The 252844-nt window shown below is 43.8% G+C and overlaps 10 protein-coding genes and 1 long non-coding RNA gene across 25 annotated transcripts in view; 5 read left to right on the forward strand and 6 right to left on the reverse strand.

Moving 5' to 3' along the window:
• The window catches only part of LOC115176512 (copine-4), a 94408-nt gene extending 44748 nt beyond the window's left edge, over positions 1 to 49660 (reverse strand). For all 3 annotated transcript variants that reach the window (XM_029736542.1, XM_029736543.1, XM_029736541.1), the window contains exons 1-4: positions 48670 to 49660; positions 36085 to 36278; positions 6832 to 7011; positions 5449 to 5520 (exon numbers count right to left, since the gene is read on the reverse strand). In XM_029736542.1, coding sequence (XP_029592402.1) covers positions 5449 to 5520; positions 6832 to 7011; positions 36085 to 36255 — 423 coding nt within the window. In that variant the 5' untranslated portion in view covers positions 36256 to 36278; positions 48670 to 49660. The remainder of the gene's footprint in view (positions 1 to 5448; positions 5521 to 6831; positions 7012 to 36084; positions 36279 to 48669) is intronic.
• A 2690-nt stretch (positions 49661 to 52350) lies between these two features.
• Positions 52351 to 61747, forward strand: LOC115176560 (ectonucleotide pyrophosphatase/phosphodiesterase family member 7). The gene is made up of 5 exons (XM_029736620.1): positions 52351 to 52859; positions 58712 to 58857; positions 59423 to 60046; positions 60170 to 60392; positions 60574 to 61747. Exons 1-5 carry the CDS (start codon positions 52622 to 52624, stop codon positions 60642 to 60644), a joined length of 1302 nt encoding a protein of 433 aa, XP_029592480.1. The 5' UTR covers positions 52351 to 52621; the 3' UTR covers positions 60645 to 61747.
• A 958-nt stretch (positions 61748 to 62705) lies between these two features.
• Positions 62706 to 67192, forward strand: LOC115177229 (transmembrane protein 116). 5 transcript variants are annotated; one of them, XM_029737824.1, is made up of 11 exons: positions 62706 to 63238; positions 63550 to 63596; positions 63703 to 63766; positions 63984 to 64112; positions 64522 to 64626; positions 64733 to 64782; positions 64976 to 65059; positions 65314 to 65455; positions 65534 to 65678; positions 65805 to 65884; positions 65975 to 67192. In XM_029737824.1, exons 1-11 carry the CDS (start codon positions 63164 to 63166, stop codon positions 66149 to 66151), a joined length of 1098 nt encoding a protein of 365 aa, XP_029593684.1. In that variant the 5' UTR covers positions 62706 to 63163; the 3' UTR covers positions 66152 to 67192. The 5 variants fall into 5 exon arrangements, with proteins under 5 accessions (XP_029593684.1, XP_029593682.1, XP_029593681.1 ...); XM_029737822.1 differs by having other exon boundaries at positions 62712 to 63238; positions 65314 to 65678; XM_029737821.1 differs by having other exon boundaries at positions 62713 to 63238; positions 65805 to 67192.
• A 156-nt stretch (positions 67193 to 67348) lies between these two features.
• Positions 67349 to 78043, reverse strand: LOC115177228 (gamma-aminobutyric acid type B receptor subunit 2). Its single transcript, XM_029737819.1, has 20 exons — positions 77263 to 78043; positions 76917 to 77054; positions 74829 to 74999; positions 74547 to 74648; positions 74334 to 74399; positions 73954 to 74142; positions 73519 to 73761; positions 73330 to 73390; positions 73168 to 73248; positions 72884 to 73028; positions 72570 to 72702; positions 72362 to 72469; positions 72118 to 72240; positions 70392 to 70502; positions 70075 to 70299; positions 69719 to 69889; positions 69409 to 69569; positions 67859 to 68967; positions 67615 to 67762; positions 67349 to 67457 (listed from the first exon to the last, which is right to left on the reverse strand). The coding sequence occupies exons 1-18, from the start codon at positions 77509 to 77511 to the stop codon at positions 68799 to 68801; spliced, it is 2646 nt and encodes an 881-aa protein (XP_029593679.1). The 5' UTR covers positions 77512 to 78043; the 3' UTR covers positions 67349 to 67457; positions 67615 to 67762; positions 67859 to 68798.
• Positions 78044 to 78191: 148 nt separating this feature from the next.
• LOC115177231 (ribonuclease P protein subunit p25-like protein) lies at positions 78192 to 79946 on the reverse strand. Of its 2 annotated transcripts, none has more exons than XM_029737826.1 (2): positions 79862 to 79946; positions 78192 to 79213 (listed from the first exon to the last, which is right to left on the reverse strand). In XM_029737826.1, the coding sequence occupies exon 2, from the start codon at positions 79195 to 79197 to the stop codon at positions 78484 to 78486; it is 714 nt and encodes a 237-aa protein (XP_029593686.1). In that variant the 5' UTR covers positions 79198 to 79213; positions 79862 to 79946; the 3' UTR covers positions 78192 to 78483. The 2 variants fall into 2 exon arrangements, with proteins under 2 accessions (XP_029593686.1, XP_029593685.1); XM_029737825.1 differs by lacking the exon at positions 79862 to 79946 and adding an exon at positions 79778 to 79851.
• Positions 79947 to 80755: 809 nt separating this feature from the next.
• LOC115177232 (uncharacterized) lies at positions 80756 to 83921 on the forward strand. The gene is made up of 2 exons (XR_003872375.1): positions 80756 to 80816; positions 81858 to 83921. It is a non-coding gene; the product is annotated as an uncharacterized LOC115177232 (long non-coding RNA).
• A 3072-nt stretch (positions 83922 to 86993) lies between these two features.
• Positions 86994 to 89106, reverse strand: LOC115177554 (protein asteroid homolog 1-like). Its single transcript, XM_029738447.1, has 4 exons — positions 88668 to 89106; positions 88223 to 88436; positions 87968 to 88132; positions 86994 to 87845 (listed from the first exon to the last, which is right to left on the reverse strand). Exons 1-3 carry the CDS (start codon positions 88725 to 88727, stop codon positions 88038 to 88040), a joined length of 369 nt encoding a protein of 122 aa, XP_029594307.1. The 5' UTR covers positions 88728 to 89106; the 3' UTR covers positions 86994 to 87845; positions 87968 to 88037.
• A 746-nt stretch (positions 89107 to 89852) lies between these two features.
• On the forward strand, positions 89853 to 92668 carry LOC115177553 (protein asteroid homolog 1). Its single transcript, XM_029738446.1, has 4 exons — positions 89853 to 91250; positions 91332 to 91545; positions 91646 to 91817; positions 91946 to 92668. The coding sequence occupies exons 1-4, from the start codon at positions 89949 to 89951 to the stop codon at positions 92361 to 92363; spliced, it is 2106 nt and encodes a 701-aa protein (XP_029594306.1). The 5' UTR covers positions 89853 to 89948; the 3' UTR covers positions 92364 to 92668.
• A 24060-nt stretch (positions 92669 to 116728) lies between these two features.
• On the reverse strand, positions 116729 to 180429 carry LOC115177551 (calcium-transporting ATPase type 2C member 1). Of its 5 annotated transcripts, XM_029738442.1 has the most exons (27): positions 180367 to 180429; positions 179414 to 179496; positions 153933 to 154037; positions 153543 to 153659; positions 147719 to 147808; positions 147488 to 147523; positions 147129 to 147190; positions 146392 to 146500; positions 146071 to 146220; positions 145793 to 145937; positions 137308 to 137374; positions 136508 to 136632; positions 136303 to 136400; positions 136009 to 136104; positions 135726 to 135815; positions 134308 to 134412; positions 133981 to 134137; positions 133699 to 133869; positions 133176 to 133273; positions 132081 to 132131; positions 131502 to 131668; positions 131277 to 131345; positions 131054 to 131170; positions 130334 to 130481; positions 119668 to 119763; positions 119403 to 119544; positions 116729 to 118958 (listed from the first exon to the last, which is right to left on the reverse strand). In XM_029738442.1, the coding sequence occupies exons 2-27, from the start codon at positions 179435 to 179437 to the stop codon at positions 118825 to 118827; spliced, it is 2769 nt and encodes a 922-aa protein (XP_029594302.1). In that variant the 5' UTR covers positions 179438 to 179496; positions 180367 to 180429; the 3' UTR covers positions 116729 to 118824. The 5 variants fall into 5 exon arrangements, with proteins under 5 accessions (XP_029594302.1, XP_029594305.1, XP_029594303.1 ...); XM_029738445.1 differs by lacking the exons at positions 179414 to 179496; positions 180367 to 180429 and adding an exon at positions 169612 to 169677; XM_029738443.1 differs by lacking the exons at positions 179414 to 179496; positions 180367 to 180429 and adding an exon at positions 166555 to 166674.
• Positions 179551 to 199852, forward strand: pik3r4 (phosphoinositide-3-kinase, regulatory subunit 4). 3 transcript variants are annotated; one of them, XM_029738440.1, is made up of 20 exons: positions 179551 to 180008; positions 181312 to 182055; positions 182223 to 182356; positions 182485 to 183103; positions 183226 to 183360; positions 183499 to 183720; positions 184318 to 184491; positions 184603 to 184748; positions 185275 to 185478; positions 185620 to 185821; positions 186108 to 186128; positions 187157 to 187254; positions 187344 to 187566; positions 187768 to 187933; positions 197052 to 197216; positions 197536 to 197747; positions 197926 to 198057; positions 198159 to 198348; positions 199075 to 199195; positions 199374 to 199544. In XM_029738440.1, the coding sequence occupies exons 2-20, from the start codon at positions 181338 to 181340 to the stop codon at positions 199542 to 199544; spliced, it is 4053 nt and encodes a 1350-aa protein (XP_029594300.1). In that variant the 5' UTR covers positions 179551 to 180008; positions 181312 to 181337. The 3 variants fall into 3 exon arrangements, with proteins under 3 accessions (XP_029594300.1, XP_029594298.1, XP_029594299.1); XM_029738438.1 differs by lacking the exon at positions 179551 to 180008 and adding an exon at positions 180067 to 180178 and having other exon boundaries at positions 199374 to 199852; XM_029738439.1 differs by lacking the exons at positions 179551 to 180008; positions 186108 to 186128 and adding an exon at positions 180067 to 180178.
• Positions 199853 to 201362: 1510 nt separating this feature from the next.
• On the reverse strand, positions 201363 to 238923 carry col6a4a (collagen, type VI, alpha 4a). Of its 2 annotated transcripts, none has more exons than XM_029738437.1 (39): positions 238788 to 238923; positions 226788 to 226889; positions 225870 to 226478; positions 225199 to 225786; positions 224389 to 224952; positions 223650 to 224267; positions 222970 to 223530; positions 222259 to 222816; positions 221576 to 222151; positions 220876 to 221460; positions 220314 to 220663; positions 220112 to 220190; positions 219845 to 219996; positions 218997 to 219089; positions 218771 to 218824; positions 218525 to 218596; positions 218268 to 218294; positions 217963 to 218061; positions 216853 to 216915; positions 216501 to 216566; positions 216220 to 216273; positions 216073 to 216108; positions 215750 to 215812; positions 215550 to 215612; positions 215372 to 215434; positions 214651 to 214713; positions 214469 to 214519; positions 214036 to 214071; positions 213843 to 213905; positions 211019 to 211081; positions 210787 to 210822; positions 210648 to 210684; positions 209979 to 209990; positions 208279 to 208772; positions 208076 to 208175; positions 204665 to 205330; positions 204224 to 204487; positions 203446 to 203493; positions 201363 to 202078 (listed from the first exon to the last, which is right to left on the reverse strand). In XM_029738437.1, the coding sequence occupies exons 2-39, from the start codon at positions 226861 to 226863 to the stop codon at positions 201888 to 201890; spliced, it is 8193 nt and encodes a 2730-aa protein (XP_029594297.1). In that variant the 5' UTR covers positions 226864 to 226889; positions 238788 to 238923; the 3' UTR covers positions 201363 to 201887. The 2 variants fall into 2 exon arrangements, with proteins under 2 accessions (XP_029594297.1, XP_029594296.1); XM_029738436.1 differs by having other exon boundaries at positions 226788 to 226916.
• Positions 238924 to 252844: the final 13921 nt, after the last annotated feature.

Below are 252844 nucleotides of genomic sequence, written 5' to 3' on the forward strand. Positions count from 1 at the left end.
CTGGTTCTAATATTCACACACACCTGGTTCTAATATTCACACACACCTGGTTCTAATATTCACACACACCTGGTTCTAATATTCACACACACCCTGGTTCTAATATTCACACACTCCCTGGTTCTAATATTCACACACACCCTGGTTCTAATATTCACACATACCCTGGTTCTAATATTCACACGCACCTGGTTCTAATATTCACACACACCTGGTTCTAATATTCACACACTCCCTGGTTCTAATATTCAAACACACCTGGTTGTAATATTCACACACACCCTGGTTCTAATATTCACACACACCCTGGTTCTAATATTCACACACACCTGGTTCTAATATTCACACACACCTGGTTCTAATATTCACACACACCTGCTGCTGCTAATATTCACACACAACCTGGTTCTAATATTCACCCACACCTGGTTCTAATATTCACACACACCTGGTTCTAATATTCACACACACCTGGTTCTAATATTCACACACACCTTGTTCTAATATTCACACACACCTGGTTCTAATATTCACACACACCTGGTTGTAATATTCACACGCACCCTGGTTCTAATATTCACACAAACCTGGTTCTAATATTCACACACACCTGGTTCTAATATTCACACACACCTGGTTGTAATATTCACACACACCTGGTTCTAATATTCACACACACCTTGTTCTAATATTCACACACATCTTGTTGTAATATTCACACACACCTTGTTCTAATATTCACACACACCTGGTTCTAATATTCACACATGCCTGGTTCTAATATTCAAACACACCTGGTTCTAATATTCACACACACCTTGTTCTAATATTCACACACACCTGGTTCTAATATTCACACACACCTGGTTCTAATATTCACACACACCCTGGTTGTAAAATTCACACACACCTGGTTCTAATATTCACACACACCCTGGTTCTAATATTCAAACACACCTGGTTGTCATATTCACACACACCTGGTTCTAATATTCACACACACCCTGGTTCTAATATTCACACACACCTGGTTCTAATATTCACACACACCTGGTTCTAATATTCACACGCACCTGCTGCTAATATTCACACACACCTGGTTCTAATATTCACACACACCTGGTTCTAATATTCACACACCTGGTTCTAATATTCACACACACCTGGTTCTAATATTCACACACACCTGGTTCTAATATTCACACACACCTGGTTCTAATATTCACACACACCCTGGTTCTAATATTCCCACGCACCTGGTTCTAATATTCACACGCACCTGCTGCTAATATTCACACACACCTGGTTCTAATATTCACACACCTGGTTCTAATATTCACACACACCTGGTTCTAATATTCACACACACCTGGTTCTAATATTCACACACACCTGGTTCTAATATTCACACACACCTGGTTCTAATATTCACACACACCCTGGTTCTAATATTCACACGCACCTGGTTCTAATATTCACACACACCTGGTTCTAATATTCACACACTCCCTGGTTCTAATATTCAAACACACCTGGTTGTAATATTCACACACACCCTGGTTCTAATATTCACACACACCCTGGTTCTAATATTCACACACACCTGGTTCTAATATTCACACACACCTGGTTCTAATATTCACACACACCTGCTGCTGCTAATATTCACAAACACCCTGGTTCTAATATTCACACACACCTGGTTCTAATATTCACACACACCCTGGTTCTAATATTCACACAAACCTGGTTCTAATATTCACACACACCTGGTTCTAATATTCACCCACACCTGGTTCTAATATTCAAACACACCTGGTTCTAATATTCACACACACCTGGTTCTAATATTCACACACACCTGGTTCTAATATTCACACACACCTGGTTCTAATATTCACACACACCTGGTTCTAATATTCACACGCACCCTGGTTCTAATATTCACACAAACCTGGTTCTAATATTCACACACACCTGGTTCTAATATTCACACACACCTGGTTGTAATATTCACACACACCTGGTTCTAATATTCACACACACCTGGTTCTAATATTCACACACACCTGGTTCTAATATTCACACACACCTGGTTCTAATATTCACACACACCTGGTTGTAATATTCACACACACCTGGTTCTAATATTCACACACACCTGGTTCTAATATTCACATGCACCTGCTGCTGCTAATATTCACACACACCTGGTTCTAATATTCCCACACACCTGGTTCTAATATTCACACACCTGGTTCTAAGATTCACACGCACCTGCTTCTAATATTCACACGCACCTGGTTCTAACATTCACACACACCTGGTTCTAATATTCAAACACACCTGGTTCTAATATTCACACACACCCTGGTTCTAATATTCACACACACCTGGTTCTAATATTCACACACACCTGGTTCTAATATTCTCACACACCCTGGTTCTAATATTCACACACACCCTGGTTCTAATATTCACACACACCTGGTTCTAATATTCACACACACCTGGTTCTAATATTCACACGCACCCTGGTTCTAATATTCACACGCACCCTGGTTCTAATATTCACACACACCTGGTTCTAATATTCACACACACCTGGTTCTAATATTCACCCACACCTGGTTCTAATATTCACACACACCTGGTTATAATATTCACACACACCTGGTTCTAATATTCACCCACACCTGGTTCTAATATTCACCCACACCTGGTTCTAATATTCACCCACACCTGGTTCTAATATTCACACACACCTGGTTATAATATTCACACACACCCTGGTTCTAATATTCACACACACCCTGGTTCTAATATTCACACACACCCTGGTTATAATATTCACACACACACCTGGTTATAATATTCAAACACACCTGGTTCTAACATTCACACACACCTGGTTATAATATTCACACGCACCCTGGTTCTAATTATCACACACACCTGGTTTTAATATTCACACACACCTGGTTGTAATATTCACACACACCCTGGTTCTAATATTCACACACACCCTGGTTAAAACCAGAAACCAGAAAAAAGTCTGTTTATGAATAAAATAGTGAACTTGTAATCGTTGTTGTGAAACGCATGATAGGCATATTGTCTTTCATACTTTGAGTTCATAAATGGCTTGCATTGTTCGGTATCTGCCTCCGGATTCATATTTATTTGTCAACTGTTCAGATATGAAATACTGTGGAACCACTCCTCATCTGGTCTAATATAAGTCCTATTGACACTGATGTTAGTTTCCTTCTGCTGGGAGCTCGTTTTTCATAATGACCTTGAGATACCTCTCTATTTAGTTCTCTCTTTATATAGTACTATTGTGTGTGCGTGTGTGCGTGTGTGCGTGCGTGCGTGTGGCCCAATATAATATGATATACACTATTGAGAATGCCTTGATGCCTTTTTTGAAAGAGGTTATTTTCCATGCATAAGCAAACAGGCAATGTGCTTCAGAAACAAAACAATACGTATGTTCATCTCAAACAGACACATGCATGCATATCTATTTGTTAAGTTCAGATGCTACTCTACACCAAACTCAGAAAGTGTAAAAAAGAACTCCAGTATCTGAATTAAAGTTTGCCTGGTCACTTTTGACTGGAGATTAGGTGGTAGGCTGCCCAAATCAAATCAAATCAAATTGTATTGGTCACATACACCTGATTAGCAGATGTTATTGCGGGTGCAGCGAAATGCTTGTGCTTCTAGCTCCGATAGTGCAGTAATATCTAACAAGTAATATATAACAAATTACACAACATATACCCAATACACACAAATGGAATGAATTAAGACTATATACATACAGACGATGTCAGAGTGGAATGGACTAAGATACAGTAGAATAGTATAGAAAACAGTATATACATATGAGATCAGTCATGCCAGATATGTAAACATTATTAAGGGACTAAGATACTGTAGAATAGTATAGAATACAGTAGATACATATGAGATGAGTAATGCCAGATATTTAAACATTATTAGTGTTCCATTCCTTAAAGTGGCCAGTGATTTCTAGTCTATAACTATAGGCAGCAGCCTCTAATGTGCTAGTGATGGCTGTTTAACAGTCTGATGGCCTTGAGACAGAAGCTGTTTTTCAGTCTCTCGGTCCCAGCTTTGATGCACCTGTACTGACCTCGCCTTCTGAATGATAACGTGGTGAACAGGCAGTGGCTCGGGTGGTTGATGTCCTTGATTATCTTTTTGGCCTTCCTGTGACATCGGGTGCCATAGGTGTCCTGGAGGGCGGGTAGTTTGCTCCCGGTAATGCGTTGGGCAGACCGCACCACCCTCTGGAGAGCCTTGCGGTTGCAGGTGGTGCAGTTGCCATACCAATCGTTGATACAGCCCGACTGGATGCTTTCAATTGTGCATCTGTAAAAGTTTGTGAGGGTTTTAGGTGACAAGACAAATTTCTTTAGCCTCCTCAGGTTGAAGAGGCTCTGTTGCGCCTTCTTCACCACATTGTCTGTGTGGGTGGTCCATTTCAGTTTGTCAATGATGTGTACGCCAAGGAACTTGAAGCTTTCCACCTTCTCCACTGCGGTCCCATCGATGTAGATAGGGTGGTGAACCCTCTGCTGTTTCCTGAAGTCCATGATCATCTCCTTTGTTTTGTTGACTTTGAGTGTGAGGTTGTTTTCCAGGCACCACACTCCTATAGTCCACACCTCCTCCCTGTAGGCTGTCTCGTCATCGTTGGTAATTAAGCCTACTAGTGTTGTGTTGTCTACAAACTTGATGATTGAGTTGGATGCGTGCTTGACCACGCAGTCATGGGTGAACAGGGAGTACAGGAGGGGGCTGAGCATGCACTCACCCTTGTTGAGGATCAACAGAGTGGAGGTGATGTCTCCTACCTTCACCACCTGGGGGCGGCCTGTCAGGAGGTCCAGGACCCAGTTCCACAGGACGGGTTTCAGACCCAGGGCCTCAAGCTTAATGACGAGCTTGGAGAGTACTATGGTGTTGAATGCTGAGCTGTAGTCAATAAACAGCATTCTTACATAGGTATTCCTCTTGTCCAGATTGGATAGGGCAGTGAGCAGAGTAATGGCGATTGCATCATCTGTGGATCTATTGGGGCGGTAAGCAAATTGAAGTGGCTCTAGGGTGGTAGGTAAGGTAGAGGTGATATGATCCTTGACTAGTCTCTCAAAGCACTTCGTGATGACAGAAGTGAGTGCTATGGGGCGATAGTCATTAAGTTCAGTTACCTTTGCTGTGCTTTAGACAGACAGACAGACAGAGACAGACAGACAGACAGACAGACAGACAGACAGACAGACAGACAGACAGACAGACAGACAGACAGACAGACAGACAGACAGACAGACAGACAGACAGAGAAAGCTGGAGAGAGAGGGAGAGAGAGAACGCTAGAGAGAGACGGAGCTAAGTGACAGAGAGGGGCCTTACCATGATGAAGGACTTGCTCACTGTGCTGCCCTGTTTGAGCAGTGGTTTGGTGAGCTTCCTCTGGGACACAATCTGTTTGGAGAGAGATAAGAGGTGAGAGTCCCCTGACTCGATGCCTCACATCAACAACACAGCAACTCAGGAGAACCAGACGGGAAAACTGGGACGAGGGAATCACCGGCACAGTAAAAAATAAAGAAATGAAGAGTTTTGCACAAATGTCTGAAGTAAGAGAGAGTGTGGTTGTATAGGGTGAGGTTGGGGAGTTCTGAAGAGAAGTTTTGCCATAAAAATATGCTGGAAAGATGCCATAAAATAATTGGATGCTGTGAGGCTTTCCACATTATGCAAGTAAGATGCAATATGAGAGTCTTTGTAAAGGTTCAAAGCCCTCTCAGTAAATTGTCAATGCTGGAATGGTTGCATGGTACAGTAGGCCTATTGGATGATTCTGAGAATAAAATATGAAGTAAAACTGTAGAAATACAGTACAACCCCTTGGTGAATCCTGTTCACAATATAAGGTGTTTCTAAATTATGCCTCTTATTTGCATTGAGATGTACCCACAGTCCCACCGTCTCCTTGTAGACACAACAGAGTGGAACAAAATGAACAGCTCATCCATATGAAGATCTCCCAGGAGTTAGAGGGAAAAGACAGAGAGAGAGAGAGAGAGAGAGAGAGAGAGAAGGGGGAGAGAGGGAGACAGAGAGTGATACTTTGAAACTTGGATCAAACTCAAACTAAATATTGGAATTCATAACACATGAAATTAGTTTCTGGAGAATTCCTCAGTACAACTAGATGAAGATAGCAGGGCCTATGAACCATGTGTCAGCAGTGGTGGGGAAGAATCATTTGCTGTTGGCATAGACACACAATAATACCAGAGAGAGGCTCAGAAGGCTCAAACATTCCAGGCCCGCTGGCGTACCGGACGCCAACTGTTTCAGCCGACAGCTGCATGTAGCAAAACACTCTTAATGAAAGTCTGGGGGATTATTTCATTACGTGCCTTTTCATTATTTGCACGCGGCATGTCATTTTACTGGAGGCTGACTGTATGCACACATTACAGAGAGAGAGAGCTCCCTTTTGCAGGTGAAAAGGGTTGATGTAAAAACACGCTACACTGCCCGACCAACTGCCACTAAACCACTTAACTCGCTTGTTTTTTACGTTACAGGAAATGACCCGTGCAGAGAGGGAGGGTGAGAGGGAGGTGTTGTCTTTCTTGAGTAAACAGTCTCACTGGGTCTACTAAAAAGCCTCTGCTAACTACTTTTAATGGTCTCTAAGTTCAGCTCGGTCCAGCATTAGCACTTAGCATTGTGTCAGAGATAGCGTGTCGGAGCTTGTGTGGCGTTGCCGTGAGAACACACCTGTCCCAGTGTGCACTCCATGGCCCCCAGAAAGTCAGCCTCCTTGATGCCGTTGTGATTGCTGCTGATGTCATAGAGCTCGTAACGTAGCCGCTGTACCTCCTCAAAGTAGAAGTCCACGGTGAAGACTTTAGAAAAGGTGGGGCTTATAGAGCTACGGATAACCTCTGTCCTGTCAACCTGCAGAGAGAGAGAGAGAGAGAGAGAGAGAGAGAGAGAGAGAGAGAGAGAGAGAGAGAGAGAGAGAAAGAGAGAGAGAGAGAGAGAGAGAGAGAGAATGAGTGTGTGCCCAGTGGGTTTATTCCATTGGAGGCTCCTCACAGGAGGAAGGGGAAGACCATCATCCTCATTGAATTTCAGAAATAAATAAAATAGTGAAACATCTTAAAGGTTATCACTTTAAGATAAAACTAAACTAAATATATTCACGTCACCAAATAATTGATTAAAATACACTGTTTTGCAATGAAGGTCTACAGTAGCCACAACAGCACTCTGTAGGGTAGCACCATGGTGTAGACCGAGGACATCTAGCTTCCGTCCTCCTTTGTATACATTGACTCCAATACAAAACCTAGGAGGCTCCTGGTTTTCACCCCCTTCTATAGAGTTATACAGTTTTAATGACAACTTCCGGAGAATGTCCTCTAACCTATTAGAGCTCTTGCAGCATTAACTTCTCACCCTCCCGCTCTAAAATCCAAGATGGCGTAGCAGTGGGATGTCTGTTTTGATTGTCTTGTCCTGTCATTTGTATATATCGTTTTTCTTTTCGTATATATTTTAAACATTTTCAATCTCATTTTCCATCTACGGACTGAACATACTCTCCTGCAACCCGCCTCACCCAATGTGGTATGGATCTGCTATTTTTTACACTTTAGAACAGGAACCCCTTCAGGAGCTAGCCAGCTAACTAGCTACTAGCTAGCAGTCAGTTAGCCACTGCTAGCGGTCATCACCGTTAACTCGGACTGCCAGCCTCAACCCGGTCAACTCCTGCCAGCCTGCACAGCGCGATATCTACCCAGAGCATATCGGACTGCTTTTCCCTACCACATCTCCGGATTCCTACCTCAAGCTCCGAACCTTTACTCCGGATCATCTCAGCTAGCAAGCTGCCATCCGAGGGGCTACTCCTGGCTAACGTCTTTGTCCCGAAGCAAGCACCAGTTAGCCTGGAGCTAGCCTTGAACATTGCCCATCTCCCGGCTAGCCAAAGAGATCCTCTACATCACAAGAGGGGGCTGCAGGGCCTGGGTTAATCAATTCCTGGCTTCAATTACCTCTTTTGCCAATTGGCCTGGACCGTTTGCTGCCGACATGGAACCCCGCCGATCCATCACGACTGGTCTACCGACGTAACCGAGGGGGTTTCAACAGGCTCTCACGTTGCGACGTCCCCCTGAGGCCCATCTGCTAGCCTGCTGCTAGCCCCGGCATGCTAGCTGTCTGAATCGCCGTGCCTCCAGCTTGCCTAGCTACTCACTGGACCCTATGATCACTCGGCTACACATGCCTCTCCCTAATGTCAATATGCCATGTCTATTGATGTTTTGGTGAGTAATTTTTGTCTTATTTCACTGTAGAGCCTCCAGCCCTGCTCAATATGCCTTAGCTAGCCCTTATGTTCCATCCCCACACATGCGGAGACCGCAAATGGCTTAAATGGTGCCTCGAGACAAAACCTCTCTCATCATCACTCAATTCCAAGGCTTACCTCCACTGTACTCACATCCTACCATACCCTTGTCTGTACATTATGCCTTGAATATATTCTTCTGCGCCCAGAAACCTGCTCCTTTTACTCTCTGTTCCGAACGCACTAGACGACCAGTTCTTTTAGCCTTTAGCCGTACTCTTATCCTACTCCTCCTCTGTTCCTCTGGTGATGTAGAGGTTAACCCAGGCCCTGCAGCCCCCAGCATCCCCTCAGTAGAGGATGCCTGGTTGCTCTTCAAAAGTGCTTTCCTCTACATCTTAAATAAGCATGCCCCATTCAAATAATGTAGAACTAAGAACAGATATACAGTGGGGCAAAAAAGTATTTAGTCAGCCACCAATTGTGCAAGTTCTCCCACTTAAAAAGATGAGAGAGGCCTGTAATTTCCATCACAGGTACACATCAACTATGACAGACAAAATGAGAAAAAAAATCCAGAAAATCCCATTGTAGGATTTTTTATGAATTTATTTGCAAATTACGGTGGAAAATAAGTATTTGGTCACCTACAAACAAGCAAGATTTCTGGCTCTCACAGACCTGTAGCTTCTTATTTAGGAGGCTCCTCTGTCCTCCACTCGTTACCTTTATTAATGGCACCTGTTTGAACTTGTTATCAGTATAAAAGACACCTGTCCACAACCTCAAACAGTCACACTCCAAACTCCACTATGGCCAAGACCAAAGAGCTGTCAAAGGACACCAGAAACAAAATTGTAGACCTGCACCAGGCTGGGAAGACTGAATCTGCAATAGGTAAGCAGCTTGGTTTGAAGAAATCAACTGTGGGAGCAATTATTAGGAAATGGAAGACATACAAGACCACTGATAATCTCCCTCGATCTGGGGATCCACGCAAGATCTCACCCCGTGGGGTCAAAATGATCACAAGAACAGTGAGCAAAAATCCCAGAACCACACGGGGGGAACTAGTGAATGACCTGCAGAGAGCTGGGACCAAAGTAACAAAGCCTACCATCAGTAACACACTACGCAGCCAGGGACTCAAATCCTGCAGTGCCAGACGTGTCCCCCTGCTTAAGCCAGTACATGTCCAGGCCCGTCTGAAGTTTGCTAGAGAGCATTTGGAAGATCCAGAAGAGGATTGGGAGAATGTCATATGGTCAGATGAAACCAGAATATAACTTTTTGGTAAAAACTCAACTCGTCGTGTTTGGAGGACAAAGAATGCTGAGTTGCATCCAAAGAACACCATACCTACTGTGAAGCATGGGGGTGGAAACATCATGCTTTGGGGCTGTTTTTCTGCAAAGGGCCCAGGACGACTGATCCGTGTAAAGGAAAGAATGAATGGGGCCATGTATCATGAGATTTTGAGTGAAAACCTCCTTCCATCAGCAAGGGCATTGAAGATGAAACATGGCTGGGTCTTTCAGCATGACAATGATCCCAAACACACCGCCCGGGCAACGAAGGAGTGGCTTCGTAAGAAGCATTTCAAGGTCCTGGAGTGGCCTAGCCAGTCTCCAGATCTCAACCCCATAGAAACTCTTTGGAGGGAGTTGAAAGTCCGTGTTACCCAGCGACAGGCCCAAAACATCACTGCTCTAGAGGAGATCTGCATGGAGGAATGGGCCAAAATACCAGCAACAGTGTGTGAAAACCTTGTGAAGACTTACAGAAAACGTTTGACCTGTGTCATTGCCAACAAAGGGTATATAACAAAGTATTGAGATAAACTTTTGTTATTGACCAAATACTTATTTTCCATCATCATTTGCAAATAAATTCATAAAAAATCCTACAATGTGATTTTCTGGATTTTTTTCTCATCTTTTTAAGTGGGAGAACTTGCACAATTGGTGGCTGACTAAATACTTTTTTGCCCCACTGTAGCCCTTGGTTCACCCCAGACTTGACTGCCCTTGACCAACACAAAAACATCCTGTGGCATTCTGCATTAGCATCGAATAGCCCCCGCGATATGCAACTTGTCAGGGTAGTCAGTAACCAATATACAGTGAGGGAAAAAAGTATTTGATCCCCTGCTGATTTTGTACGTTTGACCACTGACAAAGAAATGATCAGTCTATAATTTTAATGGTAGGTTTATTTGAACAGTGAGAGACAGAATAACAACAAAATAAAATCCAATATGCTACAATAGAAATAAGGCCATGCTCATAAAAAAATATATTGTCCTCCCTCAGAGGGACACAATGTATTACAATGCAGAAATATTGATATTTCAATGTTGCATTTGTTTTGATTCAGCAATTTAGCTTCAGGCAGGCTTTAATTGGCTGCTGGGAGGTCTTTCTTGGCAGTGCCATCTGGCTGTTAAGTAGAAGTATTGAGATCTAGTGCCAGACTAACACACCTCACAGGCAGTAAGACAGAGAACAATAGAAGAACCTAACAGGCAGTAAGACAGAGAACAATAGAAGGACCTAACAGGCAGTAAGACAGAGAACAATAGAAGGACCTAACAGGCAGTAAGACAGAGAACAATAGAAAGACCTAACAGGCAGTAAGACAGACAACAATAGAAGGACCTAACAGGCAGTAAGACAGAGAACAATAGAAGAACCTAAAAGGCAGTAAGACAGAGAACAATAGAAGGACCTAACAGGCAGTAAGACAGACAACAATAGAAGGACCTAACAGGCAGTAAGACAGACAACAATAGAAGGACCTAACAGGCAGTAAGACAGAGAACAATAGAAGAACCTAAAAGGCAGTAAGACAGAGAACAATAGAAAGATCTAACAGGCAGTAAGACAGAGAACAATAGAAGGACCTAAAAGGCAGTAAGACAGAGAACAATAGAAGGACCTAACAGGCAGTAAGACAGAGAACAATAGAAGAACCTAAAAGGCAGTAAGACAGAGAACAATAGAAGGACCTAACAGGCAGTAAGACAGAGAACAATAGAAGAACCTAAAAGGCAGTAAGACAGAGAACAATAGAAGGACCTAACAGGCAGTAAGACAGAGAACAATAGAAGAACCTAAAAGGCAGTAAGACAGACAACAATAGAAGGACCTAACAGGCAGTAAGACAGAGAACACTAGAAGGACCTAACAGGCAGTAAGACAGAGAACACTAGAAGGACCTAACAGGCAGTAAGACAGACAACAATAGAAGGACCTAACAGGCAGTAAGACAGAGAACAATAGAAGGACCTTACAGGCAGTAAGACAGACAACAATAGAAGGATCTAACAGGCAGTAAGACAGACAACAATAGAAGGATCTATAGTAGAAAAACAGACAGAGAGCAAGCTGTTACTCAGGGAGAAATGCACTTGAATTGAATCTCAACCACATTTGTCTGTTTTGTGAAACCCCCAGACAAGGAATCCCTCTGGTGCTACTCAGTTTACATTGATCTGGGTTCATGTGTCCAAAATGGTAGCTGTGATGGTATCAGTCTGTTTCTGGGTGTCAGACTGAACTTACTGGATTCGTGATGGCCATTTCAAAAAAAGTGTCACTCGATTGTGTTGCCCTTTCAGTTTTATATCATAAGGGATCAATGCTGTGTTCATACTATAAATAATATCTGCCAACATTGGGTCCCTTGCTCTGTTTTCAAGCTTCATTGTGTTATGTCTCACATCATGTGGTCCCTGATGGTGGAATACAATGGCAACACCGTATAGTCATCTGTCATTTATCTGTTTTGTCCTGTGCCATTTTCATGGGCCAGCTTGTGTCAGAGTACAGGTAGTCTCTTGTAAGAGCCATGTGTCTCCTATAGAAGGGAATCTAGAGGTCTGACATGTGGCACAAGGCTAGAGTAAAGGCCACCCTCTGTGTTCTATATCCTCCCAACAATAGAAAGGAAATGTTTTTTTGTTGTTGAAAATGTTTGTCCCAATTTTAAATTAATCCCTTTGATCCAATGTACCGCGTATTAGACATCGGACCACACCTGTCCAACTGCACTGACTTTGAAAACAAACTATTTATTTAACAAAGGGAAAATTGTAATGTACCTAATTGAACAAAATAAACACATTTTCTAAAGGGCCCCCTTTTGCACTCCATCTCTCCCTGAGAGCAGAGTCTCTCTCTCTCTCTCTCTCTCTCTCTCTCTCTCTCTCTCTCTCTCTCTCTCTCTCTCTCTCTCTCTCTCTCTCTCTCTCTCTCTCTCTCTCTCTCTCTCTCTCTCTCTCTCTCTCTCTCTCTCTCTCTCTCTCTCTCTCTCTCTCTCTCTCTCTCTCTCTCTCTCTCTCTCTCTCTCTCTCTCTCTCCTCTCTCTCTCTCTCTCTCTCTCTCTCTCTCTCTCTCTCTCTCTCTCTCTCTCTCTCTCTCTCTCTCTCTCTCTCTCTCTCTCTCTCTCTCTCTCTCTCTCTCTCTCTCTCTCTCTCTCTCTCTCTCTCTCTCTCTCTCTCTCTCTCTCTCTCTCTCTCTCTCTCACCGGGCTGGTGAAAAGGTTGTGGAAAACATCACTAGCCCATTTAGTAGCTCCAGACAGATTCTCTGGTCACCATAGCAACATCTGCCTTATTCTCTAGCTCTGGCACCTACCCAGAATGCAACATTGCACAGAAAGAGTAGATAGGCATTACCAGATCCCCTCCTGACTCCACAGTGCCAGGATGTACACCTGTTATCAGAACTTCATCCAACATACCGACGGGGAGATCTAGTCTGTTGAGTCTGTTGAACATCTGGTTGATTCTTCCAGATTCTGCTCCAGGTGTTTGGTTAAGTTATTGGTGCTCAGTTTATAAGGCTGTTGCATTCATATTCTCTATGGCTGAGTCACAGAGGAGGGAACAAACCTTGGAGCAACAGGTCCATTATGCAGGTCAGGAAGAAGATACAAGAGAGACCAATAGGACAAAGCCTCCGGGTTGAAAGCCAGAAGATTAATGAAGAAGTATATGAACGTAGCATTAAAAAGATTGCACTTCTATCTTTTTACTTACACCCTCTAGAGCAAAGGAGAGGAGAGGAAAGGAGATTGAACATGATTAGATAACAGAGGAAAAGATGGAGAGGAGAGAGGAAGAGAGGAGAGGAAGAGAGGAAGAGAGGAGGAGAGATGAGAAGAGAGGAGAGGAAGAGAGGAAGAGAGGAGGAGAGATGAGAAGAGAGGAGAGGAAGAGAGGAAGAGAGGAGGAGAGATGAGAGGAGAGAGGAGGAGAGATGAGTGAGGAGAGGAGAGGAGATTGAACATGATTAGATAACAGAGGAAAAGATGGAGAGGAGAGAGGAAGAGAGGAGAGGAAGAGAGGAGGAGAGATGAGAAGAGAGGAGAGGAAGAGAGGAAGAGAGGAGGAGAGATGAGAGATGAGAGGAGAGAGGAGGAGAGATGAGTGAGGAGAGGAGAGGAGAGGAGAGGAGAGGAGAGGAGAGGAGAGGAGAGGAGAGGAGAGGAGAGGAGAGGAGAGGAGAGGAGAGGATGAAGAGAGGATGAAGAGAGGAGGAGTGGAGAGGAGAGAGTAAGAGAGGAGAGGAGAGAGGAAGAGAGGAGAGGAGAGAGGAAGAAAGGAGAGAGGAAGAGAGGAGAGGAGAGAAGAAGAGAGGAGAGGAGAGAGGAAGAGAGGAGAGGAGAGAGGAAGGGAGGAAGAGTGGAGAGAGGAAGAGAGGAGAGGAGAGAGGAGAGAGGAGAGATGAGAGAGCAGAGATGAGAGGAGAGATGAGAGGAGACAGGAAAGAGGAGAGGAGAGAGGAGACAGGAAGAGTGGAAAAGTAGAGAGAGGAAGAGTGGAGAAAGGAGAGGAGAGGAGAGAGGAAGGGAGAGGAAGAGAGAAGAGGAAGGGGGAGAGGAAGAAAGGAGAGGAAGAAAGGATGAGAGATGAGAGGAGAGAGATGAGAGGAGAGGAGAGAGGAGAGAGGAAGAGAGGAAGCGAGGATGAGAGATGAGAGGAGAGAGGAAGAGAGATTAGAGATGAGAGATGAGAGGAGAGAGGAGAGATGAGAAATGAAGTGAGGAGAGTGGAGAGGAGGACAGAGGAGAGAAGGACAGAGGAGAGAGGAAGTGTGGAAGAGTGGAGAGAGGAAGAGAGGAGAGGAGAGGAGAAGAGAGGAGAGGAGAGGAGAGGAGAGGAGAGGAGAGGAGAGGAGAGGAGAGGAGAGGAGAAGAAGAGTGGAGAGAGGAGAGGAGAGGAGAGGAGAGGAGAGGAGAGGAGAGGAGAGGAGAGGAGAGGAGAGGAGAGGAGAGGAGAGGAGAGGAGAGGGAAGAAGAGTGGGGAGGAGAGAGGAGAGAGGAGAGGGGAGAGAGGAAAGGTGGAGAGAAGGAGAGGAGGGGAGAGGAGAGGAGGAGAGAGGAGAGAGGAAGAGAGATGAGAAAGGAGAGAGGAGGAGAGATGAGAAAGGAGACGAGAGAGGAGAGGGGAGAGAGGAGAGAGGAAGAGTGTGGAGGAAGAGGAAGAGGAAGAGGAGAGAAGAAGAGAGGAGAGGAGAGAGGAAGGGAGGATAGGAAGAGAGGAGAGGAGAGGAAGAGAGGAAGAGTGGAGAGGATAGTGAAGCAGACTCTCTAAGATGAAAAGAGGGGGGAGGAGGGGGAGTAGGCTCTCTCAGATGAAAAGAGGGGGAGAGGAGAGGGGGAGCAGGCTCTCTAAGATGAGGAGAGGAAAGAGAGGAGAGAGGTGGCAGGGTCTCTAAGATGAAAAAAAGGGAGAGGAGAGGTGAAGTAGGCTCTCTAATATGAGGAGAGGGAGAGAGGGAGAGAGGAGAGGAGAAGGGGATCAGGGTCTCTGAGATGAAGAGAGGGAGAGAGGAGAGGGGGAGCAGGGTCTCTGAGATGAAGAGAGGGAGAGAGGAGAGGAGAGGGGGATCAGGGTCTCTGAGATGAAGAGAGGGAGAGAGGAGAGGGGGAGCAGGGTCTCTGAGATGAAGAGAGGGAGAGAGGAGTGGAGAGGGGGAGCAGGGTCTCTAAGAGGGAGAGAGGAGAGGAGAGGAGAGGAGAGGAGAGGAGAGGAGAGGAGAGAGGAGGAGAGGAGAGGAGAGGAGAGGAGAGGAGAGGAGAGGAGAGGAGAGGAGAGGAGAGGAGAGGAGGAGCAGGGTCTCTAGGATGAAGAGAGGCAGAGAGGAAAGGAGAGGAGGAGAAGGGTCTCTAAGATGAAGATAGGGAGAAAGGAGAGGAGGGGAGGAGCAGGGTCTCTAAGATGAAGAGAGGGAGAGAGGAGAGGAGAGGAGGAGCAGGGTCTCTAAGATGAAGAGAGGCAGAGAGGAAAGGAGAGGAGGAGAAGGGTCTCTAAGATGAAGAGAGGGAGAAAGGAGAGGAGAGGAGGAGAAGGGTCTCTAAGATGAAGAGAGGGAGAAAGGAGAGGAGAGGAGGAGAAGGGTCTCTAAGATGAAGAGAGGCAGAGAGGAAAGGAGCAGCTATGGGAAAAGAAAGGAGTCTAATTTGACAAGAGAAGTTATTCCACCACACGTGTTAACAACAAACATACAGTAGCTCAGACATTTGCATTTTCTCAGACAAGCCTGTTAAAAGGCTGCTCTCTAAAAATACACTTTTTCCGAGTACTTCTGTGTGGCGAAGCTTAATGTCTCTGCCTCGCTAACACTTCAGCCTCATTGTTGTGTTGCCATGGTGCCAACATTGATATGAGGAGGGAGAGAGACCTGATTTTACAGCAAGCACTTCAGACGGCCCAAAAATGTCAAGCGACTGTCCCAGAGGAATCTCCCTGAAACCCAGCGGGACCAACCAGGCTCCAACGCTGGCTGGAAAGGATGCAGAGGGAGGGTGAGAGCGAGAGGTGTGTCCTCGTGTGATCGTCTGCCTGAAAAAGATCTGTGTGTTCCAGAAGCTTCACTCAACCTCTCACCCTGGAGAAGACGCACTAATCAAAGACATATTATTCTCTCACGTCTCTCATCTTTCTCTCCCTTCCTCAACATAGGTCTGTGACCCACACAAAATAACCAACCAAGCCCATATTAGCATCCCACATTTCTCCTCAGTTCCTCCTCCTCACTCTTCCAATTGGTGGCCACTGGGTTTGATTGCGTTCATATCACATAATACAATTGAATATTGTTTCACATTCCCACCTCCACATTAGGCAGTCAGAGTGCAGGCTGCGGGTTAGAGATAGTTTCCCTGAGGCTAATCAACGTTAGCCTTTTCTCATATGACTGTCTTGCAGAATGGAGGACCCACGGGGGCACACGGTGGACCTGGGAAATGCCACGCTGCATACATTACCATTTCAACCTTCTCTGTGCTCCGCAGCTACAATAATTCTCCTCTTCATTAGTTTGTCATTTTAAAGGCTAAGTGAAGTATAATGTAATTGCTCATATGAACCACTACAGGTAACAAATGCTTGACCCTAGAGAACTGGAAATAACTGACCATCATGAGATCAAAACATTTAGTGATAGTCCCACCAACTATTTTATAAACTAGGGCTTCTCAGAAACCTTCAGAAACATCTAAATGATTTCTTAAACCTTTGAAACTGGAACCTGGAGGACAAATGTTCCCACTTTGGCTGTACTGCTTCATCAGGATGCCAATATCCTGTCTGTTCATCGCCACATTACAGAGAGGGATGTCTGAATGGGTTCACAGACGCCTCCTACATCAGATAGTGTTACTTAATGCTCCAGAGGTGATTACACTGCTCACCATCGCAATAGCCATTCTTTACATGAGTGCACTCACGTGACGAAATGGGAGAGAGACAAAAGCTACTGTTTGTGTGTGTGTGCTACAATTAATTACATTTACGTTTTAGTCATTTAGCAGACACTCTTATCCAGAGCAACTTACAGTAGTGAATGCATACATTTCATACATTTTTTATTTTTTCCCATACTGGTCCCCCATGGGAATCAAACCCACAACCCTGGCATTGCAAACACCATGCTCTACCAACTGAGCCACACGGGACTATTAATGATGGAAAGCAAACTAACGAACGCAAAAGAGATGTTCAGCTCATGCCAACATCTGGTGCAGAAGAGTCAAGCTGAGTGGAGACAAGTGGAGACACTTCACAGGAGTCAAACCCAGCACTTTGACAAGTGTACACTTCACATGAGTCAAACCCAGCACTTTGACAAGTGTTCACTTCACAGGAGTCAAACCCAGCACTTTGACAAGTGTTCACTTCACAGGAGTCAAACCCAGCACTTTGACAAGTGTACACTTCACAGGAGTCAAACCCAGCACTTTGACAAGTGTTCACTTCACAGGAGTCAAACCCAGCACTTTGACAAGTGTTCACTTCACAGGAGTCAAACCCAGCACTTTGACAAGTGTTCACTTCACAGGAGTCAAACCCAGCACTTTGACAAGTGTTCACTTCACAGGAGTCAAACCCAGCACTTTGACAAGTGTTCACTTCACAGGAGTCAACCCAGCACTTTGACAAGTGTTCACTTCACAGGAGTCAAACCCAGCACTTTGACAAGTGTTCACTTCACAGGAGTCAAACCCAGCACTTTGACAAGTGTACACTTCACAGGAGTCAAACCCAGCACTTTGACAAGTGTTCACTTCACAGGAGTCAAACCCAGCACTTTGACAAGTGTTCACTTCACAGGAGTCAAACCCAGCACTTTGACAAGTGTTCACTTCACAGTAACCCAAGACCTCCACTTTACAGAAATCAGAACAACAACAATATCTGACAATACTGCATATACAGTAATTCTGCTATTTAATGCTGAGACCAATGAGTGATGTTATAAGTGCCACCCACAACAACATTTATAAGTCCGGTTACCCAGAATACAGTTCAAATGGGTAGTCAAGGAGTCAAACCAATGCTGTTCTTTTCTCAAGGTAGGACTGGGCGCTATACCGTATTCTATGATATACTGTATTGGTATTGATGCATGGACCGGTTTGGGTTTTTACTTGACTTTCTATAACGGTATTTGAATGTTTGGTTTGTTAAATGTGATACGCCGTGTGTAACATCCCATTTTTATAGTTTACTTCGCTACTTGAGTCATCTCTCTCCACTCTCTCCATAATGCTTTCCACACAGACCTAGCCACGCCCTGTCACTTAAGGAGCGCATTTGTTGTTCCTCAACCAGGGGACACTTGTGTTCAGTCTGCATGGTCCATGTAGCACATGCAACAATGACGCTGTTTTCACCTTGCTTCTTATTATAAATCCAGTAGTGTTTTATAATTACACTATTATTTTGTGTTTCTTACATTTTAGTAATTTAGCAGACGCTCTTATCCAGAGCGACTTACTGTAGTGAAAGCATACATTTCATATTTTATTTATTTATTTATTTATCCATACTGGTCCCCCATGGGAATCGAACCCACAACCCTAGCGGTGCAAACACCATGCTCTACCAACTAAGCCACACGGGACCTCTTACACCTGCATACAGCTCATTTGTATTTTCTTAGCAAGTTGGGCCTAAATCTTGTTAGCCACTAATGCTAACCACTCGTTAGCTGGCTAGCTAGCTAGTTAATACATGTACTGAATCAGAGTAAACGTAATTAGCTATATTTCCTGATAATACCAGTGATGGTGTAGACCTCAATCATCATGTTGTTTGTGCAACAGTATCTTCTAAATAAGAGGAATACGCAAATAATGAATACGTTAGCTACATGAAATAGCTAAGAGAAAACATTAAATGTAACCAAAGATTATAAGGTCTCCTAGGAAACACTTATCAACACATTAGTTCCTACCCTGTCACAATAACTCCTTCCTGGCATTTTCATTCGTTGTCATGTCAACAACACTGTATTCAAAGTGCCCACAATTATATTCTACCTATACCTCTGGAACTCTGGCGGTCTCTATGGGGGTGCCACAGAGTTCAATCCTCGGGCCGACTCTTTTCTCTGTATACATCAATGATGTCGCTCTTGCTGCTGGTGATTCTCTAATCCCCCTCTACGCAGACGACACCATTCTGTATACTTCTGGCCCTTCTTTGGACACTGTGTTAACTAACCTCCAGACGAGCTTCAATGCCATAGAACTCTCTTTCCGTGGGCTCCAACTGCTCTTAAATGCAAGCAAAACTAAATGCATGCTCTTCAACCGATCGCTGCCCGCACCTACCCACCCGTCCAGCATCACTACTCTGGACGGTTTTGATTTAGAATATGTGGACAACTACAAATTCCTAGGTGTCTGGTTAGACTGTAAACTCTACTTCCAGACTCACATTAAGCATATCCAATCCAAAATTAAATCTAGAATCGGCTTCCTATTTCGCAACAAAGCATCCTTCACTCATGCTGCCAAACATACCCTCGTAAAACTGACCATCCTACCGATCCTCGACTTCGGCGATGTCATCTATAAAATAGCCTCCAACACTCTACTCAACAAATAGGATGCAGTCTATCACAGTGCCATCCGTTTTGTCACCAAAGCCCCATATACTACCCACCACTGCGACCTGTATGCTCTCGTTGGCTGGCACTCGCTACATATCTGTCGCCAAACCCACTGGCTCCAGGTCATCTATAAGTCGTTGCTAGGTAAAACCCCGTCTTATCTCAGCTCACTGGTCATCATAGTAGCACCCACCTGTAGCATGCGCACGATATTGTTATTTATTTTATTTATTTTGCTCCTTTGCACCCCAGTACTGCTACTTGCACACTCATCTTCTGCACATCTATCACCCCAGTGTTTAATTTGCCATACTGTAAAAATCTTGCCACTATGACCTATTTATTGCCTCACCCCCCTTATCCTACCTCATTTGCACACACTGTATATAGACTTTCTCTATTGTATTATTGACTGTTTGTTTGTTTATTCCATGTGTAACTCTGTGTTGTTGTTTGTGTCACACTGCTTTGCTTTATCTTGGCCAGGTCGCAGTTGTAAATGAGAACTTGTTCTCAACTAGCCTACCTGGTTAAATAAAGGTGAAATAAAATAAAATAAAAAATAGAATTAGAATAATCATTCTATTTCCATGAATAGAATGATTCACTCAAGTGTTTTGCTCTAAATCGCAAGCCAAATCACAATTGCAACATTTGGTTAAAACTAAGGCCTAGATTGTTTGCCCAGATTGTGCAGCCCAATGTGGCAGTGTAGAAATTATCTCAAATGACTACAGGAAATGCAGAAATTGATAAAAATGCTGAAAATCATTTTTGGTTGAAGATGAATTGAACAGTATAAAACAATCAGAATGGAGAAAGACCCATTGAAATCACTTAGAATATATGTGTTGCCAACCTAGAGTCATGCACTACTAATAAAGCTAATTTAGAACTTTTATTATTAAAAAACATAAAATACTGTAAAACATCATCCTATTTGTGTAAAATACCATGATTTGATATTTTGGCCATATCGCCCAGGACTAACTCAAGGCATGGTTAACTGTAGATTCACACACACATACATGTAATGAAATCAAATTGTATTGGTCACATGGTTAGCAGATGTTAATGCAAGTGTAGCGATATGCTTGTGCTTCTAGTTCCAACAGTGCAGTAAGAGGAGCACCATAGGGAAATAGAGAGAGGGGAGTGGAGGAAGAGGAGCACCATAGGGAAATAGAGAGAGGAGAGTGGAGGAAGAGGAGCACCATAGGGAAATAGAGAGAGGAGAGTGGAGGAAGAGGAGCACCATAGGGAAATAGAGAGAGGGGAGTGGAGGAAGAGGAGCACCATAGGGAAATAGAGAGAGGGGAGTGGAGGAAGAGGAGCACCATAGGGAAATAGAGAGAGGAGAGTGGAGGAAGAGGAGCACCATAGGGAAATAGAGAGAGGAGAGTGGAGGAAGAGGAGCACCATAGGGAAATAGAGAGAGGAGAGTGGAGGAAGAGGAGCACCATAGGGAAATAGAGAGAGGAGAGTGGAGGAAGAGGAGCACCATAGGGAAATAGAGAGAGGAGAGTGGAGGAAGAGGAGCACCATAGGGAAATAGAGAGAGGGGAGTGGAGGAAGAGGAGCACCATAGGGAAATAGAGAGAGGAGAGTGGAGGAAGAGGAGCACCATAGGGAAACAAAGAGAGAGGAGAGTGGAGGAAGAGGAGCGCCATAGGGAAATAGAGAGAGGGGAGTGGAGGAAGAGGAGCACCATAGGGAAATAGAGAGAGGAGAGTGGAGGAAGAGGAGCACCATAGGGAAATAGAGAGAGGGGAGTGGAGGAAGAGGAGCACCATAGGGAAATAGAGAGAGGGGAGTGGAGGAAGAGGAGCACCATAGGGAAATAGAGAGAGGGGAGTGGAGGAAGAGGAGCACCATAGGGAAATAGAGAGAGGGGAGTGGAGGAAGAGGAGCACCATAGGGAAATAGAGAGAGGAGAGTGGAGGAAGAGGAGCACCATAGGGATATAGAGAGAGGAGAGTGGAGGAAGAGGAGCACCATAGGGAAATAGAGAGAGGGGAGTGGAGGAAGAGGAGCACCATAGGGAAATAGAGAGAGGAGAGTGGAGGAAGAGGAGCACCATAGGGAAATAGAGAGAGGGGAGTGGAGGAAGAGGAGCACCATAGGGAAATAGAGAGAGGAGAGTGGAGGAAGAGGAGCACCATAGGGAAATAGAGAGAGGAGAGTGGAGGAAGAGGAGCACCATAGGGAAATAGAGAGAGGGGAGTGGAGGAAGAGGAGCACCATAGGGAAATAGAGAGAGGGGAGTGGAGGAAGAGGAGCACCTTAGGGAAATAGAGAGAGGGGAGTGGAGGAAGAGGAGCACCATAGGGAAATAGAGAGAGGGGAGTGGAGGAAGAGGAGCACCATAGGGAAATAGAGAGAGGTGAGTGGAGGAAGAGGAGCACCATAGGGAAATAGAGAGAGGGGAGTGGAGTAAGAGGAGCACCATAGGGAAATAGAGAGAGGGGAGTGGAGGAAGAGGAGCACCATAGGGAAATAGAGAGAGGAGAGTGGAGGAAGAGGAGCACCATAGGGAAACAAAGAGAGAGGGGAGTGGAGGAAGAGGAGCACCATAGGGAAATAGAGAGAGGAGAGTGGAGGAAGAGGAGCACCATAGGGAAACAAAGAGAGAGGGGAGTGGAGGAAGAGGAGCACCATAGGGAAATAGAGAGAGGGGAGTGGAGGAAGAGGAGCACCATAAGTGTGCACACTTGTGTGTATTTGTGTGTGCGGAAAATGTTTGTCTCTGTATGTGTGTGTGTGTGTTCGTGGGTGTGTGTTTTCGGACGGTGGCATTACATGAGATAACAGATGCTGCAGGCCCATTCAGCTCACTGGCTGGCAGGCAATCTGCAGAGCAGTGTGAGTTCATGGGGAGACAGACCCCTATATCAGACAGACAACCACACACACACACAAACCTTTTCCAAATGAAAGAAAAATAGACAGGGTTGTAAATAATATATCAAAGATCGAGGAAACCTTCAATCACTTTTTTGTTTAAAGTAAAGGCTACCTGACAGCCTTCCCATTCCTAATTCATACAGTAACTTACATTTGGATAGCACACACCCACCTTCTATTTTGATTGGAAGGGTGTAAAAGCGAAGGAGTCTTTCTCCTACAGAATGGATGGCTGCCCATGATATATTCCCTTGGGCCCCAGACAAGGTAAGAAGCTGCTCGCAACAACTGTGAGTCGAGCATCACTCTCCAACTAAGCCGAGAAATCCCTCTTCATTAAAATCCAGAGGACATTTCATTAAAGAGACTCAACTTCATTCCACAGGCACAGCATTATAGTGTCATGAACATAGAATTAGAATTAGTTATATTTCTATGGTCATGAACAGGGCAGAGAACAGTGTTATGATGATGATAGTTAACTACACAGGGCATAGTGTTGAAGTCGCCCAAAACAATAAAATGCCACCACATAATAGCCTGGTACATCTAGTAATGTTCAGTGGTATTCAAACCTGTGTGGCGACCCCACTGCAATTCCCCTACGACCCCACTTTACAAACCACTATTAAGACATAATGCCAGAGAGGCTGTGGTGCATATTGTCACGACTATAGTGATAACTTCCACTATAGGCAATTCCCCAAAAGAAAGATGGTGGCTTTCATTTCAAACAATTAGTACCATTAAATATGTCTAACAATAATGATGAAATATGATTCAAAGACTCTTTCAATTAATTGGTTGCCTTTGCCAGAGGCATACAATTAGCATCTAATTAATGTTCAGCTAAAAATTGTATATTCATAGACAGTGCGTGCCCAGGATCAAATGACAAGAAACACTACTTTAGGCTTAACCAGTGAAGATGGCCATCAAATCACCTCCCAGGCGAAACCAGCCTACAATCACCTCTACAATCACCACTAGGACAGACAAAGCTAAAATTGTTAGAGACCCATGAAATGAGACTGCTAACAAGACAATTTTCCACAACATGAACACAATAAGCACCTAGAAGACATCCAGTCCTCCTCCAGACCAGGGGATCAGGGCAGAGAGGTGGCCTGGTTAGGGTGGAGAGGAAGCGGAAATAAACCAACCACCTAGGGGTAGCTGGGGCTGGCATGACCTCCTCTGGGACTCTCAGTTCACTATGGACGAGCAGAGACACAGACACTGGCAATTTAGGGGCAATTTAGGGGCCTTTGGGGTCATTTCCAGGGTGCAGAACACTGGGGAGCTTGTTTCTATGATACATTTAAACAGACTGACAGACCGCTTGGAAAACTAACTGCCGTTTCTGACAGATTGCATGAGTTACTTGTGTAACTGAACTTATTCATGATTAACAGACTAAGTAATGGAGTAGGTAAGGTCCTGCCTGCTGATTGGTTGGTAAGTGGTAGCTACAAGATCAGAGGTCCTAGTTGAGCCTCGTTGAGCCTCGTAGCCTACCACATCTAGCTTGCTCAATATTTATCATATAGGGTATCAGAGTCGGAAGTTTACATACACCTTAGCCAAATACATTTAAACTCAGTTTTTCACAATTCCTGACATTTAATCCTAGCAATAATTCCCTGTTTTAGGTCAGTCAGGATCACCACTCTATTTTAAGAATGTGAAATGTCAGATTAATAGTAGAGAGAATTATTTATTTAAGCTTTTATTTCTTTCATCACATTCCCAGTGGGTCAGAAGTTTACATCCACTCAATTAGTATTTGGTAGCATTGCCTTTAAATTGTTTAACTTGTGTCAAACGTTTCAGGTAGCCTTCCACAAGCTTCCCACAATAAGTTGGGTGAATTTTAGCCCATTCCTCCTGACAGAGCTGGTGTAACTGAATCAGGTTTGTAGGTCTCCTTGCTCGCACACGCTTTTTCAGTTCTGCCTACAAATGTTCTATAGGATGAGGTCAGGGCTTTGTGATGGCCACTCCAATACCTTGACTTTGTTGTCCTTAAGCCATTGTCCACAACTTTGGAAGTATGCTTGGGGTCATTGTCCATTTGGAAGACCCATTTGCAACCAAGCTTTCACTTCCTGACTGATGTCTTGAGATGTTGCATCAACATAGCCACATCATTTTCCTTTCTCATGATGCCATCTATTTTGTGAAGTGCACCAGTCCCTCCTCCAGAAAAGCAACCCCACAACATGATGCTGCCACCCCCGCGCTTCACGGTTGGGATGGTGTTCTTCGGCTTGCAAGCCTCCCCCTTTTTACCCTTTTTGACAAACGTAACGATGGCCATTATGGCCAAACAGTTCTATCTTTGTTTCATCAAACCAGAGGACATTTCTCCAAAAAGTACCATCTTTGTCCCCAAACCGAAGTCTGTCTTTTTTATGGCAGTTTTGGATTAGTGGCTTCTTCCTTGATGAGCGGCCTTTCAGGTTATGCCGATATAGGACTCCTTTTACTGTGGATATAGATATTTTTGTACCTGTTTCCTCCAGCATCTTCACAAGGTCCTTTGATATTGTTCTGGGATTGATTTGCATTTTTCGCACCAAAGTACGTTCATCTCTAGGTGACAGAACACGTCTCCTTCCTGAGCAGTATGGTGGCTGTGTGGTCCCATGGTGTTTATAGTTGCGTACTATTGTTTGTACAGATGAACATGGTACCTTCAGGCGTTTGGAAATTGCTCCCAAGGATGAGCCAGACTTTTTTTTTCCTGAGGCTGATTTCTTTTGATTTTCCCATGATGTCAAGCAAAGAGGCACTGAGTTGAAAGGTAGGCCTTGAAATACATCCACAGGTACACCTCCAATTGACTCAAATGATGTCAATTAGCCTATCAGAAGCTTATAAAGCCATGACATCATTTTCTGGAATTTTCCAAGCTGTTTAAAGGCACTGTCAACTTAGTGTATGTAAACTTCTGACCCACTGGAATTGTGATACAGTGAATTATAAGTGAAATAATCTGTCTGTAAACAATTGTTGGAAAAATGACTTGTGTCATGTACAAAGTAGATGTCCTAACCGACTTGCCAAAACTATAGTTTGTTAACCTGTTTAATCTAGGGGGCAGTATTGAGAATTTTGGAAAAAAATATGTGCCCATTTTTAACTGCCTCCTACACCAACTCAGAAGCTAGAATATGCATATTATTGTTCAGGTTTGGATAGAAAACACTCTGAATTTTCTAAAACAGTTTGAATGGTGTCTGTAAGTATAACAAAACTCATATTGCAGGCAAAAACCTGTGAAAAATAGATTAAAGAAAATTGAATTTTGTGACTGTACTATTTAGTGTCATTGTTTTATAGATACCATAGTGAGAAAGGATTCAGTTCGCAACTCCTAAGGCTTCCACTAGATGTCAACGATCTTTATAAAGTTGTTTGACGCATCTGTGATGAATACAGACCGAATTAGAATGCTTACAAGTTGACACGTCATCACTTCATTTTTTGCGCCTGCGCATAAATCTGAGAAGAGTGTCTTTGTCATAATCGTTTATTCTAGACACTTGATAGGTTGTGTGAAAATATTACTGATGTTTACTGATGTTTCACGTTAAAAATGGACCAAAAGATTAATGCTAAACAACGTTTGACATGTTTAAACAAACGTAAATAGATTATTTACTAGGTTTTCTTTAGCTTTTCGGCGTGACTTTACACTGCCCACCTCATTTTGTGGGAGCCTACTGAACGCTAACTATTTGGACATAAATTATGAACTTTGTCAAAAGAAACCACATTTGTTCTGGACCTGGGATCGCTGGCAGCGCCTTCTGATGGAGATAATCAAAGGTAAGGGGATATTTAGAATGTTATTATCGATATTAGATGATGCTAATGCTAACTGTATAGCTTAGCTTAGCTTAGCTTATAGCTTAGCTTATGTTGTTAGCATAGTACCCAGTTTATTGCAAAATGTGATTTCCCAGTAAAGTTATTTTGAGATCTGGCCATTCGGTAGCAATTACGAGATGATAATATATTATTCTTTGAATGACAATATTATAATTTACCAATGTTTTCGAATAGTAATTCCGTGATTTGTAATGCTGGATTCACTGGGAGCATTCGAGCCGAAAAAAATTCTGAATTTCACCGCGACTGTAAATGCTGTTTTTGGATATAAATATGAACTTGATGGAACTAAAAATGCATGTATTGTATAACATAATGTCCTATGAGTGTCATCTGATGCAGATTGTCAAAGGTAAGTGCATAATTCTAGCTAGTTTTCTGTCTGTTGATGCCCTTCTTTGAATTGGCTAAACATTACACGCAGCTATTGTCAATGTACTCTCCTCACATAACCTAACTTTATGCATTCTCCGTAAAGCCTCTGAAAATCGGACAGCGTGGTTAGATTTAGGAGATATATCTTTCAAATGGAGGAAAATAGTTGATTATTTGATTATTTGAAATTATTACTATTGCAGTTTTGAATTCCCCGCCATGGTCACATGACAATGAATCCCAATACCGGGATAAGATCCTGCCCCCTGGCCTCAACAGGTTTTAACAAGAAATTTGTGGGGTTGTTGAAAAACGAGTTTTAATGACTCTAACCTAAGTGTATGTAAACTTTCGAATTCAACTGTAGATACTGCTGATCCAGCATGACAACAATGGCGCATGGCTAATGAATCTGTAGGTATTGAGTTTACGGAGGACCAACGATGCCATAATTAGAATTAAATGAATAAATAAATGGACACATACATAGATAAATACATAAATAAATAATTAAATGAATACACAAATCGATAAACACATTAATAAATACATAAAGATGAATACATGCACACAAATAGATAAATACATTGATGAATGATTGCACACAGATACATCATTATTTAAATAATTTATTAAATTTTATTAATTTATTATATTATTTATTTCTGTGTTTCTTCATCCAATATGATAATGAGGGGGTGTCAGGCAAATGTACGTGGGTGGTATCTAACACACCATTGCTTGATCAATGCCATGGCGCTTTGATCAATTTCATTTGCCTGGGCTTCGTTCAGTATGACAGAAAGTGGGTAGACTAGTGGTTAGAGCGTTGGGCCAGTAACCAAAAGTTTGCTAGATTGAATCCCAGAGCTGACAAGAAAAAAAAAATCTGTCGTTCTGCCCCTGAACAAGGCAGTTAACCCACTGCTCCCCGGTAGGCTGTCATTGTAAACAAAAATCTGTTCTTAACTGACTTGCCTAGTTAAATAAAAGTAAAATATCGGACATCCATATTGCAATGTACAGCCTATTGTAAAGAACAGCTAGCCTGAGTGGTCGGCAGTAAATGCCCTCACCCGCTAGTCCTTAATGTGATATATGAGGTTGTAAGTAACAAGAACATTTCCCAGGACATAGACATATCTGATATTGTCAGAAAGCTTAAATTCTTGTTAATCTAACTGCACTGTCAAATTTACAGTAGCTATTACAGTGAAAGAATACCATGCTATTGTTTGAGGAGAGTGCACAGTTGACAAGTTATTAATTAACCAATTAGGCACATTTGGACAGTCTTGATACAAAATCTTAAACAGAAATTAAGTGGTTCATTGGATCAGTCGAAAACTTTGCACATACACTGCTGCCAACTAGTGGCCAAAATCTAAATTCCACCTGGGCTGGAATAATACATTACGGCCTTTCTCTTGCATTTCAAAGATGTTGGTACAAAAATATACAAAAAAAAGGTTGGTTTTTCTTTGTATTTTCTTTTACCAGATGTATTGTGTTGTATTCTCCTACATTAATTTCCACAAACTTCAAAGTGTTTCCTTTCAAATGATACCAAGTAAATGCATATCCTTGCTTCAATGCCTGAGCTACAGGCAGTTAGATTTGGGTATGACATTTTAGATGGAAATTGAAAAAAAGGGTTCGATATTTAAGAGGCTAGCATAGAAATCTTCAGTTTCCACAGGATGGACTTGTGGTTTGGAAAGGTAAGAACAGATATATAATGTTGTGCAATAGGAATATCTACGCAGGAAAGAATGGCACAGCATCAATACAGGGATATTCACATAACAGCATATACATTTACAGCAGTATATGCAGAAACATCTCGCTGGAGAGAGAGACAACTAATTAAGACAGGTGTGATTTATGGCCCTCTCTCAGGACTGGTGGAGATCTGATCTGTGTCTGGTGCCACTGAGTCATAAATCTTACTGCGCATGCGGAAAGCCGCGGACAGATTCTGAAACATCTCGCCATGGCATAACAGTAGTGTGAACTATGAAAACGCAGCGGTAAAGTGTGTATACAGACTATAGGAATGAACCATCTGTAAACAATAACATCTACTGCAAAACAATCATGAATTCACTGCAATACAGACACTTATAAACGACATGCACATGGAGTATCGGAAATATACATAAGTGCTATACAGTTACAGATGTAACAAGGTAATTAGGCCTAAGGTAATTGCTTGCAGTCAATCACCATAATGTAGTATTAACCCTCCCGATAATAAACCACACAACTCACTTGTTGAACGTACGCACAATCTTGCTAAAATAAACACACTGACAACTTGGTCGGCAGCCAAAAGTACGTCTTCTTCTTCTTCTTCTTCTTCTTCTTCTGTGGGATTGGGTTGGGCGGATCGCATCCAACTTTTAAGGTACATAAGCCTACATCTGTGACATGGGCAATATTTGTGTGAACTCTTAAAAACCTCTTAAGGATCAGACCCTTTTTTCAATTTTTGCCAAAAATGACATACCCAAATCTAACTGCCTGTAGCAAGGATATGCATATTCTTGATACAAATTGATAGGAAACACTTTGAAGTTTGTGTAAATGTGAAAGAAATGTAGGAGAATATAACACATTAGATCTTTTTTCATTTTTTGTGCAAATGAACAAATTATTGTCTTTTGTTGAACAATCCAAACTTGTTAAGCATTATCCAGTTCAAATATGGCATGTTTCCACTATTTGTTTCCGTTTTCAGCAGTGTCAATGCGGGACTTTTATTTTGAAGGCGAACCAAAAAGATACTGTTGTGGCTAATCGTTATTGTAGCTAGCTTCACATAAGTGGCGCTGAAGCGAACAAAAGCAGTTGCGCAACGCACAGACATTTGATTGACACCCCCTCATTATAATATTGGAGGAAGAAATACATAAATAAATATAAAAATCAATAAAAATTATTAAAGTTTGAATAATTAGATAATACATAGAAAAATTATTAAATACATACAGATATGTAGAAAAAAATGAATACATTTTAGTCAGTATTTCTGCATTTCCTTGCTCATTTATTTAATTATGTGTGGATTTGTTTATGTATTTATATGTGCTTTTTTTTCAGGTTTGGTCCTCCGTATGAATTAACCATATCAAACATAAATTCCCTTGCTTCTCGGAATGTGTTTGCACACACTAGAGTGTACAATGAAGGTTTAATAGGTAGTTCACGTACAGAAACTCCCTCAACGTCTCAGCAGAGCAGATAGAAAGCTGATTGTAAACACAAATCATAGGGTACATACTTCTAAAACCAGAGAGAGAAACCCAAAACGCAGTCCTAGCTAAATCAATGAGCTAGTGCTTAGCGTGCCTGATCTCCTCTGCTAAATCACATTTCATAATTGAAATGCCTCTTGGGCATTCCTCTGCTCTGTCAATTACAGAAGAGAACATGGCTACAGATGCAATGCAGGAATTTTAAAACTTGTAGTGTATTTGAGGAGGAAGTTTGTAATTTACACTTTGAAATTTCAGACTTGATTTTCCCTTACGAAAAATGTGTCAACCCCTACAAAAAAAATCTATTAATTATAATACACATAATGATTCACATTTCCTGCTGCTGCAGGATTATTTTCCTGCTGTAGCAAACTAACTCAAATTAAGGTCCTACATCTGTAACTCCATACTCTGTCTCAGTAGCTAACACAAGACAGAGCATTGCTAATAATACACAAACACAAGGCTAGGGGAAGATTTAGCTGTGTTACTGAAAGAACTGTCATTATCAGTACAGATGAAGGGCTGGACACAAGACATAGCCGACATAAAACTTTCATATGCAATGGATGACACCCTTTACACTGAACGCAGACTTTCAGAAATGTTTATGTGCGCTGATGGCAGATACACAGTGCATTAGGAAAGTATTCAGACCCCTTCACACATACCTAAAGTTGGATTAGGAAAGTTGTTTGAAATGTTTGGATCAAGTTTACAGGTAACTTATTAGATACTTTGTAGTCATGTTGGGCGAGTTGGAACCGGTGTATTTTCTGAATCAAACGCGCCAAATAAATGGACATTTTGGGGATATAACAACAGAATTTATCGAACAAAAGGACCATTTGTGATGTTTAATGGACATATTGGAGTGCCAACAGAAGAAGATCTTCATAAGTAAGGCATGAATTATATCGTTATTTCTGACTTTTGTGTCGCGCCTGGCGGGTTGAAATCTGATTTTCATGTGTTGGTATGCTGGGCGTTGTCCTCAGATAATCGCATGGTTTGCTTTCACCGTAAAGCCTTTTTGAAATCTGACACTGTGGCTGGATTAACAAGAAGTTCATATTTAAACCGATGTATAACACTTGTATGATTTATGAATTATTATTATGAGTATTTCTGTTTTTGAATTTGGCGCACTGCAATTTCACTGGGTGTTGTCAAATGGGATTGGCGCGCGAAGGGATCCATAAGAAGTTTTAACAGTAAACTATAGTGTTTATTAATGATGTCGTCTCTTAACAGTAAACTACAGTGTTTATTAATGATGATGTCTCTTAAATAGTGTTTATTAATGATGTTGTCTCTTAACAGTAAACTATAGTGTTTACTAATAATGGTGTCTCTTAACAGTAAACTATAGTGTTTATTAACGATGGTGTCTCTTAACAGTAAACTATAGTGATTATTAATGATGGTGTCTCTTAACAGTAAACTATAGTGATTATTAATGATGGTGTCTCCTAACAGTAAACTATAGTGTTTATTAATGACAGTGTCTCTAAATAGTGTGCACAAGGCTTTGCCACAGTTGGTCTCTTTATGCCCAGTTCTAAAACTTGTAATACATTATATCATCTCCTTCATTCAGCTGCCTCATACTTCATTCCCTTGTCTTTTTATCACAACAGCTTCTACCAGTGATTATTCTCCAACCACTCTTTCTCTTATATTTTTTTCATTGGGTTTGAATTAAGGGGCCATAACACTGTTAAGTGCTTTGTTCATCATATTGTCTATCACAGGGCGCATTATGCGCCAATTTCATTCCTGTAGTGTGGGAAAAGCCCCAGGAAGCAGAACGCAGACTAGTTCTAGCCTAGCTTGGACAACAAGGAATGCTGACTTGCTGGTGGATCATACTCATACAGAAGAAAGGATACAGTGGCTTGCGAAAGTATTCACCCCCCCCCCCCTTGGCATTTTTACTATTTTGTTGCCTTACAACTGGAATTAAAATTGATTTTTGGGGGGTTTAGGTTTGGGTTTGTATCATTTCATAAACACAACATGCCTACCTCTTTGAAGATGCAAAATATTTTTTATTGTGAAACAAACAAGAAATAACACAAAAACTTGAGCCTGCATAACTATTCACCCCCCCCCCCAAAGTCAATACTTTGTAGAGCCACCTTTTGCAGAAATTACAGCTGCAAGTCTCTTGGGGTATGTCTCTATAAGCTTGGCACATCTAGCCACTGGGATTTTTGCCCATTTTTCAAGGCAAAACAGCTTCAGCTCCTTCAACTTGGATGGGTTCTGCTGGTGTACAGCAATCTTTAAGTCATACCACAGATTCTCAATTGGATTGATGTCTGGGCTTTGACTAGGCCATTCCAAGACATTTAAATGTTTCCTCTTAACCCACTTGAGTGTTGCTTTAGCAGTATGCTTAGGGCCATTGTCCTGCTAGAAGGTGAATCTCTGTCCCATCTCAAATCTCTGAAAGACTGAAACAGGTTTCCCTCAAGAATTTCCCTGTATTTAGCGCCATCCATAATTCCTTAAATTCTGACCAGTTTCCCAGTCCCTGCCGATGAAAACATCAGATGGTGTTCTCGGGGTGATGAGAGGTGTTGGGTTTGCGCCAGACATAGCGTTTTCCTCGATGGCCAAAAAGCAACATTTTAGTCTCATCTGACCAGAGTACCTTCTTCCATATGTTTGGGAAGTCTCCCACATGCCTTTTGGCGAACACCAACCGTGTTTGCTTATTTTTTTCTTTAAGCAATGCCTTTTTTTCTGGCCACTCTTCCGTAAAGCCCAGCTCTGTGGAGTGTATGGCTTAAAGTGGTCCTATGGACAGACACTCCAATCTCCGCTGTGGAGCTTTGCAGCTCCTTCAGGGTTATCTTTGTTCTCTTTCTTGCCTCTCTGATTAATGCCCTCCTTGCCTGGTCAGTGAGTTTTGGTGGGCTACCCGCTCTTGGCAGGTTTGTTGTGGTGCCATATTCTTTCCATTTTTAATAATGGATTTAATGGTGCTCCGTGGGATGTTCAAAGTTTCAGATATTTTTTTACAACCCAACCCTAATCTGTACTTCTCCACAACTTTGTCCCTGACCTGTTTGGAGAGTTCCTTGGTCTTCATGGTGCCCGTTGCTTGGCGGTGCCCCTTGCTTAGTGGTGTTGCAGACTCTGGGGCCTTTCGGAACAGGTGTATATATACTGAGATTATGTGACACTTAAATAAAGTCCACCTGTGTGCAATCTAACAAATTATGTGACTTCTGAAGGTAATTGGTTGCACCAAATCTTATTTAGTTGCTTCATAGCAAGGGGGTAAATACATATGCATGCACCACTTTTCCGTTTTTTGTATTTTTTTTCTTTAAACAAGTAATTTTTTTTCATTTCACTTCACCAATTTGGACTATTTTGTGTATGTCGGCTACATGAAATCCAAATAAAAATCTATTTAAATTACAGGTTGTAATGCAACAAAATAGGAAAAATGCCAAGGGGGATGAATACTTTTGCAAGGCACCTTATTATCTCTAACCAGACATGAAGTCCACAGGAGAGTAGCACTAGTAAATATGTTGTTGAGTGACGCAACACACAGCAGGGCGCGTAGGAGCCGTCATGGCACATCTGCAGTACAATGCTAATTTGTGTCTCCAGATGGACAACCGGTTAATAACAAATCAATGGAACAATTAAAACTGGAATAATTGGATTAAGGGACAAATAGAGAGATCAGCCATCTGCTTTGTTGTCATGGTCACTAGGCAGGCAGAACAAGCTTCCCCTTAAAGTCAGGAAAGCGGAGTCCCTGCCCATCTTCCAATAACTTCTGAAACCCTACCTCTTTGAAGAGTATCTGAAATAACTCTAACAGGGCACTTCTCTTTTCCTAAAATACGTTGTTCAGAGAAAATGTACTTGACACGATTGTGATGTGTTGTTGTCTCACCTAACTTGAGTCAATGAGTATCAAACCCTTTGTTATGGCAAGCCTAAATCATTTCAAGAGTAAGCATTTGCTTATCAAGTCACATAATAAGTTGCATGGACCCACACATACAGTTAGCTGTAAGGTCCCTCAGTCAAGCTATTCATTTCAAACAAAGATTCAATCACAAAGACCAGAGAGGTCTTTCAATGCCTCGCAAAGAAGGGCACCTATTGGTAGATGGGGGAAAAAAAACTAAAAGCAGACACTGAATAGCCCTTTGCACATGGTGAGGGTATTAATTCCACTTTTGATGGTGTATCAATACACCCAGTCATTACAAAGATACAGGCGTCCTTCCAAACTCAGTTGCCAGAGAGGAAGGAAACCACTCAGGGATTTCACCATGAAGCCAATGGTGACTATAAAACATCTTCAGAGTTGAATGGCTGTGATGGGAGAAAACTGAGGATGGATCAACCACATTGTAGTTACTCCACAATACTAACCTAATTGCCAGGGTGAAAAGAAGGAAGCCTGTACAGAATAAAAATCTTCCAAAACATGCATCCTGTTTGCAATAAGGCACTAAAGAAAAACTGCAAAAAATGTGGCAAAGAAATTAACTTTATGTCCTGAATAGAAAGTGTTATGTTTGGGGCAAATCCAGCACAACATATCACTGAATACCGTTCTTCATATTTTCAAGCATGGTGGTGGCTGCATCATGGTATGGGTATGCTTGTCATCGGCAAGGACTAGGGAGTGTTTTAGGATAAAAAGAAACGGAATAGAGCTAAATATAGAACAAATCCTAGAGGAAAACCTGGTTCACTCAGCTTTCCACCAGACACTGGGAGACAAATTCACCTTTCAGCAGGACAATAACCTAAAACACAAAGCCAAATATACATTGGAGTTGCGTACCAAGACAACATTGAATGTTCCTCTGTGGCCTAGGTCTGACTTAAATCAGCTTAAAAATCAATGGCAAGACATGACAATGGCTGTCTCGCCATGATCAGAATTTTTTAAAGAACAATGTGCAAATATTGTATTATCCCAGTGTGCTAAGGTGATTCCACTGTAGCCCTCAGGGTGGTGAAGACGTAATTACAGAGCCTTTTTGTAGATCGTTGACAGAAAATGACAATTAAATCCATGTTACTCTCACTTTGTAACACAACAAAATGTGGGAAAAGTCAAGAGGTGTGAATGCATTCTGAAGGCACTGTATTTTAAGATGAATGCACTAATTGTAAGTTGCTGTGGATAAGAGAGTCTGATGACTAAAATGTAAAACTGTAACATGGATGTAATGTCCAATCATCAGTTTTGGAGTGTTGATTGGTACCTCATTTTGGTTTGGTAAACACATTGATTAAGACGTTTATGGGTTTCTTTTTTCTTTACTCAGCAAATAGCTTCATTATGCAAATGCTTTTCGGGTGAATAAATATCTATTTTGACAGAATCCTCTTGCTTATTTGGTGAAGCATTCAGAAATTCATATACATTTACTAGGCAAACCTCATAGCTGGTAATACTGTATATTCCACATCCTTGAGGTGAACCAAATCAACATTTAAAAACACATAAGGGATAGTAAGAGAAGGAAATCTCTCAGTCCGTTAGCAAGCCGATGTCTTTGATTTGACATACAGAATAATTACACTTTTTCCTGTATCTCCAACTCTTCAGAAAGTCCATGTAGTAATCTGTAATCACCTTTTGAGATCTATCTCACCAAAGAGAGCCCTGAGGGGATTTAGGATTGAACAGAACCATCTACAGGACATATCCTCCAAATGACCCTTAAACATTACACCACTGTTAACATTGAAGATGGTTCTTATATTGCAAATTGTAATAAGACTGGTACTGCAATGTTAGTTCCTTGTCAGAACAGAGTGAGAGGCCACTTACTTCCAGCCACTGTCCGTGAGACTGCATTTTGATGAGGACGCAGGGGTCTGGCTTGGACAGGGCGTCCCGGTCTGAGATTCCCTTGCAGGTCACCCGCAGCTCCACTTTGGCCAGGCACGGGCTGTTGAACAGACCAAGGGTGTTGGCCGCAGACTCATAGATGTTGCTCATGGTGTGTGTGTGTGGCGAGTGTTCTGCGAGGGAGACAAACACACATATTACAGTCACTCATCATTCAGCACACGCAGGCACGCACGCGCGCACACACACACTTCCTCTACTTTATTCACAAATACACACAAACATCCCCAAACACTACATTCAGGAAACTTGATTATCACGAGGGCTCTTTGTTCCTTTAGAAGCCCCTCCGCCCCCACAGCTGTCAAACTGCTGCTAATTATCCCATGCTGATTTGATGAGCACACCAGACAGGACATGATAGCATTTTCCTGTCCAGCAATCACCTAATTAATCTCAACCCTCCAATTAGACCGTCAAGGTAAATGAGCTCCGTGAGATGTGAAGTGATGATCCCAATCAAGCTCTTGCTGCTCTTGCTGCTGGTGATTCTCTCATCCACCTCTACGCAGACGACACCATTCGCCCTTCTTTGGACACTGTTAACTAACCTCCAGACGAGCTTCAATGCCATAGAACTCTCCTTCCGTGGCCTCCAACTGTTCTTAAATGCAAGTAAAACTAAATGCATGCTCTTCAACCGATCGCTGCCCGCACCTGCCCACCCGTCCAGCATCACTACTCTGGACGGTTCTGACTTAGAATATGTCAACAACTACAAAAACCTAGGTGTCTTGTTAGACTGTAAACTCTCCTTCCAGACTCACATCAAACATCTCCAATCCAAAGGTATATTTCACTGGTCACCCCCAAAGCCAATTCCTCCATTAGTCGTCTTTCCTTCCAGTTCTCTGCTGCCAATGACTGGAACGAATTGCAAAAATCACTGAAGCTGGAGACTCATTTCTCCCTCTCTAACTTTAAGCACCAGCTGTCAGAGCAGCTCACAGATGACTGCACCTGTACATAGCCCATCTGCAAATAGCCCATCCAACTACCTCATCCCCACACTGTTATTTAATTTTTTGCTCCTTTGCACCCCAGTATCTCTGTTTGGACATTCATCTTCTGCACATCTATCACTCCAGTGTTTAATTGCTAAATTGTAATTATTTCACCACTATGGCCTATTCATTGCCTTACCTCCCTTATCTTACCTCATTTGCACTTACTGTATATAGACTTTTCTATTGTGTTATTGACTGTATGTTTGTTTATTCCATGCTTAACTCTGTGTTGTTGTTTGTGTCGCACTGCTTTGCTTTATCTTGGCCAGGTCGCAGTTGTAAATGAGAACTTGTTCTCAACTGACCTACCTGGTTAAATAAAGGTGAAATATATATATATTTTTAAATCTAAAATCTAAATGGACTAATGCCAGATCTCCTACTTGTGCAGTGATAGGCTATCTCTTATATCCCTTTGAGAGCTTAGGACTAGGTTCTATCTGCAAAAAGATAATTCTGAGATAATTGGCATTGAAGTTCCAAACACTCATTGGTTTGAATGGTGTCAGCTATTTTTTATCTTCTATTCTTTTGAACGTAACAACATGAATTGTGGGGTATTTAGAGTACTGTATAGGTAGAGAACATTGAACAGAACAAGGCTATGTCAATAACATAAATCTAACAAATATGCAGATAGAAACTTATAGTCCCATAACTCATCGAAAGAAGGTGATAGTACGGATCAGAAGACAACAGCAGCTCGTTAATTCAGACAAGGTTACCACCACTCTAGCCCTGGGGAGACAGACAGGGTTACCACCACTGTACCCTGGGGAAACAGACAAGGTTACCACCACTGTACCCTGGGGAAGCAGACAGGGTTACCACCACTGTAGCCCTGGGGAGACAGACAGGGTTACCACCACTGTACCCTGGGGAAACAGACAAGGTTACCACCACTGTAGCCCTGGGGAAACAGACAGGGTTACCACCACTGTAGCCCTGGGGAAGCAGACAGGGTTACCACCACTGTACCCTGGGGAAACAGACAAGTTACCACTACTGTACCCTGGGGAAACAGACAAGGTTACCACCACTGTACCCTGGGGAAACAGACAGGGTTACCACCACTGTATAGCCCTGGGGAAACAGACAGGGTTACCACCACTGTACCCTGGGGAAACAGACAAGGTTACCACCACTGTACCCTGGGGAAGCAGACAGGGTTACCACCACTGTACCCTGGGGAAACAGACAAGTTACCACTACTGTACCCTGGGGAAACAGACAAGGTTACCACCACTGTACCCTGGGGAAACAGACAGGGTTACCACCACTGTATAGCCCTGGGGAAACAGACAGGGTTACCACCACTGTATAGCCCTGGGGAAGCAGACAGGGTTACCACCACTGTAGCCCTGGGGAAACAGACAAGGTTACCACCACTGTAGCCCTGGGGAAGCAGACAGGGTTACCACCACTGTAGCCCTGGGGAAGCAGACAGGGTTACCACCACTGTAGCCCTGGGGAAGCAGACAAGGTTACCACCACTGTAGCCCTGGGGAAGCAGACAAGGTTACCACCACTGTAGCCCTGGGGAAGCAGACAAGGTTACCACCACTGTAGCCCTGGGGAAGCAGACAAGGTTACCACCACTGTATAGCCCTGGGGAAGCAGACAAGGTTACCACCACTGTAGCCCTGTGGAAGCAGACAAGGTTACCACCACTGTATAGCCCTGGGGAAGCAGACAAGGTTACCACCACTGTAGCCCTGGGGAAACAGACAGGGTTACCACCACTGTAGCCCTGGGGAAACAGACAGGGTTACCACCACTGTAGCCCTGGGGAAGCAGACAGGGTTACCACCACTTTACCCTGGGGAAGCAGACAGGGTTACCACCACTGTAGCCCTGGGGAAGCAGACAGGGTTACCACCACTGTAGCCCTGGGGAAGCAGACAGGGTTACCACCACTGTAGCCCTGGGGAAGCAGACAAGGTTACCACCACTGTACCCTGGGGAAGCAGACAAGGTTACCACCACTGTACCCTGGGGAAGCAGACAAGGTTACCACCACTGTACCCTGGGGAAGCAGACACGGTTTCCACCACTGTATAGCCCTGGGTAAACAGACAGGGTTACCACCACTGTAGCCCTGGGGAAGCAGACAAGGTTACCACCACTGTAGCCCTGGGAAAACAGACAGGGTTACCACCACTGTAGCCCTGGGGAAACAGACAGGGTTACCACCACTGTAGCCCTGGGGAAGCAGACAGGGTTACCACCACTGTAGCCCTGGGGAAGCAGACAGGGTTACCACCACTGTAGCCCTGGGGAAACAGACAGGGTTACCACCACTGTAGCCCTGGGGAAGCAGACAGGGTTACCACCACTAAAGCCCTGGGAAAGCAGACAGGGTTACCACCACTGTAGCCCTGGGGAAGCAGACAGGGTTACCACCACTGTACCCTGGGGAAGCAGACAGGGTTACCACCACTGTACCCTGGGGAAGCAGACAGGGTTACCACCACTGTAGCCCTGGGGAAACAGACAGGGTTACCACCACTGTAGCCCTGGGGAAGCAGACAGGGTTACACTGTAGCCCTGGGGAAGCAGACAAGGTTACCACCACTGTAGCCCTGGGGAAACAGACAGGGTTACCACCACTATAGCCCTGGGGAAGCAGACAGGGTTACCACCACTTTACCCTGGGGAAGCAGACAGGGTTACCACCACTGTAGCCCTGGGGAAGCAGACAGGGTTACCACCACTGTAGCCCTGGGGAAGCAGACAGGGTTACCACCACTGTAGCCCTGGGGAAGCAGACAAGGTTACCACCACTGTACCCTGGGGAAGCAGACAAGGTTACCACCACTGTACCCTGGGGAAGCAGACAAGGTTACCACCACTGTACCCTGGGGAAGCAGACAAGGTTTCCACCACTGTATAGCCCTGGGTAAACAGACAGGGTTACCACCACTGTAGCCCTGGGGAAGCAGACAAGGTTACCACCACTGTAGCCCTGGGGAAGCAGACAAGGTTACCGCCACTGTATAGCCCTGGGGAAGCAGACAGGGTTACCACCACTGTAGCCCTGGGGAAGCAGACAAGGTTACCACCACTGTAGCCCTGGGGAAGCAGACAAGGTTACCACCACTGTACCCTGGGGAAGCAGACAGGGTTACCACCACTGTAGCCCTGGGGAAGCAGACAAGGTTACCACCACTGTAGACCTGGGGAAGCAGACAGGGTTACCACCACTGTAGCCCTGGGGAAACAGACAGGGTTACCACAACTGTAGCCCTGGGGAAGCAGACAAGGTTACTACCACTGTAGCCCTGGGGAAGCAGACAGGGTTACCACCACTGTAGCCCTGGGGAAGCAGACAAAGTTACCACCACTGTGGCCCTGGGGAAGCAGACAAGGTTACCACCAATGTAGCCCTGGGGAAGCAGACAGGGTTACCACCACTGTAGCCCTGGGGAAGCAGACAAGGTTACCACCACTGTAGACCTGGGGAAGCAGACAGGGTTACCACCACTGTAGCCCTAGGGAAACAGACAGGGTTACCACAACTGTAGCCCTGGGGAAGCAGACAAGGTTACCACCACTGTAGCCCTGGGGAAGCAGACAGGGTTACCACCACTGTAGCCCTGGGGAAGCAGACAAGGTTACCACCACTGTAGCCCTGGGGAAACAGACAGGGTTACCACCACTGTAGCCCTGGGGAAACAGACAGGGTTACCGCCACTGTAGCCCTGGGGAAGCAGACAGGGTTACCACCACTGTAGCCCTGGGGAAACAGACAAGGTTACCACCACTGTACCCTGGGGAAGCAGACAAGGTTACCACCACTGTAGCCCTGGGGAAGCAGACAAGGTTACCACCACTGTAGCCCTGGGGAAACAGACAGGGTTACCACCACTGTAGCCCTGGGGAAACAGACAGGGTTACCACCACTGTAGCCCTGGGGAAGCAGACAGGGTTACCACCACTGTAGCCCTGGGGAAACAGACAAGGTTACCACCACTGTACCCTGGGGAAGCAGACAAGGTTACCACCACTGTACCCTGGGGAAACAGACAGGGTTACCACCACTGTATAGCCCTGGGGAAGCAGACAGGAATTACCACCACTGTACCCTGGGGAAGCAGACAAGGTTACCACCACTGTACCCTGGGGAAGCAGACAAGGTTACCACCACTGTAGCCCTAGGGAAGCAGACAGGGTTACCACCACTGTAGCCCTGGGGAAACAGACAGGGTTACCACCACTGTATAGCCCTGGGGAAACAGACAGGGTTACCACCACTGTATAGCCCTGGGGAAACAGACAGGGTTACCACCACTGTATAGCCCTGGGGAAACAGACAGGGTTACCACCACTGTATAGCCCTGGGGAAGCAGACAGGGTTACCACCACTGTATTGCCCTGGGGAAACAGACAGGGTTACCACCACTGTATAGCCCTGGGGAAACAGACAGGGTTACCACCACTGTATAGCCCTGGGGAAGCAGACGTGGACAGAAGATTCCACTTCCCTTTTCATTGAAACTGATAGAGAATGTGGTGTTCTAATCAAAGTGTCCTTCTCTGAGTAATTGGATTTAGCTTGACAGGCTAATAGCTAATGACATCGCAGAATAACAGTCCCACCGACCGATCCCTGAGCAATTAAACGCTCCATAGAGAGAGAGAGAGAGAGAGAGAGAGAGAGAGAGAGAGAGAGAGAGAGAGAGAGAGAAATTGATCGGACACCACAGCCTCTAGGCAATCTGCTCTTCTTGTCTGAGGGATTTTTACAAACCATAGGTACACCGTTAGTGGGCATCAGAATATCTGAAAACTGATTATCAATTCATCAGCTACAGTCCCTCAATTATCCAATAGAAACTCTCGTTTGCAACTGTTGGACCACTGAATACACCCTAGATCAGCTAGATGCAGGCAAGAGAGTGCAAGGTGGTATTGAATGTGTCGTTGTCGAACACCTTGATTACTCCAATTTTTATCTCGACCTGTTGTAAACTTCCATTCATAGGCTAGGTTGTAGCAACCTCATGATTGGTATAGGGAACATTAGAGTATCATTTAGTAGCCTAAACCTATCGATGGTACATTGCGCTGGGTGAATGGAATTTGAATGACAGTCATACAATATGCTGTAATAGAAATGCCATGCTCGTAAAAACAATAATCGTCCTCCCTCATCTTAAAACGTCAATGACCACCACTGAAGCTCATCCATCAAAACCTCCGTCCTCCATCATCCATCATCCAGCCACCAGAAGCTCCCTAACCAGCTGACAGGGTCGTACATTACAGCTAAATGAACAGCCATGTTTACATACTGTAAACCCATGAAAACTCTTTCCCAGGCATACACATTGCCATCATATCAATATGAACCATCCCTTCACACACATACACAGGACAAGTGCACAGCTAGTGAACGACAGTGAGTCAATAAGCAACAACAACAACAACAAATATTTTCCCAGTGGAACTTGCTGATAAATAATTTGTTGAGAGAAAATGTACTTAATACGATTGTGATGTGTTGTTGTCTCACCTAGCTATCTTTAAATGAATCCACTCGCTCTGGATAAGAGTGTCTGCTAAATGACCCAAAAATAAATAATGAGCAGACCGGCACCGACGCCCTGACTTTCCTGTACTTCTGGTTGATTTTTCAAGAACTGTCGTTTTTTTTCTGGGTGAGGCCCATGCTATTTCTGTTCTGCTCAAGTAGGCTACTTGCAGGAGCCAACTCTATTCTAGGACACGCCTGTAGCAATGTGCTTCTATGTTTGTAAACACAGGTGTGTGTATTTGTCTATACAGTATGTGGGATTATGGATGTATATGTGTGCATACTGTTGAAGTGTGTGTGTGTGTGTGTGTGTGTGTGTGTGTGTGTGTGTGTGTGTGTGTGTGTGTGTGTGTGTGTGTGTGTTAATGTATATGTGTCCGTACAGTAGACCCCTGACCTCAGACAGTGGCAACCTGTAAAGGCTTTGTTAAAAGCTGTGACTGGATGTGCTGCTGCTCTCTGTCACAGCAGGCCTCATAAAAGTGCTGATGCAGGCACCATGGCAACGTATTACAGACAGAACACTGGCTGTTGCCGGCACCATGGTGTTCAATAGCAGAAGAAAGATCAAGAACAAAGAAGCACAACTCAATTGAACACATTGACCTTCATCGAGGGAAGCTAATCTACTCTGGAAGTCCAGCGGACATAATGGCAATAGCCATTCTGGATATGAATGTCTGCTAAATGCATGTCATGTCTACTGTTTCCTTTCCAGAGCCGTACTGTGTAAATCCCATTCTGCCTGCAGGAAATCCCAGTGGATTGGAGAGGTTTTGCTGGAATCCAGCAGGATATCCTTCCATTGCCTGCTTGACTCCCAGCAGCTCAGTGTGATCTGAGCATGAGGAATGACTTTATCTGCTCCATGTTCCTTCTTTCACACGTCAGAATATCAACTGAGCTATAGGCTACCCACGCTAAGTCAGGTACAGATGTAGGATCTTCATTTGAGACAGTTATGTACAGCAGGAAAATAATCCTACAGCAACAGGAAATGTGTATTACTATGTGGATTATAGTTAATGGAAATGTTGTTTTTTTCTTCATTTGGGCAAATCAAATCTGACATTTTAAACCTTGAATAAACTACAGGTTTTACATTTCCTGCATTGCAGGAAAGTTGTCCTACAACAGAGTGATCCAATTAAGATCCTACACCTGTATCACTCCCCCTGGCACTGGATAATGCATTATCATTGTCACATTATTGCCAGTCAGTTACAGTATCATTTCCCTCCTGTTCAGCTCCACTTCCTGAGCCAGGAGGCCAGTAATCCTGGAGGATATCAGATGTTATTCACAGCAAACCCAACATAATCTGATTACAGTATATCATTTCAAAACACGGTTGAAATACAAACGTCAATCATCTGAATGTTACGCATTCTCCTTCCTCTCTCATTACCCATGATGCCTGAGGCTCAGGATGACATAATTTATTCTCATGGTTGATGAGATGGACTGATGGTGTGAGAATGTTATGGGGGAGTATGAGCTGCCACTCACACTAACCTCCATGCTCCATTGGAATAGACACTAAATGGGTCTGCTTATTTCCTGTGTCAACACCATGGGGGGCAGAGGCATTGCCTGACTGATGTTGGGGTTAAGGATTGGGCAATATATGTACCGTAAGAAATGTACCCATTTGTTATAATTTGCATATTCTTTGCAGATAATCAGGACACTACTATGAACTGGAACTATTCATTGCATAATGAGCTCTGACTCGAATGTGGTCTGTATATTTCACAGTTGCCATGGAAGCAAGGGGAAGGGATCCCCTTTTTTTCCAACCTTCATTCTAAAACTCTCACAGGGTCAGACACACCTTACTACCAAACCCTCTGCTGTTGTACTGTGCTGTGAAAGGCGTGGAGTTGAGTTCCATTTCTACCCCTGATCATGCCAGGAGAACAGACAAATATACAACTGGAAATCCCTGCAGTTCACTGCATATTTTTGAACTCAGTTAAGCAACATTTTGACGCTAGTAATTACCCTTTCACTGAATGAGTGATGAATGAACCCGTCCATGTGATTCAAACGTGGTTCCACTAACAAAGGCCTGTCTCTTACGCTGCGTATTTAATCATTGGGGAGGGTAATGGGTTCAGAAGCAACTTTAGAAGTAAAGCTTGGATCAGTTTCAGATGAAAGGAGAGAGGAATGTCCCTGCCTGGTGTTGGTGGGTTGTGTGTTGTCATTCAACGAGGTGTCAGAACGAGGTGAGTACCAATGGAGGCTGTCGAGGGGAGGACGGCTCATAAAAATGGCTGGAATGGCGTGTAATGGCTGGAATGGAGTGAATGGAATGGTATCAAACACATGAAAAGCATCCTCTCCTCAGCAGCTTCCACTGGTGGGTAGATACTACGTTCAACATGTCAGTCCCACTGGTAGAATGTTACAGCTACTCTACAACACCTGCTCACTCTGACAGTGTCCAACTATAGGAAGGCTTTTGCTTCAGCCCAGCACTAACACACCGTATTCAAACACTTCTGATTAAAACCTTTGAATCAGTTCTGTCGGTGCTGGACTGAAACCAAAGCTTGCACAATGCGCAGAGCTCCAGGGCTATAGGGTTTGAAAAAGCATAAGTCGCTCAGCTCAATTACAGGTGAAAGGATACTTTCTGAATTTCACCCTAGCCACTGAAAACCAGATGCAGGGACATGAGGGGGGGATCATCTCGGACTCTCTGTAGTGATGGAATTCTCAGCAAGGCAAAGGACACATTTGTGTGGGGATGAACTTTTTGGCAAGTTTATTTTAAGTGTACATTTTTACATTTTAGTCATTTAGCAGACGCTCTTATCCAGAGCGACTTACAGTAGTGAATTCATACATTTCATACATTTTTTCTCCGTACTGGTCCCCCGTGGGAATCAAACCCACAACCCTGGCGTTGCAAACGCCATGCTCTACCAACTGAGCCACACGGGTAACCGTCTACACGTCACTGTCAGTCTGAAGTGATGCCTCAAGACGTCCTGGTTTCAGTAAGCTGATATCTCTCAATGATAAAAATGCCTCTTCGTTATTCATGGAAACAGAAGGCAGTGAGAGAACACCTCTTACTCTAAACCTGAAAACAATGAATCATACAGCAGTCAGTGTGCAGCAGCCAGTCATTACTCATACGTGCTATCAGAGGCAGACCAAAAGGGAAGCGTGTTATTAGTTGGATATCCGTTCATTTACCTTTCCAATGAATGTCATTATTTATTTAACAGTGGTCAGCTCATCAGGTTAACCAACACATGTCAGTGCTAACAAGGTAAATCCCAGCTCTTCTTTCTTTTTAAAATGGCAGAGAATTAATGAGTTGTCTTAATTAATTTAGACACACACAGAAGCCAGGGTAGGACGGAATGGAAAGGCATCACAAGAGGCTGCTGAGGGGAGGACGGCTCATATTAATGGTCAGAACGGAGAAAATGGAATGGCATCAAACATCTGGAAACCATAGAAACCATGTGTTTGATGTATTTGATACCATTCCACTCGTTACGCTCCAGCCTTTACCACAAGCCCGTCCTCCCCAATTAAGGTTCCGTCAACCTCCTGTGAATGCTATCAACAGGAGCAGTATGAGTTAGACTCAGCTGTCAATAACACATCAGCTATGTTTTTCTGCCACTCACAGGAGAGAGATTCAGGTGTATTTGCATATTCATAGAAACACCACTGTCAGTTCCTTGTTGGCTTCTTTTAGGGGGAACTCCCTCTAACCGCTCTCTCTCTCTGAGCAACTGTTTGTGTGTAGGCATGCAGCTGCACTTGATCAGACAAGATCATTTGGTTAGGTATAATTCTCTTGATCAATTTACTATATTTTTTACTAATGCCTACATGTGTGTAAGCTACAGGTCTTTATTTAAAAAGTATTATTATTATTATTATTTTACATGCCTTCAGAAGCAAGCAATTTTTATTGTCAATCTCGATTATTGGTCAGTGCTCCTGCCCAAGTCAAGCACTGTTCTTGGTTCAAATTCAGGGTGTTGATCAGGAAAAATAGTTCTATTGAAAGACTGGGAGAGTTGTTAGACTGAAGTAGGGCAGTGCAACAAGGTGGCAGGTAGCCTAGTGGTTAAAAGCGTTGGGCCAGTAACTGAAAGGTTGGTAGTTTGAATCACAAAGCTAGCATCTGCTAGATGACTAACATGTAACAGCATACCCAGCTAGCAAATGTAGTTCCTTGGAAGTTGAGGGAATGTATGTTATTGGTTCTGGAAACGAAGACATAAGTTTCCTGACCATTAAAACTGAAAGTTATTTAAACATTCTGAGAATGGAAGTTAACATTTCTCCTGTTCTGGGAACGTACATTTTTAGGTTGTAGGGAGGTTCTGAGAACGTTTTTCTATGGTTCCCTGAAAGTTTTCCTGGGAGGTTTTATTAACGTTCTGAGAACGGAAATTATAGGTTATTTGAAGGTAATTAAATAGCGTTCTGAGAACATGTTTCAATAAGACTACCAGCTTAGTTGAACTGTTTTGAACTCCAAGCACAGATAAGACACATGGAAATGTATTTGCTTAGGCATTAATCATGAAAACACATGTATTTTTATTGTGGCATGGCATGGCTTGGCATTGCATTGGGTTCCCGAGTGGCACAGCGGTCTAAGGCACTACATCTCAGTGCTAGAGGTGTCACAACAGACACCCTGGTTTGAATCCAGGCTGTGTCACAACCAGCCATGATTGGTAGTCCCATAGGGCGGTGCACAATTGGCCGTGTTGCCCGGGTTTGGCAGGTGTAAATAAGAATTTGTTCATAACTGACTTGCCTAGTTAAATAAAGGTTACTTTTTTATTATTACTGTGAAATTCAAACCTATGATCTTCTGCTCTCCATACGTGAAATTAGTCGACTGCACCATCAGGATGGAGCTAGCATGACATGTTTTTTTTACTCATACAAAGCTGTTCATTTTAGTCTATTCAAACAGACCCTATGTCAAAGGAAACAAGCCCTCATTAAGATCAGATGTGGCCAATTAGTGGGTGAGGCCAACACACCTGAACTCACTTAACCAGATAGAGGATAGAGAGAGTTTTGTTGATGCTGAGAACAGAACGTATATGTTTTAAAATAATATTCTCAGAACGTTCTTTGAACTATACTCATGTTTTCTTGTGGTTTTTATGGGAAGTTTTCTTAATTCTCTGAGAACATGACTTTAAATAGAACCAAGAGGAAACCTGCAGAAAACGTTATGCTGAAGTACTGAAATTCCCACAGAAGAACGTTGTTTCTTAACGTTCTCTGAACATTCTGAGAACATGACTTTGAATAGAGGAAACCTGTAGGAAATGTTATGGGAAGGTTGTATGCAAAATAACCGTAGGACAACCCCACTCTCGCCAAGCACTAAGAAACATATGTTTCTTAGAACATTATGTGCTAGCTGGGTACCCTAGTGACCTGCAGCACAAACTACATCAGATAACCATCCCTGTTTATATTAGGTGACTGGAAACCAGAACGACCCTGCCCTGTTAATTCATTCAGGGTGAATGAAGGATGCTCATAACTTCATACAGATGAAATAAAACCCCACCAGGTTCCACAGCTGAATTCAGTTGCGTAATAACGCAGATTGGCAAGAGCAGGTACGGTGACAGGTAGATATGACCTCAGTGTTGCTGGACATATTTGAATTACTGTTACCAACACATTTTCCTGCAACACTTGCAAAAGCTTTGATCGATGTAGCCTTTCCTACAACCAGTCAATTATTCAACCTTGAAAAAAAAGCCTTGAGAATCTACAGGCAGGTGTCACACATAATAAACTAGGCCTATGTAAAACTGGGGGAATTCCATCATCAGAAACATTTTGATCAACAAAGTGCACTATAACGGATATTATTAAAATATGTTCAATATCAACAATTTTCAATGCATGTTTATGCAAATACTTTGTCATTGATTCTAAACTCACCTTATAAAAACATGAACAAAAATAATCCCAAACCAGTGATGGTGACAAAAAAAACTTTTCAAATTCAAAGGCTCCGATTTGAGCAAACTCGGCTAAGAGAGATGACTTCACCACACAGAGAGCCAAACCCCATTCTCAATCCATTGTTTATATCAGCAGCGATAGAGGAACCTGCCCTCTTGACGTTCAATGTAGTTGTGTCTCCCCCTTTCCTCTTTATGAAAGACGGTTGGAGAACAGTCCCAAAGATTATTTCACTGGCTCCCGCATCACTTCAGCTGCACCCTCATCTTCAATGAGGTGTTGCTGCGCACCGCGCTATCACTAACTTGACAATACTGCCCTCTGGTGGCTAACGTTTTAAATTAGTTTACACCCTTCTCCTGCCACACTTGAAATATCTTGTGCTTCGTACCCACCACATACTCTCAAAATGATAAATAGATGCTTTCACGTTAGTTCACCACTCTGTATTGATCTGTCAGAAAGCCATTCGTAAGATCTTGTTCACTCTATGGTAATCGGCCTCTCACACATAACCCTAGGTTTAGTGACTAATTATGTTAGTAATTGCCCTTGAGGACAAGCGAGAGGATATGAGGGGTGTAAGTATTGATAGGCTTACGAAACACGTTTTTACTATACTGAACAACATTATAAACAACACATGCAACAATTTCAAAGATTTTACTGAGGTACAGTTCATATAAGAAAATCAGTCAATTGAAATACATTCATTAGGCCCAATCTATGGATTTCACATGACAGGGAATACAAACAGGCATCTGTTGGTGACAGATACCTTAAAATAAAGGTAGGGGTGTGTATCAGAAAACCAGTCAGTATCTGCTGTGACCACCATTTGCCTCATGCATGAACACATCTCATTGGCATAGAGTTGATCAGGCTTTTGATTGTGGCCTGCGGAATGATGTCCCACTCCTCTTCGATGGCTGTGCAAAGTTTCTGGATATTGGCTGGAACCGGAACACACTGTCGTACACGTCGATCCAGAGCATCCCAAACATGCTCAATGGGTGACATGTCTGGTGAGTATGCAGGTCATGGAAGAACTGTGACATTTTCAGCTTCCAGGAATTTTGTAAAGATTCTGGCAACATGGGGCCATGCATTATCATGCTGAAACATGAGGTGATGGCAGAGGATGAATGGTACGACAATGGGCCGCAGGATCTCGTCACGGTATCAAATTGCCATCGATAAAATGAAATTGTGTTCGTTGTCTGTAGCTTAAACCTGCCCATACCATAACCACATCGCCACCATGGGGCACTCTGTTCACAATGTTGACATCAGCAAACTGCCCGCCCACACAACGCCATACACTTGGTCTGCGGTTCTGAGGCAGGTTGGACTGCTGACAAATTCTCTAAAACTACAGACAAATTCTCTAAAATGATGTTGGAGGTGGCTTATAATAGAGAAATTAACATTAAATTCTATGGAAACAGCTCTGGTGGGCATTCCTGCAGTCAGAAGGCCAGTTGCATGCTCCCTCAAAACATGGCATTGTGTTGTTTGACAAAACTGAACATTTTAGAGTGGCCTTTTATTGTCCCCAGCGCAAGGTCCCCAGCGCATGCTGTTTAATCAGCTTCTTGATATGCCACAACTGTCAGGTGGATGGATTATCTTGACAAAGGAGAAATGCACACTAACAGGGATGTAGATATTTGTGCACAAAATTTGAGAGAAATATGCTTTTTGTGCATATGGACAATTTCTGGGATATTTTATTTCAACTCATGAAACATGGGACCAACACTTTACATGTTGCGTTTATATTTTTGTTCAGTGTACATTGCTATGACATCATTGGTAGGCTATTTCCATGACATTATTGAATGATCAATAAAAATGAAAGGGTAAATGTGAGTATTTATTGATATTATATCAATCATCAGGAGTTATAGGAGGACGGCTCATTGTAATGGCTGGAAAGAAATGAATGGAACGGTGTCAAACGTGGTTTCCATATGTTCGATCTCTTTGATAACGTCCCATTAACCCCATTCCAGCCATTACAATGAGCCGTCCTCCTATGGCTCCAGAGTGACTACAGTTAATTGATTCATTTTAAGATAGCTAGGTGAGAGAATCACATACAGTTGAAGTCGGAGGTTTACATACACTTAGGTTGGAGTCATTAAAACTTGTTTTTCAACCACTCCACAAATTTCTTGATAACAAACTATAGTTTTGGCAAGTCGGTTAGGACATCTACTTTGTGCATGACACAAGTAATTTTTCCAACAATTGTTTACAGACAGATTATTTCACTTATAATTCACTGTACCACAATTCCAGTGGGTCAGAAGTTTACATACACTAAGTTGACTGTGCCTTTAAACAGCTTGGAAAATTCCAGAAAATGACTTCATGGCTTTATAAGCTTCTGATAGGCTAATTGACATCATTTGAGTCAATTGGAGGTGTACCTGTGGATGTATTTCAAGGCCTACCTTGAAACTCAACGCCTCTTTGCTTGACATCATGGGAAAATCAAAAGAAATCAGCCAAGACCTCATAAAAAAATTGTAGACCTCCACAAGTCTGGTTCATCCTTGGGAGCAATTTCCAACGCCTGAAGGTACCACGTTCATCTGTACAAACAATAGTACGCAAGTATAAACACCATGGGACCACAAAGCCGTCATACCGCTCAGGAAGGAGACGCGTTCTGTCTCCTAGAGATGAACGTACTTTGGTGCGAAAAGTGAAAATCATTCCCAGAACAACAGTAAAGGACCTTGTGAAGATGCTGGAGGAAACGGGTACAAAAGTATCTATATCCACAGTAACACGAGTCCTATATCGACATAACCTGAAAGACCGATCAGCAAGGAAGAAGCCACTGCTCCAAAACCGCCATAAAAAAGCCAGACTACGGTTTGCAACTGCACACGGGGACAAAGATCATAGTTTTTGGAGAAGTGTCCTCTGGTTTGATGAAACAAAAATAGAACTGTTTGGCCATAATGACCATTGTTATGTTGGAGGAAAAAGGGGGAAGCTTGCAAGCTGAAGAACACCATCCCAACCGTGAAGCACGATGAAAGAAATAAAAGCTGAAATTAATCACTCTCTACTATTATTCTGACATTTCACATTCTTAAAATCAAGTGGTGATCCTAACTGACTTAAGACAGGGAATTTTTACTAGGATTAAATGTCAGGAATTGTGAAAAACTGAGTTTAAATGTATTTGGCTGTGGTGTATGTAAACCTACGACTTCAACTCTATCACAGTCATAGAAAGTAAAACTTTTCCTCAATAAAGCAGCTATCAGCAAAGTCACCTGCTGCAACCCCTAATGGGTTGGGACACTGCCTGAGGTCACCTAGATAAGATTACTATCATGTACAATGACATTTTAGTAGATTGATTTTAGGAAAGTTAATAGTTCATCGTCATTTTCAGGGTCATGTTTTACTGTTTTGTTGATACGGTGGATTGCCTTGGACAGAAGCTGTTGGTGGAGTATTTTGGACGGCAAAGGTTTTTAAAAAACTAAGATCTGTCTACTCAGGTACAAGGCATAGAAGTAGAGGCTGTCAAATACCTTGTTTAACCTCAGGGCTCTGGCATGCTGTTTAGAGCATCATTACAGGGTCCTACCTGACCCATTACTACACTCACAACTAAAGATAACTCTACCTATATGCTGATTAGCTGAGTAGACAGATCTTAGTCTTGGGTTAATGACACTCTTGGGTCCATAGACTAATTTCTAGTCATCTTAGGTGAAATCTCTCTTCAGATAACAATTGATAACACCCCTCCTGTCTATTAAAGCAAGGCACATTCAAGGTTTGTCCTTTGAAGATAACACTCAGAACACATGTTATCTTCCTGACCACAATGATGACTATAAATGACATCCATCAAGCCCAACAGGATTAGTTAGTGCAGACAAGCCAAGACATCAAGATGTGGTTGGATTTGTATTTGGGAATGGCAGTTTTTCTCAGTGTAGAGTGCAAACCATTGAACAAGGGGACACACAACAAGTTGCTGGTGATCTCCTTTGATGGTTTCCGATGGGACTATGATCAAGACGTAGACACCCCTCACATGGACAAGTTAGTGGAAGATGGAGTGAAGGCAAAGTACATCACCCCTCCGGCTATCACCATGACGTCCCCATCTCACTTTACCACCATAACTGGTAAGGCAGAAGAGTTACAAAATGCTATTGACTTGTTGCATGCATTTGAGCAGCTTGTTTGAAGTTCTCAATCAGGTGCATATTAATAAAAAATAAGAAGTATTTCCTCGGGTAAAATGTGACTACGGGCCCAAGTTACTGTTTCAAAACTGTTTTTGAAGTCAAATGTAGCCTACTACTGTAGATGAATTATTGACAATTGATTTCTTTGGCCAAATATTAAAATTGTTACCCTAAAAAACTGTTTTGTTTGTGGCATGTGCCCAGAAAATCCCAGTCCTGACCATGATCTCACTCACGTTACAAAGTAGCCTCACTTGCCAGTGTTCTGGCTGGCAGGTAGCCTAGTGGTTAAGTGCTTACTAGGTGGAAAATATGTTGATGTGCCCTTGAGCACAGCACTTAACCATAATTGTTCTTGTAAGTCGCTCTTATCTCTGCTAAATGACTAAAATGTAAATGAAATGTTCTTTCGCGTTTTTAGGACAATCTAATGTCGTTCTGCCCCTAAACAAGGCAGTTAACCCACTGTTCCTAGGCCGTCATTGAAAATAATAATTTTTTCTTAACCTGTTGGGGCTAGGGGGCAGTATTTGCACGGCCGGATAAAAAACGTACCCGATTTAAACTGGTTACTACTCTTTCCCAGAAACGAGAATATGCATATAATTAGTAGATTTGGATTAACTGACTTGCTTAGTCAAATAATGGTAAAATAAAAATAAAATAAATCAAATGTACACTGTGTTGTTACCTGTTAATAACATTTAGACTACGTTACCCAGCAGGCTATGCGGGGGCAGGTGGTTGAAGAATGCCTTGCATGGCTATACATGGAGTTTTCTAGCTGAAGTGTATGTTCATTAAAAGTAGTTAAACCTACGCCCCGGCTTGTCATTATATAAGGAACAAACATAACATGGTGTCAGATTGGTAGTCGCTATGACGAGACAGAGAAAAGAAAGGAGTAACTCTGCAAATTTCCGCGACGAAAATTGAACATTCTACCACAAGTCAAGTGACGTGAGTAGTCGAAGATGCTAGCTTGCATGAGCGAGGGCAACGAGCCGCAGCAGCGAGAGTGACAGCAGCGAGAGCGAGGCTGCATTGGAATCTGTTGACGAGCAGGTTGAGGAGCAACATACTGAGGTTGACACTGTTCCTGTTCTTTGTCATGGATAGGCTTAGTCCTCCTACTCCTATGCAGTTAACAGGCAATCAAGCTGACAACTGGAAACGTTTCAAGCAGAGATTCAATATCTACCTAGCAGCCAGTGGTGCAGGGGGAGATGATGACATTGAAAGCTTCCATTTTTCTGCATGTTATTGGAGAGGATGCATTGGACGTTTACAATAGCTTTCAGCAAGACGAGGCAAACTTGACATTGACTGTGCTAATGGCTAAATTTGAGGAGTACTTTGTACCAAGCCAGAACGTCACGTTTGAGAGATACAAGTTTTTCTCTTATGATCAGAAACGGAGTCAGTTTTGACCAGTATTTGGCTGAGCTGAACACACTGAGCAAAACGTGTGAATTTGAAAATGTGAAAGACTCACTAGTGAAAGACAGGATAGTCTGTGGCAAACTTGATAATGGAGTCAAGGAGAGATTGCTGTGTGAGCAAGATTTAACTTTGGATAAAGCAGTGAATATGTGTTGAGCAGCTGAAACCACCAGAGCACAAGCTAAAGAGCTGTGCAGGGATGAGACGTCAGTGTATGCAATAAAAAGACAGGAGCAACACACACAACACCTTACAAAACAAAAACAAGCAAAAGAGAGAAATCAAAACATTACATGTGGAAAATGTGGATTTATCCACAAGCCAAAAAAAATGCCCTGCATATGGCAAATCATGTAACAACTGTGGGAAAAATAATAATTTCTCAAAATGCTGCAAAGCTGAGGCTACAAAGAAAAAGGTTCACACAGTCGAGGAGATTGAAGAATTCTTTGTTGATTCTGTGGAAATATGCAATGCAGTAAATGCTGAATGGATTGTGCCATTGACTGTGAATGAAACTATAATACCATTCAAGCTTGATACTGGAGCACAGGTAAACCTGTTGTCGCTGGATGACTACAAAACTGAAGGTGAAGAGCAAAATACACCCGGTGAAAATTAAGGTTACTTGTTATACTGGGGAGAACGTACCAGTCAAAGGTAGCTGCATACTAACTTTACAGCACAAAGGAAAACAGTTCAGAGCACAGCTGCTGATTGTGGAAAAGAGTGTACAGCCTATTCTAGGAATCAATGCATGTGAAAAGCTCAATTTGTTGAAAAGAGTGTATGTAGTGACATCACAGACTGAAAATGACCAAGACTCGCTACTGGCTGAGTATGAGGACGTGTTTGAGGGTCTTGGATGTTTACCAGGAGAACACAAAATATGTACTGATGGCAAAATTACTCCAGTTGTGCATGCATGCAGAAAAGTTCCATTTGCACTGAGGAAAAAGCTCAAAGAGGAACTCGGACGCATGGAAAAGATGGACGTCATCACAAAAATGGATGAACCTACAGACTGGGTAAGCTCACTGGTTATTGTGGTGAAAAAGAACGGCGATCTCAGGATATGTCTAGACCCGAGAGATCTCAACAAAGCAATCAAGAGAGAGCATTTCAAGTTGCCAACCAGAGAAGAGATAATGTAGCAGTTTGCTGGAGAAAAGTGGTTCAGTAAGCTTGATGCCTCATCAGGATTCTGGCAAATGAAGCTAGATGATGCAAGCGCAAGGCTATGCACATTCAACACACCTGAGGGCAGGTACAGATTTCTTCGTCTACCATATGGGATTCTCTCAGCGCCAGAGGTCTACCACAAGACAATCCACATGATCTTTGAGCACATTCTAGGAGTGGAGACTATGATGGATGACATCATCGTCTGGGGGTCCACAAAAGAAAAACACGATGCGAGAGTGAGACAAGTGCTGGACCTGCCACGGAAAGTCAACCTAAAACTAAACAAGGACAAATGCGAGTTTGGTGTGAAAACACTTACCTTCGTGGTAGACATACTTTCAGAGGACGGAGTCAAGTCAGACCCGAGGAAAACATCAGCCATCAACAACATGGAGCGCCCGAAGAACAAGGACGATGTGAGACGCTTCATGGGCATGATCACCTACCTTGCAAAGTTCATACCTCAACTGTCAGCACAGTCCGCGCCACTCAGATGTCTTCTGGAACAGAACAATTTATGGGAATGGTCCCATGAACAGGAAAACTGCTTCAAAAACCTAAAGAAGACAATCACAGAAGAGCCAGTGCTCAGGTTCTATGATCCAGAGAAAAGCACAAGGATTTCTGCAGACACGTCACAGTTTGGCCTGGGAGCAGTTCTTCTGCAACAGCATGACGACACATGGCACCCCGTCACTTATGCGTCCAGAGTGTTGACAGGCGCAGAGACAAGGTATGCACAAATAGAGAGAGAACTACTGGCAAGCACATACGCTTGTGAAAGGTTTCACCAATACGTCTACGGACGAGACTTCGAAGTAGAAACCACAAACCATTGGTGTCAATCATGTCTAAGCCAATGAATGATTGTCCAATGAGAATCCAGAGAATGTTGATCAGACTGCAAAAGTATGATGTGAAGATGATCTATACCCCGGGAAAGTTCATGTTCGCCACCGACACTCTTTCTCGAGCAGTCGACAAGAAGGAGAGCTTCGACACAGAAAAACACTGAGATTCAGGCCTACGTCGACATGATCGTAGCATCACTTCCTGTGTCTTCTGAGAGAATGGAGCAGATGAAAAGAGAGACTGCAGCTGACCAAACAATGACAGAGTTGAAAGAAACAACACTAATAGGATGGCCCGCACAGAAAAACAACTGTCCAAGGAGAATACAGGTTTACTGGATGTGCAGAGCAGAGCTCACCGTTGTGGATGACATAGTGTTCAAAGGCAACAAGATTGTCATTCCCATGACACTACTCAAAGAAATGCTACAGAAAATACACGAGGGCCACTTGGGTGAGGAAAAAATGCAAACGACGAGCACGAGAAGTAATGTACTGGCCAAGAATGAACCAGGAAATCAGCCAGACCACTGCTTCATGAGAACTGTGTTTGACCTTTCAGGCCAAAGCAGCAAGCAGAGCCGCTAATGCCTCATCCAGTACCCAACAGACCCTACTACAAAGTTGGACTTGACCTTTTTGACTGCAATGGCAAAGGTCACATTGTTGCTACCGACTACAACTCAAACAACCCTGAAGTAGCAACACTGCCAACTACCTCCAGCAAAGCTGTAATCACCTACCTGAACTGTACTCGGACAATGGCCCGCAGTTCTCAAGTTCCGAATTCAGATCGTTCGCTGACGACTGGGGATTCCGACACAACACCTCCAGCCCCAACTAACCAAGGTCCAACGGCTTAGCAGAGAGTTCAGTCAAAATTGTCAAAGGTCTGATGATAAAGGCACACGATGGAAAGGAGGATTTCCTAAAAAATCTGATCTACCGCAGCGCACCGCAGCAGAACGGACTTTCACCTGCACAAATGTTGATGGGACGTCGCATCAGAACCAACCTACCCACACATGAGGACTTGCTAACACCCAGAGGTGCTCACAAAGTCAAACTCGAAGGAAAAACAGAAAGACAAACAAAAACAGCGACATGACAAAAGTGCAAGACACTTACCTGAACTGAAACCTGGAGATCATGTACGACTCCGAGACATCACTACCGGAACCTGGATGCAGCAAGGGTGTGTGCAGAGAGAAGTTGCACCGCTATCCTATGAGATCCAAATGGAGCATGGATCACAACTGAGACGAAACAGTGGATCTAAGGCTTCAGCCATTCACTCAAGGGACTGAGGATCATCCGGAGGATACTGCTGAAGCGTCAAATGCCTTTAGAAATGGACAATTCAGTCAGAACACCCTGACTGACAATGAACACTGTCCAACTATTTCAGGAAGCACTTCAGCAGAACAACCAAAAAGGACTGTCAGAGCCCCTGAAAGGCTTATCGAGAACTGCTAAAAAAGAAAAATACAAAAAAAAGGGGCACCTGGACTGAATGTTTTGTTTATGTGAAAAGAAATAGAGCCACAATAGAGTATTGTTAGACAGACTATATTTAGTTGAAAAAATAATATTAAAAAAAAATTGGGGTAAGAAATGTTTGTTATTGAAAATTGCATGTTATGTAGGTTGAGTAAACAAATGTGATGTGACATGTGTAGTTGAATAGAAAAGTAGATTTATTTTAAAGGAAAGAAGGCGTGTTGTTATGTGTTAATAACATTTAGACTACGTTACCCAGCAGGCTATGCGGGTGGCAGGTGGTTGAAGAATGCCTTGCATGGCTATACATGGAGTTTTCTAGCTGAAGTATATGTTTATTAAAAGTAGTTAAACCTACGCCCCGGTTTTTCATTATATAAGGAACAAACATAACACACTGTATATAGGCACATACTGTACATATCCTTCGGGTCCTAATTATTTAAATACAAATCTCTTCAAACTTGCTGCTTACTTTATTTCTGGGCAATTGACCTCACTTTAATCTGACCTTAGAGTTATTCCTGAGAAATGGAAATCACCTTATGTTTTCATTTGTTAATGCAGGAAAAACCCACAAATCTACAGACAATTTCTAAATGTTCTCTTATATGACAGTGATAAAAAATAATTATAGTACAGCAATTAAAGTTGTAAATGCCATCTTTGATATCCTTGATAAGACACATCATTGAGGTTTTGGATACTGTTTATCATAATGTCATGACGAAAAGACAATTCAAACTGGAAGGTTGTTGGCATTAGAAAATATTTACATGTCATTCTATTTTCTTCTCATATCTCTCACAGGGAGATGGATAGAGGATCATGGAGTTGTTCACAATATGATGTTTAATTCCACAACTCATCAGAAAGTGGGCCATAAAGCTACCTTGAAGAGGTCTGAGTGGTGGGACAATGGAGCCTTACCGTTGTGGATTACAGCACAAAACCAGGTGAGGAACTGGTCAGGATTTCATCCTGGACATAAAATATCACAAGTGTTATTTGTCTAATATGCATATTTAGCTTACAGTCCTCCTACTGACAGCTACAGAAACCACTGTCAGACTATTACATTGACCCCCCCTCCATTTGTTTTGTACACTGCTGCTACTCGCTGTTTATTATCTATGCATAGTCACTTCATCCCTACCTACATGTACAAATTACCTCAACTAATCTGTACCCCCGCACACTGACTCGGTACCGGTACCCCCTGTATATAGCCTCGTTATTGTTATGTTATTGTGTTACTTTTTATAATTTATTGCCTTTTTTACATTAGTTTATTTGGTAAATATTTTCTTAACTCTTCTTGAACTACACTGTTGGTTAAGGGCTGGTAAGTAAGCATTTCACGGTAAGGTCTACACTTGTTGTATTCGGCGCATGTGACAAATAACGTTTTATTTGATTATTTATACATGAATGAAGTAGCTCTGATGAAAGTTAAGACCCTACTACACCCTGTAATTAGAAGCATACATACAAGCATACATACCTTTTCTTCTCTTTCAGGGCCTGAAAACAGGTTCCTTTTTCTTTCCAGGAGGAGCCGCCAACTACAGTGGTCAATGTGTAAACCGGGCGGTGGTTGAGGAAACAGGTCAACAAGATGATAACGAAACAGAGTGGCATCAGAATATTGACACTGTGTTGAGCTGGTTCACCGAAGAAGATTTTGACTTTGTGACTCTGTACTATGGAGAGCCTGACAACGTGGGTCATGCCAAAGGACCAGACCATCCTGACAGGAAAACCATAATAAAGCAGATTGACCGCACCATCGGATACCTGAGGGAGGCCATCCAGCGAGATGGTTTGACAGATAACCTGAACGTCATCATCACCTCTGACCATGGCATGACCACCGTTAAAAAAAGACCTCTTGTAGATGAGATAATCCTCTCTAAATACCTGAATTTCTTCAACTTGGTTTATTTTGAGCTCCTTGACTACGGCGGGTTTGGAATGATCACACCGAAGAAAGGAAAGGAACAGCAGGTTTATGATGCTCTCATGAAGGCCCCAAACCTCACAGTCTACAAGAAGGAAGATATGCCAGAGAACTTTCATTTGTCCAAGAATGACAGAATGCAGCCTATTATTGTCATTGCTGATCTAGGTTTCAACTTAAACTCGGTAGGTACTGGTATTAAATTTAAAGACACTTCATATACTATGTATAAAGTAAAAAATGGTCAAGTAAAAATATCACAGATTAAAAAAATAAAAACAATTATGATATATATGTAATTTCAACAGCGGTTGATCGTCTACGTGAACAAAGGAGATCATGGATTCCATATGGACGAAATGGACATGAAGACCATCTTCCGTGCTTTTGGACCAGATTTCAAGAAGAGTTATCTGTCCGAGCCATTTGACAGTGTCCACATCTACCCTCTAATGTGCAAGCTGCTGCAGATAGCTCCAGCCCCTAACAATGGCTCCCTATCTGTCACTGAGGGCATGCTGCTTCAGAACGGTACGAGCTGTGAGCTTCTAGAAAGCATATTAGTATCAAAATGCATGACAGTGTCTATTAATTCATTCTAATACAGGAAGATATCAACCTTAATGTGTGCTCCACTGATGATACTTCTGGTATAAGATAATTATGAAGACTGACATGAGAATAACTAATGGCACCATTCTTCTCTACACAGGTGGGAGAAGAAATCAGATGTCCCTTGGTGTTTTGGCATCGATATTTGTCTACATTTTATTTGTCATGTAGTTATTTATGATGTCGGTTATTTTCCGTAATGTTCGTTAACTGAAAAGAATTGCAGTTGAATCAATCATAACCAAAACTCCAACAGATATTCTTAAGGAGGATCACATTCACTATGATTTTCATCAACAATATCCATCTGATTGTATCCAGTTTATTAGGTACACCTATCTAGTACCGGGTCGGACCCCACTTTGCGCCAGAACAGCCTGAATTCTTCAGGGCATGGAAACGTTGCTCAATTGGTATCAAGGGAAAACATTCCCCACACCATTACACCACCAGCCTTTATCATTGACACCAGGCAGGATAGGGCCATGGACTCATGCTGCAATAGCCCATCTGTGACAAGGACCGATGTGTTGTGCGCTCCGAGATGTCGTTCTGCACAGCACTGTTGTACTGCGCCGTTATTTTCCTGTTTGTAGCTTGCACAATTATTGCCATTCTCCTTCGACCTCTCAACGATCTGTTTTCGCCCATAGGACTGCCGCTGACCGGATGTTTTTTGTTTGTCGCACCATTCTCGGTAAATCCTAGACACTGTCGTGCATAATAAGCCCAGGAGGCCGGACGTTTCTGAGACACTGGAATCGGCGCGCCTGGAATCGACGATCATACATTCCACGCTCAAAGTCGCTTAAGTCACTCATTTTGCCCATTCTAAAGTTCAAGCCTGCTTTATACACTGTACAAAACATTAAGACCACCTTCCTAGTATTGAGTTGCATGTCTATGTCATGGAAAGAGCAGGTATTCTTAATGTTTTGTACACTCAAGCCACAGCCACGTGACACACTGTCTGTAGAAGTTAACAATTTTTTGGAACGGGGTGGTGTGCCTAACAAACTGCCTACTGAGTGTATGTTTAATAATCAAACCAGTCAACATTGGCTTAAATAACTTTGTCTAGAACTGACATTTAATAAAGACACCTGCCCACTGATGGTTCAGGAGTTTCAAGTGGCCTGATTCCTTTGAAAAGTTGTTGCCTTTCATTCTAAATGTCAGATTTTATTTGGAGTCATATTATTGTTTAAATAATTGTTCCGAGTGTATATTTATTTGTTGTTATTATGCTTTAATAAACGTGCATGATGAATGAGTATTGCAGGTTTAAAATTAAAATGTTTAACAGGAAACAGGAATTGGATCTAAGGTGTTATTACCACCTGCAGCCAACTGGGGATATAATTTTTTTAAATAAATTTAACCAATATTTAACTAGGCAAGTCAGTTAAGAACAAATTATTTTAAGAAAAAAATCTTATTTACAATGACAGCCTAGGAACAGTGGGTTAACTGCCTTGTTCAGGAGCAGAACAACAGATTTTTACCTTGTCAGCTCGGGGATTCAATCTAGCAACCTTTCGGTTATTGGCCCCAATCTCTAAACACTAAACACTGCCGCCCCAACAGTATATACATATTCCAACAAGTGGAAATGTTACAGAACAGACAAATCTGAAAACACAGATGGAGGAAATGTAAAACGTACATTTGTAAATAATCTCCCTGTTTGCCCTTTATTTCATACTAAATATTATGAAAGCCTCCCTTAAAAAAACTAATTGCAGTTTTGTAACTGCAGTAAAAGTGTAGTAACTGCAGTTAACTGTGGTATTTTGGACATAGTAATTGCAGAATAACTGCACTCTAATTAAGCAAAAGGCACGTGGGGGTGTGGTATATGGCCAATATACCATGGCTAAGGGCTGTTCTAACGCACGACCTGGACACAGCCTTTAGCCGTGGTATATTGGCCATATACCACAAACCCCGGAGGTACCTTATTGCTATTATAAACTGTTTACCAATGTAATTAGAGCAGTAAAAATAAATGTTTTGTCATATCCGTGACATAACTGCACTCTGACTGCTCTTTCAATGGCAGTCTGACCAGGTGAAAGCTATGATCCCTTATTGATGTCACTTATTAAATCCACTTCAAATCAGTGTAGATGAAGGGGAGGAGACAGGTTAAAGGGGGATTTTTAAACCTGATTGAGACATGGATTGTGTATGTGTTCCATTCAGAGGGTGAATGGGCAGGACAACATATTGAGTGCCTTTGAACGGGGTATGGTGGTAGCTGCGCTAGGCGCACCTGTTCTTCGTGTTTTGTACAGTCAGTGTATGTTTTTCACATTGATGCAGTTCATTTTTGTCATGGCCAAGGTTATTGCAGGGTGAAGTGGTGACTTGACATTTAAACAACAAGGGTGAATAGGCTATGGGCTATTGCCTAATGGAAATTATATGATTTTGAAACCAGCCATGATGAGTGGCTACACTTGTTGCGGTCATGTGACGAAGCAGGACCGGTTAGGTCAAACGGAGAGGGAGCGCGCCCTGCATTCTATGTGACGTTAAACTGCAGTACAACCACTTCAGTTTTGGATCCGTGCGTGTCTAGGGTACTCAGCCTACATCACAACTAGTCTCTGTTGTTTTAAGCTATGGCTGAATGTTTTGGGAACGACATATATATATTCTAGGAATATTCAAGGAATAAAGAAAAAATGTTACATTTCGTCTTGCAAGATGTCTCAAACAACACGGAGCAAAACACAACAACGCCTGAGGACTGGACTGTTGTAAGTAATTTACAAGTATTGTGTTAAGTATTAAGTATTGTGATTATTCATTTGTAGTTGTCCTGTATTTAAACTACTGTACAGTGTACAGCAATGTGTATTTCTAAATTGTAGCTACATCGTTGCCACATGTGTCTGCTGCATGGCTTTGGGGGGTGGGACCACCCTCTCGCACTGTAGAAAGTGGATGAGATTATTCTCCCCAATTGACCAGAGTAGTGTTATAGGATCTGTTATAGGATCTGCCTCGCCCTCTGCAGGTAGGGATAGTGACTGTTTTGGTTTCTAATCAACACCTTTCCCCTGTAAAGGTGTACTTTGCAGTCAGATGGATCCAGATGATAATGGCAGTGCTAAGGTAAGAAGGGCACAGCATTTACAACCTCTTTGTAATTGTACAATCTGGTGATCACACAGGTCAAGTCAAGAGCTCTTCCCAATGTATTTTTTGTTGTTATTTGCAGCATTGTCGGTTCAGGTTCCATAATTGTTTATGCAACTTTCCAACACCTTATAAGGACACCTGAGGTTAGTTACAAACACTACAGATGATCCCCTCTACAGTTGGTTTTAATTGTTTCCTCATTTAAGCATATATTATAGCCTACCTTAGTTGGTAGAAAGGCGCTATATAAATCCAATCGGTTATTGTTTATGTTAATAATAACAATATTATTAACCTACCTACAATACCATGACTGTGCTTTAGACTCCAAAACAATGCCCAATACTACCTCCTCTGCAGATCCAGCCATTGTTCTTACTGAGTGTGACAGACTTGCTGCTGGCAGTCAGCTGGCTGATAGGAGCAGTACTGTTCACCCAGGACTGTGATAGCCATGCCACCTGCTACAACCTACACATCGTTGAACAGGTATGTACACAGACATATAATACATTCATTTACAGCAAGAGTTGACTTCGTTTCACTCTGAGAAATAGATGACCAAGGCCGATCTAGATCCGGCCCAAATGAAGTAGAGCAGCAAATCTAGCCCAATTTGACGCCTCTTCAATTCTGTTAGATCGGGACAAAGGAGTCTGGATGTGGCTGACCCATTTCCCTTGTACTTGTGCACTGGAATATTCTGTCCCAAAAGGGAGCATGATATATAACCCCACAACAAAACCAATGATGGTCCTAGATATCTAATCTCCATGGATACGCAGAAAGGGAACACCATTCCATTGACACGTCATACCATGCTTCTCACCATTAAAATAGAAGTAAATGTTGGTTGATTCATGGTGACCACTGACGGAGAACCCCTGTCTTTTAACAGATGCTGTATATGACCTCGTTCTTCTACACATTGAACTATGTATGGACCCTGTACTCTGGGCTAAATAACAGATTCTACAGTAGCCTTCATGGATACCCAGCCCAAGTAGGTGCTACCTGATAAATGATCGTTTTAATGTCTTACACATTTGGTTGTCTGTAATTCCCCATATTCAACTGTTGGTTAAAGTCTGGTCTCTGTTTTGTTGAAGTGTGCCACCAAACTGAGAAGTTTCAGCAAGATTGCTGCAGTCCTGTCATGGTGAGCATGGACTATTTCACAGAAAGAGTATTTCATTTACATGTATTTATTTAACCAGGCAAGTCAGTTAAGAACAAATTCTTATTTACAATGACGGCCTAGTATATGCTTGACCTATTTAAAGTTCAGTAGATGTCATTATGCATCTAATAGAGGGAGTATGCTAAATGTCCTGTCCCCGTTTCTCCTCCAGTGTCCTCCCCGTGCTGCTGATGCTGCCAGTGTTGGTAACAGGAAACATGGACCACTGTTACACAAACTTCAGCCAGCCTTACAAGTAGGTCTGTAGCATGCATCAAAGTAGGAGTATTATCATGGAGTGAGATTGCTTTGGGATAGAGATAATTGTGTGTCAATAAGGTTTGCAGTTTTAGTAAGGCAATCAGAATTCATATCAAGCACTTCCGTGCTAAATGTTTGGTCAATTAATATGATTTAATCGTCTTTTTTTCTATTTTAATTTTTAGACATATCTCTTGTTGATTTGAGGTGCATAACGGTTTGACTAATGTCCCTCTCCCTGCATATTAGGTGCCTTCTAATGCACACGGAGGCACTCTTCATGTCCACTGACTTGAGCAAGATGGAGGTGGACTCAGCTTGCCGCCTGGTACACATGTACAGTATTGCTGTCTTCCTGGCAGCGTTCCTCCTCACCTTTGTTGGCATTGTGGTAAGTCAGCCTATCCCATGGTTACAATTTATTTTACTCAAATGTATCTTGGCTTCACACGTCCTTTGTCTACACCAGGTGCTCATGGGAAAAGCCCGCACTGTTTACAGACGTTGTGTGAGTTCTAGTGGTTTCCTAGGCGACAGGCAGTGGGCGTCGCTTCGTGTTCTGGACCGACACATGCTCCTCTACCCCTCTGTCTTCTTCTTCTGTTGGGGCCCAGGTAACTACAGTACTGTTCACCCAGCTCAGAATCATAGGGCCCCCCCGGGCTTGCTAAAATATTTGTAGCAGCTGAAAATCACATTCTCCTTTTTGATATATTGCCTTATTTACCTTTTCATTTCAGCAGTCTTCCTGGCAGCCATGATTCTGTACAACCCCAAATCAGTGGAGGGAGTTGTGGGCGTCATTCTGTACATCTTACAGGTAAAACTGCCAGCTGCTCTGAAACCTACATCCAAGCCGTGTGCAACCTCAGTCCATGGCTTAACTTTTACTTCCTCATCTTCATCCCAGGCCTTCACCTCATCCTCTCAAGGCCTTCTGAACTGTGTGGTGTACGGCTGGACACAGACACACTTCCGCTCAGCTAGCAAAGATGCTCTAAGGGACATGGACACCCAGACGCCACTTCTGAGATCTCAGAAGAAAGGCTATAAAACTCTGGTCAACACCATCCCCCAAACCAGATGATATAGAAGGATCTGGTATTCTACCGACACCACATTAACTTACTATGGCGGTTGTGAAACTGGCAAAAGAAATTAAACAAAGCCTTTTGTGCCAGACTGGGAGTGACAGTTTGGTTCTGAATCTTGGGGACAGTACCTTGGGAAGCACCTGTTATACCAATGAAGCAAGAATACCCAAGGCTGTACACAAGGGACAGCAGGGTCAAACCAGACAGAGGCTGAACTGCTGAGGCGTAAAAAAAAAGGAAGAACCAGGGAATTTACAACGAGAGGAAGAGCAGCTCTGAAACAGGATCTGAGAGCTCTGTACTTTCATCGGAATCAGAGTCACTCCCTCCCTCACTTGTTTTGACTGCATCGGTCGTGCAAACATTGTCTCTACATTAGTGTTTAGAATTTCCCACAGTAGTTGGGGACAGCCGAGGATATTTGTGAAAGGCTTTGTAACGGACTGACATGTCTTTGATTTAGAGGGGCCCTGATTGAGCCCAACCTAGTGGAAACAGTGAGCAGCCTGTCACTTTTCATCTTGACGGAACAAAGGAACTCCATTCACAGAGATGCTGCTTGACGTACGAGTTTGGCCCGTGGTGTTGTGTGATGGTCGTAGATACGCAAGCGTGTGTAATGTTTAGTTTTCGCCCTGCATGGGCTTGGTCACAGAAATGTTACTGTAAGTTTATGCTCACTCCTTGAGTTCAATTCTAAACTTTATCTATCAAAGGGGGCAATTATTGCCTTGCATAAAATGTGACAGGTATGACAACGGGATACATACATCACCACAACATACTTTTTTTTTTTCTGAGATGCAAATGAAACTGAATGAAAAGAATGTGCATTTACAGTCTGTCAATGCATTGGACTTTATTTCTGTTTAACTCAATCCATCAATATGAAATGGGCATTGCAGCTAAAATATAGTAACTGCTGCAGCCTCATCAAAACAATAAAATATTGTTTCACTCCCACATCCGACCAGCTGCATCATGGCAGTTATCAAAGATGAGGCTGTAGTCAGTGCCTCCAGCTTTGACGAAATCAGAGACCGTCTTACTTCCTCTAAAGTTTTTGGTTTCAACTTTCTGCAAAAAGTTGTAAAAAAAAACAATGTTTTAATCTGAATGACTATGTATTTGCCACTACAGAGTCATTTCAATAAAAATGGCTTATGAAAGAAAGCTGATTGAATACTTGCCTTCCAGTCTTGACTCATGTGGCGTGCAGCCACCACTACAGTCTGAGTGCTGATGCCAAATCCATCCCCTTTATGGACAAGCCACTGGGAGCCATCAGCCAAAGTCACTCTGTGGATCAACAATGAAGGATTAGACATAGCGGGTAGTTTAGGCCATTTCTTAAAAAATAAACATGATGTTGCTAGATATTCAGTAACAAACTGACTTTTGTGGGCTTATTTTATAAATATCATACGCATATCACGCATAATATGATGTTACTCACCTGACTCCTGAGTGGCTGAGAATCCCCACCTGAAAGGTCATGCCTTCAAGGGGTCTCCTCATTCTGTCCGCTTCATACACCTTGGAGTTGTACAGCTTCCTCAGGTCAGACATTTTAGATATGTCATAATTGTAGGATCCTCCACCACCTATGAGAAACGTTATAATAACACATGAACAACATAACAATAACATCATTATAAATATAGTATTGATATTTCTACAAAAAAGTTATTCAAACTTACCACCACTGAAAGAGGATTCCACATGTACAACCAAAAGGGCCAGAAGAGCTGGCAGGATGAATGCGGTTCTGATGGAGAACATGGCAGGATTCTTTTTCCAAGGATGTTGTGGATACCGAATGCACTTTGTGCAGTGAGATAGATTTACCTTTTTATAAACCCCAAGTTGAGACACTCCTCCCTGTTTTGTTATTGCAGCACATTCTCTTCAAATAGAAAGTACTGTCTGGCAAACAGTGGATTGCAAAATAGTTGTAGCACTTTTTCTTATCTATATTTATTTATTTATTACAAATATGCACATTTAAAGGTTATACTCTCAAACCGATAATTCATCATCTTTGAAAGACAACAAACTTGTATTTGCTTAGACATAGCCAGATGTTCTCCAGGACAGAGGCAATGTTTGGAAAGACAATCAATTATTTATTTGACTGCTGTAAAGGGTTAACTTCTGCCTTGGAACACAGTTTAAAGTTCATTCCTGGGCTTTAGCAAACCAGGAAATTCCCCAGAGTGACAACATGACAGAGCAGTATCAGAGAGCAGTACCACAGCACAGAGCAGTTACCAAGAGTTCAAATACAGTCACTGCCAGTATCCTGCTGCAATACAGGATACTCCCATGTTGGGGGAAACAGTGTGAACAGGCTATTTTTTTACTGTTTTTCCATCAGGAGACCATTTCCATGAGTTCCACTACAATCAATCAACTAAAAATTCATTAAGAAAGCACCTATTGTAATTTACATTATTTTGTCAGCACCACATGTATCTAGAACTTGTCTGGACATGAACATGACTTCATATGTGGATGATGCTATGGCAGTTAAGGTAAAGGAAGGTCATTTGACTTCCAGCTGCCAGTGGAACCACAGGCAGTTCAATGAATATTGTAACTTTTCCAGCGTATTGTCACTCACTCTAGAGGGAAATACAGTCACAGCCTGGTGACCATGACCCGATGCGATGGTGGCATCTGTCTCTGTTGGGCACTGGGGACATCGGGACTTCTCAAAAGGCTGGAACAGCTGGCAGTCATTCCCCCAATGGCTGGCATGTAGGCGTGGTGAAGAATTGGCAGCTGCACGGACCGTCTTCGTTGTACGCTGCAAAGGAAAACAAGCAAGTGTGTAGGACGTTTCATTTCAAAATATATACAGTAGATATTTCTATAAAAAAATATACTTATACACTGAGTGTACAAAACATTAAGAACACCGTCCTAATATTGAGTTGCGCCGCCCCCCCCTTGCCCTCAGAAGAGCCTGGACTACAAGGTGTCCAAAGCGGTCCACAGGGATGCTGGCCCATATTGACTCCAATGCTTCCCTCAGTTGTGTCAAGTAGGCTGGATGTCCTTTGGGTGGTGGACCATTTAACAATATAATAAAGGATCATAGTTTTCACATGGATTCACCTGGTTAGTCTATGTCATGGAAAGAGCATACTTTCATGTTTTGTATACTCAGTGTACATATAGAAAGTATAGAAAATATTTGTATTGCATAATGTATCTTTTAGTATCAGAGTAATATATTTTCCTGTACTGTTCAATTGAGTTGATGTCATCAAAGAGTTCCCTGTTCATCCTGGGCACATCCTCAGAGCACACCTGGGCTCTCAGTGTCACTTCATGGCCCTGTCGACTGGGAGGACTCAGCTCTTCCTCTAGTACTTGCATGGCGACATCCTCCAACTGGTCACCAATCTGCAAAGACCATTTATATGTTAATTCCCAAAGTTCCACCATCTGAAATGGTATTAATGATTATTATCTCCACAACAGATGGGTGTTCAACCTACAACGGTTAAACTTCTGTGAATTGTTTAGACTCAAGACAAGGGGTCAGAACTCACCTCTGTGATTCTCCTCCGGAGCTGCTGGTTTTCAGTCCGCAGGCTTTCAAGAGATCTGCCCTGATTGAGACTGCTAGAGGAACTGGAGGTTTCCAAATCCTCCTTGTTAAGATCACATTGTAACCAGCGAGTTGGATCCACTGGGTTGGGATTGTCTCTGATTTTTACAAGCTAGGATCAAGACAGAAGCATTCAATTATATATTTCAAGATGAGTGTTTACATCCAACATCATCTACACCAATTTGTAAACAATATACATTGAGAAATGGAAGTAAAATGAGAACACTGAGATATTTGAACATGAGAGCTCAACATGTATACAAGAGGAGGTTTCAGAGATGTGGCAGGTGACACCTTGGGCAGGAACACCAGACACAGGGTGCAGGTACAGCAGGAGATGACCACCAAAGCCATGATGAAGAGCTGCACATTAGGGTTATACTGGGTCAGGAAGCACCCTGATGCTCCAATGATAGACATGATGGTCACATGGTACATGCTCAGCCTTGTGTACTTGCTGTCATCAAGTAGATGGATATGTGCATGCCTTGTTCTCAAGGCCAGGAAACATCCAAGAAACTAAAGAAAATATGGAAAACCATCAGCTAGATTATCAGCTTTGTTTGAAAAGGATCCTGGGTGTTGAACATGGTTCTGGCAATTTCTCTCACCATTAGAAGTCCTTTGTAGCCATATACAATGGCGAGCCATTTAGTCATGTTTGTACTTTCACAGTGCTCCAGGAAGTGCCTTGTATTAACGTCTTCACCACCAGGATCAGTCTGAAACACCACAAAAAGGAAAGACTATTTTAATATTATTGATCTCCCTCTGAGGTTCACATTTACTACTACTCTACCACACAGTCGACTCCAGACCAGAACCATTCACTACCACCACACGGTCGACTCTAGACCAGAGCCATTCACTACCACCACACGGTCGACTCCAGACCAGAACCATTCACTACCACCACACGGTCGACTCCAGACCAGAGCCATTCACTACCACCACACGGTCGACTCCAGACCAGAGCCATTCACTACCACCACACGGTCGACTCCAGACCAGAGCCATTCACTACCACCACACGGTCAACTCCAGACCAGAGCCATTCACTACCACCACACGGTCGACTCCAGACCAGAGCCATTCACTACCACCACACGGTCGACTCCAGACTAGAACCATTCACTACCACCACACGGTCGACTCCAGACCAGAGCCATTCACTACCACCACACGGTCGACTCCAGACCAGAGCCATTCACTACCACCACACGGTCGACTCCAGACCAGAGCCATTCACTACCACCACACGGTCGACTCCAGACCAGAGCCATTCACTACCACCACACGGTCGACTCCAGACCAGAGCCATTCACTACCACCACACGGTCGACTCCAGACCAGAGCCATTCACTACCACCACACGGTCGACTCCAGACCAGAGCCATTCACTACCACCACACGGTCGACTCCAGACCAGAGCCATTCACTACCACCACACGGTCGACTCCAGACCAGAGCCATTCACTACCACCACACGGTCGACTCCAGACCAGAGCCATTCACTACCACCACACGGTCGACTCCAGACCAGAGGTTAACCCTACACACCATTTACTGTAATCTGTAGATGATCGACTGTAAAACCAGATAATCTCATTACTGTAAACAAAGCCCATGATAGTGTGCATTCCAACACACAGTGTACTGCGGATGATCTTTAGCTTCGAACAGAGGACATTCAACTCATGGGTGGTGAGATTTGCAGTGTAGAATGATGGTGTCTCAGGTCTAAAGAGGTTGGCCAATAGGGATGGTTATGTTGTGGAGGTGGGCAGAATGATTGGATAACCAGTTAACTAAATGTAATGATACTTCCTATGAGAAGCGTACACATTTAGACACCTTTTAACTTAAAAGCATGTGTGCTGATGGTACTGAAGTACCAGCTTGGCCAATACGTGACCTGTCTGAGTGATTAACCCTCCGAGCTGAACTCTTCCACTGTTCGTCTAATAGGATCTGGATCTAACAATACATTTTATTTGTTCCTTTCAAGACTGCCAAGGACTCTTAAAGAGTAAGAAATAGAATACAATAGTAAATAAACATGGCATTACTAAGAGGACATTAGAAAAAAGGAGCATGACTGGCACAACAATACCGGGGGAAATTAACAACAAGCTAATCAAAAACGCAGTTAAAATTGAAAGGCTAACTTTAACATCCGCATCCCCTACACAACAATCTGGGGGAAATTAACAACAAGCTAATCAAAAACGCAGTTAAAATTGAAAGGCTAACTTTAACAACGTCTGCATCCCCTACACAACAAAAGATAAGAGAGTAAGACCAAGGTTAAAATAAAACATGTAATTAAAGTGTTACCTCTAGGCTGAACTCTTCCACTGTTTGTCTGAGTGGATCCACCATCTGCCAGCAGGTTAACAGACACAGATCGATTAGCAGCATTCCCCCGACAATTATCCATAGTTGGTCATCCTTATTCATCTGTAGAAAGAACAGAGGGGGAGAGGATGAGTATTACATATTAGACAGGAGAAATGGCGATTAAGAGGCCTGTACTTTTTTTTGAGTTTCTTTAACTTGATCTTTTGAACTTTGAGTTTACCTTTTCAATTATCTCCTTATTTTTGACAATTGTCCAGACCCTCCAAGTTTTTGCAAACAATGCCCCAAAAGTTGTGGTGTATCCTACAGAAAGAATCCATGTGCAAATCTGTGACAAGAGGAAAAATATTGAAACGATGTGCATCCCTTGAAACAAGGGGTTCCCTCATCACTAAAATGCTTAGATGTTTAAGCTCATGTGTACTCACAGGGCAAAGTGTAACAAACACTTTGTCAGTCACAAGGGATCCATCCAGCCCATAGAGGAAGACGGAGGTACAGGCCAGCATCGTACCCAGGATAATGAGGTAGTTCATGGACGGACTGGACTTCTTCATGACCCTATGGGAAAAACGAAATATTGAGATCTTTTAACGGGCTGCCTTGTCTGAGCAGAGCATGTGAGTAAGTAAACTGGATAACAACGAAAGAGAGAACAACCTTGTGTTTCGATGAAAGCTACCTCAAAAAGTATGTAGTTCAATTACAAGCCAATACAAGATGCTTGGAATAATGATCATACCAATGGTTGTGATGCTTGATGTGGAAGAAGAGGAAGGAGAGTGCCATGAGCATGGCCAGGCCAGTGGTGGATAACAACATGATGTAGAGGGGAACACTGACATCCCACCGCTGGGAGTGTGTCCGGTCTTTAGGCGGCTCCATGCCTATGAAAGGCACAAAAAAGTAGAATGCAAAGACTGTTACAAAAAAATAAAATTAAAAAATGGAAAATTTCTTTTTTTTATGCTTGAGGTGTCATCATCAACTTTCTTAATGCCTTGTCCTAATAGTGTGGCCACCTACCTTGAAACTTGATTAAGTGGTTGATGAGTTCTAATTCTTCTGCTTCAGCATTATACTGGCCTATCTTAACCTCCCGGCCCTCTGTGGAAACACAAGCAGTTGATAAATATTTCACAAAGAATGTTCTCTAAATTCATGGAAATACACATCTGTAATGTTTACCTTGAAATTGGCTTAATTTAAAAGTTCCCATGCGTTCACCATTTCTAAACAGAACTTGACCCTAAAAAAAGAAAAAAAAAGAAACTGTCAATTTGACAACAATATTTGTAAAACACATCTTTTCTTTAGTCTTTTGGAGCAATGATCTATCTAAAATGGAATGTTAACACAACAGTCATGCTAACTTACAGTTACACCCTCAAAGCAAATCTCCTTCATGGAATCCAGGACCATTCGTCCAATCTCCTTGTTGCTGACTGTGAAGTTCTGGTGGATGTCATATCTCTCTCTGTGTCTTACAGACTCAATGACCCTGGTCAATGCTTTCACCATCACCCAAACTCCATCATAGGCAAACCCATGGAACTTGCTGGCAACCAACCCTCTCTGCAGCAGCTCTCTGTTGTAAGTCTCGTCATACTCTTGTGGGGTCTAAACAGAAACACAAAGGTGCTTGTTTAACTTCTCTTAATGCTCTTGCATTACCTTTGCTACACTGCAAATACACCGTTTGATGTTTTCAACATTACGTCCAAATCTTTGGTTATAAACACAAGTTATCCATTGGAGAGAGCACAGTATCAACAGAATATGTTGTCCTTTGCTGAAAACCTCAGTACCTACCCTTCCTGAGATGCCTTTTATCTGTCTGTTACTGAGGTGTGTGAAGTCCACAGTGATGTAGCCTTCCATTGCGGTCAGCAGGTTGTTTGAAGCACAGTTGGAGGAGTTGGCCTCCTCCCACCAGCTCCCCTGGTACCTGCCAGGGAGGATCCACTGATACCTCCCGCCAAACATGTTCAGGCTGTAAGCCTAGAAGACAAAGGTTATAGGGTATTTACAAAGACAAATGGTTAACATAAAGATCATTCAAAAGTAATTGTATGATGAATGCGCTGTTAAACTGCCATTAATCTTTGTCTCAAACAAGTGCTAATCATTAATGATGGCATTGTGTTGCATTGCATCAGTTTTAAATGTAGGTTTTCTGGTTATGTACTCACACAGCAAAACACTTTGGAGGCTGAATTCTCGTCAAACAACCCAATAATGATCCTTACATCCATATCCTGTCGAAAGGGACATGATAGAAAACAAAGAAGAGGCAGAAGTTCCAGATTGACACGTTGAGGATGCATCTGCAATTTTCTGAAATGATGCAATTCAGTGCCTAATTCAAAGTTTGTTAGTAAAAATGATTTGGGCATATTACTCACCTTCAATCTCTTTACATTGACACATGGGTCAGTGGACAGGCTTTCCGTTACAGCAACCATAACATCAGCCTTGCTCAGTTGTTTAGTCAGATCTCTCCTTATCTTTCAAGGACAGAACAATATAGACTTTAGAATTCATACATAAGACAGTATAGTTGTCAGCAGTCTTAATCAATAGGCTAATGCCTGATACCCTTGTATCCCTACTTGTAAATGGCGATAACAGCTACATTGTACACCAAACAGGCATGTGACAGAAAGCGTTACCAAGGTCAGTGGTACCTCTGAGATCCTCTGTACATCCTGGGTCAGAGTCCCTACACGTCTCCACTTGTAGTTCTGTAGGATCTTCACAACAGCCTGATTGACTGTGTTGTCTGAGGTGACCATTCGGAAGAAGTTGGGATATTTTTTCTCATCATCTAAAGCAGGCGTTGTTGCAGCAAAAGACAGCTGAAATATTGAATGTGCAATAATGTTAGGCTTGAAGAGTACTATATCATTATTTGAAGTACCAGCAATTGTGTGATTTGCATGTATGTCACCTATTAAATGACATGCTCTATTGTGATACACAATACAGTGTGATGTAAAAAGGTTGCTCAGTGCCTACAATACAATGTGATATAAAAAGGTTGCTCAGTGTCTACAATACAGTGTGATATAAAAAGGTTGCTCAGTGCCTACAATACAGTGTGATATAAAAAGGTTGCTCAGTGCCTACAATACAGTGTGATGTAAAAAGGTTGCTCAGTGCCTACAATACAGTGTGATGTAAAACAGTTGCTCAGTGCCTACAATACAGTGTGATATAAAACAGTTGCTCAGTGCCTACAATACAGTGTGATATAAAAAGGTTGCTCAGTGCCTACAATACAGTGTGGTATAAAAAGGTTGCTCAGTGCCTACAATACAGTGTGATGTAAAAAGGTTGCTCAGTGCCTACAATACAGTGTGATATAAAAAGGTTGCTCAGTGCCTACAATACAGTGTGATGTAAAAAGGTTGCTCAGTGCCTACAATACAGTGTGATATAAAAAGGTTGCTCAGTGCCTACAATACAGTGTGATATAAAAAGGTTGCTCAGTGCCTACAATACAGTGTGATGTAAAAAGGTTGCTCAGTGTCTACAATACAATGTGATGTAAAAAGGTTGCTCAGTGCCTACAATACAGTGTGATATAAAAAGGTTGCTCAATGCCTACAATACAATGTGATGTAAAAAGGTTGCTCAGTGCCTACAATACAGTGTGATATAAAAAGGTTGCTCAATGCCTACAATACAGTGTGATGTAAAAAGGTTGCTCAGTGCCTACAATACAATGTGATGTAAAAAGGTTGCTCAGTGCCTACAATACAATGTGATGTAAAAAGGTTGCTCAGTGCCTACAATACAATGTGATGTAAAAGGTTGCTCAGTGCCTACAATACAATGTGATGTAAAAAGGTTGCTCAGTGCCTACAATACAGTGTGATGTAAAAAGGTTGCTCAGTGCCTACAATACAGTGTGATATAAAAAGGTTGCTCAGTGCCTACAATACAGTGTGATATAAAAAGGTTGCTCAGTGCCTACAATACAGTGTGATGTAAAAAGGTTGCTCAGTGCCTACAATACAGTGTGATGTAAAAAGGTTGCTCAGTGCCTACAATACAGTGTGATATAAAACAGTTGCTCAGTGCCTACAATACAGTGTGATATAAAAAGGTTGCTCAGTGCCTACAATACAGTGTGATATAAAAAGGTTGCTCAGTGCCTACAATACAATGTGATGTAAAAAGGTTGCTCAGTGCCTACAATACAGTGTGATATAAAAAGGTTGCTCAGTGTCTACAATACAATGTGATGTAAAAAGGTTGCTCAGTGCCTACAATACAGTGTAATATAAAAAGGTTGCTCAGTGCCTACAATACAGTGTGATATAAAAAGGTTGCTCAGTGTCTACAATACAGTGTGATGTAAAAAGGTTGCTCAGTGTCTACAATACAATGTGATGTAAAAAGGTTGCTCAGTGCCTACAATACAGTGTGATATAAAAAGGTTGCTCAGTGCCTACAATACAGTGTGATATAAAAAGGTTGCTCAGTGCCTACAATACAGTGTGATATAAAAAGGTTGCTCAGTGCCTACAATACAGTGTGATGTAAAAAGGTTGCTCAGTGCCTACAATACAGTGTGATATAAAAAGGTTGCTCAGTGCCTACAATACAATGTGATGTAAAAAGGTTGCTCAGTGCCTACAATACAGTGTGATATAAAAAGGTTGCTCAGTGCCTACAATACAGTGTGATATAAAAAGGTTGCTCAGTGCCTACAATACAGTGTGATGTAAAAAGGTTGCTCAGTGCCTACAATACAGTAAAAAAGATACCTGTACAAGGTTCCACCCCTGTAGTGACTCAGCAATGATGGATGTGACTGATGGACACACACCTCCAAAGATCATTAAGTATTTTGGCCCAAAGCATATGGCATCAAAGAAGGCTTTAAGTCCTTTGGCAATATTACACTAAAAGACAAAGAGATAATGAAGAGTGAACTGTCCCACTCCATTTATCATCATTATGATTCCAAATGCACTGAACAGCTTACATGTGCTTTCTTGCATTAAAATACACTACTTTTAACCTTGTTCTCCACATAAACAATGTACACCCCACTAACAGAGGCTTGTTGGTCCAAAAACACCAGTCCACTAACACACCAGCAAAAGTTACCTCTGAATCTATGACGTGAAATTCGATCTCATAGTTTCTTAGAGGAGTCTGCTGCCTGCTCAGGTCGTCTAGAGCGAGCTGGACAGCCGGCAACACGGACGCCGTAAGGTTTCCCCGCCCTGGGTTGTCTGTCAGTGGCATGATCCACAAGACTGGCAGAGAGTGGCGAGCCTGGGTCAGAGAAGGAACAACGACCAGCCATGAGAGAACCAGGATCTGTCCTGAACTTGCCCGTCCACCGCCACTCATCCTTTCTTTTTGTCCGTCACTTCCCAGCTTCCTCTCCCTGGTGTATTTCTCCTCCTGACTAGCACACCTCCTGTAATGGAGTCAGGTCCTAGTTAAGACCCCTTAATCCTCGTCTGTTCCAGCCAGGCCATTCCACACACCGCGGCTGCTCCCTCAAGAGAATCCACTAAGGAGGATAAAGGGATAAGGTGCTGGCAGTGACTGACTAGGTTACCTACATCTGCCACTCTGATCCCACTGCACACATTCACTGATTGATATGCTCTGGTTTTATCCTGGAAAGGAATTCACTTTTAATACAACGTTTCAATATTTTGACATTTACATTTAGGTTATTCCCCTGTGGATTATGAATAAATATAGCTCCACAATCAGAAGTATAGGTTAAAGAAATGGTCTGCGATTGACAGCTGATGTTTTTACAGGGAAGGAACACCTTTATGTCCAAGACCTCTCTAACCTTCAAACTCTGGCATCATCACATTTTCACCACAAGATGGCATTGTTGTTCAGCTTCTCAAGAGCGCTCAAGCAGAACATTCAATGAACTTTCTCTAGCAATAACATTCATTCATTACATTCATTTGAAAATAATAAGTGTTATTGTTCTGCATGTAGTTGCAGAACAACCTAGAATACATTTTCTATAAAAATCAAACATCAAAATGACCAGTGCAATCATGTTCAGGCTACACTTTATTTACTTATAAATGAGACAAAATATTGAACTGAAATATAAGAGCACAAAATAAGTATCTGTCATGAAAACATTTCCACCCAAGTCAGAAAATTCTTAGGCTTGACCTATGAACTTAGGCACTCCCTCACATCCCCTCTCCCAGAAAGTGAGTCATAACAAAATAATGCAAAAGTTGGAAAGGTTGATATTCTGTGCACTCATCGGTCGATGGGGGACTGTCTTGTGATGTTAACAGGTTGGTCCAAAGGCCTCTTCCACACACAGACCACATCTCATTCCTGCCCTGCCAGCGCCCCCTTACCATGACTCTGGCCTTTTCCTGGCTCTCTGGATCGACCAGTCTGTCTGACAGGGCCTCCTGGTCCCTTACCCCTGCCACCACCACCTCCCCTCTTCCTCCTGCCCCCATGCCTCTGTCCACCAGCCACCCCTGCATCCTCCTTGGCAGCTTGTGCCCACAGGGCATCAAAGTTCCCTGGAGCCTGGTATCCAGGCAGGCTGGCATCCAGGGGGTCTCTGGAGAGCAGTACCCAGATAGCGGGTATGTTCCTATTGACGGTGAGGCTGTCCAGGCCTGCCGCAGGCTCCAGGGGTTCCCACACCTCCAGGACAGTGCTGAAGAGCAGCCTGGTCTGCTGGTGCAAGCCTTTCACACGGCGCTTCAGGATCTCCACACACGTGATGGCCTTGGAGACCCCCTTCCCCGTCCCAGTGAATACTATCTGCCGGCTAGGCATCTTTTCCGGTGCCTGGGAGCATGGTGCTTCCTGGACCTCAGTGGTGCTACCCCCTTCTTCGCTCTTAGGATGCCCCCCCTCGCCTTCCAGCGCCCTGGGCTTGACCTCCATGCGGCTCAGGGCGTAGCGCATGAGGTTGCGGATCTTGCTGCCATCCTTCACTCTAACCTCATCGGTGTCGCTGGAGAGGCCAGGGAATGGACAGGGGAAGGGCTGTTCCACCGTCCGCGCCTTACTGTAGTTCTCCATGTCACCTGTACCTCATCTTTGTAGACAGACAGAGACACACATACAGAATATTTGATCAACACTGTATTAGAACTAGCGTACAGTAGCCTCAGACTTTTACATAATAATCTTGCTGCCATATCTCTTAATTCTCTAGCTAAATACTCTGGCTGTAGCTGGCCGAGTATCTCCTTAATAAATACAACCACTGACTGTTTCATTGAGATTCAATTGGCACATGCGCATTCGCGCCGTGTTAACATTTTAAAACAACAACAATGAGGAAACAGTATGCGGTTGTATTTGATTACAGTTTTATAAAAAAGGCACACAAAAACAGAGGACAAACATAGGTACACGATAAGGGTTTAAGAATAAAAAATTTAAAAAAATAAAGTGAAGTATCGACTGCATAGTGACTCGAAGGAGACGGAGCTTCATTTAAAAAACTGAGATCCGTATAAAAACGTCGCTCAACTCCGTAGAGTTGATGTAGCCTACTTGGCAAACTCTGTCTGTAACTAGCTACAGTTGGATAGGTGTGTCAGCCATGAAGAGCTATATGCGATCTAATAAAGATTAACTTCGTTATAAAACTCACGTATTTACAAAAACCCAGTCGTAAGCATCGCGTGTGTTCTGATCAGCCCGGTTAACACAGTCAAAGAAACAGTTTATTACTTACCAGAAAACATGGGACATCCGTATGTCGCAAAGGGCTCTGATCGTATGACGTTCGCTGCTGCTGCAAACAGCATTAAGGAGCCCCGGTACATTCTGGGAGTTGTAGGAGTTAAATATATGCAATCGCTTTACTTTTTAAAACATGACTGACTGGAAATAACAACAGTTTCTAAAACCATACTAACCCACCTTTGACATAACCACATTAGTAGGGTGGAAGTGTTTGAAGTATAATAATAAGTCGTCTCAGAGAAAATATTTATTTTAGTGGTTTGCTAGAGGAATTTCCTCGGGTTATCTATATTTCAGCAGGTTTCGTAAGCAAATGATTATAAGAGACACTTGTGCCAAAGATGCCATAAGTGATCGCGTGTGCCAGACACACGGTTTGTGTTCCTCAGCTAGAGCGTCATTAGGCTACTGTAACCGTGTCGGTTCCGTCCCTATAGCGTTTCAACCTGAACTGGTTGTTTGCCTTGCGTTGCAAGGGCTGCGGCTTTTGTGGCGCGATGGGTAACGATGCTTCGTGGGTGTCAGTTGTTGATGTGTGCAAGGGTCCCTGGTTCGAGCCCAGGTTGGGGCGAAGAGAGGGACGGAACCTTACACGGTTACACTACGTCACATTGGTAGGTTTCGTTTTCGAATGTAGGTTACCAATTATGGATGTTGTGTTGCAGATATGTGGTAGGGGCACGAGGGAACACAATGTGTTGTGAAATATTTTGTGAATGTATTGTAATGTTTTTAAAATTATATAACTGCCTTAATTTTGCTGGACCCCAGGAAGACAGGGCTGTAGTGGAGCAGGTTGAGAACTTGAAGTTCCTTGGCGTCCACATCACCAACAAACTAACATGGTCCAAGCACACCAAGACAGTCGTGAAGAGGGCACGACAAAACCTATTCCCCCTCAGGAGACTGAAAAGATTTGGCATGGGTCCTCAGATCCTCAAAAGGTACAGCTGCACCATTGAGAGCATCCTGACGGGTTGCATCACTGGCTGGTATAGTAACTGCTCGGTCTCCGAAACAATGTAGCAGCTTACATAATGGTTGTTAAGTGCCAACTTAGTTATGACCAAAATACAAATAAATATGAGGGCTCAAAACAAAAAGTAACAGAGGGTAGTGTGTACGGCCCAGTACATCACTGAGGCCAAGCTTCCTGCCATCCAGGACCTCTAGACCAAACGGTGTCAGAGGAAGGCCCTAAAAATTGTCAAAGACTCCAGCCACCCCAGTCATAGACTGTTCTCTCTGCTATCGCACGGCAAGCGGTATCGTAGCGCCAAGTCATAAGACTCCTGAATAGCTAATCAAATGGCACTCTTAATTTAAAAAAAAAATGTATTACGATACTTAACGGTTTATTTTTACATTTTGTTTCTGTACTTATGAATAATGGTAGAATACTGTGAAATTACAGGGATAACCTTCTATTTAACTTTCGTTGTGTAGAATAATAGGAAATGTCCGTAAATGCGAAATACATTAAACTTCCTGTATTTTTACAGACATGCATCCCCTTTTCACAAAATAAGCTGTAGAAATAAAGTAATATACATTGTAAAGAAAACACTACATTTACCATTGTTTTATGGATATTTGTTTTATTGATATTTACTTTAGTTTTACATTCTAAATGCAGATAATTCAAAAAAACCTTCTGATGTTTATAAACAGTATACAACTATGCAAGAGAATGTAAAAAAAATGCTGTCTGTGGTTCTACTGATATCACTACATTACAAACATTAACTGCATTCTACCTTGACTCTCAGGTAGAAGACAATTTTTGACATTATTATCACCACTTCAGCAATTTCGTCCTTGTCGGGGTGATGATTCATTGTGATCCAACATTCTCTTCCATATCAGACACTTCCTCCTCTATTTCAAAGTCACCATCCTCTACATCACTCTTCCGGACTATTAAAAAGGTTCGTGTAATTAAAGACTAATCAATATTTCACATTTCATTTTGCCATTTCCATTAGATACCATTTGACAACGAATCAGAAACACGTTGGAGGCGTCATTCAAACGCCGAGCACACAACTGGTGCCAATTGAATGCAGCAGCTTGGCACATGCATTGATAATAGGAGAGCGGATAGCTATCATACCAAGGTGAGCATTACCACCAAACGTTTGCTTAATTGTTCAACAAAGTTTAAATAGTTGACAAAATTGCTAGATGTGCAGCTCATTAACTTTGTTGTATTTGCTAGCTAATATCGTGGAGTTTGGTTGGCTGCTCACGCGTTAGCAAGATAGGTAATACTACCCGAGCTAGCTACCAACCAGACCGTAGCTAGCTAGCAGCAAGCCAGCTAAGATAAGCAAACGTTTTTTGTAACATATGTTGACAACTAACGTTTTATTAATTTTGAAGCATTGACATACAGCTATTTAGCTAGATTCATTTCATAACCTAGCTAGCACGCTAGCTAGGTAGTTTGCTGTAAACCAATCCCACCTGATAACCTCTTCCACATTTCAAGGCTGCATAGGTATGCTACCGCTGCGCATGTGTCCAATTATTCGCTTCATTCAGTGAGTTCTCATGATGATGCTGAAAGTCTGTTCGGTGTAGATCTTATTGTTATGAAAAGTCTGTGTGTGTGTATATGTATATATATATATATATATATATATATATATATATATAAAAATCTGTATGTGTTATATACACTGAAAGCACAAGCTCACCACCGTCTAGTTCAAGCGCATGCTCCAGCCCCAGTAGAAGGCAAGCAGTGGACAATAACTGGCACTTCAGTTTTGTAAATCCTTGGAATCGAATTCCATCTGAGGTTACAAGAAAGCTGGAGAACAAGGAGCGCCCAACTGGAAGGGAGAGACATGAAGTTATTCGCTTGATTGTAGGTGAAATCCTTACTGTTTGTCCAATGCCAGGAAAGAAGCATTTTGAGTGAAGCAGCCAGAAATATGGTGCTGACTTATCCGAAGGCATTCCAAGATGTTATCGAAGGTGAAATTGTTGGTAGTGGACAAGACTCCGTCACTAAGCAGCTGCAGAGCCGAGTTGATAACTTGAAGCGAGCGAGTCTGAGGATCCACCATCCAAGAGGATATGCCTGGATTCTTACGGCTGTATCAACTGGTGACCAGGACAGCTACCAGCCAATGAAACTACAGAAACATAGAACTTACTGGTGTTGATCTCAATGAAGAGCATAAGAAAGCCAAGGTGAGCAAATGTGTGAGAATTGTGTACTTCAAATCTCTCGTGAGTGGAGGAGCAAGATTGCCAAGACACTGTCAAATATAGACACTGTCAAAGAGAAGCCAAACTACCATGTTCTGTTTTGCTGCTACTTAACTTCTTCAATGATAAGAAAACAAAACATTGTGGAACATTATCGTTCCACTGTTATTTTAACTATCATAGACCTTTTCTAATATTACATTGCAAACATCCTACATGTAACCCTTTAAATTAGATAAATTGATTTTTGCAGGTACATTTTTGTTAGTCAAAAAATCTAATGATTGTATCCGAAGGGGTAGAGGTGAGTGATTTAAGAATGGTGGACACTGGTATAGAATGACATTATTTATGTTATTTCATCCAACGCAGGTGCCTATTCAAGATCAACCCAGATAAGGGGTCCAAAGTGGAGAACTTAAGAAAGCAGCATGCAAACAATCCAAGAGTTATTTCTCTCATCTCAAAGATTGCAAACTATGAATGGAGGGAGTAGCCTTGCGCACGCACACATACAGGCACTTTAATCCACCGACTGCAGCACGCAGTCAAGAAACAGCCAGATGATAAATACTTGACCGAAATGTTAGAACTGAATGTTTTTACATTAGCATGTTGTAAGTTGCTTTTAAGTGAATGTTTGACACAGTATATGTAAAGTTTGAATTCAAGAAATGTTTTTGCACTGGGATCAACATACCTTGTCCTACACCCCCCCCCCCCCATATAGTTGTGGTTTAGTATGACAGAATAATAACTTGACATAAATTTTATAACCAAAATGTCATAATACTTATATTTTTTGTATAAAAAAAAATGCTTTAATTGAATTTCTCATCTGTGACTATCAAGTGTATAGTTCAGAAATGTTTTTACACTGAGATGACCTGATACCTCTCTTCTTAACACACCCCTTCTAACCCTCCCGTTCAACTCCTTTACCTCTCTGCCATGCCACTGCACGCACAGGTTAAAACCTCTTTGGGAAAGGCGTACCGCTAGCGCCCGGCCTCGACAACATCCGGTGAAATTGCAGAGCGCGAAATACAACATTCGTAATATTAAACATTCATGAAAATACAAGTGTTATACATCGGTTAAAAGCTTAACTTGTTAATCCAGCCGCTTTGTCAGATTTCAAAAAGGCTTTACGGCGAAAGCATACCATGCGATTATCTGAGGACAGCGCCCCGCGTAAAAAAGCATTAAAAACATTTTCACACCAAGCAGATGCATCACTAAAGTAAAAAATGGCGATAAAATAAATCACTTACCTTTGAAAATCTTCCTCTGTTTGCAATCCAAAGGGTCCCAGCTACATCACAAATGGATGTTTTGTTCGATAAAGTCCTTCTTTATATCCCAAAAAAGTCAGTTTAGTTGGCCCGCTTCATTCAATAATCCACCTGTTTCGCCTCGTTCAAAATGCATACAAAATGAAATCCCAAACGTTACCAATAAACTTGGTCCAAACAAGTCAAACAACGTTCCTAATCAATCCTCAGGTACCCTAATATGTAAATAAACAATACAATTTAAGATGGAGAATAGTATATTCATTACCAGAGATACATTCTAGCTCATTTTTCAAACAACAAGTCTGAAACTCTTTCTAAAGACTGACATCTAGTGGAAGCACTGGGAACTGCAATCTGGGAGGTATTCCTTTTATATTCCCATTGCCAGCCATTGTAATCAGTGGTGAGCTGGGGTGGGGGTGGATCTGGATGGATTGTCCTCGGGTTTTTGCCTGCCATATCAGTTCTGTTATACTCATGGACATTATTTTAACAGTTTTGGAAACTGAGTGTTTTCTATCCAATACTGCAAATTATATGCATATCCTAGATTCTGGGCCTGAGTAACAGGCAGTTTACTTTGGGCACCTCATTCATCCAAACTTCTGAAAACTGCCCCCTATCCTGAAGAAGTTTTAAGGTTTGAACGTGCATTGAATAACTTAATATACGTAATAAATCTTGTATAAATATACAGAAGGAAATCCCTGTGTAATGTAATTTAGTTTTTTTGCTGGAGTATTCTTTATTTTCACAACCAATAATAGTTACATTGAGAGTAGGTTTTTGTAATATTATTGATAATCTGTTTTCTAGCTTTATTTTGTCAACAATTAAGGAGTTGTCTGTTTTTTGGCTGACCAATTCTCTATTTTCACAACTGATACCAGTTGAACTGAGAGTAGTTTTTGTAATATTATGATTATAATCTGTGTTCTAGCTATATTTTGTCATCAATTAAGGAGTTCTTTAGGCTTTTAGCTGGCCAAATCTTTATTTTCACAACCAATGCCAGCAAATAAGAGGATTCCAGGTTAAAATAGGAGTTCATGGCGTAAATTGCAGTAATATACTTTATTTTGATTGAAAGTAAATCACCATTTTATACAGATTATTTATATACATTTTTTTGTCTGTAGTTTTAGTCTATTTCTGGCACCTGTGCTGCCAGACTTTTACTGTAAATTTAAAAAATAAAATTTGTGCAAACTATGTGCATTGCCCCCCTCCTCTTTTATGCTGCTGCTACTCTTTGTTTATCTATGTATAGTCACTTTAACTCTACCTACATGTACATATTACCTCAACTAACCGGTGCCCCCACACATTGACTCTGTACCGGTACCCCCTGTATATAGCCACGCTATTGTTATTTTACTGCTGCTGTTTAATTATTTGTTACTTTTATTTTCTATTTTTTTACTTGTCAATTGTTTACTTAACCAACGATGCAGTTTTAAGAGAAAGTGTTAAGGGCTTGTAAGTAAGCATTTCACTGTAAGGTCTACACCTGCTGTTTTTGGCGCATGTGACAAATACATTTTGATTTGATTTAATTCCCATCTTCACCAAGGTTTTTTTTTTTTTTAGCTAAAATGTTTTGGAAGAAAGGGGGGTGCAAAAGTTTTGAGCCCTGTTTATACCTGCTTTATTCCTGTTTCTTGATCTTGTCCACATTTTCAGAAATGTGTTTACACATGGAATTAAAATGTGTCTCTTATCCATCCACTGTCTGCATATTTTTCCTGGTCTCTCCCTGTATCCAAATATTTGAATACTATTCTTTCATAATGTTATTTATTTTAAGACACATTGATGCCCTAAGTCAATGGTGCCACCTGTCAATGATTTTAGAGGGTGGGATAATGATGATTTAAATGGTTTCTCGGTCCGATCTGTCTACACTTGTAAAGATATCCAGTCAATGCATGCCTGACTTCCTCCAGAGGTGGTTAGGATCACAATGAGTCTTTTAATCATCTACACCTGTACAAATGTGGGAACAATCAGAATATGGACAAGATCAGGACAAAGGACACACGTTAGCTTCAGGTAAGCTATAAAAGGGGCTATGGAGCGGTGGACATTTTAGAATCATTGAGATCAGCTGTGTGGGTGGTCTTAGTCTAATGGATCACCTCGCTGTAATACACCGGTCAATAGTGGTTGCAATTGGCCCAGTCTCTAACATTGTGACTGTATATCCCTGTTCTTGACTAACACCACACACACACACACACGTCTGTTGTGCCCTACCCAGGTCAGGGCCTACTAGGGACACCAGGTGCCGTAGGCCTACACAGAATGCAAAGGTTAAAAAAACAGAAAGGTCCAATGAAATGATGCCTTAGGTGAGTAAATATGACTCAGCTCTGTCAATAGGGCTGCAAGATCCAACAGAATCACCTACAGTATATTCACAACTGCCCTTTGTGAATATTTCATTATTCTTGACAGTTTTTCACTAGGTGGCATAGTGCCACAAAGCGGTACCCACCCTTACTAGTGAATAATGATAACTGGAATATGATAATGAGGAGAATGATAACTGGACTTATGTATTATCATAGTAACCATACACCAATGTATTATTGGACCACTACATTTAAAGTTATAGGACGTACATACTTTATTTTAAGTGTCTTCTAACTGGGTGAAGGGGTTGAGGATCATACGTTTTCAGATTGAGGTAAAAACTACAATATCTAAGATTTGTTCAGTTTAAGATTTCCATATAAAATATACTGCCATAGCAGAGAGACTTTAGTGTGTATACCCAATCATTCTCAACAGCTGGTTTAAATGTTATTTTTCATTTTGATACAATTATGATCAAATATTTCCAGAGCAGCAGTAATGTAATAGTAACAATACATGGGATTTATAGAGCTATTTTCAAAGACCAAAATAAAACTTATCATAACTTCTATTATAGTTCATGCTAAAAAACAATGTCAATTAAGTCATAAAAGGTACACATAAGAACAATAAAAATATTAGAGTTGAGCAGAACGTCTCTATATCTAAACAGTTATATAGTGGTCCCTCCCTATTCCCAGCCGATCCGCCCCTGCTTCCGGGAGAATTCTGGATTCCTAGCTCGGTTGAATCTGTCCTTTCTCTTGTGCCGGGTCCGCACTGAGACCAAAGTCCAACTTAGATCGTCCTCTGTCTTGGCCTTGCTCCCACCTCCAGCACCATCATCATCATCTTCTTCCAGAGCCAGAATGTGTAGATGGGCCGTCAGGTCATCCAGCGGCTGTGTCAAGGATGGAGGTGTGGCCCTCCGTGGCCCAGACACCAAGGGGATGACAGCAGCATCATGGGAGTTGAGTATGGCTCCCAGCATGGCCCTATACAGCTGCCAAAAGCAAGGGCCTCCCATTAGGAGAAAATCTGGGGTCAAGCCCCCTCTGTTTGATCACAACATGGTGCACCAAAGTGCCCTTGTACAACCTAGACACCACCCAGGAAACAAAAGATGGTTGAATTAGATGTGTTGCTGCTGGGCTAGAATACAATGTGAATGAATAACACTGGTCTAGAGATTATGGTTGATTTAGGAAGGGACACCTTACCAGGCACACTGAGGCTCGGGAGGCACAGCAGTTGGTTCAGGTCAAGGCTTTCTTTCAGGCAGCACTGCCACTAGCTGTAGGCGTGGGCCACACACAGGTTGAGGCTCCTTGTACCTCTCTGAATTATCCCTCTCAGCCTCTGCAACACTGGCCCCTCCATAAACCCTGTTACACAAAAACGGGAGGAGTCAGTGGCTGCACTTCACACACTATCAATTCTAAATTGTGTTTTCTTGTGCATGCTCTGGGCCATACCTCTTTGGCTCTTCCTCTGTCTGCAGAGCTCTCCGTACACCAATCCTAGTAGCAGGGCCTGCAGGAGAGGCAGGTCTCGAGGGGGATGGGCGTGCCTCAGCCAGTAGCAGGTGACAGCCACAGGAATATGCAGATGAGGTGGGACACTGCTCAAAGTGGACTGGGACACACCAAGGGTCTCCAAAAATACCTTAAGCTGCACTGGACTTGGAGCCTAAGGAACACAGCAAGAGAATCAATTTGAGAATCAACAGCAGTGTTTGAATATACTGTATACTGTAATGAAACAGCAGGCAGGGAGCAGGTCTCGAACCCTCGACCTTCAAGCCTGAAGTCCGGCGCGCCATCGACTGTGCCGCAAAAGCAGGCTCGTCCGGCAGAGTCAATTTCCGCGCTTATAAACCCAGGGTCGTTACAATACTATATCATACACATGTATACATACACGATCCACAGTGTCAAGCTGCATCTGGTCTGCAGCACTGGGCAATCCCTGGACACCCATGGTGTGTTCTGTCTGGGATGTATTTCCTAGTGCAGAGTTTCAGCAGTCATAGGACTGGCTAAGTGAGGCTAGCGTCATTCCAATGGATGAGTTACCTTTCCTTAAGTTTCACTTTCCATGCCTCATCTCAGTCACTCCCATATTGTCTCTGGTCACAGTAGGCATATACTAGTTCATTGGACCTTATATGACAGTCATGGGAATGTGTTAAGATGTTGTTTTTTTTGCAATTTTGGTAAACGTTTCACGAAGTCTCGCAATGTTGCGTCTCCGATTTTTGAAACTCTGTGCCTCTTTCCGTGTTCACGTTCTAGTCAGAACTTGAAACTCTGACATTTCAGACTTGCTAACTGGTTGTACGTATACATGTGCCGCTATCAACCAGTTAACAGGTCAGACATTTCCGAGTATCCTAGTTCTGATTTGTATTGAACGCGGCATCTCGTCACAGGTCGTTGTGTAGTCACGTGGGTCGCGAGTCAAATAGGGTAAACGAAACCGAGAAACTGATAAACTTCACATGAAGAAAACCAAACGAATATTATTTAGCCCCGAGGAAATTGCTTTATCAAACCATACAAATGAAAAACATAAAACCATACAAAACCATGTATCTTAAACATAAAAAACAACACTTGGGAATATTTCCTTATTATTATTATTATGCTAAAAAACACTTTAAACCTACAAATGTAATGCAGGCTACAAAACATACAATGTTGCTCAAACCTAGTCCTTCCCCAACCTGCCTGAATCAATTCTCAGAAAAGACAGGCTCTGGATGAAAATATGCATTTTCATATTATGATGTTTTTGTGGGGGCAAGAGAATTGACAAGGAGTCAACTTGATTTAACTCTGCTCGCTGTTATTACTCAAATTCTTACATGACAAAATTTACAATTATTTTTCATGCCAGAGAGGCTCAAATTAAGCACAGATTCGAATGCATAAGTTAAGTGCTGAACATAATTTTACGATAATTGCAAAAAAACATCTAAAACACATTTCCACCCTTATCAGTGTCATATAAAGTCCCATGATCTATTATATGCCTACTGTGACAAGAGACAATATGGGAGGGACAGATGTGAGGTAAGGAAAATGAAACTTAAGGAAAGGAAAACTCATCCATTGTAATAATGCTAGCCTCATTCAGTCAGTCCCATGACTTCTGAAACTCTTCACTAAGAAAGACATCACATCCCAGACAGAGCACACCATGGGCGTCCAGGGATTGACCAGCTTTATGGAGGAGAATGGAAACATTTTAAAAGATGTTCACTTCAGAAACAGCAAGTTGATCATAGATGGTAGTAATCTGTTCAACTTGCTTTATTTTGACTCAGGTTTGGATCAGAGTCATGGAGGGGATTATGATGCTTTTGAGGACCAGGTCTGCAAGTTCTTTAAGGCTCTGAGAGACTGCGACATTGACCCCTTTGTGATTGTAGATGGGGGCTCCGACTACACCGACAAAAAGTTTGAAACAAAAAAAACCCGAGCTCAATCAAGGATCAACACAGCCAACAGCTTGTCCATGGGGCTTCAGGGGAGCGGTGGTGTACTACCAACCCTCATCAAAGATGTCTTCAAACAGGTCCTCTCCAGCCTGAAGGTGCCGTTCGCACAGTGCATTTGTGAGGCAGACCAAGATATAGCCTCCCTGGCTCGAAGTTGGAACTGTCCAGTGCTGTCCAATGACAGTGACTTTTATATCTTTGACATCCAGGCAGGATTTCTGCCGACATCCCATTTTCACTGGAAGAAAGTGTCTATGCAACGTGGGAGCTCTATAAGATACATTCCCTGCAAGCAGTACACCACAACAAGCTTCTGCAGACACTTCAACATCAACAGACAGGTTCTCCCAGTCTTCGCCGCCATGTTAGGAAACGACTACGTCAAGTTACATAACATGGGTGTTTCCCTCAGGTGGGAAGAATACTCGTCAATGGAAGGAAGGTTTGCCCGCTTCGACGGCTTGCTGAATTGGCTGGCTCGCTTCCAGGGGCAGGAGGAGGCCTTGGACTCTGTGCTCAGGCTTATCCTTCATGGTAACAACAGACAGAAAATGGATGCTGCCCACCAGGGCCTCTCCCTGGGCATAGAAGAGTACCATCTTCCCCCTAGTTGCCTGGAGCGGTTCTTCAACGATGGAGTGGGACCAGGCCCCGGCCGTCTCCCAGAGCCTCTGAGGGTCCTTCCAGACTGGACCCTGCTGCCGTTGATGAAAGGTAGACTTCCCTCCTGCATGGTCGACGTGCTGCTGCTGAGGAGGGTGATGCAGCGAGTCCAGGTGGAAGATCCCGGCTTGCCCTGTGGGAACAACACCTCTCGGCCAGTACGACAGGTACTCTACGGGCTGCTGCTGGGTGGGAGGAGAGCAGACCACAGCAGTCAGAGACCCCCAGTGGATGACGTGGAGGAGTATTACAGGGAAGGCCAGTACCTGACCAGCAGCATGGTTGAAGCCGTCCTGCCCAGTGCTGCAGAACAGATGCAGCTAGACACTCTGCATCAGGTATGTATATGTGTATGATATAGTATACAGTATAATCAAACATACTGCTGTTGATTCTCATTCTCTTGCTGTGTTCCTTAGGCTCCAAGGCCAGTGCAGCTTGAGGTGTTTTTGGAGACCCTTGGTGTGTCCCAGTCCACTTTGAGCAGTGTCCCGCCTCATCTGCATATTCCTGTGGCTGTCACCTGCTACTGGCTGAGGCACGCCCATCCCCTTCCAGACCAGCCTCTCCTGCAGGCCCTGCTACTAGGATTGGTGTACGGAGAGCTCTGCAGACAGAGGAAGAGCCAAAGAGGTATGGCCCAGAGCATGCACGAGAAAACACACAATTTAGAATTGATAGATATTGAAGTGTGTGAAGTGCAGCCATTGACTCCTCCTTTTTTGTGTAACAGGGTTTATGGGGGGACCAGTGTTGGAGAGGCTGAGAGGGCTGATTCAGAGAGGTAGAAGGAGCCTAGACCTGGGTGTGGCCCACGCCTACAGCCAGTGGCAGTGCTGCCTGAAAGAAAGCCTTCACCTGAACCAACTGCTGTGCCTCCCTCTTGCCGAGCCTCAGTGTGCCTGGTAAGGTGTCCCTTCCTAAGTCAACCCTTGCCCCTAAACTTAGAGCAGTGGTATTCATTCACATAGTATTTTAGCCCAGCAGAAACAGAGCTAATTCAACCATGTTTTGTTTCCCGTGTGGTGTCTAGGCTGTACAAGGGCACTCTGGTGCACCAGCTTGTGACCAAACTGAGAGGGGGGTTAACCCCGGATTCTCTCCTGATGGGAGACCTTTGCTCTGGGCAGCTGTATAGGGCCATCCTGGGAGCCATACTCAACTCCCATGATGGTCATGAGGCAGCTGTCATCCCATTGGTGTCTGGGCCGCGGAGGGCCACACCTCCATCCTTGACACAGCCACTGGATGACCTGACGGCCCATCTACATATTCTAGCTCTGGAAGAAGATGATGATGATGGTGTTGGAGGTGGGAGCAAGGCCAAGCCAGAGGACGATCTGAGTTGGACTTTGGTCTCGGTGCGGACCCGGCACAAGAGCAAGGACAGATTTAACCGAGCTAGGAATCCAGAATTCTCCCGGAAGCAGGGGCGGATCGGCTGGGAATAGGGAGGGACCATTATATAACTGTTTAGATATAGAGACGTTCTGCTCAACTCTTTAATATTTTTATTGTTCTTATGTGTACCTTTTATGACTTAATTGACATTGTTTTTTAGCATGAACTATAATAGAAGTTATAAGTTTGACTGTTTAATCAGTTTTTATTTATTTGCTCTCTACTACAAAAGTGTATTTTGGTCTTTGAATATAGCTATGTAAATCCCATGTATTGTTACTATTACATTACTGCTGCTCTGGAAATAGTTTATCATCAAAATTAAAATAAAATTTAAACCAGCTGTTCCTGAGAATGATTGGGTATACACAAGTCTATCTTTGCTTTGGCAGTATATTTAATATGAAATTCTTAAACTGAACAAATCTTAGTCATTTTTACCTCTATGAGCAAAAATGCGTTACTTCAGTGACGCTGAAAACGTATGACACTTAAATAATGATAAAAAATGTACAGTACCAGTCAAAAGTGTGGACACACCTACTCATGCAATGTTTTAAAAAATTAAGTTTTTACATTTTCTACATTGTAGAATAGTGAAGACATCAAAACTATAAAATAGCACATATGGAATCATGTAGTAACCCAAAAAAAGTGTTAAACAACTCAAAATATAATTTATATTTTAGATTCTTCAAAGTAGCCACCCTTTGCCTTGATGACAGCTTTGCACACTCTTGAGAAAAGACTGACTTCATCACTTCTTGTTTTTGTAAGAAACATTCATGTTTTGGAAATTCCAAATTGTTTGCATAGTCAACTTACACACAGCACTGACACACACACTTACCCCACCAGACATTCCACCAGCAACACTTCATGGCACAATGCCTCTCCACCATGTGACCTACTTGTTGTGTGTATGTACTGACATGTGTAATGCGCACAGACACACTGTTAATGTTTTTAAATGTATGTAAACTGTAAAGTATTTTATCTGTAATGTATATTTCGTTATGTGTCAGACCCCTGTAAGATTAGCGGTTGCCATTGACGGGGCGGCAGGTAGCCTAGTGGTTAGAGTGTTGGGCCAGTTACAGAAAAATTACTGGATTGAATCCCCGAGCTGACAAGGTAGAACGTGTCGTTCTGCCCCTGAACAAGGCAGTTAACCCACTGTTTCATGGTAGGCCGTCATTGTAAATAAGAATTTGTTCTCAACTGACTTGCCTAGTTAAATAAAGGTTCAATAAAAAACAAGACATTAGCTAATTGGGATTCTAATAAATACATTGTATTAATCATTACTCCCTGTGATGATTGTCCCATGTACTCCATCACTTGATCTAAATAAAATATGAATAACCAGACACTGATGATTTACCATTGATGAGAAACACGTATTTATGGATAATAATGTGGGTTAGAAATGTCCTCTTGATTGTTGCTGGTCACCAGTAAAAGATGAGAAATGTGTATTTGAGTTTGGCGTCAACATATTATGGTTTACTGACGAAACCTACTGTTGGGCATTACTCTTTCTTTTATTGTGTATGCAAAGATCAGAAGTTACCTCTCTAATGTCATCATGTTTACAAATTGAAACGTTGAAGTGAATCTTCAGAAATGTAAAATATTATCTTGTATTCCTCATTTATTATAGAGGGTTCTGTTCATTTCATGTTCAGCGAATTGACGGGGAAATGGGGCGCGTTCCAACTCATGGATTTTCCTTGACGGGTAATGCGGTAGTAGCTTATTGCTGAGGATGTTTGTACCCCAGTTATAACTAACATGATTCAGTTTATCAATCATCCAATTATTAAAATCAGGTGTGCTACTGTAGATTAGGGTTGGAGCAAAAACCTTACAGGATGGTGGCTTTCTAGGAACAGCGTTGGGGAGCCCTGTGCTAGGTGCTACTATAATCTACAGGATGGTATCTCTCTAGGAACAGCATTGGAGAGCCCTGTGCTAGGTGCAACTATATATAACCTACAGGATGGTATCTCTCTAGGAACAGGGTTGGAGAGCCCTGTGCTAGGTGCTACTATATATAACCTACAGGATGGTATCTCTCTAGGAACAGGATTGGAGAGCCCTGTGCTAGGTGCAACTATATATAACCTACAGGATGGTATCTCTCTAGGAACAGGGTTGGAGAGCCCTGTGCTAGGTGGAACTATATATAACCTACAGGATGGTATCTCTCTAGGAACAGGGTTGGAGAGCCCTGTGCTAGGTGCAACTATATATAACCTACAGGATGGTATCTCTCTAGGAACAGCGTTGGAGAGCCCTGTGCTAGGTGCAACTATATATAACCTACAGGATGGTATCTCTCTAGGAACAGGGTTGGAGAGCCCTGTGCTAGGTGCTGCTATATATAACCTACAGGATGGTATCTCTCTAGGAACAGGGTTGGAGAGCCCTGTGCTAGGTGCAACTATATATAACCTACAGGATGGTATCTCTCTAGGAACAGGGTTGGAGAGCCCTGTGCTAGGTGCAACTATATATAACCTACAGGATGGTATCTCTCTAGGAACAGCGTTGGAGAGCCCTGTGCTAGGTGCAACTATATATAACCTACAGGATGGTATCTCTCTAGGAACAGGGTTGGAGAGCCCTGTGCTAGGTGCTGCTATATATAACCTACAGGATGGTATCTCTCTAGGAACAGGGTTGGAGAGCCCTGTGCTAGGTGCTGCTATATATAACCTACAGGATGGTATCTCTCTAGGAACAGGGTTGGAGAGCCCTGTGCTAGGTGCTACTATATATAACCTACAGGATGGTATCTCTCTAGGAACAGGGTTGGAGAGCCCTGTGCTAGGTGCTGCTATATATAACCTACAGGATGGTATCTCACTAGGAACAGGGTTGGAGAGCCCTGTGCTAGGTGCTGCTATATATAACCTACAGGATGGTATCTCTCTAGGAACAGGGTTGGAGAGCCCTGTGCTAGGTGCTGCTATATATAACCTACAGGATGGTTTCTCTCTAGGAACAGGGTTGGAGAGCCCTGTGCTAGGTGCTGCTATATATAACCTACAGGATGGTATCTCTCTAGGAACAGGGTTGGAGAGCCCTGTGCTAGGTGCTGCTATATATAACCTACAGGATGGTATCTCTCTAGGAACAGGGTTGGAGAGCCCTGTGCTAGGTGCTGCTATATATAACCTACAGGATGGTATCTCTCTAGGAACAGGGTTGGAGAGCCCTGTGCTAGGTGCTGCTATATATAACCTACAGGATGGTATCTCTCTAGGAACAGCGTTGGAGAGCCCTGTGCTAGGTGCTACTATAATCTACAGGATGGAATCTCTCTAGGAACAGGGTTGGAGAGCCCTGTGCTAGGTGCTGCTATATATAACCTACAGGATGGTATCTCTCTAGGAACAGGGTTGGAGAGCCCTGTGCTAGGTGCTGCTATATATAACCTACAGGATGGTATCTCTCTAGGAACAGGGTTGGAGAGCCCTGTGCTAGGTGCTGCTATATATAACCTACAGGATGGTATCTCTCTAGGAACAGGGTTGGAGAGCCCTGTGCTAGGTGCTGCTATATATAACCTACAGGATGGTATCTCTCTAGGAACAGGGTTGGAGAGCCCTGTGCTAGGTGCTGCTATATATAACCTACAGGATGGTATCTCTCTAGGAACAGGGTTGGAGAGCCCTGTGCTAGGTGCTGCTATATATAACCTACAGGATGGTATCTCTCTAGGAACAGGGTTGGAGAGCCCTGTGCTAGGTGCTGCTATATATAACCTACAGGATGGTATCTCTCTAGGAACAGCGTTGGAGAGCCCTGTGCTAGGTGCTACTATAATCTACAGGATGGTATCTCTCTAGGAACAGGTTTGGAGAGCCCTGTGCTAGGTGCAACTATATATAACCTACAGGATGGTATCTCTCTAGGAACAGGGTTGGAGAGCCCTGTGCTAGGTGCTACTATAATCTACAGGATGGTATCTCTCTAGGAACAGGGTTGGAGAGCCCTGTGCTAGGTGCTACTATAATGTACAGGATGGTATCTCTCTAGGAACAGGGTTGGAGAGCCCTGTGCTAGGTGCTACTATATATAACCTACAGGATGGTATCTCTCTAGGAACAGGGTTGGAGAGCCCTGTGCTAGGTGCTGCTATATATAACCTACAGGATGGTATCTCTCTAGGAACAGGGTTGGATAGCCCTGTGCTAGGTGCTACTATAATCTACAGGATGGAATCTCTCTAGGAACAGGGTTGGAGAGCCCTGTGCTAGGTGCAACTATATATAACCTACAGGATGGTATCTCTCTAGGAACAGGGTTGGAGAGCCCTGTGCTAGGTGCTGCTATATATAACCTACAGGATGGTATCTCTCTAGGAACAGGGTTGGAGAGCCCTGTGCTAGGTGCTACTATATATAACCTACAGGATGGTATCTCTCTAGGAACAGGGTTGGAGAGCCCTGTGCTAGGTGCTGCTATATATAACCTACAGGATGGTATCTCACTAGGAACAGGGTTGGAGAGCCCTGTGCTAGGTGCTGCTATATATAACCTACAGGATGGTATCTCTCTAGGAACAGGGTTGGAGAGCCCTGTGCTAGGTGCTGCTATATATAACCTACAGGATGGTATCTCTCTAGGAACAGGGTTGGAGAGCCCTGTGATAGGTGCTGCTATATATAACCTACAGGATGGTATCTCTCTAGGAACAGGGTTGGAGAGCCCTGTGCTAGGTGCTGCTATATATAACCTACAGGATGGTATCTCTCTAGGAACAGGGTTGGAGAGCCCTGTGCTAGGTGCTGCTATATATAACCTACAGGATGGTATCTCTCTAGGAACAGGGTTGGAGAGCCCTGTGCTAGGTGCTGCTATATATAACCTACAGGATGGTATCTCTCTAGGAACAGCGTTGGAGAGCCCTGTGCTAGGTGCTACTATAATCTACAGGATGGAATCTCTCTAGGAACAGGGTTGGAGAGCCCTGTGCTAGGTGCTGCTATATATAACCTACAGGATGGTATCTCTCTAGGAACAGGGTTGGAGAGCCCTGTGCTAGGTGCTGCTATATATAACCTACAGGATGGTATCTCTCTAGGAACAGGGTTGGAGAGCCCTGTGCTAGGTGCTGCTATATATAACCTACAGGATGGTATCTCTCTAGGAACAGGGTTGGAGAGCCCTGTGCTAGGTGCTGCTATATATAACCTACAGGATGGTATCTCTCTAGGAACAGGGTTGGAGAGCCCTGTGCTAGGTGCTGCTATATATAACCTACAGGATGGTATCTCTCTAGGAACAGGGTTGGAGAGCCCTGTGCTAGGTGCTGCTATATATAACCTACAGGATGGTATCTCTCTAGGAACAGGGTTGGAGAGCCCTGTGCTAGGTGCTGCTATATATAACCTACAGGATGGTATCTCTCTAGGAACAGCGTTGGAGAGCCCTGTGCTAGGTGCTACTATAATCTACAGGATGGTATCTCTCTAGGAACAGGGTTGGAGAGCCCTGTGCTAGGTGCAACTATATATAACCTACAGGATGGTATCTCTCTAGGAACAGGGTTGGAGAGCCCTGTGCTAGGTGCTACTATAATCTACAGGATGGTATCTCTCTAGGAACAGGGTTGGAGAGCCCTGTGCTAGGTGCTACTATAATGTACAGGATGGTATCTCTCTAGGAACAGGGTTGGAGAGCCCTGTGCTAGGTGCTACTATATATAACCTACAGGATGGTATCTCTCTAGGAACAGGGTTGGAGAGCCCTGTGCTAGGTGCTGCTATATATAACCTACAGGATGGTATCTCTCTAGGAACAGGGTTGGATAGCCCTGTGCTAGGTGCTACTATAATCTACAGGATGGAATCTCTCTAGGAACAGGGTTGGAGAGCCCTGTGCTAGGTGCAACTATATATAACCTACAGGATGGTATCTCTCTAGGAACAGGGTTGGAGAGCCCTGTGCTAGGTGCTGCTATATATAACCTACAGGATGGTATCTCTCTAAGAACAGTGTTGGAGAGCCCTGTGCTAGGTGCTACTATAATCTACAGGATGGTATCTCTCTAGGAACAGCGTTGGAGAGCCCTGTGCTAGGTGCAACTATATATAACCTACAGGATGGTATCTCTCTAGGAACAGGGTTGGAGAGCCCTGTGCTAGGTGCAACTATATATAACCTACAGGATGGTATCTCTCTAGGAACAGGGTTGGAGAGCCCTGTGCTAGGTGCAACTATATATAACCTACAGGTATGTATCTCTCTAGGAACAGGGTTGGAGAGCCCTGTGCTAGGTGCTACTATAATCTACAGGATGGTATCTCTCTAAGAACAGTGTTGGAGAGCCCTGTGCTAGGTGCTACTATAATCTACAGGATGGTATCTCTCTAAGAACAGTGTTGGAGAGCCCTGTGCTAGGTGCTACTATAATCTACAGGATGGTATCTCTCTAAGAACAGTGTTGGAGAGCCCTGTGCTAGGTGCTGCTATATATAACCTACAGGATGGTATCTCTCTAGGAACAGGGTTGCAGAGCCCTGTGCTCAGTGCTGCTATATATAACCTACAGGATGGTTTCTCTCTAGGAACAGGGTTGGAGAGCCCTGTGCTAGGTGCTGCTATATATAACCTACAGGATGGTATCTCTCTAGGAACAGGGTTGGAGAGCCCTGTGCTAGGTGCAACTATATATAACCTACAGAATGGTTTCTCTCTAGGAACAGGGTTGGAGAGCCCTGTGCTAGGTGCTGCTATATATAACCTACAGCATGGTATCTCTCTAGGAACAGGGTTGGAGAGCCCTGTGCTAGGTGCTACTATATATAACCTACAGGATGGTATCTCTCTAGGAACAGCGTTGGAGAGCCCTGTGCTAGGTGCAACTATATATAACCTATAGGATGGTATCTCTCTAGGAACAGCGTTGGAGAGCCCTGTGCTAGGTGCTGCTATATATAACCTACAGGATGGTATCTCTCTAGGAACAGGGTTAGAGAGCCCTGTGCTAGGTGCTGCTATATATAACCTACAGGATGGTATCTCTCTAGGAATAGGGTTGCAGAGCCCTGTGCTAGGTGCAACTATATATAACCTACAGGATGGTATCTCTCTAGGAACAGGGTTGGAGAGCCCTGTGCTAGGTGGAACTATATATAACCTACAGGATGGTATCTCTCTAGGAACAGGGTTGGAGAGCCCTGTGCTAGGTGCAACTATATATAACCTACAGGATGGTATCTCTCTAGGAACAGGGTTGGAGAGCCCTGTGCTAGGTGCAACTATATATAACCTACAGGATGGTATCTCTCTAGGAACAGCCTTGGAGAGCCCTGTGCTAGGTGCAGCTATATATAACCTACAGGATGGTATCTCTCTAGGAACAGGGTTGGAGAGCCCTGTGCTAGGTGCTGCTATATATAACCTACGGGATGGTATCTCTCTAGGAACAGGGTTGGAGAGCCCTGTGCTAGGTGCTGCTATATATAACCTACGGGATGGTATCTCTCTAGGAACAGGGTTGGAGAGCCCTGTGCTAGGTGCTACTATATATAACCTACAGGATGGTATCTCTCTAGGAACAGGGTTGGAGAGCCCTGTGCTAGGTGCTGCTATATATAACCTACAGGATGGTATCTCTCTAGGAACAGGGTTGGAGAGCCCTGTGCTAGGTGCTGCTATATATAACCTACAGGATGGTATCTCTCTAGGAACAGGGTTGGAGAGCCCTGTGCTAGGTGCTGCTATATATAACCTACAGGATGGTATCTCTCTAGGAACAGGGTTGGAGAGCCCTGTGCTAGGTGCTGCTATATATAACCTACAGGATGGTATCTCTCTAGGAACAGGGTTGGAGAGCCCTGTGCTAGGTGCTGCTATATATAACCTACAGGATGGTATCTCTCTAGGAACAGGGTTGGAGAGCCCTGTGCTAGGTGCTGCTATATATAACCTACAGGATGGTATCTCTCTAGGAACAGGGTTGGAGAGCCCTGTGCTAGGTGCTGCTATATATAACCTACAGGATGGTATCTCTCTAGGAACAGCGTTGGAGAGCCCTGTGCTAGGTGCTACTATAATCTACAGGATGGTATCTCTCTAGGAACAGGGTTGGAGAGCCCTGTGCTAGGTGCAACTATATATAACCTACAGGATGGTATCTCTCTAGGAACAGGGTTGGAGAGCCCTGTGCTAGGTGCTGCTATATATAACCTACAGGATGGTATCTCTCTAGGAACAGCGTTGGAGAGCCCTGTGCTAGGTGCTACTATAATCTACAGGATGGTATCTCTCTAAGAACAGTGTTGGAGAGCCCTGTGCTAGGTGCTACTATAATCTACAGGATGGTATCTCTCTAAGAACAGTGTTGGAGAGCCCTGTGCTAGGTGCTGCTATATATAACCTACAGGATGGTATCTCTCTAGGAACAGGGTTGCAGAGCCCTGTGCTCGGTGCTGCTATATATAACCTACAGGATGGTATCTCTCTAGGAACAGGGTTGGAGAGCCCTGTGCTAGGTGCAACTATATATAACCTACAGAATGGTTTCTCTCTAGGAACAGGGTTGGAGAGCCCTGTGCTAGGTGCTGCTATATATAACCTACAGCATGGTATCTCTCTAGGAACAGGGTTGGAGAGCCCTGTGCTAGGTGCTACTATAATCTACAGGATGGTATCTCTCTAGGAACAGGGTTGGAGAGCCCTGTGCTAGGTGCTACTATAATGTACAGGATGGTATCTCTCTAGGAACAGGGTTGGAGAGCCCTGTGCTAGGTGCTACTATATATAACCTACAGGATGGTATCTCTCTAGGAACAGGGTTGGAGAGCCCTGTGCTAGGTGCTGCTATATATAACCTACAGGATGGTATCTCTCTAGGAACAGGGTTGGATAGCCCTGTGCTAGGTGCTACTATAATCTACAGGATGGAATCTCTCTAGGAACAGGGTTGGAGAGCCCTGTGCTAGGTGCAACTATATATAACCTACAGGATGGTATCTCTCTAGGAACAGGGTTGGAGAGCCCTGTGCTAGGTGCTGCTATATATAACCTACAGGATGGTATCTCTCTAAGAACAGTGTTGGAGAGCCCTGTGCTAGGTGCTACTATAATCTACAGGATGGTATCTCTCTAGGAACAGCGTTGGAGAGCCCTGTGCTAGGTGCAACTATATATAACCTACAGGATGGTATCTCTCTAGGAACAGGGTTGGAGAGCCCTGTGCTAGGTGCAACTATATATAACCTACAGGATGGTATCTCTCTAGGAACAGGGTTGGAGAGCCCTGTGCTAGGTGCAACTATATATAACCTACAGGTAGGTATCTCTCTAGGAACAGGGTTGGAGAGCCCTGTGCTAGGTGCTACTATAATCTACAGGATGGTATCTCTCTAAGAACAGTGTTGGAGAGCCCTGTGCTAGGTGCTACTATAATCTACAGGATGGTATCTCTCTAAGAACAGTGTTGGAGAGCCCTGTGCTAGGTGCTACTATAATCTACAGGATGGTATCTCTCTAAGAACAGTGTTGGAGAGCCCTGTGCTAGGTGCTGCTATATATAACCTACAGGATGGTATCTCTCTAGGAACAGGGTTGCAGAGCCCTGTGCTCGGTGCTGCTATATATAACCTACAGGATGGTTTCTCTCTAGGAACAGGGTTGGAGAGCCCTGTGCTAGGTGCTGCTATATATAACCTACAGGATGGTATCTCTCTAGGAACAGGGTTGGAGAGCCCTGTGCTAGGTGCTGCTATATATAACCTACAGGATGGTATCTCTCTAGGAACAGGGTTGGAGAGCCCTGTGCTAGGTGCTGCTATATATAACCTACAGGATGGTTTCTCTCTAGGAACAGGGTTGGAGAGCCATGTGCTAGGTGCTGCTATATATAACCTACAGGATGGTATCTCTCTAGGAACAGGGTTGGAGAGCCCTGTGCTAGGTGCTGCTATATATAACCTACAGGATGGTATCTCTCTAGGAACAGGGTTGGAGAGCCCTGTGCTAGGTGCTGCTATATATAACCTACAGGATGGTATCTCTCTAGGAACAGCGTTGGAGAGCCCTGTGCTAGGTGCTACTATAATCTACAGGATGGAATCTCTCTAGGAACAGGGTTGGAGAGCCCTGTGCTAGGTGCTGCTATATATAACCTACAGGATGGTATCTCTCTAGGAACAGGGTTGGAGAGCCCTGTGCTAGGTGCTGCTATATATAACCTACAGGATGGTATCTCTCTAGGAACAGGGTTGGAGAGCCCTGTGCTAGGTGCTGCTATATATAACCTACAGGATGGTATCTCTCTAGGAACAGGGTTGGAGAGCCCTGTGCTAGGTGCTGCTATATATAACCTACAGGATGGTATCTCTCTAGGAACAGGGTTGGAGAGCCCTGTGCTAGGTGCTGCTATATATAACCTACAGGATGGTATCTCTCTAGGAACAGGGTTGGAGAGCCCTGTGCTAGGTGCTGCTATATATAACCTACAGGATGGTATCTCTCTAGGAACAGGGTTGGAGAGCCCTGTGCTAGGTGCTGCTATATATAACCTACAGGATGGTATCTCTCTAGGAACAGCGTTGGAGAGCCCTGTGCTAGGTGCTACTATAATCTACAGGATGGTATCTCTCTAGGAACAGGTTTGGAGAGCCCTGTGCTAGGTGCAACTATATATAACCTACAGGATGGTATCTCTCTAGGAACAGGGTTGGAGAGCCCTGTGCTAGGTGCTACTATAATCTACAGGATGGTATCTCTCTAGGAACAGGGTTGGAGAGCCCTGTGCTAGGTGCTACTATAATCTACAGGATGGTATCTCTCTAGGAACAGGGTTGGAGAGCCCTGTGCTAGGTGCTACTATATATAACCTACAGGATGGTATCTCTCTAGGAACAGGGTTGGAGAGCCCTGTGCTAGGTGCTGCTATATATAACCTACAGGATGGTATCTCTCTAGGAACAGGGTTGGATAGCCCTGTGCTAGGTGCTACTATAATCTACAGGATGGAATCTCTCTAGGAACAGGGTTGGAGAGCCCTGTGCTAGGTGCAACTATATATAACCTACAGGATGGTATCTCTCTAGGAACAGGGTTGGAGAGCCCTGTGCTAGGTGCTGCTATATATAACCTACAGGATGGTATCTCTCTAGGAACAGGGTTGGAGAGCCCTGTGCTAGGTGCTACTATATATAACCTACAGGATGGTATCTCTCTAGGAACAGGGTTGGAGAGCCCTGTGCTAGGTGCTGCTATATATAACCTACAGGATGGTATCTCACTAGGAACAGGGTTGGAGAGCCCTGTGCTAGGTGCTGCTATATATAACCTACAGGATGGTATCTCTCTAGGAACAGGGTTGGAGAGCCCTGTGCTAGGTGCTGCTATATATAACCTACAGGATGGTATCTCTCTAGGAACAGGGTTGGAGAGCCCTGTGCTAGGTGCTGCTATATATAACCTACAGGATGGTATCTCTCTAGGAACAGGGTTGGAGAGCCCTGTGCTAGGTGCTGCTATATATAACCTACAGGATGGTATCTCTCTAGGAACAGGGTTGGAGAGCCCTGTGCTAGGTGCTGCTATATATAACCTACAGGATGGTATCTCTCTAGGAACAGCGTTGGAGAGCCCTGTGCTAGGTGCTACTATAATCTACAGGATGGAATCTCTCTAGGAACAGGGTTGGAGAGCCCTGTGCTAGGTGCTGCTATATATAACCTACAGGATGGTATCTCTCTAGGAACAGGGTTGGAGAGCCCTGTGCTAGGTGCAACTATATATAACCTACAGGATGGTATCTCTCTAGGAACAGGGTTGGAGAGCCCTGTGCTAGGTGCTGCTATATATAACCTACAGGATGGTATCTCTCTAGGAACAGGGTTGGAGAGCCCTGTGCTAGGTGCTGCTATATATAACCTACAGGATGGTATCTCTCTAGGAACAGGGTTGGAGAGCCCTGTGCTAGGTGCTGCTATATATAACCTACAGGATGGTATCTCTCTAGGAACAGGGTTGGAGAGCCCTGTGCTAGGTGCTGCTATATATAACCTACAGGATGGTATCTCTCTAGGAACAGGGTTGGAGAGCCCTGTGCTAGGTGCTGCTATATATAACCTACAGGATGGTATCTCTCTAGGAACAGCGTTGGAGAGCCCTGTGCTAGGTGCTACTATAATCTACAGGATGGTATCTCTCTAGGAACAGGGTTGGAGAGCCCTGTGCTAGGTGCAACTATATATAACCTACAGGATGGTATCTCTCTAGGAACAGGGTTGGAGAGCCCTGTGCTAGGTGCTACTATAATCTACAGGATGGTATCTCTCTAGGAACAGGGTTGGAGAGCCCTGTGCTAGGTGCTACTATAATGTACAGGATGGTATCTCTCTAGGAACAGGGTTGGAGAGCCCTGTGCTAGGTGCTACTATATATAACCTACAGGATGGTATCTCTCTAGGAACAGGGTTGGAGAGCCCTGTGCTAGGTGCTGCTATATATAACCTACAGGATGGTATCTCTCTAGGAACAGGGTTGGATAGCCCTGTGCTAGGTGCTACTATAATCTACAGGATGGAATCTCTCTAGGAACAGGGTTGGAGAGCCCTGTGCTAGGTGCAACTATATATAACCTACAGGATGGTATCTCTCTAGGAACAGGGTTGGAGAGCCCTGTGCTAGGTGCTGCTATATATAACCTACAGGATGGTATCTCTCTAAGAACAGTGTTGGAGAGCCCTGTGCTAGGTGCTACTATAATCTACAGGATGGTATCTCTCTAGGAACAGCGTTGGAGAGCCCTGTGCTAGGTGCAACTATATATAACCTACAGGATGGTATCTCTCTAGGAACAGGGTTGGAGAGCCCTGTGCTAGGTGCAACTATATATAACCTACAGGATGGTATCTCTCTAGGAACAGGGTTGGAGAGCCCTGTGCTAGGTGCAACTATATATAACCTACAGGTATGTATCTCTCTAGGAACAGGGTTGGAGAGCCCTGTGCTAGGTGCTACTATAATCTACAGGATGGTATCTCTCTAAGAACAGTGTTGGAGAGCCCTGTGCTAGGTGCTACTATAATCTACAGGATGGTATCTCTCTAAGAACAGTGTTGGAGAGCCCTGTGCTAGGTGCTACTATAATCTACAGGATGGTATCTCTCTAAGAACAGTGTTGGAGAGCCCTGTGCTAGGTGCTGCTATATATAACCTACAGGATGGTATCTCTCTAGGAACAGGGTTGCAGAGCCCTGTGCTCAGTGCTGCTATATATAACCTACAGGATGGTTTCTCTCTAGGAACAGGGTTGGAGAGCCCTGTGCTAGGTGCTGCTATATATAACCTACAGGATGGTATCTCTCTAGGAACAGGGTTGGAGAGCCCTGTGCTAGGTGCAACTATATATAACCTACAGAATGGTTTCTCTCTAGGAACAGGGTTGGAGAGCCCTGTGCTAGGTGCTGCTATATATAACCTACAGCATGGTATCTCTCTAGGAACAGGGTTGGAGAGCCCTGTGCTAGGTGCTACTATATATAACCTACAGGATGGTATCTCTCTAGGAACAGCGTTGGAGAGCCCTGTGCTAGGTGCAACTATATATAACCTATAGGATGGTATCTCTCTAGGAACAGCGTTGGAGAGCCCTGTGCTAGGTGCTGCTATATATAACCTACAGGATGGTATCTCTCTAGGAACAGGGTTAGAGAGCCCTGTGCTAGGTGCTGCTATATATAACCTACAGGATGGTATCTCTCTAGGAATAGGGTTGCAGAGCCCTGTGCTAGGTGCAACTATATATAACCTACAGGATGGTATCTCTCTAGGAACAGGGTTGGAGAGCCCTGTGCTAGGTGGAACTATATATAACCTACAGGATGGTATCTCTCTAGGAACAGGGTTGGAGAGCCCTGTGCTAGGTGCAACTATATATAACCTACAGGATGGTATCTCTCTAGGAACAGGGTTGGAGAGCCCTGTGCTAGGTGCAACTATATATAACCTACAGGATGGTATCTCTCTAGGAACAGCCTTGGAGAGCCCTGTGCTAGGTGCAGCTATATATAACCTACAGGATGGTATCTCTCTAGGAACAGGGTTGGAGAGCCCTGTGCTAGGTGCTGCTATATATAACCTACAGGATGGTATCTCTCTAGGAACAGGGTTGGAGAGCCCTGTGCTAGGTGCTGCTATATATAACCTACAGGATGGTATCTCTCTAGGAACAGCGTTGGAGAGCCCTGTGCTAGGTGCTACTATAATCTACAGGATGGTATCTCTCTAGGAACAGGGTTGGAGAGCCCTGTGCTAGGTGCAACTATATATAACCTACAGGATGGTATCTCTCTAGGAACAGGGTTGGAGAGCCCTGTGCTAGGTGCTACTATAATCTACAGGATGGTATCTCTCTAGGAACAGGGTTGGAGAGCCCTGTGCTAGGTGCTACTATAATGTACAGGATGGTATCTCTCTAGGAACAGGGTTGGAGAGCCCTGTGCTAGGTGCTACTATATATAACCTACAGGATGGTATCTCTCTAGGAACAGGGTTGGAGAGCCCTGTGCTAGGTGCTGCTATATATAACCTACAGGATGGTATCTCTCTAGGAACAGGGTTGGATAGCCCTGTGCTAGGTGCTACTATAATCTACAGGATGGAATCTCTCTAGGAACAGGGTTGGAGAGCCCTGTGCTAGGTGCAACTATATATAACCTACAGGATGGTATCTCTCTAGGAACAGGGTTGGAGAGCCCTGTGCTAGGTGCTGCTATATATAACCTACAGGATGGTATCTCTCTAAGAACAGTGTTGGAGAGCCCTGTGCTAGGTGCTACTATAATCTACAGGATGGTATCTCTCTAGGAACAGCGTTGGAGAGCCCTGTGCTAGGTGCAACTATATATAACCTACAGGATGGTATCTCTCTAGGAACAGGGTTGGAGAGCCCTGTGCTAGGTGCAACTATATATAACCTACAGGATGGTATCTCTCTAGGAACAGGGTTGGAGAGCCCTGTGCTAGGTGCAACTATATATAACCTACAGGTATGTATCTCTCTAGGAACAGGGTTGGAGAGCCCTGTGCTAGGTGCTACTATAATCTACAGGATGGTATCTCTCTAAGAACAGTGTTGGAGAGCCCTGTGCTAGGTGCTACTATAATCTACAGGATGGTATCTCTCTAAGAACAGTGTTGGAGAGCCCTGTGCTAGGTGCTACTATAATCTACAGGATGGTATCTCTCTAAGAACAGTGTTGGAGAGCCCTGTGCTAGGTGCTGCTATATATAACCTACAGGATGGTATCTCTCTAGGAACAGGGTTGCAGAGCCCTGTGCTCAGTGCTGCTATATATAACCTACAGGATGGTTTCTCTCTAGGAACAGGGTTGGAGAGCCCTGTGCTAGGTGCTGCTATATATAACCTACAGGATGGTATCTCTCTAGGAACAGGGTTGGAGAGCCCTGTGCTAGGTGCAACTATATATAACCTACAGAATGGTATCTCTCTAGGAACAGGGTTGGAGAGCCCTGTGCTAGGTGCTGCTATATATAACCTACAGCATGGTATCTCTCTAGGAACAGGGTTGGAGAGCCCTGTGCTAGGTGCTACTATATATAACCTACAGGATGGTATCTCTCTAGGAACAGCGTTGGAGAGCCCTGTGCTAGGTGCAACTATATATAACCTATAGGATGGTATCTCTCTAGGAACAGCGTTGGAGAGCCCTGTGCTAGGTGCTGCTATATATAACCTACAGGATGGTATCTCTCTAGGAACAGGGTTAGAGAGCCCTGTGCTAGGTGCTGCTATATATAACCTACAGGATGGTATCTCTCTAGGAATAGGGTTGCAGAGCCCTGTGCTAGGTGCAACTATATATAACCTACAGGATGGTATCTCTCTAGGAACAGGGTTGGAGAGCCCTGTGCTAGGTGGAACTATATATAACCTACAGGATGGTATCTCTCTAGGAACAGGGTTGGAGAGCCCTGTGCTAGGTGCAACTATATATAACCTACAGGATGGTATCTCTCTAGGAACAGGGTTGGAGAGCCCTGTGCTAGGTGCAACTATATATAACCTACAGGATGGTATCTCTCTAGGAACAGCCTTGGAGAGCCCTGTGCTAGGTGCAGCTATATATAACCTACGGGATGGTATCTCTCTAGGAACAGGGTTGGAGAGCCCTGTGCTAGGTGCTGCTATATATAACCTACGGGATGGTATCTCTCTAGGAACAGGGTTGGAGAGCCCTGTGCTAGGTGCTGCTATATATAACCTACGGGATGGTATCTCTCTAGGAACAGGGTTGGAGAGCCCTGTGCTAGGTGCTGCTATATATAACCTACAGGATGGTATCTCTCTAGGAACAGGGTTGGAGAGCCCTGTGCTAGGTGCTGCTATATATAACCTACAGGATGGTATCTCTCTAGGAACAGGGTTGGAGAGCCCTGTGCTAGGTGCTGCTATATATAACCTACAGGATGGTATCTCTCTAGGAACAGGGTTGGAGAGCCCTGTGCTAGGTGCTGCTATATATAACCTACAGGATGGTATCTCTCTAGGAACAGGGTTGGAGAGCCCTGTGCTAGGTGCTGCTATATATAACCTACAGGATGGTATCTCTCTAGGAACAGGGTTGGAGAGCCCTGTGCTAGGTGCTGCTATATATAACCTACAGGATGGTATCTCTCTAGGAACAGGGTTGGAGAGCCCTGTGCTAGGTGCTGCTATATATAACCTACAGGATGGTATCTCTCTAGGAACAGCGTTGGAGAGCCCTGTGCTAGGTGCTACTATAATCTACAGGATGGTATCTCTCTAGGAACAGGGTTGGAGAGCCCTGTGCTAGGTGCAACTATATATAACCTACAGGATGGTATCTCTCTAGGAACAGGGTTGGAGAGCCCTGTGCTAGGTGCTGCTATATATAACCTACAGGATGGTATCTCTCTAGGAACAGCGTTGGAGAGCCCTGTGCTAGGTGCTACTATAATCTACAGGATGGAATCTCTCTAGGAACAGGGTTGGAGAGCCCTGTGCTAGGTGCAACTATATATAACCTACAGGATGGTATCTCTCTAGGAACAGGGTTGGAGAGCCCTGTGCTAGGTGCTGCTATATATAACCTACAGGATGGTATCTCTCTAAGAACAGTGTTGGAGAGCCCTGTGCTAGGTGCTACTATAATCTACAGGATGGTATCTCTCTAGGAACAGCGTTGGAGAGCCCTGTGCTAGGTGCAACTATATATAACCTACAGGATGGTATCTCTCTAGGAACAGGGTTGGAGAGCCCTGTGCTAGGTGCAACTATATATAACCTACAGGATGGTATCTCTCTAGGAACAGGGTTGGAGAGCCCTGTGCTAGGTGCAACTATATATAACCTACAGGTAGGTATCTCTCTAGGAACAGGGTTGGAGAGCCCTGTGCTAGGTGCTACTATAATCTACAGGATGGTATCTCTCTAAGAACAGTGTTGGAGAGCCCTGTGCTAGGTGCTACTATAATCTACAGGATGGTATCTCTCTAAGAACAGTGTTGGAGAGCCCTGTGCTAGGTGCTACTATAATCTACAGGATGGTATCTCTCTAAGAACAGTGTTGGAGAGCCCTGTGCTAGGTGCTGCTATATATAACCTACAGGATGGTATCTCTCTAGGAACAGGGTTGCAGAGCCCTGTGCTCGGTGCTGCTATATATAACCTACAGGATGGTATCTCTCTAGGAACAGGGTTGGAGAGCCCTGTGCTAGGTGCAACTATATATAACCTACAGAATGGTTTCTCTCTAGGAACAGGGTTGGAGAGCCCTGTGCTAGGTGCTGCTATATATAACCTACAGCATGGTATCTCTCTAGGAACAGGGTTGGAGAGCCCTGTGCTAGGTGCTACTATAATCTACAGGATGGTATCTCTCTAGGAACAGGGTTGGAGAGCCCTGTGCTAGGTGCTACTATAATGTACAGGATGGTATCTCTCTAGGAACAGGGTTGGAGAGCCCTGTGCTAGGTGCTACTATATATAACCTACAGGATGGTATCTCTCTAGGAACAGGGTTGGAGAGCCCTGTGCTAGGTGCTGCTATATATAACCTACAGGATGGTATCTCTCTAGGAACAGGGTTGGATAGCCCTGTGCTAGGTGCTACTATAATCTACAGGATGGAATCTCTCTAGGAACAGGGTTGGAGAGCCCTGTGCTAGGTGCAACTATATATAACCTACAGGATGGTATCTCTCTAGGAACAGGGTTGGAGAGCCCTGTGCTAGGTGCTGCTATATATAACCTACAGGATGGTATCTCTCTAAGAACAGTGTTGGAGAGCCCTGTGCTAGGTGCTACTATAATCTACAGGATGGTATCTCTCTAGGAACAGCGTTGGAGAGCCCTGTGCTAGGTGCAACTATATATAACCTACAGGATGGTATCTCTCTAGGAACAGGGTTGGAGAGCCCTGTGCTAGGTGCAACTATATATAACCTACAGGATGGTATCTCTCTAGGAACAGGGTTGGAGAGCCCTGTGCTAGGTGCAACTATATATAACCTACAGGTAGGTATCTCTCTAGGAACAGGGTTGGAGAGCCCTGTGCTAGGTGCTACTATAATCTACAGGATGGTATCTCTCTAAGAACAGTGTTGGAGAGCCCTGTGCTAGGTGCTACTATAATCTACAGGATGGTATCTCTCTAAGAACAGTGTTGGAGAGCCCTGTGCTAGGTGCTACTATAATCTACAGGATGGTATCTCTCTAAGAACAGTGTTGGAGAGCCCTGTGCTAGGTGCTGCTATATATAACCTACAGGATGGTATCTCTCTAGGAACAGGGTTGCAGAGCCCTGTGCTCGGTGCTGCTATATATAACCTACAGGATGGTTTCTCTCTAGGAACAGGGTTGGAGAGCCCTGTGCTAGGTGCTGCTATATATAACCTACAGGATGGTATCTCTCTAGGAACAGGGTTGGAGAGCCCTGTGCTAGGTGCAACTATATATAACCTACAGAATGGTTTCTCTCTAGGAACAGGGTTGGAGAGCCCTGTGCTAGGTGCTGCTATATATAACCTACAGCATGGTATCTCTCTAGGAACAGGGTTGGAGAGCCCTGTGCTAGGTGCTACTATATATAACCTACAGGATGGTATCTCTCTAGGAACAGCGTTGGAGAGCCCTGTGCTAGGTGCAACTATATATAACCTACAGGATGGTATCTCTCTAGGAACAGCGTTGGAGAGCCCTGTGCTAGGTGCTGCTATATATAACCTACAGGATGGTATCTCTCTAGGAACAGGGTTAGAGAGCCCTGTGCTAGGTGCTGCTATATATAACCTACAGGATGGTATCTCTCTAGGAACAGGGTTGCAGAGCCCTGTGCTAGGTGCAACTATATATAACCTACAGGATGGTATCTCTCTAGGAACAGGGTTAGGAGCCCTGTGCTAGGTGGAACTATATATAACCTACAGGATGGTATCTCTCTAGGAACAGGGTTGGAGAGCCCTGTGCTAGGTGCAACTATATATAACCTACAGGATGGTATCTCTCTAGGAACAGGGTTGGAGAGCCCTGTGCTAGGTGCAACTATATATAACCTACAGGATGGTATCTCTCTAGGAACAGCGTTGGAGAGCCCTGTGCTAGGTGCAACTATATATAACCTACAGGATGGTATCTCTCTAGGAACAGGGTTGGAGAGCCCTGTGCTAGGTGCTGCTATATATAACCTACAGGATGGTATCTCTCTAGGAACAGGGTTGGAGAGCCCTGTGCTAGGTGCTGCTATATATAACCTACAGGATGGTATCTCTCTAGGAACAGGGTTGGAGAGCCCTGTGCTAGGTGCTACTATATATAACCTACAGGATGGTATATCTCTAGGAACAGGGTTGGAGAGCCCTGTGCTAGGTGCTGCTATATATAACCTACAGGATGGTATCTCTCTAGGAACAGGGTTGGAGAGCCCTGTGCTAGGTGGAACTATATATAACCTACAGGATGGTATCTCTCTAAGAACAGTGTTGGAGAGCCCTGTGCTAGGTGCTACTATAATCTACAGGATGGTATCTCTCTAAGAACAGTGTTGGAGAGCCCTGTGCTAGGTGCTGCTATATATAACCTACAGGATGGTATCTCTCTAGGAACAGGGTTGCAGAGCCCTGTGCTCGGTGCTGCTATATATAACCTACAGGATGGTTTCTCTCTAGGAACAGGGTTGGAGAGCCCTGTGCTAGGTGCTGCTATATATAACCTACAGGATGGTATCTCTCTAGGAACAGGGTTGGAGAGCCCTGTGCTAGGTGCAACTATATATAACCTACAGAATGGTTTCTCTCTAGGAACAGGGTTGGAGAGCCCTGTGCTAGGTGCTGCTATATATAACCTACAGCATGGTATCTCTCTAGGAACAGGGTTGGAGAGCCCTGTGCTAGGTGCTACTATATATAACCTACAGGATGGTATCTCTCTAGGAACAGCGTTGGAGAGCCCTGTGCTAGGTGCTGCTATATATAACCTACAGGATGGTATCTCTCTAGGAACAGGGTTAGAGAGCCCTGTGCTAGGTGCTGCTATATATAACCTACAGGATGGTATCTCTCTAGGAACAGGGTTGCAGAGCCCTGTGCTAGGTGCAACTATATATAACCTACAGGATGGTATCTCTCTAGGAACAGGGTTAGGAGCCCTGTGCTAGGTGGAACTATATATAACCTACAGGATGGTATCTCTCTAGGAACAGGGTTGGAGAGCCCTGTGCTAGGTGCAACTATATATAACCTACAGGATGGTATCTCTCTAGGAACAGGGTTGGAGAGCCCTGTGCTAGGTGCAACTATATATAACCTACAGGATGGTATCTCTCTAGGAACAGCGTTGGAGAGCCCTGTGCTAGGTGCAACTATATATAACCTACAGGATGGTATCTCTCTAGGAACAGGGTTGGAGAGCCCTGTGCTAGGTGCTGCTATATATAACCTACAGGATGGTATCTCTCTAGGAACAGGGTTGGAGAGCCCTGTGCTAGGTGCTGCTATATATAACCTACAGGATGGTATCTCTCTAGGAACAGGGTTGGAGAGCCCTGTGCTAGGTGCTACTATATATAACCTACAGGATGGTATATCTCTAGGAACAGGGTTGGAGAGCCCTGTGCTAGGTGCTTCTATATATAACCTACAGGATGGTATCTCTCTAGGAACAGGGTTGGAGAGCCCTGTGCTAGGTGGAACTATATATAACCTACAGGATGGTATCTCTCTAAGAACAGTGTTGGAGAGCCCTGTGCTAGGTGCTACTATAATCTACAGGATGGTATCTCTCTAAGAACAGTGTTGGAGAGCCCTGTGCTAGGTGCTGCTATATATAACCTACAGGATGGTATCTCTCTAGGAACAGGGTTGGAGAGCCCTGTGCTAGGTGCAACTATATATAACCTACAGAATGGTTTCTCTCTAGGAACAGGGTTGGAGAGCCCTGTGCTAGGTGCTGCTATATATAACCTACAGCATGGTATCTCTCTAGGAACAGGGTTGGAGAGCCCTTTGCTAGGTGCTACTATATATAACCTACAGGATGGTATCTCTCTAGGAACAGCGTTGGAGAGCCCTGTGCTAGGTGCAACTATATATAACCTACAGGATGGTATCTCTCTAGGAACAGCGTTGGAGAGCCCTGTGCTAGGTGCTGCTATATATAACCTACAGGATGGTATCTCTCTAGGAACAGGGTTAGAGAGCCCTGTGCTAGGTGCTGCTATATATAACCTACAGGATGGTATCTCTCTAGAAACAGGGTTAGAGAGCCCTGTGCTAGGGGCTACTATAATGTACAGGATGGTATCTCTCTTGGAACAGGGTTGGAGAGCCCTGTGCTAGGTGCTACTATATACAGTGAGGGAAAAAATTATTTGATCCCCTGCTGATTTTGTACGTTTGCCCACTGACAAAGAAATGATCAGTCTATAATTTTAATGGTAGGTTTATTTGAACAGTGAGAGACAGAATAACAACTAAAAAATCCAGAAAAATGCATGTAAAAAATGTTACAATTATTTGCATTTTAATGAGGGAAATAAGTATTTGACACCTCTGCAAAACATGAGTTAGTACTTGGTGGCAAAACCTTTGTTGGCAATCACAGAGGTCAGACGTTTCTTGTAGTTGGCCACCAGGTTTGCACACATCTCAGGAGGGATTTGTCCCACTCCTCTTTGCAGATTTTCTCCAAGTCATTAAGGTTTCGAGGCTGACGTTTGGCAACTCGAATGCGTTTGCCCACTGACGAAGAAATGATCAGTCTATAATTTTAATGGTAGGTTTATTTGAACAGTGAGAGACAGACCAACAACAAAAAATCCAGAAAAACGCATGTCAAAAATGTTATAAATTGATTTGCATTTTAATGAGGGGAATAAGCAGATGATCGATAATGTCAAAAGCCGCACTGAAGTTTAATCAATCAAATTTATTTATAAAGCTCTTCTTACATCAGCTGATGTCACAAAGTGCTGTACCGAAACCCAGGCTAAAACCCCAAACAGCAAGCAATGCAGGTGTAGAAGCACAGTGGCTAGGAAAAACTCCCTAGAAGGGCCAGAACCTAGAAAGAAGCCTATAGAATAACCAGGCTATGAGGGGTGGCCAGTCCTCTTCTGGCTGTGCCGGGTTGAGATTATAACAGAACATGGCCAAGATGTTCAAATGTTCATAGATGATCAGCAGGGTCAAATACTAATAATCACAGTGGTTGTCGAGGGTGCAACAGGTCAGCACCTCAGGAGTAAATGTCAGTTGGCTTTTCATAGCCGATCATTCAGAGTATCTCTACCGCTCCTGCTGTCTCTAGAGAGTTGAAAACAGCAGGTCTGGGACAGGTAGCACATCCGGTGAACAGGTCAGAGTTCCATAGCCGCAGGCAGAACAGTTGAAACTGGAGCAGCATCACGGCCAGGTGGACTGGGGACAGCAAGGAGTCATCAGGCCAGGTAGTCCTGAGGCATGGTCCTAGAGTTCAGGTCCTCCGAGAGAGAAAGGAGAGAGAGCATACTTAAATTCACACAGGACACCGGATAAGACAGGAGAAATACTCCAGATATAACAGACTGGCCCTAGCCCCCCGACACATAAACTACTGCAGCATAAATACTGGAGGCTGAGACAGGAGTGGTCGAGAGACACTGTGGCCCCATCCGACGATACCCCCGGACAGGGCCAAGCAGGCAGGATATAACCCCAACCACTTTCCCAAAGCACAGCCCCCACACCACTAGAGGGATATCTTCAACCACCAACTTACCATCCTAAGACAAGGCCGAGCATAGCCCATGAAGATCTCCGCCACAGAACAACAAAACAGACCCCAAAATCAGTCATTTGTGTAAGTGCTGTGCTTGTTGACTCTCCTTTATAAGTGTGCTGAAGGTCTGTTGTCAATTTGTTTACTGTAAAATAGCATTCTATCTGGTCTACTAGGCTTATCTATATCTCTGGAGGTTTCCTTACTAAATAAGATCAAAAGGAAAGTGTGTCATAAGTGATCACATGCCAGATACTGTTTGTAGAATACATTCCTCCACTAGAGCATTACTGGCATATTAGTTTTCATTTTCATATGGTCCATCACATTGGTAGGTGTTTTTAAAAAAAAAGTATGTTGCCCTGTAGTACGCCAGGTACTCTACGGGCTGCTGCTGGGTGGGAGGAGAGCAGACCACAGCAGTCAGAGGCCCCCAGTGGATGACGTGGAGGAGTATTACAGGGAAGGCCAGTACCTGACCAGCAGCATGGTTGAAGCCGTCCTGCCCAGTGCTGCAGAACAGATGCAGCTAGACACTCTGCATCAGGTATGTATACATGTGTATGATATAGTATACAGTATAATCAAACATACTGCTGTTGATTCTATAATTGATTCTCTTGCTCTGTTCCTTAGGCTGCAAGGTCAGTGCAGCTTGAGGTGTTTTTGGAGACCCTTGGTGTGTCTGCCACTGGTTGAGGCTGCCCACCAGACCTGCCTCTTATTTGTGTACATTTTATGGCTGTCATTGACATATTTTATAGTTAATGCTAAAAACAAAGTTTATAATATATAAAAGGCTTATGATAAGTTTGACTTAGTTTAATTTGTTTTTATTTCTTTGCTCGCTACTGTAAAGCGTATTTTGGTCTTTGAAAATAGCTTTATAAATCCCATGTATTGTTACTATTATATTATAGGTGCACTGGAAAGATTTGATCATTAAAAATAACATTTAAACCAGCTGTTGTTGAGAATGATTGGATATACACACACACTAAAGTCTTAAACTGAAAAAAACAAACAGATTGTAATTTTTAGCTCAATCTGAGCAAAAATGAGATTTTCCAGAATCGGTGTCAGTGACACTGAAAACATATGACACAAACCCTCCACCCAGTTAAAACGCACTTCAAATATATATATGTACAGATTTATTCTCATACCATCACAACAGAGTACTGTCTTCAGCTGTGCAACACACACAACAAATCATAAATAAAAAATTATTGTAGCTGATTTGGCCTGTGAAATGGACCAAAGCATAATCTTTTGGAAAATAAAGAACATGACTAGAGCTGGCGATGTTAGCCTGTACCCGCTAGGTGCTGCTGTAGGTAGAGGACTTTTGTTGCCATATCCATAGCACAGAGAAACTAATTCAGAAAGCAACATTAAAAGGATTAGCTCCGTCCTAAAAATGCTGAAACTCCCTCTCCTGGTTCATAAAGAAATAAACCAGGAATGGGTATGACTCAAATAACCCATTATCAACTGAACTGGTCTTTATAAACCTGGGAATTCAATTATATTTCATGTAAATGATTATCAAAACAAGCTTGTTAATTGAGTGAGTCTGCATTGTGAAATACAACCCAGGTATGTCTAGCTGTACCAAAACAAGGCCTCAGAGGCTTCTGGAAATAGCATGAAGAGAAAAATGTGCTTAAAATGGCCACTTTTGACCCAAAACACAAGCAAAATGTATATGAACAGTGCATGTACAGTAAATGGTTGTCATGGAGATAAATATTTGCACTTAATTTACAGTGTGTAAAATAGAGGCAGAATATTAAAAGGCCCATTGCGGCTGTTTTTTTTTTTATCTCAATATCAAATCATTTCTGGGTAACACAAGTACCTTAAAGTGACTTTCTTCAATCAAAAAGCAGTCAAAAACAAACTAAAATAGCTTCTTAGCAAGAGCATTTTCTTCAAGTAAAAATGTTGCTATGACTGTCTAGGAGTGAGTGGCTGAGTGGGGAGGGGAAAACTGAAAAGCAGCTATTATTGGCATGTCATCAGGCAGGCCAAAACTCCATTCCACTAAAACAGGCTGAAATTTCAGGTGGCTTTTTCAAAACAGCTCTTACACTAAAAGGGCATTATCATAATTTCACAGTACTATTCCAACCTCATAGTGTGAAAATATATATGAAACACAGGAAAAATAACATTTTTGACAGCACTTGACCAAATATCTCTGTGCCTTTCATTTAAGGCAAACAGTTAATTCCCAAAATGGAAAAAATAATGTAGGTTTGATACAGGACAAGTGAAAGATGTAGGGGAGGCAGACCGTGGCTGGGAGAGTGGGGACTGGGATACAATTAACTGTATAGTACTGCTTCTCACTGGAAAAATAAACTGAGGAGTGATGGTCCAAAACAGTGTCTCCAGGGGCAACTAAATAGATAGCCAGAGTGGAATTAAATGAAACGCCAAATGAAGGACATCAGTCATAATGTGAGAAAAACAAAACAAAACTTATATCTATCTTCTGAAGAAAATGTATTATATTCAACCACCAAAATAACAAGGTTTAGTGGTCAACTCTTCCTAAAGTCTATACCAAAACAAAACAAAAGTATGCTCACAATTATCAATCCTTAATTGGTTCATGTTGATGGTGAGATTGCTACGAGCATGAAAAGCTGGAATGCATGAAAGTAACATCTCTAGACTTCCACAAAGCTATGGTTAGATACCTGCACTCGAAGCAAGGTGATGACGAATAAGAACCATTACAAAATTCTGTTTATGTTCACGAACCCCAAGACATGAATAGTTGCTCTACAAACAACTATGCTGTCCTTAATTGGTCTTAATGACGTGAGTAGCTGATCTACGAGCAGTGACATTGTCCTCTCAGATCACGACACCATAGACATGAATAGTTGCCACATGAACAACAGTTACAACGTCTCATAAATATATCCCCTCCTGAGTTCCTGGAGGATGGTACAGTCTGAAAGCAGCACGCCAATGCTTCTCGCAGGGGAGAGGTGGAGGGCAGGGGGGCACGGTAAGGTTGAGATCCTCCTCGCCCACTTCCAATCCATGACTGAACAGTGAATACCAGCAAGCGACAACTGTTTGAGTTCTCTCTCCAGTCCCTGTGTTCAGACCAAATAACCATTGCATCCCATCTACATGTACCCCCCCACCCACAAACAACCCAGCCCCGCCCCTCCTCTCCCCTATCTACTCTGTCACACAGAACGCAATGTGCGTCATACATGGTGGAAGGAGTCTTCTTCAGCCACTGTGGTTCTCCTCTCCCTCACCGCTCTCCACCTCTCCACCCACTTTATGGCCTCAGAGACCACGCAGACAGAGGACGTGAGGCCCACCAGAAACAGCAGGTCTGGAAGGGAAGAAGAGACGGACTGTTACTATAGCACATATAAACCCTCACCTCCATCACTAACAGACCAGGGTCCATCTCAGAACAGGAGAGCTGATGTAGGGATTAGCCCCCCCCCCCCCGTCCATTCATTACGGCGGCAGGTAGCCGAGGTTAGAGCGTTGGGCCAGTAACCGAAAGGTCGCTGGTTTGAATACCGTGAAAAGTATGTCGCTGTGCCCTTGAGCAAGGCACTTAACTAATTTGCTCCCAGGGGCACTGTACAATGGTTTCCATTTCACACTCGTGTATAACAGGACAAATATAAGCACCCTCCAAATGATTCTGATCTAAAAGGCTAAACTGATCCTAGATCAGAACTCCTATTCTGAGACGCTTTATGAATACGGGCCCTGAAGGCTTATGTTTAATCTTTAGCTCAGTGGGCCAACATGTCTTTCTTACCAAAGATGCTGAGGCTCTCTGTCTGGAAGACACTCTGCAGTGGAGGGAAGTAGATGACCGCCAGCTGGCCCATGATGGAACCCAGCACCGCATAGCAGAACATCTTGTTACTGCACAGGCCCATCTCATGGACCATACGAGTCTGACAGAGAGATGGAGAAACAGAGACCGTCATCATGAATCAACAACAGATCCTAGGTGACATGTTTCTGCCCACTAATCTCTCAGATCCTTCCTCCTGTACAGGGCACAGCAGTGCACCCACCTGTGAGCGGGAGCTGAGGGCGTTGAACATGTCGAAGAACACAAAGCAGGTGAAGGTCATGGTGGTGTCTCTGGGAGTGATCAGATTGTCCTGAAGCTGAGAGGAGAAGATACAAACACATTGATGGAATCAATCAGTCAACTGATACAGGAAATAGGTAGGGATTGGCTTGGATTCACTATTAAATGTGATCAGTGTGTTTAATTTTTTGGGTTCACACATTTATTAATCTGAAAACACACATTCCACATCAAAAGTAAATCAGCAGACCGCGTCATTACAGTACACAGCAGACCGCGCCATTACAGTACACAGCAGACCGCGCCATTACAGTACACAGCAGACCGCGTCATTACAGTACACAGCAGACCGCGTCATTACAGTACACAGCAGACCGCGTCATTACAGTACACAGCAGACCGCGTCATTACGGTACACAGCAGACCGCGTCATTACAGTACACAGCAGACCGCGTCATTACGGTACACAGCAGACCGCGTCATTACAGTACACAGCAGACCGCGTCATTACAGTACACAGCAGACCGCGTCATTACAGTACACAGCGCCATTACAGTACACAGCAGACCGCGTCATTACAGTACACAGCGCCATTACAGTACACAGCGTCATTACAGTACACAGCAGACCGCGTCATTACAGTACACAGCGCCATTACAGTACACAGCGCCATTACAGTACACAGCGTCATTACAGTACACAGCGCCATTACAGTACACAGCAGACCGCGTTATAACAGTACACAGCGCCATTACAGTACACATCAGACCGCGTCGTTACAGTACACAGCAGACCGCGTCATTACGGTACACAGCAGACCGCGTCATTACGGTACACAGCAGACCGCGCCATTACAGTACACAGCAGACCGCGTCATTACGGTACACAGCAGACCGCGTCATTACGGTACACAGCAGACCGCGACATTACAGTACACAGTAGACCGCGTCATTACAGTACACAGCGTCATTACAGTACACAGCAGACCGCGTCATTACGGTACACAGCAGACCGCGACATTACAGTACACAGCAGACCGCGCCATTACAGTACACAGCAGACCGCGTCATTACAGTACACAGCAGACCGCGTCATTACAGTACACAGCAGACCGCGCCATTACAGTACACAGCAGACTGCGTCATTACAGTACACAGCAGACCGCGTCATTACAGTACACAGCGTCATTACAGTACACAGCAGACCGCGTCATTACAGTACACAGTAGACCGCGTCATTACAGTACACAGTGTCATTACAGTACACAGCAGACCGCGTCATTACGGTACACAGCAGACCGCGTCATTACAGTACACAGCAGACCGCGTCATTACGGTACACAGCAGACCGCGTCATTACAGTACACAGTAGACCGCGTCATTACAGTACACAGCGTCATTACAGTACACAGCAGACCGCGTCATTACAGTACACAGCGTCATTACAGTACACAGCAGACCGCGCCATTACAGTACACAGCAGACCGCGTCATTACAGTACACAGCAGACCGCGTCATTACGGTACACAGCAGACCGCGTCATTACGGTACACAGCAGACCGCGTCATTACAGTACACAGCAGACCGCGTCATTACAGTACACAGCAGACCGCGTCATTACAGTACACAGCAGACCGCGTCATTACAGTACACAGCGCCATTACAGTACACAGCAGACCGCGTCATTACAGTACACAGCGCCATTACAGTACACAGCGCCATTACAGTACACAGCGTCATTACAGTACACAGCGCCATTACAGTACACAGCAGACCGCGTTATAACAGTACACAGCGCCATTACAGTACACATCAGACCGCGTCGTTACAGTACACAGCAGACCGCGTCATTACGGTACACAGCAGACCGCGTCATTACGGTACACAGCAGACCGCGCCATTACGGTACACAGCAGACCGCGTCATTACGGTACACAGCAGACCGCGTCATTACGGTACACAGCAGACCGCGCCATTACAGTACACAGCAGACCGCGCCATTACAGTACACAGCAGACCGCGTCATTACAGTACACAGCAGACCGCGTCATTACAGTACACAGCAGACCGCTCCATTACAGTACACAGCAGACTGCGTCATTACAGTACACAGCAGACCGCGTCATTACAGTACACAGCGTCATTACAGTACACAGCAGACCGCGTCATTACAGACATTTACATTACATTTAAGTCATTTAGCAGACGCTCTTATCCAGAGCGACTTACAAATTGGTGCATTCACCTATAATATCCAGTAGAACAACCACTTTACAATAGTGCATCTAAATCTTTTAAAGGGGGGGGGGTTAGAAGGATTACTTTATCCTATCCCAGGTATTCCTTAAAGAGGTGGGGTTTCAGGTGTCTCCGGAAGGTGGTGATTGACTCCGCTGTCCTGGCATCGTGAGGGAGCTTGTTCCACCATTGGGGTGCCAGAGCGGCGAACAGTTTTGACTGGGCTGAGCGGGAACTGTGCTTCCTCAGAGGTAGGGAGGCGAGCAGGCCAGAGGTGGATGAACGCAGTGCCCTTGTTTGGGTGTAGGGCCTGATCAGAGCCTGAAGGTACGGAGGTGCCGTTCCCCTCACAGCTCCGTAGGCAAGCACCATGGTCTTGTAGCGGATGCGAGCTTCAACTGGAAGCCAGTGGAGAGAGCGGAGGAGCGGGGTGACGTGAGAGAACTTGGGAAGGTTGAACACCAGACGGGCTGCGGCGTTCTGGATGAGTTGTAGGGGTTTGATGGCACAGGCAGGGAGCCCAGCCAACAGCGAGTTGCAGTAATCCAGACGGGAGATGACAAGTGCCTGGATTAGGACCTGCGCCGCTTCCTGTGTGAGGCAGGGTCGTACTCTGCGAATGTTGTAGAGCATGAACCTACAGGATCGGGTCACCGCCTTGATGTTAGTGGAGAACGACAGGGTGTTGTCCAGGATCACGCCAAGGTTCTTAGCACTCTGGGAGGAGGACACAAGGGAGTTGTCAACCGTGATGGCGAGATCATGGAACGGGCAGTCCTTCCCCGGGAGGAAGAGCAGCTCCGTCTTGCCGAGGTTCAGCTTGAGGTGGTGATCCGTCATCCACACTGATATGTCTGCCAGACATGCAGAGATGCGATTCGCCACCTGGTTGTCAGAAGGGGGAAAGGAGAAGATTAATTGTGTGTCGTCTGCATAGCAATGATAGGAGAGACCGTGTGAGGATATGACAGAGCCAAGTGACTTGGTGTATAGCGAGAATAGGAGAGGGCCTAGAACAGAGCCCTGGGGGACACCAGTGGTGAGAGCACGTGGTGCGGAGACAGCTTCTCGCCACGCCACCTGGTAGGAGCGACCTGTCAGGTAGGACGCAATCCAAGCGTGGGCCGCGCCGGAGATGCCCAGCTCGGAGAGGGTGGAGAGGAGGATCTGATGGTTCACAGTATCAAAGGCAGCAGATAGGTCTAGAAGGATGAGAGCAGAGGAGAGAGAGTTAGCTTTAGCAGTGCGGAGAGCCTCCGTGACACAGAGAAGAGCAGTCTCAGTTGAATGCCCAGTCTTGAAACCTGACTGATTAGGATCAAGAAGGTCGTTCTGAGAGAGATAGCAGGAGAGCTGGCCAAGGACGGCACGTTCAAGAGTTTTGGAGAGAAAAGAAAGAAGGGATACTGGTCTGTAGTTGTTGACATCGGAGGGATCGAGTGTAGGTTTTTTCAGAAGGGGTGCAACTCTCGCTCTCTTGAAGACGGAAGGGACGTAGCCAGCGGTCAAGGATGAGTTGATGAGCGAGGTGAGGTAGGGGAGAAGGTCTCCGGAAATGGTCTGGAGAAGAGAGGAGGGGATAGGGTCAAGTGGGCAGGTTGTTGGGCGGCCGGCCGTCACAAGACGCGAGATTTCATCTGGAGAGAGAGGGGATAAAGAGGTCAAAGCACAGGGTAGGGCAGTGTGAGCAGGACCAGCGGTGTCGCTTGACTTAGCAAACGAGGATCGGATGTCGTCAACCTTCTTTTCAAAATGGTTGACGAAGTCATCCGCAGTGAGGGAGGAGGGGGGGGGAGGGGGAGGAGGATTCAGGAGGGAGGAGAAGGTAGCAAAAAGCTTCCTAGGGTTAGAGGCAGATGCTTGGAATTTAGAGTGGTAGAAAGTGGCTTTAGCAGCAGAGACAGAAGAGGAAAATGTAGAGAGGAGGGAGTGAAAGGATGCGAGGTCCGCAGGGAGGCGAGTTTTCCTCCATTTCCGCTCGGCTGCCCGGAGCCCTGTTCTGTGAGCTCGCAGTGAGTCGTCGAGCCACGGAGCAGGAGGGGAGGACCGAGCCGGCCTGGAGGATAGGGGACAGAGAAAATCAAAGGATGCAGAGAGGGAGGAGAGGAGGGTTGAGGAGGCAAAATCAGGAGATAGGTTGGAGAAGGTTTGAGCAGAGGGAAGAGATGATAGGATGGAAGAGGAGAGAGTAGCAGGAGAGAGAGAGAGCGAAGGTTGGGACGGCGCAATACCATCCGAGTAGGGGCAGAGTGAGAAGTTTTTGATGAGAGCGAGAGGGAAAAGGATACAAGGTAGTGGTCGGAGACTTGGAGAGGAGTTGCAATGAGATTAGTGGAAGAACAGCATCTAGTAAAGATGAGGTCAAGCGTATTGCCTGCCTTGTGAGTAGGGGGGGAAGGTGAGAGGGTGAGGTCAAAAGAGGAGAGGAGTGGAAAGAAGGAGGCAGAGAGGAATGAGTCGAAGGTAGACGTGGGGAGGTTAAAGTCACCCAGAACTGTGAGAGGTGAGCCATCCTCAGGGAAGGAACTTATCAAGGCGTCAAGCTCATTGATGAACTCTCCAAGGGAACCTGGAGGGCGATAAATGATGAGGATGTTAAGCTTGAAAGGGCTGGTAACTGTGACAGCATGGAATTCAAATGAGGAGATAGACAGATGGGTCAGGGGAGAAAGAGAGAATGTCCACTTGGGAGAGATGAGGATTCCAGTGCCACCACCCCGCTGGCTCGATGCTCTAGGGGTATGCGAGAACACGTGGCCAGACGAGGAGAGAGCAGTAGGAGTAGCAGTGTTATCTGTGGTGATCCATGTTTCCGTCAGCGCCAGGAAGTCTAGGGACTGGAGGGTAGCATAGGCTGAGATGAACTCAGCCTTGTTGGCCGCAGACCGGCAGTTCCAGAGGCTGCCGGAGACCTGGAACTCCACGTGGGTCGTGCGCGCTGGGACCACCAGGTTAGAGTGGCAGCGGCCACGCGGTGTGAAGCGTTTGTATGGCCTGTGCAGAGTGGAGAGAACCGGGATCGGCAGACACATAGTTGACAAGCTACAGAAGAGGCTACGCTAATGCAAAGGAGATTGGAATGACAAGTGGACTACACGTCTCGAATGTTCAGAAAGTTAAGCTTACGTTGCAGAAAATCTATTGACTAAAATGACGAAAATGATACAGTACTGCTGGCTGGTGGAGTAGGCTAGTACACAGTACACAGTAGACCGCGTCATTACAGTACACAGTGTCATTACAGTACACAGCAGACCGCGTCATTACGGTACACAGCAGACCGCGTCATTACAGTACACAGCAGACCGCGTCATTACGGTACACAGCAGACCGCGTCATTACAGTACACAGTAGACCGCGTCATTACAGTACACAGCGTCATTACAGTACACAGCAGACCGCGTCATTACAGTACACAGCGTCATTACAGTACACAGCAGACCGCGTCATTACAGTACACAGCGTCATTACAGTACACAGCAGACCGCGTCATTACAGTACACAGCGTCATTACAGTACACAGCAGACCGCGTCATTACAGTACACAGCAGACCGCGTCATTACAGTACACAGTAGACCGCGTCATTACAGTACACAGCAGACCGCGTCATTACAGTACACAGTAGACCGCGTCATTACAGTACACAGTAGACCGCGTCATTACAGTACACAGCAGACCGCGCCATTACAGTACACAGCAGACCGCGCCATTACAGTACACAGCAGACCGCGTCATTACAGTACACAGTAGACCGCGTCATTACAGTACACAGCAGACCGCGTCATTACAGTACACAGCGTCATTACAGTACACAGCAGACCGCGTCATTACGGTACACAGCAGACCGCGTCATTACAGTACACAGCGTCATTACAGTACACAGTAGACCGCGCCATTACAGTACACAGTAGACCGCGCCATTACAGTACACAGCAGACCGCGTCATTACGGTACACAGCGTCATTACAGTACACAGCGTCATTACAGTACACAGCAGACCGCGTCATTACAGTACACAGCAGACCGCGTCATTACAGTACACAGTAGACCGCGTCATTACAGTACACAGTAGACCGCGTCATTACAGTACACAGCGTCATTACAGTACACAGTAGACCGCGTCATTACAGTACACAGCGTCATTACAGTACACAGTAGACCGCGTCATTACAGTACACAGCAGACCGCGTCATTACAGTACACAGTAGACCGCATCATTACAGTACACAGCAGACCGCGTCATTACAGTACACAGTAGACCGCGTCATTACAGTACACAGTAGACCGCGTCATTACAGTACACAGCAGACCGCGTCATTACAGTACACAGCGTCATTACAGTACACAGCAGACCGCGTCATTACAGTACACAGCGTCATTACAGTACACAGCAGACCGCGTCATTACAGTACACAGTGTCATTACAGTACACAGCAGACCGCGTCATTACAGTACATAGTAGACCGCGTCATTACAGTACACAGCAGACCGCGTCATTACGGTACACAGCACACCGCGTCATTACGGTACACAGCAGACCGCTTCATTACGGTACACAGCGTCATTACAGTACACAGCAGACCGCGTCATTACAGTACACAGCGTCATTACGGTACACAGTAGACCGCGTCATTACAGTACACAGTAGACCGCGTCATTACAGTACACAGCAGACCGCGTCATTACAGTACACAGCATCATTACAGTACACAGCAGACCGCGTCATTACAGTACACAGCGTCATTACAGTACACAGCAGACCGCGTCATTACAGTACACAGCAGACCGCGCCATTACAGTACACAGCAGACCGCGTCATTACAGTACACAGTAGACCGCGCCATTACAGTGCACAGTAGACCGCGCCATTACAGTACACAGCAGACCGCGCCATTACAGTACACAGCAGACCGCGTCATTACAGTACACAGTAGACCGCGTCATTACGGTACACAGTAGACCGCGTCATTACGGTACACAGTAGACCGCGTCATTACGGTACACAGTAGACCGCGTCATTACGGTACACAGTAGACCGCGTCATTACGGTACATAGCAGACCGCGTCATTACAGTACACAGCAGACCGCGTCATTACAGTACACAGCGTCATTACAGTACACAGCAGACCGCGTCATTACAGTACACAGCAGACCGCGTCATTACAGTACACAGCGTCATTACAGTACACCGCGTCATTACAGTACACAGTAGACCGCGTCATTACAGTACACAGTAGACCGCGTCATTACAGTACACAGCAGACCGCGTCATTACAGTACACAGCAGACCGCGTCATTACAGTACACAGCAGACCGCGTCATTACAGTACACAGCAGACCGCGTCATTACAGTACACAGCGTCATTACAGTACACAGTAGACCGCGTCATTACAGTACACAGTAGACCGCGTCATTACAGTACACAGCGTCATTACAGTACACAGTAGACCGCGTCATTACAGTACACAGTAGACCGCGTCATTACAGTACACAGCAGACCGCGTCATTACAGTACACAGCAGACCGCGTCATTACAGTACACAGCAGACCGCGTCATTACAGTACACAGTACACAGCGTCATTACAGTACACAGCGTCATTACAGTACACAGCGTCATTACAGTACACAGCAGACCAATAAACAAACATCAGCCATATTATCAAAGAAGGCAACAATGTCCCGGAGAAAAAAAACATATCTTATGAACACAAAAACAATACACAGTCTGATTGTAACAGACCAGTCATAATCCTACTGCTGCTGCTTGTAACAGGCCAGTCATAATCTTGCTGCTGCTTGTAACAGGCCAGTCATAATCCTGCTGCTGCTTGTAACAGGCCAGTCATAATCCTGCTGCTGCTTGTAACAGGCCAGTCATAATCCTACTGCTGCTTGTAACAGGCCAGTCATAATCCTACTGCTGCTTGTAGCAGACCAGTCATACTCCTACTGCTGATTATAACAGGCCAGTCATAATCCTACTGCTGCTTGTAACAGGCCAGTCATACTCCTACTGCTGCTTGTAACAGACCAGTCATAATCCTACTGCTGCTTGTAACAGACCAGTCATAATCCTACTGCTGCTGCTTGTAACAGGCCAGTCATAATCCTGCTGCTGCTTCTAACAGGCCAGTCATAATCCTACTGCTGCTTGTAACAGGCTAGTCATACTCCTACTGCTGCTTGTAACAGGCCAGTCATAATCCTACTGCTGCTTGTAACAGGCCAGTCATAATCCTACTGCTGCTTGTAGCAGACCAGTCATACTCCTACTGCTGATTATAACAGGCCAGTCATAATCCTACTGCTGCTTGTAACAGGCCAGTCATACTCCTACTGCTGCTTGTAACAGACCAGTCATAATCCTACTGCTGCTTGTAACAGGCCAGTCATACTCCTACTGCTGCTTGTAACAGGCCAGTCATAATCCTACTGCTGCTTGTAACAGGCCAGTCATACTCCTACTGCTGCTTGTAGCAGACCAGTCATAATCCTACTGCTGCTGCTTGTAACAGGCCAGTCATAATCCTGCTGCTGCTTGTAACAGGCCAGTCATAATCCTACTGCTGCTTGTAACAGGCCAGTCATACTCCTACTGCTGCTTGTAACATGCCAGTCATACTCCTACTGCTGCTTGTAACAGGCCAGTCATAATCCTACTGCTGCTTGTAACAGGCCAGTCATAATCCTACTGCTGCTTGTAACAGGCCAGTCATAATCCTACTGCTGATTATAACAGGCCAGTCATACTCCTAATTATAACAGGCCAGTCATTTACATTTAAGTCATTTAGCAGACGCTCTTATCCAGAGCGACTTACAAATTGGTGCATTCACCTTATGATATCCATAATACTGATTGTAACAGGCCAGTCATAATACTGATTGTAACAGGCCAGTCATAATACTGATTGTAACTGGCCAGTCATAATACTGATTGTAACAGGCCAGTCATAATACTGATTGTAACAGGCCAGTCATAATACTGATTGTAACAGGCCAGTCTTCATACTGATTGTAACAGGCCAGTCTTCATACTGATTGTAACAGGCCAGTCTTCATACTGATTGTAACTGGCCAGTCATAATACTGATTGTAACTGGCCAGTCATAATACTGATTGTAACAGGCCAGTCATAATACTGATTGTAACAGGCCAGTCATAATACTGATTGTAACAGGCCAGTCTTCATACTGATTGTAACAGGCCAGTCTTCATACTGATTGTAACAGGCCAGTCTTCATACTGATTGTAACAGGCCAGTCATAATACTGATTGTAACAGGCCAGTCATAATACTGATTGTAACAGGCCAGTCATAATACTGATTGTAACAGGCCAGTCTTCATACTGATTGTAACTGGCCAGTCATAATACTGATTGTAACTGGCCAGTCATAATACTGATTGTAACTGGCCAGTCATAATACTGATTGTAACTGGCCAGTCATAATACTGATTGTAACTGGCCAGTCATAATACTGATTGTAACTGGCCAGTCATAATACTGATTGTAACTGGCCAGTCATAATACTGATTGTAACTGGCCAGTCATAATACTGATTGTAACAGGCCAGTCATAATACTGATTGTAACAGGCCAGTCATAATACTGATTGTAACAGGCCAGTCATAATACTGATTGTAACAGGCCAGTCATAATACTGATTGTAACAGGCCAGTCATAATACTGATTGTAACAGGCCAGTCATAATACTGATTGTAACAGGCCAGTCATAATACTGATGTAACAGGCCAGTCATAATACTGATTGTAACAGGCCAGTCATAATACTGATTGTAACAGGCCAGTCATAATACTGATTGTAACAGGCCAGTCATAATACTGATTGTAACAGGCCAGTCATAATACTGATTGTAACAGGCCAGTCATAATACTGATTGTAACAGGCCAGTCATAATACTGATTGTAACAGGCCAGTCATAATACTGATTGTAACAGGCCAGTCATAATACTGATTGTAACAGGCCAGTCATAATACTGATTGTAACAGGCCAGTCATAATACTGATTGTAACAGGCCAGTCATAATACTGATTGTAACAGGCCAGTCATAATACTGATTGTAACTGGCCAGTCATAATACTGATTGTAACTGGCCAGTCATAATACTGATTGTAACTGGCCAGTCATAATACTGATTGTAACTGGCCAGTCATAATACTGATTGTAACTGGCCAGTCATAATACTGATTGTAACAGGCCAGTCATAATACTGATTGTAACTGGCCAGTCATAATACTGATTGTAACAGGCCAGTCATAATACTGATTGTAACTGGCCAGTCATAATACTGATTGTAACAGGCCAGTCATAATACTGATTTGATAGAAGTTTGATCATGCTTTCCTGAATGATCAAGAACACTACTATGATTACAACTACTTGCCTCTCTCCAGAAGACGAACAGGGTGCCGCATACGATGACGAGTGCCGACACCAGCACCTTGACTAACAGACTGCGCGTGAGGATGCTGTCCCTCACATTCCTCGGAGGCTTCCGGATCACATCCTTATCCACTGGCTCCACTCCCAGACTAAGGATGACAGAGGATTACATGGATTTCCATCTACGGTAATTACCACAAACTATTTTTACACAAAGCATCAGTAATTGTGACTTTAATCTGGTGGACTTAAATATGAAAGCAGCAGGTAGCCTAGCGGTTAGAGATTTGGGCAGGTAGCCTAGCGGTTAGAGATTTGGGCAGGTAGCCTAGCGGTTAGAGATTTGGGCAGGTAGCCTAGCGGTTAGAGATTTGGGCCAGTAAGCGAAACCTCGCTAGTTTGAGTCCCCAGGCTGACAAGGTGAAAAAAAGAATCTGTCGCTGTGCCCTAATTGCTCCAGGGTTACCGTTGATAATGGCTGACCCTGGCCATGACCCCACTCTCCGAGGGTTGGGATATGCAAAAAATGCATTTCCATTTCACACAAATGCGTATAATACACACTTGTACATGTGTGAAACAGAACAGATATAAGCACCCACTAAATTCTTAAATGACACCAAATTCTTAAATTATTATTATATAAAATCTTGTGAAACTGAGAGCAGACCATTTTCATGACAAAAGAATACAGTTCCCATAATGCTTTGTGTAGTGTCACCTCTGAGCGGGAGGTCCGTCCATGATGATGTTGATCCACAGGATCTGCATGGCATTCAGAGGGTTGGGGAAGTTCATCAGTGTTGCCAGGGAGATGAGGGTGAGCGCTGCAATGCTCCTAGGAAACACAATAATGCCAATTTAATCATATTTACAACAAAGTGGCCCATATAGCATTGTTTCAAGGAATCTCTTTATCAAAAAGGTAGCTCTCCATCACTCACGTGCTCAGCTGGAAGCGGACAAAGTTTTTAATGTTGTTGTAAATGCCTTTCCCTTCCTCGATGGCAGACCTAGGACGAAACAGAATGACAGAAATATTAACTCATTTTTCTATCCTAGCAAAGACACATTTCTAGAAATCATGATGGCTTTGAAGCCCAAAAGAATTAGCAAACTGGGTAAGAGTATAAAGTGTTACTGCAAACTGTTTCTAAAAGTTTCCTCACAAGATGGTCTGGAAGTCATCGTCCACTAGGATCATGTCTGCTGCCTCTTTACAAACGTCAGTGCCAGTCTGGCCCATGGCAACGCCGATGTCTGCTGCTTTCAGCGCTACGGCATCATTCACACCATCACCCGTCATCGCCACCACAGCACCAATGTTCTGGAGAGACTGGAATGAGAGAGGGAGAGAGAACAGTCAAACCTTGTAATAAATCCACATTATAGTCATGAATTAAACTCCTGAAAGAACACAACAGTTTTTAGTTAATGAATCGAGTTCCCTGATCTTGATTGAACTCATTCCTTTAGATTAAAGGGATCTGAAATTATGGAGTGCATTTTCTAATAATTGTGTGATTTTCATTTTCTTCACTAGCACTCGTAACACTAGTGACTGGAAAACCACCAGGTATATACCGTAGACACTTCCCCGTGACTGAATGTCCCAAATTGCAGTGGGAGTTTCTAGAGACTTCCCAGGGCTTTGGAGCCACATGCTGCCAGGCCAGGCTCTGCCTACGCAGAACAAGCATTCACACATCATCTCATGCCAGCTGGCTGACACTTGGCTGGGTTCTCACCTTGACTATCTTCAGCTTGTGTCTGGGGCTGGCCCGGTAGAACACCACGATCTGGAGGCAGAGACATCACCCTGTTAACCCAGCCCTGTTAGACATCACCCTGTTTCACCCAGCCCTGTTAGACATCACCCTGTTAACCCAGCCCTGTTAGACATCACCCTGTTAGACATCACCCTGTTTCACCCAGCCCTGTTAGACATCACCCTGTTTCACCCAGCCCTGTTAGACATCACCCTGTTTCACCCAGCCCTGTTAGACATCACCCTGTTTCACCCAGCCCTGTTAGACATCACCCTGTTTCACCCAGCCCTGTTAGACATCACCCTGTTTCACCCAGCCCTGTTAGACATCACCCTGTTTCACCCAGCCCTGTTAGACATCACCCTGTTTCACCCAGCCCTGTTAGACATCACCCTGTTTCACCCAGTCCTGTTAGACATCACCCTGTTTCACCCAGCCCTGTTAGACATCACCCTGTTTCACCCAGCCCTGTTAGACATCACCCTGTTAACCCAGCCCTGTTAGACGTCACCCTGTTTCACCCAGCCCTGTTAGACGTCACCCTGTTTCACCCAGCCCTGTTAGACATCACCCTGTTAACCCAGCCCTGTTAGACATCACCCTGTTAACCCAGCCTGTTAACCCAGCCCTGTTAGACATCACCCTGTTAGACATCACCCTGTTTCACCCAGCCCTGTTAACCCAGCCCTGTTAGACATCACCCTGTTAGACATCACCCTGTTTCACCCAGCCCTGTTAACCCAGCCCTGTGTTTGAGTGTTTTACAGCTTGATAAGGATGATGTTCACATTTAATAAAAGCTCTGACGAAGGCCAAGAGGGAGACATGTAAGCTTTAACACAAATAAGTGATATCAGCAAGAGCAGCACGTGGGTTTCTCTGTTCCTTGATGCACATTTACAATGTACATGTGAATGTAATGAAGGTATTCTATTCAATTCCAACAACTTTATTTGTCCACTTAGGACAATTACTATGTGAAGACGGTACACTCTATACTATTTAAAGAATAAGGATTGTGAGTCAGAGAAAGTCACAGTGTATTAGAGCCTGCATGCGTTGATATGTTCCTACCCTGGGCACCATCTGAGACAGCTGTTGGAGGTCCATCTGGTCCACCTCCTCTCCAGACAGAGACTGGGAGCCCTTGGTGTAGATTCCCAGACGGCCCGCTGAGGACACACAAGGACACACACGCACGGTCAGATATTGCATCCCCATTTCATCATACATTTTTTTCAAAAAATGTATATCGGAGGTTGCAAGAAGGAGATTACAAGTTACAAGTGGGGGGAGATTACTAAAGGTAGATTACAAGTGGGGGGAGATTACTAAAGGTAGATTACAAGGTAGATTACAAGTGGGGGGAGATTACTAAAGGTAGATTACAAGTGGGGGGAGATTACTAAAGGTAGATTACAAGTGGGGGGAGATTACTAAAGATAGATTACAAGTGGGGGGAGATTACTAAAGGTAGATTACAAGTGGGGGGAGATTACTAAAGATAGATTACAAGTGGGGGGAGATTACTAAAGGGAGGTTACAAGTTACAAGAGGGAGAGAGAGATGAAGAGAGAGGAAAACAAGCGCGCCTCACCTATGGACACAGCGGTCTCCTGGGAGTCTCCAGTGATCATCTTGATGGCCACTCCTGAGCTGATGAGCGTGCCCACAGCCTCTTTGACCCCTGACCTGGGCGGATCGATGATGCCCACCAGGCCCAGGAACGACAGGTTGCCCATCTCCGAACCTGACGCAAAAGCCAGAACTGCACCGGAAAACAAGACAGAAGATTACATTGTTGTTACTTTAGCGATCCCCGAAGGAAAAAAGGTAGGGCTTTAATTGGAATCGGGCCAATGACACCAACCCCCTTTACCTCTGAGGCCTGAGGATCCCATGTAACTCTTCTGCTGCTGGTAGAGCTCCCTCTGCTGGTGGTTGAGAGGTAGTGTTGTACCTTTGCTGTGGTAGTAGCTACAGAAGCGGATGACCTGCTCATAAGCCCCCTTCATGTAATACACACCTGGCTGGTCCTGAGGTAACACATCACCAAGGACAGAAAACACCATGACACATTCATCACACTGAAGCTCATAGGACAACACTACTACAGATAGAATGGCTCTTTGCTGTGTCCATGTTACGTAGAAGAGACAGTGAATGTGGAAAGGAGTAAGGGTGTTGGTGCTCTGGGCTGACTGACCTGCTGAGTGCGGTGGACACAGCGGACAGCCATCCACTTCTGTTCTGAACTGAAAGGGTTTTCCTCCAGACGTACATACTCCTGCTGCTGCCCTTCTAGACCCATCTGCAGGGAACATACTTTGGTGACCGGCTTCTGTTCATCTGTGTGTGTGTGTGTGTGTGTGTGTGCCAGAGAGAGTGAGCGTGTGATAGTTTCTCCCTCTGGGGACTGGTTAGTTTTCTAGTCACACTCGTAGGAGTGTGTATTCTCGTTGGTAACACACAGTCATCGAACCGAGTCTGGAAGTGTCCCACCCACCCACACACACACACACGAGTTTCCATCTCCAATTGTAATTATGACAGCGTTGTCAAGTCACACAATGTTACCAAGGCAGTCGCTCCCACAGGGCATGAGACTTGGTCCTGCTCGTCTGTTTTTGTCTGTGATACTGTGTAATAATCTGAACAGACACACATATTTATTTACATTTTATTTTACCTTTATTTAACTAGGCAAGTCAATTAAGAACAAATTCTTATTTACAATGACGGCCTACCAGAAGGCAAAAGGCATCCTGCGGGGACGGGGGCTAAGATTAAAAATATAGGACAAAACACACGTCACGACAAGAGAGACAACACAGTATATAACCCCTCTCACAGACACATATAACCCATGTGTGTGAATAATCTGAAGGGCTCTCACAGACACTCATAACCCCTGTGTGTGAATAATCTGAAGGGCTCTCACAGACACACATATAACCCCTGTGTGTTAATCTGAAGGGCTCTCACAGACACCCATAACCCCTGTGTGTGGATAATCTGAAGGGCTCTCACAGACACACATATAACCCCTGTGTGTTAATAATCTGAAGGGCTCTCACAGACACTCATAACCCCTGTGTGTTAATAATCTGAAGGGCTCTCACAGACACTCATAACCCCTGTGTGTTAATAATCTGAAGGGCTCTCACAGACACTCATAACCCCGGTGTGTTAATAATCTGAAGGGCTCTCACAGACACACATATAACCCCTGTGTGTTAATAATCTGAAGGGCTCTCAGACACACATATAACCACTGTGTGTTAATAATCTGAAGGGCTCTCACAGACACACATATAACCACTGTGTGTTAATAATCTGAAGGGCTCTCACAGACACACATATAACCCCTGTGTGTTAATAATCTGAAGGGCTCTCACAGACACTCATAACCCCTGTGTGTTAATAATCTGAAGGGCTCTCACAGACACACATATAACCCCTGTGTGTTAATAATCTGAAGGGCTCTCACAGACACACATATAACCCCTGTGTGTTAATCTGAAGGGCTCTCACAGACACATAACGCTTGTGTGTGCTTACTGTTTTGTGGCCAGGGTGCTAACGGCGTCGGCTAGCAATGCAATGCAATGCGTGTGTGTGTACCTTCATGGCCAGGGCGATGAGGGCCCCCTCAGTGGGGCGTCCCATCAGGGTGTTGTTCCTGATGACAGCGTCATTGCATATGCAACCAGCCTATCAGAGAGCAGAAGGACAGGCGGTTATGACATCAGATGCTAGCCCAGATCCTTTACCCATGCCGTCGTAGAGGGACAGTTCACCACATGTTCTGTGTCTCTCCGGCGTTATTACATGAGTGCAGACCAACTCGTCCCTTCAGAGTATTGAGATTTACCCCAATGACCACATATCTGTCCCAGTTTCTCACCTCTACAATCTTGCTGACGGAGGTGTTTGAGAAGCCGTGGATCTCCTCCCCGTGCAGTAACACCTCCCCAGCTCCGTTGTAACCCACGCCCGTCACCTGGCAGAGAGGACAACATGGAGGACACAGCAAAACAATGAAGATCAACAAACATCCCCCCAAAATATTTTGGATGTAAACCCTCATTTCACAAGATAAATTGACTGAACACATTGTCATTTACGGTAAGGACCTTGCCAGATGACTAAATAACAGTCCTAAACTAGGCAGGAGGAACTAGCCTCACACACAGTCTACCTCAACATGTAGTCCATCAGCGGTGAACAGGTGAGTGACGGTCATCTCGTTCTTGGTCAGAGTCCCCGTCTTGTCTGAGCAGATGACGTTGCAGCAGCCTGGGTGATGGAGGAAGTGATGGGGTGAAATTAAACTAGACACACACACACACCAAACTGAGTGTTAAAGGCAGAGCTCGGCTCACTTCACCTCCGCCAGACCCTACCAAGTGTCTCCACGATGGGCAGCTTCTTGACAATGGCCCTCTTCTTGACCATCCTCATCACACCGAGGGCCAAGGTGACCGTCACCACGATGGGTAGACCCTCAGGGATGGCTGCCACCGCCAGGCTTGGGTAAGAGGGGAGGAAGAGGGAGGAGACGAGAGCGGAAAACCGCTAAGTCTTTACTTGAAGAGAGTACACAGTGTGTACATTGGCATTCCTACCAACTTTATTCACAACACCTCACTTCACCTTCCAGGTGTGAGAAAAGAACACTTTCACTGTAATGTAAATACAGGTTAACAAGGTTAGCTGTACACCCCGAGGTACTGACGGTGCAAAGTGATGAGGAATGATAAAATCTCTGATCTCTTGTGAAAGAGAAAACACTGTCTTGCTAAAATCACCACAATGACGTGACCCCAATTGTGTGATTGTATTACAGTGTTTTTAAAACTTAAAAAATAACAAAATGCACTGACATGACAGGAAGTTTAATCTAACCCTTACACTACTGCGTTCACCCCTGTAACCAGGCACGTGACAACCATAAAATCCCCCATTATGATCTGCTAACCTACTCAGATGTCACACTGAATGAATTAGTGTTATCAAAAGATCCTTCACATGGCATTCTGCCCTGGGGAACACTAAACATACTGTGTTGTTGGATTAGACGTCTATGGTAGAGAACATGCCCATATCTTGGGATATGTTGACAATGACAGAAACAACGGCAACACATCATTTATACAAAGCACTGTAATATTTGCATATATGGAATATACAAATTCGGGCTTACCTGACACCGATGGTGAACATGTCTAATAAGTGTTTCCCCTGGAGCCAACCAACCAGCATGATCACCCCTGAAACCCATGGCAACACTCATTAGTGGTGGTTAGCCATGTACTGGCTAGGAGCATTAACACTATATAGACAGCATTAACACTATATAGACAGCATTAACACTATATAGACAGTATTAACACTATATAGACAGCATTAACACTATATAGACAGCATTAACACTATATAGACAGCATTAACACTATATAGACAGTATTAACACTATATAGACAGCATTAACTGGCTAGGAGCATTAACACTATATAGAGAGCATTAACACTATATAGAGAGCATTAACACTATATAGAGAGCATTAACACTATATAGACAGCATTAACACTATATAGACAGCATTAACACTATATAGACAGCATTAACACTATATAGACATAGACAGCATTAACATTATATAGACAGCATTAACTGGCTGGGAGCATTAACACTATATAGAGAGCATTAACACTATATAGACAGCATTAACACTATATAGACAGCATCAACACTATATAGACAGCATCAACACTATATAGACAGCATCAACACTATATAGACAGCATCAACACTATATAGACAGCATTAACTGGCTAGGAGCATTAACACTATATAGAGAGCATTAACACTATATAGACAGCATTAACACTATATAGAGAGCATTAACACTATATAGAGAGCATTAACACTATATAGAGAGCATTAACACTATATAGAGAGCATTAACACTATATAGAGAGCATTAACACTATATAGACATAGACAGCATTAACACTATATAGACAGCATTAACACTATATAGACAGCATTAACACTATATAGACAGCATTAACACTATATAGACAGCATTAACACTATATAGACAGCATTAACTGGCTGGGAGCATTAACACTATATAGAGAGCATTAACACTATATAGACAGCATTAACACTATATAGACAGCATTAACACTATATAGACAGCATTAACTGGCTGGGAGCATTAACACTATATAGACAGTATTAACTGGCTGGGAGCATTAACACTATATAGACAGCATTAACACTATATAGACAGCATTAACACTATATAGACAGTATTAACTGGCTGGGAGCATTAACACTATATAGACAGTATTAACACTATATAGAGAGCATTAACACTATATAGACAGCATTAACTGGCTGGGAGCATTAACACTATATAGACAGTATTAACACTATATAGAGAGCATTAACACTATATAGACAGCATTAACTGGCTGGGAGCATTAACACTATATAGACAGCATTAACTGGCTGGGAGCATTAACACTATATAGACAGCATTAACACTATATAGACAGTATTAACTGGCTGGGAGCATTAACACTATATAGACAGTATTAACTGGCTGGGAGCATTAACACTATATAGAGAGCATTAACACTATATAGACAGCATTAACTGGCTGGGAGCATTAACACTATATAGACAGTATTAACACTATATAGACAGTATTAACACTATATAGAGAGCATTAACACTATATAGACAGCATTAACACTATATAGACAGCATTAACTGGCTGGGAGCATTAACACTATATAGACAGCATTAACACTATATAGACAGCATTAACACTATATAGACAGTATTAACTGGCTGGGAGCATTAACTATAGATACAGTACCGTTCAAAAGTTTGGGGTCACTTAGAAATGTCCTTTTTGAAAGAAAAGCACATATTTGTTAATTAAAATAACATCAAATTGATCAGAAATACAGTCTAGACCTTGTTAATGTTGTAATTGACTATTGTAGCTGGAAACGGCAGATTTATTATGGAATATCTACATAGGCGTACAGAGGCCCATTATGAGCAACCATCCCTCCTGTGTTCCAATGGCACGTTGTGTTAGCTAACCCAAGTTTATCATTGTAAAAGGCTAATTGATCATTAGAAAACCATTTTGCCATTATGTTAGCACAGCTGAAAACTGTTGTTCTGATTAAAGAAGCAATAAAACTGGCCTTTAGATTAGTTGAGAATCAGGAGAATCAGCATTTGTGGGTTCAATTACTTGCTCAAAATGTCCAGAAACAAAGACCTTTCTTCTGAAACTCGTCAGTCTATTCTTGTTCTGAGAAATGAAGGCTATTCCATGCGAGAAATTGCCAAGAAACTGAAGTTCTATTACAACGCTGTGTACTACTCCCTTCACAGAACAGCGCAAACGGGCTCTAACCAGAATATAAAGAGTGGGAGGCCCCAGTGCACAACTGAGCAAGAGGACAAGTACATTAGAGTGTCTAGTTTGAGAAACAGATGCCTCACAAGTCCTCAACTGGCAGCTTAATTAAATAGTACCCGCAAAACACCAGTCTCAACGTCAACAGTGAAGAGGCGACTCCGGGATTCCTCTGTCCCTCTGTCCAGTGTCTGTGTTCTTTTGCCCATCTTAATCTTTTCTTTTTATTGGCCAGTCTGCGATATGGCTTTTTCTTTGAACTCTGCCTAGAAGGCCAGCATCCCAGAGTCACTTCTTCACTGTTGACGTTGAGATGGTCTTTTGCAGGTACTATTTAATGAACAATAAAAGACTGATGAGTTTCAGAAGAAAGTTCCTTGTTTCTGGCAATTTTGAGCCTGTAATCGAACCCACAAATGCTGATGCTCCACATACTCAACTAGTCTAAAGCCCAGTTGTATTGCTTCTTTAAATCAGCACAACAGTTTTCAGTTGTGCTATATTAATTGCAAAAGGGTTTGCAATTTGATGTTATTTGTATATTTGTATATTTGATGTTTCTTGTAGTTGGCCACCAGGTTTGCACACATCTCAGGAGGGATTTTGTCCCACTCCTCTTTGCAGATCTTCTCCAAGTCATTAAGGTTGAGGCTGACGTTTGGCAACTCGAACCTTCAGCTCCCTCCAGAGATTTTCTATGGGATTAAGGTCTGGAGACTGGCTAGGCCACTCCAGGACCTTAATGTGCTTCTTCTTGAGCCACTAATTTGTTGCCTTGGCCGTGTGTTTTGGGTCATTGTCATGCTGGAATACCCATCCACGACCCATTTTCAATGCCCTGGCTGAGGGAAGGAGGTTCTTACCCAAGATTTGACGGTACATGGCCCCGTCCATCGTCCCTTTGATGCGGTGAAGTTGTCCTATCCCCTTAGCAGAAAAACACCCCCAAAGCATAATGTTTCCACCTCCATGTTTGATGGTGGGGATGGTGTTCTTGGGGTCATAGGCAGCATTCCTCCTCCTCCAAACACGGCGAGTTGAGTTCATGCCAAAGAGCTCCATTTTGGTCTCATCTGACCACATCACTTTCACCCAGTTGTCTTTTGAATCATTCAGATGTTCATTGGCAAACTTCAGACGGGCATGTATATGTGCTTTCTTGAGCAGGGGAACCTTGCGGGCGCTGCAGGATTTCAGTCCTCCACGGCGTAGTGTGTTATCAATTGTTTTCTTGGTGACTATGGTCCCAGCTGCCTTGAGATCATTGACAAGATCCTCCCGTGTAGTTCTGGGCTGATTCCTCATCGTTCTCATGATCATTGCAACTCCACGAGGTGAGATCTTGCATGGAGTCCCAGGCCGAGGGAGATTGACAGTTCTTTTGTGCTTCTTCCATTTGCGAATAATCGCACCAACTGTTGTCACCTTCTCACCAAGCTGCTTGGTGATGGTCTTGTAGCCCATTCCAGCCTTGGAGAGCTCTTTGGTCTTGGCCATGGTGGAGAGTTTGAAATCTGATTGATTGGTTGCTTCTGTGGACAGGTGTCTTTTATACATGTAACAAGCTGAGATTAGGAGCACTCCCTTTAAGAGTGTGCTCGTAATCTCAGTTCGTTACCTGTATTAAAGACACCTGGGAGCCAGAAATCTTTCTGATTGAGAGGGGTCAAATACTTATTTCCCTCATTAAAATGCAAACCATTTTCTAACATTTTTGACATGCGTTTTTCTAGATTTTTTTGTTGTTATTCTGTCTCTCTCTGTTCAAATAAACCTACCATTACAATTATAGACTGATCATTTCTTTGTCAGCGGGCAAACGTACAAAATCAGCAGGGGATCAAATACTTTTTCCCCCTCACTGTAGATACTCCATAAAAGAAATGTAAAAAACAGCCGTTTCCACCTACAATAGTCATTTACAACATTAACAATGTCTAGACTGTATTTCTGATCAATTTTAAATGGACAAAACAAGGACATTTCCAAGTGACCACACACACAAAATTAACTGGCTGGGAGCATTAACGGTCTCAGGGTTCTCCCTAGGATTTTTTAACAAGGTGGTGTTGTTGAGATTTTCAACAACTGTAACTGCCATTTTATGTAATCTAGAGCAAAAAAATGCCTTAAATGATAACGAATAAAGTAAAAAATAAATGTTATTAATAATATTGTTTTATGATTATATAGTGGCACTGCCAGTCCAGAAGGTGGCGCAGTGCCCGTCTTACATTCTTTGGGGGGGGGAACTCTGAGTATACAATATACCTGTATATACAGTATAAACTGGCTTGGAGCAGTATATACAGTTGAAGTCGGAAGTTTATATACACTTAGTTAGGTTGGAATCATTCAAACTCATTTTTTAACCACTCCACAAATTTCTTGTTAACAAACTACAGTTTTGGCAAGTCGGTTAGGACATCTACTTTGTGCATGACAAGTAATTTTTCGAACAATTGTTTACATACAGATTATAATTCACTGTACCACAATTCCAGTGGGTCAGAAGTTTACATACAATAAGTTGACTGTGCCTTTACACAGCTTGGAACATTCCCGAAAATGATGTCAAAACTTTAGAAGATTCTGATAGACTAATTGACATCATTTGAGTCAATTGGAGGTGTACCTGTGGATGTATTTCAAGGCCTACCTTTCAACTCAGTGCCTCTTTGCTTGACATAATGGGAAAATGAAAAGATATCAGCCAAGACCTCAGAAAAATGTTTGTAGACCTCCACAAGCCTGGTTCGTCCTTCGGAGCAATTTCCAAACGCCTGAAGGTACCACGTTCATCTGTACAAACAATAGTATGCAAGTATAAACACCATGGGCCCACGCAGCCGTCATACTGCTCAGGAAGGAGACGCATTCTGTCTCCTAGAGATGAACGTACTTTGGTGCCGAAAAGCGCAAATCAATCCCAGAACAGCAGCAAAGGACCTTGTGAAGATGCTGGAGGAAATACGTACAAAAGTATCTATATCCACAGTAAAACGAGTCCTATATCGACATAACATGAAAGGCCGCTCAGCAAGGAAGAAACCACTGCTCCAAAACCGCCATAAAAAAGCCAGACTACAGTTTGCAACTGCACATGGGGACAAAGATCGTACTTTTTGGAGAAATGTCCGCTGGTCTGATGAAACAAAAATAGAACTGTTTGGCAATAATTACCATCGTTATGTTTGGAGGAAAAAGGGGGAGGCTTGCAAGCCGAAGAACACCATCCCAACCGTGAAGCACGGAGGTCGCAGCATCATGTTGTGGGGGTGCTTTGCTGCAGGAGGGACTGGTGCACTTCACAAAATAGATGGCATATTGAGGAAGGAAAAGTATGTGGATATATTGAAGCACCATCTCAAGACATCAGTCAGGAAGTTAAAGCTTGGTTGCAAATACGTCTTCTAAAATGGACAATGACCCCAAGCATACCTCCAAAGTTGTGGCAAAATGGCTTAAGGACAACAAAGTCAAGGTATTGGAGTGGCCATGACAAAGCCCTGACCTCAATCCCATAGAAAACCTGTGGGCAGAACTGAAAAAGCATGTGCGAGCAAGCAAGCCTACAAACCTGACTCAGTTACAGCAGCTCTGTTAGGAGGAATGGGCCAAAATTCACCCAACATTGTGGGAAGCTTGTGGAAGGCTACCCGAAACGTTTGACCCAAATTAAACAATTTAAAGGCAATGCTACCAAATACTAATTGAGTTTATGTAAACTTCTGACCCACAGGGAATGTGATGAAAGAAATAAAAGCTGAAATAAAATCATGCTCTCTACTATTATTTTGACATTTCACATTCTTAAAATGAAGTGGTGATCGTAACTGACCTAAGACAAGGAATTTTTACACGGATTAAACGTCAGGAATTGTGAAAAACTGAGTTTAAATGTATTTGGCTATATAGGTGTATGTAAACTTCCGACTTCAACTGGCTTGGAGCAGTATATATAGACACAGTATAAACTGGCTTGGAGCAGTATGTCTATAGAAAATACCTCTTGGAGAGGCAGACAAGAACATTCAATACCCTTGGGTAACATACATACATATATATATACACACACACATACATATATACCCTTTACATTCAATACCCTTTGGTCACACACACACACACACACACACACACACACACACACACACACACACATACATACATACATAACATCACATCACATGCTAGATCTGAATGAATGAAATAATCTTATTAAATACTTTTTTCTTTACATAGTTGAATGTGCTGACAACAAAATCACACAAAAATAATCAATGGAAATCCAATTTATCAACCCATGGAGGTCTGGATTTGGAGTCACACTCAAAATTAAAGTGGAAAACCACATTACAGGCTGATCCAACTTTGATGTAATGTCCTTAAAACAAGTCAAAATGAGGCTCAGTAGTGTGTGTGGCCTCCACGTGCCTGTATGACCTCCCTACAATGCCTGGGCATGCTCCTGATGAGGTGGCGGATGGTCTCCTGAGGGATCTCCTCCCAGACCTGGACTAAAGCATCCGCCAACTCCTGGACAGTCTGTGGTGCAACGTGGCATTGGTGGATGGAGCGAGACATGATGTCCCAGATGTGCTTAATTGGATTCAGGTCTGGGGAACGGGCGGGCCAGTCCATAGCATCAATGCCTTCCTCTTGCAGGAACTGCTGACACACTCCAGCCACATGAGGTCTAGCATTGTCTTGCATTAGGAGGAACCCAGGGCCAACCGCACCAGCATATGGTCTCACAAGGGGTCTGAGGATCTCATCTCGGTACCTAATGGCAGTCAGGCTACCTCTGGCGAGCACATGGAGGGCTGTGCGGCCCCCCAAAGAAATGCCACCCCACACCATGACTGACCCACCGCCAAACCGGTCATGCTGGAGGATGTTGCAGGCAGCAGAACGTTCTCCACGGCGTCTCCAGACTCTGTCACATGTGCTGTGTGAACCTGCTTTCATCTGTGAAGAGCACAGGGCGCCAGTGGCGAATTTGCCAATCTTGGTGTTCTCTGGCAAATGCCAAACGTCCTGCACGGTGTTGGGCTGTAAGCACAACCCCCACCTGTGGACGTCGGGCCCTCATACCACCCTCATGGAGTCTGTTTCTGACCATTTGAGCAGACACATGCACATTTGTGGCCTGCTGGAGGTCATTTTGCAGGGCTCTGGCAGTGCTTCTCCTGCTCCTCCTTGCACAAAGGCGGAGGTAGCGGTCCTGCTGCTGGGTTGTTGCCCTACGGCCTCCTCGCCGTCTCCTGATGTACTGGCCTGTCTCCTGGTAGTGCCTCCATGCTCTGGACACTACGCTGACAGACACAGCAAACCTTCTTGCCACAGCTCGCATTGATGTGCCATCCTGGATGAGCTACACTACCTGAGCCACTTGTGTGGGTTGTAGACTCCGTCTCATGCTACCACTAGAGTGAAAGCACCGCCAGCATTCAAAAGTGACCAAAACATCAGCCAGGAAGCATAGGAACTGAGAAGTGGTCTGTGGTCCCCACCTGCAGAACCACTCCTTTATTGGAGGTGTCTTGCTAATTGCCTATAATTTCCACCTGTTGTCTATTCCATTTGCACAACAGCATGTGAAATGTATTGTCAATCAGTGTTGCTTCCTAAGTGGACAGTTTGATTTCACAGAAGTGTGATTGACTTGGAGTTACATTGTGTTGTTTAAGTGTTCCCTTTATTTTTTTGAGCAGTGTATGTACACATACATACATAAATATACATACACACACACACACATATGTGTCTTCCCTGTGGCTCAGTTGGTAGAGCATGGTGTTTGCAATGCCAGCATGGTGTGTGCAACGCCAGGGTTGTGGGTTCGATTCCCACGGGGGGCCAGTACAAAAAAATAAAAAATTTAATTAAATGTATGCATTCACTACTGTAAGTCGCTCTGGATAAGAGCGTCTGCTAAATGACTAAATTGTAATTGTATATATGTATGTATGTATGTATGTATGTATGTATGTATGTATGTATGTATGTATGTATGTATGTATGTATGTATGTATGTATGTATGTATGTATGTATGTATGTATACACATACTGTACATACCATTTAGCATGACACTTAGTATCCAAAGCAACTTACAGTCATGCATGGATACATTTTACATATAGGTGTTCCCTGGGAATCGAACCCCCAAATCCTAGCCATTCAGGACCACGAGAACATGTGCACATTTGAGAAGACCAAAAAAGATGTAGTACCTATGATTCCAAAGGAATAAAGCGAGAGCTGTTTCCCAAGCAGGTCCATGCTTTTCTGTAAAGGTGTTTTAGGGGCCTCCTCTGCTTGCATCATCTTAAAAACTTCTCCAAATTCAGAATTTTCTCCTGTTCCTATGACGATACCCTATAAGACAAAAACAAAAAGGTTACACAATGATATAAGACGTTATTAATCACAATCTGTAAGTTTAATTTCCAGCCAGAAGTGCTGCTCCATAAATTATTGGTAAAGTGTTGGGATGGGTCATGTGAGGTACCTTGGCTTTGCCACATCGCACCAGGGTTCCCATGAAGGCCACATTGCTGCGGGAGGTGATGTCATTGTTGGTGGGCTGGTGGGACGTGGACTTGGAGCAGGGAGTGGTCTCTCCCGTCAGACTGGACTCATCCACTGATAGGTCAGTTGCCTGGGAGAGAGAGGGGTGAAAGGTTTGCCAGTCACTACAGCAATTCTTTTGCTGCCAGCTTTTTTTGTAGAGCTAGTGAAGTCCCACCCATTGCAGATCTATGTTTATGTGTAAGAGTGAGGACGACAGTATCTTTTACAGCTTCTGAACAGGTGTGAGTGTATAATATACCTCAAAGAGTCGGAGATCAGCCGGGACTCTCTCCCCAACAGAGAGACAGACAGTGTCTCCAGGGACCAACTCCCGAGCCAGCATGCGCTCCAGGTGTCCTTCCCTCACACTAGTGGGGAGGGGGAGATGGAGAGACAGAAACAACGGGGAGAGCGAGACAGAGAGTGAGACAGAGAGCGCACAAGAAGAGAGAGACAAACGGGGAGAACGAGACAGAGAGCGAGACAGAGAGAGCGAGACAGAGGGAGCGCAAGAAGAGACAGAGAGAGAGGAGATAGAGAAAGAGACAGAAGATGGAATTGAACTGTAATCAGCAATGACCATGCTAATGCTACAGTATGCAAGCTATCATGCACTATGCTAGCTCCACCACCAGCATCCAAGGGCAACAGCTTGTAGCAGCCTGGGGATATGGAAGAGTGAGTGAGTGTGTGTGTGTGAGAGAATATTTTAAGGGGAGGGGGGGATCTTGTGTTTGAAGTGCAAATCTGGCCCTCTGGATCCTGTTTGAAGTGGAAATTACATCCATTTCTCCATGTCCCCTTTTCACTTCTTTCAGGAGGCACCAGTGATTTCTTTATCCCAGGATGTGTGCACTAAGTCTATGGGAGTGACGTCGGTCCTAAGCTGCTTCCACTGTCATGTTTGTCTGTCATTCCATATGTAGATACAATTAGTGATGGGTGGGAGAGAAAAACATAACAGAGAGCATTGGAGCGGAGAGAGGCAGTGCTCACCAGTGGCATTCTGGAGGCACAAGTTTTCCCAGCTCTTCAAGGGACTTCTCAGAGCGGTATTCCTTCAGAGAAACAGAGAGAGCATAGCTGAAACAACTCTCTACAAATGTCTTTGATCAGTTTTCATGCCCCTCATAAATGATGGAACAGCAATGCATTTCCAATGTTCTCTCTACAGAGACGAGCCCCACACGCACACACACACACACACAAACGTCTGTTCTGTTCCACTGTGATCTATTTGGCATCTGGCTTTGTGCTCTGAGAAAACACCATGACATCTGCAGAGAAACACACTGACTGACTCCCTGTCACAACTAACACAGTTCACAGAGTGAAGGCAAATAAAGAGGTCTCACCTGGACAAAGGCAACTGTAACCACTATTATAATGGCCTGTCAAGGAGAAAAAGAGGGATGGAGAGAGAGAGAGAGAGATAGAGATATATAAAAAATAGGTTAGCGCTTTACTCTCCATTCTCTGTAGTACCCAGTCTAATCCGTTGTCAGACATTTCTGGAGCACCATGGAATTACTCACAGTACTAAATGGTATACTATAAATAACCTGTGTGGTGATGGGGTTCCTTACCACTGTGATGCTGATGGCATCATCAAACTGGCGCATGAGCACACTGATGACAGCAGAGGCCAGTAGCAGCATGATGAGAGGATCCTTAAACTGGGGGAGGGAGAGAGGGAGAGAGGATGCCATCATTGAGCTGTTGCACTGCACGATCAATACCAATGTTCCACATCTGATGTGATCGGTAGTGACTTGTGTGAGTGTGTGTGACTGAATGAGTGAGTGACTATATAGAAGAGAAATAGAATAAGGGTCTCTGTACAGAGAAAGTAAGAAGCCCATTCATTTGTCAAACAAGGTCCTGGAAGCTGCCGGAAGGTTGTCTCACACACATAAGGTATACTGTATCTCAATGAAACAGTAATACTTTCAATGATACGGCAAACCTCCAACAGTCAGAAACTACATCTCTACATGTGAAACCTCTCTGGCAGACAGAGAGAGAGTAATGGCTGAATGTAGCCTGGTTCCTCTGGCAGACAGAGAGAGAGTAATGGCTGAATGTAGCCTGGTTCCTCTGGCAGACAGAGAGAGAGTAATGGCTGAATGTAGCCTGGTTCCTCTGGCAGACAGAGAGAGAGTAATGGCTGAATGTAGCCTGGTTCCTCTGGCAGACAGAGAGAGAGTAATGGCTGAATGCAGCCTGGTTCCTCTGGCAGACAGAGAGAGAGTAATGGCTGAATGTAGCCTGGTTCCTCTGGCAGACAGAGAGAGAGTAATAGCTGAATGTAGCCTGGTTCCTTTGGCAGACAGAGACAGAGAAAGAGAGTAATGGCTGAATGCAGCCTGGTTCCTCTGGCAGACAGAGAGAGAGTAATGGCTGAATGTAGCCTGGTTCCTCTGGCAGACAGAGACAGAGAGAGAGAGTAATGGCTGAATGCAGCCTGGTTCCTCTGGCAGACAGAGAGAGAGTAATGGCTGAATGTAGCCTGGTTCCTTTGGCAGACAGAGACAGAGAAAGAGAGTAATGGCTGAATGCAGCCTGGTTCCTCTGGCAGACAGAGACAGAGAGAGAGAGTAATGGCTGAATGTAGCCTGGTTCCTCTGGCAGACAGAGAGAGAGTAATGGCTGAATGTAGCCTGGTTCCTCTGGCAGACAGAGACAGAGAGAGAAAGAGAGTAATGGCTGAATGCAGCCTGGTTCCTCTGGCAGACAGAGACAGAGAAAGAGAGTAATGGCTGAATGCAGCCTGGTTCCTCTGGCAGACAGAGACAGAGAGAGAAAGAGAGTAATGGCTGAATGCAGCCTGGTTCCTCTGGCAGACAGAGAGAGAGAGTAATGGCTGAATGTAGCCTGGTTCCTCTGGCAGACAGAGACAGAGAAAGAGAGTAATGGCTGAATGTAGCCTGGTTCCTCTGGCAGACAGAGACAGAGAGAGACAGAGAGTAATGGCTGAATGCAGCCTGGTTCCTCTGGCAGACAGAGAGAGAGAGAGAAAGAGAGTAATGGCTGAATGCAGCCTGGTTCCTCTGGCAGACAGAGAGAGAAAGAGAGTAATGGCTGAATGCAGCCTGGTTCCTCTGGCAGACAGAGAGAGAAAGAGAGTAATGGCTGAATGCAGCCTGGTTCCTCTGGCAGACAGAGAGAGAGAGTAATGGCTGAATGTAGACTGGTTCCTCTGGCAGACAGAGACAGAGAAAGAGAGTAATGGCTGAATGCAGCTTGGTTCCTCTCTGGTTTCTTCCTAGGTTCCTGCCTTTTTAGGGAGCTTTTCCTAGCCACCTTGCTTCCATATCTGCATTGCTTGCTGTTTGGGGTTTCAGGCTGACTTTAGAGGCGAGGGGAGACTGACTAATCTACAAATCACCTTGCATCATAAATAACTACTCAATATTATTTGCAGATCAGTCAGTCGGCCACAATTGACCCATTACACATCATGGTTTTGATGCTCTCAAACACGGCCACTGACTGCACAGTGGGAGTACAGGCCCAATCTGTCATGTCTGGGCCAGACACTAATTAGCCAGCCAATGGTGCTGTGTTGCTGTCGCTCCCTTTGACAGGATAATTGAGGCAGCATGGCGAGCGGACAAAGCATCGAGTCTACCGTAATGAATGTGTTCAATACTTACATAGGGGTTCAAAATCAGAGAGGAGTGACAGAGTTTGATTAAAGGCCTCCAGAGCCCTGGTTTCCTGGTTACTTCTGACAGGAACAAGATCCCCCTGACAGGAACAAGATTCAAGGCCCAGTACCTTCCTAAATGCTGACATCACACTCTGGGACATCTTCTGTACACACAATTACCTCGTAGTCAGTAGGGCTCCCTGTAGTCTACAGGTATCTGGAATTCAACTGCTCTGTAGTTACTTGTCTGTTTTGCCTTGCACTTGAATTAAAACAAGGACATCACAGTCTTTGACTATGTATGTACCCACCGTCGGCCTCTCAGAGAGATGGATTCAACACCACTATGTACCCACCGTCGGCCTCTCAGAGAGATGGATTCAACACCACTATGTACCCACCGTCGGCCTCTCAGAGAGATGGATTCAACACCACTATGTACCCACCGTCGGCCTCTCAGAGAGATGGATTCAACACCACTATGTACCCACCGTCGGCCTCTCAGAGAGATGGATTCAACACCAATATGTACCCACCGTCGGCCTCTCAGAGAGATGGATTCAACACCACTATGTACCCACCGTCGGCCTCTCAGAGAGATGGATTCAACACCACTATGTACCCACCGTCGGCCTCTCAGAGAGATGGATTCAACACCACTATGTACCCACCGTCGGCCTCTCAGAGAGATGGATTCAACACCACTATGTACCCACCGTCGGCCTCTCAGAGAGATGGATTCAACACCAATAGGTACAGTGCTTTTTAGAGCACAGTCTGATAACAGTGATAAATGACTCTTCACGCCACCAGTTCATCCTCTGGGATGCTAAAAACAGATGAAAATCTGTAGCGGCAATGAGGTGCAGCGAAAGGGGAGATAATGATGATGATGATGCCAAACTAAAGCCTTGTGCTGCTTTCTCACTTTGCTGCTAAAAATACTGGTGAGAAGATCACACACACACACACACAAAACACACAAAACACACACACACACACACACACACACACACACACACACACACAGACTTTTTGCGGATCTGAGCTGATGGTGTGAGCCTCCAGGAGACAGGGAGAGATGGAGCTGAGCTGATGGTGTGAGCCTCCAGGAGACAGGGAGAGATGGAGCTGAGCTGATGGTGGGAGCCTCCAGGAGACAGGGGCTGAGCTGATGGTGGGAGCCTCCAGGAGACAGGGAGAGATGGGGCTGAGCTGATGGTGGGAGCCTCCAGGAGACAGGGGCTGAGCTGATGGTGGGAGCCTCCAGGAGACAGGGGCTGAGCTGATGGTGGGAGCCTCCAGGAGACAGGGAGAGATGGGGCTGAGCTGATGGTGGGAGCCTCCAGGAGACAGGGAGAGATGGGGCTGAGCTGATGGTGGGAGCCTCCAGGAGACAGGGAGAGATGGAGCTGAGCTGATGGTGGGAGCCTCCAGGAGACAGGGAGAGATGGAGCTGAGCTGATGGTGGGAGCCTCCAGGAGACAGGGAGAGATGGAGCTGAGCTGATGGTGGGAGCCTCCAGGAGACAGGGAGAGATGGAGCTGAGCTGATGGTGTGAGCCTCCAGGAGACAGGGAGAGATGGAGCTGAGCTGATGGTGTGAGCCTCCAGGAGACAGGGAGAGATGGAGCTGAGCTGATGGTGGGAGCCTCCAGGAGACAGGGAGAGATGGAGCTGAGCTGATGGTGGGAGCCTCCAGGAGACAGGGAGAGATGGAGCTGAGCTGATGGTGGGAGCCTCCAGGAGACAGGGAGAGATGGAGCTGAGCTGATGGTGGGAGCCTCCAGGAGACAGGGAGAGATGGAGCTGAGCTGATGGTGGGAGCCTCCAGGAGACAGGGAGAGATGGAGCTGAGCTGATGGTGGGAGCCTCCAGGAGACAGGGAGAGATGGAGCTGAGCTGATGGTGGGAGCCTCCAGGAGACAGGGAGAGATGGAGCTGAGCTGATGGTGGGAGCCTCCAGGAGACAGGGAGAGATGGAGCTGAGCTGATGGTGGGAGCCTCCAGGAGACAGGGAGAGATGGAGCTGAGCTGATGGTGGGAGCCTCCAGGAGACAGGGAGAGATGGGGCTGAGCTGATGGTGGGAGCCTCCAGGAGACAGGGAGAGCACCAGATTGCTGCTCTGTTCTGTACAGATAACCTGCCTGACTGGCACAGCCCAAACTAGTGACAGATTAAAGACCCGAATGCTTGTAGCTCTTCACTCAGAGAGAGTGTGTGTGTGTGGGGCAATAGTGCTTCTAACAGATTTCACACACACAAACAAATTAGCTAGCTAGACTGGACCATCTGGTAGTTCAGTAACTCAGGCCTCGTCAGGCGTGTCAGGCCTCAAGCCATGAGGAGGAATCTGAAGAGGAATCTGATCTAACAACAGAGGAGGAATCTGATCTGACAACAGAGGAGTCAGGGGAGGGGGGAATGGCACCCTCCCAATTCAGAAGATAGGGAGGGATGAATACAATAGAGGTGAATGAATACTGTGATTAATATTCTAGATAATTATTCTATGTAATCTTGAGTACTGCCCTGTACTGGGCAGTACTGCCTTTCTATGGACGCTGACCCTGTCACCTAGGGGAGTTAGGTTTGGGTCTTAAGCGTTCTGGGACAAATGGTGTTGAGAAAATACCATAAAATATGGAATGGAGAATGGAAAATGGTGTTACTGATTGAACCAGATCAGAGGCTGTTCTATCTGGCTAGATCCAAAGTGCCTCTGTAATTATGATCAGTACTTTAAAAAAAATATTTAAAAAAAAAGAATTTCCCCACTGCAATTTAAACCAACCAAAGCGCCGAAGTACAGCAATGGCTCATGGCATAATTACGTATTTTTTGATATGTTTCCATGGCAACAGGAGGCTGCATCTCACATCAACCACGTGATGAGTAAGTGGCTGATCTTTCTTCTTCAGCAGGGTATCAAAGGGGTTGAAACAAAGAAGGAACACAGAGAGAGGGAGTGAGAGTGGAACGGGAGAGAGAGACGGGGGAGAGCGAGCGGGTGGGGGGAGAGAGAGGGTGGGGGGAGAGAGAGAGCGAGAGGGGGGAGAGAGAGGGTGGGGGGAGAGAGAGCGAGAGAGGGGGGGAGAGAGAGGGGGGAGAGAGAGCGAGAGAGAGCGAGAGAGGGGGGGAGAGAGCAAGAGGGGGGAGAGAGAAAGGGGGGTACAGCATCCCTCATTCTCTCCATCTCTCTGTGTGAAGGAGAAAAACGGCCTCTCAGGGCGGCAGCTCTATATTTATCCGACCGCTCATCACTTTGCTTCTGGCCACGGAAGACAGAAACCAGGCAGAATAGAGCGGCCCAGTTTTTTCCTCCTCTTCTCTCCCTCCCTCCTACCCCAGAGGACACTGGGAGCTTTTGTCCTTGCAAAAGAAGTCAAGAGCGATCCAAGAGCGGGGCGGAGGGAGGACAGCAGGTGATCTGTGATATTTCACATGTACTAAACACTACAGCATGTAGGGAGCTGCTTCTGAAACCTGGAGCCCTACTGCAGCTTCGGCTTCAGCACTCGCTGGAAATGTCTTGTCAGTGGTGGGATGCTGTGCTAGAACTCCTGTATCAAAGCCAGGATGTATCAGGTGTGAGGGTGTTCCCCTTTCTGCTTATTTAGGCTTCACACACACATGTACTACAACGCTATAATAACGGTATGAATTTCAGCTTTGGGTAGCTTCCCTTCACTCTCCAGGGAGTTGTACTTTTTCAGCTTGACGTAGACAAGGGATTTGCAGTTCTATCCGCCACTCACCTGGGAGATGTACTTCCTCCAGAGAGGCTCCTCCTCATTGATGTCGAACTCATTCCAGCCATGGTAGGCACGGCGACGGGTGACCTCACTGTGGGTCAGGCCGTACTGCAGGTCAGCCTGAGGGAAGGAGCAGGGTTACCAACAACAACGCTGTCAGGTGACTAGCGTGTGATGACGAGATGAGGGGCTCACCCTTCAGTATGCTGGTGCTGTTTGACAGCTCAGTGATGCTGACTAGGCCTAACTCGTGTCACCTAACTATCTTAAGATGAATGCATTAACTAAGTCGTCTGGATAAGAGTGCCTGCTAAACGACTCAAATGTCTATGCACTAATGGTAATGGAATACAACGTTAGTAAATTCTACATTTTTCACTGTGCCATACGTACCTGCAGGACACACGTTACTTCGTTCACTGGTAATTGGCTGGCTTGTTTTGAAGTTAGTACTGGAACCATGGTTTTATCTTCATATTGGGGTTGTTTCTCGGGAAGCTGCAGCAGACAGACAATAACATTAGGAGAAACAAGACATATCCATATCCATTATCCTTGTATATAGCCCCAGTATTGGGATTTTATTGTGTTACTATTTTCCTTTAGTTTATTTAGCAAATTTTTCTTACTTTTTTTAAAACTCTGCATTGTTAGTGAAGGGCTGGTAAGTAAGCATTTCACTGTAAAGTCTACACCTGTTGTATTCGGCGCATGTGACAATTTGATTTGATTTAACAACCAAAAATGTAATCCCTTGCATATTTAGTGTAGTCCAGGCAGCATGATGCTAAAACTACACCCACAGAGATTAGATGGTAGCCCTTCTCATCACGCCATAGCCTTTGCTATATCATAGCTTTAAGATTAAGGCTGCACTTCGCTCCCCTATGCTAATGCTAGTTCTGCCATTAGGCCAGATGTCCTACTGACCCCCAGGTTCCACCAGGCAGCCAAACACTCATACGAGGTCACCGAGATCAGGCATACCAGGACTAAGGCACAAACATGTTTCATGACAATCAACAAATCAACAGCTTTTTGGTGATCGTTTTTTCAAAAGACAAAAAAAGCATGATGGGAAAAAGTACTTCACAGCAACGTACCATGTGCCAACTGGTTGCAATGCAGAGCGAAGTTATCTAATCCATCAACTGAGGTCCAGCAAAAGGCAGTCTGCTGTGCTCCCTCTGCCAACATAGACAGTCAACACCTGTGGTTACTCGTCAGCCCTCCTCGTCAAACAAACCATCTCACTCAGTTGCCGTAGAGAGGACTGTAGACAGGCAATGACACAGTAACCGTACGACAGGCAGGAGGATGAATGACCTGTTCTGTTCCTCTTCATCGCCACCGGCCGCACCTCCTGGTCCTGCCCGTAACATCTACTGCTAAAAAGGTATCCAACCAACATCTGTCTGTGTGTCTCACAACACCCCCAGAATCACCAAAATCCCGCTCCTTCTCCTCCCTCGCCTGGTGTCTTCCCTCATTCCTCTCCGCCATTTAGATGAGACAAAGTATCTTACATAAGTAAGGAGGCTGGAGAGTGTTCTGTTAGCCTGAGAGGATTCTATCTAATTAAGAGTGACAAGAGCTTAAACCTGGATCAGACTCTGTCTGTCTCCCCTCATCTTCACTCCCTCTCCCCTTCTCCCCCCTCTCACTCCACTCGGTGTAGAATAATGAATGAAAAGATCACACTTCTTTCTGTGGAAGTGAAGAGCTCTAGAAGAAAAGCTGTAGAGAAGGAGAGGGCCTAGAGGCATGGAGGAGTGAATGAGTAGAGAACCCTCGCTCTTCCTCTCCTCGTCCTTCCTCTCTCTTTACCATCTTCTAACCGCTCTTTAGTCTTCTCCCTACTCAGGTTCTGACAAGAGGCAGTAATTCCCACTCTACAGGGTTACTCATTTCCTGGCCAGCCAGATAGGCTAGCTACCTGGAGCAGAGGCATGGCCAGCCAGATAAGTCAAAAACCTACAGCCCAATCAATCAAAAAAGCCAACAAAACAAACGTTTATCTATTTTACACAGAAAGACACTATAGTTAGCTAAATGAAGAGTTAGATAAAGTAGCCTTCTTATACCAGGGGAACATCCCCAGAAAGGTTATATTACACCAAGTGAATGCAAACCCTAACAGACAGATACAAATGAATACACCCTAACAAACACACAATCTATCAAGGCTCTCCAATAGTGCTGAGCCATGTCTTTTAAACAACTAATTGACCTGTCGATTTTTTTTCTGTGAGCTCAATGCACACATTGCACAGTTTCTCCAGAGATGAATCAGATCCAAGTCTGAACTGTGCGATGTAATAGGGGGTTGTAGTTTCCCACAGGCCAATATTCTACATAGTTTAGGGCATAAAATGTGGTAATTAACTACAATGACCATAATCCATTGCACATCTTCTTGTCCGGTCTGTGTTTATTTTACGCCTGCTACAGAAAAGAGAAGAATGCACTATTGTGAGGGAATATAAAGAGCCGCTGTTGCATTGCGAGGTATCTCTACGTGAAAATACATAATCTAAGTGATTGATAGTTGATAGTCAGCAGTCATAAAAGTAGGTCTTATTTACTTATAATAACTACTAAAATAGATCTATAGAGATGATGACTTGGAATGAAATAATAAAGTCATAAAAAAAAGTGTAATATACACAACTTAAATATCTTATTAAAGTAAAGTATTGTGAATAACTGATAAGTTATCAGCAGTAATGGACAGTCACTACCATCATGGGACTTGTATTAATTGTTTTATTCTGTGTTGTTACAGCATTTCAACCCACATAAAGCATAGTGCATTTAATGTTGTTTTTTAAAATAAAAACACTTGATTATTATTATTATTTTTTAAACGAACCGAAATCGAACAGACCTCAAAAAGCACTAACCACTCAGCACTACTCTCCAGCCCTGTTCCTGGAGAGATACCCTCCTGTAGGTTTTCACTCCAGCCCTGTTCCTGGAGAGATACCCTCCTGTAGAGGAACATATTTCATTTACACATAGTAGAATAACCTAACAGCACAAGAACTTGCATTACCCAAAACAGTTACAAGCAATACAAAAATAAAAATGCTCCAATAAATATTTAAAATGAGCAAGGGGGACAAGAGTCTCAAGTTTAGTCTGCAGGCTATTCCATAGGCAAGGAGCGTAACAGGAAAAGGCAGCCATACCCAACTCTGTGGAAATCGCATGGGCCTCAAATGTAATCCATGCTTGAGACCTGGTTTTAGGAATTATAATTCTAATATTGATGAGTGATGATAAATAACAAGGTAGCTTATTCAGAAGTGCTTTATAGACAAACACGAGAGCATGTTGTTCTCGTCTCATGGACAGCGAAGTCCAACCCACATTTTGATATAAAACACAGTGGTGGGTTCTGTAGCTAGCACCCGTAATAAACCTAAGTGTGCAATGATAAGTAGCATTCAGCGATTTAAGTGTTGATGCCGTAGCGTGCATGTAAATAATATCCCCATAATCTATAAGAGACATAAAAGTAGCTTGCGCAATTTTTATTCTATTTGTAGAGGACAAGCATGTCCTGTTTCTATAGAGGAAGCCTAGCTTGATTTTTAGCCATTTACAAAGTTCGTCAATATGCATTTTAAAAGACAGGGATATGGTTGGATGATAAACTAAGTATTTATATGCAGAGACCTGATTAATTCGAGAGCCATCTAAGCTCGTAAGTGCAAGTGTATTTTCAACCAACTTTTTGAACCTATTAAAAATTCATAAAATGTGTTTTCTTTGCATTTAAAACAAGTTTCAGCTGTATAAAAGGCCCTTGTAATATCTTAAAATCTGTCTCCAATAGTGGTAATGCTTGGTCAGCCGTTGAAGCGATAGAGTACATGACAGTGTCATCAGCATATAAATGAATTTGACACTATCTCAACACCGATATTGTTTAATTGCCTTCCCTGTGGCTCAGTTGGTAGAGCATGGTGTGTGCAACGCCAGGGTTGTGGGTTCGATTCCCACGGGGGGCCAGTACAAAAAAAAAATGAAAATGAAATGTATGTATTCACTACTGTAAGTCGCTCTGGATAAGAGAGTCTGCTAAATGACTAAAATGTAAATGTATGTAGAGAGTGAACAGTAATGGACCAAGTATAGAACCTTGTGGGACCCCTTTAACCAACTCCGATGCCGTCGACTAACAGCCTGACTCCTATCCTTTAGATAGTCATGAAACCAATGACAGGCATCCAGTCCCAGTCCTATTGACGACAGCTTACCCAAAAGTATTGCATGGTCTACAGTGTCAAAAGCTTTAGATAAATCTATGAACAAGGCGGCACAGTACTTTCTATTATCTAGGGCATTAGTAATATAATTTACAACACGTACAGTGGCCGTAATAGTACTGTGTTTAGATCTAAAGCCAGATTGATTACTAGAAAGAATATTGTTAACAGTTAAAAAAGATTGTAGTTGCCTATTCACCAGTGACTCGAATTTTAGCCAAACAGGAGAGCTTAGAGATGGGCCGATAATTATCCAATTCACTACCATCACCTCCCTTGAAGAGTGGTAAAACAAAAGCCGTTTTCCAAGATTTAGGAATCTTTCCTACGACAAATGTTTAATTAAAAATATGCGTCACTACAACAGCAATAATAGGTGCCGCACACTTGAGTAAATACGGATCCAGATTGTCAGCGCCTAATGATTTCTTAGAATCTATAGCAGATAGTGCAGATAAGACCTCATCTTCTGTGACTTTTTGAAAATTAAAAACCGGCTTACTGTTTTCCACATCAGCTGAAGACCGAGGGACTGAAACAATAGACTGGTCAGGATCACGTTGGCCATTTTTTCTTTCAAAAAGAAAACCACCAGAAATAAAATGCTTATTAAAAACATCACAAATTTCAGTTCGGTCACTGATGATCCCAGATTCCGATGTAATTGGGAAGGGAAGTCAAGGAGTTCTCGTTTAAGTGAGTTGACAGTTTTCCAGAATTTAGTGGGATCACCAGCAGACTCTGTCATAGCATCAAATCACAGGAGAACCAAGGATTAGTTTGATTTTTTCCTCTTAAGTCGCTTTAACGGGCGTGTTTATCAGCCATGAAGGTAAAAATGTATGAAAAGAAAGAGAATGCTAAAACTGGGTCCATTATGCCGTTTAAGGATAAAAGCTCAATAATAAAGGTCATGGATAAAAGCTTGTTCTGAGAAGTGTTTATAGTTTCTCTTTAGAATTATACGGGGGTCAGGTTTTTTTTTGCCTAGTATCTCCGATACATGCAATAGGGCAGTGGTCACTGATGTCATTAGCAAATAACCCACTAGCTATATATTTGTGAGGTGTATTTGTTAAGATAAGGTCTATTAATGTAGATTTTTGGGGGTATAGTTATTAGTTGAGTAAGATTTAGTTCGTTACAAATATCTTTTAATTTAAACGATGATGGCATCAGCCAGTCCAGATTGAGATCTCCGATAATCAATAATTCAGAGTTTACATAATTAGACATTAACTCAAACAATTTTCTTAGTGCAGATACCAGAGCTGAGGGTGGGAGATCGATCAGATACCGGAGCTGAGGGTGGGCGATAGAGCAGATACCGGAGCTGAGGGTGGGCGATAATCTCCCGCTAGCGTTAATAGTGCATTATGACCAAGGACTAGAGGTCGACCGATTAATCGGAATGGCCGATTAATTAGGGCCGGTTTCAAGTTTTCATAACAATCGGTAATCGGTATTTTTGGCCATCGATTTGCTGTTTTTTTTAACACCTTTATTTAACTAGGCAAGTCAGATTAAGAACACATTCTTATTTTCAATGACGACCTAGGAACGGGGGTTAACTGCCTTGTTCAGGGGGGACTCGGGGATTCGTTTTTGCAACCTTCTGGTTACTAGTCCAACGCTCTAACCACCTGCCTTACATTGCACTCCACGAGGAGCCTGCATGGCAGGCTGACTACCTGTTACGCGAGGGCAGCAAGAAGCCAAGGTAAGTTGCTAGCTAGCATTAAACTTATCTTAGAAAAAAACTATCAATCTTAACAATCACTAGTTAAACTAGTAATATCATCAACCAAGTGTAGTTATCTAACGTGTCCTGCGTTGCACATAATTGATGCGGTGCCTGTTAATTTCTCATTGAATCACAGCCTACTTCGACAAACCGGTGATGATTTAACAAGCGCATTTGCAAAAAAAAGCACCTAACCATAAACATCAATGCCTTTCTTTAAAATCAATACACAAGTATATATTTTTAAACCTGCATATTTAGTTAATATTGCCTGCTAACATGAAATTGTGTCACTGCTCTTGCGTTCATTGCCTGGCTCGTTGCAAACTAATTTGCCAGAATTTTACGTAATTATGACAACCATTGAAGGTTGTGTAATGTAACAGGAATATTTAGACTTAGGGATGCCACCCGTTAGATAGAATGCGGACCGGTTCCGTATTTTACTGAAAGAAAAAAATGCTTTGTTTTCGAGATGATAGTTTCCGGATTCGACCATATTAATGACCTAAGGCTCATATTTCTGTGTGTTTATTATATTATAATTAAGTCTATGATTTGATAGCATTCATTCAAACAGCACTTTCGTGCATTTTGCCAGCAGCTCTTCACAATGCATTGCACCGTTTATGACTTCAAGCCTGTCAACTCCCAAGATTAGGCTGGTGTAACCGATGTGAAATGGCTAGCTAGTTAGCAGGTGCATGCTAATAGCGTTTCAAATGTCACTCGCTCTGAGACTTGGAGTAGTTGTTTCCCTTGCTCTACATGGGTAACGCTGCTTCGAGGGCGGCTGTTGTCGATGTGTTCCTGGTTCGAGCCCAGGTAGGAGCGAGGAGAGGGACGGAAGCTATACTGTTACACTGGCAATACTAAAGTGCCTATAAGAACATCCAATAGTCAAAGGTATATGAAATACAAATGGTATAGAGAAAAATTGTCCTATAATAACTACAACCTAAAACATCTTACCTGGGAATACTGAAGACTCGTGTTAAAAGGAACCACCAGCTTTCATATGTTCCCATGTTCTGAGCAAGGCACTTAAACGTTAGCTTTTTTACATGGCACATATTGCACTTTTACTTTCTTCTCCAACACTTTGTTTTTGCATTATTTAAACCAAATTGAACATGTTTCATTATTTATTTGAGGCTAAATTTATTTTATTGATGTATTATATTAAGTTAAAGTGTTCATTCAGTATTGTTGTAATTGTCATTATTGCAAACAATTTTTTTTTTAAAATAAATAATTATAATAATAAAAAATTACAAAATTATAATAAATTTAAAAAATATAATAATAATAATAATAATAATAATAATAATAATAATACGGCCGATTAATCGGTAGCGGCTTTTTTTGGGCCTCCAATAATTGGTATCGGCGTTGAAAAATCATAATCGTCGACCTCTACCAAGGACCACATTTAGAACTAAGCATTCATACTGTTCAGGAACAGAAGTTGAAATGGACACAGTGACATCTAGGTTGCATTTAACATATATAGCAATACCTCCACCTCTACCCACTCTGTCTGCTCTATAGACATTATACCCAGCTAACAGAACATCTGAGTCTGGAACAGAGACACAGAGCCAGGATTCAGATATAATCATTATGTCAGCATGTGATTGCGAGACCAGTATTTCAATGAAATCTAGCTTTTGGATCAAGCTTCTAGCATTCAAATGAATAATTCCTAGGCCACTATTTCGAGAGCTCATATCAGATGGAGCATTCAAGGTAATATTAGATGAGCGACGCTTCCTTGTGTAACTACTGACAGGCCTGAGTTGGATGGAGATGAGATTACTTCTAACAATACCCCTCTGCCTGTGCGAGGAAGTGGCAACACAGTACCTTGACAGTAGTGTAACAATAACATAAAGTCCATCAAAAGTTTCATCCATGTTAGCAGCACCTGTAGAACTATTTAAAGCTATGGGGGGAGCAGTCAGTATAGCCTGATGGGGAATCAACCAATTCCGATATCAACCCCCATGGCTATATATTGTCAATTCTCACATGCCCTGTATGAGGCTATAGTGAGAGCCAGGTTTGAGGAGAGAATGCTTGTACTAGAGGTCGACCGATTATGATTTTTCAACGCCGATACCGATTATTGGAGGACCCCAAAAAATCCGCTCCCGATTAATCGGCCGATTATTATTATGCTGGGTTTTTTTTTTTTATATGTATATATACACACATTCACACACACACACAGCTCTTAAGTGACAACAATACTGAAGAGTCTGCTTAGGAGACAAATACTCTCAACTGTTTGAATAATAAAAATAGAGTTTAAGTTACCTGTGATGAATGCTGAAAACAAAAACTGTAATTTCTATATGCAGGAAATCCTATTTTAATAATGGGCATGGTAAGAATTGACTACCAAAGTGCGAGTCAAAATTCCCATGACACCTTCTAGGAAAACCTGAAAAGCGGTTCCTTCATTTATTCCATAGGATATTTTTAGATTAACTTAAATAAGGTCTGTGTTTGGTTTAGGGTTACACCACCATGCCAATGTTATAACTGTGTAGATATCCATAGGATATAACTCTGATCAATGTAAGCGAAGATACATTTTTTTTGTAGAGTGGATTTATGAAAATATGTTGACGCCGAGGCGGTTTAAGCACAAAACACAGACCTTATTTGAAGTAGATCAAGACATTCTCTATGGAAGACATGAACGGTAAAATAACGAAGGAACCCCTTTCAAGATCAGCCGCAAGTTATTACAGGAATTATGACGCGTCGACTATTTCTCTCTAAACCATATACCTTTGACTATTACGAGCCTGCTGCTGCCTACCACCGCTCAGTCAGACTGCTCTATCAAATATCAAATCATAGACTTAACTATAATATAATAAACCTTAGGTCATTAATATGGTAAAATCCGGAAACTATCATCTCGAAAACATTATTCTTTCAGTGACATACGGAACCGTTCCGTATTTTATCTAACGGGTGGCATCCATAAGTCTAAATATTCCTGTTACATCGCACAACCTACAATGTTATTTCATAGTTCCGTAAAATTCTGGCAAATTAGTTCGCAACGAGACAGATTCTGTATACCCTGATTCTGCGTGCAACGAACGCAAGAGAACTGACACAATTTCACCTGGTTAATATTGCCTGCTAACCTGGATTTCTTTTAGCTAAATATGCAGGTTTAAAAATATATACTTCTGTGTATTGATTTTAAGAAAGGCATTGATGTTTATGGTTAGGTACAGTCGTGCAACGATTGTGCTTTTTTTTCGCAAATGCGCTTTTGTTAAATCATCCCAGTTTGGCGAAGTAGGCTGTCTTTGTTAGGAAGAAATAGTCTTCACAGTTCGCAACGAGCCAGGCGGCCCAAACTGCTGCATACACCCTGACTCTGTTTGCAAGAGAAGTGACACATTTTCCATAGTTAAAATAAATTCATGTTAGCAGGCAATATTAACTAAATATGCAGGTTTAAAAATATATACTTGTGTATTGATTTTAAGAAAGACATTGATGTTTATGGTTAGGTACACGTCGGAGCAAAGACAGTCCTTTTTCGCGAATGCGCACCACATCGATTATATGCAAAGCAGGACAGGCTAGATAAACTAGTAATATCATCAACCATGTGTAGTTAACTAGTGTTTATGATTGATTGATTGTTTTTTTATAAGGTAAGTTTAATGCTAGCTAGCAACTTACCTTGGCAACGTAAAGCAGGTGGTTAGAGCGTTGGGCTAGTTAACGTAAGGTTGCATCCCCAAGCTGACAAGGTAAAAATCTGTCGTTCTGCATTTACATTTTAGTCATTTAGCAGACGCTCTTATCCAGAGCGACTTACAGTAGTGAATGCATACATTTCAATTCATTTCATACATTTTTTTATTCCCCCCCCACCCCCCGTACTGGCCCCCTGTGGGAATCGAACCCACAACCCTGGCGTTGCAAACACCATGCTCTACCAACTGCCCCTGAACAAGGCAGTTAACCCACCGTTCCTAGGCCGTCATTGAAAATAAGAATGTGTTCTTTAACTGACTTGCCTAGTTAAATAAAGGTTAAAAAAAAAAATTATGTAATACTAAATTTAAAAAAATATATATATTAAAAAAATATATATATATTTGGCAAATCGGTGCCCAAAAATACCGATTGTTATGAAAACTTGAAATCGGCCCTAATTAATTGGCCATTCCAATTAATCGGTCGACCTCTAGCTTGTACCATACCTATTCAGATGTAATCCATCCCGGAGAAATACATTTGGTCGATGTAGAAAAGCTGTAAAATTGTCCACATATTGTATGCTTATTGAACAACAATAACCTTTAAGTCAGATGTGTAGCTGGCGTATACGACTGAAATGATTATCCGTAGAGCGTGGAGACGGGAACGGACCTGAAATAACGCATTGTTTACCTGATTTAACTACAGTATGAATCAGTGATTTAAAGTCCTTTTTAAGTTGCTCAGATTCCTGTAGTTGAATATCATTTGACCCTACATGGACAGTGATAGCTGAAGCAGTCGGGTGTTTACTAATGAGTAGCGGGATCATACAGTCCATGATTAGCTAGTTGATAAACTGAACCAGGTTAGTTACAACTGGGGTTGGAGTGAAAGCCTACAGGAGGATAGATCTCCAGGAACAGAGTTGGAGAGCTCTGGTCTAGATGTAATGCTGTGCTTCAGGCGTTGCTGGAGGCCTATCCTATGAGGACAATCTGAAGAAGTGCAAGGTGTGCTATGCTTCAACCATGACCTTTAACCTTAACCCCTGCAAGAGAAAAAAAGCCCCTTACAGGTGTAACAAGTTCTCCAGCAAACCTTTTTTCAAGTGGTGACTAGCGAGCCAATCCATTCTCTCGGCTACACTGACAGAATGGGCCCCTCTAACATTCTGAGAGAGGCAGATGGAGAGAGGCAGAGAGAGAGAGATGGAGAGAGGCAGAGAGAGAGAGATGGAGAGAGGGAGAGAGAGGCAGAGGGAGAGAGAGGCAGAGAGAGGCAGAGAGAGGCAGAGAGAGGCAGAGAGAGGCAGAGAGAGGCAGAGAGGGGTGGGGGATTTGTCCATAACCTGGATTTGTCCTCTGGTTGAGTATTCTTCTGACTTACTTCATTCTTCTTCTTTTATCCATGCAACTCTTCACCTGTCTGTAATTTAGTGACCAGTTGAAATGACATGTTATTGCAGTTAGGCTTATACCATGGCTTGGCTGAATACTCCATTCTGATTGGTCGAGAGAGTGTTGTATTTTATGATATACGCAACACAAAACCTGCTATACTGTAGAACGCCACACCAGGCAGCGGCAAGTTGATACCGTGAGAAAGGGGCTTTGAAAGAAAGATGAGGGTGGTGATAAGGCTAGGTTACTGCTGTACACTGATTCAACTTCCCCTATGCTCACTACCAGCTTCTTAGTGTAAACACGTCAAATCAAACAGAAACAGAGCTATACGTCAGCATTTCTACTCTCGCTTCAGAAGAACTGCGATTAGGAAGACAAAGGAAGGATTTTCCCTACTAGAATTTGATCACAAGTTAATTCATCCACTCGATCCTGTGTCCCTGACTGTGTCAATCCATCACATTTTACTCCACATCCTCGTCAATCCATCTTGTTGGAGACCCCTGCCTTAAACTAACCCTATATGGACACAGTGACAGACAGACTAACCCTATGGACACAGTGACAGACAGACTAACCCTATGGACACAGTGCAAACAATGGTGCTGTTAGTTTGACTAAACTTTCTAACCCATTGGCCAACCGCATTTAGGCTACGTTACCACCAAGCCAACCGCATTTAGGCTACGTTATCACCAAGCCAACCGCATTTAGGCTACGTTATCACCAAGCCAACCGCATTTAGGCTACGTTACCACCAAGCCAACCGCATTTAGGCTACGTTACCACCAAGCCAACCGCATTTAGGCTACGTTACCACCAAGCCAACCGCATTTAGGCTACGTTACCACCAAGCCAACCGCATTTAGGCTACGTTACCACCAAGCCAGCCGCATTTAGGCTACGTTACCACCAAGCCAGCCGCATTTAGGCTACGTTACCACCAAGCCAACCGCATTTAGGCTACGTTACCACCAAGCCAACCGCATTTAGGCTACGTTACCACCAAGCCAACCGCATTTAGGCTACGTTACCACCAAGCCAACCGCATTTAGGCTACGTTACCACCAAGCCAACTGCATTTAGGCTACGTTACCACCAAGCCAACCGTATTTAGGCTACGTTACCACCAAGCCAACTGTATTTAGGCTACGTTACCACCAAGCCAACTGTATTTAGGCTACATTACCACCAAGCCAACAAAGAGAACTCAGTAACCTAGCCCACAGAGAACCAAACACACAGATGCAATCTGTCTCACACACACACACACACACACAATAGGTGTTGGGTCCAGGTCCATTATAGGACCAAGCAGGCCAGGGTTCAAATGCATAGAGTATTTAAAAATACATTTGTCTGTGTATTTGAGTATTTTCAAATACATGCCCAAACATTCCAAGTTTATTTACAAATACATTCTAATATTCAAATACTTGTATTTTCAAAGAGAAAATATCTAAATACTTCCAAAATGTCTTTGAAATAAGGCCTTATTGAAATACCCTAAATGGTATTTAAACCCTGGTCTGTTTACAGTAGTCTATTCGTCATAAGGTAGCTAGGTGAGAGAACAACATACTACAGGTGTTGTTTCCTGGTCCAGGCCGGTCATTATCTTTGTAAATCAGGCTGCTACCTGTCAATATCAACAGGTTGAGTGGCTGAATGACAGTCCGGGGAATCTGTTTCTCCCTCTTTCTCAAGCAAACAAAGAAATTCAGTAGCATATCACACAGAGAACCAAACACACAGCTGCAAATTGTCTTATACCCGCACACACACACACACTCTCACAAAAAGACTGGCTGGACTTGACAGACTGCACATACTATTATAGGTGTAGTTACCGGGTCCGGGTCCTGGATGGCCATTATCCTTGTAGATCAGGCTGCTACCTGTCAATATCAACAGGTTGACTGGCTGAATTAGTTTGTCTCTCTCTCAAGCTGATAAGAGGCAATAGGTACAATCGGAGTATTGTGCTTCCACAGGGTCTGATCTGAACATGGTCAACATGCCTACTTTAGCACACGCCTACTGAGTAGCCATAAGGAGGAGGAGCACCAGGATCAAAGAGGAGCAATCAGGTCAAATAACAAGACCTGTTGAGAGGTCAATGGAAAGGAGAGATCAGATCAAACAAGACCTGTTGAGAGGTCAATGGAAAGGAGAGATCAGATCAAACAAGACCTGTTGAGAGGTCAATGGAAAGGAGAGATCAGATCAAACAAGACATGGTGAGAGGTCAATGGAAAGGAGAGATCAGATCAAACAAGACCTGTTGAGAGGTCAATGGAAAGGAGAGATCAGATCAAACAAGACCTGTTGAGAGGTCAATGGAAAGGAGAGATCAGATCAAACAAGACCTGTTGAGAGGTCAATGGAAAGGAGAGATCAGATCAAACAAGACATGGTGAGAGGTCAATGGAAAGGAGAGATCAGATCAAACAAGACCTGTTGAGAGGTCAATGGAAAGGAGCGATCAGATCAAACAAGACCTGTTGAGAGGTCAATGGAAAGGAGCGATCAGATCAAATAAGACATGGTGAGAGGTCAATGGAAAGGAGCGATCAGATCAAATAAGACATGGTGAGAGGTCAATGGAAAGGAGAGATCAGATCAAATAAGACATGGTGAGAGGTCAATGGAAAGGAGAGATCAGATCAAATAAGACATGGTGAGAGGTCAATGGAAAGGAGAGATCAGATCAAATAAGACATTGTGAGAGGTCAATGAAAACACCACACAAATGCAATAGAGTTCAAGAGACGGCCAGGAGTTTTTGGAACGCTACAGGAATAGAGCTGGGTGATATGGACAAAAATCCATATCGCAATAAATTGCCTGAATTGATGTGATAACAATAAATAGAATAATACATTTATAACATGTTATATACTAGTTTGATGGTTGTAGCCATAAATTGTCCCATTAACAATCACCCATATTAGTAAACTTAATTCATTTCAAACTTCAAATGTTTCTAGTATAGGCTCGTAATGAACAATATCAGCAAAATGCCTGCGATGAGTGATCGGTGTTGATCATTTTTGGTTTATCATCCCAGCTCTATACTGGAATGTTTTGTACTCAAAGATACAAATATTATTATTATCTGACATTGTCCAGACGTTCCGTGTAGAGGGAAGGAGTGCTGAGAATATTTCAATAATAGCTAGCCAGGCTAAGATGCTATGCATTCATAGTGACTCAACAAAACATAGAAGCCATGCCAATGAACAAACAAAGACTGCTCTTTGCACCGACAGAGGGCTGCTGGGGACTGTCACTGTTACTTGTGGGTAAGTCTGCGGTCAAGACAGAAGAGGAGACAGAGATTGGAAAATTCCTGCAAATCGCATGACTTCTGCTTGTTTCCACCCAGAACAATGCTAGATGCTATTGTTAAAAAACACAATAGCATGGACATTATAACATTTACCGTCACATCAGTGTGAATAATGATGTGTGCCAGCTAATGGGTGTGCCAGGTAAGCAGGCAAACAATGAAGATTGTAGCCTAACTCTTCAGCCTATGAAAGAGCTCACCTTGCAGGTCATTCTTAGAGCCTCTCAAGGATTTGCAAAGAAAAAAACATTTCATCCAACATTTTCTACAAAGCACAACACTCCTATACACAACACAGAGGCACAAAGAGAAACTGTTGAAAATGACTAGGATCATTAATATTCTGACCTTGCAATACAGAGGCAGCGATTCAGGTGCCCTTAAGAAAGGCCTTATAATTTCCTTCTACAATGTGTTCAGAGGGGCCATTGTTGAACAAGACAACAGCTATTGAGATACGCAACCTGACAAGGGTTTCAGAAAAAGCCTACCCATTACCTACTGTAGGAAGTCGCTGGCTTCAGCCTACCCATTACCTACCGTAGGAAGTCGCTGGCTTCAGCCTACCCATTACCTACCGTAGGAAGTCGCTGGCTTCAGCCTGCCCATTACCTACCGTAGGAAGTCGCTGGCTTCAGCCTGCCCATTACCTACCGTAGGAAGTCGCTGGCTTCAGCCTGCCCATTACCTACCGTAGGAAGTCGCTGGCTTCAGCCTGCCCATTACCTACCGTAGGAAGTCGCTGGCTTCAGCCTGCCCATTACCTACCGTAGGAAGTCGCTGGCTTCAGCCTGCCCATTACCTACCGTAGGAAGTCGCTGGCTTCAGCCTGCCCATTACCTACCGTAGGAAGTCGCTGGCTTCAGCCTGCCCATTACCTACCGTAGGAAGTCGCTGGCTTCAGCCTGCCCATTACCTACCGTAGGAAGTCGCTGGCTTCAGCCTGCCCATTACCTACCGTAGGAAGTCGCTGGCTTCAGCCTACCCATTACCTACCGTAGGAAGTCGCTGGCTTCAGCCTACCCATTACCTACCGTAGGAAGTCGCTGGCTTCAGCCTACCCATTACCTACCGTAGGAAGTCGCTGGCTTCAGCCTACCCATTACCTACCGTAGGAAGTCGCTGGCTTCAGCCTACCCATTACCTACCGTAGGAAGTCGCTGGCTTCAGCCTACCCATTACCTACCGTAGGAAGTCGCTGGCTTCAGCCTACCCATTACCTACCGTAGGAAGTCGCTGGCTTCAGCCTACCCATTACCTACCGTAGGAAGTCGCTGGCTTCAGCCTACCCATTACCTACCGTAGGAAGTCGCTGGCTTCAGCCTACCCATTACCTACCGTAGGAAGTCGCTGGCTTCAGCCTACCCATTACCTACCGTAGGAAGTCGCTGGCTTCAGCCTACCCATTACCTACCGTAGGAAGTCGCTGGCTTCAGCCTACCCTTTACCTACTGTAGGAAGTCACTGGCTTCAGCCTACCTATTATCTACTGTATGAAGTTGCTGGCTTCAGCCTACCCTTTACCTACTGTAGGAAGTCACTGGTTTCAGCCTACCCATTATCTACTGTAGGAAGTCGCTGGCTTCAGTTACCAAAAAAAGGTCCCTTGTCCCGTGCTAGCCTATAGAAAAGGGAGAAAGTGAAACGGCATAGATGACATATAGGTATTAGGTACTAACATGCGATCTAACCCTGACATATACAGTTGAAGTCGCAAGTTTACATACACCTTAGCCAAATACATTTAAACTCAGTTTTTCACAATTCCTGACATTTAATCCTAGTAAAAATCCCTGTCTTAGGTCAGTTAGGATCACCCCTTTATTTTAAGAATGAGAAATGTCAGAATAATAGTAGAGAGAATGATTTACTTCAGCTTCTTTTCTTTCATCACATTCCCAGTGGGTCAGAAGTTTACATACACTCAATTAGTATTTGGTAGCATTGCCTTTAAATTGTTTAACTTGGGTCAAAAGGTTCGGGTAGCCTTCCACAAGCTTCCCACAATAAGTTGGGTGAATTTTGGCCCATTCCTCCTGACAGAGCTGGTGTAACAGTCAGGTTTGTAGGCCTCCTTGCTCGCATATGCTTTTACAGTTCTGCCCACACATTTTCTATAGGATTGAGGTCAGGGCTTTGTGATGGCCACTCCAATACCTTGACTTTGTTGTCTTTAAGCCATTTTGCCACAACTTTGGAAGTATGCTTGGGGTCATTGTCCATTTGGAAGACCCCATTTGCGATCTAGCTTTAACTTCCTGACTGATGCCTTGAGATGTTGCTTCAATATATCCACATACTTTTCCATCCTCACGATGCCATCTATTTTGTGAAGTGCACCAGTCCCTCCTGCAGCAAAGCACCCCCACAACTTGATGCTGCCACCCCTGTGCTTCACGGTTGGGATGTTGTTCTTTCGGCTTGCAAGCCTCGATGGTCATTATGGCCAAACAGTTCTATTTTTGTTTCATCAGACCAGAGGACATTTCTCCAAAAAGTATGACCTTTGTCCCCATGTGCAGTTGCAAACCGTAGTCTGGCTTTTTTAATGGCGGTTTTGGAGCAGTGGCTTCTTCCTTGCTGAGCGGCCTTTCAGGTTATGTTGATATAGGACTTGTTTTACTGTGGATATAGATACTTTTGTACCGGTTTCCTCCAGCATCTTCACAAGGTCCTTTGCTGTTGTTCTGGGATTGATTTGCACTTTTCGGCACCAAAGTGCGTTCATCTCTAGGAGACAGAACACGTCTCCTTCCTGAGCGGTATGACGGCTACATGGTCCCATGGGGTTTATACTTGCGTACTATTGTTTGTACAGATGAACATGGTACCTTCAGGCATTTGGAAATTGCTCCCAAGGATGAACCAGACTTGTGGAGGTCCACATTTTTTTTTCCTGAGGTCTTGGCTGATTTATTTTGATTTTCCCATGATGTCAAGCAAAGAGGCACTGAGTTGAAAGGTAGGCCTTGACATACATCCACATGTACACCTCCAATTGACTCAAATGATGTCAATGAGCCCATCAGAAGCTTCTAAAGCCATGACATCATTTTCTGGAATTTTCCAAGCTGTGTAAAGGCACAGTCAACTTAGTGTATATAAACTTCTGACCCACTGGAATTTTGATACAGTGAATTAAACTGTCTGTAAAAAATTGTTGGAAAAATTATTAAACTATAGTTTGTTAACAAGAAATTTGTGGAATGGTTGAAAAACAAGTTTTAATGACTCCAACCTAAGTGTATGTAAACTTCCGACTTCAACTGTAGGTATTAGGTATAAACATGCAATCTAACCCTGTGTAGGACAGAAACAAGTGATGACAAATGTTGATCTGTGGTGCAAATGATCACCGTTTGCTTGAGGGGGCATGAAAATATTTACATTTACATTTAAGTCATTTAGCAGACGCTCTTATCCAGAGCGACTTACAAATTGGTGCATTCACCTTATGATATCCAGTGGAACAACCACTTTACAATAGTGCATCTAAATCTTTTAGGGGGGGGGGGGGGTTAGAAGGATTACTTTATCCTATCCCAGGTATTCCTTAAAGAGGTGGGGTTTCAGGTGTCTCCGGAAGGTGGTGATTGACTCCGCTGTCCTGGCGTCGTGAGGGAGCTTGTTCCACCATTGGGGTGCCAGAGCAGCGAACAGTTTGGACTGGGCTGAGCGGGAACCGTGCTTCCTCAGAGGTAGGGGGGCCAGCAGGCCAGAGGTGGATGAACGCAGTGCCCTTGTTTGGGTGTAGGGCCTGATCAGAGCCTGAAGGTATGGAGGTGCCGTTCCCCTCACAGCTCCGTAGGCAAGCACCATGGTCTTGTAGCGGATGCGAGCTTCAACTGGAAGCCAGTGGAGAGAGCGGAGGAGCGGGGTGACGTGAGAGAACTTGGGAAGGTTGAACACCAGACGGGCTGCGGCGTTCTGGATGAGTTGTAGGGGTTTAATGGCACAGGCAGGGAGCCCAGCCAACAGCGAGTTGCAGTAATCCAGACGGGAGATGACAAGTGCCTGGATTAGGACCTGCGTCGCTTCCTGTGTGAGGCAGGGTCGTACTCTGCGAATGTTGTAGAGCATGAACCTACAGGATCTAATAGTGCGCTGCTGAATCTAGTTTGGTTGATAATAAAACATGAGCTATCTTGGACACTGGGCAGGGTCTGCTGGTCCAGTGTATAGACTCAATGCCTCAGGGCCAGATAAATGATTAGACCACAGGCTATTACCGTCCTTCTCTCACCCTGGGATTTACCGGCATGGGGAGGTGCAAAAAACTAAAGAAAGGCGAATTGGGCCTCTATTACCAGAATGCTAACAAATTTTGCACAAACTAATAGCGAAATCACATAGACACTGTTAGCTAAATGCTAACGAGCGAAAACAAACAAACTATTTGCAAAGACAGGCAAATCCAGCTCATAATGTTATACAAGCATAGCTAGTAGCTACCGAATGTCATTTACAAGCAAGAGTGAATGAGAGAAATTGTGCAAATGAACAAAGTTGTGATGAAGGCTTTTCTGAAGGAAGAGCAGCATGTTTACACGGGTGGCTCCCGAGTGGCGCAGCGGTACTTCATCTTAGTGCAAGAGGTGACACTACAGTCCCTGGTTCGAAACCCAGCTGAATCACATCCGGCCATGATTGGGAGTCCCATAGGGAGGCGCACAGTTGGCCCAGCATTGTCCGGGTTTGGCCGCCATGGTAAATAAGAATTTGTTCTTAACTGACTTGCCTGGTTAAATAAAATGTTAAAAAACAGAGCAGAGGGGGAGGAGAACGGAGGAGGGAAAAAAACACTAGTCGGAAGCACAGGGAAAAATGGCAACTGAACAGATAACTCACCCAGAACTCTTTGATTTCTGGCAGAAAGCCATTAAGATATCGGATGGCAAACATTTAATAGTGAATTGTAGTGTAAATTCATCTCATGTGCGCTGCAGAACAGAGACTCTGATAGATATAGAACGCATTGGACCTGCTTCCTCCCGTTGTGTTATTTACAAACAAAACACATGACTGACTGTTCTGGGGAACTATGGTAAGCTTCACAATGTAAAATAATGTGACAGGTGAAATGAAGAACGCAATCGGCTTTATCTCCTAATGTACTGCACAAGTTGACTGCAGGTATTAACTTAAAAATTAGCTACAAATATTAAATAGTATTGAAAAACTTCGTGGCCATTTTCAAATACCCCGGTATAAAGTACAGTGCATTCAGAAATACACCGTAGAGATGGTGCCAGGTTTCCTTCAGACATGACGCTTGGCATTCAGGTCAAATAGTTCGATCTTAAGTTTCATCAGACCAGAGACTCTTGTTTCTCATGATCTAAAAGTCCTTTAGGTGCTGCCATGTGCCTTTTACTGAGGAGAGGCTTCCGTCTGGCAACTCTACCATAAAAGCCTGATTGGTGGAATGCTGCAGAGATGGTTGTCCTTCTGGAAGGTTCTCCAATCTCCACAGAGGAACTCTGGAGCTCTGTCAGAGTGACCACCGGGTTCTTGGTCACCTCCCTGGCCACTGTGTTCTTGGGGACCTTCAATACTGCAGACATTTTTTGGTACCCTTCCCCAGATCTGTGCCGAAACACAATCCTCTCTCAAAGCTCCACGAACAATTCCTTCGACCTCATGGCTTGGTTTTTGCTTTGACATGCACTGTCAACTGTGGGACCTTATATAGACAGGTTTATGCCTTTACAAATCATGTCCAATCAATTGAATTTATCACAGGTGGACTCCAATCAAGGTGTAGAAACATCTCAAGGATGATCAATGGAAACAAGTCGCACCCGAGGTCAATTTCGAGTCTCATAGCAAAGGGTCTGAATACTTATGTAAATAAGGGAAGGTTTAAATGTTTTATACATTTGCAAAATGTTCTAAAAACCTGTTTTTGCTTTGTCCTTACGGGGTATTGTGTGTCCATTGATGAGGATTTTTATTTAATCAATTTTATAATAAGGCTGTAACATAACGTGGAAAAAGTCAGGGGGTCTGAATACTTTCCGAAAGCACTGTATATACTGTATCCCGCCAAAGCCTAACACAGGTTCTAGGTGCTGCTGTCTGGAACAGGGTTCTGGAACAGAGGCTGGTTTATTAAAAGGCCACAGTGAGTGACAGCAGTCAGGCTGGGAAAGAGAAAGACAGGACTGGTAACAGAGACATGTCAGCCCGCAAGGGAGTGGCAGAAAAAGAACAGAGAGAGGGGGGGGAAGGGATACTGTGATTAGACAGGTGGTAAGGGGTGAACTGAAGGATTGTGAGAGTGAGGATAAAGGTGTACAATTTAAGCTCTGAAGACATGGAGTTACAGGGAGAGAAGATGGACAGAGAGAGATGTGGTGAGCGCAAGAGAGGGGAAGAGGGACAGTGAGCGAGAGAATATGGCGGGCCTGGGGAGGTGAGAGATAAATAGAACGAGAACAGAGAGAAGAGAGCCAGGACAGAGCAAAAAGAGGGAGGGGGCTTGGGCAATGGATGTGCCAGTCCCGCCCCCCGTTTCACTTTGCCACCACACCCCTCTCCCTCCTTTTGACAGGCAAACATAAAGAGCAAACACACTAACTCCACACCTATGCCCAACACGGATACAGGCCCCCCTCCCTGCCCGGCATCCTATCTGGACTGAATAACTTCACACACACACACACACACACACACACACTTCACACGGTCAAGGATGGTTGACTTTATTATAGGCGCCTAGCTGCCTACTATTTTGCTTTTGTAACCATCCAATGACGCTGTGTTAACTTATCACCACGGCAACTTGCAGAGAGCAGATTTCATAACACTGCATGGAAGAATAAACACAGGTGGTAGCCTAGCCTACTCAACTGAACAACTTGAGTTACAGTGGGCATTGACACAGACTAGTTCATTTTAAGGATATCATTCTCATCCTAAACAAGTAAAAAAAAAAATCTGACGCTGAACAAAGTGGTGTGCATCTGACCTGTGTGAACGGAGAACGCCACTGGAGGTTGGGTTGTTGGTAGCTTTTACTCATAAGTCAGGTTCTTGCCAGTTAGACATGGTGAAATGTTCAGTTTGCAAAACAGCACTGAATTGCTCTGGCATTACTCACAACATTTTGCAGTGGAAATTAACTAAACTGTTTTTTATGATGTCTGTGAGATGAGGGCACTAGGTCTAATTTTTCAGGACAAGTGATTATAGTAGACACCGACTGTAGGCTATGGCTTTTTATGCCTGTTTCATAACCATTTAATTATATTGCGTAAAGTCATCACCAAGGCAACATGCACTGAGCAGATTTCATAAGTCTGTCTCTTTGCATCAGAGAACAAACACCCTGACTAACCTGGTACATGACCCTCTCAGAAACACCAGGTAGCTTAGTCTACTCAAGTGAAACAACTTCAGTAACAGATGGCATGCATACTAGGGAAGGTCATTTAAACTAGACAGTCAGGGAGAACCTAAAATTCTAAAAATGTCATGGCACCCATGCCCCCCACTGATTTTGTTATAATGTTTAAGTCACTCAGATAGCATAGGAACATGACATAAGCCATGGCAAAATGTGTAGGAAATTAGATTTAAAACAGAAACATGTCTCTGCGGTCAAGAGGAGGGCTGTGGTTAAAAACATTGTGAGATAGGCTAATCAAAGTTCAAAAAGGTCAATATGAACTCTTGTTCATCGTTTATAGGCCTAGTTATTAACACAGGTCTAGTTTATACGACTGTTATTAATCAATTTAAATTGTGCACACACATACATGTACATCTAGCTATTGCTAAACTGGTCATTGGAAGTGTTGCTAAATGTGCAGGCCTAATTATAAAACACAGTTTAGCTAAGCATGCCGTCTAAATGCACCCCAAAAGTATGTATATACATTGTAAAGGCAATTTTGAAGCGTACAGCACTTAGCCTAGTCTGCAATTGGCTTACTATGCACTGATGGTTGTTGAAAGCCACGCTAGTTTAACATTTTTCTGTTGTAGTAATGGGTGGTCCTCTGTGACCCCAGAGGCTCGCTCTGAGAAAGAATAGCATATTTGTCCATAATGATAAACTTTAGGTCGCACTCACACACACACTACTGCCATGCATTCTGATGTAGGCTGTCTGACTGAGAAGCAGGCAGAGCTTTCTGTGAATGATTTGAGACACCCATTCAGCCCCATTCAAATGACTATGTACAGTTGAAGTCAGAAGTTTACATACACCTTAGCCAAATACATTTAAACTCAGTTTCACAATTCCTGACGTTTAATCCGAGTAAAAATTCCCTGTCTTAGGTCAGTTAGGATCACTTTATTTTAAGAATGAGAAATGTCAGAATAATAGTAGAGAGAATGATTTATTCAGCTTTTATTTCTTTCATCACATTCCCAGTGGGTCAGAAGTTTACATACACTCAATTAGTATTTGGTAGCATTGCCTTTAAATTGTTTAACTTGGGTCAAAAGGTTCGGGTAGCCTTCCACAAGCTTCCCACAATAAGTTGGGTGAATTTTGGCCTATTCCTCCTGACAGAGGTGGTGTAACTGAGTCAGGGTTGTAGGCCTGCTTGCTCGCACACGCCTTTTCAGTTCTGCCCACAAATTTTCTATGGGATTGAGGTCAGGGCTTTGTGATGGCCACTCCAATACCTTGACTTTGTTGTCCTTAAGACATTTTGCCACAAATTTGGAAGTATGCTTGGGGTCATTGTCCATTTGGAAGACCCATTTGCAACCAAGCTTTAACTTCCTTCAATATATCCACATACTTTTCCCTCCTCACGATGCCATCTATTTTGTGAAGTGCACCAGTGCCTCCTGCAGCAAAGCACCCCCACAACATGATGCTGCCACCTCCGTGCTTCACGGTTGGGATGGTGTTCTTCGGCTTGCAAGCATCCCCCTTTTTCCTCCAAACATAACGATGGTCATTACAGCCAAACAGTTCTATTTTTGGTTTCATCAGACCAGAGGACATTTCTCCAAAAAGTACCATCTTTGATCTTTGTCCCCATGTGCAGTTGCAAACCGTAGTCTGGCTTTTTTATGGCGGTTTTGGAGCAGTGACTTCTTCCTTGCTGAGCGGCCTTTCAGGTTATGTCGATATAGGACTCATTTTACTGTGGATATAGATACTTTTGTATCCATTTACTCCAGCATCTTCGCAAGGTCCTTTGCTGTTGTTCTGGGATTGATTTGCACTTTTTGCACCAAAGTGCGTTCATCTCTAGGAGACAGAACACGTCTCCTTCCTGAGCGGTATGACGGCTGCGTTTTCCTATGGTGTGTATACTTCGTACTATTGTTTGTACAGGTGAATGTGGTACCTTAAGGCGTTTGGAAATTGCTCCCAATGATGAACCAGACTTGCGGAGGTCAACATTTTTTTCTGAGGTCTTGGCTGATTTCTTTTGATTTCCCCATGATGTCAAGCAAAGAGGCACTGAGTTGAAAGGTAGGCCTTGAAATACATCCACAGGTACACCTCCAATTGACTCAAATGATGTCAATTAGCCTATCAGAAGCTTATAAAGCCACGACATCATTTTCTGGAATTTTCCAAGCTGTTTAAAGGCACAGTCAACTTAGTGTATATAAACTTCTGACCCACTGGAATTGTGATACAGTGAATTATAAGTGAAATAATCTGTCTGTAAACAATTGTTGGAAAAATTACTTGTGTCATGCACAAAGTAGATGTCCTAACCAACTTACCAAAACTATAGTGTGTTAACAAGAAATGTTTGGAGTGGTTGAAAAATGTGTTTTAATGACGCCAACCTAAGTGCATGTAAACTTCCGACTTCAACTGTATGTATGTGTATAGGCTAATTGTTTGTGTTTGTTTACATGGCTGGTTGCATTGCCTTGCTGGATTCTGAATTAAATTCAGTCAACTAGCCAACATCCCCCCGAATTAAGTTCAGTCAACATCCCCCCGAATTAAGTTCAGTCAACATCCCCCCCGAATTAAGTTCAGTCAACATCCCCCCCGAATTAAGTTCAGTCAACATCCCCCCGAATTAAGTTCAGTCAACATCCCCCCCGAATTAAGTTCAGTCAACATCCCCCCCGAATTAAGTTCAGTCAACATCCCCCCCGAATTAAGTTCAGTCAACATCCCCCCCGAATTAAGTTCAGTCAACATCCCCCCCGAATTAAGTTCAGTCAACATCCCCCCGAATTAAGTTCAGTCAACATCCCCACCGAATTAAGTTCAGTCAACATCCCCCCCGAATTAAGTTCAGTCAACATCCCCCCCGAATTAAGTTCAGTCAACATCCCCCCCGAATTAAGTTCAGTCAACATCCCCCCGAATTAAACTCAGTCAACATCCCCCCGAATTAAACTCAGTCAACATCCCCTGAATTAAACTCAGTCAACATCCCCTGAATTAAACTCAGTCAACATCCCCCGAATTAAATCAGTCAACATCCCCCGAATTAAATCAGTCAACATCCCCCGAATTAAATCAGTCAACATCCCCTGAATTAAATTCGGTCAACTAGACAACATCCCCTGAATTAAATTGCAGAGGAAGCACGATACAGAATTCAGTCAACTTTATGAACCTGTCAAAAACAAAAACACAATGCTCGATAACAACGACACCGTGAACACTAAATGCAACAAGGCTTAGCCAGAGCTACACCCTCGTGGTTAGTGTGTGTTGTGCTATCTAGGTCATTGCTCTACCTACTATTGCATTGACACTTTTTATTGATCAGCAACATCCAACATGCTGCTTAGTTGCTTTTAAATAGATTTGTTTTAACGTTATATGAAGATAAAAACAATTCGTGTATTTGAGGTAGTATGACCCTAGAGGGTTAGTAACATCGCCGTTCCGTGCTAGTGGAAATCGACACCAATAAAGTGGGCAGTGGGCCTGCCAGGGCAATATAACGCTAACTTTACTTTATATAACCGTCATAGATAGCTATGAGGATATGGTTGTTGGGCTATGGCATACTACAAGCTATAGTACCTAGATAGCTATTGTTGGTTTTGTTGTTCTTTGACATGAAGCTAAATATGTATCCCTGAACCAGCTCAAAGTTCGTTGTGACAACAAACAACTAACGTTATCCAGCAATATATACATGGCAAGTAAACAGTATTTTTACCGACACAACACCACGCTCACCTCTCGTGATCATGGAGCTCTCGACAGTAACATTATACTGTACTGTAGCTAGCTAACGTTACATTGTCTTTCCCTTGCGCCAGCTCCCCCCACTGTCCTTTCTGAACAAAATCATTGTCAACACATTGTTTTATATCTAAATACAACTCTCTTAGGTGTATATACTATGTTGTAAATATATGAAGATATGAATATAACATTCAGATATCCGGAAACTTACCAGCCGCTCCTGTTTCTTCAGCATCTTCCGTAAAATCCACTGTCGCTTCTCTCTGACGGACAGTCGCCGGTGAGATCAGCACGCTAGTAGCGTACAAGGGGCGGGGATAAAGGGCTCTATTTTAATCATCTACAGTTCCTCTCCTCCTCCCTTTTTCTCGTTCATTGACATTAGGCAACTTCTCAGACGAAAGCAACAAACAAAACAACATGTAGCCATCTCACATATTGCTTTCACATCTAATATGTGTTTTGAAAGTTAAATCTAGAACCGGAAGTGACGCTTGTTTATGTGTCTATGCATTCTGCGGAGGGATATTATCTTATTTTTTATCTTATTGGATTTTACAGGAAATGTTACTTTCCTTCAACTGTCAGCTGAACTCACGGAACAAGCTAAATCTCGACGCTCAATTTATAATTTTTCAAATGGAGTCGTATTAGCAAAATGCATGGGGATGACATATTAGAACCGATTAAGTTAGCTAGATGCTAACCAGATACGAAGCACTACACCGCATCTCAACCATCTGGTAAACAATACCCTGCACTGTAATTTCATCAACGTCACGTGCATTTTGTGTTCCATTTGTATTGTAAGTATATCAAACTGTATGTACTATTCGGTTGTTATGCATTTTCTTTCTTTGTTTAGTAGACTGACATATTCATGCGCCTGACAATGGTAAGTTATTGCACTGTCATCGTCACAGTATACCTTCCTTACATGATGAGGCAATGCATATGATCCCATCTTCATGGCAGAGTAAGTAGCACTAAACGAGTTTGAAAGCAGCTAACTAGATATCAATTTGTAGCCAGTACTGTAGCCACAGTTATTATTTACCTAGCTATATTATTTACATTCATACATACCGTTGTTGTTATACATACCCGCAATAACATCTGCTAAACATGTGTATGTGACAAATAACATTGGATTTGATAGCCCACCTTTGTGGTTGCTCTCTGTAATTGTGTAGCAAATCCTTTTCATAAAGCTTTATTTAGTACATGATTTGTCATGCAACGCTTTATTGTATGGGAAGGGTTTCCGGCTAGATGTATTGTTTATTTTGAGCCGGGTAGTTTGGATACTGGATGCTGATTGGCTAAAACAGCATTCAGCCGTGTGTATGACAGACCATATACCACGGATATTACAAAACATTTATTTTTACTGTTCAAATTATGTTTGTAACTATTTTATAATAGCAATAAGGCACTTTGGGTGTTTGTGGAATACGTTTTACTTATTTTATTTCACCTTTATTTAACCAGGTAGGCAAGTTGAGGACAAGTTCTCATTTACAATTGCGACCTGGCCAAGATAAAGCAAAGCAGTTCGACACATACAACAACACAGAGTTACACATGGAATAAACAAGCGTACAGTCAATAATACAGTAGAAAAATAAGTCTATATACAATGTGAGCAAATGAGGTGAGATAAGGGAGGTAAAGGCAAAAAAGGCCACGGTGGCAAAGTAAATACAATATAGCAAGTAAAACACTGGAATGGTAGATTTGTAGTGGAAGAAAGTGCAAAGTAGAAATAGAAATAATGGGGTGCAAAGGAGCAAAATAAATAAATACAGTAGGGCAAGAGGTAGTTGTTTAGGCTTAATTATAGTGAATATGACCAATATACCACAGCTAAGGGCTGTATCCAGGTCCTCTGCTTTGCGTCTTGCATAAGAACAGCTCTTTGTCATGGTATATTGGCCATATACCACACCCCCTCTGTCCTTATTGCTTAATTATGCAATAGGTGGGAAATTACTTTAGGTTGTATTGGCTGATCTGAGAGCCATTCACAAACTGTTATGATCATTGAATCTGTTTTAGTTTTTCTTATTTTTGGCAAGTGTTTGATTGTTCATGTCTATGTCAACCCAGGACCTTGGTCAGAGTGTAGCAGAACCATGGGGAATCAGCTGGCAGGGATCGCTCCTGCCCAGATCCTATCTGTCGACAGCTACTTCTCTGACATCAATGATCACGAGTACGACAAGAGCCTGGGCAGCACGCGCTTCTTTAAGGTGGCCCGCGCCAAGCACAGGGAAGGCCTGGTGGTGGTGAAGGTGTTTGCCATCCAGGACCCATCTCTACCTCTCACCAGCTACAAGCAGGAGCTGGAGGAGCTAAAGATCAGACTACACTCGTGCCAGAACTGCCTGCCCTTCCAGAAGGCCTCCCTCACTGAGAAAGCAGCCATCCTCTTCCGCCAGTACGTCCGGGACAACTTGTATGATCGCATCAGCACGCGACCCTTCCTCAACAATGTGGAGAAGCGCTGGCTAGCCTTCCAGATCCTCACCGCCGTAGACCAGGCGCACAAATCAGGCGTGCGCCACGGTGACATTAAGACAGAAAACGTGATGGTGACCAGCTGGAACTGGGTGCTGCTCACAGACTTTGCCAGCTTCAAGCCCACCTATCTGCCTGAGGACAACCCAGCTGACTTTAATTACTTCTTTGACACGTCTCGACGGAGGACATGTTACATCGCCCCCGAGAGGTTTGTGGATGGGAGTATGTTCACCACAGAGAGCGACCAGAATACCCCTCTGGTGGACCTCACCAGCAACAGCCAGAGGAGCAGGGGAGAGCTCAAACAGGCAATGGATATCTTCTCAGCAGGTAACTTTCATAGCTGAAACATATTTTCTGTTTAGGGGCAATAGAGAGAGATAAGTGGATGCCATGGACTCGTCCAATTTACTAGTAGTTGAATTATCGACATTGAGAGTGTTTAAACATCTAATGTACATTCCCCTTCCCTGGCTGTTATTTCATGTGTATTTTAGGTTGTGTGATCGCAGAACTCTTCACAGAGGGAGTACCACTGTTTGATCTCTCCCAACTTCTGGCGTATCGCAAAGGACACTTCCAGACAGAGCATGTTCTCATGAAAATAGAAGACCATTACATCAGAGAACTAGTAATAGTCTATATGTTTTATCTTCACGTGAAGATGTTCTTGTGAAATACTAAATTCATCCTGAGCACCAATTCTTAAGGGTACCGCAGTCTCCTGGTAACCACCAAAACCCTCTTTTCGCCTCCTAGGTGGCCCAGATGGTGCAGCGGCAGCCGGAGAAGCGTCTGACTGCGGAGGAGTACCTGAAGCAGCAGAGAGGTAACGCCTTCCCAGACATCTTCTACACCTTTCTGCAGCCCTACATGGCCCAGTTTGCCAAGGAGACCTTCCAGTCGGCAGACGAGCGTGTGCTGGTCATCCGCAAGGACCTGGATAACATCCTCCATAACCTCCGCGGGGGAGGGCCAGGCGGGTCGACGGAGAAGCCTGAGAAGGGGGACCAGGAGTCGAGTGTGGTGTCGGCCAAGGAGGAGCAGGGTCTGGTGGTGCTGGTGTCTGTCATCACCTCCTGCCTCCAGACGCTGCGTTCCTGCGACTCCAAGCTGGCGGCTCTGGAGCTGGTGCTGCACCTGGCGGGCCGCCTCAGGGTGGAGACGCTGCTGGACCGCATCACGCCATACCTGCTGCACTTCTGCAGCGACCTGGCGCCACGGGTTAGGGCTCAGGCCGTGCGCACCCTAGCCAAGGTGCTGGCGCTGGTGAAGGAGGTTCCCCGTAACGATGTCAACATCTACCCAGAGTACATCCTGCCGGGCATCGCCCACCTGGCGCAGGACGACGCCACCATCGTCAGGCTGGCATACGCAGGTCAGTTGGGTTGACAATGACCACGGGTCGCTTTAAATATGATTACACACTTAATTGTCCAAAGGTTGACAGTATTTATGTTGTTTGTAATGCCTATCCATTCGCATCTCTCCTTTTCTCAGAGAACATAGCCCACCTGGCTGAGACAGCTTTGCGTTTTTTAGAGCTCGTTCAGGAGAATAACCTGAATATGGAGCACGACTTGAATGGGGAGGACACAGAGGAGATCCTCCACCCCAACGAGAACTACGACTCTGGTAATTTTAAGGCCTCCTCGCTCTCAAATATCAGACCGGAGGTAGAGGTTTATCACCGAAACAGGGATACTGAATGCCACACCTGACGCTCCCTTTGGAAAATTATATTCTGTTCTGACTTCCTGTTCCTCCTGACAGAGCTGCAGGCGCTTCATGAGATGGTGCAACAGAAGGTGGTTACGTTACTGAGCGACTCGGAGAACATCGTCAAGCAGTCTCTGATGGAGAACGGCATCACGCGGCTCTGTGTGTTCTTCGGCCGGCAGAAGGCCAACGACGTGCTCCTGTCCCACATGATCACTTTCCTGAACGACAAGAATGACTGGCACCTTCGGGGAGCCTTCTTCGACAGCATCGTGGGTAAGGGGCAGGACTGTGCCACAGACACGGTGCCCACACTTAGTCACTCAAGTATGCTAATAGGCAAAGGTGGATGTGTACACGCAGGAAGTCTCTGAGATACAGAGATCCTTTCCACTCGCTCCCTGCCTCTCCCTCCTCCCCCTCTGTCTTTTAATTTTCTCTTTTACTCTCCCTCTTTCATCTCTCCCTCTTTCCATCTCTCTCTCTCCCTCTTTCCATCTCGCTCTCTCCCTCTTTCCATCTCTCTCTCTCCCTCTTTCCATCTCTCTCTCTCCCTCTTTCCATCTCTCTCTCTCCCTCTTTCCATCTCTCTCTCTCCCTCTTTCCATCTCTCTCTCTCCCTCTTTCCATCTCTCTCTCTCCCTCTTTCCATCTCTCTCTCTCTCTCTCTCCCTCTTTCCATCTCTCCCTCTTTCCATCTCTCTCTATCTCTTTCCATCTCTCTTTATCTCTTTCCATCTCTCTCTCTCTTTCTCTCTTTCCATCTCTCCCTCTTTCCATCTCTCCCTCTTTCCATCTCTCCCTCTTTCCATCTCTCCCTCTTTCCATCTCTCCCTCTCTTTCCATCTCTCCCTCTCTCTCCATTTCCTCCAGGTGTGGCGGCGTACGTGGGCTGGCAGAGCTCATCCATCCTGAAGCCCCTCCTGCAGCAGGGTCTGAGTGACGCGGAGGAGTTTGTCATCTACAAGGCCCTCAACTCTCTCACCTGCATGTGCCAGCTGGGCCTGCTGCAGAAACCACACATCTACGAGTTTGTCAGTGATATCGGTGAGATAGGGTAGAGAGGAGCTTAGAGACGGCAGGGGAAGGATAGTGTTGTTACTATACTATGTAAAAAAGGCACTTTTTGTGATGAACTTTTCCGCCTTATTTTGAAAGCCCCATTCCTGTGCCACCCCAACCTGTGGATCCGCTACGGGGCGGTGGGCTTCATCACCGTGGTGGCCCAACATCTCAACATAGCAGACGTCTACTGCAAACTGATGCCTCACCTCAACCCCTTCATCACCCAGCCCATCATACAGGTAAGACTTCCACACACGCTCACTTACCATCTTCACATGTAACACATTGAAAGAATCTCCCAGACTCTTATTAAATTATGTTATGTGGTGCTATTCTATGGTGTGCTGTACTTTGCTATGCTAGGTTATGGTGTGCTGTACTGTGCTATGCTATGTTATGGTGAACTGTGCTATGCTATGGTGTGCTGTACTGTGCTATGTTATGAGGTGTTATGGTGTGCTGTACTGTGCTATGTTATGGTGTGCTGTGCTATGCTAGGTTATAGTCTGCTGTGCTATGTTATGGTGTGCTGTGCTATGCTAGGTTATAGTCTGCTGTGCTATGTTATGGTGTGCTATGTTATGGTGTACTGTTCTATGTTATGGTGTGCTGTACTTCGCTATGTTATGAGGTGCTATGCTAGGTTATGGTCTGCTGTGCTATGTTATGGTGTGCTAGGTTATGGTGTACTGTGTTATGTTATGGTGTGATATGCTATGGTATGCTGTACTGTGCTATGTTAAATGAGGCTGTGTTTCCTCTCAGATTGATAAAGAGATAGTACTGCTGAGTGTGCTGAAGGAGCCAGTGAGCCGCTCCATCTTCGACTACTCCCTGCGCTCCAAAGACATCGCCAGCCTCTTCCGCCACCTGCTGCTGCGGCAGAAGAAGCGCAGCGGCTCACTCCCAGAATGCCCCATTCCGGAGGACCCCGCCATCGCCCAGCTGCTTAAGAAACTGCTCTCTCAGGTCAGAGGGTGGGGGTGATGTCTCGACATTACATGGATGGGATAATGTATTGTTTCCATATAATGCACAACGTTTGACCATTATTGTTATGATGATGATGATGATGATGATCACAACGATAGTGATAATTGTTTATTCTAGGGGATGACGGAGGCTGAAGAGGACAAGCTGCTAGCACTGAAGGACTTCATGCTCAAGTCCAACAAGGCCAAGGCCAACATGGGAGACCAGAGCCACCTGGGGGAGGCAGTCCAGAGCGGGGTCATTGACCTGGCCACGCTGGGCATCATGGGACGCCAGGTGGACCTGGTCAAACCTAAACAGGAGGCCGAGGACAAGAGAGGTAGGGACGCCACTGACACCTGGTGGTCAAAGTACACCCCTGTAATAGCAGAGAGGGGTACACAAACCCAAAGGCTGCATTTACACAGACAGCCCAATTCTGATCTTTTGCCCAATTATTGAAGAAAAAGTTTTGGAAATGTGCTGCCTGTGTAAACACAGCCAAGTTGACCCTTAGCCTTAAAACATTTGTGTGTAGACACTGAAAAGATTGGATAGGTTGATATTATAGTTTATATATTTTCACCATGTTTGATATCAATGACCTGTCATTTATCTGTTTGCAGACTTCATCGCCACAGCATCTGGTATAGTGCTGGTGTGGTTTAGCCTGTAATGATGTGCATAACAAATAATCCCATCCAGACATAATTTCCCCCAGATTACCCACATCACCTCATTACATTTAATTCACTAGATGGGTTAAACTGCATCAGGACAAGCAGAGTTTTCACATTTTCTCATTACCTCTGTGGCTGTCTACACACGACAGAGCAGTACATGTTAGTGTTCAGTTCAGTCAAACCTTTATTTGGCTATTCCTGAGGCAGCACACATACATCTCCTTTTCCCTGTAGTGAAATAAAATGTCCGACTGGCCTTGAGTTTTGTTAACATACCAGGCAGACTCCCCGTAGGGGCATCACGTTTTGTTAAAAAGACGTGTGTGCTTTCTGGCAGTAGTGTAAACAATGGATCTAAGGCCCTTAGTCTGTTTAAGTAACACTATACCAGTTAAATCCCATATGTGTCTAGACTCCATGGTATTCAATAGAAAGTATTTATTCAAGGACACACTGAAAGATTGTGTTGTGTATCTACGCCATAGGATAACAGATACAGTATATTAACATCTAACCTGTTTGGCGTTTCGGAGTGTTTTTTTCATAGGCACTGTTAGTAGCTTGTCTGACACAATTTACCGTGGGCTAAAAGTGATTGTGTGTTGCAGCTGGTATGTTTCAATCGCATGGAACTGTCCTTTTGGAGTGTTGGACTGCTGCTGGTGACTAATTTAACTACTCACTCTAACATGTCCTGTGATTAGCATCTCCCATCTCCCAACTGCTTCATGTAGTCTGGTGGTCTTAAAACCTGTTGTATCTGCATTGGCCTTCAACTCCTTTTAACGCCTGCCGTCTCCCGTTAGTATTTTCATTAGATATTTGAAGCCGTAGTGCCTTCTCCATGGCTTATTGGAATAGCTGAAAATAGGGAGCCCCCTTCAACTTAATGGCTATTCAATCCATCAGTCCCCAAGCTTTTGACCTCCAGTGCTGAATGCTTCTTAACTAGTGTTTCTTAGCTTTTTCTGTTTTTCTCTTTCTCTCTTCAGCCCGGAAACACACCAAACAGGACTCCAACATGAATGAAGAGTGGAAGAGCATGTTTGGCTCTCAGGAGTCAGCGGCTACGGCACCACAGCCCCCCACGGTACATAACGGGTTAACCTATGAATGATGTCTGCTAAGAATAGGGGGGCCCAGTCTGGTAGTCTACCTTCTATCTCTGTACTCCACCAGGTGCCTGAAGGGGCAGGGACTCAGACCAGGAAGACCACAGCCTCCCCTGGTGTCCCTGTGGGGCAGTCTGCAGGCGCAGTCTCCACCTACCAGCGTCGTCTCAACACGTGCAAGGCGGAGCTTCAACATCTGGTGCAGCAGAAGAGGGAGCAGTGCAGCGCAGAGCGCATGGCCAAGCAGATGATGGAGAGCGCTGAATGGGAGAGCCGTCCGCCTCCGCCAGGTAAAGTAGTGCCACAGGGACAACAAAGGTTATTCCATAATGACTCCACAAGGGATTCTTTTTTGGTCATTATATTATTGAATATCCCACTAGAGGTGTGTTTCTTGCCAATTTGGACTAAGCACAGCAGAAATGTCAACAAGCAGTAGGGTTAGTCAGGGCCCCTCCACATCCACATTGTGTTGTGGTTTTGTTCTGCAGGGTGGCACCCTAAGGGTCTTCTAGTGGCCCACCTCCATGAGCACAAGTCTGCTGTCAACCGTATCCGTGTGTCAGACGAGCACTCCATCTTCGCCACGGCCTCCAACGACGGCACCGTCAAGGTCTGGGACAGCCAAAAGATGGAGGGCAAAACCACCACCACCAGGTACGCCAACCAAATAGTAACCAATAACCAAACAGTTAACCAAGTGGTAACCAACAATCAAACAGTTAACCAAGTGGTAACCAATAACCAACCAGTAAACCAAGTAGTAACCAGTTAACCAAGTAGTAACCAACAACCAACCAGTTAACCAAGTACTAACCAACAACCAACCAGTTAACCAAGTAGTGACCAATAACCAACCAGTTAACCAAGTCGTAACCAGTTAACCAAGTAGTACACAACCAACCAGTTAACCAAGTAGTAACCAGTTAACCAAGTAGTAACCAACAACCAACCAGTTAAACAAGTAGTACGCAACAACCAACCAGTTAAACAAGTAGTACGCAACAACCAACCAGTTAAACAAGTAGTACGCAACAACCAACCAGTTAAACAAGTAGTACGCAACAACCAACCAGTTAAACAAGTAGTACGCAACAACCAACCAGTTAAACAAGTAGTACGCAACAACCAACCAGTTAAACAAGTAGTACGCAACAACCAACCAGTTAAACAAGTAGTACGCAACAACCAACCAGTTAACCAAGTAGTGACCAATAACCAACCAGTTAAACAAGTAGTGACCAATAACCAACCAGTTAAACAAGTAGTACGCAACAACCAACCAGTTAAACAAGTAGTACGCAACAACCAACCAGTTAAACAAGTAGTACGCAACAACCAACCAGTTAAACAAGTAGTACGCAACAACCAACCAGTTAAACAAGTAGTACGCAACAACCAACCAGTTAAACAAGTAGTACGCAACAACCAACCAGTTAACCAAGTAGTGACCAATAACCAACCAGTTAAACAAGTAGTGACCAATAACCAACCAGTTAAACAAGTAGTACGCAACAACCAACCAGTTAAACAAGTAGTACACAACAACCAACCAGTTAAACAAGTAGTACCCAGTTAAACAAGTAGTACACAACAACCAACCAGTTAAACAAGTAGTAACCAGTTAAACAAGTAGTACACAACAACCAACCAGTTAAACAAGTAGTAACCAGTTAAACAAGTAGTACACAACAACCAACCAGTTGAACAAGTAGTACGCAACAACCAACCAGTTAAACAAGTAGTAACCAGTTAAACAAGTAGTACACAACAACCAACCAGTTAAACAAGTAGTACGCAACAACCAACCAGTTAAACAAGTAGTACGCAACAACCAACCAGTTAAACAAGTAGTACGCAACAACCAACCAGTTAAACAAGTAGTACGCAACAACCAACCAGTTAAACAAGTAGTGACCAATAACCAACCAGTTAAACAAGTAGTGACCAATAACCAACCAGTTAAACAAGTAGTACGCAACAACCAACCAGTTAAACAAGTAGTACACAACAACCAACCAGTTAAACAAGTAGTACCCAGTTAAACAAGTAGTACACAACAACCAACCAGTTAAACAAGTAGTAACCAGTTAAACAAGTAGTACGCAACAACCAACCAGTTAAACAAGTAGTAACCAGTTAAACAAGTAGTACACAACAACCAACCAGTTGAACAAGTAGTACGCAACAACCAACCAGTTAAACAAGTAGTAACCAGTTAAACAAGTAGTACACAACAACCAACCAGTTGAACAAGTAGTACGCAACAACCAACCAGTTAAACAAGTAGTAACCAGTTAAACAAGTAGTACACAACAACCAACCAGTTAAACAAGTAGTACACAACCAACCAGTTAAACAAGTAGTACGCAACAACCAACCAGTTAAACAAGTAGTACGCAACAACCAACCAGTTAAACAAGTAGTACGCAACAACCAACCAGTTAAACAAGTAGTACGCAACAACCAACCAGTTAAACAAGTAGTACGCAACAACCAACCAGTTAAACAAGTAGTACGCAACAACCAACCAGTTAAACAAGTAGTAACCAGTTAACCAAGTAGTTAACCAAGTAGTAACCAACAACCAACCAGTTAACCAAGTAGTTGTGGTTTCTCCCCCTTTTTGTTGAATGAGACAGTACAAGTGGCAGCAACATGCTGAATTGTGAGGGCAGTAAAAGGAAGTAAAAAATAATGTTCAGCAGGCAAAGCGTGGTTGGGATGACGCTGCAACCGAAACGCTCAGTCCTGCAGTGGATCAGCTCCAGTTTAGCTAAAGCTGGAACCAGTTAACCTCTATGGGACCCCTTCCCGTTCTCATCCCGGTTACGGTGTTGCTTGACAAGATAGCATGGCGCAAAATTCAAAACAGCAAAAATCTAATAAATTCAATTTCTCAAACAATCAACTATTTTACACCATTTGAAAGATGAACATCTCATTAATCCAACCACATTGTCCGATTTCAAAGAGGCTTTACGGCGAAAGCATAAAGTTAGATTATGTTAGGACAGTACATAGACAAAAAATTACACACAGCCATTTTCAATGCAAGGACAGGCGTCACCAAAAGCAGAAAACCAGCTAAAATTATGCACTAACCTTTGACAATCTTCATCAGATGACACTCCTAGGACATTATGTTAGACAATACATGCATTTTTTGTTCTATCAAGTTCATATTTATATCCAAAAACAGCATTTTACAATGGCGCGTGACGTTCAGAAAATGTATTTCCCCCAAAACTCCCGGTGGATCAGCACTACAATTTACAAAAATACTCAACATAAACGTTGATAAAATATTAAACTGTTATTTAAAGAATTATAGATTAACATCTCCTGAATGCAACCGCATTGACAGATTTCAAAATAACTTTACTGGGAAAGCACACTTTGCAATAATCTGAGTACTGTGCTCAGAAAAATACACTACACAATACAGATAGCCGCCATTTTGGAGTCATCTAAATGCATAAATAGCATTAGAAATATTCACTTACCTTTAATAATCTTCATCAGAAGGCACTTCCAGGAATCCCAGGTCCACAACAAATGTTGTTTTGTTCGATAAAGTTCATCATTTATGTCCAAATAACTCCATGTTGTTTGCGCGTTCAGTAAACTACTCAAAATGTAGGACGCGCAAGGAAAGCGTCACGACGAAAAGTCAAAAAAAAAATCTATTTACGTTCGTTCAAACATGTCACACGTTGTATAGCATCAATCTTTAGGGCCTTTATAACGTGAAAATTCAGTACTATTCCAACCGGACTCATGCATTGTCTAGAAAAATGTTTTGGAACAGAGCTACCTCTCGCGTGAATGCGCGCCAATGAACTGACATCCTTCCCTGGGTTACCAACTTCCCAGCCTTCTCAATCGGTCTCTGTTCATCATAGACGCCTCAAACAACTTTCTAAAGACTGTTGACATCTAGTGGAAGCCTTAGAAAGTGCAAAATGAACCCTTAGTCACTGTGTGTTCAATTGGCAATGACTTGAAAAACCTACAGGCACCATATTTTTCATTTCCTGGTTGTATTTTTCTCAGGTTTTTGCCTGCCATATGAGTTCTGTTATACTCACAGACACCATTCAAACAGTTTTAGAAACTCCAGAGTGTTTTCTATCCAAATCTACTAATAATATGCATATTCTGGGCCAGAGTAGTAACCTGTTTAAATTGGGTACGTTTTTCATCCGGCCGTGAAAATACTGCCCCCTAGCCCAGACAGGTTAACAGCTCCAGTTTAGCTAAAGCTCTAATCTGTAGTGGTGAAATTGACAGGTCCGCTCGCAGTATTACAACAACAAAGACATTACTTCAAACATATTTTGCACATCATTGAACGTGTGACAGAACAGCAGATTATGTACTGGGATTTTTGTTCACCACGATGCAGGATGCTCCTCTGCCACATTTAAAAACCAAAACAATAACAAACCCTCCTGCGGCCACCAGTGGTGCTGCTTCACTTTATGCAGATCTCAGCTTTAAGGAGTGGCTCTGAGTTAGACTTAGACCATCATTGTGGTGGGTTAGGCTTAGACCATCATTGGGGTGGGTTAGGCTTAGACCATCATTGGGGTGGGTTAGACTTAGACCATCATTGGGGTGGGTTAGACTTAGACCATCATTGGGGTGGGTTAGACTTAGGCCATCATTGGGGTGGGTTAGACTTAGGCCATCATTGGGGTGGGTTAGGCTTAGACCATCATTGGGGTGGGTTAGGCTTAGACCATCATTGGGGTGGGTTAGGCTTAGACCATCATTGGGGTGGGTTAGGCTTAGACCATCATTGGGGTGGGTTAGGCATAGACCATCATTGGGGTGGGTTAGACTTAGACCATCATTGGGGTGGGTTAGGCTTAGACCAACATTGGGGTGGGTTAGGCTTAGACCATCATTGGGGTGGGTTAGGCTTAGACCAACATTGGGGTGGGTTAGGCTTAGACCATCATTGGGGTGGGTTAGACTTAGACCATCATTGGGGTGGGTTAGACTTAGACCATCATTGGGGTGGAAGCATATGGCGGAAGGGATCGTATTTTAGAAGTGTTCTTACGAAGGATCTTGAGACTTTCTCTGCATGTGTAGAGTGATGGCAGGTCCAGATTGGTGTGTGTAGATGGTAGTTCCAGTTCGGTGTGTGTTTGTGTGTGTGTAGATGGTAGGTCCAGAATGGTGTGTGTAGATGGTAGGTCCAGAATGGTGTGTGTAGATGGTAGGTCCAGAATGGTGTGTGTGTGTAGATGGTAGGTCCAGAATGGTGTGTGTGTAGATGGTAGGTCCAGAATGGTGTGTGTGTAGATGGTAGGTCCAGATTGGTGTGTGTGTAGATGGTAGGTCCAGATTGGTGTGTGTGTGTGTGGTGTGTGTGTGTGTAGATGGTAGGCCCAGATTGGTGTGTGTGTGCAGATGGTAGGTCCAGATTGGTGTGTGTAGATGGCAGGTCCAGATTGGTGTATGTAGATGGTAGGTCCAGATTGGTGTATGTACAGTTGAAATCGGAAGTTTACATACACTTAGGTTGGAGTCATTAAAACTAGTTTTTGAACCACTCCACAAATTTCTTGTTAACAAACTATATTTTTGGCAAGTTGGTTAGGACATCTACTTTGTGCATGACACAAGTAATTTTTCCATTTTCCAACAATTGTTTACAGACAGATTATTTCACTTATAATTCAATGTATCACAATTCCAGTGGGTCAGAAGTTTACATACACTAAATTGACTGTCCCTTTAAACAGCTTGGAAAATTCCAGAAAATTATGTCATGGCTTTAGAAGCTTCTGATAGGCTAATTGACATCATTTGAGTCAATTGGAGGTGTACCTGTGGATGTATTTCAAGGCCTACCTTCAAACTCAGTGCTTCTTTGCTTGACATTTTGGGAAAATCAGCCAAGACCTCCACAATTGTAGACCTCCACAAGTCTGGTTCATCCTTGTGAGCAATTTCCAAATGCCTGAAGGTCCCACATTCATCTGTACAAACAAAAGTATGCAAGTATAAACACCATGGGACCACGCAGCCATCATGCCACTCAGGAAGGAGACACATTCTGTCTCCTAGAGATGAACGTACTTTGGTGCGAAAAGTGCAAATCAATCCCAGAACAACAGCAAAGGACCTTGTGAAGATGCTGGAGGAAACAGGTACAAAAGTATCTATATCCACAGTAAAACGAGTCCTATATTGACAAAACATGAAAGGCCGCTCAGCAAGGAAGAAGCCACTGCGCCAAAACCGCCATAAAAAAGCCAGACTACGGTTTGCAACTGCACATGGGGACAAAGATTGTACTTTTTGGGGAAATATCCTCTGGTCCGATGAAACAAAAATAGAACTGTTTCGCAATAATTACCATCATTATGTTTGGAGGAAAAAGGAGGAGGCTTGCAAGCCGAAAAACACCATCCCAACCGTGAAGCACGGGGGTGGCAGCATCATGTTGTGGGGGTGCTTTGCTGCAGGAGGGACTGGTGCACTTCACAAAATAGATGGCTTCATGAGGAAGGAAAATGATGTGGATATATTGAAGCAACATCTCAAGACATCAGTCAGGAAGTTAAAGCTTGATCACAAATGGGGTCTTCCAAATGGACAATGACCCCAAGCATACTTCCAAAGTTGTGGCAAAATGGTTAAGGACAACAAAGTCAAGGTATTGGAGTGGCCATCACAAAGCCCTGACCTCAATCCTATAGAAAATGTGTGGGCAGAACTGTAAAAGCATATGCGAGCAAGGAGGCCTACAAACCTGACTGTTACACCAGCTCTGTCAGGAGGAATGGGCCAAAATTCACCCAACTTATTGTGGGAAGCTTGTTGAAGGCTACCCAAAACGTTTGACCCAAGTTAAACAATTTAAAGGCAATGCTACCGAATACTAATTGAGTGTATGTAAACTTCTGACCCACTGGGAATGTGATGAAAGAAGTAAAAGCTGAAATAAATCATTATCTCTACTATTATTCTGACATTTCACATTCTTAAAATAAAGTGTTGATCCTAACTGACCTAAAACAGGGAATCTTTACTAGGATTAAATATCACGAATTGTGAAAAACTGAGTTTTAATGTATTTGTAATCATCTGACTTCAACTGTACGAAGAAAACGATATAAACACGGGACAGGATGGGACAAAGACAAAAACGCACGTCCGACTGCTACGCCATCTTGGATTAGATGGTGTGTGTGTGGTGATGGTAAATCCAGATGGGTGTGTGTAGTGATGGTAGGTCCAGATGGGTGTGTGTAGTGATGGTAGGTCCAGATTAGTACATTCATCTGTATAGGTATACAGTCGTGGCCAAAAGTTTTGAGAATGACACAAATGTAAATTTTCACAAAGTTTGCTGCTTCAGTGTCTTTAGATATTTTTGTCAGATGTTACTATGAAATACTGAAGTATAATTACAAGAATTTCCTAAGTGTCAAAGGCTTTTATTGACAATTACATGAAGATGATGCAAAGAGTCAATATTTGCAGGGTTGACCCTTCTTTTTCAAGACCTCTGCAATCCGCCCTGACATGCTGTCAATTAACTTCTGGGCCACATCCTGACTGATGGCAGCCCATTGTTGCATAATCAATGCTTGGAGTTTGTCAGAATTTGTGGGCTTTTGTTTGTCCACCCGCCTCTTAAGGTTTCACCACAAGTTCTCAATGGAATTAAGGTATGGGAAGTTTCCTGGCCATGGACCCAAAATATCGATGTGGAAATGTTTTTTGGGGGGTAAGTTTATTTACATGGCAAAGAGGGACTTTGCAATTAATTGCAATTTATCTGATCACTCTTCATAATATTCTGGAGTACAGTGAGGGAAAAAAGTGTTTGATCCCCTGCTGATTTTGTACGTTTGCCCACTGACAAAGAAATGATCAGTCTATAATTTTAATGGTAGGTTTATTTGAACAGTGAGAGACAGAATAACAACAAAAAAATCTAGAAAAACACATGTCAAAACTGTTATAAAATGATTTGCATTTTAATGAGGGAAATAAGTATTTGAATTAAATTGTATTAAAATATATTATTTAAGAGGTGGGTTTATTTAGAACACCCATGGCTTAAAGGGTACACTTGATACCCATTATGCCCACTCCGGAATTTGCACATATTTTATAAATATTTGTATGTATTATAATAAAATGTAAGTCAAGTTATAAAACTTCACATGAGAGATGAATCTTTCATGTTATCTCCAATTTTTGTATAAAAATTAGGGCAGTATATGTTAGAAATGTCCAAACTTAGATTTTGGTGGGCTTAATAGGTACACTTACCCTAGTTTATCTGAGCAGGAGGGGAATACCATTACCAGGATATAGGTGGTGAATACCGTTACCAGGTCCTCTTTAGGTACAGTGCCTTCAGAAAGTATTCATACCCCTTGTCTTAGTCCACATTTTGATGTGTTACAGCCTGAATTAAAAATATATTAACAATATTGGGGCGGCATGTAGCCTAGTGGTTAGAGCGTTGGACTAGTAACCGAAAGGTTGCAAGATCGAATCCCCGAGCTGACAAGGAACAAATCTGTCGTTCTGCCCCTGAACAAGGCAGTTAAACCCACGGTTCCTAGGCCGTCATTGAAAATAAGAATTTGTTCTTAACTGACTTGCCTAGTTAAATAAAAGTTTTTAAAAAATGGAATAAAAAAAAGTTATAATAATAAAAAATAAAATAAAAAGATTAATACATCATAATGACAAAGTGAAAACATGTTTTTAGAGATTTTTGCCAATTTATTGACAATGGAATACAGAAATATCTCATTTATTTTGAACAAAAATGTAAACAGAACATGCAACAATTTCTAAGATTTTACTAAGTTACAGTCAATTGAAATAAATTCATTAGGCCCTAATCTATGGATTTCACATGACTGGGCAGGGGCGGAGCCATGAGTGGGCCTGGGAGGGGATAGGCTCACCTACTTGGGAGCCAGGCCCTGCCAATCGGAATGAGTTTTTCCCCACAAAAGGGATTTATTACAGACAGAAATACTCCTCAGCACTCAAGACATTTCAGCTTTTCATTTAGAACTCATTAAAACAAAATTCTAAAAACAGAATTCCACTATGACATTATGGGGTAGTGTGTGTTGGACACAAAATCTTAATTTAATACATTTTAAATTCAGGCTGTATCACAACAAAATGTGAAAAAAGTCAAGGGGTGTGAGTACTTTCTGAAGGCTCTGTATATGGAAGTGTATTAAGGCATCGGAGGAGGAACAGACATCAGCTCGCCTTTTCACAGATGTGCTCTACCTGTGTTGACCATCTTAGATTTCCTTGGAATGCACTTGGATAAGAGCGTCACTCTGGATAAGAGCGTCACTCTGGATAAGAGCGTCACTCTGGATAAGAGCGTCTCTCTGGATAAGAGCGTCTCTCTGGATAAGAGCGTCTCTCTGGATAAGTGCGTCTCTCTGGATAAGAGCGTCTCTCTGGATAAGAGCGTCTCTCTGGATAGGAGCGTCACTCTGGATAGGAGCGTCACTCTGGATAGGAGCGTCACTCTGGATAAGAGCGTCACTCTGGATAAGAGCGTCACTCTGGATAAGAGCGTCACTCTGGATAAGAGCGTCACTCTGGATAAGAGCGTCACTCTGGATAAGAGCGTCACTCTGGATAAGAGCGTCACTCTGGATAAGAGCGTCTGCTATAAATGACCAAAACGTTAATGGAAAAACTAATGAACAACAGGCCTCAATCCAACCTGTGTGAATGTTTTGATGCTGTCTTACAGGTCAGTGCTGACGTACTCCCGCATCGGGGGCCACGTGAAGACGTTGACCTTCTGTCAGGGGTCACACTACCTGGCTGCTGCCTCAGACAACGGTTCCATCCAGCTCCTGGCCATCGAGGCCAACAAGCCCCCCAAATCACCCAAAGTGAACCCCTTTCAGACCAGGTATGTACTATCCATCATGGGTTGATCGAGCAGAAAGTTGGTTTCATTTACTGTAGTTGATATAATTATTATTATTATTTATTGGATTTATATAACGCTTTTCTACCAACTGAGGTACACAAAGCACTTTACATAGTAGGGGGAAACTCGCCTCATCCACCACCAATGGACTTGCAGTATCATGTAGTGATCATACAGTAAATACTGCAGTATCCTGTAGTTATCATGATCATGCAGTAGATACTGCAGTATCATTTTGATGCCACAATGTAATAATCAGTTACTCCACATTTAACTGTTATATCGACTGTCCTCTCAGGTTCCTGGACCAGAAGGATGACGGCTGCGTGGTGGACATCCACCATTTTAATTCTGGAGCCCAGTCTGTGCTGGCCTACGCCACGGTGAACGGCTCCCTGGTGGGCTGGGACCTGCGCTCCAACTCCAACGCCTGGACCCTCCGCCACGACCTCCGCCTGGGCCTCATCACCTCCTTCACCGTGGACATGCATCAGTGCTGGCTCTGCCTGGGTACGTGGGTGTTGGTGTGAGCACGTGGGTGGATGTGGGTTGTGTGGTGCATGTTGTGTGTATGAAAAAAGAAAATTAATTTTGTCTGAAAACAGCATTGAAAACTTAGAGTTGTGACTTATCTGACATGCACTTATCAGGAGTCCACTGTATCCTATTCTGATTCGTCCACACACAGGTACAAGCAACGGCACTATGGCATGCTGGGACATGCGGTTCCAGCTCCCCATCTCAAACCACTCCCACCCTGCCCGAGCACGAATCAGACGGCTGCTCATGCACCCGCTCTACCAATCCTCCGTCATTGCTGGTGAGACTAGAGGTCATCACATTTTTTTATCTTTATTAACGAAACCTTTCTTTGAGGGGCAATTCAAACTATTATTTGTGTCTTTTGTTGCTGTTGTGTAGCGGTCCAGGGCAACAATGAGGTATCCATGTGGGACATGGAGACGGGGGACAGGAAGTTCACGCTGTGGGCCAGCTCTGCTCCCCCTCTCTCAGAGATGCAGCCGTCCCCCCACAGTGTCCATGGGATCTACTGCAGCCCTGCAGACGGGAACCCCCTTCTCCTCACAGCTGGCTCCGACATGAGAATCAGGTATGTTTGCTATACTCTCCACTGGACTAACCATCCTTCTGATATATTTAACCCAGTTCTGACCATGTATGTTTGCTATACTCTCCACTGGACTAACCATCCTTCTGATATATTTAACCCAGTTCTGACCATGTATGTTTGCTATACTCTCCACTGGACTAACCATCCTTCTGATATATTTAACCCAGTTCTGACCATGTATGTTTGCTATACTCTCCACTGGACTAACCATCCTTCTGATATATTTAACCCAGTTCTGACCATGTATGTTTGCTATACTCTCCACTGGACTAACCATCCTTCTGATATATTTAACCCAGTTCTGACCATGTATGTTTGCTATACTCTCCACTGGACTAACCATCCTTCTGATATATTTAACCCAGTTCTGACCATGTATGTTTGCTATACTCTCCACTGGACTAACCATCCTTCTGATATATTTAACCCAGTTCTGACCATGTATGTTTGCTATACTCTCCACTGGACTAACCATCCTTCTGATATATTTAACCCAGTTCTGACCATGTATGTTTGCTGTACTCTCCACTGGACTAACCATCCTTCTGATATATTTAACCCAGTTCTGACCATGTATGTTTGCTGGATGACATTTAAGTTTGTGTTTGACAATTTGGCTAGGCCAAGAAGTGTGTTGGATGGTGTTAGCTTGTTTGTTTTGTCAGTCAAGTCTTATTTCTATACTGTGTTCTGTGTTATTACCAGGTTCTGGGACTTGGCTTACCCAGAGAGGTCCTACATCGTGGCAGGTGGAGCCAATGAACCGCTGCACTGTCCCTCAGTCCTCTACAGCCGCAAGATCATCGAGGGCACCGAGGTTGTACAGGTATGCCCTGATGTGGCGGTGTAGTCAGTGTATACCTCTAAGCACCTGGTCCTACAATGAGGTGTTCAATACATAATTTCTGTCCCCGGGAGAGCAATTTATTTGCAGCGTTATAAACATGAATGAATAAGAAACCACAAGACAGGTAGAGATTGACCTACATTCCCTGTCCTGTCAGGAGATCCACAGCAAACAGAAGAGTGGAGCCACAGAGGACGCCCCCCGCAGGGGCCCAGAGTCCCTCCCCGTGGGCCACCATGACATCATCACTGACATCGCCACTTTCCAGACCACACAGGGCTTCATCGTCACTTCGTCCAGAGACGGCATCGTCAAAGTCTGGAAATAAACTGCCCCTTTCAGGCCCTCCCACTCTCGCTGACACACACACACACCCAACCACACTCACTAGTCCTCAACATTATCACCCCAGAGTTTTGATCTATGTTGTAGACTTTTGTACATAGTATATTTTAAAGCTAATTAATATAAGAGAAGCTTCTAGAAATCCTGTCGCAAAATACAAGTAATGTTAACCCTTTTGTTTGTAATGACATTCACTGAAGTCAATTATGCAATGCCTGATATCTGTTTATGTTAAACTGCTCAAAAGCAACTGTTCAAGAAGTGTTAATAAAGTTTTATATGATGAATGAACCCTTTATGAACTGCTATTATGAACTCTATAGTTTAGTGTTTATTGAGCGCTATAGTCTTCTCTCATAGTCTCAAAGTTGTAACGTTAACAAACCAGGCCATGACCAGGACTGAAACCAACACTTGGCATGAACAGTGTCCACATTCTCAAACCATAGCTGTTATCGATGACAATTGTCGCAAGTTTAATTTGTATATCAAAACACAACAGCATATCCATTCAGGGCAGGGTTAATGCAGGGACTTACCGGGGCTGAAGCCCCTGGACCCAGGCCCGTAGGGGACCCAATAGGCAGCAAAAATAATAAGGAAATATATACAGTATATATTATACAGTCTATGTAATTATATATTCAGTCTTTTTTTACTGCAACCGCCAACCATGGGATGATTCAGGGGCCCGCTCTCAAGGAGTGTAGACAGCCTGCTGCCGCTCTGCTAATCGTCAAATGAGGGGAGGGGAGGAGGTAGGGGGCCCACATGGGTAACTGGGGGGCCCTGCCTTGATTGGGTAACTGACGAATACATTTATTTATTGTGCATTTAAAAAAAAAAAATGTAACTGGTCAATTGTGTGAGACAGGGCTGGGCCCAAGAGGCAAAACAAATACAAATTCAAAAAAAAGTTATATATTTTTTTCTCCAGCACAGGAGCCCACACCAACATAGTGTTTTATAGGGGTGTTAGGCCACCACGAGCTGCCAGAACAGCTTCAATGTGCCTTGGCATAGATTCTAGAAGTGGGCCTAAACCATGCCAGGAAAATGCATCCCACACCATAACATATACTTTGTATCCCTCATTTACAATTTTTTTTCCTTTATTTGGGCAGCTACTGGTATGCCTACAGTCAGAAGGGCACAATTTGGGCAGCATATGCACCAAATATAGGTTACAGCTTGTTTCATTGTGGCCATAGACATATAATCCATAGAAGAGTTTTGGAATCTCTTACCCTGGCAATTTGACTGTTAAACTCATGGGTACTAGCAATGGCTGCCAGTCCTGATTTGAATGGGAACAGCAATCTATGGATTATATTTCTATGGTAGGTTGCTGCTGTAGGTTTGCCTTTGCAGATTAAAAAATAATATCGCGGGAAAAACGTACAGTTTGTAAAGAAAATGCATACACCTGAAAGAAGACTAATCAGCCTGTAAAACCAATATATAATAAACTCCCATTTTTTTGTGAACAGCAGCACTGTTTTAAAAAGTAGCTCATCTTGCGATAGGCTGTTGCCACGACGACGAGTGCATCGGCTATCACCGCGAGTAGCCCATTGCATCATCTTTATCATTAGGTGAGTCAGTGTGCAACTGGACATTGTATTTAGTAACTTACTGTATGTATAAATACACATGTATTTCCTTCTAATATTGTACATATCTGTGTGTCTTCATTGGCCTGGGCTATTGTTATGATTTCTTAATCTGGCCCAGTATCCGTTCAGAATCTATATCAGTAGACTAAGGTCATAAGAGCATCAAAAATAAACTGACCGCTAAGGAATTTGTGCAGTTTTATTTTCAACACTTAGCACCAAATGTTCAAGTTAGAGGAAACAGCAACAAATCCTATTTACAAACACTGAGCGGATGACATACAGCCTGAATGTACATCTATGGTTAACATCCAAGCTCCAGAAGCTAACAGTGCATTGCCTGGTGCTTGAGTTGGTTTGGTAGCTGTTGATCTGTGATGATGGAAAATAGCCACAATAGACAATACAGGTTATTTCATTGCTTTATAGTCATTCTCACAAAAGCATCAGTGCCCTTATGTATGTTTGTTGCATGACTGCATGAGAGTCAGATCCGTTACTTAGGTCTGCTTGAACAGACTTGAATAAAATAGAGAAATATTCATACTTCTGTTACAGTAATTTCCATTTTTACCCAAAAGGAGAACAACTAAATGCTAAAGATAAGGTCTAGAGTTATTTACACAGACAGTGCTGTTTTTGATGTTCACACCTTGAACGAGAATTAGTTTGGCTGGTTTTCTGGCGTGATCTTCTTCAATTCACTCTAATCAGGGTTTTAGATGTGTGGAGTTCCTCCTCAGACAGAGGCCTTCGCAAGCCTCCTGCGTCTCGAAGCGGTTACCGTTGCCGCCACAGCCGCCATACCAGAAACGGGAGCACTCGCTCTGTGTCGTGTCAAAGTACCACTTCAGAGTGTAGTTCTCACAACCTCCCTTGTCCTGTTTGAAGAAACATGCATCTGGGGAAGAGGAGGGAGAGGTAAACGTATACCAGGGTTGGCTGGCCTTCTCTAGTCACTCGTAGGCTCAGTCACAGGTATACTTTTATTTACAAAGCCATTTTGGGTTTACTACCGTTTTATTTGGCCATTTTTATTGTTCAGAAATGTGGTGGGTACTCTCTTTGTTCGCTGGACTTTATCCTGCTAACTGTTCTAAATGTCCGAACTGAATTTGATAAAAGGGCTTTTATGTACTCTGCGCCATCGTCTTGGAACGCCTTACAAAATGCTTTTAAACTGGAAGAACTTGTCCCGATTGGTATTTTTAAATCACTGATGAATGATCTTGAGACTGATTCCCTGACCTGTCAATGTTTTTAATTTGCTGTTTTAGATTTTGTTATACTCTTGTGAATTCTATGGTTTTTACTAGATTATTTGTAGTTTTTCGTGTTGTTTGTCTGTAATTTTTGTAATTACTTGGTGCTGCCTATCTTGGCCAGGGCACTCTTGAAAAACAGATTTTAAATGTCAATGAGCCCTTCCTGGTTAAATAAAGTTTAAAAAAAAAAAAATTAAACGGGCAAAGGAGAGAAATGGGAGATAGAAAAAAGGGGAAAGGATTCAGGAGAAAACAAAAGAAAGAGGAAAGAGAGAGGGGAGAGGATTGTCACGTCCTGACCAGTAATAAGGGTTATTTGTTATTGTAGTTTGGTCAGGATGTGGCAGGGGGTATTTGTTTTATGTGGTTCGGGGTGGTTGGTTGTTTAGAAGGGTGTTTGATTTATTATTTCCGGGTTTTGGGCTAGGTTATATGTTTTGTATTTCTATGTTCATTCTAGTATTAGTATTTCTTGTTTAGGTCATTGGGTGTTGGACTCTCAATTGGAGGCAGGTGTTTCCTAGTTGCCTCTCATTGAGAGTCCTATTTGTGGGAGATTGTGCTAGGTATAGCTTTTATGCCTTACCGGCATGTTATTCATCATTGTGTTTTGTGTACGTGTTTATTTTGTTTTTTTCTTCTTTGCCAATTCAATAAAAGAAGATGAGTGCACATAACCCCGCTGCGTTTTGGTCCGACAATGATTTTTCTTTATCATCTGACGAAGAAGAATGTGACAAGGACAAAGCCAAAGGTTGAGACTCATGCCTTTTACACTATTGTACAGACCTGAGCCTGCTGTCTATTCTAACCCCCCCCCCCAGAAAAAAAGAAAAAAAAGATATAGATGTACTATTGTAAAGTGGTTGTTCCACTGGATATCATAAGGGGAATGCACCAATTTGTAAGTCGCTCTGGATAAGAGCGTCTGCTAAATGACGTAAATGTAAATGTTTTCACATGTATTATTGCATACACAATTAGAGAGAGATGTGGTCCTTACCCTGGTTAAGAACTGTACTTTCCTCTGTCCTCAGGAGGGTTGTGTGATCTGTGAACACATAACATTAGAAGAAAATCTCTGGCGTAGTGCTGTGAATGATGACCTCGCAGCTGACACGACAACATGAGACAACATGACAACTGACAAAAATGGCATCACAACTTTTGTCATTTCAATCCTGTAATTGCCATACTGCTTAAACAAGGTATATTACAGTCACTAATGTTATGCGTTCAGCTCATTAGAATTCTCTTGACTGAAAGCCTCCTGATTTGAGAATGCAAATAGAACAGCTAGTGTTCTCTTCTCATGCAGCATGCATTATATGATTCAGCATTTGACAAAAATCCCAACAGTCATGGTAATTCAGGTTGTGGCTAACAGAGCTCTACATCTATGACCTCCACATGATGTTCAGTAGAGGTGGTAGCAGTAGAGGGCTGGGGGGACTTACTGGAAGTGCCACACGTCTCAAAGCATTCGTTTTCCGTGCTAAAACGGTTAGCGTTAGCATCGCAACCGCCGTACCAAAAAGGCGAGCATGCACCGAGCGTTTTGTTAAAGTGCCATCGCTGGCCATAGTCCCCGCATTTGGCGCCACTGTCGACATCCAACTTACAGTGGTCTGAAAGCAGAACAAGCGGGTTTGTAAACGGGGATGGAAGACATGCAGTACGCGGTTGCAAAACTGAGACTACTCATGCAGTGGGATACGAGGGAACACGTGAGGGAGAGAGAGAAATAGAAGTTGTGTTATAAATGTGGGGTTACTGATTACCATTAGAGTTTGTCTGTGGCCGGGGAGGTGAAGCGGCTCCATCTCCCCTGGAGAAGGCATGTATAGTGTCAACCTGGTCAAGAGCTATCTGAGTCGGAAATACACCAGTGTGCTCCAGGAACTCCTCCTCATCTGTGTACTCCACCTCCTCTTCCTCTTTCCACACCTCCCACTCTGCCTGTCCTTGTCCCTGCCCGTGTTCCTGTCCCAGCATCAGCTCACACTTGAGTTTGAGATCGGCAGGAGGGTAGCTGTTCATTCCCTCTGAAATAGTGAGGGGGGAGTGAGAGGGTTAGGACACACAGTAGCACTGCCTTGGCAGCAGCTAATGGGGATCCCTAATAAATACAAATACAAATGTTAAAATGTATGATCTGTTCTGGCATAATTATCTCTCCCTCAAGAGACAACCAGATGAAGAAGCATGTTAGTGTTCCTTACTGCTGAGGACCCTGAGGAAGGCTCTGAAGAAGCGCTGTGCGTAGCCTCTCTCCCACTCCTTCACGTGCCACAGATGGAGCAGGTGCTGCTCTGACGGCGTGCTCGCCAACTCCTCCACCTGGGTGCCGTTGTAATGGTCGCCCACCGTGATCACAAACAGGGAAACGCCCTGACACTTGGCCTTCTGGGAAATGTAGGCCAGCTTGGCCTGGTCCCAGTGGGCTGTCTCGGCCCCCACCACAGCCAGCACCACTCTACTCTTCCTGGGCCTGGTGGCCTTGAGGAACACCTTGCTCAGAGCGTACTCCAGGGTCTGCCCCAGAGACGACACTCCTCCCTGCTGCTGCATGCTCCTCAGGTGTGTCTGTAGACCAATGTGGTTGTGGTACTTCTGCAGGTCAAACTCTACCTTAACGGCCTGGGAAGTCTGGGGGAGCAGAGAACCACTGGTCTGGAGAAGGGCCACCCTGGCCCGGCCGTCAGCCACGCTGGGTTTGGGGCTCCAGGCTACCTGCTTCACCACTGAGCCCAGAAGCTCCTGGACGCCAGCGTACTGGTCGGCCCGGATCTCCCTTGAACCATCCACCACCAGGGTCAGGTCCATATCCACCACTAGGGGCCGCTGAGCATCAGTAAAGTCACACTCCTGGGCTGGTTTACAGTGGTCTGATGGACACACAGAACCAGAGCTTAGAGATAGTAGTAGTACAGTAGGATCAGTAGTAGTAGTAGTAGTAGTACTGTAGTAGTACAGTAGCATAAGTAGTAGTACAGTAGTAGTATAGTAGTACAGTAGCATAAGTAGCAGCTGTAGTAGTACAGTAGCATCAGTAGTACTGTAGTAGTACAGTATAATCAGTAGTAGTAGTAGTAGTAGTAGTCGTAATAGTATTAGTAGTGCAGTAGCATCAGTAGTAGTAGTAGTAGGAGGAGTAGTACAGTAGCACTAGTAGTAGTACAGTAGCATCAGTAGTAGTAGTAGTAGTAGTAGTACAGTAGCATCACTAGTAGTAGTAGTACAGTAGCATCAGTAGTAGTACAGTAGCATCAGTAGTAGTACAGTAGCATCAGTAGTAGTAGTAGTACAGTAGCACCAGTAGTAGTACTGTAGTAGTACAGTAGAATCAGTAGTACAGTAGCATCAGTAGTAGTACAGTAGCATCAGCAGTAGTACTGTAGTATCAGTAGCAGTAGTAATAGTAGTACTGTAGTAGTACAGTAGCATCAGTAGTAGTAGTAGTACAGTAGCATCAGTAGTAGTAGTAGTACAGTAGCATCAGTAGTACAATAGCATCAGTAGTAGTATAGCAGCATCAGTAGTAGTACAGTAGCATCAGTAGTAGTAGTAGTAATAATAGTACTGTAGTAGTACAGTAGAATCAGTAGTAGTAGTACAATCAGTAGTAGTAGGACAGTAGCATCAGTAGTAGGACAGTAGCATCAGTAATAGTAGTACAGTAGCATCAGTAGTAGTGGTACAGTAGCATCAGTAGTAGTAGTACAGTAGCATCAGTAGTAGTAGTAGTACAGTAGCATCAGTAGTAGTAGTACAGTAGCAGTAGTAGTACTGTAGTAGTACAGTAGCATCAGTAGTAGTAGTAGTAGTAGTAGTAGTAGTACAGTAGCATCAGTAGTACAATAGCATCAGTAGTAGTATAGTAGCATCAGTAGTAGTACAGTAGCATCAGTAGTAGTAGTAGTAATAATAGTACTGTAGTAGTACAGTAGAATCAGTAGTAGTAGTACAATCAGTAGTAGTAGGACAGTAGCATCAGTAATAGTAGTACAGTAGCATCAGTAGTAGTACTACAGTAGCATCAGTAGTAGTAGTACAGTAGCATCAGTAGTAGTAGTAGTAGTAGTACAGTAGCATCAGTAGTGGTAGTGCAGTAGTAGTAATAGTAGTACTGTAGTAGTGCAGTAGCATCAGTAGTAGTTGTGCAGTAGCATCAGTAGCAGTAGTAGTATTAGTAGTACAGTAGCATCAGTAGTAGTTGTGCAGTAGCATCAGTAGCAGTAGTAGTATTAGTAGTACAGTAGCATCAGTAGTAGTTGTGCAGTAGCATCAGTAGCAGTAGTAGTATTAGTAGTACAGTAGCATCAGTAGTAGTTGTGCAGTAGCATCAGTAGCAGTAGTAGTATTAGTAGTACAGTAGCATCAGTAGTAGTTGTGCAGTAGCATCAGTAGCAGTAGTAGTATTAGTAGTACAGTAGCATCAGTAGTAGGAGGAGGAGAAGGAGTAGTACAGTAGCAGCATCAGTAGTAGTACAGTATGTCGTGGACGAATCAGAATTAGTTGGGTAACATAGATAATTAAGATGTTTTATTAGTATAATATGCTTATTTGAGGTACTTGTCATTAGAAAGTGTCCATTGGACTCTGGTGTCTTTTCAGTTGCACGTCTACCTTAGCTGGGGCTCAGACACTTGGGGCCCAGAGAGGGGAGAGGTCAGACTTGTCGTCATGGGAATGTGTCTTTACCTATTTCTTAAACCATGTGAAGGGATGGCGTGATTAATGGGGAACCAATGACTTGTCTCCACAATGTCTGTGAGCAAGTCACTCCCTCCTTTTCTTTATTGTGGGGAGGATTATGGCAGTAAATGGACCCTTGTATGTCCTCTCTTAGATCTCACACTTATCCTGTGATAATATATGGCCTAGAGGCTCACTCCCTCCAGTGAGCCTGTCCAGGAGTGGGGTCAAGAGGGGGTTTGCTTGAGATGGGAGTATCTAGAGTTGACAATTGATATATGCCATTGGATGAAATGGTGTTTTTGTTCTATACCGTACCAGGGAGGGACGGTTCTAAGGAGACCAGATACTGGGCTATATAATTAACCCTGTTGACATAGCAGTTACTGTCTGCTGTGTTTTATTGATATCTGTCATACAAAACTTAACCTTTGTGAACTGTTACTAAGTATCTGTGGTTTGTCAATGTACGTTGAAGGGGGTGTATCATTGCTATAAAAGATCCCTGTAGCCATTCTGTAATCACCTTCCTGGTCCATTCGAGAGAGTGCATTATTCAAGGTCAAGTACTTTTGCAAAAGTATCTTAATTATTAAAGATGTAGTTAACTCGGACTGGTGTGTTTAACTCTCCTCATTTGGTAATGCAGAAATTAGCCACCACATTAGTACAGTAGCATCAGTAGTAGTAGTGTAGTAGTAGTAGTACAGTAGCATCATTAGTAGTGTAGTAGTAATAGTGTTAGTAAAGTAGCATCAGTAGTAGTGTATTAGTAGTAGTAGTACAGTAGCTTCAGTAATAGTGTAGTAGTAGTAGAAAACTGTATTATTTATGCCCAAGGGGAATATTGGTTCTACAGCAGAATTAACCATAAAAACAAGACATACATTGATACCAAATAAGACTATATTTTATTTTGGCCCTGTGTGCTTACCGTAGCAGATGACGCAATTTTTGATTCTTGTCAGCACAGCATTTTGGTCCTGTGACCTATCTACCAGCCGAACAAGGATGAAGCTGCCCGTGTCATCAGCCTGCGCCAAAACAAAAACACACATGGGCTGCATTTCAATTCACCAGCCTTTCTGCTGCCCCGTTTACTACCCCTTCCCAGAAAGCATCTGTTTGTAATTGTACCTCAAAAGCCCGTTGAACATCGGGGGAGTTCCTCATGGCGATGACAGCAGGAGCGATGTTCAGGGCCTTGAACTCCATGGCGGCCGTGACGATGGCAGCGCTGTCCACAGAGGGCCCGTTGGTGAAGAACACTGCCACCTTCCTCATCGTCAACGCTTTACGGGTTCGCTTGAAGACGTGGCGCCCCACAAAGCGCATGGCCTCCCCAAGATGGCGCCGGTTGGACGTTCGTTCCAGTGCAATGTTTTGGATGGCCTCCAACAACTCCTGCTTGTGTTGGTAGTCCTGGAATCGGATCAGGTACTTGGTGTTGGCACTAAAGGATACCACAGCAACACGTGCACCTGTCGGGCAGTTGCTCTCGGCAATGGCAACGTCGTCCAATATGGAGAGGAGAGCGGAGCGCATCCTCTCGAACGTGGCAGGATCCACATCCTGTGACATATCCAGAGCAAAGACCAGCTCTGTGGGGTAGGCTGGGCATGCTGCCTGGCCTAGGGATAGAGTGAGAGGAAGGGAGAGACGGACAGAGAGAGAGAAGGGGAGAGGGAGAGAAGTACAGAGAGAGAGAAGGGGAGAGGGAGAGAAGTACAGAGAGAGACAAGGGGAGAGGGAGAGAGGTACAGAGAGAGAGAGAAGGGGAGAGGGAGAGAGGTACAGAGAGAGAGAAGGGGAGAGGGAGAGAGGTACAGAGAGAGAGAAGGGAGAGGGAGAGAGGTACAGAGAGAGAGAAGGGAGAGGGAGAGAGGTACAGAGAGAGAGAAGGGGAGAGGGAGAGATGTACAGAGAGAGAGAAGGGAGAGGGAGAGAGGTACAGAGAGAGAGAAGGGAGAGGGAGAGAGGTACAGAGAGAGAGAAGGGGAGAAGGAGAGAGGTACAGAGAGAGAGAAGGGAGAGGGAGAGAGGTACAGAGAGAGAGAAGGGAGAGGAGAGAGGTACAGAGAGAGAGAAGGGAGAGGAGAGGTACAGAGAGAGAGAGGGAGAGGGAGAGAGGTACAGAGAGAGAGAAGGGAGAGGGAGAGAGGTACAGAGAGAGAGAAGGGAGAGGGAGAGATGTACAGAGAGAGAGAAGGGAGAGGGAGAGAGGTACAGAGAGAGAGAAGGGAGAGGGAGAGAGGTACAGAGAGAGAGAAGGGGAGAGGGAGAGAGGTACAGAGAGAGAGAAGGGAGAGGGAGAGAGGTACAGAGAGAGAGAAGGGAGAGGGAGAGATGTACAGAGAGAGAGAAGGGAGAGGGAGAGATGTACAGAGAGAGAGAAGGGAGAGGGAGAGAGGTACAGAGAGAGAGAAGGGAGAGGGAGAGAGGTACAGAGAGAGAGAAGGGAGAGGGAGAGAGGTACAGAGAGAGAGAAGGGAGAGGGAGAGAGGTACAGAGAGAGAGAAGGGAGAGGGAGAGAGGTACAGAGAGAGAGAAGGGAGAGGGAGAGAGGTACAGAGAGAGAGAAGGGGAGAGGGAGAGATGTACAGAGAGAGAGAAGGGGAGAGGGAGAGAGGTACAGAGAGAGAGAAGGGGAGAGGGAGAGAGAGACGGACAGAGAGAGAGAAGGGGAGAGGAAGAGAGAGGGGGTGAGGGGGGCAATGGTATTTTTAATGACAACCATTCATAACATCACTTTGCCAAGAGTTCTGGTTTGATTACACCAGAATCTACAGTCAAGAACATACATTTATTTGGACGATGAAGGGTTAATGGAGACATACCTTGAGAGCATGCTGTTTGGGGGAGAAAAATATCATAGTTTAGAGACAAAATTAGGAATGAATTCATCTTTGCTTATGAAAACATGACCTTACCAGCAATAAAGCAATTGACACAGCGGATCTTTTTCTTACAAAAAATATAGAGTAGGAATACCAAGAGCTTACCACAGTTATCAAGGATATAGAGTAGGAATACCAAGAGCTTACCACAGTTATCACGGATATAGAGTAGGAATACCAAGAGCTTACCACAGTTATCACGGATATAGAGTAGGAATACCAAGAGCTTACCACAGTTATCACGGATATAGAGTAGGAATACCAAGAGCTTACCACAGTTATCACGGATATAGAGTAGGAATACCAAGAGCTTACCACAGTTATCACGGATATAGAGTAGGAATACCAAGAGCTTACCACAGTTATCACGGATATAGAGTAGGAATACCAAGAGCTTACCACAGTTATCACGGATATAGAGTAGGAATACCAAGAGCTTACCACAGTTATCACGGATATAGCGTAGGAATACCAAGAGCTTACCACAGTTATCACGGATATAGAGTAGGAATACCAAGAGCTTACCACAGTTATCACGGATATAGAGTAGGAATACCAAGAGCTTACCACAGTTATCACGGATATAGAGTAGGAATACCAAGAGCTTACCACAGTTATCCCGGATATAGGTGGTCAGCTGGCATTCCTAGGGAGACAAATCAAATAACATGTTAAATAGCTCTCAAGATTCTCTATATAAAATGTTTTATACTTAAATTGGAACAAAGATCAGACAGAATACACATACAGACATGGCTCTCTCTCCTGGTCTGCCTCTAGAGCCCTAGATAGGAATAGAGAATTAGTCATAAATCCACATGTAAACAGTGAATATCTTACCAATACTTCTACTGTAAAAACAACCAAAACTACAACTACTATTGTTATTCACTTGAAACAAATAACAATAATAAAACAACTAATACATGGGATTTGTAAAGTTCCTTTTATAGATCCAAAAACGCAAATGATATACTAACAGTGTGTCCCGGTGGTCCAATGGATCCTGGATCTCCTGACTCACCCGACCTGCCCGAGTTCCCCTGGTTTAATCACATCGTAACATATGGCCATTTTAACAGAAGATTTTATACATGTCAACACATATTAGTACCTGTGGCCCAAGCGAAAATCACAAGGTTTGAAGTACAACACCTGAGAATATAAGCAGTGGTGTTAGAATCTCTATAATTGAGTCAAAGAGTGTCTATGTGTGAGTATATACAGTTCTGGAGGGTGACACTTTAGTCCCACGAAGATAGTTTGTAGATGTTCAATAACTGTCAACAACATATCAACTAACTATCCACTAACCCAAGCCCTTACCCTAACCCTTATTCTAAAACTAACCCTTACCCTAACCCTTATTCTAAAACTAACCCTTACCCTAACCCTTATTCTAAAACTAACCCTTACCCTAACCCTTATTCTAAAACTAACCCTTACCCTAACCCTTATTCTAAAACTATCCCTTACCCTAACCCTTATTCTAAAACTAACCCTTACCCTTATTCTAAACTAACCCTTACCCTACCCTAACCCTTATTCTAAACTAACCCTTACCCTACCCTAACCCTTATTCTAAAACTAACCCTTACCCTAACCCTTATTCTAAAATGAACCCTTACCCTAACCCTTATTCTAAAACTAACCCTTACCCTAACCCTTATTCTAAAACTAACCCTTACCCTTATTCTAAACTAACCCTTACCCTACCCTAACCCTTATTCTAAACTAACCCTTACCCTACCCTAACCCTTATTCTAAAACTAACCCTTACCCTAACCCTTATTCTAAAATGAACCCTTACCCTAACCCTTATTCTAAACTAACCCTTACCCTAACCCTTATTCTAAAACTAACCCTTACCCTTATTCTAAACTAACCCTTACCCTACCCTAACCCTTATTCTAAACTAACCCTTACCCTACCCTAACCCTTATTCTAAACTAACCCTTACCCTACCCTAACCCTTATTCTAAACTAACCCTTACCCTACCCTAACCCTTATTCTAAAACTAACCCTTACCCTAACCCTTATTCTAAAACTAACCCTTACCCTAACCCTTATTCTAAAACTAACCCTTACCCTAACCCTTATTCTAAAACCAATCCTTACCCTAACCCTTATTCTAAAACTAACCCCTACCCTAACCCTTATTCTAAAACTAACCCTTACCCTAACCCTTATTCTAAAACTAACCCTTACCCTAACCCTTATTTTAAAACTAACCCTTACCCTAACCCTTATTCTAAAACTAACCCTTACCCTAACCCTTATTCTAAAACTAACCCTTACCCTAACCCTTATTCTAAAACTAACCCTTACCCTAACCCTTATTCTAAAACTAACCCTTACCCTTATTCTAAACTAACCCTTACCCTACCCTAACCCTTATTCTAAACTAACCCTTACCCTACCCTAACCCTTATTCTAAAACTAACCCTTACCCTAACCCTTATTCTAAAATGAACCCTTACCCTAACCCTTATTCTAAAACTAACCCTTACCCTAACCCTTATTCTAAAATGAACCCTTACCCTAACCCTTATTCTAAACTAACCCTTACCCTAACCCTTATTCTAAAACTAACCCTTACCCTTATTCTAAACTAACCCTTACCCTACCCTAACCCTTATTCTAAACTAACCCTTACCCTACCCTAACCCTTATTCTAAACTAACCCTTACCCTACCCTAACCCTTATTCTAAAACTAACCCTTACCCTAACCCTTATTCTAAACTAACCCTTACCCTTATTCTAAAACTAACCCTAACCCTTATTCTAAAACTAACCCTTACCCTAACCCTATAACAAAACCTAACCCTTACCCTAACCCTTATTCTAAAACTAACCCTTACCCTTACCCTAACCCTATATCAAAACCTAACCCTTACCCTAACCCTTATTCTAAAACTAACCCTTACCCTAACCCTATATCAAACCTAACCCTTACCCTAACCCTTATTCTAAAACTAACCCTTACCCTAACCCTATATCAAAACCTAACCCTTACCCTAACCCTTATTCTAAAACTAACCCTTACCCTAACCCTATATCAAAACCTAACCCTAGCCCTAACTGTAACCTTAACAAGCAGTTGCTTATCAACAGATATTTTGTTAATAGTATGACCATCTGTAGAGCATCTACACTGAGTGTACAAAACATTAAGGACAGCTTGCTACTATTGAGTTGCACCCCCTTTCACCCTCAGAACAGCCTCCATTCGTCGGGGCATGGACACTACAAGGTCTCCAAAGCGTTCCACAGGGATGCTGGCCCATGTTGACTCCAAAGCTTCCCTCAGTTGTGTCAAGTTGGCTGGATGTCCTTTGGGAAGTGGACCATTCTACACACAGGAAACTGTTGAGCTTGAAAAACCCAGCAGCATTGCAGTTCTTGACACAAACCGGTGCGCCTAGCACATACTACCATACCCTGTCCAAAAGCAATTACATATTTTGTCTTTCCCATTCACCCTCTGAATGGCACACATGCACAATCCATGTCTCGAGGCTTAAAAATCCTTCTTCAACCTGTCTCCTCCCCTTCATTTTCACTGATTTAAGTGGATTTAACAAGTGACATCAATATGGGATCATAGCTTTCACCTGGATTCACCTGATCAGTCTATGTCACGGAAAAAGCAGGTGTCAATGTTTTGTACACTGGGATTATCCAAATAAAGTGTGACCGTTCTGGGCACTAAAGACTTAGCGGTATTGACTTAACAATTGCAGCAATGCATGTGCAACAGGGCGCGCTAGGGTCTTCTAGTGATAGTGTGTGTGAGTCTCACCCCTCTGCCTCGGTTTCCTTTGGGGCCTGGACCTCCTTTGACTCCAAAATCACCACTTTCACCCTGAAGATGACAAAAAGGAAAAAGGGATTGTTTACTTTTTGTGAGCTTCAGAATGCAATGTGTCATGATTGGATTCCAGCCTTGTTCTCTTATCCATTCTGAAAGGGGAGATTTTAGATCAATAACTGACCTGTAATCCAGGGTAACCATGGAAACCAGGCTCTCCCTTTAAAGTAAACACAAAACACAAGGAATTATTTTATTTGTGTCCATCAAACATGTCTGGAATACAAATCTACTGTATATTAAAATCCTTTCATTTGAATGAAAAGATAATAGGCAGAATCTAGCACACAACCAGATCTGATTAGTGAAGGTGCTGGAGGAATAAGACAAAACTAGAGAAGTAGGAAAAAGTCTCTGAACACTTCCAGTCAGATGCACATTTATTTCATTTAGCTGAGCTTTCGGTCAGTCGACCTTCATTTAGATGAAAAGAGACATTTTATTTTATAATCTAATAAGTACATGAACAATATTTTCCAAAGTGGAAAACCTCATCAACTACTACGACGTCTATGGACAGCAGCTGTTGATCTGAGTACTGAGTAAGTGTGCCTTACCTTCATTCCCTGGGGTCCAGGAGGTCCATAGCCGTCACTACCATCAAGACCCTGTATTAAAGAAAACACACCATCATGTCCCATTCTGACATGACCTTACAAACACATACAGTCTTGCAGTGTGTGTACAGCATGTGTGTGTGCATGCAGGTAAAATGTGTAATGACAAGGCAACACCTCACCGGCATCCCTCTTGGCCCAAGTGTTCCAAGGGCTCCGTTGACTCCGGGGTCCCCAGGTTGGCCCTGTGAGGAGACCACACAGTATTGGGTTGGAAGAAGGGCTATAAAACATTACTTTACAAGCATTTTTTTATGTATACATTTTATGTGTCTATATGTAATATGTTTCAGCTGCTCTGCAGTCCTGGTAAATTGTCCTACCAAGATGGCTAATGTTTTGTATTGTAATGTATTATATAACTGTAGGTCAAAGATATAAGAATATTTTGAAGATAAATACACAATGCAGAGTTTGAGGGTTTGAGAGGACGAGAGTACTAAAAGTCCTAATGGTCAATAGGGAATTGTAAATAGGAGTTGGGTTTCAGTTCAACATCTGTTTAGAATCTGTGGAATGTCACTGGTGAACTCAGTGACGTGTGCTACGTTCTGTACATGGCGTCTGGGGCAGGATACTGGTTATTTGGCCATTGGCCAAGTTGTATTGCAAAGACTTCTGATTGGTCAACCCTAGGCTAGGATGGGGGGTTATAAATTGAATCCTGTTCCTTTGTTCAGTGGGGAAAAGCTGAGGACAGGGGAGACTGAACATCTGAACATCTACCTCCCAGCATAACATCTTGATTTATCCTTCTCAAATAAACCTATTTTTCTCCCCCTGATTTGCTTTGGAGTTTGTGTTATTGAAGAATAACATAAATTGCTAACAAAGGCAACGCACTTTCTGTCCATTCATCCCTCGTCTTCCTGTTGATCCTTTGCCACCCATAGTTCCAGGTGTGCCCTGAGGGAAAAGCAATTCATACGCTGTCATTACATGTCAACATCGCATAACAGTAGGATTTATGTATCAGGCATCCTCAATGTGGTCATGGAAGTAGAACGGTAAGAAAACTGACCTGAGGTCCAGGTAAACCCTGCAGGCCCCTGGGTCCGGGCTGGCCCGAGTCTCCTCTTATACCCTATGCACACAGGAGAGAAACATGTTCAGCAACAGTATCTGTGGTATTGGGGGGACTGTTCCAAATGCTAGAGAAGTGCATCAGTAGTAGCATTACTGTGGAGTTGTGGATGAGGGGAATGGGTATATATTACTTACCTGTGGTCCAGAAGGGCCAGGAATTCCTTGGAGGCCTACATCTCCTGGATCCCCTGGTGTTCCCTAGACACACACACACATACATACATACATACATACATACATACATACATACATACATACATACATACATACATACATACATACATACATACATACATACATACATACATACATACATACATACATACATACATACATACATACATACATATATACATACATACATACAAAGAACATACTAATGGGTACATAAATATAGATATCAATCCTAGGGACTGTTATTTAAGAAGTAGCTTTGTTGATAATGCTGCCTACTGTACATTTGGACCAGGGAGACCTCTTCTTCCTTGAGGACCCTAGAAAGCAGGACACAGGACATAATCATCACGTGACAATTGACCAAAAACATGGGACAACATCAGTGTAACAGGACAAGGACAGCTTAGCAGAAATGAAACTTCGCTCACTGGGTTTCCGACGATTCCACTTTCTGCTCGACCGCCCTCTTCTCCTGGGTCTCCCTGTCAGTGTGGAAAGGAAGACAAGAGAGAAAAGGAGTGTGTTTGAGGGAGAGAGGATGAGAATAACAGCAGTGTTGTCACCCTCCAGGACGCTAAGTGAATAATCCAGCTTTACTCACTAGAAAGAGCCAGTCAAAATGATCTGGTACTTGCAAATGAACTTGGTGAATAAGCGATTTTGATTCTTAGATCAGTACATCGACAGTGGCCAACTACATGCTACATACCGGTAGCCCTGGGTTTCCCCTTCCTCCTTTGGGACCCGCGACAATGCTGTCCACTCCAGAGTCTCCCTAAAAGACCAGAGACTAACTTTTAGTAACAGTTAGAAAATAAGATATTGAAACTGCATTCGTTACAGTCAAACTCATTCCAAACTCATTCCAAACTCATTCCGAGTCTCTGCAGGTTTTTTTGTACTTGATTGATGAATTAAGGTCACTAATTAGTGAGGAACTCCCCTCATCTGGTTATCTAGATCTTAATTGAAAGGAAAACCTTAAACCAGCAGATACTAGTCCCTGAACCATCGTAAATCATTTGCACTGTTAAATGACGTCCATAGTTTATGTGACTTACAGGGTCACCTCTAAGTCCACGCTGCCCCTTCACTCCTGGCTCTCCTATGAGGCCGCTGTTGCCCTGCAGGAGAACCCACCATCAAAAGATTAGACATTAGAGAAGAGAATCGAGTAAGAGTAGGATATTGGGGACATAGGAGAATGATATTAGTGACATAGGAGTAGTATATTGGTGACATAATAGTAGTATATTGGTGACATAGGAGAATGAAATTAGTGACATAGGAGTAGTATACTGGTGATGTAGGAGTAGTGTATTGGTGACATATGAGAACGATATTAGTGATAAAGGAGAAGTATACTGGTGACGCAGGAGTAGTATATTGGTGATTTAGGAGTAGTATATTGGTGACATAGGAGTAGTATATTGGTGACATAGGAGTAGTATATTGGTGACATAGGAGTAGTGTATTGGTGACATAGGAGAACGATATCAATGACAGGAGAACGATATTAGTGACCGAGGAGTAGTATACTGGTGACATAGGAGTAGTATATTGGTGACATGGGAGTAGGATATTGGTGACATAGGAGAATGAAATTAGTGACATAGGAGTAGTATACTGGTGACATAGGAGTAATAAATTGGTGACATGGGAGTAGTATATCGGTGACATATGAGAAGTATACTGGAGACATAGGAGTAGTATATTGGTGACATAGGAGTAGTATATTGGTGACATAGGAGTAGTATATTGGTGACATAGGAGAACAAAATGAGTGACATAAGAGTAGTATACTGGTGACATAGGAGTAGTAAATTGGTGACATGGGAGTAGTATATTGGTGACATAGGAGTAGTATATTGGTGACATAGGAGTAGTATATTGGTGACATATGAGTAGGATATTGGTGACATAGGAGTAGGATATTGGTGACATAGGAGTAGGATATTGGTGACATAGGAGTTGTATATTAGGGACATAGGAGTAGGATATTGGTGACATAGGAGTAGGATATTGGTGACATAGGAGTAGTATATTGGTGGTATAGGAGTAGTATATTGGTGACATAGCAGTAGTATATTAATGACATAGAAGTAGTATATCAGTGACCTAGGAGTAGTATATTGGCGAAATATATGTAGAATATGAGAAAATGTGTTTACTGGTCTTCCTGGGTTTCCTCTCTCTCCTGCAGCTCCAGCTGTTCCAATCAGACCCTGTTCACCGTCAACCCCATCAAGGCCATGGTCTCCATCATCACCCTGCCATGGTAATGTGCACACTGATTCACAACACACTCAACAACAGCAGACGTTTACATCCACACAATGAAAAAAAGAAAGCACCATGGTGAACCTGGTTTTCCATTGGTTAAGACATAATACCTAGTATACTGCACATAGAAATGTTTCTACTGTACACTACATTTAGCTGTGTGAATGTGGTATCAACAGCTTCACACACTTACCCTGTCCCCTCTGTAGCCTCTTGAGCCCTGTAAAAAAACAGTCAGAGATCAGATGGGATTATTTTAGACAGGTAACTGCTCTGTGTCATGGTTCAGAGGTCAGATTAGATGGGATTATTTTGGACAGGTAAATGCCCCCAGGTCATGGTAACCTGTGATCTAAAAGCAGATGTCGGGAAGACATCCAATGGGTAACATTCCAGACCAGACGGTCTATAAACATAGATTTCTGGTTGGTCAGTAGTCCATCTGCTCACCTTGAGGCCTCTCCTCCCAGGACAGCCCTGTAGTCCCTGTGGGCCAGTGGGACCTGGTGAACCTCTCTCGCCCTGTGGGAAATCAGAGAGAGAGGACAAGGTCATTGGTTTTAAGGTCAAAGGTCACAGGTTATTAAACTGACTTGTAGACCTTGCCCACCATCCACGATTAATACCTTTTGATTTGTCTGATGTCTGAATACCACACTGAGAATTATTCTTCCTTCCCTGAAAACACACACTTACAATTCCCCCCTCCTCACCAGGGAAGCCAGGGTGTCCTTTCAGTCCTGGCTGACTCTGTAAGAAGAGAAACGAAGAGCAAATGAGGAAACTGAAACTGGCAAAGGGAGGACTGAGGAAGTACATAGACCCACATCTTCTTTATAGTATTTTAACAGTGTTTAATTACTGTGTCACGTCACATCTTAAACACTGTATAATTTTATAAAGAAGGCTCAGAGGGCATCACCTTTGTGCCTGGGCGTCCTCTGTTGCCACGGATACCCTCATGTCCGGTGCACTTACACATCACATTGCAGCACTCCCTCTCAGCCACTGTGTCCTGGAGGGAGAAAGGGAGAGGGGGAAGAAAGAGGGGGAGAAGGAGAGAGTGGGAGGGAAAGAGAGAGAATGTGACAATGTGTTATGAAATCCAATATGTCATTTGTTGACATACCCTCATAATTGGAGACACCTTTGGAGGTACTCATCTCAAAAGCCAATCTAAAAACAACCAATAATGTCACTGCTCTGTTTTTCTTGTCTCCAGTGGCTCCTGCTGCTAGGTACATTTCTAGCAAGTGACGACTCTATTTCATGGTGTACTATATCCTATTTCCCATGACCCCAGAGTTCTAGTTTTGATACTTCCAACCTGAAATGCTGAAACAGGAACACAATTCCTTTCTGTCATTTCTGACATCCTGACATTCTTCAACAACGTCACGTCATCCCCTTTTCTAAACAAACATTTGTCATTGTACAGTTTGACCCAAAATACTCAGACATATCAGAAATACTTCTCTATCCTTACAGCTGGGAATATGACTGGAAATTGAATTACTGTAGATAGAGACATAAAGGACTTACATGTCAGCCCAAAGAGTCTTAGCCAGTCTAAGTGACATACAGTATTACTACAACACAGGGAGACACAACTAAAAGGGTTGTTACATTTTACATTTTAGTCATTTAGCAGACGCTCTTATCCAGAGCGACTTACAGTAGTGAATGCATACATTTCATTTTCATTTCATACATTTTTATTCCCCCCCGTATTTTTCTGATTCTGTTGTCACAAAATGATGAACCACTTACTATTTGGGTCAACAGGGTGTTTCCTAAATTGTGCATGCCAATGTTGAGCGGCTGCTTGTAGCCGAATCCTCGCCCAAACTCCACCATCTGAAGGAGGTTGGCATTTTGGACCCCTTCTAAGGCGACTGTAAGCAGGGCATTGATACCTTTTCCTGAAATGTGACATGGAAGACAAAGCTAAAAGTACAACCGATTTTAATGTTCATTTTTGTCTCATGAATGTTCTTAAATGTGTCCGTTTCTGTGGGTTGCCCCTGGTTCTTTCACCTTTAGTGCGGAGAAGTTCCGACTCTTGCTCCAGTTTCATCACGTCATCATCGAGTCCGTCTGAGAAGATCACCAGCACCTAAAGGACAAAGTAGTTGTGGCATTGTTATTACAATGTGATATAACCAACAAAATATGTTAAGAAGTGAACATTTTTGGAGTCTGGGATCAACCACACAGGAGAAATAATGTTTGGGCCCACCTTCACGCCAGCATTAGATTTCTGGAACTTATCGCGGAAGGAGCGCAGGAGGAAGGAGTTGAAGTATGTTGTCTGGGAGGTCTGCAGGGCCATAACCTTCTCCACAATTTTCTCATCATACTTCTCGAAGTTGTAGTCGTAGAGAACCTTTCCGTTCTGCTCCACCACGCGGAAGCCAATGTTAGTCTCAATGGAACCATCTCCCGCCACGCAGCACAGGCCCTTCAGGTTGGACACATAGCGGATAATCTGTGGCAGGAAGGCCTGTAGCTGGGCTTGGCCATCGAAGAGCCCCTGGGCGGTGGCCCTGCGTGTAATATCGAACCCCATGGCGATGTCTATGGTGCAGCCTATTGGACACAGACACACTCATTATTACTTATCATCCAAATGAACCCCTTTAACAAGTCCAAAAGCTTTATGTGTTAGGTTTACTCAAGGATAATATGAGAGACAATGTAAAATAGCTTGTTTTTCAAACACTAACAAGCATTCTTTGACGAGGGTTTTACATTGAGTCAGGAGAGACAGAGGAAATAAAACGTGCATACTGTTTACTCACCTGCTTGAGTTTCTGGTACCTTGGAGGAGCATATAGTATCCACCACCTTCTTCTTGATCTTGTCCAGGCTGGCAAAGTCCTGCACAGAGAAGACCCTTTCCGGGTTGAGAGTGATTTGCCCGAGCTCAACAGGTTTGTGGTCTTTCCCTATACCAATGGCAAACACCTCAATGTTCATGGCCTTGAGCTCCTCTGCTGCATGCACAACATCATCATCTGAACGTCCGTCAGTGATCACAACCAGGTTCTGAGAGACCTTGGCATTGATACGGCTCCCTCTAGCTGGTTGGAAGTACTCCATACGGACGTAGTCCAGGGCCTTTCCGATGTTCGTTGTGTACCTAATCTGTATCATATTGTTTATCTGGTTGTTCACCTCTGCTTCTGTGTAATACTCATTCAAGAAGAACTCCTTTTTAGGATCACTGCTAAACTGGGCGACTCCCACCCGGAAGGACTGCTCTGCAATGTTGAAGCTGGAAACAAGGTCTGTGGCAAACTTCTTCATGATAGTGAAGTCGGTGGTGCTGATGCTCCCTGAGCTGTCAATCAACAGGACCAGATCCCCCTGCGTTTTTTCACAGACTAAGAGGAGAAGAGAAGACGTCAGATCATGTTGAACCATCTAATTTCAACATGCTTATGCTACAAGGCTTTGTACTTTCAGATTAGATGTTTTTACAGTTGCATTCTGTCTTACCTGGTTTGCTGGTTTGGCAGAATTCAAAGGAAATATTTTTGTGCAGTGTGTCTAGTTTATGGAAGTCATCCACAAAGAAAACCTTATTCGGGTCCCCTGCCATGAGCTCAAGCTCTTGCTTATTTGCTCCAACCACTCCGATGCTATAGACTATGATCCCATTGTCCCGTAGCTCCTTGGCTGGCCCAGCTAGGTGATAGGGGTCAGTAGCCTCACCATCTGTGATCACCATCAACCACTGGGGGACATTTAGGGCCTTTCGCCCGCCGTACTCTGCACCAAAATAACCCAAGGAATACTTGAGTGCCTTGCCAGTGTAGGTGTCTCCACTGGGCTCTCTAAGCTTTGTGATGGCACTATTGACATCTCTCTTAGATTTGTATTCGTTGAGTGTGAATTTAGACTCGGGGTCGTCTGAAAAGACAATCAGACCATAGCGTGTCTGCTTCTCCCCAACAGAGGTTTCATTGACCACGGACATCATGAAGTTTTTCATTATGTCAAAATTATCTGAGCTGATGCTGGTGGAGCCGTCCACCAAGAAAATAATGTCTGCGATCTCCGTCCTCACACACTCTGGTGGAAGAGAAGAAGAGATAGAGGAAAATATCAATGTCAAAATCTAAGAAATGTGAACTCATTGTTGCTTTTAAGTAATGTTTCATGAACCAAGTGGCACTCACCTCTCTCCGGATCACAGATTGCCAATGCCAGTTGGCTATCCAAAGCCTTGAGTGCATCAAAGTCCCTCTCGGAGTAGACCCTCTCCTGTGCGCCACTGATCTCCAGCAACTGTGTATTGTTGGCATTGACCACCCCAATAGCGTAGATGATCACACCCTTGTCTTGAAGTTTCTTGGCAGGAGACTTTACCTCATCCTGCGCCTCACCATCGGTTACAACAATCAGGAACTGCTTCACGTTAGTGCGCCCTCCTTTCAGTGGGTCAAAGAACTGCGAGGTGTAGGACAGGGCTTCTCCGGTGTGTGTGCCCCCGCCTATCTGTTGCATCGTTTGTAAATCCTGCAACATGCCTTCCTTATCGTTATGCTTGTTGAGAGGGAAGATCACCTGTTGGCTGGTGCTGAACTGTATGATGCCCACGTGCACTTTATCCAGGCCTATGTCAGATTTGTTGATGATGGATTGCAAGAAGACCTTCATCTTCTGGAAGTCTGGGTTGTTGATGCTACCTGAGCTGTCGATCAAGAAGAGGACGTCCCCCTTCATGTCCTTGCAAACTGTGAAAAGAGAACAAATATTAATTTAGCTGTTGTTATAACTCAATGTGTGCTCATAATCAATCCCTGGCAAGAGACAAGGTGTTTCATATTTTTACTGAAATCAGAAAATAAATAAGATGTAACACTTAAAAACAATAGAGATTGCCTTACTATCAGGGGAGCAGATATCTGTGATGATGTCATTTTTTATTGGTTTCAGAGCGTCAAAGTTGTTGACAAAGAACTTCTTCTCTTGGCTGCCAGCAATCTCCAGCAGCTGTGTATCGTTAGCTTGCTTCACCCCAATGGCATATATGGTGATGCCCTGCGCCCTCAGCTTTGCTGCTTGATCCTTCACGTTGTCTTGAGACTCTCCGTCTGTGATGACAATGAGGTACTCGCGAACCTTGTGACTACGTGTGGCCTTAGCCCGATCAAAGTAGGGACCCATAGAGGTCAGCGCTAATCCGGTCCTTGTCCCGCCTCCAAGTTGGATGATACCATCCACTGCTTTCTCCACTGAAGGGTTGTCAGGGTAGGTTGTCAAATCAAACTCAAGAGCTGGGGTATCAGAGAACTTTACCACACCCACGCGGACATGATGCGGTCCGATGTGGAACGTGTGTATGAATTCGTTAATAAATGTTTTCATGTCAGCAAAGTCTGGATATTCAATACTCCCTGAGTGGTCGATCAGAAAGAACATGTCTGCTTCATCTGTCTGCAAACAGCCTAGAATCAAAAGAGAAAAGAAAGCACTAGTGTCATCTCGGAGACCACATCACATCTGTATCAACATTCCTCTACAAATTAAACAACAAGAAGCATTGGTACAGTCATTTTGATCTCACTTTGCTTGGCAGTGTATGTCCTTGCGTTGTCTTTGACTGCTTTTTTAAGGATGTTGTAGCACACGCTTTTCTTCAGGCTCTTCTCCAGGGTCTTGAGCTTGGCAAAGCTGTCCACATGTAATACGTGCTTGTTAGGGGGATCTGAAGCGATCTGTCTCAGCTCGTTCTCGTCAGCATCCTTGATCCCCACTGCGTAGACAGTGACACCAGCTCTGCGCAGTGCAGCGGCATGAGAAGTTACGTTGTCCTGGGACTTTCCGGTGATGACTATCGCCACCTGCTGCACCCCCTGTTCTTTCCGGCTGCCCCTCTCCTTGATAAACATCTTCTCCCTGGCATACTCCAAGGCCTCGCCAGTGTATGTGAGACCGCGACGGTAGGGCAGGATCTTGATGAACTGAAGGATATTTGTTTTTTCTTGGAAGGAGTTAAGGTAGACCTGGGCCGAGGCCTTGTTGCTATAGAGGACGATGCCCACCCTCACCCTGTTGAAGTCCATGTCTAGGCCGTCCACTATCTTGTGGATGAATCCACGAACCAGCTGGAAGTTTGCAGTTCTATTGCTCGAAGACTCATCAACTATAAACACAATGTCAGCCAGTGAAGCTTCACTGCAATCTGCAATAGAGAGGAAATTGTTAGTCAACAGCAATGTGTTATCCTTTATGTATAATGAGCAATTATTTCACAAGAGATCAGATATTCACTTAATTCAGCAAAAATCCCCAAATGCCCTTACCGTCAGTCACAGGGACCACCTCTTCAGTCTCAAAGACAGTCTTTAGCACAGGGGCGATGTTTGTAGTCTGGTAAAAGAATGGCGAGGTGGCCATTAACTTTAGCTCTGGAAGTGTAGATTCACCCAACCCGATGGACACAATGGTTGTCCCTTCAGATTTGATAGTACGTGCCACCTTCATCACGTTATCCTTCGAATCCCCCCCTGTCACCGTGACTAGAAACTGCCGGTAGCCTTGTTCATTACGGCCACCAGACGCTGTAGTGAAGAAGTGTGCACGGGCGTATTCCAGGGCATCGCCCAGGTGACGAGACCTGTTGGGGCGCAGCGGCAGCCTGAATTTCCTGAGAGCTGCCAAGTACTCTTCCTTAGTGTTGTGGGTGTTCAGTAAGAACTCTACCTTGGTGTCCTGGGCAAACTGGGCCAGACCCAGGCGCATGGTTTTAGTGCTCGGGTTGAGCTGGTTGACCAGTCGCATCAGAAGGGTTCTGACCAGCTGGTAGTCTGCCAGCATCATATTGCTGTCCACCAGGAAGAAGATATCAGAGAACTTTGGGATCAGAGCTGAAAAAATAAAGAATAATTGTTATGACAATTATGCCATATTTTATTTTCATTTTTAGAAATGGTCCTTTTAATGTTGGCACAAGCAGCCGTAAACAATGTCTGCCTCTCAAGGTTGCATAATTTTGCTTAGATGGTACAACTAATGGTACAACTAAGGCAAGTCACTTGGATTAGATACTTTGCAAGTTCAACATTCACACTTTGTTACAACATACAGTATGTTTCCTTATAAAAGTCCCTTACCCATCCTCTGGTTCTCCATGGAGACACAGACAGTCTGCAGCAGACCCTGAGAAAGTGTTTGTAGGGCCTGGAAACTTTCTATGTTGACCAGAAAATGCTCGTGGGGCCTGTTAGCAATATCCTTCAGCTCATTGATGTTGGCTGCCCCAACTCCAATAGCAAACACAACGACCCCTTGCTGCCTTAACGCCTTGGCTGGCAGCTTTACGTCGTCCTCAGACTCCCCGTCGGTGAGCACCACAGCAATCTGAGGCACCCTCTGATCAGCGCGACTCCCGTTGGCCTTGGTGAAAAACTCTTCCCGAAGGACAGTAATGGCTTTGCCGGTGGCTGTGCCTCCACCGAGCTGTGGAAGCCTGTCCACTTGCTCCAGTAGGGCCCTTTGGTCCATATGTTCCCCCAAATGGAATTGCTTCTGGATCTCATTACTAAACTGGGCCAGTCCTACGCGAACCTTGTCCGCTCCGATATCCAGCCCCTCGATGAAGCTGTGGAGAAACCTCCGAACCTCCTGGAAGTTTGTAGGGATGATGCTGGTGGAGCCATCCACAAGGAACACAATGTCAGCCACTGTGGCGTTGAGGCACTCTGGAGATGAAGGAAAATAATAATGTCATTTATTTATAAGGAATATTTTTCAAATGGAAACAATAAATACACTGTTATAGTACCTTGGACCACTTTGGAGATTGGTCTCTTTGCCTCATCTATGGTAGTACACAGCACCTGCATGAGGCTCTGGGAGATCCCCTGCAGCGCAGTAAAGTCCGACACGCTGTACACGTGCTGGTTGTGAGGTGTAGTGGCAATCTCCTTCAGCTGATCTTCGTCTGCTTCTTTGATCCCGATGGCGTACAGCGTGATGCCCTGCTTCTTCAGCTTAAGGGCATGCAGCCCCACATTGTCCATTGATTCACCATCAGTGATCACCACGGCAATCTGGGGCACGTTCTCGTTCACCCGGCTCCCTGCACGGTCAACAAAGAGCTCGTTCAGCAGGAAGTCCAGGCCCAAGCCTGTGTTGGTTTCACCGCCCATATAAGGCAGGTTGTTAATGTACTGCAGGATGTCCTGTTTGTCCTGGAAGGTGTTGAGGAGGAACTCGGTGCGCGGCGTGTTGCTGTACTGGACCAGACCGATGCGCACCTGGTCGGGGGCCACGTCAAAGCTGTTGACCAGCGTGTACAAGAACTGGCGGATCTGTTTGAAGTTCTCTGAGCCGATGCTCCATGAACCGTCCACCAGGAAGACGATGTCGGCCACGGCCTCTTCCTTGCAGACTAGGAGGGGAAGAAAACAGTCGTTAGCCAATGGAATTCCGTACAAGTGTTTAAACCACAAGGTTTTTTGTGCATGGGATGAGCAATGAAAGCAATTAATCAATAAATCAATCTATTAATCAAATATAATTTTTATCGTGCTTTTATAAAAACACATTTTTTATAACTGCTCAACAGTCTAAAGCCCCAAAGAGTTGGTCATAATTTTGTATTTGTGTGGTATTTCTTCAATGCTTCTCTGTTAATGCCATTCTGGACTGTGGTCTGCATTCTGGAATGATTCAGATGTCAGGAGACAAACATGCTTACCTGTTTTTTGTGCTCCGTTAACCAGAAAACATGTTGCTATGGTGAAGATGGCCAGGATGCCGTGTGTCCCCTCCATGTTGGAACGTTTCTCTAGTCTCTCTCCTTGAAACACAAACATGGACAGATCAACTGTTGGAGCACAGAAAGTTTCTGTTTATCAGATCAAGTTGTGTTGACACAAGATTCAACTGAAATGTGGTTAGATCTAATTTAAACATAGCATCCTGTGACATCCTAGCCTTCATTTATACATTTTTCTTACATGATAACAGATTATTTTGCACTACTCATGCTCATGCTCAGGGTCGGGGAGTAACGGATTAAATGTACAGATACTTTTGAAAAAACGACATGATTACTTCAAGGATTACTTTTAAATTCAGAAAGGATGTTTTTGCGAAAACAAATCTTTAACATTTCTGTTTTTTCAATGACATTCAAATCAGCTATGTAAAAAGGAGCAAGTTTAAGTTTGTTCCACCTGAGTGAGTCTGACCACAAATCAGAGACCAATATGATGGCACACCAAATGTGTTTGATAGATTGCGGGAAAAGAGCAGGAATGGGTTTCTGTAGTCTACAGTCAAAGCTATGTCTTCCAATGGTGTGAGTGCTGTCGGCATCCAAAGATTATCCAACTTGAATAAATGCTTGGAGGTAAAGATGACAGCAGTGGTGTAGTCTACGGCGATACAGATATCACTTATTATTGATATCTACATAGCGCATTGATGTGCTGTTTGATGTCCTGTTTGAGAGATGGATTTGGCCACACTAGTCTCCTTCCCCCAAGCCACTTCCATATAGTCATGTCTATATCAATTGGCAGATCACAAGATACTCTTAGCACAATTTTTTCTATGTAGAACCTGAAAGGGTTCTTTGGCTGTCCCCATACACAGTAAAAACTGGTGAGTGTTTTTTCTGGAGTAAAAATAATTTTCCTCTCAAGTAGTGAAATTAAATAATTTTAGAGTGTAATTATTACCAGCGTCCACTAGAGTGGGAGCAAAAATACAGATTAAATTCTATTGGAGTAAAACAGCATGACCACGGCCAGTAATGTTGGTTAAATGTGGAGTTTGCCGCCATTGTCCATTTGCAAGTGTCTCGTGAATGGAAAGAGTGGACAGATCGAGAGCGTGGATCCGCCGAACATCAGTAGTCATTCACAGAACCACCGAATTTCTTCATTTCTAAACTTAATTAGAATTCCAGGCAAGTTCACTGTTATTGGTTAACTTTGTGTGCAGATTAAAACTGTTGAGCAACATTACAGTTAGCTAGCACTGTAGTGTAGGCTTACTGTTACTGCACGATTTGCATAGTCAGATGCTAATGTGAGCATCTAGCTAGAGCTAATTAGCTAGCTAGCTACAGTAACATTAAGTTATACCACTTTTAGTGGTTTATGGACAGTATGCACGCCCAAATGATCTACACTGGTATTTACTGTTGCTGTTGCTTCAGATAGTAAACATTGTATTTTCTCCAATGATATCAAAAGGGTATTACAATTTTTTTGAAACACTTAATCGCAGAACACCACAGGTTATTGAAGCAATTGTTTCCAAAAAAGAGGCTGCTACCAAAGCATCATTTTATGGTGCATTACCCCACATGTATGCTTAAAATTAGACCAGTTTTGCATAGCTGGTGCATGCGCTATGAAGCAAGGCATAATTCCTTTAAAAAACTATTAAAAAGCTTTAAAAAGCTTCAAAAATGTAACTAAAACATTGGCAAAAAAACACCAAAGTCAAATAGCATACAGTTGGCAGACATTTGACACCAACAAAGTCATGATCGGTCCAGGTAAAATGTTATCTTTAAATGTGGTGGACTGGGGCTGTAAGATGGCTGAGACTCTTCAGGTACCAATTGACACCACGGTTTTAAATGTTAAATGTGCCAAACACCATGGCAATATGTATCGTTCAGGTTTAGTTGTTTGTCTTAAAGTCCATTGTGAGATGCCAGTTTTCAGAAAATCCACCATGTTGTTGTTGTTAAAGATGAGAGGTTACTGTTGGATACTTTTGCCCTATAAACAATATGTATTGATGAACATTTTAATGCATATAGATTTGGGTGTACAACAGAGGGACCTTATGTAGTGGATGTTAGAGAGCTTTTCTGTCACAAAGCATTTGATATACAGATGTCATACAGTTGTGATGATTCAAGTTTGTTTATTGTCCCATACTGTTTCCTGTGACTCCAAAAATGGCACAGTAAAATTTCATTTTACAGAGGCCACAATTTTATTTTATCATCAGTGTTTTTGATATGTGAGATGCCAGTTTCACAAAATCCTCCATGTCAATGTTAGATGTATTGAATTGCAATATTGAGCTTTTTTATGTACATGTATTAAAGTGAACAGAGGCCAACATTTAATTTCAGTCCACAATTTTATTGTCATCAGTATTTTGATGTACGGTTGAAGTTGGAAGTTTACATACACCTTAGCCAAATACATTTAAACTCAGTTTTTCACAATTTTTGACATTTAATCCTAGTAAAAATTCCCTGTTTTAGGTCAGTTAGGATCAACACTTTATTTAAAAAATGTGAAATGTCAGAATAATAGTAGAGAGAATGATTTATTTGAGCTTTTATTTCTTTCATCACATTCCCAGTGGGTCAGAAGTTTACATACACTCAATTAGTATTTGGTAGCATTGCCTTTAAATTGTTTAACTTGGGTCAAACGTTTCAGGTAGCCTTCCACAAGCTTCCCACAATAAGTTGGGTGAATTTTGGCCCATTCCTCCTGACAGAGCTGGTGTAACTGAGTCAGGTTTGTAGGTCTCCTTGCTCGCACACGCTTTTTCAGTTCTTACCACAAATTTTCTATAGGATTGAGGTCGGGGCTTTGTGATGGCCACTCCAATACCTTGACTTTGTTGTCCTTAAGCCATTTTGCCACAACTTTGGAAGTATGCTTGGGGTCATTGTCCATTTGGAAGACCCATTTGCAATCAAGCTTTAACTTCCTGACTGATGTCTTGAGATGTTGCTTCAATATATCCACATCATTTTCCTTCCTCATGATGTAATCTATTTGGTGAAGTGCACCTGTCCCTGCTGCAGCAAAGCACCCCCACAACATGATGCTGCCACCCCCGTGCTTCACAGTTGGGATGGTGTTCTTTGGCTTGCAAGCATCCCCCTTTTTCCTCCAAACATAACAATGGTCATTACGGCCAAACAGTTCTATTTTTTATTTAATCAAATCAGAGGACATTTCTCCAAAACGTATGATCTTTGTCCCCATGTGCAGCTGCAAACCATAGTCTGGCTTTTTTATGGCAGTTTTGGAGAAGTGGCTTCTTCCTTGCTGAGCGGTCTTTCAGGTTATGTCGATATAGGACTCATTTTACTGTGGATATAGATACTTTTGTACGTGTTTCCTCCAGCATCTTCACAAGGTCCTTTGCTGTTGTTCTGGGATTGATTTTCACTTTTCGCACCAAAGTACGTTCATCTCTAGGAGACAGAACACGTCTCCTTCCTGAGCGGTATGACGGCTGCGTGGCCCCATGGTGTTTATACTTGCGTACTATTGTTTGTACAGATGAACGTGGTACCTTCAGGGGTTTGGAAATTTCTCCCAAGAATGAACCAGACTTGCGGAGGTCTACAAATCTTTTTCTGAGGTCTTGGCTGATTTCTTTTGATTTTCCCATGATGTCAAGCAAAGACGCATTGAGTTTGAAGGTAGGCCTTGAAATACATCCACAGGTACACCTCCAATTGACTCAAATGATGTCAATTAGCCTATCAGAAGCTTTTAAAGCCATGACATCATTTTCTGGAATTTTCCAAGCTGTTTAAAGACACAGTCAACTTAGTGTATGTAAACTTCTGGCCCACTGGAATTGTGATACAGTGAATTATAAGTGAAATAATCTGTCTGTAAACAATTGTTGGAAAAATGACTTGTGTCATGCACAAAGTAGATGTCCTAACTGACTTGCCAAAACTGTAGTTTGTTAACAAGAAATTTGTGGAGTGGTTGAAAATCAAGTTTTAATGACTCCAACCTAAGTGTATGTAATCTTCCGACTTCAACTGTATGTATTGCAAATGTCTTACATTTATGAATAAAGTGCTTTGTTAAATACTGAGTTCTGATTTATTGACGTTAAGTTTATTTGTACAAATGCTACTCTTGACTGATGATATTTAATTTTATATTGAGTGAATTGGCAGTAGAGCTGTTTCCATTTTACTCTAAATAGAGTAAATTACAGTTTGTAGAGTTATATATAAACACTGAATAGAGTAGAAATAACTCTGAATATTGAACTCCGCAACACGAGTAATTGTAACTCTATTTAGACTGGGACCAAATTATATATTTTGTAGAGTATAATTGTATTCAGTTTGAGTAACATTTACTCAAATTTACTGTGTAGGAGAACTCTTTAAAGAACCCTTTTTGGTTCCAGGTAGAAACCTTTTGGGTTCCATGAAGAATCCTTTCCACAGAGGGTGCTACATGGAAAAAGGGTTCTACCTAAAACCAAAAAGGTTTCTACATAGAACCAAAAAGGGTTCTCCTATGGGGACATCCGAAGAACCCTTTTGAAAGCCTTTTTTCTAAGTGCACACACACACACACACTGGTCCTCTATCACACTTTTAGGACATTTGTGTCCATTTGAGACATTGCCAGTGCCATCTATTTTGATGTTAAGGGAACAGAAGTGTTCATTTCCAGCCTGGCAGTATGGTATGTGTGCACCACATTCTAGACCAAGGGCATGTTGAAGAGGGCCGCTTATCTGAATTCTTCTTCCTTGTTTCTTTCACTCGCGAACAGGATTCACCTAATGCACAACACAGCGTATAAATATGTTTTAGGACAAGATTCAGCTAATGTACAGCACAGCCTATAAATGTCTTTAGGACAGAATTCTGCTGATGTAAAACAGCCTATAAATGTCTTTAGGATAGGATTCAGCTAATGTAAAACAGCCTATACATGTATTTAGGACAGGATTCCGCTAATGTAAAACAGCCTATAAATGTCTTTAGGACAGGATTCCGCTAATGTAAAACAGCCTATAAATGTCTTTAGGACAGGATTCAGTTAATGTAAAACACCCTATAAATGTCTTTAGGACAGGATTCAGCTAATGTAAAACAGCCTGTAAATGTGTTTAGGACAGGATTCAGCTAATGTAAAACAGTCTGTAAATGTGTTTAGGACAGGATTCAGCTAATGTAAAACAGCCTGTAAATGTGTTTAGGACAGGATTCAGCTGATGTAAAACAGCCTGTAAATGTGTTTAGGACAGGATTCAGCTAATGTAAAACAGCCTATAAATGTCTTTAGGACAAAGGCCCTTTTGAAAATTCTTCATCTATGGATTATCTGTAAATTCAACCACCATTCCTAAATGGATTCCAAATATGCCGTCCTATCTTGCAAGCCAATTACAATAAAAATACAATTCTGATAGCTTCCCTTTAAAAAACAATGCTTGATGTGCCTGGGTCCAGTCAGACTTACTCCAGAGAAAGGGTAAGGGGAATGTGTACTGTATGTGTCTGGTTGTTTTTAAGAGTGTCACGTCCTGACCAGCAGTGGGAGTAGTTGTTTAGTATTTTTGGTCAGGACGTGGCGGAAGTACTGTGTTGTATGTGTTTTTCTGGTATTTCTGTTTCTATGTTGGTCTGTGTGGCTCCCGATCAGGGACAGCTGGTTATCGTTGTTCCTGTTTGGGAGTCATATATTAGGAGTGTGTTTGTCACCTGGTTTTTGTGGTTTGTTTTATTTCACACTGCTGTATGTAAGTACATAGCCTGTGAAACTGTCTAGTCGTTTATTGTTTTGTCCGTGTCCATCATAATTAAAATAAAATGATGTGGAGCACGCAAGCCGCTGCGTATTGGTCAGATAATGATTTCGAAATATCTTCAGATGCAGGTGAAGATTGTGACAAAGAGTCTTGTACCGATGCTTGTTGAGGCCCGATCCCAATGAGTTGAGAAATTCAGGAAATGGGGGTCCATCCTAAATGGATGCATCTGGAGGTAATCGTGATTTGCAGACCCCCATTTCAAATAAGAATCGCACTTGAATGACAGTGATTGAAAGGGCTGTCTTGACATCTCATTTCTTCAGGTCAGAGTCCACTGAATATACTTACATCTGGGTCTAACAGATCTCATGCACATTTCCTTCACACTCTGTTCTCTACCTCGGTTTATTTAGGCAGCGTTCAAAGCAGTTCCTTTCCGGTCAACAGAGTGAGGTCTAAAAGAGTGGGGCCCCATTGTTTTCAATGGCAAATCATCTATTCCACTCAGAAACTGTGGTCACAGATTGACCGTGAACTATCACGCACAAGGGTGCTGTTCAATTATGGAGTACTTTAAAGCTTTCTACAGGACAATGATTACACCACAAACATGTTGTTTACCTCTTCATGACGAGTCAAGGTCAAGGTTGTCTATGGTCAGAACGGTCCAGTACAATTATCCAAGACTGATTCTTTAATGTAACATATAAATCAACAATATGGTTTCAGTGGCTGGTTTATTTCAAGCTGAATTTATGTTTGTTACCTATCAATCCATGTTGACTGATGACTGTGGGGTTCTGGTAGGCATCAGTTATTAATTGCTTTAGCTGCATCACTGTTCCCTTAAACATACACATCATCATAAAGTCCAAAGATGTGAATGGATCCCATTTCAGAGCTCTTCACCACAGCTGTATGCTGTTGTTGGCTCTGCTGACAAGAAGTCCTTGACCTATGGGATAACCAATGCAATGTCCTTCTTCCCCTCCTCTTTCTCTAAATAGAGAAGCCTAACATTTACTTCTTATCACTTTTGATTTACAGCTGGTGCCGGCTGTGTTTTATACACAGACGTTGAGGCTTTAGGAGGTGTAAACAAAGGAACTTGGCTGTTCAATGTACAGAACTACAGGTCATGCTAGTCTGGCTGTGGACCACAGGGGCTGTGTTTACACAGGCAGCCCAATTCAGATCTTTTGCCAATTATTTCCATATCTGATACCTATCTGATCTTGTCCCTAATGTGTAAACAGCAACAACAAAAACACATGGAATCTGATCTTTTGACTTATGATTTACTGTATACCACCACCCTATGTGGATCTCAATCCTGATACAATTCTGATGCTACATATGTGACCTCAGTCTAGATGCTCAAATCAGAATTGATTTGCTCTGAAGTTTTCCTTTTTTTGCACATGACCTGCCATTACCATGGCAACCACCCCAACATTTTAAAAACCTCTACATGATCGGTGTCCCTATACTGGGACGGTTGAGCTAATGTGATTAGCATGACAGTTGTAAGTAACAGCACACTTTCCAGGACATAGACATGTCTTATATGGGCAGAAAGCTTAAATTGTTGTTAATCTAACTGCACTGTCCAATTTACAGTAGCTATTACGGTGAAAAAAGACCATGCTATTGTTTGAGGAGAGTGCACAACAACAACAAAAAGTACCACGGCAACTGGTTTGATATATTCACCTCTGAAGGTAAATTATTTACTTACATTCAGTAATCTTGCTCTGATTTGTCATCCTGAGGGTCCCAGACATAAAATGTAGCATAATTGTGTTTGATAAAATCAATTTTTATATTCAAATGTAGGAGCTGCGTTCTACACTTTCAACCCCTGCTTTCTCTGGCTCCACATCCACCCCGCCCGGCCATCTACATCTGTGTGAATGAGCAAATCTGATTTGGTTAAAAGGTCTGGACACTGAGTCTGGACACTCAGAAAAAAAAGATTGTATATGGAAAAAAAATCTGAATTGTGTTCTTCGGGTAGCTGTGTAAACACAGTCAGTTTGTTTACACAGGCAGAGTGTTTCTCAAATGGCTTTTTACAGGGAGAGTGGCAGCAGCTTTTCCAGAAAACCACTATCACAGCTAATTTCAATCATGTTGAAAATTCAGAAGCCTGTGAAACTGTTCCTGTTTTAAAAAAAAACGTTCTTATAGATTCCTATTTGTCATGTAGCTGAGTTAGATCACCTTGGCAGCACTGGTTGCTGCAGTCTTACTGTTATTCAGAATGTGGCGGTTGGTGAGTGAGTTTGAATCTCTGATGCAGTTGACATTTATCAGTGGCTGAGGTTTCAGCAAACCAATGTTGCAGATTTAAGTAATGTAGTGTTGGCTACAATAGTGTTGCCATGCAGTACAGTAATGAATTACACAGTATTAATAACATTGTACTGTGTGACCTTGATCATCAATAGAACAGAACACTACACTGAATTCGTATTGTAATGATCACATTGTACCAGATTGCTTAACTATAACAATATTTAAGGCTACTTGAACCATAAGCAGTTGGAGTGGCACTGATTAGATGTTATTGCTCGGCTGTTATTGGCTTCAAACTTAGCACACTTCTCTGATTTGGCTGTGATATCATCCAGTACACTTATTGATGTGGCTGTCGTGGTTTGCATGTCATTGAAGACGAAAAACAGTATTGTTTTTGTTGCAAATTTTTGACAGACGTATATGAAAATATGTGGCTTTGCCAAGATCAAGTCTGAGCCTGGGAGTGAAACAATTAGACATTGCTCTAAATGGTCTGAAAGGCCACTTTCCCGTTAATTGGCTCTGTCTTGTGTATTAGGCGGAAATTCCCCATTATGAAATACCGCAACAAATGAAGGGTGCACATCCATGGGCATTGTGATGCAGACTGACACAACAAGAAGAGAACACTGTGTTTATCCTGAAAGGAAATAGAGCAACACTGAACGATATAGTGAGAAAGTATCCAAACTTTGGTCTTAACAAAATCCCATCTAAATGAAAAGGTTATTTGGAAAGAGAAGTGGAGGGCAGGACAGAATAATGGTTACAGATGCAGGCTTTTCATTTGACCAGTTTCTCACAACAGGAAAGAATCCTACAGCAAAAGGAAATGTGAATTATTGTGTGGGTTATAATTAATGGATTTGATAAGGAGGCCTTCATGTGGTGTCGAAGAAGGCGTGACAAAACCTGTAAACACACCTGGAGCAATTTCCTGAACATGAAAAAACAATTTCCCCATACAGCGATATAAACAGGAAACCATAAACAGTCACTAGATGATCTGGTCTCTGGGTTGGACCTACTAATGGATGTGTTCACTCTGCTCTGTGGTGTGTGTGTGTGCATGAACGTTTGTGTGATCTGTGGATAGGGATGTGAAGCACCCATAAACTGTGCTTGACTGTGTTTATCTGGTCAGACGAAGACTCAACATCGCGTCTTGAGTTTACAACCAGCATCACAAACATTGTACCTGCTCAACCTCAAACCTTGATTCATGGTTTCCTGGAAAGTCAAACTAAAAAATAAAAAAATGATGTACCATCTTTGTGAGTGCTGGCTGCCTTTATTCATTAAGCATTGGGGGGGGGGGGGGGGCTCATCTAAAATCCAGAATCAAACGTGTGGACATTCATCTGGCCCAAAGAACAATCACACTGTACCATCTTAGAAAAATGGTTTCTCAAATTAACCATCTGTAGAAAAGGTTCTACAAGGAACCCAAAAGTGTTGGCTGCAATAGTTTTTACCTGGAACCAAAAAGGGTTCTTCAAATAGTTATTCTATGGGGACAGCCATGAACCCTTAGAGGTTTTAGATATACACTGTTAGAAAACAAGGTGTTAACATCCCAGCAACACAAGGTACTAACATCCCAGCATCATAAGGTGCTAACACCCCAGCATCACAAGGTGCTAACACCCCAGCATCACAAGGTGCTAACACCCCAGCAACACAAGGTGCTAACACCCCAGCATCACAAGGTGCTAACCTCCCAGCAACACAAGGTGCTAACACCCCAGCATCACAAGGTACTAACATCCCAGCAACACAAGGTGCTAACACCCCAGCATCACAAGGTGCTAACACCCCAGCATCACAAGGTGCTAACACCCCAGCTTCACAAGGTGCTAACACCCCAGCAACACAAGGTGCTAACACCCCAGCATCACAAGGTACTAACATCCCAGCAACACAAGGTACTAATATCCCAGCAACACAAGGTACTAACACCCCAGCATCACAAGGTGCTAACATCCCAGCATCACAAGGTGCTAACACCCCAGCATCACAAGGTGCTAACACCCCAGCATCACAAGGTGCTAACACCCCAGCATCACAAGGTGCTAACACCCCAGCATCATAAGGTGTTAACATCCCAGCATCATAAGGTGCTAACATCCCAGCATCACAAGGTGCTAACATCCCAGCATCACAAGGTGCTAACACCCCAGCAACACAAGGTGCTAACACCCCAGCATCACAAGGTGCTAACATCCCAGCATCATAAGGTGCTAACACCCCAGCATCACAAGGTGCTAACACCCCAGCATCATAAGGTGTTAACATCCCAGCATCACAAGGTGCTAACATCCCAGCATCATAAGGTGCTAACATCCCAGCATCATAAGGCATCATTCATTGACAAACTTCATTAGTGAACAAAAGTACTTCAACAGGGGAATGGTCTATTATGCAACTGTACAGCATGGTGATTAATGGTGAGTAGTAGGATAAGGATGATCTGCAGTAGTCTGGAGTGTCTGTGAAATACTGTTACAGCATGGTGATTAATGGTGAGTAGTAGGATAAGCATGATCTGCAGTAGTCTGGAGTGTCTGTGAAATACTGTTACAGCATGGTGATTAATGGTGAGTAGTAGGATAAGGATGATCTGCAGTAGTCTGGAGTGTCTGTGAAATACTGTTACAGCATGGTGATTAATGGTGAGTAGTAGGATAAGCATGATCTGCAGTAGTCTGGAGTGTCTGTGAAATACTGTTACAGCATGGTGATTAATGGTGAGTAGTAGGATAAGCATGATCTGCAGTAGTCTGGAGTGTCTGTGAAATACTGTTACAGCATGGTGATTAATGGTGAGTAGTAGGATAAGCATGATCTGCAGTAGTCTGGAGTGTCTGTGAAATACTGTTACAGCATGGTGATTAATGGTGGGTAGTAGGATAAGCATGATCTGCAGTAGTCTGGAGTGTCTGTGAAATACTGTTACAGCATGGTGATTAATGGTGGGTAGTAGGATAAGCATGATCTGCAGTAGTCTGGAGTGTCTGTGAAATACTGTTACAGCATGGTGATTAATGGTGGGTAGTAGGATAAGCATGATCTGCAGTAGTCTGGAGTGTCTGTGAAATACTGTTACAGCATCCAGCTGGCAGGAGGCTCCACTACCAGTGAACACCATTTGTCTACAACCAACACACCAATTTTGGGAACAAAGACTGTCACAGAATGTTTGAGAAAGTTATCCAAATGTTTCCTGAACATGATTTTGGAAAATGGACAAGAATTTCTTACAATGAATTTCAAGCACACATGCACGTACGCACACATACCATTCTACTGTTTATTTTGATCTGGTTTATCCACGGTAAAGAGATACAGTTTCCATAATAATTTGAACCTAATTAATTTGTTCAATACACTCTTGAAACATGTTGAGCATGCAAGTTGCGCATGCAGTCTATAGCCTAACTATAATCAACAAGGCAGCTTTATTATCTTTGCAGCCCTACATGTTTAACATTTCAGAGTAGGCTATTCACTTGCTGAACTTAAATGATCGCATATGGCGACGACAGGTAGGCCTATCCAATGGACACCATCAATAGAGGGATTTGTGATCAATTCACTTCTGCCTATTTATTTTATTAGCCTGCATGATTATTTTACATTTATTTTTTTTACTTAACTTTGCACTTCGAATAACATCCTCAAAACCACCCATTGAATTCAAAAGTTTGTCTATAAAAACCTACATTATGTTTCCAAGTATGTCCCTCAAAAGGATAATTAGGCATATACACTGAGACATTGTGAGCAAATTCGTTAAATCACAACATTTTTGTATTATTTAAATGTAGACTAGGTTTGAATGAACAACAAACAAAAAAAGCGTGCGGAAAATATGTAAACTTACAATGTGGCTGATGCACTATCTGGTGCGCGCAGGCAGGAGTCCCATTCCCTTATAGAGCCCAAAGCCCAATCTTGTTCTGCAGAAATTGGTGCGACCGGCCACTCCTCACACCCCGCCCCGAATGGTTAGGCAAAGAGTAGCCTACAGTATTTCATCCAGCTACTATTCGGTATAGTCTACACACCCCTACATCCTCCTGAATTAGTTCTACCGGGAGACTTTATGGTCAGAGCCGCGGGAGGGAATTCTAAGGAAATTCTGAAGCAGATAGAAATAGTAAAGTGATGTAACAGGAGTGGTTATTTGTACCAGGAGACTAACACCATTAAAATCATATTAGCCTTTACAATATAGGCCTAGTGTTGTTGGTCTTTATCGGTTATGCAAGGCTCTCTCAATTTGGATGAATTGGTGCCTCTAGGGAAATTCAAAAGGCTGATTGAGGACCGTTTGTTTTCTATGATTGTGTTTTGCAAGAGGAGTGGGGAATGTGCCTCCAGTGCTCTATGCTCTTCAACGTTTAATGAGATTTACAAACCTTGCTTTTCTGTAACTTTCAGTGACAATTACTAACACCTTTGATAATTTTGCTGTTACCTATCCAGACCTAGCAGATGTACAAAACAGGAGTGGTGTCACGTCCTGACCATAGAGTGCTCTCATTTTCTATGGTAGAGTAGGTAGGGTGTGACTGTTTTTTTTAATCTAGTTTCTTTTTTCTATGTTGTGTTCTAGTTTCTTTTTTCTATGTTGGGGTTTTTGTATGATTCCCAATTAGAGGCAGCTGGTCATCGTTGTCTCTAATTGGGGATCATATTTAAGTAGTTGTTTTTCCCACTTGTGTTTGTGGGAGATTATTTTTGAGTTAGTGCATGTTGCACCGCTGTCGTCGCGGTTTGTATTTTGTTTATAGTTTGTTTGTCTTGCAAAGTTTCACATTCAAATAAAAGATGTGGAACGATACTCACGCTGCGCCTTGGTCCGTTCCTACACACAATCGTGACAAGTGGACCAGGGTCCAGAATATTTTGGGGTGAAATATAACTGCACTTCTCTGCTCTAGGACACCCCACTCCAAAACACACCTTCAGTGAACTCCATCCCATTTCTGACACCAGTGCAGAAGAAGTTGGTGCTCCCGAGTGGCGCAGCAGTCTAAGGCACTGCATCTCAGTGCTAGAGGCATCACTACAGCCACCCTGGTTCGAATCCAGACTGTATCACAACTGGCTGTGATTGGGAGTCCCATAGGGCAGCACACAATTGTGTCACAGAATAAGTCGTGCGGGAGAGAGAAGGACCAAGGCGCAGCGGAAGTGTGGATACTCATATTTTAATGTTCAAAAACAGGAGTAGAGCATCCACTGAAAAAAGACAGAACACAGAAAACCCAACTTCTTCTGCCACGCCCTGACCAACACTTAACACCTACTCCACCTGCTGGTCAGGACGTGACATTACCCCCCCCTAAAGGTGCAGACCCCGAATGCACCTTCAAAAACACAAAACACCCAAAACAACCCGAAAATTTCCCCCTAACTACAGGGAGGGAAGGGAGGGTGGCTGCCGTCAACGACGGCACTGTGCTACACCCCCCCTCCCCAACCCACCTATGTTGGAGGCGGCTCAGGTTCTGGCCTTTCCAGGCAGTCGGGGCAGTCCGGCAGCTCGGGGCAGTCCGGCAGCTCGGGGCAGTCGGGGCAGTCCGGCAGCTCGGGGCAGTCGGGGCAGTCCGGCAGCTCGGGACAGTCGGGGCAGTCCGGCAGCTCGGGACAGTCGGGACAGTCGGGGCAGTCCGGCAGCTCGGGACAGTCGGGGCAGTCCGGCAGCTCGGGACAGTCGGGGCAGTCTGGCAGCTCGGGACAGTCGGGGCAGTCCGGCAGCTCGGGACAGTCCGGCAGCTCGGGACAGTCGGGGCAGTCCGGCAGCTCGGGACAGTCTGGCCACTCCGGCAGTTCAGCGCAGTCTGGCCACTCCGGCAGTTCAGCTCAGTCTGGCCACTCCGGCAGTTCAGGGCAGTCTGGCCACTCCGGCAGTTCAGGGCAGTCTGGCCACTCCGGCAGTTCAGGGCAGTCTGGCCACTCCGGCAGTTCAGGACAGTCTGGCCACTCCGGCAGTTCAGGGCAGTCTGGCCACTCCGGCAGTTCAGCGCAGTCTGGCCACTCCGACAGTTCAGCGCAGTCTGGCCACTCCGACAGTTCAGCGCAGTCTGGCCACTCCGGCAGTTCAGCGCAGTCTGGCCACTCCGGCGACTGTTGACTGGCGGGCAGCTCCGACGACTGTTGACTGGCGGGCAGCTCCGACGACTGTTGACTGGCGGGCAGCTTTGACGACTGTTGATTGTCGGGCAGCTCCGGTGATGGTTGACTGGCAGGCAGCTCCGACGACTGTTGACTGGCGGGCAGCTCTGACGACTGTTGACTGGCGGGCAGCTCCGACGACTGTTGACTGGCGGGCAGCTCTGACGACTGTTGACTGTCGGGCAGCTCTGGTGATGGTTGACTGGCGGGCAGCTCCGACGACTGTTGACTGGCGGGCAGCTCCGACGACTGTTGACTGGCGGGCAGCTCCGACGACTGTTGACTGGCGGGCAGCTCCGACGACTGTTGACTGGCGGGCAGCTCCGACGACTGTTGACTGGCGGGCAGCTCTGACGACTGTTGACTGGCGGGCAGCTCTGGCGACTGTTGACTGGCGGGCAGCTCCTGCCCCGTCACACAGCCCTTGTGCCCCCCCCTAAAAAATTCTTGGGGGTGCCTCTCGGTCTCCCAATCCTTGCCAGCCTTCTTCCGCTGCTTGGTCCTGTGAAGGTGGGGAATTCTGTCACAGAATAAGTCGTGCGGGAGAGAGAAGGACCAAGGTGCAGCGGAAGTGTGGATACTCATATTTTAATGTTCAAAAACAGGAGTAGAGCATCCACTGAAATAAAAAACAATAAACAAAACAATGAACGGTACTCACAATGTGACGGTGTGGCAGGCTAAACCAAACAAAGCAGTGCTCACAACAATTCCCCACAAACACACAGACAAACACACCCAACTAATATAGGACTTCCAATCAAAGGCAACACCACACAGCTGCCTTCAATTGGAAGTCCACCCCAATTACCTCTACATAGAAACACCCAACCTATACAGAACACAGAAAACCCAACTTCTTCTGCCACGCCCTGACCAACACTTAACACCTACTCCACCTGCTGGTCAGGACGTGACAAATTGGCCCAAATTCATCCGGGTTTGGCCGGTGTAGGCCGTCATTGTAAATACGAATTTGTTCTTAAGTGACTTGCCTAGTTAAATAAAAAAAGTTGTGATGCCAAGAGCTCTGACCCTAAAACTTTTTTTACTCAGCAGACATTTATCCTCGGGCAACACTTGTCACTTTGTTCCTGCTTGTCAAGGTTTAAACCCTGTCCAGTTACCATGCTAACCCCACAGTGGCATATAGTAGCCTAGGCCAGTGTTTCCCAGCTGCGGTCCTCCAGTATCCCCAACAGTACACAGTTTTGTTGTAACCCTGGACAAGCACACTTCAACTTGTCAATTAATCATCAGGCCCTCAATGAGTTGAATCAGGTATGTTTGTCTGGGCTACAACATGTGTGCTGTGGGGGTACTCGAGGACTGGAGTTGGGAACTGCTGGGCTAGGCTACCCCTAGTTACATTTATGGCCTCATTTAGCATGCTATAAAATTCTCACCACAGAACTGCAGCATACACAACCCTTTTTATATAAATCTTTTTTATATGCAATTTTAGGCATGAATTGCCTCCCACGCCACTCTGCCTCCTGAACAATGAAATACGTTAGTTTCCAGATCATTGGGTTTTGGTCTACACTCCCTGAATGTAATAGATGAGTGAGTTAGGAATTGAGCTCAACCCTGCATCTTTTTTTAATAAACATGTTAAGACTGATTTCTCAACATAAATGTACTGCCAGTGTACCTGTATTTGGCAACTCACGTTTGGATGTCATACGCTGATGTGACGGGCTAATGGTCTGATGAATACTTTGCGCTAGACTTTTAAAAATGTAGAACCAGGAACAGATACAGCCCTTGGTTCACTCCAGACCGGACTGCCCTTGACCAGCACAAAAACATCCTGTGGCGTACTGCATTAGCATCAAATAGCCCCCGTGATATGTCATTTTTCAGGGAAGTTAGGAACCAATACACACAAGCCGTTAGGAAAGCTAAGGCTAGCTTTTTCAAACAGAAATTTGCATCCTGTAGCACAAACTCAAAAAGGTTCTGGGACACAGTAAAGTCCATGGAGAATAAGAGCACCTCCTCCCAGCTGCCCACTGCACTGAGACAAGGAAACACTGTCACCACCAATAAATCCACGATAATCGAGAATTTCAATAATCATTTTTCTACGGCTGGCCATGCTTTCCACCTGGCTACCCCTACCCCAGTCAACTGCCCTGCACCCCCCACAGCAACTCGCCCAAGCTTCCCCCATTTCTCCTTCACCCAAATCCAGATAACTGATGTTCTGAAAGAGCTGCAAAATCTGGACCCCTACAAATCAGCCAGGCTAGACAATCTGGACCCTCTCTTTCTAAAATTATCTGCCAAAATTGTTGCAACCCCTATCACTAGCCTGTTCAACCTCTCTTTCGTATCGTCTGAGATCCCCAAAGATCGGAAAGCTGCCGTGGTCATCCCCCTCTTCAAAGGGGCAGACACCCTAGACCTAAACTGCTACAGACCAATATCTATCCTACCCTGCCTTTCTAAGGTCTTCAAAAGCCAACAGATCACCGACCATTTCGAATCCCACCATACCTTCTCCGCTATGCAATCTGGCTTACGAGCTGGTCATGGGTGCACCTCAGCCACGCTCAAGGTCCTAAACGAAATCATACCTGCCATCGATAAGAGACAATACTGTGCAGCCATATTCATCGACCTGGCCAAGGCTTTCGACTCTGTCAATCACCACATTCTTATCGGCAGACTCAACAGTCTTGGTTTCTCAAATGACTGCCTCGCCTGGTTCACCAACTACTTATCTGATAGAGTTCAGTGTGTCAAATCGGAGGGGCTGTTGTCCGGACTGCTGGCAGTTTCTATGGGGGTGCCACAGGGTTCAATTCTCAGGCCGACTCTCTTCTCTGTATACATCAATGATGTCGCTCTTGCTGCTGGTGATTCTCTGATCCACCTCTACGCAGACAACACCATTCTGTATACTTCTGGCCCTTCTTTGGACACTGTGCTAACTAACCTCTAGACGAGCTTCAATGCCATACAACTCTCCTTCTGTGGCCTCCAACTACTCTTAAATGCAAGTAAAACTATATGCATGCTCCTCAACAGATCGCTGCCCGCACCTGCCCGCCCGTCCAGCATCACTACTCTCGACAGTTCTGACCTAGAATATGTGGACAACTACAAATACCTAGGTGTCTGGTTAGATTGTAAACTCTCCTTCCAGACTCACATTAAGCATCTCCAATCCAAAATTAAATCTAGAATCAGCTTCCTATTTCGCAACAAAGCATCCTTTACTCATGCTGCCAAACATACCCTCGTAAAACTGACTATCCTACCGATCTTCGACTTCGGCGATGTCATTTACAAAATAGCCTCCAACACTCGACTCAACAAATTGAATGCAGTCTATCACAGTGCTATCCGTTTTGTCACCAAAGCCTCATATACCACCCACCACTGCGATCTGTACGCTTTCGTTCGCTGGCCCTCGCTTCATACTCGTCGCCAAACCCACTGGCTCCAGGTCATCTACAAGTCTTCGCTAGGTAAAGCCCCGCCTTATCTCAGCTCACTGGTCACCATAGCAGCACGCGCTCCAGCAGGTATATTTCACTGGTCACCCCCAAAGTCAATTCCTCCTTTGGTCGTCTTTCCTTCTCGTTCTCTGCTGCCAATGACTGGATCGAACTGCAACAAAAAAAAATCACTGAAGCTGGAGACTCTTATCTCCCTCACTAACTTCAAGCACCAGCTGTCAGAGCAGCTCACAGATCATTGCACCTTTACATAGCCCATCCACCTACCTCAGCCCCATACTGTATTTATTTATTTTATTTATTTATTTTGCTCCTTTGCACCCCAGTATCTCTATTTGGACATTCATCTTCTGCACATCTATCACTCCAGTGTTTAATTGCTATATCGTAATTACCTCGCAACTATGGCCTATTTTATTGCCTTACCTCACTTATCTTACCTCATTTGCACACACTGTATATAGACTTTTTGTATTGTATTATTGACTGTATGTTTGTTGTATGTGTCGAACTGCTTTGCTTTATCTTGGCCAGGTCGCAGTTGTAAATGAGAACTTGTTCTCAACTGGTCTGCCTGGTTAAATAAAGGTGAAATAAAAAAAAAAAAAAAAAAAGTGGTTTGTGATGATATGATGTGATCATGTGGCTGAGCTGGTAACACATGGTGTTAACACTGATGGGGTTGTGGGTTCTATTCTCACTGGGGATCAGTACAAAAAAAATGCACTCACTACTGTAAATTACTCTGGATAAGAGCGTCTTCTAAAATGGAAAAGGAATGAATAGACCGTTTCAGTTTTCATATAGAAATGTTGCATTTGCAAAGTATTTCAAGAAACTGGGAAACAAACTCAGCAAAAAAAGAAACGTCCCTTTTTCAGGACCCTGTCTTTCAAAGATAATTCATAAAAATCCTAATAACTTCACAGATCTTCGTTGTAAAGGGTTTAAACACTGTTTCCCATGCTTGTTCAATGAACCATAAACAATTAATGAACATGCACCTGTGGAACGGTCGTTAAGACACTAACAGCTTACAGACAGTAGGGAATTAAGGTCACAGTTATGAAAACTTAGGACACTAAAGAGGCCTTTCTACTGACTCTGAAAAACAACAAAAGAAAGATGCTCAGGGTCCCTGCTCATCTGCGTGAACGTGCCTTAGGCATGCTGCAAGAAGGCATGAGGACTGCAGATGTGGCCAGGGCAATAAATTGCAATGTCCGTACTGTGAGACGCCTAAGACCACACTACAAGGAGACATGACGGACAGCTTATCATCCTCGCAGTGGCAGACCAAGTGTAATAACACCTGCACAGGATCGGTACATCCGAACATCACACCTGCGGGACAGGTACAGGATGGCAACAACAACTACCCGAGTTACACCAGGAACGCACAATCCCTCCATCAGTGGTCAGAATGTCCGCAATAGGCTGAGAGAGGCTGGACTGAGGGCTTGTAGGCCTGTTGTAAGGCAGGTCCTCACCAGACATCACCGGCAACAACGTTGCCTATGGGCACAAACCCACCGTCGCTGGACCAGACAGGACTGGCAAAAAGTGTTCTTCACTGACGAGTCGCGGTTTTGTCACACCAGTGTGATGGTCTGATTCGCGTGTATCGTCAAAGGAATGAGCGTTACACCGAGGACTGTACTCTGGAGCGGGATCGATTTGGAGGTGGAAGGGCCGTCATGGTCTGGGGTGGTGTGTCACAGCATCATCGGACTGAGCTTGTTGTCATTGCAGGTGATCTCAACGCTGTGCGTTACAGGGAAGACATCCTCCTCCCTCATCTGGTACCCTTCCTGCAGGCTCATCCTGACATGAACCTCCAGCATGACAATGCCACCAGCCATACTGCTTGTTCTGTGCGTGATTTCCTGCAAGACAGGAATGTCAGTGTTCTGCCATGGCCAGCAAAGAGCCCGGATCTCAATCCCATTGAGCATGTCTGGGACCTGTTGGATCAGAGGGTGAGGGCTAGGGCCATTCCCCCCAGAAATGTCTGGGAACTTGCAGGTGCCTTGGTGGAAGAGTGGGGTAACATCTCACAGCAAAAACTGGCAAATCTGGTGCAGTCCATGAGGAGGAGATGCACTGCAGTACTTAACGCAGCTGGTGGCCACACCAGATACTGACTGTTACTTTTGATTTTGACCCCCCCCCTTTGTTCAGGGACACATTATTCAATTTCTGTTAGTCACATGTCTCATGTCTCAGTTGTCTCAGTTGTTGAATCTTGTTATGTTCATACAAATATTTACACATTGTCACGACTTCCGCCGAAGTTGGTCCCTCTCCTTGTTTAGGCGGTGTTCGGCAGTCGACGTCACCGGCATTCTAGCCATCGCTGATCCCTTTTTCATTTTCCATTGGTTTTGTCTTGTCTTACTTCACACCTGGTTTCAATCCCATCAATTACATGTTGTGTATTTAACCCTCTGGTTCCCCTCATATCTTTGTCGGTGATTGTTTGTTGTATGTTTTGTGCAAGTCATGTTCTGGTGTGCGACTGGTGTTGTACCCTTTTCTATTATTTTTGTATATATTGGTTTTCTGAGTTTTTTAGCATTTATTAAACTGCTCGGTTTATACCAAGTTCACTCTCCTGCGCCTGACTTCCCTGCCACCAGCACGCACCCATTAAACACGTTAAGTTTGCTGAAAATAAACGCAGTTGACAGTGAGAGGACGTTTCTTTTTTGAGTTTATATCAAGCAAGTATTTTTATATTCCACAAGTATTATCAGATGAACTGTTTTGTACAGATAATGATTAGACTGAAGTTACAAATGCTGGTAAACACTCCAATACATTTAGTTTACACAGAAGTAGTGCACTGGGTTTTTACTTGTCCTGTATTAGCAGACCAATATAGGCTGTGTGTGCGATTCAAAATAGTCAATCTGGAAACATCTGAATGAAGGCAGTGTGGCGGTTAGTATGGTAGAACCTTGTTTAGTCAATTTAAGTGATCGGCACTGGCAGCTCGTGGACATTGCACACAACTCAGTTGACTTGCGTCCAAGTGTGTATGTTGAAAATGTGACGTCATGCTTTATATCTGTCAGGAATCCTCCCTCTCTGTGAAAATAATGTTCACCATTTGAGTTATCAGAATCTATAATCTGGAGTAAAACATGGCCTAGAGGCATCTAGTCTGATTGAAGACAGACTTCCCTTCTCTTTCTCTCTATCTCCTCATCTGTTCTACTCCCCTCCCTTCCCATCTCTGGTTCATGTCATAAATCATAAGGCCCTGGGGAAGGGCCTCCTATAGATTTACGGGACCATGCTGCGTTCACTCATCTCCCATTCATTCATTAAACACTCTGGCTCTATCCAGACAGCCCCTCACAGCATCCTCAGAGACAGCCCCTCACAGCATCCTCAGAGACAGCCCTTACAGCATCCTCAGAGACAGCCAGCCACTCACAGCATCCTCAGAGACAGCCAGCCACTCACAGCATCCTCAGAGATAGCCAGCCTCTCACAGCATCCTCAGAGACAGCCAGCCAGCCTCTAACAGCATACTGAGAGACAGCCAGCCCCTCACAGCATCCTCAGAGACAGACAGACCCTCACAGCATCCTCAGAGACAGCCCCTTACAGCATCCTCAGAGACAGTACAGTACGTTCTGATGGCATGACGTGGGTACAGAAGTTTAAGGGCATCTAAATACACCTCTCTGGAAGTAACCCTCATTTTGACAGCGACACACTGTAGCCATGTTAAATATCTTCTTATCGAAACATTCCTCAACTTCAACACTCTAAAGACGTTTTCATCTTTGCTTGCAATACAATTCTTTAACCACTAGAAGTTGTGCTTATGCATGGACACTTTCCCATCATTTATCAAAGGTGCGTGCACACAAAAAACACTAAACCTTGAGTGCGCCTGTTTCCCTCGAAGATTGGTATTTATCCATTTGGATAAAGTGTTTTTCTTACATTTCTTTAACAATTTCTTTTTTTTACAGTATAAAACATCCACATACAAACGAGAACATACAGACGCACACAAACATTTACAAAATCATCCCTGCCCAGACCCACCTGCTCACATCCCCATCTCTAGCGCCTGTGTCACTCTCCGCCACATTGCCTCAAACTGCACCATTTTGTTTCTCTCCGTCTTCACCCACGCGCTTTCAACATTTAGATAATAACGCATTTGACCGTTCAATTGTGTTACTGCTGGAAGATTGGTTGATTACCAGTTTTTAAGTATACGTTTTTTTCTCAAGATTATTGACAAGTAAAATTTTGTCCAATCTATGTTGTATCTCTTTGCATGCTCATATGCCATGTCTTGAAATATGTAGACAGGAGGATTAAAAGTCAATTTACATTGTAATACTTCTGACAGCCAACTTCATAACTCCGCCCATAACTTTGGGATATTATAGCATTCCCATAATGCATGGATTACTGAGGAATTGTTAGTTTTACTTTTAAGACATTACTCTGCCTTGTGCTGTAGAATTTGTGATTCTATACATTAGTTTATACTGGATTAACTGTACATTTTAGTTAACTGTAATTTTGTTAGTGATGATCCAACATTACCTCCATCTTGTGCCAATTTCAGTTATTTTTAAATCTTGGTAGATTATATATTTTTCTAAGAGATTGTCAGTTGGAAAGTGTGCATATTTCCACAAACAGCTCAGACCATGGGTATGCACAAATTGTCATCTACTATCTCACATAGTATGTCGTATTATATGTATTTTACTTTTATCACAGTATATAGGCCTAAATCATAGCCTAATCATATCATATTACCTTCCCTATATATATGTCACTCCCTTTAGGTCTTTCCCCAGGTGTCGTTGTTTCTATTTCAGTTTCATGTCTGTGTGCTGTTAGTGTTTCTGGTTTGGATTATGTTCATTTTATTAAAACACTCACTCCCTGAACTTGCTTCCCGACTCTCAGCGCATATCGTTACAGCAGGACATGTCTCTCCTTGTTTGACATGACTGGTTTATTACCGCTACACAACAAATGTTAAGCTACCATTTATCCGTCACTCATTCAATAAGCATCCTCGAAAGTAAATAGACCGGTAGCCTATTTAAAATATTTGACAATATGGGTATAGTAGCCTATTGCTGTGAGATAGGAGAGTGACTTCATAGCCTATTTAATCTCAGAGCCTATACCAAGTTAGGAGATACAATCATCTATTGATCAACTAAATGTTGAACAAGAATACCAGTGAGCAATTTACTTTGAGTGATTGTGGAAATCTTTGCACCTGTCTACCATGTTGTTGTTCAGCCCACCATGCTGAACATTTCCATCCATACTTTGGAGCATGATGGTCTGTCAGTTGTGGCAGCCAGGTTGCATGCGGGATGCATGTGTCTGCATGTCTGGCCTTCGCAGTTCCTGACTTCCATTATGTTAGTCTGAGGGCCAAACAGGCCCACCTGAGACAAAGACCAGTCCATATCAGATTTGAATTGCATGCTGCAAGCACTTATCTTATTCTTAGTGGAGGCTGCTAACAATGGCCAGAACGGAGCAAATGGAATGGCATCAAACACCTGGAAACCATGTGTTTGATATCAAATCAAATCAAATGTATTTATATAGCCCTTCTTACATCAGCTGATATCTCAAAGTGCTGTACAGAAACCCAGCCTAAAACCCCAAACAGCAAGCAATGCAGGTGTAGAAGCACGGTGGCTAGGAAAAACTCCCTAGAAAGGCCAAAACCTAGGAAGAAACCTAGAGAGGAACCAGGCTATGAGGGGTGGCCAGTCCTCTTCTGGCTGTGCCAGGTGGAGATTATAACAGCACATGGCCTAGATGTTCAAATGTTCATAAATGACCAGCATGGTCAAATAATAATAATCATAGTAGTTGTCGAGGGTGCAACAAGTCAGTAACACAAGAGTAAGTGTCAGTTGGCTTTTTCATAGCCGATCTTTGAGAGTATCTCTACCGCTCCTGCTGTCTCTAGAGAGTTGAAAACAGCAGGTCTGGGACAGGTAGGACGTCCGGTGAATAGGTCAGGGTTCCAGCAGGTCTGGGACAGCAGGTCTGGGACAGGTAGCACGTTCGGTGAACAGGTCAGGGTTCCATAGCTGCGGGCAGATCAGTTGGAACTGGAGCAGCAGCACGGCCAGGTGAACTGGGGACAGCAAGGAGTCATCAAGCCAGGTAGTCCTGAGGCATGGTCCTAGGGCTCAGGTCCCCCGAGAGAGAGACAGAAAGAAAGAGAGAAAGAGAGAATTAGAGAGAGCATATTTAAATTCACACAGGACACCGGAAAAGACAAGAGAAATACTCCAGATGAGACAGACTGACCCTAGCCCCCCGACACATAAACTACTGCAACATAAATACTGGAGGCTGAGACAGGAGGGGTCAGGAGACACTGTGGCCCCATCCGATGAAAACCCCGGACAGGGCCAAACAGGTAAGATATAACCCCACCCACTTTGCCAATATAACCCCCCTCCACACCACTGGAGGGATATCTCCAACCACCAACATACCATCCCGGGACAAGGCCGAGTATAGCCCACAAAGATCTCCGCCACGGCACAGCCCAAGGGGGGGCGCCAACCCAGACAGGAAGACCACGTCAGTGACTCAACCCACTCAAGTGACGCACCCCTCCCAGGGACGGCATGGAAGAACACCAGCAAGCCAGTGACTCAGCCCCCGTAATAGGGGTAGAGGCAGAGAATCCCAGTGGAAGAGGGGAAACCGGCCAGGCAGAGACAGCAAGGGCGGTTCGTTGCTCCAGCCTTTCCGTTCACCTTCACACCCCTGGGCCAGACTATACTTAATCATAGGACCTACTGAAGAGATATGTCTTCAGTAAAGACTTAAAGGTTGAGACTGAGTCTGCGTCTCTCACATGGGTAGGCAGACTATTCCATAAAAATGGAGCTCTATAGGAGAAAGCCCTGCCTCCAGCTGTTTGCTTAGAAATTCTAGGAACAATTAGGAGGCCCGCGTCTTGTGACCGTAGCGTACGTGTAGGTATGTACGGCAGGACCAAATCGGAAAGATAGGTAGGAGCAAGCCCATGTAATGCTTTGTAGGTTAGCAGTAAAACCTAGCACTGGAGTAATATGATCCAATTTTTTGGTTCTACTCAGGATTCTAGCAGCCGTATTTAGCACTAACTGAAGTTTATTTAGTGCTTTATCCGGGTAGCCGGAAAGTAGAGCATTGCAGTAGTCCAACCTAGAAGTAACAAAGGCATGGATTAATTTTTCTGCGTCATTTTTGGACAGAAAGTTTCTGATTTTTGCAATGTTACGTAGATGGAAAAAAGCTGTCCTTGAAACAGTCTCTATATGTTCTTCAAAAGAGAGATCAGGGTCCAGAGTAACGCCGAGGTCCTTCACAGTTTTATTTGAGACGACTGTACAACCATCCAGATTAATTGTCAGATTCAACAGAAGATCTCTTTGTTTCTTGGGACCTAGAACAAGCATCTCTGTTTTGTCCGAGTTTAAGAGTAGAAAGTTTGCAGCCATCCACTTCCTTATGTCTGAGACACAGGCTTCTAGTGAGGGCAATTTTGGGGCTTCACCATGTTTCATTGAAATGTACAGCTGTGTGTCATCCACATAGCAGTGAAATTTAACATTATGTTTTCGAATGACATCCCCAAGAGGTAAAATATATAGTGAAAACAATAGTGGTCCTAAAACGGAACCTTGAGGAACACCGAAATGTACAGTTGATTTGTCAGAGGACAAACCATTCACAGAGACAAACTGATATCTTTCCGCCAGATAAGACCTAAACCAGGCCAGAACTTGTCCATGTAGACCAATTTGAGTTTCCAATCTCTCCAAAAGAATGTGGTGATCGATGGTATCAAAAGCAGCACTAAGATCTAGGAGCACGAGGACAGACGCAGAGCCTTGGTCTGACGTCATTAAAAGGTAATTTACCACCTTCACAAGTGCAGTCTCAGTGCTATGATGGGGTCTAAAACCAGACTGAAGCGTTTCGTATACATTGTTTGTCTTCAGGAAGGCAGTGAGTTGCTGCGCAACAACTTTTTCTAAAATTTTTGAGAGGAATGGAAGATTCGATATAGGCCAATAGTTTTTTATAATTTCTGGGTCAAGATTTGGCTTTTTCAAGAGAGGCTTTATTACTGCCACTTTTAGTGAGTTTGGTACACATCCGGTGGATAGAGAGCCGTTTATTATGTTCAACATAGGAGGGCCAAGCACAGAAAGCAGCTCTTTCAGTAGTTTAATTGGAATAGGGTCCAGTATGCAGCTTGAAGGTT

Source organism: Salmo trutta, chromosome 37 (assembly GCF_901001165.1).
Source record: "Salmo trutta chromosome 37, fSalTru1.1, whole genome shotgun sequence".
Classification (NCBI taxonomy): Eukaryota; Metazoa; Chordata; class Actinopteri; order Salmoniformes; family Salmonidae; genus Salmo; species Salmo trutta.

Coding starts and splice junctions, on each gene's coding strand:
- LOC115177231 (XM_029737826.1), bottom strand. CDS start 79,197: ATGGAGAACTACAGTAAGGCGCGGACGGTGGAACAGCCCTTCCCCTGT.
- LOC115177553 (XM_029738446.1), top strand. CDS start 89,949: ATGGGCGTCCAGGGATTGACCAGCTTTATGGAGGAGAATGGAAACATT. Junction 91,546..91,645: donor ACAGAGGAAGAGCCAAAGAG/GTATGGCCCAGA, acceptor TTTGTGTAACAG/GGTTTATGGGGGGACCAGTG. Junction 91,818..91,945: donor GCCGAGCCTCAGTGTGCCTG/GTAAGGTGTCCC, acceptor TGTGGTGTCTAG/GCTGTACAAGGGCACTCTGG.
- LOC115177229 (XM_029737820.1), top strand. CDS start 63,164: ATGTTACATTTCGTCTTGCAAGATGTCTCAAACAACACGGAGCAAAAC. Junction 65,060..65,313: donor AACTTCAGCCAGCCTTACAA/GTAGGTCTGTAG, acceptor CCTGCATATTAG/GTGCCTTCTAATGCACACGG. Junction 65,679..65,804: donor CTTCTTCTGTTGGGGCCCAG/GTAACTACAGTA, acceptor TTTTCATTTCAG/CAGTCTTCCTGGCAGCCATG.
- pik3r4 (XM_029738438.1), top strand. CDS start 180,151: ATGCATATGATCCCATCTTCATGGCAGA. Junction 197,748..197,925: donor TCAGTGCTGGCTCTGCCTGG/GTACGTGGGTGT, acceptor GTCCACACACAG/GTACAAGCAACGGCACTATG. Junction 198,349..199,074: donor GGCTCCGACATGAGAATCAG/GTATGTTTGCTA, acceptor TGTTATTACCAG/GTTCTGGGACTTGGCTTACC.
- col6a4a (XM_029738436.1), bottom strand. CDS start 226,905: ATGTTTGTGTTTCAAGGAGAGAGACTAGAGAAACGTTCCAACATGGAG. Junction 225,787..225,869: donor AATCTCCAAAGTGGTCCAAG/GTACTATAACAG, acceptor CTTCATCTCCAG/AGTGCCTCAACGCCACAGTG. Junction 215,613..215,749: donor CTGGCCCTTCTGGACCACAG/GTAAGTAATATA, acceptor CTGTGTGCATAG/GGTATAAGAGGAGACTCGGG.
- LOC115176560 (XM_029736620.1), top strand. CDS start 52,622: ATGTGGTTGGATTTGTATTTGGGAATGGCAGTTTTTCTCAGTGTAGAG. Junction 52,860..58,711: donor TCACTTTACCACCATAACTG/GTAAGGCAGAAG, acceptor TATCTCTCACAG/GGAGATGGATAGAGGATCAT. Junction 60,047..60,169: donor TAGGTTTCAACTTAAACTCG/GTAGGTACTGGT, acceptor TAATTTCAACAG/CGGTTGATCGTCTACGTGAA.
- LOC115177228 (XM_029737819.1), bottom strand. CDS start 77,511: ATGAGTGGCGGTGGACGGGCAAGTTCAGGACAGATCCTGGTTCTCTCA. Junction 74,400..74,546: donor TCAATGTAAAGAGATTGAAG/GTGAGTAATATG, acceptor CCCTTTCGACAG/GATATGGATGTAAGGATCAT. Junction 73,249..73,329: donor TAAATTAAGCCAATTTCAAG/GTAAACATTACA, acceptor GTGTTTCCACAG/AGGGCCGGGAGGTTAAGATA.
- LOC115177554 (XM_029738447.1), bottom strand. CDS start 88,727: ATGGGTGTCCAGGGATTGCCCAGTGCTGCAGACCAGATGCAGCTTGAC. Junction 88,437..88,667: donor AGCTTGACACTGTGGATCGT/GTATGTATACAT, acceptor TGTGTTCCTTAG/GCTCCAAGTCCAGTGCAGCT. Junction 88,133..88,222: donor ACAGAGGAAGAGCCAAAGAG/GTATGGCCCAGA, acceptor TTTGTGTAACAG/GGTTTATGGAGGGGCCAGTG.
- LOC115177551 (XM_029738441.1), bottom strand. CDS start 166,578: ATGGCCATCCAGGACCCGGACCCGGTAACTACACCTATAATA. Junction 153,660..153,932: donor AAGTAACGTGTGTCCTGCAG/GTACGTATGGCA, acceptor TCCTTCCCTCAG/GCTGACCTGCAGTACGGCCT. Junction 133,274..133,698: donor GGAGACCGCTGTGTCCATAG/GTGAGGCGCGCT, acceptor GTGTGTCCTCAG/CGGGCCGTCTGGGAATCTAC.